Source organism: Lepisosteus platostomus, chromosome 1, assembly GCF_059453375.1.
Source record: "Lepisosteus platostomus isolate fLepPlt1 chromosome 1, fLepPlt1.hap1, whole genome shotgun sequence".
Classification (NCBI taxonomy): Eukaryota; Metazoa; Chordata; class Actinopteri; order Semionotiformes; family Lepisosteidae; genus Lepisosteus; species Lepisosteus platostomus.
In genome coordinates this window covers 48664753-48920107 of record NC_142611.1, presented here as the reverse complement: position 1 = coordinate 48920107, position 255355 = coordinate 48664753, and the positions used below count along the sequence as shown (strand labels likewise).

The following is a 255355-nucleotide window of genomic DNA, read 5'->3' as shown; positions in this document are numbered from 1 at the left end:
CGTTTGTCATTGAATGGTTTTGAAAGCACCAGGTCAACATTAGTTCTGCTTGGTCTTAGTTGTATTGTGGAAGACCACTTGAGATAAGTTTTTGAAAGGCCTCGTCTTGCCAAAGAATGTGAAAGGAACTGGAAAAGTTTGAAGCTCACACATTCTTAATGCTGGTCATTTTTTTCCAAGAACTTATATGGGAGTCACTATCCAGTTCTGATTTTAATATCCCTGAGTGCACAATCCCATCTTGATGCAGGTTTAAAAACATGTACAGATGTATGCAAAGGTTTGGGCACCCCTGGCCCAATTACGTTTTGTTGATTTTCTAAGTGTAAAGAAATTAACACCTCTGCAGTAAACAACCTTAAACTTGACATATTTCTGTACATTTTAATGCACAGTTACTATTTATTTGCTGAATTTAACAGATTAAAAAAAAATAAAATGGTAAATGTGGCATGTGCAAAAGCTTTACTTAGAAAATCAACAAAACGTGTAATTTGGCCAGGGGTGCCCAAACCTTTGTATTAAACTGTATACTGAATCACTCAGAGCACTGAATAAGTACATCAGGTATAATGTCTAGACTAAATTCACTTTTAAGGCACTCCATCATTTTTTGTGTTTGCATTTATTTTGTGGGAAAAACAATACAAAAACAATTTTCTCTCATGCTACCCTCCTCCCAGACAAGTGGGCGTATATTGAGCAGTATTTTGGACTTTGATCTTGTCTGCTGCCACACCTCCTGTCTATGGCTCTGTGTACCCAAACTGTAGATCTTCCATACTGTATATAAGACGTCAAGAAATAAAAGTACCCACTGGTGCTACAGAACGGAATGGGGAGGATACCAGTGCTGAGTGGCTATCTTTTTAGGACACACAAGCCATATTTTCTTCCGCAACACAGTAGATAAGAGTTGAACAGACCCACCCCCAAAACACAGTTGCTTCAGGCACTCCATAGTATTGAGGAACTACTGTATCTCTGATCACAGCACTGACTCCCATTCAGAGTCAGTTCTGCTACCATATGATACCAGATTCCTCCAAAAAGTTTACTATACTCTACCATGTACACACAAAATACATGGAATAATTCTAACCTATGTTGTATTTTAATTCCTTGTGTGTTAAATTTTAAAAGTTCAGATTAGTAAAGCCATTACTAAAAATGTGCATTCCATTAATATTTTATCACCCTCTCCTCTAGTACAAACTTTAAACATATCACAAAGCATTCAACTTTCGTCAAATCTTCCATGTTAAGAGTATGTAAAGAAGAAAGATTAGATAAGACTTTATTGATCCCGAAAGGAAATTGATTAAATTAATTTCCATGTTGCTAAATGTATGCTATATATACAGTCTTTGGTTTAATGCAAGATAATTTACAGCAGCTTTTCAGTAATTTCCCATGTTGGCTGACATTCCTATGTTAATTTATATTTACAATGCTATCTGTACTATATATAAATGCATACTGTAAAAAAGTTAGTTTCCATGGTTGAACCACAGGTTGTTCTCTAAACATGAATCTGAAAAAAAAGGATTGGAAAACAAGGGCAGTTTTTGAAGTACAGGAAACATGAGTTGTAGGAAGATAGTGTGGTAAAACAAAAATCATATTTTTCCTATAATGTATGTCATCATTCCTTCACACATTTAGTGTATGACCTGTTAGTCTCAGGTTAGAACAAGCACTGAGATGCACAATGACACCTCAACTATACAGAATTCTGTGTATTTAAAGGAATGTGCATGGTGACTGCAATAGAACTAAAATGTACAAGAACTGAATAAATAACTTAAAAGGGAGCTGTGCAAATCTGATCTGAAAACGATCTAAATCATAATAAACCCTCTTAATAAGTAGTTTGTGTTGTCAGTGGTATAACACATTGCTTATATTGCCCTGTAGTCCAACCATAAACTGGTATTTATAATTGCACAGTATTGTCACAGTATTTTCAGTCACTAATAAGTGTCTTACTATTTTAGATTAAGAATTATCTATATTTTTAAACATATTGCATATTTGCAGTTATATTGCATGTACTTTGCATGGAACTTGTATGTTGTCCTGCTGTTCTCATGGGCTTCCACCCACAGTCCAAAGACATACTGGTAGGTCACCTGGCTTCAGGCAAAAAGTAGCCCTGGTGTGAGTGTGTGTCAATCAGCCCTGTGATGGACTGGTGCCCTATCCTGCCTTGTGCCCAATACTTGCTGGGATAGATTTCCACTGCCCCGTGACCCTGAATTGGAAGAAGCGTTGAGAAAGTGGATGGATTGATCCTTAAGAACCATAATATGTGTTAAAGGAATAACAATACTGCATGTTTAACAAGGCAAAAGCCTAAGAGTCTTAAGCACTGCTACTGAAGACAGGACTTAACATTCCAACTTTATCAATCTTGTTGCTAAATGATAAAAGGAGTCGATAAAATGATAAAAGTGCATAGATATGATCTACAGCACTACCCACTTCACAGTATGGAATGCATGGTCCTGGGCAAATGTCTTCACCTGTGTCACCCGCTCAAGCTCAGGGAAAATGAAAACATGTTCTTAGTAGTCCAAAGGTGGCTATTCTTGTATGTGTCCACTTCTGACAGAGAAAGCAATAAGTCTTTTATACGTGGCTACCAGGAGGACAGTGGTGGCCAGGACAAGTCCGCAGACGAGGCTGAAAGCCCAGCGAGGTCCCAGGATGGTGTACACCTGACTGACGAAAACAGGGCCCAGTGTCCGCGCTCCACTGCCTGAGGCGGTCAGCCAGCCCATGTACACTCCCTGTGGACACACATACACACTCCTGTTACAGAGAGCCAAGCCATGGGGAACCCCAAATTACAGCCACTGTACACACAGATTTAATAAACCTCAATTTTTATCATGAATGTCATAATGTCCGTTTGAGAAGTCATCACAATAACATCCTTAAGGTAAGACTCTGAGGCACAGCAAAAACCTGAGGATTCAAAACATTAACATAGTATATACTTCAGCACCTCTCATGTTAGTCACTCTCAAATTACTCTTCAACTCCTCCCAATGGACAGTTAATGAACTGCTTCCTTAAGGCCACAGTTTATCTGCAAATTATCACTCAGTGCAGGAAGTTGGTATTTCACCACTGTAAACAGAATGTTGAATAATACAGAACAAGTAGAGGTTAATTCCGTACTGAAAAGAGGAAAAATTAAATGTTTTGGCTGTGAATCCACACCAGGTTCTAAAATCTGCGTTTTGGCTGTACTTTTCAGCAAGGACTTATCTTCCACTTGTTCCTTTGCAGCTCTGAAACTGCTGCTCACATGGACCACTGCTGAATACAAGACCTCATGAATATGTTACAATATAGTGTTTAAAAATGAGCATAAATCAAAGTTTGCATACAAGAGGCAGCCAATTGGCCATTTAGCTCAATTTAATTTTAGCAGCTAATTGATCTGACAGATTCATAGAAACCAGGGTATCAATTTCAAAAAAAGCTTTTTCCCCACTACGCCTTGTGTAAAGAAGTTCCACATATTTGCCATTTTAAATGCACTTCCCCTGTTTTGGTAATCCTTCTCTTTTGGTATTATATGTGAACTTGACTAGTTTACTTGCTATCCCAGCATCTAGTTCTCTGATATACATTAGCAAGAGCAGTGGTCCTGATACAGACTCTGCGATACTCTTTTAATGACGTCTCCCCAAATGACCACATCTCATACAAGATCTCTCAAAGTATTTCTGTCACCCTGACAAGGCAAGTAGATTAAACCTTACATTAATAAAATGTTTCTTTGGAATCTCGAACTTTAGTACAAGTGCTTTGTTATTCTTATTTGATTGAAGAGATACTTCAGTGGTCTGAAACAGAAACTTCAAAGAAGTATGTTTTGTGAATTTTAGGACTTTGATATAGCCTTGTGATCTACTGACTTGAAATAAACCGAATCACCACCACATAATGTTTTAAAATAAAACAACCTCAGTCGTGTAAGCAAATCACAGTATTCCTTTTGTGCTTTCCGTTTTAAAAACATAATGCTTTGTCATTCTTCACGTCCCGGAACTTGGATGAGAATTTGTTGCTTATGAGATACATGGGCCAGGATGGAGATCTGACCTGTGGCTTGGACCCGAGGATTTTGGAGTAGAGTGTGTAGGACATGACGTTGCAGACAGGGTAGCCCATTCCGATGAGGAAGTCGGAGGTGATGTACTGCGCCAGGTGGATGACTGGCGTGTACAGACACCAGGTCTGCTCAGATGGGCAGCCCGTGGGCTCAACCGAGGAGTTTGAAGGCACAGGGGGGACTGAGCTGAAGCCACCTTGTAATGACCCAGCGCTGGAGCTGTTCTGGAGATCTGTGGTCACCAAAAAGAACAGAAAGGGAGAAAAAAAGCATGAAAGAGTTCATGAGGACTCCAGTATTGAAGTCTGTACTTAACACCTACACATCCTGGTAAATGTAACATTCTAGTGATGCTGGATTCAAAGCTGTGGGTTGGAATGTTTGTGTGGGTTTCCCAGATGCTCCAGGTTTGTCCCACGTATTAGGGACACACTGCCTAGGATAACTGTTGTCTAAATTGTGCATTTCATCTTGTGCCCTGTGATAAACTGGGATAGGGACAGGTTTCCGGGGTGCCGTGAATTAGCAGCTCTCTGGTAAAATACGGATGGATTACAGGCACTGCGATTGACCCTTGACATGTTTTAAATCTGAGCAGGTGGGCGAGGACAGAAATTCATGTCTACGGCAGGGAAATGTTCCACTTTTAAACTGGATATCAGCCCACCAACACCACAACATTCCAGAACATTCTTAACAGCTGTAAATGAACAAAAACTATTTTTGGTAAACTAATTCTTCTTCAGTTAGCTAGGGGATTTGGAACTTTTCCGTCAAATCAGCTGCTACCATCTGGACTGTATGTATACACGAATAACTCGGTTAGGCCTATGCAATACAAAAGCTCTTGATTATATATTATAAAGGTTACTAAAATACTAGACATCCTTTATTCTTACCTCACGGAACCAGAATGTGAGGCATTGTGAACTGTAGTGAACTGTTGCACTCTTGAACCACACTGGTCCAGGACTATCTTGGTGGTTGTTAGAATAGCTGTCTTGTCATTCCCCCTTATAGCCTGGTTTTCTTTGCTGTTGCACAGCCCAGCTGTTTGTATTTAGATACAGTACATATGACCTCTAAGGTATAAAATAGATACTATACTTACTGTATAATTTCAGTCATGTAACAGAATGTCAGGTCGTTTATTACAAAACAGCAAAATCTGCTTCTCTAAATTGTTTCACAACAATTCTGTCATTTTTGTTTTCCTTCAAGACCACATGGATTTAAGGTCGTTATTTACCACAGCCCTCTTTATGTTTCAGCAAGAAGCAGTTAGTAATACGAAAAAAATACTCCTTGTTCTTTAAGAGCCTGTGGTATCTGTAATGACTGTTGTGATGATAAAGACATTCTTCTAAAAGGTCGACTTCAGCTACAAATGGTTTTCCTCTATGAGCTCTACGGATTATTTATTTTTATTGTATAAGTAAAATAAAAATATGAGTGGGAGAGTTGCAGAAAACAAGCCGAGATATTTTCACACAGAAGATACAGCACAACATCTCAGCGTGAAAGAGGACTCTTAAACGCTGTTTTTTCTTTTACATTTCCACTTGGAATCAGACGACTCCCCACATCTCAAACTGCCAAGTATTTCTGTGAGTCTTGACTCCTGCACTACATGGGGAGACTGACAAGGGCAGACAAGTTCCTCCTATCGTTCAAGACATTCATGTTGCAACCTGCCACACGTCCACGGTGCCTCTCAGGAGCTGGTCCTGAGCACAGCCTGCGGGATTCTTTAGTCGGCCTGGGCTCTCACAGAATCAGGAGTCACCGATTCTGTGAGAGCCCGGGCCGACTAAACCCAACCCAACTGTGCGCCACATCTTCGGCAATCGTAGTCACAGTCGGCTAGTGACATGACTCTCTCGATCACACAATATATGGGCCACAGAGCTCATCCTGTGCTCAAAACCTTGAAACCGAGAGACACTTGGTACTTCCATCCAAGAATAATTTAAACTTTAATTAACTAAATTAAATTGGTGACGAGATAGTAATAAATATGTAGATTTAAGAAAATTGTCTCATAACTTCTTTCATGGGAGAGTGCAGTGGGTTCGACTTCACACAGTTTTGAGACAGTCTTCTTAAATCTTCACATTTCTTACTATCTCAACAGTCACCAGGTTCGCTATGCGGTTCACAAATACAACTGGAATCTATTTTCTGGATGTCTGAATCTTACCTGTCCATTGAATCTGAGGAAACTGGTTCCCCCAGGGTAGCAAAATGAAGAACCCGCAAAAAATGAGCACTGTTCCCCCAAGAAGAACTAAACGGTCACCAATTCTGAAAACAAAAACACATCCCTCGCATTAGTTTTAGACCAAAATTGTTTTTTAGTGCAAATTGAGCTGCCAGAAATCAGCTATACTTGCCCTTTTCTGTTTTTTACTTCTCATTCAAGAGCTTTGGGCTTCCCCCAGTACAGAGATTTAGTGCACAAACAGCTTGAAATACAGATCTGGATTTAACCCTCTAGGCCAGATGGAACAACAACCTGGCAATGGAGTCAAGAGATAGGGACTCCCTCACTAGGATTAACTGAAGAAGAATGTTGAGAAAGTTTGCAAAGCGAAGAAGCCATTGGGCCCATCTTGCCACTCTGGTAGTTAAAACTGATTCTGATTAATGACTCACTGATTAATGATTAATAATTGATTAATGAAAGATGTCATGCAGCAGTTTCTTGATAGAAGCCAGAGTATCGGCTTCGACAACATGGCAAGGGAGCTTGTTCCAGACTCCCAGAACCCACTGGACTGAGCCAAGGAGCACCAGCAAGGACACTGATTGGTTGGAGGGAGGAGGTAAAACAGTGCATGCTGGGAAAGCTCAAAGCCTTTCATGACGAATTATGAAAATCTCATGAAATGGACTCATCAGCTCACCAATTAACTTTGTATTGCTAATCCAATTAACATTTTTTAAAATGACCTAAAAGCCTTTAGTTACAAAGTCACTGCATAAGTACAATGGTACCCCAAAAGATATCCTCTTTATATCAAAATGTTCACAAATTACAGTATGGTGCATGTTATTTTCCCTCTAGGTACCTGCGACTGCAATAATCTGAAACTCCTGAAGAGGTCGTGTGTGTCCTGTTTCAACGTGCTGTAGCTTAAACATTTTAAAGTGGAACCCGCTCACGGAAATTTTGTTGTGTGGATACTCCAACCTTGTAACTGGACTAACAGAATAACTAAAGAGGCACACAGTATACAAACATTAACCCTCAAATTACCTTGGGGAAATCACCTTCACGGCAAGGAACACCAGGATGGATTCAAACCCAATGCAAGCCAATATGATGCCGTTGTACAGCACAGCTTCTGTCCTTGTCCAGGCAAACATATCCATGGATAAGGGTGTGGCTATCCTAGAATACAGAGACAGGAAATCAGTACTAATTAACCTCACACAAAGTAAAGGGGAGGGAAAGATTTAGAGTACAGTTGAACAGAACATAAAAAATATTACTGTAAGTAAACTCTATTGACATACTGAAAGAGAATCTTTTCTATAACACGACAATTCATTTAAAAATACACAGCAAAAAAGGTTAGTAGGTATTGGTGGATGAAAAATAACAGTAAGTGTGAAAAAAACTTACGTTTCAAAGATTGCAAAAATGAAAAGGAAGACGAAGAACAGGACATTTAACGTCACCACGGCAACTTGGTCAATACTGCCACTGGATTCCCCTGTCGTGCTCTCTCTCTCTGAATGACAACAAGACGTGACTGTGTCTGAGACAAGGGCAGCTCCTTCAATCAGACCTCCACCACTAGACCACAACAACTTGCAAGTGAAAAAATGTTTTGGGAGCTGTTGCTTGAAACAACAACCACTTCTGTCAGCCTTTGCAGTTATAGCATACTATACAAACACCAATTAGATTACTGTTACTTTACGCCTGAAAATATGCAAATTAATTTCAAATTCTGTCTGGACACTGCTCAGGGCACAAGAAAAGTAGCTAGTAGCTCTGGTGATGCAAAAAAACTTGGCAGAATTAATAAAGAAATTCAATCTTCTTTATCATACAGCAGGATTAGAGAACAGAACTACCAGATCATAACTTGGAAAGATGTATGATTCACCCTGTGGCCAACCACTCTCCAAACTATTTTGTTTTTATTTCTTAAAGCCTCAAAAGAGAAAACATCATTACGAACAGTTATTTTAAATCCTTCATTTTCAAATACCTTCTGGGACACAGTTGATGGGGTTAATGCATCTCCCATAGTCATCCACATGATGTTCCCTAGAAACAAACAAACATTGGAAAACAGTCTCAAGGCTTCATTTCAGATTTCCATACTGTGAACACAATACCACACTGCAGTTCTCATTTCTGAGCCAAGTCTAGGCTTGGGAGCAGGGCGGAAACCGTCAACCCCACTAGGAATTTACACACAAAATCCAAACATGTTTTGTTCTGAGATGGAAAAGCTATGTTGTAAAACTATTGCATCCTCGCTAATCCAAAGGACAAGCTAACCATGGGTCTCTGGAACAATAGAAAACTAAAAATGGATCGACAAAGCTGTTCTTTATCATAACTTTGTAATTGTTTACTGGCTTACCTTAACACAAAGACCACAAGAAGAATATTTACAACACCCAACAGCGCACCCAGCAAGGCGGGTGAGGTGTACATGTTGAACTGCAGAGCAATAAGGTCCCAGGACACGCCAGTCTCTCCGATAAAAGACAAACATGCCTGTAAAGCTGGAAAATAGAAAAATACTAGAATGGAAAACTTGGAATCAGCATTAGGTTAATCATCACCGGAAAGTAAGCATAGCACTGTTGAGCCACATTCTAAATCTTCCGGTAAAATGCTTAGCAGGATTTAAAAAATAATTTGGAAAAAGGTGATTAAAGGAATTCTAGGGGAACATCTTATTGATTCAGATTCAGGCCAAAGAGTTGTCAAGCCAAGCTAGGGACAGATGTTCACAGCGACAGATGATTGCAACACTGCAACAAGCCAGGGTATTTTCAAAACACAGATAAGTAACTTGTTCCATACTCCCACAACTCTTTGGGTAAATTAGTGCTTCATATTCTTGGTTTCACATATTTTCAATTCTGCCCTCAATTAACACATAAGAAATCAGTGTGGAAGGCCTTATTTTAAATGATCTTGGTTGCCTCTCCTTTACTGGGGTGTTTCCATTTTTTTTCTCTACCTGCATCTGCCTTGTCACAGCACTTGAATCATGTAAAAAGTACAAGAAAGTGATTCATCCATATTTGAACTCTATAAGACTGACACTATGCTGATTGGCTCTCCTTGTCAACTTTAGTTTAACTACTGATGGTCTTGGAATCAATCAATCCAAGTACACAGGTCAAAACTTGTGGCATCCTAATTAAACTGGGTCATTGTTAACACTGCTGTGAAGATGTCCAATTTCCTCCTCATTACATTGTACCATGTTTTCCAGGAAAATGTATTTGGACCCTGTCAGATGCATATGTGCATATTTCTGCCACACAATGTTCTCTTAGCTTAATGTGGGTCCAAGAGCAGACATCCTACCAATAAATCACTCCAAGAGTGCTGCAGGATGTAAAAAAAAAAACACCAGAACAATATCCAGGGACCTGCAGTCCTCCCTTGTCTTGGCTAATGTTCAAGAATGATGAAGTTTAACAAAAACCATCTGATCATCTGAATCATTATCCAGAGTTTTGGAGGAATGTTCTATGGCCAGAGAACCCAATTGCTCCAAAAAGGACACTCCGTTAAAAAAAAAAGTAAACTTTTCATTCTCCTGTCCTGGAACACCTTGACACATAAGCTGTCTTTCCCCTTCACAGTCAGGCTTCCCCTCTATGGAAGACTAATGTTCCAGGTCTCCAGAGAGCAGTTCTTCTGCATGTTACCTGGCTTAGCCCTTTCACATTAAGATTCCCTAGATATATAGGAGATATATAGTTATTCCCATTATCTAAACTACCTACCACCACACTCTCACCCTGCACTGCATAAACCTAGACACAGACCCCTAGCCTAAGGCCACCTGGCTGCTAATTTAACTTTAGTTAATCCTATGCAATGTGACAGATCACATTGGTTCTTTTCCTCCATTGGTGTTCGTCACACAGGGCACTAATTAGGCAATGAAACCAGATGTGTCCAATATTCACTCCCAGAGCAGGCCCTGACCAAAGCTGTGGCTTGAACCATTACATTTGGAATGGCTGAGTCAAAGTCCAGACCTAAACCACATAGAAATGTTGTGGCAGGGCCTGAAACCAGCAGTTCGTGCTAGGCAGCCCTCAAATGTCATTGAGTTGAAGGAGTTCATCATTGAGAAATGGGCCAAAATTCCCAAACAGCGATGGTGAGAGTCTGTTCTTTTTCCCCCCACACAGGGACGCTGGATGTTGGATGGCATGTTGATGACGGTATTTGGTTTTTCAGGCCTTGAGTTTTGTATTACAGTAAGTGATAGTGAATTCCTAAAAACACGTTGCAGTACATTCAGAACTCAAGTAGGTAGCTGCGTCAGCATGCATAGACTGCACCGGAACAAGTAAAGGTTTATTCTATGCTGAAAAGAGAAGACAAGAGCCTTCTTCAGGTGAAGTGGACTGTAGAGTTCCAGTGCTGATACACATGGTGGCATTCAGCTGGGTATCTACTCTGTAAGTGATAATCTGGACCAGAGAAGAGCACAGTATACTGCTGCTCTGAATGCCAATGACTAAGGATGGTAGAGGCAGAGTCATATAGACTACCAGCAAGTTAAGAGATCAGACTGTGTTTCCTTGTTTTGACCTGGGCTGCTGTTGTCTATAAGTGCTCCCGGAAGATAAGCATCCTGTCTAGAGTCCCTCCAAGGCAAAAGGAAAAGCATGGTGCTGCAATTTCTGATTGTTCATCTGAATGTTGAGCTGTTTTGTTGCTTTTGCTTTTCAGAAGTGGAAGAGACTGGATAATGTTTTTGCAGGGCTTGGTTTGAGTTGTGTTGCAGCAATATGTCCTCATTTAGGACCTGGCTCAAGGTGTTGAAACTGGGGGTTTGTGTTGCTGGACACACTGAGGACTTCTCCAACTGGTGTTATGCATTGGAAAATGAGGCGCTGGAGGATTTTGTATGGGACTGACCTGAAGGAAATTGGGCAGTAGCTGGATGAAACCTTGGGGACTTTTCCAGGTTTAGGTATGGTGCCATGCTTTGCTCATCATCATCTTTGGGATGGTGTTGGAGATCATGGCGAGTGCATAGAACTGGGTCAGCCAGATTAGAGCTTATGGCTTTGAGGTGTTTTATAAACTCTGGTTTTAAAACACATGGTGTCTCCTGCTGTTCTACAGTACTTCAAGTCCTGCAGAAACACTTTATAGTTCTGTGACTTCAAAAGGGGCAGTGCTTGTGTTACCTTTGTGGGTCAGATAGTCTGTGTTAATTCACCCCTCACTCTGCTTTTGGCGTTTTTGTCCAAGGGTGCTTTGGCAATAGCAAGCAGAGGGCTGGAGACCTGCTTGTAAGTGACGAAGGAGTGGCATAGGATTATTATGGGTGGCTTTTGAGCAGCTCCATGCCAGCATATTAGGCTCCAGCACTTCCTGATGGAGCAGGTAAAATTAAGATCTGTGATTGAGATCTCCTCCCACTTAGGCCTGTGCACCGCGTTAAGGGACTTGATATGACGATCTGCTATCTCTGGGTCTCCTGTTGCTTCATATTCCATTAAAAGGGCTGCGTTCTCATTGTCCAGTCATTGGATGTGAATGGATTGACAGCCATGTGGGATTGAGGAGCAGGCAGCGTTGTAGACAGCACCACAGAGCCTGCTGTATGCGACATCTACAGTGATATCTTGCAGTGAAATTGCTGGAATGCTGCACTCAAACAGTCTACTGTACTTGTTCCAGTACGCTCTTTTTAGGATTCACCTGATCTATTTTGGGCTGTTGACAATTGGGATGCATAGGCCTGCTTGGTTAGAGGTGTTGGCTGGGTGGGAAATTATCTAGATAGATATTTTATTGATCCCGTGAGGGAAATTGCAATGCAGCAGCAGCTTAACACAGACAACACAGCAACAGTGTAACAAATGATACAATAATATTAATACAATACAATCAGTACAGTGAGAAGTACACTAAGAAGAGTTACTCACAGTCCATAACACACAAAGAACAAACCAGAACAGAACAGTACACAAAAAGTTGTATTGTGCAATACATTTATATTTATATTGTGCAAGTCCCTGGCATATATTGCACAAAAATGGTTGTAAATGGGAAAAAGAAAAAGAACAGATGTAGCAGTTTGCTGTTCAGTCCAGAAACAGGTCACTGTCAATGTTGCCTCTGCCCAGACGCAAGGTGGATGCGTTGTACAGTCTTATGGCAGAAGGCAAGAATGACCTCCTGTAGCGCTCCCTGTCGCACCATGGATGGATCAGTCTATTGTTGAACGTGCTCTTCATTTCTACAAGCATGTCATAGAGGGGATGGGAGACGTTGTCCGTGATAGCCTCTAGTTTGGACACCATTCTCCTCTCAGCCACTACCTCCAGGGGGCCCAGGCCAGACCCAATGACAGAGCTTGCTCTTCTGATGAGCTTGTTCAGCCTGTTAGAATCCCCTGCTCTAATCCCAGAACCCCAGCATACCACTGCATAGGAAATGGCGCTCACCACAACCTACTGATAGAACATATTTAGTGTGTTACTACATACACTGAAGGACCTGAAACTTCTAAATTGTAAAAGGCCTTGATGTTCTTAGATCATTCCAGTCTATAGTCGATATGCACTCCCAGGTACTTGTACGAGTCCACCATCTCTGCGCTACTCCCATGGATGTAGACAGGAGTAGGTTTGACCCTTTTCCTCCTGAAATCTACCACCAGCTCCTTCATCTTTGCCATGTTCACTTGCAGGTGGTTCTCTCCACACCACGCCACAAAGCTGTTTACCAGTCCTCTTTACTCTTCCTCCTGCCCACCCGTGATACATCCCACAATTGCAGAGTCATCTGAGAACTTCTGCAGGTGGCATGACTTTGAGTTGTATTTAAAGTCCGAAGAATAGAGGGTGAAAAGGAATGGAGAAATAACTGTTCCATGAGGAGCCCCTGTGTTACTTACTACCTGTTCAGACACACAGACTGTGGTCTGCCTGTCAGATAGTCAGTGATCCATGAGATCATGGAGGCACAGACTTGCATCTCCTCCAGCTTTCTCCTTAGGAGTAAGGGCTGGATAGTATTGAAGTCACTTTTCGACTGGAGAAGTCGAAAAACAGGACATGGCTCTATGTAGGGAAGGGTGCTCCAAGTAGAGAGCTCACCCATCACAGGTCAAGAGAGCAGTCCTTCTTCCTTCCAGCTGAATAGAATGCCTCTCATTGTTTGGGGTCATGAACAAGTGCCAGGCCATTTCTTGATGCCCAGTCTACAACTACCTCGCCATCAGTGTCTGGTGCTGGGAAATCTCCCACAAAGACGGCTGGCTGGGGAAGGGAAGGCAGCACTTGTGTTCCCAGTTGCTGGGCGGTTTCTGAACATTGGCTATGAGGAAACTACCAACCACAATGACGTCAGAACATGTGGGCGTTGCCCACATGGCAATGTCGCTTCAGACATACAAGTGACGTCTATAAAGGAATGGGACAGAATTCCTCCGCAACCTGGAGTAAAGCATGTGTCAGAAATGTACAGCTTCTATTGCTTGAAATGGTTGCTCCTGGCATGGATTGGGTACGTTAATTCCCTTAGAAGGCGAGGTCAGAACTAAATGCTACTTAATGGTACTGACTGATCGTTTTCACCTCGTCTTGCAGCATTTCTTTCCTGCTGGGAGAGGTGTTTTCCTGGATGACAATGGCAAGAGTACGTGGTCACCCAGGGGTTTGATGAGCACAGCACTGCTGTTGTCCATCTGTCACGCTCTTCTCAGTCACAAGAACTGAACATTTATGGCATTTATGGGATATTCTGGAAAGATCCCTGTGACTGAGTCACCCAGGCTCTCTCATGGAAGAATGGCGCTGTATCCCTCCTGCAGAATTCCAGATGCAGGTAGATTCTATGCCATAGGGCATACAGATTACACTGGCCACACATGGTGGCCAAACATCCACATGTATATTCTTGATCGGTTAAGTTAAGTCATTACAAATCTGGTTGTCATCAGCAGAGGAATGAAAAGCGATGCCATAAGCACAAGAAAGCAGTGGTCACACAGAGACACTAAAATGAAACGGAAATGGAAGGGCCCTGCCAAGTGCCAGATGAGAAGAGGGAAAAATACCCACTTTGAACAAACTATTATTCAGTTAATATTTAAAACGGAACAAAGAACTTCCAGTAATAACAACTGCTCTCTCTACTCCACAAAGCAAGATGGTATCAACTGCAGTTCCAGTGGGACAAAAAATGGATAAAAGTTAGCGGCAAAGAGCAGAACATTAATAAGCTTCAATAAAGTTGTTCATATGCAAAGATCAATACCAAGACCAAAAATGTTTTAACAGCTTACAGACAGAGAAAAAAAAAAAGTGAAAATGTAATAGGTCATATCAGATGTGAAATGCTTTATATCAGATAAAAACGCTGTGAATTTTGAAAAGAGATCAGAAACAAAATTCACATAACTCAATTTGTAGAGAAATTAATTTGAGAACAGAGCCAATTTTGACACCCGCACATTGGCACCAATTTCTGTTTTCTTCTTTAATTCCCACTGGTTGTATTGTATGATCAATAAAAGGAATAAGTCAATAAAAGGAATGCCTTTTTTGTGTCTGACTTCCAGGCTGCTTGTTTATCGGTCAGATGCCCCAGCACAATGGCACCAGGTCCTCTGATGAAGACGAACACACGCTGTACAGACACTTGAGAAAGAAGTCTGGGAAGAACCCTACCTGGACCCAATATGAACCCTAAGGCTTGGCAGGCACTCATGTTTGCCATCGCACTGGTTCTCTCCTTGAGAGACGTCGCCCCAGCAACATAAGACCTCACAACGGCCACATTCCCTTCAGAAAAGAAAGGAGAAAAAACTATGAAACGAAGGACTCTTATCACGTTCTGTTTAAGTCCAGAACAAAGTCCTGGAGGAATGGGTATATTGCAATTAAAAGAGAAATTTAAGGACGTGTTCTGATTTTCAAGTTATTAAAGTAAAATGAGCACTAGTACATATATTATTCAGAATTTTCATCCTGCAAATGTTTTATTTCTGTATCATGTTGCAGTCTTGAAATAATGACATACAGTGCGGTATGCATTAAAAGTTCCAACTGGTTAGACAAAGAATCAGTTTAAAATATTGTGAAAGACATTATGGATTTCTAGAGACATGGTGAAGCATTCCAATTAATTATTTAGGGACATTTTGGGTGGAAGAGTTGGGGCTTTAATCAACCAAACCGTTTTAGATGGCAGCTTTTAAGAAAAGCAGCCTACACAAAGACTGTATGTTAAGACCATTGTAAAAATATTGAATAATTTAAATGTTGCTGCTTTGATTAGAAATAATCATTACTGGTTCATTGTCTTATGCAATATGTGAAACACTGGGATTCCCAGAACAATATCACTACAGTCAGTTACCTGCTCCGAAGCCCACGAAGGCTCTAGCTATTAGCATGTAGTACTTGTTGTGTGAAGTGGGCAGGTGTACATAAGCGTACAGGATGTTGGCTGCCACATTGATGATTATGGAGATTATGATAGGCTCTCTCCTGGGTCTGTGATTGGACCACAGGCCAAACAGAGGGGATGCCACCATCTGCCCAAGACTGTACGCTGCCACAATCCAGCCCAGGAAACTGGCATCAGCACTGTCGTCAATCTGAGGATCACATGGAATAAAAGAAGAGAAAAAATGTTGCAGGGATAGCTGAAGAACACCATACTACAATTAATAACAACAACCATAATAATTGCTTACACTTCTACTGCACTCAAAGCACATTACAAGTAATGGGGACTCTCCCTCCAGCACCACCAATGTGCAGCCCCACCTGGATGATGCGACAGCAGCCATAGTGTGCCAGAACGCTCACCGCACATCAGCTATCAGTGGGGAGGAGAGCAGAGAAATGAAGTCAGTTCAGAAATGGGGATTATTAGGTGGCCATGATAGGTAAAGGCCAGGGAGAAATTCGACCAGGACGCCAGGATTATAACCCTACTCTTTTCGAGAAACACCCTGGGATTTTTAATGAGCACAGAGAATCAGGACCTCGGTTTTATGTCTCATCTGAAGGACAGTGCCTTTTTACAGTTTAGTGTCCCACCACTATACTGGAGCATTAGGACCCACACAGACTGCAGGGCGAGCGCCCCTGCTGGCCCCACTAACACCTCTTCCAGCAGCAACCTTAGTTGCTGCAGGGTGAAACAGCTACTAGGAATTAAAAGCTTCCATTATTCTACAGCAGGTCCTTTCTGTAAGAGGCAACTGTTTCATTTTGACTTCTCCATTTTAAATATAGAGCGGTACTGTGGTTGAGTACAGTGATTTTTAAAAAACTGATATCTTCTGCCTGTTCCAAAAATTCCCTTAGTTCTCCATTTGCCTGCTATCCAGTAGCTATGCTTTGAAAGACTGCAACAACAGAAAATGTCAAGTTTTATTTTAGTGCTTACCTGCAGAAAACTCAAGATCAGAGAGGCCCTTTAATCATCCAGGGTAAAAAATATTTTTTCTACTGAAAAACTATATACCAACTCGAATACATCATGCAATATAACATTGATTGTTGCCCTTCAATGCCAATACATTTTAGACGAAGAAATGTCTCTCAGAAGCTCCTACAAACTATATACAATATTTCGTATTTTAGCTTTTTCCATGACAAAAGTATTTTATCTAAATTTCCAGTAACCTTTTACATACTGTATTTTCTCTGAATAACTTTCATTTAACAGGAAAATCTCAGCTTTAGAATATCTAAGAGGATTCTAAAAATCCTAAAAGTAGTATTATGTGCACATTTCTGCTGTTATTTTCCAATTACTGCACCTGTTTGTAAGTTACCATTTATACTGAAAATGCATACCCTTTTACACTAAAAGTGATTATACTTTTACTACTGGTGTACAGAGAATATATAACCTCACAATAATAATGCTGTAAAATTGCTAAAATACAATAATTGTGTTGATAAGATTAAAAAAGTAAGATAAAAGATAGTCAGATAAAAAAATATAGTAAGATAAAAAAGACTGATTAAAAGCCAAATCAGTAGCCTGCATAAATGGCACAAGAATTAGTATAATTTCATGCAGCAAGACTGTAAGAGCTTCATTACTTTTCTGTGTTTTTCAGCCCCCTACGAAATACAGCTGGAACACATCCTACATTTTCCTCCTTACAGCTCATAAAAGTCAGGATATTGAAAGCTAACTCCACAAACAGTAAGCCAAAAAGTTCGGCATTGCACTAACCTTTTGAAGATATGGCCAAATTGATGTTATCACAATGGAAAAACCTGGTAAGAAACAAGACAGCGCCTGATTGTTAAAATACGACGATCTCTGTTCCAGCAAAAACCGTAAGCAAAGCCAACTGAGATGTGAAGGAGTGGATTTGAATTTAGTTGCATAAATGTTCAGTTTAAAACAAACCTGGCACCGAATGAGCCAATAATTCTTTCCTGTTGTTTTCATCAGCTTTATTCTCACAGCAAACTAGTGAAAACTGGATTTTATTACAGCACAGTAAGCCACTCAAACAAGCAATTAACAGAATTTGCCTCCGTTCTGTTTTTGATCACTGTAAGTAGAGGCGTCTCAAAGAGCTCACCGACACTGCTGAGAAACATTGTGAGATACATGACTCGAATTGACCTCCAACGACTTCTGTACTCAGAAAGCGTCTCTGCGATGTCCTTCTCACTGGTAAGGGCAGAAAAGGGAGAAAAGACAACAGTGGATTGTTTACCAGGATAAATAAATCCTTGTACTAGGAAAGAAAATGTACAAATCAGCCTCCCATTCATGATCGTGTCTTTCCCAAGCAAAGGATCAAATGAAGACTGTATGTGGGGGGGAAAAAACATTACTCACACTTGTGCTTTGTGATTCCTTACAGGCGTGTTCTGTGGACTACTGAAAGAACAGTGGGAGCAACTGGATAACAATCACTAAAACTACTGCACTCTTATGCACCATACACAGAAAAATATACACATACAGTCTTTCAAATTCACTTCTACTCCCCTTTACTTAATGACAGCTCAGCTAAAATAAATTACTTTGAGAGCGAGTGAGTGTAACTCATGTCACAGCCAGGGACACATCTGCTTCACGGAGTTTTACAAATATTTGGCTAAATTCCCAATTAATTGGTTTTGAAATGTCTTATACGTGTATCTAAGGCATTTTCAGGTTTATAGCTAAAATGGTGCAATTAAATAGGATTTAATTGTCTTTCCTCTTCATCTTAATTTCAGTTTAATTTGAGGAGTGCTACCTGCCACATTTCTGATGCCTATAAAGCACAAATCAAATGGACCAAACCACAAGATGTACTGTATTGCAAACAGCTGTTTATAAATAAAAAGAAACATAACACAGCAGTTCAAGTAGGTAACTGCATCAGCAGGCGTAGGCTGCAAAGGAAAAAGTCAAGCTGAAATGTGTTTCTTTTCGGCATGGACTAAACCTTGACTTGTTCCTTTGAAGCATAACAGTCATTGTTACATCAAAAGACAGTCCTAGGCTTCCGGCATTCTTTCACCTTACAGAATAATAAACAGCTACCGTGAGTCACCCAAGTGGGGGCTGCATGTCAGTGCTGGCTGAAGTGGGTTCCCTCCTACAGTATATATAAAAAACTTTGGGATCCTTTAGGATGAAAGGCACTATATCAATTAATACTCACAGAGCTTTTTTTACACAAAGCTTTCCTTGTTTGTAAGCTTGATTAAACCATAAAGGAGCAAATTAATTATGTAATCAAAACTAGTCTACTACGTTTTAATCGTAAAGCAATCACCTTCAAAACTTACACATGGATGTTCTCCTGCCTTATCAGAAAACGACTCTTGTACACCTTTTAGTTTTAGATCAGTACAAAAGGGTGGGTATTTCTGACTAAATATAAAAGCTACAGTTGTGCAGGATCAGATTAGCTCATGTCCATTGTCTACCTCGACAGAATCAAGAAATGGGAGAAACTACTAAAAAAAGGAAACCCGCAGAGCTATTAATGTATTAAAGTATTAAAGCTTGGGAGATTTTCCCGAGTTAAGCAATTGTTTTTCTTGCACTTTACCTACCTGTCACTTTCATCCCTTAACAAAGGGGTGTTCTCATCAGGTTCCAGGCGTGACATTGCAACTCTGATATGAACTGTTTTTGCGGATCTACAGAATTGTATATGCGTTAGTTCAGATCTCTCTTCCTCACACACAGCGCGCCAGATTCCCTCCCAAAATCGTGCACCGACTTAGCCGGATATTTATACTCATATTTAAGGGGGAGGGGGTTCTGTCAGTAGCCCCGGTAAAATGATAGGTCCCATTTCTATCAGTTGTCTTAAAAGTCCAAAGGTAGTTGCCTAACAGATTAGATCTTGCTGCCCACACCACCAAACTGCGAGCAAGCAGCAGCCTGAACAAATCGTGTGTCTGACGCGCTTCCTGAACTTTGTCTCCATCACTCATTGGTTCCTCGGCTTGTGCTGCCGGGGTCACACTCTATCGAGGAACAACTCGGCCGGAGTTCTTGCATTCTTTACCTGTACTGTGTAGTCCCCGAAAATATTTTTTTTATTATTATGTCTAAAATGCAAGCTTCCTGTTTTACATTCGGGAACACGTCTGCACTGTAGAATATCACTCAAAGCCAAGGAGATGGATGCACTTTGATACAGTCCGAAATTTGGAAACCCGTGTTGCACTGGGTGAGTAAAGGTGACCTGTCATTGACATGCAAGGCGAATCGGTGTTTCGAGAATTGCCGAACGAAGAAGGAAACACGAAGGTGATGTCTTCCCCTGCCGAAGCTAAATGAGGTGCTAGTTTACACTGTAGTAGCAGGACGTGGTTTTTACGCCGCAACCTACCCCTTTTGCAAATGCTTATCGGAACACTTATTCAATATCCTGTGGCTAGTGCTAAATTAAACAAGGCTTTTAGTAGCTCCGAATAATTTGCATACGGGGAGATCTTAATTACAATGCCAGTTAACATGTGTGGTTATTTTAAATATAATAAACTGCAGCGACATGCAAAATTTCGGCAAGTTTTTTTTTCACAATGAGGATCGTGACTGATGTGTGGGCTTTTTGTAGCTTTCAAGCTTTTTTTAGGTGGAGACGAATTATCTACTTCTTTACAAAAGTAGAAGTGAATAAGATTTCCGAGCTTGCTCTGGTCGTGTTAACAGATGCAATATTCTTTTCTTTTTGCGAATAGTGCTTTTACTTTCGATCTGAAGTGTTTTATTCACATAGCCGAACTATGAAATAAATCATACTACAAGTTCATACATGATTTCCAAATGTATTTTATGTTCACGTTTTTCACCCTAATCATTTATAAATACATATATAGGTTGTGTTTCATGTGTATGTAGCTGGCAAACTAATGCACATGCATATTCTGTGCTGCCAAAATAATAATTTCTTCCATTTCTGTAACATTTAATTCATGAGGATCCCAAAGTGCTTTATAATAGTAAGGTAAGGTGTAAGTAAGGTACTGGGTGAAGGGCAACCACTCTGTTCCGCTATAAAGCAAATCGGGAGGGGAAGTCAAAATGTCACCAGTCCAGTTAAGGGGGGGGGTTAGCTAAGGAAGACTGAACAAGCTTAAAAGAGAATTTAGCCAGGACAGTTATCTTTAACTTAAAATAAGTAATTCCATCTGAGCCACACACACAATAGACTCATCAGGGAAGAGGTTATCATGAGTTTTAGGCAGTCGGATAGCACATGACACCCTCCCTGGACAGGACACACAGTTCAACCCCACCAGTGCTGGTCCTCACTTACACAGCTGGGGTGGACTGGAGCAACTGGGGTAAAGTAGCTCACGCAAGGTTTGACAACAGTGTCTACAGCAGGGGACTTGATGAGCATACAGCCCAAAAGTCATGTGTCCAGACTAGACTGGACTACGCTGCCCCCACAGTCTCTATTGTAGGTGAACCCAAGTCATGTATTTGTTTTAAGGGTTAGGAACACACATTTGATTGTAAATTATCAGTTAGTTTGAAAAGTAATTTGTTCAATTTAAGAAACTGATCTTTGAGAACTGAAGGGTATACTGATCTGTTCCATATGATTTCTAAATTAATTTAACAAATGACCTGTATAATTGATTACCGTTGAATTGTTCGAGGCCTTTCGAAATTTATGATTGGCAGTTTAGAAACCCTGCAGGAATGGGCTTTTCCAGGGTTGGATTGCCCTTCTCGAGATCTTCACAGATATCCGTGGAGTAGGGAATCACTCAACTGTTCTTCATTCACTTTGCTAATGTTTTAGGTGTTTTTATATCACTTTCTCTTGGCAAATTGACACAGTGGTGTGCAGTGCTGCACAGGGAAAAGTCTCATTCTCATTTTGACATTTCCAAAAAGTGTGTCTCTCCAACAGTGGCTGGAATCTATCGTACAGACCCACTGCTAATAGAAAACCAGCATGGTTTTGTCACATTTGTGTCTTTGCAAATGTTGCTTGGGTTTGTAGACCACTTCCTGTTCCCTGACTGGGACACTGCAGTGCAGTCCCAGAAGTCTCAGATAGTCTCAAAATACTTACCACTGTGGGGATGTTGTCATACAGTGACATTGAAGTGGTATACGGAAGTATCTTAGAAAATACACAAATAGCTGTTTTGAGAACACCATCAGAAAAATAAAATGAAGTTAAGATACCCAGTTGCCACTGAGGACATGTCATTAGATTGCGTGGACAGCAGTAATAAGCCAGGAAACGCTGTATTATATCAGACAAAGTACTGTAATACTGTTATTTTCAAATGTCCATTCGAAACAATCACATTTTTCCCTGTCTCAGGGACAGTAGCTTACCTCAGTGCGGCATCACAAGGAAAGGTACTCCATGACAAACACATCTAAACATGTTTTTGCTTTTGATGCAAAAATTAAGCAGTTGAACCCATAATTCTGTCCAAATGTTCAAATACCACAGTTTTGGCAACTGTAGTAATAAGTCTTCTATAAACCCCTATCTGAAAATATATTTATACTTTGGTCATACGTTTTGTAGAATGACTTTCCTTATCATTCTAGAATCCCCCCAAAATTTGTCCTTTCAGGTTGTTCAGTAGAGCATTCTCATCATATTGTAGAATGCGAGACCAGAATATCAGGAAGAGAGACAAATGACAAAAGACAAATGTCAGACCCACCCATTTATATGATGTTCTTCTAGGAAAAGCATAAATAACATCTTTGGCTTCTTTAAATCCAACTGGTATTGGTTCAAGCCCATCTACTCTTTGAATAATAAAATTGGAACGTCAAAGCAGTAAATTACTTGACAGCAACGGACTTACTGCACTTTGAATTTTGAAGAATACACTTGAAAACTAAGATAAAATGAGCAAAAGTGTTGATGGATTTGTATAAATTCTACAAGCTGCACCTTTAAAATCTGGTATTTAATTGTGGCAGGATTTGACATGCTCCAGTCCATCATTCTGAGATACAACTGGATGAATAGTTATCAGAGATTTGGCCAAGAAAAAACATTTTGTGTTATGAGTTCATTGTATGCAGTTCTGTCCAAACACATATGGCTGTGCCCACAGCTTTTATGATAAGTTAGGAAAAGACCAAAGTCCTGTAGTGTAACTTTTAACAGCTATTAAAGAGCAAGAAAATATAATTTATCAGGCAAGATACATTACCTTCCTGAATTAATAGTAATTGCTCCAAGTGATCCATACAGACTAACAATATTAATTAAGAATTAAACGTTAATGAAGAGGGTTGATTTGCTATCGGCTGAGGGTCTCAATATTGAATGTTACTCCACTTTTCATGGTGCACAAATTATTATACTGATTGAATTAAAATGCATACATTATTTTTTTTTAGTTACAAATATTTTATATAGCTCTCCTAAAAGCTTGCATCTACAAACACTTTTCATTGAATGGAAAAACGTTTACGAGAAAAAAAATGTAAAGGAATGAGTATAAATGAAAGAAATGTGCTGCAAAATTACTAAAAATAGGTAATAGTCTTCAATTTGTCAAATGTAGGAATCAGTGGATCACAAGCACTTCACTTACACTTCCAGTTCATTTGTGTTGCTCAGTGTTGATAGCTTCATGCGACTGCTGCAAAGTTGTCTGTAACAACTTCAGCATTAATTGAGGAAGTGCGGGTATCCCTGGCAACACTGCAAGCTCATAAGCATCTGTGAGGTCAGGGGTCACTGCTGTGCAGAAACCTGAACATAACTGTGGTGGAACGTGGCCAGTTGCACACAACAGCTCTGGGAATCTTATCAGAGCTGACCATCAACATAGTCAAGACCCCATCTGGCAATATCTAGATTGCTTAATATACATTATGCGCAAACATTTTTTCTGGTGGAAACAACAAGAAACTATCCCTGCTGTTTAACTGACCTTTTCTGTGCATATAAAAAGTTAGTAAGCAATTCAGCATAAATTGTGTATAAATATGTATACATTCACATGTTCAGGTACCTATTTCTATTTGTAATTTCCCCCATTGAGTCTTAATTACTTTTTTTAGATATTGCACAATAACCTATTCAAAACATGTTACATTTTATTTGAGATGTCAGAGTTTAAACTTGGCTTTTGTGTGATAAATTAACTGCATAATAGGAGTAACATTGTCTAAAATCTTCCTTTAGATATCATATTAATTACTATGTCTTATTCTCTGCTATAAATATCTAAAAAATGCCTTACTTGTTGTTGGGGTTGAGTTTCTCCTCTTCTGGAATTTTAGTGGTTTTGTTTTTCATTTCCATTAAAGTTTCTCCCGTGGTTTTGGTACTTTGGTTGTTTTCCCAGCTCTGTCTCCTTCTTGATATTTTGTATAAAAACATCACCATTTTCTGCACTCTTCGATTTTCTGTGTCCTCCTGTCTGTTTAGAACAGTTAAGCCTTTAATTTTAACTGTATTAGGATATGAAAACGTCTTCAGTCGTGCAGAGATTTGACATGTATCCAACCATTTTTAAACTGTTCATTTTCAGTGTAACACCACTCTTCCTGCAGTTAGATGTTTAGTACAAACTGATTGAGAGTAAATGAAGTTTTGGTAAACTGCCATTTAGATACAAGTAGTTCAAGTAGGGAGCTGCGTCAGCATGTGTAGGCTGCAAAGGAACAAGTAAAGGTTTATTCCCTTGCTGAAAAGGGCAGAAAACGCAGCTTTGAAAAAGAACCCGAAGAAGGCTCCACAGCCGAAACGTTGTGTTTCCTTTCTTCTCTTTTCAGCAGGGAATAAACCTTTAACGTGTCCCATCTAGATACAGCCTGTTAGGTAAATCTCACAGAGAGAAGTATAGAGAAGGGCTGCTCTCTCTCATGCCTGACGGCAACAGTCTGGGTTTAGATGAGTTTAGAAGTCGATTCTGAATGACCTGGATTCACCATTGCCTTGCACGGTTTTCTTCACAGTGCTGATCCAGACTCCCTCCTTGGCTAGTTTTTCTTTTCTCAACCCTTACGTTAGATTTTTCACTGCCTTTGTTTGGTCACATGCTGATCAGAGCAAAGAATAAGATTAATAGCTCTTGAAAAGGGAAAAAAACTTTCAGCATTCAAATTCTGTCTAAAAGGAGAGAGCATATTAGTCTCCCTTGAACTCCTTGCATCAGTGTCATTTTCAGGTTTTACAAAGGCATATATGACTTAAGCCTCTGCTGTGTACTTAGCCCACTATGTCTAGCATGGAGAGCATCCATTTGTAAGTCACTTTATATCACATGCTCCATATCTTTTCAGATATGTCCTGCTTTTAGGACGTAAAAGCATTACAAAGTTATGGAGTTTCTCATTTGATGGTATTGGTTTCCATTTAAAGTTGTAAAGTGCGTTTAAAGTGAGTTTGACAAGAGAGTGCTGATTAAATGCAAGGACTCGCAGGCTGATTACAGCCAGTGAATACTTGCACCACTGAACAGACTGCCTTGATTGTCTGTACAACTGGACAAATTAGTGTTGCAGATATTACAAAAGTCATTGAGAACATTGCACACCTCTTTGAGAAAATCATCCATAAATGCGTAGTAAAACAAAGCTAGCTTGTGTTGGATCCCATGGGTGCGGAAGATCTGACATGTGCAGTGTGACAGTGTAGAAAGAAATGCATGCAGTGCATATCCCGTTCCAGCTGGTGGGTGTTATGCCTGGGCTGGGAGCAGGTCATGTCCCACCCATTGGCAGGGGTGACCAGAGGCTTCATGCACTCTTCAGGGACCTTTCACCAGCTCTGTACAAACGAGGTCTGGCCGTCTCCATATTGGACAGGCTGCCTTTCAATCAGGCAGCCAGTCCACCAGTCAAACATCTAATTCAGCATAGCAGTTCAGGCTGTTCAAGACCTCCCTTGCTGGTCTCCTTGCCTTTTTGTCTACAGTTCTCATCCAGCGAACTGCAGCCTTTTCTCACTCTTTAACCCCTCGCCTTCCTGCGCATTTCCTTTCTCGCTGTCTCACTGCCATCTCATCTCTCCGCGTTCTCCCGAAGATCCCAGAGATCTCGACATGCGCAGCATAACTCCAGCTGCGGCATAACACAGGATCCCTGCTTTCTTCTCCTTCAGGAGGGATTTTGGGCCATATTTCTGATTAAACACAGTTTCTGTGATCCATTCCATTTTGAATGGGAAACCACCGACCTCTAGTGAGATGTCAGTTCAACAAAGCAATTTCACATCTCCCTGCCTTACAAATCTGTATACTCTGCATAATCCCCCATTCAGAGTATGTGTGATCTGTATTTTAAAATATTTGCTTGTATTCATTTAAGTGTCCCTGACAGTGGGCACTAGTGTACAGTAAGCCATTTTCTTACTCTGAGCAAAAACAAATTCCGTAAAAGCTGTTCAGACGGACAGAGGAGTTTGTACAGGACCAGTGTAACCTTTTGTGTGCTGTTGACTATGCCCATTTGTGAGACATCGATACTGCAATTATGCAGAGTGTAAGCTGAGAGTGACGTTATCGTGACTAAAGTTGTATAACGCAGAGTGAAGGTAATCTAAGATCTACGTGATCACATGCTGTGTTCTCAGAGTGCTGTAATCACTTTGCTTTGTGCAAGATTGATTTAACATTCTGTTCATTCTCGTTCTTTTCAGATGCCTTGCTATTGCTGATGGGTGTGAGCCGGCTGGATGTTCTTTACAGAAAGCTTCTCCTCACCAAGATGTTCATCCAGGGTTGGGGAAAGCCTGATGATTTAAAAAGGTAATATGCCATATACAGTACTTCAGTTTTGTGGTCTTTTTAGAATACCTTTTGTGCTCAGTTTATTTTTGGTGTTTGAGGTTTTATGGGGTGGAGACCTACAGTATGAAACTCTAACTTTCCTTTTCCTGTTTGAGCAGAGTCTTTGGTTGGAAGGCAGAGAGATGAGAAACCGCTGTCCTATTCAACATACCTCAGAGTTCTTGTAGTCATCTTATGCACTGTAGTTTACCTCACATTTTGGCAAGCATCAGCAACATGTAGTTTTAAGCCATGAAGGACAGGACCTAATACAAAAGAGAGACAGAAAAAAACATTCAAGGATAAATATGTTTTTCTGTGAAGCGATTATCTAAAATGCATTTGACTCACTAAAGCAATTTACTGATTTATGATTGTGTCAGTGAATGTACTTCTGTTTATAACAAAGGCCCAGATTGATCAAAAATCAGCATTTTGGCCCTGTATCAGAAAAGCAGAAAAATGTCAGCATTCTTGATATAAGGCGTTGGGCCTGGTACTTTTTATGCAACCTGATACCCTTAAAACCAGTAGGGAAAGTCCAGTAAAAGACAAATGAGTTGCAACAGAGCTTCTCCTTCAATTTCTTATGTTTACTGAAATTTTACCGAGTTTGAGAGAGTGTCTCCAAGCAGACTCACAGGAAGGCCAAGGGTCCTCCTGAGTTCAAAACATGAATCCCACAGCAAGTGAATGAAAATGTTTGAGATACTACAGCTGAGCAGATGCCCAGAGAAGCTTGTCAAACATTAGTTGTGTAAAACTCAACCATCCAGACCTTTACAGCTCTCTTAAATGTTTTTTTGAAGCACAAGGGAGTGGCCTTCCACAAGACACATGAGTTGATGAGTCAACAAATGTGACATCTTTTTTTGTGATTTTCTTCTCTTTCCAGTAATATTTCTATTTTTAAAGGTGTCATTCAGATATTTTTTTATAAGTTATTCCTAAAGCGATAATCTCTTTCCAACCTGGCATTCCTTGACTTTCATGTTTGTTGCAGAATATTTGAATTCCGGAAGCTTATTGGTGACAGAGAGAAGTGTAAGAATTTGGTTCCAAAGGACTATCCAGTGTTCATAGACAAGGTAAGTTTCAGAATGTGAATCCATTTTTGAAGTCGCAAAACCTTTTATTTATTTTTATTGTCTCTATTTGTCAGTGGCCTTCTTTTGAATGTGCTAGCACTTGCTTATGTGTAAACTAGAGAAGACAACTGAAAAACATAATTGAAGGTTTCTCTCAGTTTACCTAAGAAAACCAAATTCAAGTTTATCTCAACAATGTAGTCAGACATGTCAACAGTAGCCAGTTGGGGATTCTGTTCTATAATGACAAAGACTGTGAAGCTTAGAGCAGATATTTTAAAGAATATATTTCAGGTCTTTAGTGTAGATATTTAAGACATGATTCTGAATATATAATTCATTAAAATGTTCTCAGAACTGCTTAAAGACACTCCAGTGTCTTAAAGCTATTCATTTAAATATGTATAGAATCCACTGTAAGACGGTGATTAAAGCAACATTAATAAACATGAAAAAAATACTTGAAGGCAAGTCAGTTTAGTTTTCAGTTAAAATTTGCTGCGGATAAAAAAATATATTTTAAAGTTTTTCATCTTGCTAAAATACAGGTTTAAGGTACTTGAAGCAAATTGCTGCACTCTCAGAAATCAAGGGACATGCACCCTCTTCAGTTGGGACACATTTTCCTGGCACTTTTCCCACTATACAGTTAGAAATGGTAGTATAGAGGCCAGTTTTGCCTCAAGCTATCCAGGCGGTGCTTAGTCACTTCGAGAAAGAGGATGTGTGGCACTTCCTGGATCTGAGCTGGTGAACCCCATATTGTGGGGTTTCTCATGCATGGGGATTTTTTGAAAAAAATGAATATAAAAACATTTACAGAAAATGAGGTTTTGTCACTGTTCTGCCCTTTAATGCAACAGTGATTGCTAAAATAATTAGCTTTCTTTTATAGAACGCAGTCATCTCAGAGCACCTTTTCAATATATAAAATGCATATATTATACTAGAATATATAAAATGGCAAAGCTGTGTATGAAAACAAAACAAACAGGGAAGATAAAACAATAACAGGTTTTCAAGCTCGATTTAAAACGTCTTAATGCAAACATGGACGCAAGCGGCTACTGTCTAAGAAACTTGACTTAAAAGGAGCATCTCACTTCATCGTTTTACATCATCAAAACCACTAAACCTTTACAGAAAAACTTTTATCCATTGAAAAAGGTTCAACTAGAGCTTCACAAAACCGTTTTCAGAACCGAAAAAAAAATAGTTCATTTAATAAACTTAGCCCGTGCATGGCATAGGCGGAAGCATCCATGGTGTAAATTGATATTTACTTCTGATTCATGTGTCATTTTAAATTGTTTTTTACCAACAAAACCACAAAACCTGTTATCAATCGAAAAAAGACAACCGGAGCTTTAAAAAAAAAAACAAGACAATCAATCACAAAGTCACTTTTTAATCTGATGATGCACTTCCAAAGTGCATCGATAAGGTAATCAATAAGCCAGCAAAACAAGACCGCAAAAGCAAAAACCAGCAAAAAATACATACATACCATGTTTTTACCCTATTCTGAAGCACAATATATATCCACCAAAGGCTAACTAACCCACCACCAGACCTGGAGGACACTGAACGTTATTGACTTTGGAATAGATATTTGAACCAGGACCACCAGAAATAAGGCGATCTGATTGGTAAAAAACACTGTCATTCATTGTATTTTCAGCCATTCAGAGCCCTTAGGGAGTGAGACTTGCTCTAGAAGCCTCAGGGTCCATTCCACCTGCCTTCTAGCTGTCAATCATTGACTCAGAAGGGGTAATCAATCAGTTTCTTATCATAGTTCAGGTGGGTAGCTGCCTCAGCATGTATAGGCTGCAAAGGAACAAGTAATAGGTTTATTCCATGCTGAAAAAAGAAGAAAGAAAACAAAGTTTTGGCCGTGGAGCCTTCAGTTTCTTATCAGTGCGCCTTTTTTTCACACCTGAAGGCAACTCTGAGGGTTTTTTTTTCAGTGCCTAACAGCAGAAAAAAGTTTTTTATAGCAATTGCAATGGTTTTTATTGTTATTGCTTTCAATATTTTTTATGATTTATTTATTATGGGTGAGAAATTTCATTCCAGGTCCGGTCTTCACAAAACATTATGTAGAATGTTTTCAAATTGATCAGTTTGTCCCAGGTTATTATCCAGCTAGTAGCTAGTAGACACTTAGGACAAGGTTTACAAATCATTTCCTACCTGACAGGCCTAGAATAGAAAATTCTGACCTCTGAAGACCAAAACAAAATTTCCGCCTGCTGTTTTTTTGTTTTTGTTTTCCATATGTTTGTCTGCTGAGTGGACACATTAAAAAATAAAAGACATTTGACTGTTCACACTCAAAGCCAAGGGGGCTAGCTTCAATTTAAGACCTGAACCAGGCTCCTGCTATGTTCTGCTGCAGAGATATAACAAAATGTTTAAGGTGTAGGAAATTCCAGGCGGACATGGGCTAAAAGGGTCTTCAGCAGTAATTGTCAGTGTGTATGAGTCCTTGGTTTCTTTTCCAGTGAAGTGCCATAAAGGCATGACGTCAGAAAGCTCTGTTACCCTCAGAGTGTAGATGAACAGTGGGAAGACACAATTAACCAGACTCGGTGTGGAGGGGAGGGCGTGGAATAACATACAACAGATAACATAGCGACTTCACTACTGCGAGGCCATGCCATGCTGTGCCTTAAACTAAAGGCAAGCACGGCGATTCTGAAGTTCAGTCTATGAACCTACAGTTTGGGGTTAGCGCCAATTAACAATTTAAGACAAGAGTGATGTGACCACCTTGGCAAGATTCACACAGTGATTCCACAGTGTACACAATCGGTGAAAGAACAACAAAACACAAGAACCATTTGTCTGCTATCGAGACAGATAACACAGGTAACAGCCTAGTCATATCTCTAAGATTGAAAACGAACAAATTTGCAATATCATGCACGTGACATTCAGGATCTGTGTTCAGACTTCACCCCCAGATTCTTCCTTTTGAATATCAAAGTTTCCATCCCGCCTGCTGACACTGTTACTGCATTTGGTTTACGGAAATAATGAGAGGAACCCAATAACATCCTTAGTTCTACCACAGGTATGGTGCAAAGAATTGGCATTCAAGCTTTTATATCAGAAGTGCAATCGGAGAGTACTGAAAGCCCTCTCAGAAACTGGTGGACATCAATTTCAATTTCAGTATCATCTGTACTGCAGGGCATGTAACTAAAGTATTTGACTAGGAAGAAGCGTGACTTCTAAACAGTTGAGGATGTAACCTAACCAAACCAAGAAATAAAACCACTAAGAGAAAAACAATGTGAACAGTCAGCTAGGTCAGATTTATACCCCTCAAGAGCAGTACAAGAGAAGCCAAACAAGCTTTCTGACACATAAACAGTAAGTCATTATTTCTGTATCAAATGCAGAGCTAAGAATCTAAGAGAATTGAGATAGTGCAGTCGAACCCGATCACACAGTGAGACTATTAGTAACATAAACAAGAGCAGCTTCAGTGCTGTATAATTGTCAAAAGCCAGACTGAAAAGGTTCAAGGTTCACTTACAGCAAAATGACTAGTTGCTCTACCTACCTTATGTTCTAATATTTTCACAAGAAAAGGCAGGTTTGATGTGGACTGAAAAATATCCAAAGCCATGTTAGTTTTTTTAAACATTGGCATGACTGGAGGAATATTAAAAGCTTCTGGGACCAGGCCAGGACTCAGGGAGTCCTTTACAATATTTCATTAAGCACCCAGGGGTAAATGGCAGACAAAAGAGCAATGAAATAAAGAAATGGAATGCAGTGCAGGAAACAGGGGATGGGTTTCATATGTGATATCAAATCAGTTAGATGTGGGAGTTGGTTAAGGAGAAAAGAGGAAAACTAGTGAAGCACACAAACAAGCTGTCAACACAGGCAAGAGAGTGAAGCTGGATGTTTTCATTCTTAGTTTGTAGAAAAACCTAAAAAAGGCTTTCAAGAAATGAGATGAAATAAGTAATACAAAAGACCGTTATTCTATAGCAGCGGGTAGTGGATAACTAGAGGTTTTTTTATTATTCTCAATGATATGATAAAAATAGATTTAGCTGTTGTCATAGGACCCCCATTTTCAACCAAGTTCTTCTACTTGAAGACTTGAAAATGTGCTTTTTAAACCACTGACTTTCCACCTGCAGTGAAGCTGGCCAGTACAGTATATCATGGAGCACAGTGACCACAGAGGACACTTTTCACTGGGGCCACAGTATCACAGGGATGTATTGTATTAGGAAGCTATTGAGCAGGTGAACCTTTTCTTCCAAAGTACAGGAGGCAGGAAAACAAGGAAGTGGAGAAAGAAGACAACTGGAGAATCTAGCATGGTCAACTGGCCACCAGTGAAAACTTACACTTTTATGGTCAAGCTAAGGACAGGAAAGTCCAGGTCAACAATAAGAGCAATGTGATCTGAAAGACGTAATTCAAGATGAGTCAGCTGCAAAAAAATTATATTAGTGATGAATCCAAAATAAGACCTTTTTGAGCTGCTTCGTGGGCAATTGCTGTAGGACCAAAACAATCCAAAAATGTTAGAAATTCTGCTGCTTGATTAAGATGTTGAGAGTCCAATGTCTAGTCTAAACCTAGAAAACCAATGTTAAGCTTAGGAGGTCTATATATTGAAATAACGATCCCATGGTTATTGAGCAGAATCTTTTAAAACATAACACTCACATGATGAATACTCAGGTATAGTAATGGAAATGAGAATGAGGATCATTATCAGACCACCTGTGCCTCCGACAGTTTAGAAACATTTCTCAAAGAATGTTTGTCTAGGAGAGAAGTCTGATTCAACAGAAGGCTTTCTCTTTGCTTGTGCCAGGAATTTAGTTAAACAAAGTCTAGAAGTCATGTAGTAACAGAGCCTTATTATTTAACAAGCACATACAGTGTACCACATAATTTTACCACACTGAAAGGTAAGATTTCTCTCATATTTTCAGTGTAAGATCAAGCTGATAAACTACAAAGACATTTTTTCATTTTACTCATCTTTACCAAGGGTGCCAAGACTTCTGGAGGGCACTGTATTAATCAAGGATAATCAAGATGACCTAACTGAGGCAGATTGTTTGGAGCAGCATGGGGAAGGTTCAAGTAAATTGATTTAGTCAGAGTGAGATATGTTAGGACTCCACGGAGTAACAAGAGGATTTCAAAGAGGTTGGGATAAAACAGCTTCCAGAGCTATGTTGTGTAAATCTGACTCTGTGCAAAATCTCAAGCTGTCATCGCTACTCATAAGCAAAGCTGTCTTTCCATAATCCTGCTAAACTAAATCAAATACTTTAGCAACGTCACAATTTAAATATAATGTGCAGCAAAGGGATAGGAAATATTCTTAGAACTTTTCAGGGACAGGTGGGCAACGTGTTTCCTTTTTTCTGCAGGTAGAAGAGCAGGCTGACTGTAAAATCCTAAATGGGTATTTCATATCTCCTTTGGAGCACTTTGTCCCAGGCATCATGCCAAAGGAGTCTGTGAAAGCCAGGTAAGTTTCTTCCCTTTTATTTTCAGAAAAAAATCAAACAAAATGTGAATTATCTAACAATCGGCTCTGCTATTTTTTGTCACGGTACCTGCGCAGTATTGTGCAAATGTTTCTCCTTTATTTTCTTTTAATTAGCACTTGATCATTGTTAGGGAACAGCGAGACAAGTTGCTGCTTGTTAACAGATGCTGTGAACATTCGTCCATTGTCAGAGTAAAATTAAGCAGGAGAAAAACTGGACCTTGTTTTCACAGCAAGGCTACGGAAAATATTGTTTGGTAATATAAGCCCATGGAGGGGCATATTTCATGCCAGCAAAAAGGGGAGCTTTAGTAAGACAAATACACATTTTCTAACTAATAATGAAGCCAACGTATGTATTTTATAGCAGGAGTAGGTTGAAAGAATCTCACAAGGTGCAATTTGGAGAGCTAAAATGATAGAGTATGAATCTGAAAAGGTACAGTATAATAAAATAGTGAATTTGAGCATTTGAATAGTCAGTGGAGCATAGATTTGAAGTCTAAGACTACTACCCTTTGGAATAATTTGATGGTGTACGTTGAACAGTAGCTGTATTACTTTAATTCTTAAAGAAACGAAAAGATGTCCGGCAGACTGTTTTCCCACAGGTGACAATCACTCTAGGCTGTGCATTATCATACCCAAACTGCCCAAAAACCTAAAGGAGGCCAAACAAAGCATTAATCCAATAATACGTTTTAAAAAATAAATGATCTTACAGTCTCAAACAGGAGTTTAAATTCACCACCAATGGTTTTAATTTGACCAAAGAAGTTGGTTCCTAGCAGGAATTTTGTTTCTTAACCACTGACATGCAAAACGTACTTCCTTCAGATGATGTGGTCTCTGACAGTTCCTTCTAAATGACATATGTCCTCCACAAGAGACTTCAGGACCATGTACTTTCTTCTGCTTTGCTGTCACATGTTGTGTTCAGTGGTCTTTAGAGGTCCAGAAATATTATTTTTTATATTTGCTGCTTGGTTATTTGGTCTGAGTACATTTCTCATTACCTTTCTTGATTTGTTCTATAAATCTACAGTATGTACCATTGTTAAAACTGTCTGCAAAATTGGGAATATTTGGATTTGCTGGGGTTCAAAGGTGATTTTCAGCAGTTATTCAGTAACTCCCCTTCAAATCATTCACGACATCATACTATCCATTGTGCTTTAGGTTAAAAAATGCCACACTGTAAGCTGAAAAGGTTACAAAAGGTGGCAGTCAAAAATGAGGAAGCATTTCAGCAAAGTCAGCCTTAGCAAAAGTGAATACATGGTAAAAATATACCAGTTCATTTTAGAGGAATGTACTGGATTTCTGTGAATAACTTTTTTTTGGTGTCAACTGGTGTAAAATGGTCATTCTGTGAATACCGTACAGTTAAAAGTTAGGCACTCCTGTTCAAATGGCACGTTTCAGTGAAACTCTTAAGTGAAAAGACGGTGACACACGCCTTGCGTGGTACAAACTTAAACATTATGTATTTCGGCAGATTTTAATGCACATTTAAGATTTATTTACAGTTTGTAGATATTCAATAAAGTAAAAAAGTAGTGAATATGGCAAATGCACAAGTTTGGGCACCCTGTCAGTCAGAATTTAGTAATGCCTCCATTGGCAGAAATCTCAGCTTCCAAACATTTCCTGTAGCCAGTTAAGAGTCTTTATGTCCTTGGTATGGAATATTTTACTTTCCATCCCCTTGCAGAACTCTTTTAACTCATCCTCTCGCATGCACTGTATGTATGCAATCTCCCCACAGGATAGTTTTTGTCAATAATATTGTAGCGCTCTCAGATTCAAGTGGGTATGCGCCCTCGCCGTTGCCGCCTCAGGTTGGCTCCCCCCACCGCTGGGGACTCGAACCCGGGCCTCCAGCGTCACTCAACAGGGACCAAGCCAATTGAGCCAAAGGGAAATCTCCCTGCTATTCACAGGGAAGGGCGGTGACGTCACTGCGCTGGTAAGCTGGCTCGCACAACCTTCAATGGCGGCAATATGCGTTATAATATTCAAGTCTGGGGACTGTAAAGATCATTCCAAAACCTTAATCTTTTGTTCCTGTAAGTACTTCATAGTTGATTGTGAGGTACAGTATGATTTGGATCGCCGTCTTGCTACAAAACTCCAGTGTCAGATAAACTTTCCTGTGGGTTCTGCTTTGCAGATCTGGCCTGTTTGGAGGAGTTCCACCAGAGATATTTCCAGGCCTTCCAGTTCTTGCCTAAACTTCCACAATTCCCTTTAACAATGTTTCTGACCATATAAATTACAAGCTGGAAGCATGTACAGACCTTTTTATAGCCTTCTCCTACTTCGTAAGAGTGAATTAGTAGGGCATTAGTAGTAGTTAGTAGGGTCAGAGTATTGGCTCAGCCCTGGAATTGACTTAATCTGACTTGATTTAAGGCCTGATGAGTCGTCAGTCAAGATTTGGGGTCTTTGAAAAACATAAATTAAAAGTAGTAATGAATTACGTGAAGGGTTCCCAAAATTTTGCATGCCACATTCACTTTTATTATTTTTGTTTCAATCTGTAATTTTGCATTACAATATATTGTGCAGGAAAATGGTGGGTTTAACTTTGTACCATGTAGACGTTGTCACCTTCTGTTGACTTAGAGATTCACTGAATCATACAGTTTCACCAGGGATGCCTAAACCTTTTGCACACAACTGGAGCTTTCCGAAAAGAAAAAAAATGTTTTAGCCAAGCTTTTAAAAGCTAATCTCCATGTGTAGTTGCTAGTAAACACAATGTTAGAACCAGAATAAGTAAAAGAGAAATCAGGTGTTTATTAGAAAGATATGTGTATAAATGAACACTGTCAGTATTTTCAGTTTGTTTTTTTAAACCTGTGAAAAAAAAGAGGGAAGTGGATAGAATATGCAAAACGAAGATTTAAGCAAGCACAAATGAGAACTTTTATTGCTTCTCTAAAATTCTGAATAACCTGCCTGTGTTTCCCAACAGCTGTATTTTTAAACACCATATGAACTGCTATGGTTATTAAACTTGGAAGCTTGCAGAACATATTTTCATGTCGTACACAAATTACTCTGCTTTTTGTTTTGTTTTTTAGTTTTGTGCTATAGAGTTCTTTTGGCGGAAAGCTACCAGTATAAGCACACAGCATTTTACTGATGAAAAGGCTGGGATAGTCCTTTCACACATTTTGAGTTCAAGCTTAAATCTTATGAACAGTTTTATTTCAATGTTTCTAGACCCTCCCTTGATACAGTGATGCACAGGCCTATTTCCTTGGTTATATTGAGACAGTATTAGTGAGATTTAAATTGGACTTGTAAAAAAACGCACCCTGTAGTTTATGCAAGAAATGTCTGAACTCGGGGTCTGTCCATATACTGTTTTCTACTCCTGACTACTCAGCAGTAAAGCAACCATGCTTGTTCTGTAATTAATTTTGAAGTCTTTTCTAGTCTTATCCATTTCAAAGACTTTATTTTCAAATAAAATATATATCCTTAAAAAATCACTAGAAAATATGAGCATTGAAACAACTTGCACTTCACTGTAGTTGTGTTATTGTCCTTTGAAATACAGATTCTAGAGCTGTCCAGAGCTTGTTAAATCCTCTAAGGTAAAGCAAGTTGCTGCTTTTAGAGATGGTAGGGGGTCCTGAGCGATTGGTCATTAACGATTCCAAGTCACTGGTCAAAAGATTAAGAGTGTTAACATCAGTGTCCTGGCTAAATTCCACTTTAGACTCGAACAATCTGGCCCACCTAAATTTCCTTCTTACTTCCACTAGTGAAACAATTTCTCCTTACTTGATCTGGTGTGTAATGAGGCTGTTGATACATAATGGCTGCCAAACATCACCCGGGTAGGTTCTGCTCCTCAGTGGTGCCACACATCTCTTCTGCATTAAAAGCACTTTAGGGTGTTTAGAGACGACAAGCAGAATAAAAAGAACATGGAAACATAAAACTTATGCTGAGAGCAGGCATTCAGCCCATCAGCGTTTGTCATTTTTTCTATACACTGAGTGATACCATCAGTATGAAGAGTACAGCATTTTCTAGTGTTGTGGCAATTTTGGCTTTTAAAAAGTGTTACCTCTTACTTTCCTCCATGTTCTCATCACTAATCTTAATTTGAAGTAATTCTTTGGATTGGAAGCTGTTTGGTACGACTGTTGGAGTCGCTTTTAGAGTCTTACAAAGCTGATTCCTTAATTTAAATAAATGCGTAGCTTTTGCAGGGTGCTTGCACTACTAGTGTGGTTACACCTGCTCTGCCCCTGCAGGTCCTCAGACTCCAGTATGTGGGGAAATGCCCACAGAAATGTGAAAGATTTGTCTGAAGGAGCTTGTGCCATTGAAACTATAAGAGTTCCACTTGTTACCACAACACCCTTCGTTTCCTCCGAGTTTGCCGAGCTGTAAAAAAGAAACTGCGCTGTATGGAAAATTGTCAAGTTGTTGTTGTTTTTTTTACCAGGGCAGAATTTGCCCTTAATTTATGGAAAGTTTTTCATTTCTATGTCTTGTATGTAATATTTAAATCAAGCTAGAGCCTAAGGAGGAGTAGAAGAAAAAAAAACTAAATGTTTTCACTTCAACATACTTTTGGAATATAAAATGAGTTCTGTAACAGACTGTGCACTAGGAATAAACATTTTGAATGTTTTAACGATTATTTTTCCATTTGTACAGACATCTTTGGTCTGTATAATATGTGCACTACAGCATTTGTATTTGACTCTAAAAAAAACCTCACAATGTCAAATTCAGTACATCACCCTGCCACTGCAACCCCTATAAAAAAGTAGATCTGTATGAATGTTTTTAGGCCTTTTGTAAAATAACATTTCAACGAATTTAGTTACAAGCTTTGCTAAAGCAAAGAACAAAAAATACTGCTGTGGTATTTCTTTCTAACTTGTCAGATCATACTATAGACAAACTTATCTTCCAGAAAATACATTTTAAACTTATTTTATGACCTATGTAAATTCAACTTGGTTTCCTGTTCTTTTTTGGTCAAAGGTTCCAGTTTATACTGCCTAAAGAATGGAAGACAAAATATAAGCCAGTATGCATTCACCTTGCGGGCACGGGAGATCATGTAAGTGTGCTGAGCAGTAACCCCTGCAAGAAATAACTTGACATAGCTCATTACAGTGCCGGAATGTCTGAATGTGATTTTCAAAGAAAGAAAGACCTACTGTTAAAGTACCGTGATGTCTCAGTTTTGCTTCTTACCTTTTCTTTGTAGCAGTCAGATGGCACGAATATGCCAGGTTGTTGTCAGCATGTCTGGCCGTATTCTCTCAGACAGTATTTCTGCTCATTGTCGTGTCATGACTTCCTTCCTGCTGTCTCACTTACACTTTAAAAAAAAGTGTCTGCCACAGACACAAGACATTGGTGTCTGTTAGACATTGCTGTTAGTAAGGACTGAAATCCAAACTACTGCTCTGGACGGGCTACAAAGAGCTCTGTCCAGCTCTTGGTTAGCAATAATTCAGGCACATGGTGCTATGGCAACTGCCTGTTACCAATGAAAATCCCTCTGGTTTAAGTTTCTGTTTTTTTACATGAACAAAAACTTCATTATTTTCCTGTTCCAAATGTGTATACCTTGAGTGCAGTAATGCACACACAATCTTGGATTGAAAAAAAAATGTAAGCAAAGCATTTGTATTCTAAAAGATGTCAGAGCCAATAAATTAGGATTTTTGCTGGTAAAACTGTAAGCTAAAATTTTCATTTTATTTATGGTGAAAAATAGTCCTATGTATTGCCGTGCTTTTAATAAGATCCAATAATGTAGTTTTGTCTTGTTAAGTTTATTGCCCCATCACCTGTGCCTTTTTTTTTCCAGTTTTTTTGGAGAAGACGCACGCTCATGGCCCGACCAATGATAAAAGAGACCAGCATGGCATCACTGCTGCTAGAAAACCCTTATTATATCCTTCACTTCAAACGTTTAACCCAGTAGTACACAGGAGAGAGGAGTAGTCCAGAAGCGTCCTCTCATTACTGGTACGAAACCATTCATTCCTAGGTCCCCTAATTCGCTGTGAACAGTGGAAAGTCGTCAGCATTCACTAGTGAGAGTTACCACATTTGGATAAGTTCCAGCTTTCTGCAGTGTCTGATGAGTCATTCAGTTGAGACAGAGTTCCTCTTTGAGACACCTGAAATGGAATTGGGCTGCTTCTAGATTACTTCACTGCACCTTATCATCACAGACATCATGCAGAGTTTTCTCTAGTAGAGGCGCTCAGAATGATTCGCTGACTGCATTGGCTGCATGAAAGTTGGAACAGTGGAAAGTCAGGTATATGATGTTTCTTTAGGAGAAAAGAAGGTCACCAGAGAGGTTGGGTCAGAAGACCCAGCTCAAGAGGACATGTGGACAGACAGGAAAGCTGACTCCTGGTATTACAAAAACAGTGCTGTTAATGCAAGGTGAGATCTGAGGAAGCAAGGTAGACGTTTCAGAACCTAAAAAAATATTATTTTAAGTTTTTACATATACGAATACATTCTAGTAAGAATTATTTCTGATGTTATACCTCTCGGTGAAAATGAAATTGAACTAAAAATACTCCCCTTAGCACCTGTACAAATAAGCAAACAATTCTTTTCTGTTCAGTAATGTATCAGAATTCTACTTTTTTCTGTTTTTATATGTTGTGCAAAGACGATATATTTAAATAGCTGTCACAAAATTAAACAATTTACAATTAGTAATTTTAATATATTGCATATGCCATTTGTTTAAAATAGACAAATATTAACAAATGGTAAATTGCTTTCAAAACATTTGGAAACAAGATAATCTGACAATTAGCAGATTTCTACCCTGGAAAAGATTTATTATTTACAATTGTAAATAATGCCAAAGATTAGTGAATGACATATCCAATACATTTATACTCTACCATACTATAGGTGTTATAGTGTGAAAATGTAACTTTTTGCTGATATACTTTGAGATCCACATTTGGATAATTATAGTTTATTAAAATGTGTCTCTAAACAGCGTTTTGTATATGTGCAGGATTTAGAGAACTTTCATATTTACTGATACTTCCTTGACTTAAATCATACATGGCTACAGAAAACCAAAAGACCAGCTGTAAGTATTTTTTTTTTTCATTAATGCAATAACACTGAATATATTTGTGGGTTAGTTTGCAAAGAGATGTCGTCCATCACTGTTTATAAGGTCTTAGTTACAGAACTACCTATACTTACATCTCAGATTTCATGTTTCCTTTAATATCTCGTGTTGCTTTTGCAGATGTTATGAGCAGTGCTACTTTACGGTGAAGGTTACATTATGGATGCATCAGATTTGCGAGTAGTTTATACAGTATTTCACTATTCACAGTCCTTAATTTGTAAATCACTGGAACTCACTATCAATGTGAGAGTGGATGTAGAAGCAACAGAGGTGCTAGATTGCTTAACCTTGACATGCGAATATCATCAATGTATTGCGCTGTCAAGCAACCACATTGATAAAATGCAAACGAGGTTAACTTCAAAAACTTTAATCAGTAATTTCACATACCATAATCATATGCTATTAGGCCTACTCTATTTTTGAAATATCGCCGCTGTTCAAAGGGATTCAGAATCTCACTATATTAAGTACCAGTCCAATGCATTGAGTGTGTTACAGCAGTAATGTCACCCTCTAAAAACCTACAGTAGGCAGTGTAGAATTCGTGCCAGAAGACCTAGTCTTTTTGCACAGCAAAGTTCGTTGCTGTCTCTAGAATGTTGAATGGCACAGTCTGCTCTGGGCTTGCCTGCTACCATGATTAAATCCCAACATGGACAGAGCCAATCTACAGGTGTTACATATACAGTACCACTCTAGGTTAGCATACTGATAAAAATATATTTTATTTTAAGGATCAAAATATTTTGGGATTTTCATAATGCCACCATTTAATCACATTTAATTATTTATAATTGATTGAGGCACTTTTTTATTCAAATTAGTAACGTCATCTAGCATTAACCAAATTTTAGGAGCGTGCTGCTCTATCGTCTCAATCAATTTCCTCCTCATTGTTTAATATGTTGTTGAATGTTTGAGCATGCAGCATTGTAATGCAAAGTATGTCCTACAGCAGTCCCATTCACTTCCTGACAGTCAACTGTGTTCAAACCCATAAGTGAATTTATGAGTTTTAGCCTCTTTGTAAGCTGTATCAGTGGATACTTCATTATGTGGATTGTTCATTAACGATGGTCTGCACTCAAGTCTCCAAAATGTGGCTAAATCCACTTTGGTTCTAGCCTGTTCTACAACCTTTTTCTTGGTCCCCCCTGCTTTGTTTAGCATGTGGAGGAGATCCCAATGTATTTTACCTACGTTTATTTAGCCATTTTCATGCCTGACATTATCTCTGGACCCAGGGAGCCATGGGAGTTTGTACTGATAAAATTTAAATTGTTCAGTAGTGCAGACAGAGACAAAACAAACTCGTTACCCAGTTTCACATACTCTCCTCTTTTCTCTTGACAAATCACCTGGCGTATCCAACTCCTCGTTTTCTACTGCTGAGCTTTTAACCAGTTCCTTGCAGGGCACACACCTGTCATACACCTGCTCTGCACACCCACACCAAGGCCAGCTTTCCCAGAAGCCACTTAACCTACCAGCATGTCTTTGAACTGTGGAAGGAAACCAGTAATGTTAGCCACTGCTTGTGACAAGGAGGTGCTGGTGCTGTGCTCAGAGAGTTCAACTGAGGCCAGCCCAGCTAAAGGCTCACAGTGACTTCAGCAAGAGACACACTTTCCTTTACACGGTTATGCCGCTGTTTAGTAGAGCTGCAGTGGGTTGGCAGGCCGAGACCCAAGTGCAAGGTTTTGGGGAACTCTGGGGAAACCCGGAGAGATGAGTAGAAGGAGAAATGGCAAGAGAAGGATGAGCAGGCTGGCTCAGCCAGGGAACGAGGTTTGCAGAAAGCAGACTGTGGACTGCCTGCGGAGGGTAAGGGCGGAGAAGTTCGCCTGGATTAAACAGAGAGCTGAATGCGGAGCTGTTGGTATTCCAGGGTGTTGGCTTTGGGACTCAGCTGAAGGTAAAAGACTCTGCTGGATCGAGGCTCAGAGAATTAATTAGAAGTGTTTCACAGGCGTGTCAGCAGTAGTTTAACACTGACAGCTTTGAAGTCGGAGCACCGGTCTAGCAGAGAATCCTGCCTTAAACAGCCCACCTAATGGGATGATTGCCGGTGGACTGACTGCCTGACTGAAGAGTACTGTAATTGGCCTAATGGATAAGCGTCCCAACCTAGTTCACACGGGGCTGAATGCAACGGTTGCCCTAGGTAAGGGAAGGACGTGAGCCGCTCCCAGGGCGGACGTGACATACTGGGCGCAGCAAGAGCCCTGCAGGCAGGCGTGTCACAAGAGCGTAGCTGGTTGTGTCCCAGGTCTGAAAACAGCTGCCAAATCCATGCTGGGTGGGTGTATTATAAGAAAAAATCCTCTCTCAAGCATTGAACCTGTGTGCTCTTATGCTTTTCTGCAAATCCTCTCTTTACTGTGTTTTCTGTGATATCCATGGTATGTTTAGAGGTATTAGCATATAGACAAAATAGAATGTCTTATATATACTGGGCTACTTTCTTAGTCCCCATTCATTTGTTATTTTTTGGGTAATTTATGAGAAACTCATTTGAAATTTGAGTCTTTTGAAGTTGAGCTTTACCATTTTAACACCTCAGTTGTAGAACGGAGGGAAGCCTGAGATTGTTGGGGCCTGTTTTATGATCATCCAGGAGTTGATGCTGATTCTGTGTATCAGTTTAATCGGAGTGGCACTGCTACTGGAAACAGCGAGTCTTATCAGTTCAGATTCACTTGTGAAGACTGCAGGGCCTTAGCCGGGTAAGACCCAGGATAAAACATCAGGAAAGAGGGGGGGGCTTGTGGGCCCATGCTGAAGGGTGCTAATGAGGAAGGCCGTCTGTGTGCGGGCAGGCGCTCCAGTCTGAAGAACGTGTCGGACCTGTTTGTGATGGGGGGAGCCCTGGTGCTGGAGTCGGCGGCGCTGCTGCACTGGCTGGAGAGGGAGGGCTACTGGCCCCTGGGAATGACGGGCATCTCCATGGGCGGACATGTGAGTGACATCACCGTGGGCCAACTGCCACGAGCCGCGCGTTCGCAGCGACGGCATTTCAGGTGGATTCATTTGGTATCAAATGCATTTAGAGGGAGGTTAAATGTGTAAACCAGAGTGTATTTTGCATATTGATTTGAGGTACCAGAGATAATTCTAGAAACTGGCTGCCATTCAGGCCTTCAGAAAGTGCTGTACCTGCAGACGCATCATAATGTACAGTACAGAGGATTGTACCGTTGGCTAGGATGCCTGGAAAAGAAATCCCACACAATGAGCATATAAAAAACTACAGCTTTAGGTAATGAGAGGTGCTCCATAGGTTGCATTACATCTCTACTCAGGGAATGAATTCTGTCCCACATTATCTGCATTTTAAACTTATTTTTTGTATCCATAATTATTTCAGAACTCTATAACCGTATCAGAAATGCTGTACCATGCAAAAGTATTCAGACCCTTTAAAAGTTGATGCTGGGCGGGATAACAAATGATACACATTCTTTTCTGATTAATATTTTATTGGAAAGTCCCATGCTCAAACAGAAGATGTTTATAAAGACAGAATTATTTATCGGCAGATATCTGATCATTAATATTGGTAGAGCCACCTTTTAGAGCAATAACAGCTTGAAGTCTTTTGGTGCAGGTGTCTGGTTAGGAGTGATGTTCACTCATTCCTAATCAAGCCTGGACTGGGACCGAGGTGTATCCTGCGGTTGCCAACATTCCCACAAGCTCTAAACCTGCCCCTGAGACTGATCAAACAAGGACATGATGCCTCTCGATTAGACCGACAATCTATCCATCAGACAATCAATTAAGATCTCAGTCTGTCTAATTGAGTTCCCTATTTAAGGCAATTCAATGCACTGTGCCGTTGCTCCATCGCTGAGCTTGCTAGCACTCATGATAGCTTTCTCCTCACTCTAGAATTTCTACTAGAATTTTGACCCTGTTTTCAGAGGAACATCGGCTCAGCGGAGAACTCTTTCTCAAACTCGCCAGCCCTTCTCTTTTTTTCACCATTGGCTGTTGACCTATTTTTTTTACTGGCTTTCTTTTCAAGGCTTCCCCTGTATTTGTGGGCTGGGAACTTTGCATTAGTCAATCAATCAGTTACCCTTCATGCTTTTGTCTGCTCCCCCCCTTTTCCCAGTGGAACTGCGCCTTTTTTTCCTTTGCAACGATCCAGCCCCCACTACCTGAAAGCTTGCCTGCCTGCATCACCTCTCTCCAGTTTATAATAATTTATAAGAATATTGAAATGTTGAAAAAGTCACAAAAATAACTACAAAAAATGTTATATAAAAGCAGGAATTATTATTTACAATATCAAAATCTATTTTCTTATTAAGGAAAATTCAGACAATGTCTCTGTGTAAGATTTTTAACACTTTATTTCACCAATATTTATTTTATTTGCTATTTGACCTTTCTGGGGATCGATGCACTTTAGATTGTGCAACAAAAACTTGTGCTTCATCAGGGAAACCTAGAACAGCGCTCTGAGATCTGTGCTTGGGCTTCTACCCAAGCACCACGCTGCAGCTCAGCCTCACAGCCTCTGCAGCAACATTCTTCTTGGCAGATTTGCACCAGCTCATTTGTGTTTATTAGACAGTCCTTGTGAACTGCAGTTTTCAAATCATTCCAATGGATTGTTAAAGTGGTTAAGGTTTGGACTTGAACTGGGCCACTCAAGAACATTCACCTTTATTCTTGATCTACGCTGTTTTGGCTCTGTGTTTGGGATCATTGTCTCGCAGATGTGATGAATATTCGCCCAGGGCTCCAGGTTTTTAGCAGGCTGAAACAAGTTCCCTTGCAGCATTTGCCTATACTTTGCTCCATCCATTTTTCCTTCACTTCTATCAAGATTCCTGGTTCCTGCTGAAGCATCCCCATAGCATGATGCTACTGCCACCATACCTCACTGTAGGAATAGTGTTTCTTGGGGTATGGGCAGTTTTAGGTTTCTACCACACGTAGTGCTTTGAATTTAGCTCTATCTTGGTCTCATCTGACCAGTAAATGTGATAGCCACTTCAATGGTGAACATGCAGAGGCCAATGGTAAGGCAATTATATATCATAGTTAGGGTAATTTCTTTCACCTGTGTAAACGTAGAGCTAATTGATCGCAGGGGTCTAAATACTTATGCAAGCAGCACATTTCAGTTTTTGTCTTCCTTTAAGATATCTGATGACAAATATCTAATTTTTTTTTTAATTTTTTGACTATGCAAGTTTGCAATTCTAGCACTTTATATACAGTACAACAATGACCTGGAGATTCAGAGCAAATAATATAGATGCCTGAAAAATATGATTTGAGTCACTGCATACTACAGCAGAAAATACATTCTGCAAACTTTTTGATTTAAGTTACCATATATCTTTTAATGTGTATGAATTACCTAAACCCAGTTATCCAGCACAAATCATAGCTATTTTAATATAGAGATTTTTGCCAAATGCTACCTTCTGAAATCAAGTACCCTACAGTTTGAAGGAACAATAAGAAGCACTATTAATTTCCTATTTCAGTTTAAGTTCTCTCATTATTCAGCAACTGTTATACTGGTGTTCAAAATGTAAAGAGTAAACTGTTTCCTAGGATTTAGGTTTGATAATATAGAATATTCTTTGAGCATAGCTCTTGCTTGTAAACCAAGAAATGTCCGACGTGAAAATTGAGCAGACCACACAAACGTGCTCAAGTCCTCCTCTCCTTACTTCACTATTTCCAGTGGAAATTCATGGGAAGGAATGTCACGAAGACACAATTTCAATCTTAAGAGATGGATATTTATGAATAATGGGTTTAGTAGGCAGAGGTTGCAGTAAAGCTAAGTGTTTCAAGAAACATGACATCTAGATTCTGGGGGCAATATGAGGGGATAAGAGACAATGTCCAAAGTCCTTCAAGAGCCACAGCACCTTACAAAGACCGTTTTCTGGCTTTTACTGCCAGATATCAAACAGCCCTCACGGGTGGCCAGATCGCATGAGTGCGATTCACAGCTTTAAGAAGATCCGTATTGAGACCCACTGTAGACAGTAGGCTTTGCCTGAAGGGTCTGTGCACCACATATCCAGTGTTTTGTTTCCTGTTAAAAAACCCCAAGAGACAAACCCATATACTGTATCCTGGTGTCACCAACAAATTGAATGTGATCCTGAAAACTGGGGCATTGTTCTTTTCAGGGTTGAGTCAAAATTCATCTTGGAGGCTCAGTTTCATACCTCCAATTCCACAGAATGAGAGCATTTACAGAGGTGGTGCTGTCTGGGTCAGGACAGACATCATGGTCAAAGGTCACTGACTCCCACATCTTTGGAGGTGGGTTCTTGATGGGTTTCTGACATCTTTCCAAAGATGTTATGGTCTTGGAAAGTAAAAATCTCACACATGCCCTGGCCAGCAGGATGACCACATGCGAGTCCCACAGGGAACCCTGCAGGATCTCAGGGAACTTGACAGATTATTCCCAGCATACAAAGATGCTGTGAAGCCTGTATTGCTCTAAGGACTGTTGCTTGTATTTTGCTCATTAAAATTTTAGGGAATGCTTATTTCAGGATATTTTCAAGTCGTGGCATTACTGAAGGCAGGGATCTCCAAAACAGGCCCTAGAGAGACACAATCTATCAGAAGTGTAACAATATGACTTGATAGGTTAAACATGCAGTTATATGACATAATTTAAAAGATTGTTTTGTACAACCATCAGCTTTCATGGATCTGAGTTTCCTTAAATGAATGAATTATTTGCTAATTGATCATATAATTTATAAATGTTCCTAATCTATAACATAAACAGATGATTTAGGATAACAGATGAGAATTACTGAAGTGCGTCACTCGAGGACCATATTTGGGGACCCCTGTTCTTAGCGGACGTCTGGACAAATTCATGTATGATTGTTCCTTAAACTTTAGACAGCCCTGTATAATTAAGTAGGTTCATGGAGATTTTTAATTAATTGCAATATTTGATAATGTCACAGATGGCATCTTTAGCGGTGACAAACTGGCCAAAGCCAATACCACTGGTTCCATGTTTGTCCTGGTCCACAGCTTCCAGTGTTTTTACAACGGTAAGATTATTTTTCATTTACAGTCGGAATATGTTGTTTTAATAGCATGGTGAGCATTTTTCAAGGGTCTTAATTTTTTAAAGCCAGCACAGTAATGTTGTTCAGCATTTGTCTGAATGTTAAAAATGTTGCAAATATTATCTATTAGTTCCATGCTGCCATAACTCAGTGAAGGCAACACCTTTAACCTAGCAACGCAATCTAGTTTTATGGTTCCTTTATGTTAATCATATTAACAATATAGTACCTTTTAAAAAAGTTAACCTTAGACTGTCTTCTCAATATTGCTTAGCCATAGAAAATGACAGATTGTTTTTGTTGTTTTTCAGGGAGTCTTGAGCAAGGCGGTTAATTGGAGGGAACTAGAAAAGCAATATGCCACACACACTGTTTATGAAGAAGAAATCACTAGAATGCTGGAATATTGTGGAGTAAGTGTGTTTATTGAGTAAGAGGTATTAAATCAATATTAAACCTTCAGTATAATGACATGGTCATTATCCTTTCATGTTTTTCTAAGGTTCCTTGAGGTTCTATATCAGTTTCAAATATCCAGTTTTTAAACCAGTCAGACAATAAACAGTGCTGAATTAAACAAAGAATATGAAAAAAATATTGTTTTATGATACTTTTAATTAATAAATTAATTAAATTCACAGATTTTGAATGCATAAATGAAAGTCTTTAGGTTTTAATTCTACTTTTTAAGCTTCTGTATCTCTGTAGTGAATTGTTTACAAACTTATCCCAAAAATAAATCTGAATCTGGGAGCTTTATATGTTTATTTGAAGCAATGCAGTGAGCTTGCTGCAGCTCTCAGTCTGTCAAATCAGTTTTGTGTAAGTGATTTAGGTGGAATGTCCTCTGGTCTTAGATCATTCAGTGTGTTTGTTTTTGTTTATAAAGCAATTGTTTCCAACCTTTAAGATTTAATGCTGCCACTTCGTTCTGAGATTTGAATTTGTTTACTTTTCTGATCGCTTATTTTAGCAGCAATCAAAGCGCCAGTTATATTTTTCTTGTCATTCTAATTTTCTGAAAATGAACATTTACTGAATTCTCAAGCTTGAAAAGCCCTAGTATTAGTAGAAGGAGCAGCTATGCAGTATATCTCAAAGTATTGAGCCTAAATTAAGTGACGCTTCTGTGCAGCAAAGTAGTGTCCTGGTTGTTACTGCCGTCTGGAGTGTAATAAATGCCATTCGGGTAGAAATGTACTGTACTGAGTTCTGTCTTTTCCTCTTTGCCTGTACTCTCTCACTCAGACGGATTCCTTTAAGATGGGCCAGGACTTTGTGAAGAACGCTCCCAGCAGTCTGGATAATCTCAGAGACCTGGACATCACGTCTGACATCCTGGGCCTCCAGGAGACTCCTGCAGAAGTACTGCTGGAGGCACACCACACCGGTGTGAGGAGCTCTGGGAAAGGGCGGCAGGCCGGTGGAAGAGAGGGGGCGGGCTGCCTGGATCAGACCCTTTCAGCGGTGAGCAGCAGCAGTGCCCACATGGACATGCTCAGTGCCAAGACCATCACCAAGGAAGACAGGCGGCGGTGCTCACTGCAGCGCGAGTCTCTGTGCTTTATGAAGGGCGTCATGGATGAATGTACACACATCGCTAACTTCTCAGGTAAGTGCTGCGCCGGCCAGGCATGAGGTGAAAATCACTACCACAGTGCCCACTTCACTGTGTCAGACTAGTGACTGTACAACAGCACGTGATCAAGGATCATACTATGTAGGAGAATATTGTGCACAGTTAATGGTTTCTTACTTTGGTGACCTTTCCTTATATATAATGTTCTTATAAACTTGTTTAATGTTTTTCAGTGACTCAGCTTGGCAAACTAATTTCAAACATTAATCAGTATTGACACTTTTTTTTCATTGAGGGATTGGCATACCACCTTGTCTAAACATGTTGATGTTCCTATACTGTAATCCAGAATTTGCAGAGTAGCTGAAAGACTGGTCCTTAGATTAACAGCATTCAGTAGAAAGCAGAGGGGGTCTCCCAAATTTTGGGAGAGTTATAGTTCGTGCAAGACACTTACTCTAGTACAGTATATGAGGAAGCAGAAACAGGCACTGATAATGTGCAGATTTAATGACAAAGGCAACAGTGCAGTCCGCAGCTGGAGTTTTATCTCTGCCAGTGGGTGTAAACCCTATGTGGCCTCTTAATGATGTCTCCCAGAAGAAAACACACAGGAAACACCAATTTAGGCAGCACAACGATGGAAAAGTTTAATCAGTCCTGACTTCATTGACATAGTAGGCGGTTTCTGTTTTCAAGTTGAGAAACTGGAATTAGTTCTGAATGTGACTGTTGTGAATTGTTTCTTTATTCCCTGAAAGAAGGATCATAAAAAGAAGGGCAATGACATGTTCCTTCTTTTCTGTCTTCTTGCTCTGTCCTTGTCTTCATTCCGTGTCTAAAGTTTTCCTTGCCTATGTATTTGTGCTGTCATGTGTGCCTCTAATGATTTACAGTGAAGTTAACTGGAGTTAACCATCAGGCAACCCCTTTGATCAGCTGTGTTCACCTGCATTTTAATCCACCTGCCGCTAGGCAAATGCTTCAAACATACCCATATTTTTAGGCTTTTTGAGTAAGGTCTTGAGCAGTGCACTCATACCTGCAAACATAAACAATGAAAGTAATAGCTCCTAATAATATATTAAATAACTACCTAAAAAAGTACATTTTAAATCAGATCTGGCCCATTGCAGGAAAAGAGTTTGACCCCCTGGTTTAGACTGTGGTTCCACCACTCCTGCGCTGAAGCTGCCACCTGCTAATGTCTCCTGTTTATGGCATTGATGAGTTAGTCCCACTGATGTTCTTTAGAGGTCAGGACAGGGGAAAACACTGGCCACAGCAAGACCTCGACATTGTGTTCTTGATGTTGTACCACTCTAATCTCAGAACTGTGTGGACTCGAATTATCCTGTTGGAAAATCAACACTTCCATGTTGACTTCCAGGAGAGGAAGAAATGAATGTTGGTTCGAGGACTTGAATGTATCACTGAGGAGATTGGTTGTCCTCAATGCCCACCAGAGGAGTGCTATTGGCAATTCCTCCCCACATCACAACAGTTTCACAGCCCCAAGTGGATGAAATAACAAGACATTATTTTACAGGTTCTCCACACTCTGTGTGTTACTGAGGTTTTGTGTGTTGGTGTGTCTATGCTCTGCCAGTCCCTGTAGACCCCAGTTTGATCATCGTGGTCCAGGCCAAGGAAGACGCCTACATTCCCAGAACTGGAGTGCGCAGCCTGCAGGAGATCTGGCCTGGCTGCGAGGTGCGCTACCTGAACGGGGGTCACATCAGTGCCTACCTCTTCAAGCAAGGACTGTTTAGGTAAATACAGTACTGAGGAAAAAAGCTTCATGGTTTGATGACTGTGCGGGCCTACTGATGTTGTCTTATTTTCATTTCTTCTATGTTATGTTCTATGTTATCACTAACTGTGGCTGAAAAGCTGTTCAACACATTTGTCTTCTCCTGAATTTATTACTGTAACACTCTACTCGCTGGGGTTTCTAAATCCATGTTTAACAAACTCCAGTATGTCACAATTCGGCAGCCAGAATCCTGACCTGATCTAGTGCAAGTGATCACATTACTCCTGTCCTGGAGTCCTTGCACTGGCTTCCTGTCAAGTTTCGTGTCGACTTCAAAATCCTCATGCTTGGCTTGGCACCTCAGTTCCTGTCTGAGCTATTATCGCTCTACTCCCCACCTCGCAACCTTCGCTCTTCTAATTCTGGGCTCCTATCTGTCCCCCAAGCCCGTCTACACTCTATGGGTGACAGAGCCTTCCCAAGGCTTTGGAACTCTAGCAGCAAGGTTATCAGAGAGTCACCTTTTCTAAACTCCTTCAAATCCAGACTCAAAAGATTCTTCTTTAGAAGAGCCTTTACTTAACTGGTTCTGCTGTTCTTTACCCTTCTGCTCCTTCTGTATTCAGTACCATCGTCTACTCTCTCCTCTCATTGTGTATATCTTGTGTATTTTTTTATTGTTGTTGTCATTCTGTAAAGCGCTTTGAGAAGCCACATTTAAAGGTGCTATATAAAATAATTTGTTGTTAATAATAAAAATATTTATTTGAAAGATTGTTCTCTATAAATGGACATTTATATTAATTAGCAAGAAGCAATGAAAAGTCCCCTTAAATCACAAAACTTTTTTACTCAAGGGCCTCAAAGTCTTTTACGGTATATACAGTAATAATACAGAGCTTCAGACTAATAACGACCTGGAGCTCTGTATTGTTACCATCTTCTTACTTTATTATTTGCTCAAATTAAAGAGTTTTATGCTTATCTTGGGTCTTAAAAGAGTTGTTGATCACAATCAAATACCACTGGTGAGGTGCAAACAAACTTATTAGGCCATTGATACCTGCAGGTTTCTGAAGTCTGAGTAAGAGGATCGGAGATGACTTCATAGAAGCACAATGAATTTTTAATTGATATTTTATCATTGTTCCTGGAATCTATTAAACAGGGTAAATTTGTGCTGTTTTATGAACAAATATTGACACCTACATGTAGGTAGTATAAAAAATATAACTTTGATGAAACAGACCCAGGCACTTATGAGGTGCTGTTAAATACACTTTTAAAGCTTAATTCTTAAAATACTCAGTTTTATAGAAATTATGTTTGTATGTTTTGGAGCATTGCGTTATGAACCCAGTTACTGCATGTCCTTGATAGTTTGTTCTTTAGTAATTGAAAGTTATACTTGATGTGTTGTCCATGTACGTAATTTATGTCAGTACTGTCCCTTATGATCTTGTTTGTTACTTGTAGCATGAATTCTGTAAAAATCCTGTGTAAGGTGTGTGTTTGTTGTGCTGTGCTTTGGTACATTTGTCATGTACGACCTAACTCTGGTGCAAGCTGTTACTCTGGTGAAGATATAGCAAGACTTGTCCTGTCTAATGCACATACTGTACATGGTATTCTGTTGTAGAAGTGTTCAAAAACACCCAAATGATATGGTGTAAGGAAAAACAGATAAGGAAACTATGTGCTATATTTGAATTATTTATCTTTGGTATGAGAAGAGGAAATGCTTTTGAACTGACGCTGATCTTTATGTACTGTAAGTAACTGGCATGCTGCATTTAACCCAGGTACAGTTCTTTTCACACCCGATAACTCAGAAGCACTTGAAAAACTAAATGTCACGTTATTGTGCAACAGAAGACAAAGAGAAGGGATTAGCTCAAATAGACCACTTCTGTCATGTGTTTTAAAATACTTAACACATTTTCTCTGTTCTAGGCAAGCCATTTATGATGCCTTCGACCGCTTTCTTCAGAAGTACTCGCTCTCTAGCTGAGTCAAAACACAAACATCATCTACTGCCAATGATTTGGTGAAAATGACATTTGAAGCAGCTCTCGCCACAAGCGCACTTAACACTGAAAGCATTCTTTATGACAAGAACTGACTGAACATCCTGAAAGCAGCACTTTTTTTACCACATGAGTGAATATCATGACAGCACCCCATGAAGATGCGCTGCTACAGAACCTATAATTAGGAAATATAAACGGAATGTAAAAGGGATGTAAAAGTCTGATTTTAAGAGAAATACCTCTTAAACCATGGGCCACCAGAACATTTTTGTATATCAGATACATCTAGTCAGAAAGAAGTTAGTGGAAAAAATTAAAGCTTTATTATTAATCTGATTAAAATATGCCTAATCATTTTTAAGCTTTCTGCTGTTGAGGTTTTTCTAAAAGCTTTTTAAGTGTTATGGTTGTTTCCACAATTGAACAGTCTACTGGAAGTAAATCCTCTGACCCTGCTGAAGTCCTATTGTGAGTGATAATGAGATTTAAAAAAAATATACTTCTCACAACCAGCTACTAGAGCTTAAATGCCATTTCAGCACTGGTGTTTAAAAGGTTCAAGAAGGTCAACAGTCTCTGTAGCTGCAATGTTCAATATATGTACTGTATGTTATAGATTAATTCAAACTCCTTTACATAACTTTTTTAAAAAATTACATATTTAAAATTACAAAGCCGATTGCCATGTTAAAAGCTTTTACTGGTTGTGTTCTCTGAAACTGGTTGATAAACAGCTCTTAATCTTCATGCAAAGTAAATTCAAAAAGAGCTCCGATCCGGCAGAGCCAAGTTCCTTTTTGTGCCTATTTCTCTCAGTATGCCCACAGGGAATAAAGTCCACCTGTTCAATAAGCAAACAAATTCTTAATAATAATCCAAAGGGAACAATAGTACATTCTGATTATGTAGGTGGTCATTAACAGCTTTGGCTGCCATTTGTATTTAAACAAAGACACATATACTAGTTCTGTGTACAAGGTGGGGTCATTTTTCATTGAATTGAGTGTACATATTCTTGTATGAAAAGAAATGCCAACCAGTATAGTTAAAGAGAACAGTTTCCAAGGTTGCGTGTTTTATAGCAGGAGTAAGGGGTGGGCACTTGCAAGTAACTTGCGAGTCCGGGAAATGGTCATGTCACTAATCAGATGATTGTGGGAAGGAGTTGGTCATTTTACAACTAGCAACACACTGAAGCTAAAAGAGTGTGAGTCTGTCCAGTACCTGAATGGGAAAATACTATATTACTGCAAGTAATATAAAGGAATATCACTGGAAAGAATTATTATTATTTTATTATTATTCAGTTTCCCTCATACCACAAAGTGTCTTTGGTGCTGCTCCTTTGATCACTGCCAGTGATGTGCTTCTGTGAGCCTCTGTGGGGCTTGCAGCAGGTCAGGAGGCGGCAGATCGACAGCGAGTTTGTTTAAGAACAGAGCTGCCAGTGCTCATTCCCCTTGTGCTGGTGTGAAGGAAGTCATCAACAGTGGAAACAGTGCACAAGGAAAATAAAACCCAAGGTCCTTTTAATCTTCATCACTGGGAGGTTTCCGAGAGTCGATTCCTTTTTTGATTTTGATTCTGACATTTTTTATTCGATTTATTGTATCTGATGGTTTCTAGATAGAAATGATTGAATGATGGGGTGGATAGCCAGTGTATGAACATTGTTCTTCATCATCTTCATAATCTTCCTAATTCCCTCTGCATTACAACTGGAAATGCACAACTTTATTTTTATTGTATGTTTAGGTTTATAATAAACTTTGAATATTTTTGAATTATTTATGTCTATTAAATATAATTACTGGACATTTGCACAGTGCATGATATTTTCTAAAACTGGTCATGGAGTACCCCTGTGTCTGCTGGTTTATCTTCCAGCTAAGCCCTTAATTACCAGTGTTAATTGGTGCCTTGCTGGTGTAGGACTTTGGGATGTCTGTGTGGAGCTCTTTTGTTTGTGTCTGAAGTGTGGAATTCTGGAGTTGAGAACAACTGAGTGGGGAGAGTGGAGCTCATGAAAGGTCAGCTGGAGGGTGGTAGGGGGACAAAGAGTGAATGAAAAACTAACCTCCCTAATTTTATTTTGCTATTTTTATATTAAAACTGTTGCTGACAAGGGATAAATAAAATCTGTTCTTCAACCCAATATTTCAAAGAGATTCAGTCATCACACCGATTTCGATTTCCCTCTGAACTCTAAAGTGCATTATTTCCAACAACTTCATCACACAGATCTTTATGCCATATCCTCTTTATCTCTGCTTAACCCGCACTTAGTAAGTGATGAGCTTTGGTGGAATGATTTTCGTACTGTTTAACACCAGTCTGTTAGATTTTAGCTAGCACATCTGAGTGGGGACAGTCCTGAATCTCACCAGTCAGCACAGGATTTTTACAAATCTCATCCAGTCTTTTAAGATCTAAAAGTCCATTTTGAAAAAGGCCTCACGTAAAACAATAAGTACCTTTGATTGAGAACTAGAGTGAAACCAACAGACGACAGACCAACAGATTGAGAGCCACTGTACTGGGTTGTTTCTTTATTCAATGCCTAAATGCAGATAAGAAATCCTGAATGTGTAAGCAGATCAATTACTGGCAGCAATCACCAGCCGTGGTGACTAAGGGCCCAGTTAGAACATAGAACCAGTAGACACAGGGGACACTTCAGGACCAGGACTGAGAAGCACTGCTTTAGATCACCTCTTCTACTGCACCCACTACTGTCAAGTGCTGCCCCTTGAATCAAGCTGGGGGGACCCGTGCACAGCTCTTTGGTATGCCAGCAGATCCAAGGGGAGCTGGTGGTACCGGTCTCTTTTGCAGAATACAGACAAGGTGGCAAGCCGAGTGGCCAAGGTCTGGTTGCACGACCAAGCCATCACTCTGGTCTGGTCTTCCTCATCTCCATGAAAGATCTCCTACAAGAAGTGGGATTCACAGCCCCACCTCTGGTGGCTGTGAAGCTCCTCAGGCCAAACCTAGATACCATTCCCCACAACATGGTTTCAGTGCCATGGGAGCTCTCTGGTCCGGCAGCGCACAGGCCTCCTGCCAGAAACTGGTCCACGACCAACGGGACGTAGTGGTTTCCAGCCTGTGTGCGAGGAGTCGTGGGCATTCGGTAGGATTAGATGAGGGCCCTCAGCCTCTGCAGAGCCTTGGCCACTTAAGTTGTGCCCAAAACTTGTCTGCCTGCCAAACGTCAGGCAGGGCAAAGGCAACTGCAACACTATTATTGCACCTCACTGTGTCTATAATTAAACCAACTCTTAAGCAGCAACATATTTTTCACTTTTGAAAGATGATGACGTGGAAAACCCACAATTATGAAATGACTAAATAGTGAATTTCTCAATACTTTGGAATTGCCCAGTTAAGTGGTACACCAGTGTTTCCCAATTCCGGTTTTCCTGCAGGAGAAAGGTTTTCCTTACCTCCAAATAGCTCAGCCTACTGTACTAGTCTGTGTACAGTAACAAGTAACAAGACCGTTCTGGCACAACATCCTAGTTTTATTCATTAACGATACAGTCTTCCCATGATGCTGCCTGAGAAAGAGCTTTGTGCTTGAAACATGTTGCTATTTGCAATTTTCTATATGTATTAAACCATCAATGTTTTTTCACCGAGGCGCCGTTAATTACTTTGCGCTCGTTAAGGCTCGTTAAGAGTCGAAGCCGCTTAATTTTAAAAATTAAGTGGCTTTGACTCTTACCTTTCTCACCAACTTTCAAAAGCAATGAAGGGACACAGTATTTGTCGATTACTAATATTAGCTCTCAAGGGTCTTAAACTATAATGCGTGAGATATTCCGTCGAAAACTGGGAGTTAAATTAACGGAAATCTCTACAACAAATTGTACGTTCATTACATCCTCTTTAACACCCCAGGCTTGATGCAAATACGTGAGTTGTTTTCAGACCAAGGCGTGAAACCGTCAATGCGTAAGACTTGAGAGCTATGCGATTAGGTACGACGCGATTGCTGGCTGGGAAGTGATCTAGCGTCGTACTACTAAAAGACGGATTCTTGATAGCATTTTGTCAGCGTTCAGGCTTTTGTTTGGCCAGGCGAGGGAAGTGCGGGAAGCCATACAATCTACTGTTGATACAACCAGGAACCATTGTGACTCAGATTTAAAAAAAAAATTGAAATGTGAACTATAATTTAAAATGTTGCAGCAGCTTCTGTTTTCTTACACATATGTTGCATGTACCCAATAGATGGCCTCAAGCAAGAGGCTTGTCATTGGTGCTAGACAGATAACAGATGGTGAGTGAAGTGGCTCCACCAGTGAGTGATGTATTTATGTTGTTATGACTTGCTGATGTTTAACCTCATATATTGAAGCATATTTGAAATTACTTTTATAATGTAAATTTTTCTTAAAACCACCATTTTTGTGATAAGGATTTTGTTAAATTTCATAATTCAATTATGTGCAACATGAAGTCAAATTTTGTTTTAACACTATTGTAAACATTTTTCGTTAATGCCAGATATTTGTTATCAATATTATTTTAAGACGCTGCGCCACTGTCTTTAATAATATGGTAAAATTCAAGGAGAGCAAAAAAAGCATTTTTCAGGAGCTTGAGGCATAAGTACAGTATTTATAATTTTATTGGCCATCCAAAAGAATGGAAGTTTGCCTTGTACATCATCAAACAAAACTACAAAAAGAAATAAAAACATAAAATAAATACACGTTAAAAACAAATAATAGTCCTTGAGATGTAACAATACATACACACACATAAACTCAAGGTAAAGTTGGATCTTCAGTCCCTCTCCATTCTTTATAAGCAAATTGCAAGGGATCCAGATGATCTGCATTTGAGAGGAAAAGATGTCTACAGGTAGGCCTCTTCATGCACTTAGCCAATAGGTGGGTGTGTGCCACAGTCGAAAGTCAGTTAGAACTCTGCCCTTAGATCGTTTAGGTACAGGTATAAATAGTTGGAACTTTCCACATTTGGAAAAATACATGAATCACGTAATGACTGAAATAACTGCGTATGATCTTGCCTAATTGATTAGCACACACCTTCGGCACCTTTTCCCACAAACCATCTGGCCAGGTGCCTTGTGTGGTTTAATCTGAGAGAGACACTTAGCAACCTGTATCGGCAAACCTATGAAAATCCCCTCAGATCATCTCTAAAATCTAGTTACAACTTCCATAAAAGTAACTGAGATCATTAGTATGAGCTAACAGCACAAGTCCTATTCTGTTTTCCTACCTCTGCCTGTGATCCTTGTTTAAGATTGCCTGCACAGAACCTGTTCGCACCTGTGACTTTAAAATCCCTATTAGCCTCCCTCAGTTTTTACCTAAACACCTAGTCCTTCCCTTTAAGAACAGCGGTTTCCCCCTTTAAAAAGCGACTTTCCGCACATTTAAACACATTTTTAAATCCTTAAGACACCCAAGGCACACTTTAAGGGACATATTTTGACAGTTTTAGAAGTAATGACAGCGCTTTTACAGAATGTATGCCATGCATTATACAATCTGTCAACTCGTATAGATCCCCGTACGAGTCAAACAACACCTGCAAGTTCGTAGTATCAAAATAGTACATACTGTAAGCTCCTCCTGATTCTCCACTGTCCATATCTGGGCACAGAGTTCTCACGCTGCCTGTATGTAGGGAGGAGATGAATGACTCATTTCTTCCCAGTCGGTAGTCTGCACACTGCCTTGTATGCGTCTTCAGTCTTTCCGTAACACTGATCCAAGATACAGTACGCGTCATACGAGCGGAGAAAAACACATGTTGCTCCAGGGTAGGAAAATTCGCCGAAAGGGAAAGAGTAGTACAATCCCCAGGAACAGAAACCAGGCTGGTCATGGTCGTGAAAGCGCATCCGTAAATGCTGGCAATATTCCTTTCAGCAGCCTCCTTGTTATTCGGTCCGGGCACATAAACTAAAATAATGATCATCTGTCCAAACAGATGATCATTATGTTAGTTTACACACTGTGTCAAACAAGATAGCTTGACACATCTTGCTTGACACAGAATCTCACAGTCCTTAGTACACACACCTGCTCCAACACACTAAAATGTATGGCCCAAATGTTGCAGACATACAGGAGACGCACAGGCTACAGTCGGTAGATTTCCAGGATGCTGTCGGTCATCCTTTCAAAATATTTCATCCAATTTACTGTTAAGAGACCAGACATTTGTTCAAATAATTACTGGGAGCAGATGTGGACTTCCTTGCCTTCGCAATCTATTCCTAAAATCATCTCTAGCCCCACGCCTATTGGACAGATTCCTCCTTTTGCCATTTGTTTAAAAAGAAACTTTTGACCAGGCAATGTCTGTACCCAAAGCAGGAATTGAAGAGAGTACTGTAGGTAGTAGCGGTAGAAGGAAGATCTTGGTACTCACTGAAGCCATAACCGTCGATAACGATTTGCAGAGTTTTTTTACGTCTAAGAGCAGTTAAAATAGACATCATCAAAATTACAACGTAGTGTTCCCCTTTCACACTTGCAACACGATTAAACTCAAACAAAAAAAATGACAAAAGCTATGGGTAAAATAGGTACGGTTTCGCCAAATAATCATGACGTTTGTAGACACTGAACAGATGGTATATATCCGGATCAAAAAAGTGTCCGCTGACTATATTTTTTATTCCAGGTAAGTGAACTAAACTCGTTTACAATGATGACCCCTTTGCACAACATGCAATTTCCTTGAATAATTCCTTACCTTAACACCAAATGTACAACTGCAGAATCCCACCTGACAAGTAGAAAGGGAAAAATCCTTAGCGACTGCATTTGTGTTTCTGAAAAGTGTACCTGCCTAGATTGAGGGCTGACACATTTATCAATTTCCCCTCAAGCAACGTAAGTCTGACTATTCAGAAGATGCATCATAGTACACATGAAGGTACTGTAACGCTTATGGCCGACAGGTACTGTGTAAGAGCCGGCGTACCAGAGCAGGTGACGTCACCGCCCTTCCCTGCTATAGCAGGACTACAGCTACTGGGCTGGAGAGAGATCTCTCTTTAGCTCACGGGGCTAGGTCGCTGCAGAGAGACGCGGAAGTCCCGGGTTCGAGCCCCGGACGGTGCGGGGCCGACCAGATGCGGCAAGGGCGCCCGCCTGAGCCCCAGTTGCGTTACAGTACCATTCCTCTTGACTAATAATACCGACCTTCATTGAAACATCCAAACTGTGATGCGCTGTTGATTTAGTTTATATTATCGACGACACCGTTCATCAGTTAGAAATCATAAAAATAGTGTTATTAGATTCTTCAAATCTAGTTAGTGTCTATTGGACCTACATTTCTTAATTAAAAAAACGTGAGTGTACCCCATTTTAAGTAGGTTATCGGCAATACAGTGATTGTGCTGTACACATGCTCTTTCGTCGAACAAACCCGACACCAGTTTCAAAAGTAAAGTTCCAACCTTTTCTGTTAATTTGAGACGTGGCTGTTTGCACGTCTGATAATACAGAAAACATTGGATTTTCCAACAGAAGCATTGGATTATACACAGTTCTGCAAAGAAAACACCTTTGCAGTTAAAAATGCGTTGCGCCCGTCATTTCTGTGATTAAAACAAGCACACACAAAAAACAATTCAACTATCTTCTCATTCTAACATTTCGATACTTTCCTAGTATATTTAGGCAAAAATTAAGCAGATATGTATCAACAGAGCACTTCACATCATTGCAAAGCAAATTCACCATAGAAACGCGTTTTGTCTCAGTAATTTAAAGTTTTACTAATACTGTACATTCAAAATCTGAAATATTCCGTACCGCCCGCAACGGCAGTTTATATCCTTCTAATTATTTCACAAAAAAGCCAACTGACGTTTACCTGCCATAAAATGAGATATTTAACGTAAATAAGTAAATACCTGTCCAAGAAAATCCTCTACGGTTCAACGGCTCAGTGACAATTCCCTCATTTTCTTGCCTCTTCACATGAGGCAGGCAAGCACTTCATAGGAGAGAAAGAAAAACATCCACTACTATCACGTCACTATATATATAATGAGTGAGGTGTGGCTGTGTGACGTGTATACTGGCTTATAACAGGACCACAGCATACCTGTCCATAGCTGGGCACACGGACACTGGATCAGTTTGACGCACTGCTTAACTTTTTTTTGTTGGACTGTCGTTACGGGAGCCTGGAGCACGTGTAGAAAACCCACCGAAACATTGGGAGGCATAGTATTACTCAGATAATTTTAAAACCTACAAGTACTGAAAACATGTCACTTAAAAGGAATAGGGGAATTCGTTTTCAAAATTAACTTAATGGGCAGAGAATGTTTTAGTTCGCGATGTACTGTACACTATGTAATAATATGTGAACAGTTAATGTCTCTAGTGATCCTGCAGTAACTTTGAACTGTAACATATAATTTTCCACAACACCGTGGAGTAATGCCGCACATAAAAATAATATCTCGGCTGATTAGGAAACAAGAATGTCTTCAGCTTTTTACTTGAACAATTGTTTTAAGTTGAGTGTTAAATATCAGGTTTCACAGAATGAATATTACAAGTCAATTCTTCCTTATCAAGATATGATTGATGTACAGTGACATACAACCCTGCTGTCTCGTTTCTCCAAGGACAGGGCCGAACAAACTATGCCTGACGATATAAAAAGAAAAAAAAAATCTGTTTGCCAGCGAATCATGTACCCGTAATTGAACTATGTGCGGATTTGGCATCTGAAGTAGTAAATAGACAAACTTGAGAAGATTGTGCTAATACATGTGAATACTGTCTTTTTTGTAACCAATGTATTAAATATGTCTGTAAGAGGGTGTATACATTGTTAATATAAGAGATCTCCTTGAGGCTAGAAAATACAGCACGGAGAGAAGACCGACAAATTCTGTCCTGCAGCTTGGCAGAAGCTCTTTCAACTTGCCCACAGGCAAAATCAAGGGAGTAAAACCTCTCTACTTAACAATGTTACAATTAGTAACTAACGTCTTCTCCCTGGTCAAGTATACTCTGGTCCTATGTAAAGCGATATTATAACCAATCGTTGCAGAATCTACCTTAAATATTGTAATTTACAATGTTATCCTGTCAACGTGGCCTTTCGGGACACTCTCTAGGCTAGTAAACATTGTCTTTGTACACAGTAAGTCTGGGTCTATTGTACATGTAGACGCCTTACGTTTCCCTCAACTTTCGATCAGTATGTACGTTTCCTTAGAGCAAAACTACAGTATATGCTAATATAGAATAGTTTTCGTGCAGGTGAGATGCTAGTCTGTGGTATCAACTCTGTAGTGTCAGTCCTGCAAATAAGAGATTGCGTTGTATTTCTTGTAGTGAACTGCGATGAAAAGGTTGTCAAGCCACCCTGTACATTAATAGTTTTCATACACCCATTAAAAAGATTTTCCATTTCACAAAATCGCCTTCGCTTGGAGTAATACCCGCTTCTATTTCACCTAGATTTATTTTCTAAAATGCTGTTTTTGTAGGTCTATCACGAGATTTAATACGAAGGAGAAGATATTGCTAATGTATTTAATTCGAGCAAATGAGAGTCGAGAATCTATTCGCAATGGTTTAGAATTGCTAGTAAATAAGAACTACACTTTTATATTTTACCGCTTACAATGTTATTAAAGTTTTAGCACAAAAAGACATCTACCGGTCTCACAATCCTATTCATTCTCTACATACTGTACCTCATCAGTACGCGGCGTTTCGGAAGGTAAAGGAACCCACAATGCTTATATAATAGCATCACCTAGTGGTGTAAATTACGTAGTATTTATTAGTAGTAGGATATCCACATCAGCAATAAAAGATACATTAGAAAGAATATAATTTGACACCATGCAACATATTGGTACTGTATGTGCTAATGAGTTGAACATCAGTTCGAATAAATTATTGATTTGCAATCCAACGGGAGCTTATTTTCTGTCATTTGCTACATTTCAGTCAACAGAACTGAAAATAACAGCCATATGCTAGACTAATGCATGTCCAGAAATGAGAGTCCTTCAGGACTCATAGGTGTTTTCATCCTGCTAAAGTTAATTTTGAATAGTTAAACGTTTTCAATTATATTTTCCAGTTTTGGGGAAAAAATAACATTTTCAACTGTTGTCTTTGTATATCTTCTGATGCCATATCAATTCTATTTCTCTTTATCCCTCTCTTGTACAATAACATATTTTATGATATGTATATCAATCCTTCCTAAAATTGTAAACTCTGTAATTTCTTAGGAATAGTTCAGTTTTGGAATCATCCTGTTTCAAGATATGATTTAAAGAACACCATATTAAGATCAGTTCTCTAATGGTTCTCTCAGCGCTGTTTTCCTTACTCTGACTTGACTGCTAAAAAATTGATGAATGAAATCATTTTCTCTTGTAAGTACTCTGACCCACTGAGTAAGAAAACGATAATTAACTACAGTGCCAAGAAAACACTTGTGAGCCCCCTTGGTTGGTTCATGTTGTTGTATATTGGCACCCGTGCATTTTCTAACCATTTTACCCAATTCAGGGTCATGGGGGAGCTGGATCTTATTCCATCCATAGGCCATTGCAGGATACACACAAATACACACACACTCACATACACATGCACACCAGGCCAATTCTCTCAGAAGTCATTTAACCTGCCTGTATGTCTTTGGACTGTGGGAGGAAACTGGAGCACTCAGAGGAGACCCTCACAAACATGGGGAGAACATACAAACCCCACACAGACAGCACCCCAGGAATTGGACCCTGGGCCCCGGAGCGGTGAAGCAGCAATGCTAACTACTGCACCACGATGCTGCCTGTACATCGCAATCCTAAAATGTAATTAAAATTTCATGAAGGTCTTCATATAAGATGACGATAACCTGATTAAATGTAAAACAAACACTTAAGATATATTTGAATTATTTAATGAACAAAATTATCCAGCTTTAAATTCAGTAACTGGTAGCTTCAGCACAACGTACAGGCGAGGATAAGAAAGCTTTTAAAATGAAATGTGATATTTCAGTTTAGGCCTCTAGTACTTGTAAGTAAACACTCCAGACTTGAATTAGATAATCAGTTAATTGGCGAAGGCTTGAGTGTCTCATTCTCACATGGGTGTAATAAAGTATGTTTAGTTGATAAAGAGCTTAATGGGAGAGGTCAGACTTTTCAATATTAATCTTGGAGTGTGGTTTTCCACTAGTAGTCTGATGAATAAATACTCTTGCACTGCATTCTTCATGTCATCATGAGCTTTAATGTGCTTGTCATTTCCTCGGATTATTAGTCTCTTCCACTGGATTTTATAAATGGTCTTATTCTTCCTTGTAGGACTCTTAGTGACATTTGAAGGTTTCCTTGCATGAGTAGCTCACTTCAGGTGCTACCATATCATTTCAGTGAGGTTTAGGGCTGGACATTGTCTTGGCTGATCCAAGATGTGGCATTTCTTCTTCAGCCATTATGATGTAGAGCAATTTGTGTGTTCAGGATCAATGTCTTACTGCATGACCCATTACTGGCTCAGCTTCAGCTAACGAATAGATGGTATGACAGTCCCCTCCAGAATTAGCTCATCTAATGCCAAATTTATAGTTCCATCAATAATGGCAAGCCAGCCAGGCCCTCAAGTAGTCAAGCAGCTCTAAGCTATGATACTCCCACCACCATGCTTGACAACAACTGGGATGAGGTTCTTTTGTGAGAAAGCAGTGTTTAGTTTTCACAGCAAAATATGCTTCTCAATGTATCTAAAAACTTGAACTTGTCACTCATCTGTTCAGAGAACATTCTTCTTATAGCCCTGAGGATCATCCATGTCCTCTTTGGAGAACTTGAACCAAGTGGCAATGCCCTTTTTAGAGAGGAAAGATTTCTTCCTTTTCCTGTGATTCCTCTTTGGTCTTTTTTCGATAGTTGAGGCGTGAATACTGATGTTAGCCACACACAGAGAGAGAAGAGAAGCCTGCAGATCCTTAGATATTATTCTGGAGTTCTTTGGGTTCTTTTGAGGAGATCTTGGCAGGAAAACTGGTCACCAAGGTCTTCAACACTTTCAATTTGTAGACTGTGGATTGTTGGAGCCCTTAATGTTTAAAATTGGTTTTGTAACCCACTCCACTCTGATAAACTTCAACTAGTCTTTTTCTGAAATCACTTCTAATTCTGACATGACACATTGTCACTAACCTGTATTGTGAAAACCAAACCATTTTTTTTACCATTATATACTGTACTGTACTTATAGTACAGGGTTGCCCAAACCACCTGCTTCTAATTAGACCCTAAACTGTATAGGTGTGCAAGGGGTTCACCTTTATTTCACAAATATGGATTTTTTTAACTTTATACACCAGTGTTTCAAAAAACATTGCAACGGCTAATATAAACACTTTCAGTTATTTAATGGAAGATTGGTCTAGATTAAACAAGTATCATGTACATTAATATATAAAGTTCACATTGGGGAGTTAAAATGAGAGCCAGTTAAAGCTGCACAACATACCAGTCCATCCTTGTTTACAATAGTGTGTACAAGGACACAAACAGGAGAGTCTTTTAATACAAAGGGTTGTGGGAGTCTGAAGCAAGGTACTCAGCCAGGTTTGCAGTGGATACTCTTGCTTCCAGGAATGGCTGGTTGGATAACCTAGATCACTGGTAAAATAAATTGTGCAGAAAAATAATACAAAACGCACTTGCAGATCTTATTATAAATGATAGACACTGAGGTGTGTTGAAATCACACAAAGATGTATATACCAGGAATGTAAGAGGAAACTTTTCAGCTCACTTGCTCCCCGTGCCAAACTCAGTCAAGCCCGAAATTTGAATCTTTGAGAATTATTCGAGCTGCCTTTGGCAGTGCAATACCTTCGCTCGCCATTCTGGCTCCAAAGATTCAATTATCTCGGCAGTTTTCAGCGCTTAAACGTGAGCCAACATGTCATCTATTTCTTTACTTCCTCGTCTTGAGAAAACATCTAGTCCAAGTCATCCTTAGAGGTCAGGGCATGCGCAGTAGGGTGCTTGTAGAAAGTCGGGAGCCGTAATGGGGAGGTGTGGAGTGGCTTAGAACGGACATGCGCGGAACTAGTTTGTTCGTACTTGCTGGTTGAGAAGCATGTGCGGATTTAATCGAATGGAAAGCAAACTACAACACGGCGAGTGCTGACGCTCTCCGGGAATGCAGTGGACCATAACTCTGGGAATGCGATAGTGTACTGACGACGGTTTATATTCACTTTTTTTTTCCCTGTGGGATGATTTGGAGTGAATCTGCTTGAACTGAGTAAAGTCTCGGCGCTTCTGGCACTGACAGTGACTTAAAGGAGGGGGCGGAGGGTGGTTAGGAGTGTTCATTCGTAGCCTTCCATATTGCAGTGTAACCGTCCTGGCAAGCAGGTCTGTCAGCCTACGGTTTTTTTTCTCTGTCAGGAGAACCGTCATATTGAGTTTTCAGGCGCTGGGAGCAGGACGGCAAGGCAAAGTGAACGAATCTGAACGTGACTACATTGTCAGATGAGACCAATTACAACAAGCGCAGGCTTCTGCTGGCTCACTCGTGCTACAGGAGTATTGTTAGCTACTGCCTTATTAGTACTACTTGCTGTCGGTGGCGGCGCATTGGACTGAGCTCACTGGATTGATAAACAGCAGATCTTGGGGGGCCGAGAGGACGGCAAAATACAGTTTGAAATCGTGCCTTTCTGTTTGTTTTTCGCCTTTTCTTTTGCAAGGAAACTTGCGTTTCCGAGAGAGACACGAGGTGGTCGCCGAACCGCTGCACAAACATCGGAGACGAAGGGGAGAAGAGAGCAGGACCCGAGACTGGTCACCTCATGCTAGAGAGGTGTTTGAAAGGGCTACGCTGCTGAGATCTTTGTGTTCTTCGGAATTACGTTTTTTTTTTAAATTCATGCCTGAACACTAGGAGTGTTGTAAATAATTGAAGACACTTGTCACGGTCTTTCACTTTGTATGGCGTCACAATACGGTAGACTGGTCGTGCTGTGGCGCGTCACAGCTCTTGAGCATTTCTAAGTAAATAATCCATTAAGCTGTGTACTGTAGTGCAAGCCGAGAGGGGGATAGGCCACGTCAGTTTCCCCAGCACAAGCAAACACATGCTTTTCTATTTCTTACTCGGCTGGTTCACTAGGGGCAGCAGCTACTCATTGCTTTTCGTTGCCTTATCAGCGTGTTTGTTTGTTTTTTAACCAGAAGACGTTTTCGGACTAGAAGAACTTTTTTTTTTCTTTTTTGAAAAGGAAAATTTATTTATGAACTATCAACCTGAAGTTTTTTTTTCCATTTCAGAAAGCCTGATGCAGCTTTATTGCCGTTGTTTTTGCGGGTTATGGTAACTCGGGATTTTTTTTCTTCTAAGCACATCTATGTGATAGCTAGAATATCGTGTCAAGATTCTACAACAGTACCGCTTTGAATCCGTTTTAAAACGAGATTTGCGGGATGTCCACAGAAGTTGAAACTTCTGTTTTGCAATCCTCAGATCGTGTCAGTGGGGTAACTGCTGACTCCACTGGGGGAGATAAAAACCATAACGAATCGCAAGTCGATCAGCCACCGACGGGGGACGAAATCAGCCCAAGCCAGCAGCTGAGGGAGCCGGACCAGAAGCACCATGTGGAAAACAAGGGACAGGTGGTGAAAGAAGCCCAGATCGAGATCGTTACTAAAGACGAAGTACACACTAACAAAGGAAATGACCAAAACGTCTCCAGCGACATCAATCCCGATAAGGGGGAGAAACCAAAGAAAAACATACTCGAAGCACCGCCTCCGAAAGTTAACCCCTGGACTAAGAAGAACATGTCTCCCACAAACAGCACTATAAATATCGACCCCCAGGAATCAGGTTTGCATTTTGATTAATTAATGTGATCCCTTGCCTTCTTTTCCTTGTGCAACTTGATTTGAACTAAGCGAGGAACCGTAATTGCTTGGTTCCCACCCGTTCAGAAACATTTCTGCTGAACCCCCAAACACCGCCACGGTGATTTCAAAGGTAAATTTGTTACCATATCTGTAGGTGTCATTCATTGCAGCTATTTACATACATGGACATTTCAACAGGCAAATCGGAGTCGAGAGGTGTGGTCTGTGGATGGTGCGGCGTGTTGGGTGGCTCGAAGATATTAAAAGTAGTAACTCGTAAACGAGCTTTGGGGTCGGTTCTCCTTGCTAGTTATGTCTTGGTGCCCTTCAGAAACCCAAACCGTGCGTAACCTACGAATTTCACTTCATCAGGATTAAATTCTAAATTTAGCTACAGCCAAAGATATGCCTCGTCGGAGATCAAAATAAACCCAGATTAGGATTTATACTTAAGGATCAGTAGAAGGGGCCAGTTAACGCGTTTTTCAGACAGTTGACGGAATATATTAAGTGACTTGGGGTCAAATCCAAAGGGTACAAGTTAAAAAGTCTAGTTAATGGCGTTTCCAGCAACGTACATATAAAACATTGCCCTCGCTCTTTAGGTTGTACCCCTTTGCGTGTTAAGCACTACAGTTACAGTTTAAGTTTATAATGTATTTTTATTTTACCTGTCACGACGGATACCTTGCTCAAAGATAAACGTCCACTCCGGCATTTGAACCCGGCGTTCAGTGCCCTAATCATTATACTGTACAGTATGTTGCTACCGTATGGTTTGCTGATGGTGGCACATTTGTTTTGTCTCCCTTCCCCCTATGTGATCAAATTGCACCGGAGCACGTTGAGTGCTGACAACTGCAGCTTTAAAACGCGTTCGAGTTATCATGAAATGCATCCAGTCGCAGTTTTTTTTTAACTTTTCAGATCAACAGCGCCGTATGTAAATCTAAGAAAATGAGGTTGTCAATGTGGTGGCTCAACTTTCTTCATCTACATTAATTAGTTTGCAGCCACAAACATTAATCCTTTGAAACTGTAAATTTAAAGTTCCCGAAGTTTTAAAACAGCCAGACCAAGCATGGGGCGCAAAATAGTATGCTGTACTCTTGCTCTAAGGTGTGTCTGCAAGTCGGGCATAAAGCACAAATCTACCACTACCTCTGTGTACACTGACAATACCTTCATTGAATTAAAAGTAACGTTTTCCTCAACTGAAATATTAGGAAACAAACCTCATGTCAACAGGAAGTAAAAATGTTCTGGTTCTTTGATGTTTAAGTATATGTATGCTATAAGCGTGAAATACCCGTGTAGTTGGTGTAATTATGCTGATTCATGTAAAGTTCATGAAGCAGGGAGCCTGTCTTATTCCCTCTGTGTTTCGCAAGACTTGTCAAGGTAGACTGGCATTAACAGTACTTTTATCCAAGATTAATGTCTACTGTTACTTCTTTTAATGAAACCCAAGTCTGGTCCCTGTTGGTTAAACCATTGGCTCTTGCTTCATTTAGTTTTTTATGGGACAGTGCAATGATGTTGTCAGGCTGTTGATTAGTCAGTGTGGAGCAGAAGAAGACTTGGAGAGAGATGCTCTGCCAGTCAAGATCATGAAGAAAGTGGTGTCACCCCCCCCCCCCCAACAGTGAGCTGCACTCCTGTGGACTGAAAAAGAAAGGTGTGGATTCAAGACAACCCAGATGGCTGCGGACAAGAGGAGGTCATTTGGTCCCATCTTGGTAGTCTGGTAGCTGGCTATTAATTTGTCTCTTGGTCTCAGGAACCACCTGGCCTGGAAACCTGTTCTCACAACTGCCTACAACTACAACTACTTAATCATTTCTTGTTGTCCTTCCTAGATTAATTCCTTTTTAGTTTCCAGTTGTGACACCGTGTCCTTGTTTCATTAGTGTGTATGCAGTAGTCCACCAGGTTGACTCCTTAGGATTTTAAATACTGGGATCTCAAATCTGCTTTGTTCTGTACTGAAGAAATTTAGCTCCATTAACCTGTCCTTATACTAGATCAGGAATCATCCCTGTTTCTCTTTTTCTTATTTACTCCCTTTGATTTAAAGCTTTAATATCCTGTTAATGGTAGGGTGGCCAAAATTGATCACAAAATACCATTCCAATGTAAAGCATGAGAATGACTTCCCTTGATTTCAATTCAAAACTTTTTGCTCTGTACCCAAACATTTTGTTTGGTTGTCTAATTGCTTCTCCACATCGCTGGATAAATGCATAGAAAAGTCAACAAACACCCAGATCCCTTTTACGCATAACTTAGAGCAGGTCAGAGTCACTCATGCATTATGTATAGTGTCCCTGTCTGGATCACTTTGCATTTATTAACATGAAATTTGCTTTGCTAAGCGTTTACCAGGTGCCTAATTTTCTTTTTGTTTCTCCTTTGCAACTGTTTCTTTATGCCCCTCACTTGGTTTTTTGCTTCATTTGGAAATTCGACCATTTTGGTAGCTACTTCAGAATCGAAATGGTCAGTACGAGGTGGTCAGGAAAGTGGGATCCAACAGTCCATGAGTATTTGTGTCTTGCGCAGGTAGAGGTTGGGCTGGTGTAAGCAGTGAGGGTAAGTTGAATGTGTTGACACATTGCTTAGATGATGAATAAGGACATGTAAAGGAACTATCAGAGAGCTCAGGGTGACATTGTGGGCTACAATAACAGGATGCACGCAGTCATACGAGTCTTGTAAAGAAGGGGATAGTTAGTTGAACCAGTGTCTAATACTGGATATGGACTTGCAAAGATATGCGTTTTGAATACAAGATTAAAGTAGTCTTCCATTATTGCATTTTTTGCGGTAAATTGTGCTGAGAAGGTTCTTCATACGTCTAAGCATTGATATGCCAAATACTGTTTTCAAAGGGTTGTATGCGATCCGCTACAGAGTGTTCTCACAACGTTGTGCTTTCCTTTCTAATGTTGAATTTTGACGCTCACTGTGGAAAGGAATAGGGATATCTGGCAGCAGATGAAAGCACTGGGCTTTAGTGTGCAGGTCTGTAGTGTGAGATTGTGTGGGAAAACAAAGTCCCCATATGTCTAAGGCAGGGATATCATCTGGGAGATGTCTCAGGTTATGGGTGTGGGTGTGTATTCTAGAGGAGTGGTTCCCAGCCCAGCTCTTGAAGGACCATTGTGTCGGTGGAGTTCAGTTTCAGCTCAGCTGGGAGTTATTTGATAGACCTATCCCCACCTACAGCAGAACATGGAACCAGTTAAATGGCAACACAAGCCAGTTATTATTTCAGAGAATCCAGCAGATCCAGCTAAGTGCACCTTTGGACCAGGGCTGGCAAGACTGGTTCTAGACCAGTGGTTAAGCCTTGCCTGCTGGTAGGTGCACAGCACCAGTGGACCCACAACTTCCACGTCTGTATCCCCATCCTGCCGAGAGGCGTCGGCTAGTTCCGGCAATTGTTGTAATCGAATGTGGTACACTTAAAAATGGTGCATAGAAGTGTCGAGGGGGTGGTCCCCCCTAGTTCTGCTGCCACCAAAATGGCGGAAGGGCCGTCGTGCAAGCCTGCACCGGAGAAAAAACATTCAAGAGGGCTAGGTCCCTGGCCCGCTTCATGGTCGCTTCTTGGACAAGTGGTAAAAAGTGAAGCAGAGACAGCTGAACACCACTCATGAGAAGTTCTGCCCAGCTCTATGTGTTTTTTTGTGTTGCGCGGTTCTGCGTATCTTAGAAACAACTAACATGACGGTTTTAAAAGTGCGAAAGACGTAGATGTACCAGCAGACATGCGCTCGTGTTATGTGCAATGAAGTATTTTGGCTTTCCCCTGCTGGTGTTGATTTGAATGCCCATGTGTTCGGAGCCTAGCCTTGTGTGGAATGAGGCCTACATGAGTCTTTCATTATTTTGTCGGAAAAAATGCTGGAACGTAATACTCTCACTAAACAAATGGTACACCCACCTGGTATATCGAAGTAATGCTTATTCATTTTTAAATGTACACCAGTCATTGTTTTAATGTGTACTGTTGTGTTCTCTTGTGAGGCTATTTCTTTCTAGGACACATGCTTAAGTATGGCAGGAGATATCCCTGTTTTGTAAGGAAGAAAGATCATTGCAGATTTTAAGCAAAGTTACTTATCATACAAATATGGACTCAGATCAACAAAAAGCAGTCCAAGAAAGTTACCTGCAATATTGTAAAAGACATAAAACGACCGTTATTGTTTGCTTTTAACCATTGCAAACCTCTGTAAAGTGGCAGTACTTTGTGGGGGGGAAAACTGGCATATTTATTTCAGTGCAAAATGCTTGTTATTTTATGATAACATATTTAGCATTGTGTAAGTGTCTTCCAAGAGAAAGAAACAGTTGTGTTAGCTGTGAGTAAAAATGTCTTACAGGACATTAGTGTGTTTCTTGTCAGTGATACATCTCAAACCCTCCACGAACGGACAAACCTTTGTAGCTCAAGTGTGTTAGAGTGGAGTAGGGGCCAAACCTTTTCAGTTACATTTCTTTGTAAGTTGCCATGTGGGCTCGTGAATTTTAAGCCCAGTTTCTTGAATGCTGCACAGTCCATTTCAGTAAGGCGTTTTCAGAATCGGAAGTGGCTGCAGTAATGGATTTTCTTGCTCAGTCTGCAGTCGACTCTTGATGCCCAGATGTTGCAGGTTCGAGTTTGGGCATTAGCTGATTCCGAGTTTCTCCAGGGTTTGACAGTGGGGGCTGCTAGGAGCTGTTGTCTGTGAAGGGCTCGGCGCTTCTCCAGTCAGTGTTGGTTATTCTGTTATAAGTGCAAGTGTGGACCAGGCAGGGAGAGCTGGGATAATTAAGTGGTGAAGTGGGTGTAAAATAGAAAGCAATTAATTTCTGCACTTGAGTCCAAGCTCTGTGGGCTAGAGTGGGCCTGAGTCAGCCAGTGATGCTCTTGCCCAGTGTGTGTGTGTCTCTGAGTCTCCCAGTTGCTGTCAGCTAGTGACTTTGGCTCAGATCAGTGAAGTGGTTAACTGGAAGCATAACCTGTCCTCTGAGAGTGAGCCTTTAGGTCAGTTCCCAACCCTGACCCTGGTGACACACCTGTTGGTTTTTGTTCCAGCTGAGTTCTGTTACAAAATCAAAACTGTCACTGACTTGATGATAATAAGACTAACTTGCACTATTTGTTCCCAGCTCTTAAACACGCTGGAGCTTTAACCATTGGGATTTTATTTTGCTTAAAAAATACAAACGTGTGACTCGAAACAAAATACAGATATTCCAATGAAGCATCTTCTTAGCTGAACTAAGGCTTCAATGATCTAATTAAGGTGGAATGGAATGAAAACCAGCAGCTGTGGAAGTCACCAGGACCCTCCACTTTATTGGGAACCACTGCTTTAGGGCTTCAGCTCTTCAGGAGTCAGAAAGCAACTATTCAATACAAACTACGAATGGATGTTCTGGCGAGTGCATGAAGTATTATTCAGCAGGAATGATGATCTGCACAACTAGAACACATTCCAAAGTTCAATACACTGGTAAAATACTGGGATGTGGAATTTTGTCCTTCCATCCCAAGTTTTTCTTCAGGTGTTGGTGTTGGATAATTGAAGCACAGACCAGAACTAGACTACAAATTATTCTGCATCAGCCCCGATAAATCCTTAAAGCTGCACACATCAGATTGAAAAGTAAAGTCATGCCTGCTTGTAAACAACAAGAGAAAAAATCATGAATCATGACCATTAGGCTTCGCTCCTCAAGTTCTTGTTTTCATGGAATCATGGAGGAAGGTGTCTGAATGTTGTAAACATAAATGTCTTTGTTTTGATGCCTGATCAGCGTAAACCTGTGAATAGGTTCTTGGAAACTGCAGTGGTCAGATTTCGGGTTTAACGGAGCTGGAGCAGGTGGTGAAAAGAAGTTATTTTCATTGCTGATGTTGACTGACAGCTTACACCTATTCCTGTAAATAGATGTTTTGCAACACCCTTTCACTTTTGTAAGTAGGTACAGCTATTGCCTTCTCGACATTGTCTTTACACTGAGAGTGCTATTTGGTTTAAGTGATTTATTAGCCTTATTTATTGTAGGTGTGTTGCCCAGGAGAAGATATTCATAGTTTTCCTTAAGTTCTCTCAGCGCTTTGTTTTCCTTAGTCCTTCTCTATGTTGAACTGCTCCTGGATGTTGTTATATGGATCTTCGGTCTGTGTTCAAGTACAGGGACATGATCTGAAATAGTGGACTGTAGGGTTTTTACTTTCAATGTTTAAGTCAATGTTTTTTCAGACAAAATGTTTGGCTTTGGTGTTTGGTTCTTAAAGCCATTCTTGGAGTTAGAATTGCAGTCGTCATTTATGTTTTCTTGTTAAAGTACTGAACTTAGCACTCAAAATGAGTAAGCAATCACACACCTCCCACCCCACAAGTGCGAAATACAGTAAATGTTTCCTGCTTTACAATATCTCAAAAATGAGGTGCAAGCCAGCAGTTTGTTTTCCAAATCTGAGATTCAGCTGTCTGTTGTTTAGAAAATGGCTGACCTCCAGTAGCACTGGCCTCTGTCTGACCATAGTCATAGATAATAGTTTCAAAAACACCCTGTAAGTCTGAATCTTACTCAGCCCAGTGGAGTTACAAATGTTATGGGGCACCTTTTGAAATGTTTAAAGGTGCCAAATATTTTTAATAGTTTGCAATCTTATAGAATATTTTAGATCATAAGGCTTGACTAATCACAAGCTGTGAGGGTAATGGTCATTTCTGGCATTTTATCCAAGAGGCATCATTATTGTGTATGTGCCAAGCAATTATTTGGATAAAAAAGTAAATGTCATTAATTCCAATCCATATCTGGAAGATTATAGTGACTGCTAAGAGACTTAGTCCTTGGGATGGGCTGAAATCAAAGGTTGCAGTAAAGTATTTGGAACAACCTGTTGGGTGTTTTAATATTTCTGTAGTTTAATTTAGTGTGGATACTCGGGAGGCTCATGGTGTAAAGATGTGATTAGTTTGTTTATTTTATATTTTAAAAATGCTTCTTATATTTTAGGTTGTGTCATTTTAAACACGAGAGACCGTCAAGTTGTTTTCCAATGACCGGTAGTAGTATCAAGTGCTTCTGTGACTAGTGGTATGTGAGTCCCAGTGAATTCGTCCACTAGTGCAATGCAATATGTCTTATTTCCTGTTCTTGTTGAATAGAACAAATATCAGTTTGTTGCATCTTTAAGATGTGGCTAAAGGTCATTCTCTTGGCTTCAGACTCCAAATGAATGAAATTAAGTCATGGGACCTTAACGTACAGTGATTATCTGTATTTAGATAAAATTGTATATTGAAAATTTCCTGACCGGATAATTTCTGTTAAAATATGTTGATGGTTGTTGTTTGTAATTATTGAGTATATACGGTTTAAATCTGGGACTTTCATCTGTTGGAAAAAAAAAAGGTTGTTTTATGAGTTTGTCCTGCAGACAAGGTATTCCTGAATTGTTTTTAATTAGTCTTTTTACAAGATATCCTAATAGTGGAACATTTCTGAAGAACAAGAAGGGTTTTACTGAACGTTTGTTAAAGAATCTCATACATTTGTTAGTGGTGCTAACAGAGTCTAGGAGCGAGGCAGCGTTACCTTGTCTATTAAATTAAGCCAAAGATAGATGGATGTTTAAAAAAAACAACACAGTTTTCCCAATTTATCAAACAGTTCAGTCTTGCAGGGTGAGGTCTTGTGTTTGGCCACACAGTTCACACATCTGGTTTATTTTTCTGCCATTTGCTGACCGCTCCAAACAGGTTGGTAGCTCACTGGTTTTGTCTCCTCATTCTTAGCTCTGGTGCGCAATAAACCCTTACCAAGCAGTATCTGCTGCTGGATCTTTGTCTACGTGAAGGTAAAAAAGTGAGCTCAGCACATTGCTCTGCCTTTCATTTCACATGTAACTGGGGTGTTTTGCTTTCCGATGCACATTTGCAGGCCCTTGTATCAAGCCGGCTTGAGCAGAAGAGCTGATTTTTCGTGGCGGTTTTCGTAAAAGTGTTTTTAACGCCTGCGAGATCAGACTGGGTGCGATTTTGACAACAGAAAAACTAAAGGCTACAGTATGTTCTCTTATTTTGACACGTCCTTTGCTTTAAATGCTCTTTAGGACAGTTTCTAATTTTATACTGTATAGCCAGAAACATCACTATAGACCGCAAACATATCTGTTTGCTGTCTATAGGTACTGTGTACCTGTTATAGATCAGAGATCTTTGTTTTTTGTTTGCCTTTCTTTTTCTTTACAAAAAGAATAATCATGGTGCTGCCTGGAAGCCTATGTGGCATATAATGTCTAGCATTATGTCAAAGTAGTTCAGGCCATTTCTGGTGCTTCATAATAAAGTGCTTGATGTAATGTCATTTGATCTCTAGAAGCTTAAAAGCAGTATTGCGTGCATTTCAAATATCAAATCCGTCAAATACGAGTCAAATACTTTTTCTTTAGAATGTGACGCCTAAAAGGACCGAAATGAAAACCCTACAGGAACAGATCTGAAAGAACAGTTCACACCACAGTCCATCAGATCTTATAGTAACTTGTAATCCAGAGTTAGAACTTGGAAACAGTGGTAATACAGACCAAATAGGTGCTCTCCAGTTTCAGATAAAGCTGTTAAAAGCTTAATCAATGAATGCCAGACAGGACAGTAGTCTTCCAGAACCAGAAGTGATCAACCTGCTGGGTCACATGGTTGAAAATGTCTTTGTCTTGTGTCTTAAGGGTGACTTCTATGGGAAATAAATTGCACTCCATTGTGAGGTTAGTAATTATGGGTGTAGCAGAAGTCCGTGGTTTCTGTGAAACAATGATGAAGGCAGATTTGTGTTTTCATATTTATCCTGCAGTACTTATTTTCTGTTGCTCTCTTTACTGTGAAGTATCGACATGAAGGATGTCTCCGATTCAGGCAGGGCCTTGTGATTGAAAGTGTGTTGGTGCATCCTCTTCTTTTCCAGGTGACTAGTAGTACTGGGTTTGACAGATACTGCATTAATAGCAGTTATGCAAGAAACCAAATTAGAAGATTTTTTGTTTCCCTTTTTGATCCCAGGTTCTCCCTGTTTTCACTGTTTCTATGATTTTGGGTGCATTTTCATGCTGTAAATTTCACAGCTGTGTGCTACCTACTATAATGACCATGAAAGACCTACAGCAATTAGGGCCCTACTTAAATAGAGGTAAAATCTGGGGGGAAAAAAACATTCTGCATTGCAGGTAAAGTAAAAAAAAATCACAGACAACTAATGATTTACAAAATCCAAGAGTATTATTTTTACAAATGAAATTAGAAACAAAAAAGTACTGTATTTCTGAAGTGAAATACAATCGCATCATTTTACCACACACTCCCTTAAGTCTTTGTTATAGTTTCCTCAAATACATTTTTCATTTTAAGAATACCTTGACAAGTACCCTGTATTCATGACTAAAACACTGTTTTGCTACACTAAAACAGTCAACTGGCATTTTTCTGTGGACTTCAGTGCAGACTCAGATTCCCCTTTGGTATTTTTTCTGTCTGTATTTATTGAAATACACCTCAGTACCCCTGTGTGTGGCCTAAACAAAAAAAACCATTCCATTGTCATGCAGGAGTCTGATGTTTTTTTTTCTGGAGATTTTGGTATTGAAAAGATTGATGATCTAACTGAAATTGACATAAAGGTATCAAGTAGAGTGATCCAGCACAAATTAACCCCCGAAGACACAAGTAGTCATGCACAGTTGTAATGTACTGTCTACATGGGGTGATGTTGTCATCAGCTGTACTGTGTATGTCCCGAGAGATCCGCGCAAACAAATTCCAGTTTACGTGTACAGCAGTAAGCTCCTCTAGTCAGGAGATTTGCAGATATGAACCTGCTTTGGTTATGGAGGGAAATCAGGAAGAGCTACTGTACAGGACAAATAAATTACTTGAAAGTACTGTAGAGTAAAAGTCTGCAATGTGCTGAAGTAGTGCTTGCAACAGTACCATCCTGGAGCAGTACTGGAGGTCATGGTAGAAAGCTAAGATTAAGTAGGGCCTTACTGTCGGTGTGTCATAAATGCTTCTATTTATGTGAAACTGACCATGATATATCTCATTCAGTCATTTCAGTTCTTTCCTATTCTTTTTTGAGTCCAAGTACCTTGCCAATATAGGACTGCACAAAAGTCCAGTCTAGTCTTGCAAGTTTTTCTTTTTATGTAGTCACATGTTTCACACTAAATTACAGCTGCAGTTTATGCATGATAAAATATGAATGAAATCATTTGTAGAACTCCAATTATAAGCAGACACTTTTTTCAATAATAGGCCTGCCTGCTTCCAAGAATTAAGAATCAAGACACTTCAGCTTCTCTTGCGACTGTTATCTTGGTAGTTTTATTTTAGTACTGAATCAATGACCAGTCGAATGAGCCTCTATAAAGATTCTGCACTGTAGCCCTCTTGGCCTTTGCTAGATGGAATGTGCCGTCATGTCAAAGCCCATGTGTTAGTCAGCTGAATGTCACATTGGCAGATGTTTGCTGGGACAAGCATGTCGTTGGGGTAGCCCACATCAGAGGAGTTCAGACGTGTATCTCCCATCTCTCCCCTCTTCCTTAAAGGCAGCCCAAACAAGAAAGCATTGGTTTCCACCAAGTTTAAAGTCGTGATGAGTTTCTCTGCCTCTGTTTCACAAATGCTCTTGGAAGTGAGCTCTGAAAGTGACTGGATGATGGATGGAGTATGGGTTTGTCTGTGTTATGGTAGATTTTGTGTAGCATCGTCTCCTGTATGTGGAATGAATGAGTCGCTGTCAGAGCCCAGCTCGAGATTGCCTGGGCGGAGCTCTGTCCTCATTGACCAAGCAGCTTGGACAACTGGTGACGAGGCTGGCTGTGATTTGATGTGGACTGACACGGTTATGTGAGGCCGCTTCATGAACCTCAGTCCTCCTTACTTGATGCTTGTTTTTTAAATGGAAAAGGTGTTCCTGTCAAATGAAAATATAAATGAGAGAGGCTGTTTTGTTTGGATAGAAAAGTTTAATATCTTGTTTGGATGGTTTTGAAAGCATCAAGTAGTCAAGACTACATGCCTTGTAAGGAAGTTAATGGTAAAGAAGTAAAACTGGAGAACACAAAAGCTTGAAAGTTACTGCCTGCCATTTTTTCTTAGTTAGAAACTTAGAGATGGTGTGGTACTTGATATAATAAGTGCAGTGTTTTTTTGTTTTCTCCAGCCGTCAGTTACTTGTTAGGGGCAGCATGCTGGAGTAACAGCCAGCTGAAACAGGTTTTATTTCTTATGCTCTTTGACAGAATGGCCCTGACAGATGTCTCGGCTCATTTTTTAATGTAGGCTAGTCTGTAATCTAGATGTCTGCTCCAATTTATGAAGGTGACATCTTAAAACTTAAGTGCACATTTAAGTCTTGGTACTGAAAATAGAAGTCAGAAACACCATTACATTGCTGGTGACTGGGCAGTTTTTTTTGCGTTGTATGTGTAGTTTTATTGTACATAGGCTGGATACAATAGCTTTTGATAGAAAATGGTCTTTTAATGGTTTAGAAACTTTGATATCAATTTAACAGCTTTAAACAATGTTTTAGAAAATGTGATGTGCAGATTTGCTGGCTATTATGTTCAAGTGGGTATGATACTGTATTACACTTAAGTACAGTATGTGTACATACTGTATAGCAATAAACTACTCTCTCTACACTCTACTAAAATCCTGTTTTTATGAATTGGGATGGCGACTGAGTTTATTCCATAGAGTATTTTCCTTAACTTGTATAGTTCATCTTTAGTTTTGTTGTAAAAGATGCATATATTAATAGAACTGAAAATAAAAACATACACTTGTTTTTTTCCTTTGTTAACACATGGCGTATTGTATTATTGTGATTAAGCAATCATATGGTTTTCCTGCCACATCACCTATGTACAAATAATATTTCTACTTTGTTCCAAATTGTACAATAAGTGAAACCCGTTTTTTCACAGTAGACTTTGACAGATATAAAATTACGTGCTTGTTTTCTAAAGGCCATGGGAAATATGGTGATGACTGGATCATCATGGGAAGTGTGTGTTCAAGTCATTTCATGTGGTTGAAGGGAGGAGACGGCACCATGGCATGTGTAACAGTCTGTTTACAACCCAATCATTTTCATAACATAACATCACTTCATTAGTCCTATACAATTTCTCGCATTAGGAATTCATCTTTTCCATACCCCAGCTTGCTCTCCATGAGACACAGACACACAGACAGGGAGAGAAGCTTGGGGTCAGAGCGCAGGGTCAGCCATTGTACAGCGCCCCTGGAGCAGTTGGGGTTAAGGGCCACTGTGTTGTGGCAGTGCTGAGGAGATTTGATGTTTCAATTTCTATGGGGTGGGAAGCAGGAAAGACTCAGGAGGGAAATAATGTCTCTACCCTTAGGGGGGGGAAGTCTGTCCCAGATATTGTAACGAAGCTGCTGTGCATTTTCCTGGCCTCTGTTCTGAGAGGCTTTGCAACACCACCTGAAGCGCGTACCTGGACTTATTTTGCCAGGCTTTGGGTAGGTAGGGAGGTGTTCAGAGTGTGGGGTATCAGACCCAAGCTGGATTTCCCACTCTCTGACACATGCCCTGCAATTTATGGGACAGTTAAAGGTTTTCTAAGATCTCACCCAATTGGCCATATTCCCCTCCGAGATGTCGGTGTCCAAAAACTGGAAGACTTTGTTGCGCCTCAGAACAATAGGCAGACCCCTGTGGGCATTTTAACATCAGCCCAAACAAGGAAGGTGTGGAAACACACATCCTCTAAGTTTCTGTGCAACGTTCACAGAGACTAGCCTGGAGTGTCGTCCACCAGTGCTTACCAGTGCGAACCTTCTTGTACTGCAGGGGCCTCACCCCCAGCCCTCGCTGTGTTAAGGTGGGCTGCGCTGAGGAGGAGACTGTGATCCATCTCCTGTGGTCCTGCTTTTTTGCTAAGGCCTTCTGGGCCCAGTTTGAAGACTGGTTGCAAGCCCTCTCACCCCACTTTTCCCTGACTGCTGCTTTCGTTATATACGGCATCCCTCCTGTCAGACTTCCTTCTGACATGTTTGACAGGATCTGGGCCGTGGTGAACAGTGGGAAAGACACCCTGTGGAGAGTGAGGAACATGGGGGTGTTTTAAAGGCATCGAGGTCCCAGTCAAGGCAGCAGGTAGCCTGGCCCTGTCCATCACCCGAGAGAACTATTACCTCACAGATCTGTGGAGAGAAGGGAGGGAGGAAGCAGAATATCTGTGGGAAATAGAGGGCATAGGACAGTATCTCAAGAAGCTGGGAAAAACATCATCATGTTAAAGTAAAGAATGGGATTTGCACCGGAACAAGAAAATTTGTTGCTATGTAACTGTTACCGTGTCAAAACTTAATGAGATGTGATCATATATACTGTTTTAAGTATGTATATTAATGTAAAGCTTTCTTTTTTGTGATTCCCTGTATTTATTTGTGAAAAGGAAATAAAGTCCTTAAAAATCAAAATCGCTCAGGGGCCCAACGGAGTAGGATTCCTCGGCCGGCTGTGGGATTTGAACCGACAACCTTCCAGTCATAGGTGCAGATCCTTAGCCACAGAGCCACCGCTCCGCCATTTGTAATTTGTAAAACCGGCCTTTCTGGTAAAATAGTACTATGTGACTTTGGGATTGCCATATATATGGGTCCTGCAAATGATAAAATTGCTGTTTCCAATAAGAGACTCTAGCGAGCAGAGCACTCCTTTTGTGAAGATTCAAATATCAAATGAATGACTTTAGAGCCCTTATTACCCTCATTTATTTATTTTTTTCCATTGACTTGTTGTCACAGTATGAGAGTTGATCTCAAAGGAAGTCTTTTCAAAAATGGAAAATGGTGGCTCTGAGGACATTGGTGGTGTGATAAAACGCTTTAATGCACATTAGACGGCTAAAAAGGGCGTATTAGAATTTGGGGCATTTTTTCTTTTTTTGAATACTTTTTTTGCAGTTATTTTTCATTATATACTTAACCACTTTTGAGTTTTCGTGTCCTGTCCTGGGGAGAATGAGGATGTTACTGACTCCTCTGACCTGCCCACCTTTGGTCTGTTTATCATTCCTCACATCGGAGTCTAGACATCGCTCATGGGAGGAGAGGCTCGTCTCTTGCCTGAAGCACCTCGGCCCTTAAGGGGGCACTGTATAGCCAAGAGCTATGAGATCCCTGATCTCGGGACCCCACCCTATCCTGCCGTTTGAGGGAATCCCGGTCACAGTCGGCTAGTGACGCGACCCAGGATCGAAACCGGCTTTCCGGATTGAGCTCCAGGATTGCCTTTTCTGTGTGCAAGCCTAGTTCGTTTTGAAGTTTGCATAATCGGGAAATGGGAATAAAATGCACGAGTTTTGAAAGGTTCAAGGTTTACGGGGCGGAGCGGTGGCTCTGTGGCTAAGGATCTGCGCCTGTGACTGGAAGGTTGCCGGTTCAAATCCCGCGGCTGACAGAGGAATCCTACTCCGTTGGGCCCCTGAGCAACGCCCTTAACCCTAACTGCTCCAGGGGCGCTGTACAGTGGCAGACCCTGCGCTCTGACCCCAAGCTTCTCTCCCTGTCTGTGTGTCTATGTCTCATGGAGAGCAAGCTGAGGTATGTGAAAAGACAAATTCCTAATGCAAGAAATTGTATAGGGCTAATAAAGAAACATTATTATTATTATTAAAAACCGTTGAATCGATCGCAGTCACATTTACTATTTTGTGAAAGAAATGTAGTGATAGAGGGCACCTGTTTTTCCCATTCCATTTAATCTAGCAGCTTGGCTTAATTCAGTGCTAGATTCCCCAGAGCAACCCAGGAGGGATGAAGACAAACATATATCTGTCGAGACTTGCATAGTCAGTGAGTGATCTGTAAAGGGAGGGCTTTGAGGCCCTGAGGAGGACAGACGCTGATCTCTGTGGCAAAGCCACACATCCTTGGATTTGAACTGGCAGCTTCTTTGTTTTCACTCGATTAGCCACTTAGGAGCTTAGCACTCATTTTCAAACAAGTGCTCTTTTTATCAATGGCTTATTACTTACCAAACAACAATTGAGCTGGCCTCAAATGCTTTGGGTTCTACTTTGCGATTTAACATTATATACATATTTATAGTTTGGCATTTGATTTAAGAAGAAAATGAATAATAAATTAAATTGCCCATTGTAGTTAAATTGGTTTTATTGGGTAAAAGGAAAAAAAAAACTTACTTCTAAATCTTGGTTCTGTTCTGTTCTCCAAAGCTGGTGAATCATTTTGATGAATAACGCTTCAGAGGTCAGAATGCCCTAAATTTCATTATTTCTTACTTGACATAAATAGGTTGTACAGGAGAAAAGAATGGTGCTAGGTACCATGGGAATAAGCATTCCTGAAATAAAAAGTGCCAAAGAATGGCATTACTGCATGAGACTTTTAAACAGTGGAGAGAAATAATTCCCATCTCTGAAACAGTGAATAAGAATATAGGAAATTACAAATGAAAGAAAGTCCATCAAGCCAGTAGGTAATAGATCTGAGAATTGCGTACAGTTGCACAGTATCTGCTTCAACTATATGGCTGTGTGTATAGTTTCATATTTCTAGAACTTTGTGTATACCATTTTCTGTTTTAAAAGTTCTGCTTAGTTTTTATTTCTCTTCTGGTTTGTGTTTCACTATTCCGTAAGAAGAGTGGCTTGTGATTGTCGATGTCTTTCAGGATTTTCAATACTTGAATTTGGTTCCCATGTACTGCAGTCTGCTGTGGTCTTCACCAAAAAGAGTGTTCTTTGAGTAGGACTGTTACAATGAGTTCTGCAATTTTAACGTTCCTTAATTTTAATTTTACACATTGAACAATGCATCCAAAATTTCTTTTGTATGTCATCCCTAAATTGTTAAAGTAACTTGACATTGAAATGGTTGAATTAATTGTTGTTGAAAGTCACCAAAATCACCTCCTTTTCATAACGAGCATCAAGCTCAGTTTTTCTCATCTTATTTGTTGCTGGTATTTGCTACCTACATGCAACACACTACACTCATCTATATTAACTTTGCCATGTGTTAACCAAGTCTTTAACCGTCAATCTTTTTGAATTATCTTTGCCTCATCTCCTGTTGGCTAATTGCCCTGTTGCATATGTTTGTAGATGTTCACATCCTAATCTTTTATATAGTGATCAAAGATATAGATTCAGAACCGTGAGAACATATCTTTGTGGTACCCCACTGATTTATTATATCTGTAGTTGATATATTTTTAGGTTGAAGAATAAATTGTGCACTCCCAGGTAACCTTTTGAATGCTCAAAGGTAACTATGAATGAAAATTATGGTTAGACCAGATTCTCTTACGCTATACTTGGGGAAACTGGTGTCTTTTCACAGGGAAACACAGGGAAAATGTATTTTTCATTTGGGAAAGTGGGTTCACTAAGTTCTTGAAGGCGAGTTAAATCCAAACTTAAATCCAAATCCCAGGAGGAACTCTGCGATCCTGACGTCGTGGTTCTGACCCTGAGTAACTTAACTAACTGTCGCTGCGGGCTTTCCTGAGCATTAGGGGGCCAAGACGCTCTCGGCTCCTGTTTCTACCCAGCAGCCCCTGACGGCAGTGAAGTTTGAAAGCGAGTGGCTCGAAGGCGCGTCTTCCTGCACTTCCTTGTTTGCCCCCATGTTCGTGGCCATTAACTGAGACGAGACAACATGCAAAACTGTTTTTAAAAGGTGAAGCATATCCTAAGTATGGAATGAATTTGGCTTTATATAAAATGTTGGTTGCTTCATCAGTCTTGTTTTGCATTGCCTCATATGCCTATCTGTTCTTGTGTGCGTTGTCTGGAACAATTTCCCCTGTGCATTTGCAGTGCTACCCTTAGTCATGGCTGAAAAGCGGTCCACTGGTTCTGCAAAAAACTGCCATGCAGTGACTCTGCAAGAGCACAGTTTTATTATTGCAAGAGGTCCCCGTTATATGTTGCCCTAATATACATTTCCTTTCGCTAATGTGTCTTAATGTGTCTTAAAAAGTGGAACTTCTAATACGTAAGAGTAGTACACATATATTAGTGTTTTTTTATTTCAGCTTTGCTATAATGAACATAACATGGCTGGTACTTTTAACAGTGGCATTTTATGAGCATTTGCCAAGTGCCAGTACCACCTTTGGGCATGAATAATTTAGTTGGAGGGTATTTATCATTTTGGTAAATTAACTTGGTAAAGGAACACTGTCAGGGAATGGTCTTGATCAGTTCTGTATTTATATCTAATGTCTGGCAGATTCTCAACACTTTATCTACTAGTATAACCTTGTATTCCACTTGAACAATCTCTTGGCCATTGGAGTTGAGGAAAGCAAAACATTTTGTTTCAGAAATCCCTTCATGTGGCATTTAATTCCTGCATAGGCTTGGTTTAGATGCTGTAAAAGTTTACACATCAGTTTAAAACTGTTTGTGTGTGAATCTTCCATAAACTGGTCCCTTAACCAGGGACTTAAGACCGCTGATGTTCTCTTGAATTAGGTTCTTGGTTTCACTTTTGAATATCATAATTCCCAACACTTTTATAGTTCTGTTCATATAGGATGGGGCCCACTTCTGAAGTCTGGGTGACGCGGCCATTATGCAGCAGCAGCTCCAGTCCAGGGCAGACCAGATGTGACAGCATGCAGAGCACTGCCAAGGGACAGTCGTGACGCTGCCTGTCCCCAACAGAGTGTTTTGGTGTAGTGGAGCTTGGAGTCAGTGAGCACCTGGAATTGAATCTCTGCAGGGGCATAGGAGAGCTGCTCAAGAGTCAAAGACTGAAATGTGAGAAAATACCTCGCTGGTGGAAGAAAGGGGGAATTAAAAGAAGGCCTGTTTGTGTAATCCTAGAGTGGAATTGATCTGGGACATCAGGGTTAACACCCTGTTCTTTAGAAAAGTGCCATAGGATCTTTGATACCACATATTACTACCTCGGCCAAATGATGGCACCTCCAATAACACTGTGTCAGGTCTCTTTTCATCTCATTTTCACTTGCAGGACTTCCAGGACTAGGTTTCTGAAGACCCGATTCGGACATAGATCCAAATGTAACACAAATAGGTTTAATACAACTGCCACAAAGTAGTCGAGCTTTTGTTTACTAGTCCTTTGTCCTCCACAGTTGTTAGTCCATGCCGTTCCTCACATCTTATGTCTCGGTGGGCATTTTGGGGAAAACTGTCAAAACCTTTGATTGTCCCAGGCAAAAAGAAAAGCCAGAGAATTGAACGTGTGTTGTCGGATAGTGGAGTTTCAGGAGACCAGTGGAGGCAGAGCAGCTGCCCCTCTGTTTTTATCAGCCGCCCCACCTGGTTTTGTGCTGAGGGTGGGGTGGGATTGGCAGCCTGAGGAGATGGCAGCAGAGCCTTGTCTCCTTGTGGGGTCTGTAGTGAGGTCCTGTTGTCAGAGGTCCCTGGACAGATCTCGCACAACTAAGGTCATGAACCGTAGCATTATTCAGAGGATCCCAATCCAGGTCCTGCTGGTTTTCATTCCTTCCAAATTAATTATCTAATTGAAGCCTTAATTGTAACAAGTAGTGTGTTTGGAACATTTACAAGTTGTTTTTTTTCTTTCTGAAGATTGGGGATTTTATTTTAACTTATGAAACTCAGTAGTTAAGAGCAGCCTCCAGCATGTTTAAGAGCTGAAAACAAACATAAAATAAATCTTATTATGTCAATTTAGAGTTCAATTAACTGAGAACTAGGCTGGAACAAAACACAGCAGGTGTGTGTGCCTGTGGGACTGGGAACCTCTGTAATAGCTAACCAAATCCCCTCTTGGCACTCTGAATCCATTTTCCTGCTGCCCATATGCTTGCATTTATTGCTCAGTTGCTCATTACTTGCTTAAAGGAACTGCAGTCACAAATTTTCAGACCATTTATTACATTTCAGTAACTAAATTGATAATCTCGCAGGATTAAGTATTAAGTACAGGTTGTTTTTTGCAGCAGTTATTTCATCTCAGAACTGTTCCAACGTGATCTGCATGCAAGTAAGTTGTATTTGTTGGCAAAACGGTCTTGAAGTCAAGAGCAATATTCTATTAGATTAAAAGAGATGTATTTACAAGCCTGCTTGCTTACAATGTAATAAGGCTGCAACAGATCACCAGACGTTTTGTTGCCTTGTTCTAAACACCAGAACATAGTGTTACGCATACCTGGAAATTTAATCTATTTTGTGATGTAAATTGAAGATTTTACAAGTTATTGTGTACCTTTCACTTTCATTGAGGTTTGAAATGCACTCGTCAATACCAATTCTCACCACGCAATATAAAAATAGGATTGCAGTTCACCTTAAAGCATTAATGTTTTGATAATATGCTTTTGTTCAGTCATTACGATGTTCGTTTTCCATCTTGAAAGCACAGGTCAGAAGAAATTATCAGTGGCTTCCCTGTCCTTGGCTGCCTGTAGATACTGGTGTTGAAATGGAGAGTTCCTCTGGCTTTACTGGGTAGTTGTTGAGCTAAATGTATTGTCCCAATACTTAAAATAACCAGGTTGATGTTTTTGTTTTAATATGGTCAAATTTATTTATACATGTAATTACTCCAATATAAAATCCATTATATTGTAGTTTTTTATATTTATCTCGCAATCACAAGTACAAATTGCTTTACTGTAAAGCAAAAATAAGTTTTGACTTGAAGCAGAAAATATAGAATTGGCTAAATTCCAAAGCATAATTTTTGAAACCACAAAGTACTTTTTATAGCTTACCTGTACTCATTAGATATTTTTCACACATTAGTTTGATGGCATCCTCTTTTAAAATGAGGTAACTATTATTGCACAGTAGTAGTGCTCACACTGAAGCTGCTGCAAAATCTCAGATTTTTCTCTTGCTGAGAACTTTCCTTCAAAATTCTGTTCATTTTATTTTTGGCTTTACATATGACTTTACCGAGCATTAAGAGTTCTCTTACTCCACAAAAATGTTCTCAAAAAATGAATTTTTAAATATTTTCCATTACTTATTTTTACGTGGACAAAAAATTCAAGAAAATACTTCGACCTCCTGCTCTTATAGTCATCTAGCACAAACCCGGTAAGTGGATCGTGGACTGTACTTCTCAATTAATTTTTTTAAAACTGATATGTGAAACACCTGTAGGTCTCTACATAATCCTGTGGCTGTTCTCCTCCTGGAATGTCCTGTCTAACCACTTTGTGTGAGATGGTCCTGTGTACTGAGCTTCATTCTGATTTTCTTTTATTTGGGTAAAAAATAGGTAGAGCTTTTTTTACATACAGTTTATCCATAACGCTATGTATAAAAAAGGATTACATTGGGGAAACGCACAGCCATTGCTGTTAGCCACAGTGTCATGAAGAAGCTGCTCGCTGGTGAAATACCTGATCTCCATCCCTCCTCACTCACCTTGTAGGGCTGAGCATCAGGTGACTGTTCTATGCAAATAATAGTGAAAACCTGGGAAAGCTAGGAGTTCCTGACGGGCCTTAAAGTATGCTTGTGTTTTGAGTGCAGTACATGTGGGTAAAAGCACCTTGTATGATTCTCTCCCTGTGATTGCTTTCCCAGGTGGATGACACTGCATATTTCACACAGATCACACAAAGCAAATTGTAATTCATAAGCCATACTGGTCCTCCGATTACCAAATTAAAAACTGAGAGGTCTTGTATTTATCACCTCTCAGGAGATATGTCTACTCCATTACTAAAGCAACCAATACCACATTTTAATACACACAGACATACATTTGTTTTTTTGTGGATTCATGCTTAACAATTTAATTACAGTTTTAACTAATATTCATCCCAGTGTCCATTGTGCACCTGGGATGTTTTCTGATATAGTGTTCTCCCTTATCAGATCCTATTTTAAATGGACTTAAACCACGTTGATATCACTTATTTGCAAAACACGTTTGTTGGCTAGACCAATAAAAGTTTGTGCTCGAGAGTCAGAAATAAAACTGTTGCAACAGTGTACATTTCATCCTTTTTCTTTTTAGATTGTGTAAGAAAGCCAGGATGACAGATTGAAGAATGCGTTTTCTTTCTGACGCGTGCAGTTTTCAGTGAGAACCAAAGAAAGAAAAACAGTCAATACCTTCATGTCATCTGGAAGTGAATGAGTATTGTTGGTGAGGAGGGAGCCGTTTCCTATCGCCATTGCTCAGGGTGCAACTACCACTGCAAAATGGCCAACCGGCAATGGGAAAAACTGCTATTTCATATGTTATGAGCATTATTCTATGTGTGTGTGTGGCATTCAGGTTCACCGACTGGTGTGAGTTCCAGCCGGAAACGTTAGTCACGTTACATTTAATTTTCTGTCCCCTTTCTGGAAGAGGATGAACAAATGCTTTTCGAAAATGGAGAGACTTAATCTTATTGTAACACTTAAAATGAGCAGCCTGAAGGATGTAAGGTAGTGTTTGTGAGCACATTCAACTCGCGCTTTAACTAATCGCAGCAGCAGAATGAATTGGGAACATAATAGAAACACTTTGTCTGCCTGTGCAGAAAAAAATGGTTCCACATACCTACTGGGAAGTCATTCATCACACACCAAAACATAGGTCCAATGCAGTCAGAAGAATGCCCCAAGAATTGGCAAGAACTCAGTGATGCAGCAGAGCATCTGAAATTATTAAATAGTTTGCATTTTTCATACAGTTATTAAAAAATGGATACACAACCAAATGACTTTTACCTTACGAACGTTAGTTAGTGTCCCACGTCATATAGTCATTTCATCACTTGAAATCACTGTAGATCACAATCTATTTTTTTCCCTGATATCAAATGTATGCATGTAATTTTGAGTGACCAAACTCGCCTATTTACAGGCTGCACAGTAGGAGAGGAAATGTGGGCCCCCACTTCTGCATGTCTATCTCGGGGTTCGACTTCACGCAGTCTGCATCAGTCTCTGTAGCTTGGTCAACATAGAGTTGAAATGTTTATGAAGCAGTTCCCTGTTTGTTGGGAAGGTGTTAATTTGCTTTGTGTCTAGATGTGTTATCAGAGTGATGCTTGTGAGTGCTATTTTATTAAATAAAAGAAATGATTTTCCATATCTCTCAGCAGTGGATCACAGGAGAAATGAGAAGAAAGTCAGGCTGCAGGAGATCAAGGTGGTTAAGTGGGAAGGGAGTGATTACACTTAATTTATTTCTGTTCTTTCTTACAATACAGTAGTACTGCACTTAAATAGTAATAAAAACAAAGTGGAAAGAGTAAAGAATATTCAGTCTGCTTAGAATGAAAAAACTCTACAGAGCCTTTCTATGATACTATAACTGATCTTAAATGTCTGAACGTGTCATAGCTTGACTTTCAATACAATGCTTATTGTCATCTGTGACTGTTCATATTTTATGATGCAAGGAAAAGCAGTTCTGTGCTCTTCCAGTGGGGTGAACGAATGAGAACAGAAGTATAAAATCAGTTAAATTTTGAAAGATTTTAACTATTGTTTATAGTAAGTATAAAAATGTATAGTTTAAGTACCATTGTACTAATTGCCTATAATTAAGGCTCAGATGAACAAAATATTGGAGGTCACTCCTACAATTAAGATATTTGAGTACACTTTACAAACTACACCATTTTCTCTACTTTTTGCGTTAAACATTTTGACTTCCTAAAACAAATGCCAGTAAGTTATGCGCAGTCGTGATTGGCGGTTAATACTTGCAGTATTCATTTTTAAACGGATGCAAATTATTTTTCTATTCATGGTCACTGATACTGCAGTAACTTCAGTACTTCATCAGCACTTGATTCCTCTGTCCTCCCGTCTGGTCTCCCTATGAGAGCTGTGTTCTGCCATTAAAGTCTTGAACCCATGCGTGTGGAAAATGGAACAGTGGTTCCGACTCCTGACTGGAGACTCATGAGTTCATGTGCTAACTCGGGAAGATAAGTGGCTATAGCTGCGAGCCTGGCTCTAGAACCAGTAATAGGTACCAACACTTGTGTATGTACTGTATATACAAGACCACTAGCTAATTGTGGCCTGTTCAAATTGGAAAAAGGTGTTTGACAAATTGACAATTATTAATAATTACTACTATACTCCTGTGTCAAAAGAGGTGTTGGCACAAACAGGTCTTTTCATTTACCAGAAAAAATCGGAAAACTATGGCTGTTAATTAAGTTAATGATATTCCATCAAGAAAACTTAATTAGCCAGTTTGCCTTGAGTTTCTCATGTGACGCTCTTCTCCGCAACGGTGTTTAACAAGTACTCTTATGGGGAAGATGTGATAATTGTCTGTTTATACAAATTACCTTTAGTGACCGAGATCTCTTCACGTTTTGGAATGTACTCTACAGACATACCCACTTTGGCTTCTGTTTGTTGATGCTGTGCAGCACACAGATATTTTAGAGTAGATTTAAGCTCTTTCCCACACAGTATTTTAGCCACATCAGCGCCTTGCTATTTCTTTGCACTTCTGCCCTTTGTTTCTTTATTGTGGCATTTGGCTGAAACCCCTCTCAGTGGGGTGTGTGCTGGTGAAGTGCCAGATGATTCAGCAGTTTCAGGAGCCCTTATCCCATCTGTAAATCAGGACTTGTATTATGTGATATTGATCTCCCATTTGCTGCAATAAAAGCTCACTACTGATGCAAATGCAGTAGGCAGTGGATTTGTTTTCCGTTCATTTTCCGAACTGCTTTAACCTTTTTGATTCTGATCTCCGTTAATGTTGCTCTTCTCTTAACCTTCAAAATTGAAAGTTAGAACCATATGACAGGCTTAAAAAAATTTCATTTTTTTTGTGATGTGTAACTTGGAGCAACTCACAGAGGTAACACCCTTTTCTTGGACACTGACGTTATCCCTCAATGCCTGAAGATTCCTGGCGGATAGCTCCCCGTGACAGTGCAGAATTAGCCCAGCCCTCCTGAACCGCTGTGGAGGGATAATCTAGTGAACCACAGCTCCCTCTTCTCATTGGCCTGGCACCTGCGGAGCTGGGCACTGTTAGATCTGTAATACCTGTAATTGGCACGCAAGCTTTCTCTGTGTCCAGTTTTGCCATCAGAGTGTGCAAAGGAGCCACCAAGTGGGGCTGATATTGACGTGTCGGAGGATGGTTGATCGTGTCGGTCCTTATCATGAATCTCTGACTGGGTGCACCGGTGAGTCAGGTAAATGTCTATCATAGTGATGTTAGTCTAGTGTTGGGTTGGTTGTAAAAGGAGACCAATTGGTGACTAAAACATTGGTGTTTTGTTGTCCTTTTTCACCACAAAACTTCTGCTGCTTTAGATTAGTATCAGCTTTAAAAAAAATAACTTTACTGTTGTTAGTCAACATTATCTGGATTTATAGGATTTTTCCTGTTGAATGACTGTCATAGAATGTCGAAGACATCATCACTATTGTTATACTGTTAGATTCAGACTAGTCGCTAAGTCCCTGTACCACACTAATGGATGTGTGCTAAGAATTGTGACAGTAACACTAAACATCAGTCTGATCTTCCTCCTTGATGCTTGTAGCTATAGCCTCAAGATCTTAATACCATCTGCCTAAAGTGTTTTTTGAAATGCTTATAGATTTCTGACAGCATATTGTCAAGGTGTAGTTTAAGTACAGGTGGTGACGTGTTAACCAGAGTGAGACTAATCTGCGCCTTAGTAGATGATTGGAAAAAGCAATCCATAATGCAACGATGCTTTAGAAAAATGTTTATTGAGCAACCAAGGAATTGGGTGCATGTCCTTAAAGGTGCAAGAAGAAAAAGCACTGTGCCAAACGTGGCTATGCTAGGACTTTTGCTTGTAGAGGAATACCGAAAGCTTATTGGTTAGTAGTATGCAAAATCACTCCACTGACATCATTCATTTTTAATGTCTCATTCTACTGTGCCCTTCAGCCTCTTTTAAAGTGTTGGATTTTGTCAGCAGATAAGTACATATTTATTTTAGGTCATCTGTCCCAGCATCTGTTATGGTTCTGTGCAAATTGTTTTCGCCAGAGGCACTGAATTGATTTCAGGGAAGCAAAACAGCTTTGTCAAAATAGAGAATTCTCACCCAGATGTACTCATTGCTTCTCAGACTCTGTAGCTGAAAATCCCTTCTCTATCTGGGAATTGTTCAGCTTGTATTCCCCTTCCAATCCTATTTTCACACCAGCAGAAGTTGCCGTTTGCTTCTGTGTGTGTCCGTCTGCTGCTGAAATGCAACATCATGCTATAGGAGCTTTTTTCAAATTTAGAGTTAACCATTTCTTATTTGTAGGAATATGTCTCTACTGCAGCATCATTGAATATACATAGGTTTTTATTTATTTGTTAATGCTGTCTTTGTTGATGTACGGAAATCAGTTTCTTTTCTTAAAGTGAGAGAGTAAAATATGGGAGAAGCAATGTTTAGATTTGTAACTACTCCCTACAAATGTTGGGGCTTATTGTTAGATATGTATTGGAGAGTTTGTATGAAGCGGAAGAAAATCCATTGTTTTGTTTTTTTATACACTCACCCAATTTGGATCCGCAATTTGTATTTCTTGACTCCCAGTAAACCACTCCTGTGTCCACAAAGGGAGAGTGATGAAGCAGACAAGCTCTTTCACCTCCTTCCACCCAATAAACCATTCATTCATCACTTGATATGGTACAGACTCTACAATGACAAACAGGAGGTCCAACACTGACTGGAGGAGAGGAGATTTGCTCACTCATGTGCCTGCAGGCATGTGATGAACCTGGATGTTACAGGGCATCACTGTTACTCTGAGAGTCAAGAGAGCCAGAGCCAAGCAATGTCATCCTGTCATGCACTACCACATGGGGAATCCCGGTCATGTGATACGACACAGGCTCAAACTGTAGAGGGCTGCATCACGCCACCTCTTAAGCTATAGTTTTACCTGTGGAGTCACTGAGGAGCACTTGAGCTTTGTTGTCATCAAATATCTGTGTATTTAATTAAGAAGTGGATGACATTTTAATGGTGCATATTACAGTTTCAAACTAAAGTATAGAAGGAAGACCAAATGAAAACTGTTCACCCTGTTTGATGACATTTTCTATCCTCTACGTTTGTTGAGAATAACATTAGTTGATAGCTCCATAACATGCTAGTAATACTGTCTTTCTCCCGCCTTGAGGATAGGGTTACAGCCCTGTCTGAGCATTAGATATGGGATGTTGCTGATTATCAAGTAGTGTGGAGAAAGCAGCAGCAGCAGTGCAGTATCAGTTTAAAGACATGGCAGTAACGCCCCTCAGTTTTATTAAGTTGCCAGTAGGCCTTATCAGGTTAACCAACTTTAATGCAGCGATAAAGTGCACGCCCCAAACCCACCAGAGACACTCCCTTTCTGGTGCGACACTGGTGTTCCAGCGGTTTGTTCAGTTATCCCCGTTTCATTCATTATGAAAAGGCAGTGGCACATCAACATAACAGCTTTTTAAGCTACCTTAAAAGATTCTAAGCAATAAGCTACGTGCTCACAATATGAAATAGCACATTGTTTCTGGAGCTACGTGTCCTTAGTCTTCGCAAATTGTGAGTGGCACTAAGACTTTGTAGTTCTTTCATTTGCCTTCTGCAAGGAACCAGCGTTCTTTCTGTGTGGATAAAATCAGCAGTCCTGGACCGCTGTCCTTAATCCTAGAAGTTTACTCCCAAGGTTTCCACACAAAGTCCGGTCCAGGCCCAGAAGTTCAGTGCAGGTCCTGACGATCACATAACACTTGTGGTCCCCATCTTTTGGGAGGTATCCAGCTCTTTCTTCACCTGACTGGACAGTTTAGCTCCCACAGCCGGAGCTGATCATGGTCTTCATGTCTTGACCCCTCCCCACGGGGCAGCTGTATCGCCAGTGGCGTGGGTTGCCCTTCATCTAGTACTCTGCTGTGTGCTGGCTGTTGCTCATGCACCAAGCATCGTTTAGACCCACCTTGCAGCTCTTGCTGAGGTTCTGCATCACGAGGTCCCCATCTAACCGAACATCTCAGTGACCTAGGTGTGGATTCTAGTTTCATTTAAAGGCAGCCTTGATCTTTTCTGAGAAGCTCAGTCAGTCGGTCCAGGTTCACCTCGTATGGTGTACTCTGATGGCACCACAGCAAGTCTTCAGGCTCCCCAGGCCACTTGCAGACCCCCTGGAAGTCTGCCTGCTCCCAGTCCAGCTCTGGTGCCCGGGTGTCACATGGCTGTCTGCTGTCAGGAGCCTGGCCTCCAGTGACTGGCGTTAGTGGAGTACCAGTGCCTCTCTCCCTGAACCACTAAAGTGGTTTCTCTCTTCCAACATCAGGATACTGCACCCTGATGTATAGTGGAATCCAATGGGACGCAGACCTGGGTACAAGAGGCAACAAATTTAAACTCCCTTCTTCCTCCACAATACTCCCGTCTCCTTTATAAACATATACATCACCATGCTTAAAATACATGATAGCAAAGTATATAAAGAGCAAACTGTCCGAAACCATACAGAAGTTTAGTAATATGTGGACTTTAATCAATCCACATCTTGAAGACCAACCCAGTACAGACTATTCATGGATATACAGGAGCATTCTAAAGTATTTAAGCATCAACTACAAAGCAACAGTCATCAGTGTAGCGTGAGATCCTAATTTGTGCTGCACTTTTTTCTAATAGACAAAAATCATAGTTCTATTAACTCTGTGCAGTGTGCTTCATACAGAGCCAATTAGGCAACATGAGCATTAAGCGTTGACATTTTTGTAAACAAATTGGATAAAAATGAACAACTCCTGAAATTACATGTAAAATGCCTTTGTCTGATGGAGGCAGTAGTGGATTCTTGACGTTTTATTCACATTCAGTTGTGGCATGGAGCCGAAGGTGCAGAACTTAAACTTGCCATGAAGAGTGGATGAGAGTTTGTGCAAAATATTATAAACACTGCTAAGATTGTGCAATACCGTTTTGTTTTGCACAAATACCCAATACCCACATTATTTTTACCTTAAAAGCAAAATATTATAATCACTGCTAAGATTGTGCAATACCGTTTTGTTTTGCACAAATACCCAATACCCACATTATTTTTACCTTAAAAGCAAAATATTAAAATCACTGCTAAGATTGTGCAATACTGTTTTGTTTTGCACAAATACCCAATACCCACATTATTTTTACCTTAAAAGTATTTGTGAATGAAGTCACACATGGACTTGTAGGTTACAAACACTGCGCTAGGGTACTGTGCTTCTTACTAAGTAATAAGGCAATATTACACATACCTAAAGAAGTACACACCGCTGAAACTGCTATAAAACTACTTTTATCTGGGATATTCAAAATATGAAAAAGATGAAACTGTATACTAAAGCCCATCTACAAACCTTTGCGTAGGATTACTAACATTGTAGTTTTGGGATTTCTGTATTTTACATCTTAACGTTCTTTGTTTGCTACTGGAAAGACATGGGCTTGCGGATGTGGATTATAAAAGTGTTTTATTGTGGGAATGAACATTTATCAATTCTCTGCATGTTCCTTGTCAAGGGAGTGGCAAAACATCAGCATCAACATTACAAAAATAGTTATTTAGACTAAAATAAGGAGGTACACTACTACTTTATGCAAAGGTTTGCCAATAATAAGGTAATATTGTTAAAACAGATTTCCTTAATTCCTTCCATCAAGACGTACTTGAATGAGAACAAAGCGTGCTAGTTTATGATGTGTAAGGATGAAAAAACCTTTTCAAACATAAAAGGGAATAATTCAAAAGTTTCCCATAAAGTAATTTTCAGTCATTTTTCTGAAGGTGCATCGCATGTTCATTTAAATCTTTTAGAAAACAATCTTCACAAACTGTAGTGGTATTGTAGACTGATACTGTAATTCAGGACATTTTTCTCTTGATGGAGCATTGAGGTTACAGGAAAAATTACGTTTTTATATGATTTTTAAAATGTATAGAATATATCAGTCTGTCTTTATTTTTTTCCCTTTTTGTATGTGAAGTTTGAATGAGTTTTTTAAATTTGCCAAGAACATTCCTCACCACAGTTATAGACTACCTCATCTTCATCTAAAGCTGTTAAGTCATGAACGTCGCACATTGAGGATATCAGCACAAATTTATAATCCTTCTACCCTTGTAGCAGTTATGAACTGCTTAATGGCTTTAAGGTTTTGTTCGTACTTTAGTACTAATTTATTGACATATTGCTTTTACATATTAGAAAGCTTTCTAAAAAAGCATTGTATCAACACGGTAAAGAAGAGAATACTTCACCAGATCCAGGAAGAAGCTGTGGCTGAATTCTGCATTTTTCCTCTTTGTCAATTTTTAAACCTTATTTACACTTCTTAGTGTTAAGACACCACTTTGAATATTATATAGAACTTTGCTGCTAAACCTCAGATACAGCTTTCATGAGAATATGCCAAGAGCTAGTCAATGAAAACAATGCAACATTGTTCTTTCATGTAGTTTTGGAGAGTTTCTCAGCAGGTGAGAGCAGGTTGGTTTCCAGTTAATTTAAATTTCTCTTTTTTTATTTGTCTTTTTAGAGCAACATGGCTCAACCAAAGTGATTCGGGCTGGAAAGTCAAAGAGCCGGAAGTCCAGTAAGGTAAGTCTTTGACGGAAGACCTTAGTCAGTATGATTCCATGTCAAACCCAGATTGGTGTTGAGGTTGGCCGCTCCTCTTTGTAAGTTGGCAATTTAGGCTCGTTTTGAGGAGCCCAAATAATCCACACAGTTTACCAAGATAATTACATTCCAGCCAGGGCTGCAGAAGTCTGTGGAGTAATACCTCTTCTTCTGAAAAAATAACTGAACGCTATCGGTTGGTATTTATGCATGCAGAAAATACATATGTACAGATGTGCTGTATGAGAACCTGTGACGTATAAATATCTGCAAATAGATATATGCACAATAAATCTGACATCTGTTTCAACCTTTTCCCTTTTTTAAAGAAAAAGTGCTTGGCTCACATTGTGAATCTGGGTTCAAGGACTCTGCAACCATGATAGAGGCAATTTAAGAAACAAAGTGGCGATTGAAGAAGCTTTTATTTTTGTTTGGTTTGTGGTATGTTCCCATCTGAATGTCACTGGAGTTTTTGGGGTTTATGTGCCCCTGGGACTTGGCTGTTACATGTGAGCTTGCTGTTGTCAGGGAGTGCTGGGTCACGCCAGGTCTACTATGATAGTGTCAGATCTGGGCTGTGAGAGTGGATGTTTCTTAGAGTCAGCAGCACCAGTTTTGACATTGAAGCACTATTTTTATGTGGATGGAGCCTTCTGTTGTATGACCTTGAATACGTCACTTCATGTTGCAAATGTATCTTTCAATGTGTAATAATACTGTATTTTTCAGAGGAGACTTGATTAAGGGAGGAAAAAAAACAAATGTGACTTTACCATAAGAACAAAAACAGAATTGGAGATCTGTAATTATTTTTTATTATGTACACATCAAATTTAGAGCTGCCTTAGCAAGTCTTAAACCTACAGGCCTGCTACTGCACAAGCCAGCTGACGACACTTCTGTTGTGCCCGTCAGAACTATTCGTGTTGCACATACCAAGCCCAGAATGACGTCGCCAAGCCTGTCAGGAGCTTGGCGGCTGATTGGAGGAGAGGCGAGTCTATCGCTGACATCACTGCAGGCTTCCAGTTGCTGAACAAGTCATAGGAGTCACTGAATCTCCCAATACCTTGCCTGAGCTTAACCTAAAAGCCCACTCTGCCCTTGTATCACTGAGCCAGCTGTACATCCATTGGAAGAACCTTGCTTAAGTCATGTTCTAGTCACATTTAAGTGTCATCTTGCCCATAGGACTCAACTTACATTCCGAGTAAGGCCAGTAAGGTAGACTCACCTGGTAACACTTTGACAGTAATAATTTTCAAAACATTGTTGAGATTAATTTAGCAGAACAAAACTTTGACAACACAGTAAAGTGTTACTGCAAAGTGAGTAATTTACTTTTGACACGTCCAATATTCCAAGAAGGTGTTAGCAGGAAAGAAAGAAGGAAAAAATATTTGGACTTCAGACCTAATAACCAATCTATGGCATGAAATGTATGATGGTTGAATGTGGTGTCAAAATCTGCTAAGTCATTGCTAAACTATAGACTAACTTCTGTATGTGCATTTGATGTTCTGGTTGTGGACACCGAATTAGATGGCCAGTTATACAAAAATATTTATTTTCTTGTCTGTAATTTAGTGTCTTTCAAGGTCTGCGTCATTTAGATATTTAGGAATGGTCCTATTACATATCCTGGAGAATATTTTACTTTTTAAGTCAGAATTATGAGCTCCCTGACCCTCTTTTTTTTGTTTTTGGGTGCAGTCAAGTGACTTCAGTGACATTACCAACTGGCCGACCCCGGGGGAAATCGCCCACAAAGAGGTGAGTTAAGCGGATTAAAAAAGCCGTGATGCTCATGAAGCTCCTGTCCCTCGGGGCCTTTCTGAACGAATTCCTGGCTGGTGTCTTGAATGGAGTGAGGGGGTGGGTGATGGCTCTGCCATGCGTGTCTAAGTGAGCTTAGCGAATTCTATTGCTGCTCGCTGGACAGTTGTGCTTGGCGTCTTCTGCATGAGTGCGGCTCGTCACAGGTAGGCAGGCAGCTATGAATGTGATTGTGTGCACCTGTTGCCCATTCTGAAAAGCAACACGTGCTTGACGCTCTGTGCAGTGTTCTACGCTGGTACTATAAACAGTGGGAGAATGCTTGAGCTTCTGTCTCCCTGCCCACACCCTGGTGGTCAGATGAAGATGGTTTGTCTTCTTGCCTGCCCCCTGCTGGATGCTGCTGCTACTGCAGGACTGAAGTGTAGATGACCTACCATCCAGATAGCAAGGTCATGTTTCAGACAGCTATTTCTGCAAGTGACTACACCTCCCGAAAGGGATAAAAATAAGCACACTTACTGTTTATTTAGCAGGTTTGCGCTGTATAACTGCCCACCCTTAACTCATTCGAAACAAAGCCTCGGGACAAAGTTTCGTTGTCAAGTTATAATTTCTGTTCTTACAAGATCCTTTTTATTTGTACATAAACAGCAGATGATACAAATCTGTATTTGTCTATCCCAAGTATAAACAAAGTAAGTTATGTGTAGGTGAGGAAAGATAACTTTATGGGCCGATTCAAATCGAAAATCTTTTTGTTTTAGAAACAGTGCCAGCTCAAAATATTTTGTAGGTTGAGGATAATAAGAATCAGGAAAAATTTCCACAGGAGATAATTGGATAATTTCTGCACTAAAAATATGCAAGCTCTAATATCCTTCTGTAGGAACATGCCAGCGCAGTGTATATCCCGCATGTTTTTGTGTTTCCAAGGATTACCCAGGAAAGCAAACCCTTTAAGAGAGCAGTTCACCTATCAAAAGATGATGAATAAGCTAAGGTACAATATATGAAAAGTTCTGTTCCATGATTTTATTCATCTCTGTGTTTTGAAGACAAATGACCTCTGTGTCTGGATTCGGCCTCCTAGTAAAGGAGTGTGCTGGGACAGTCTTTCTAGCCTGTTAGCGCCTTGATCTCTGCTTACTCCCTTCAGGCTCTGGGGAGACCCTGATGGGTCAGAGTTAGGTTTTCCTGCCTCAAGGAGTGGTTTTTAGGCAAGGGTTCTGAAGTATGATGCTTTGCTTGGGTGAGTTTCAACATGCTACTGGCAACCAAACCCCTCTTCTGACTCTTTGGTGGGCGCAAAACAAATTCAGATACTTTGTCAGTTTTAGCTTTGGACAAAAAAAGTTTACTTGGTATTGCTGTGGACATTAGGCCATAGTTTAAATGATTTTTAAGCTATCAGCAATATCAATATTAAAAGACCTGTTTGCTAGTTAGTATTTTCTTGGTTTCAGAAAACACACATCCTTCGATTTACAACTGTAGTATATTCCTGGAAAAAAGGTTTGTTTGGGGGAAATTTAGAAAATGAAATTCCCCTTATTTGCCAGTTTGTTCCTGAAGTTTAGAAAATCTTGTAGTATAACTTATTTTTTATGCTAACAAAGTAAGAACATTATTGCTTGTTTATGATAATTACCCTGTTTACTCTAGCACAGTAGTAGAAAAAAATAAATATGTAAAAATCTGAACGCTGAAGACGCACTGAGGAACTTTGTAGGTGCTCACACTATATGAGGTATTTCTCAGTACCTTTTGGAACTGAGAAAAAGGTTATGACGATGCATACTTTGTTATAGTTAAAAAAAACATAAGCCGGATGTTTTAAAATCAAGGGATGGGTATGGAATAATACAGCAGTTGTTCCATTATTGAAAATACTGAATGTTGAAATCCACTCAATAAAAATCGGTTAATTTTATTTTTGCACTTGTACATGTCAGCAGTTCTCTGACATTGTGTTTTGACTCCAGGGTCTGTACAGCTCACTCGGCTTCAGATTTTGCACTTGTGGCGATTGTGAAGCTTCCTGGGCGGAGTTTCACCTGACAGCCATCAGAGTCTAAATTTTATTTCTTTTGCACTAGCGTGTTGACAACAATGTAGCACGTAAGAGAAAATCCTACAGTCAACAGCTTTCCTTTTGCTGTGTCTTGCCCTGGCACTGAAATAAAAAAAAAATCATCCTTGTGCTGGTGTTTTAGCAGCACCAGAACATCATCAACACTCAGGGCAAGAAGGCTCCTCCAGCCAGGAAGGAGAAGGAGAAGAAGAAGGAGAAGCTGGAGAAGAAAGACCACAGCAGTGAGAGCAAGGAGAACCGGGACACGCAGGCGGACCCTCCAGAGGAGAGTCGCGTTGATGAGGAGTCCCTGTCAGCCGCCATGAAGAAAAGAGGTGGTAAGCGCTCTGCCCGAAACACACAACACACCACAGCACACGACCGCGGCCTACAGACTCGCTCAACCCTGAAGCTAGAGCCTCCCTGCTCCCTGGAGGGATCACATTAGGAGGGATCATCGTGTGGTTCATCCAGCCGTTTCACCATTCTAGCGAAACAGTTTCTGCAGATTTGTTCCAAGTTTTTTTTTTTCCTCAAAAAGTGAATGACATGATCCACATTCCAGAAAGGGTGAACGAAACAACCTTGCTTTGTTCCTAAGTCTGGTCAATCCAAGGGGCTTGACTGATCCATAGTATTGGAAATAACTTTCTCAACACAAAAAATGTATCCTGTTTGTATAAGTGCAAGAGCGATGTCAGTGATGTCAGCAAGTAGTTTGATTGTAATCTCAAATCTTTTTTTATTCAGTGGCTAAATCATAAGATGGATATTCAGTTCACTTATTGATGATCAAGAAAAGGGAGAGGCTTTGATTAGTTCCATAATCTGTATTATGAAGAGAAACTATAATAGGGTAGCTGTTGTACAATGTTAGAAATCGAGGCTGTGTCCGTACACATTACTTTTAGGATTAATATAAATATTACTGGACACCTTCAGAGTTACAGTACCTGTCTATCCTCACCTGATAGCAAAAAGAGGATGAAATTTCTACCCCTGTACAAAAACTTGGAAAATAAGGGGAAAAAATCCCTTTTCAGTTGTTTTTTGTTTTAGTTAAGAATACTTTTTCCACTTCATCAGTGTTGCTTTGTTTCCTCGTAAGGCTGCCGCTGTTCTTTGTCTGTCTCTGTGGCTGTTTGTTTCATGTGGCTCAGCTAAGTGGGAGATTGTTCACTGTGGCACAAAACTCCAGATTGTGGTGATGTGCCCAAACCATCTCCTTTAGTAAATGTTTGATCAACTTCTAAAGATAAATGCCAACTGTAGGAAGAGTGAAACGACAAAAAGATTTCCCTTGGAAATATTTGCGCAGATTAAACTCGTACGGCCAGTCCCCTCCCAGCTACAAGCCAGTACCCAGTCTCTCCTAAGAAAATAATACATTCTGCTATGCCAGTAAGCTTGGCCTCCTGTCTCAGAAAGGTTTTAGGGAGTAATACAGTGTCAACATAACAGTTTCAAGGACTTCCTGAACCCTATTCCACTCTCCTCTCTAAGTTGTGTGGTATGGGGATAGCGTTACAGCCCAGTATTCGAACCCTTCTGTCCCAGGAATATCCCAGCTCCATACTGTATGTCTGGTCACCCATTTATGAAAGAAATATCCTTTGAAATACCCTTGACAAAAGCTGCAGGTAATTTTAAAATATGCAAGATCTCTGGAAAAAAAAACTGTTCTCTGGTCCTTAATACCAGAGCCTACTTAATAACACTCCGAGAGTGAATGGCTTTTAAGACTAACCATTAATTTAGAACTTCCTCATGCTAACATAAACCTGGTTCATTGCAAGGTGGGAATTAGTACTGTCTGCAAGCCATTATTTAAGTTTTAAGAAGTGTAATTAAGAATTTGGAATCAATTAAGAAATTGGAATTACTTTAAAAAAGATTTGGAGTTGTCAAATCTGGGGATATGAGGCTTTTAGGAGACTGGAAAAACTAACTTCATTATGAGAGTGCCCTCTCTTTTTATCCTGCCTGCGGGCTGTGACAGGCTCTTGAAAAACTTAGTTGCCTTTTTAGTGCTGTTAGTTTCTTCAGAATTCAGACTGGAAACGCCCAACTGTGCGAAACCTAGGGCCCGTCACAAAAAAGGTGGGGCTGCTTCAGCTCCCTGTTGCCATTAAAATTGCTTTTCTGTTCTTTGGAGTCTTTGGCCTTTCACACACATTTAACCACTGTGTGTTTTCATACCCTACTGTTCTTCTGTAAAGGAGGTCCTTCCTGACAGCACAGTGTAAATTTTGACTCGTGACTTCCACAGGGCATGGAGTTACTTTTACCCTGTACACCTACAGTCGAGAACTCTTCTAGGCCTTTATTTCTGTGCATTATTCATTGTTATGTTTCTCACACAACCGAGTGACAAAAGTTTCCAGAGCAGTTACAATTGGAAGAAGTTTGAGTTATCAAGTCAATATTTAAGAACTGCTGAAAGGGAAAGAGAAAAATAAGCTTTTCAGTCATATTTTATTACATTTCACAGGATATAATTCATGATTATTGCTTCTCCTGTGGGAGCACTGGGAAGATTTAGAGACTAAATCTAAAACAAATAGTTAACTTTTATTGTATTCTTTGTTTACGTTTTTGATTTTCCACAATTGTTTTTAAATATTTATATTCTTGGCCTCCTTTTATTTACATTTAGTTAAGGTGCAATTTCAAAATTAAGTTTCAAGACAAGGGACATCCTGAGTTTTAGGCTCTCTCATTAAGCACTGGATTAGTTACCTTTAAGTGCCATTTAAAATTAGATGTAATTAAACATTTGGCTTAGTTCTAAATCATGTTATCTAAGCTGTGGTGTCTTTAATTTATCTGTTAACTAAAAAAATGAATTAATTAAGTTTAAAATCTACATCAAATTTGATTATTATTGATTCAGACAGTGTTGCTATCACTTTTTTTACACAATACAGCACACTGCAAGTTTTTTAGATCTTACCAGTCATTCCATGTATATTTCTTTTTGTACAGTACCTTTCATATAAAATTTGTCATTTTCCTGGGTGTTTTATGCCTGGGTAGGACGACATACATTTGAAATTCTAAAGCTTTATGGCCACCTGCTGGGAAATATTTAAGGCCTTATTCTAAAAAAACATTTTTGCAATGAATTGTCTGTATGTTCTTGCAAAAACATTTTCCACTTGTGATGTCCTAGTCCATCCAGTCTCTCTAAGTTATCAACATCTTAATATTTGACAAATGGGTTAGTTTGGTTTAACTAAGCAAATTAGGTGTGCAATATTTTTTTTCCCATCAGGGTAATGTTTGTAAAAATCAGTGTCTTTAGAAAAAAAGCCCACCTGTTCCTTTTTTATTTGTCCTGTTTAAAATGTGCATCTTAGTCCTACAGATCATTGGATGTCTTTTTGGAAAAATGTAAAAATCTTTGAATCTGATCCTAATTCTAAGCATGATGTGCACATTGTACAGAAATGTATTAAAAAAAACAGTCTATGCAAAACGCGAGTGGAAATGTTTTGCTTTAAATTGTTCAAAAATATTTTGGCATCTCCTCCATATGGTTTCCCTCTGTATGGCTCTTGAGAACAGTATTTATTAGCAGAATCAAGCTACTAGTGCTTGCACTTCAATGGTGCTTTATTTTTGAAAGATTATTTTATAAGGGGGTAAAAGTAAAACTAGATTTTCATGCTTATTAGTTACACATGTGACTACCATTATGAATATTTTTTGGGGAACTGTCTGAGTTGAAGGAGACATTTTCACTACCCATCAGTGTAATAATGGGTGCTGAGTTTCTCCTCATTGTTAATTCTCTCCTGTATAGATTACAAGGTTTTGCATAAAGTCAGTCATGTGTAATTGCCTACTTCTGTGTGTGTAGAAATGAGTGCATGAAAACATTTGGGTGTATGTGCATGTTTGTAGGAGGCTTAAAACTCATAGGACGCCTGTGAAAACCTCACCTTCAGGCCTTGAAAACTGCTCATGCATTATGAAATGATATTGCGATTAAAACAGATTTGTTTTAGTTTTAGAGTAGGTTTCTCAGGGCTAAGGAGCTCCAGAGTCAATAATGTTCTCAATCTACGCCTGTCGTTAGGTAACAAACATAAATGGGTCCCACTACCACTAGAAGACTCCAGTCAGGACGACCAGGAAAGACCCAGCTCCCGAAACAGCTCTCGTTCGCGCTCAGAATCCAACAGGGCCCTGCCCAATAACAGAAGGAATGATTATGCAAGGAGTAAGTTTGCTCTTCATTTACATACCAAAGCACTTCAAGGTGGTACGCTTTCTCTCTCAGTGGTGTGCTTCACTGAAGACAGGTAGGGTCTGGGAAAGCTGTGAAGAAATGTACAGGAGTGCATGTGGCTTCCTCACTCCACCTCCCCCTTCACTTTATCCTCATTCTTGTTTTTGATGAAAACGCCAGACGTTGAACCCTCTGTTTCTTGCTTTTTCTCATTAAAACTTGACCATTTACAACGTTCATGTACCGTCCGAGATGTCTTGTGATTTTCGTTTTGCTCATTTCGATTCATCCTTTTGTTTAATGCAAGAACCCTGTAAGTCATCATCTGGATGGAAATTCTAACTTTCCACAGCAGTTCAAGAGTTTTCTATGCTATTTTTTATGTGATTGTGGGTTATTATGAAGTGATTCTAACTGCTGTTAAGCTAAACTTCAGTTTGTTTCAGTTAACAAAGGTAGAGGATAGTTTATCATATAATTTGAAAGCCTATTTTCCTTTGTGGTATTACAATATATTGTTTATTCTAACCCACCACAGTGTACGCAGTAACAGAAATAAGCTACATGTTTTTTTTAATGGTGTAACGTTTTACAGAAACATTGCTTCTTAAAAATCACTATGTGAAAATGGGGTATTTTAAAAGGCAGGTTTGTCTTATCTTTACCTGAATACACTCTTCCTTAGGTCTGGATTTATAACCATATGGAGCTCGGGGTCAGAGCTAGCATTGTATGCTTACTGCCTGTATTGACGATCATGTACAATATTACATGAGATACTGCTCCACTTTGGCGTGTAGGAGAACTTTAATATGCCTCTACTTCCCACAGTTCATTGCTGACTGGAAGATTCATTATAGCAGCTCTTATATCAGACTGGCTTGGGTTCTCTTTCATGGTTGGTGTGACAGAGGCCTTACTGGCATATTTACAGTATTTCCTCTCCAGATCTCACAATGCCATAATAAAGCACTGCACAGTGAAACTTGAACTATAAAGCTTGTGAAAACGTTGGCAGAAGGGACCTTTCTGATTTAGTCTCGGAAACAGGACTGATTAAGTGGTGGAGGTTTACATCATGAAGCGTGTTTAACATGCAATGATGCTTAACCTCAGCTAATGTTTTTATTTCTTTTTCCTCAGCTTAGCCCAGCTGAGACAGCAAAGGGCATCTGAATCATCCCACTGTTTTTTTGAATCCCTTATCTGTCCTAAAACTTTGATAGCGTTATCCCCCTTTGACTGCTTTTTATTTTAACAGATTAAGCTGGGCTTTCCATTTTTAACACAGCTCTGTCTGGCAGCCCAGGCCAATTCAAATTTCTTTCTAAAATTCAGGTTTTAAGAAATGTTTCATCTTCCACCTTCTCTGATATAGATGCCAGCACTGAAGGAAGAAGAGGTAGTCTGAAATGTTTGTTGCCAAACCTGGAGTACATGATCTACCTGTAGAAATAAGCTAATGGAGCAATTGGTTGGCATTTCTTTGAAAATCAAAATGAACAATTCGACCGTGAAACACCTGTCAGCCCTGACTCATCTTGCCAGTCCTTACAGCGCACGGCTGCAGACGAGGCGACGAGAGTCTCTGTGACCGGACAGGGACCTGTGAGATGTGGGAGGCTTGAGGGTTATGTCACCTGCCTTCTGCGTCTGTCCTTTTCCTCCCCAAGGCTGGCGGCGTGAGCGCAGGGAGGACCTGGACGAGGTGTCGAGCGTCCGCAGCGAGGGCGCTAACCTGAGGGGAGGCTTCCGAGGCCGGGGCAGGGGTCGAGGGCGGGTGAGAGGGCGTGGCAGAGGCCCACACAGTGAGTACCACCCTTCCCCACAGCGCGACCCGTCACCAAGGCCTTCAGCAGGGCAGAGGCGGGTCTTAGTTGGCTTCTCTGGGTTTCTACGGGGGGAGCTCTGCTCAACCAAAGCTACCGGAGCAAGACTCTGTCCAGAGAAGCTTCCGGGTAGAAAGACGCGTTGAGCTGTTGGAACACCTGTGGAGAAAGTGATGGGATTGACAGCAAAAAGAGGTGTAAAACTACCTAAATCATTCATTTAAAACCAGAAACCCATTTCTCAGCAAGAGGAGTAGGAAGTTCCTGTTTTGTTGTTCTTTTAAAATTTGCGATGGTGTAAAAACAGAGCTATTTAGGATGTTGCTTTTAAATTTAAGAGGCAGATTTAGACATCAAAGACTAGCTGCTGTCATCCCCTCAACTTTATCAGTTTCACTTTCAAGCCATGTGGCTACTGTTTGGCTTTGTCTGTTCAACATGTTCAGGTGATGTTGTAGGCTGTTGTAGCTTGTGTGTAGGCCTCGCTGAGTGTCGGTCCTGCTTTGTGAACCCCCCGCAGTGCACTACGACTACCCTTATGGGTATAGAGAGCCATACATGGAGGCTTCTGATGTACAGTACCAGGGTGAATACAGCACCAACATGATGTATTACTACGACGATGGCACCGGAGTGCAGGTGTACCCTGTGGACGAAAATCTACTGAAAGAGTACATCAAGCGACAGATGTGAGTGAAAGCTTCTTACATGTGATATTTCTAAAGGTTTCAAAACATCTCATGCGTCGGCCAGACTACAGGGTGTCGACAAGCATTTTCTTTATTTGCGGGGTTTTGCCCAAGCCTGTAACACCTCTTCAGCTGTGAATGCAGTGCAGTCCAGTGCAAATAATCCTCTGTGACCAAAGCCCAGTGAATCCAAAGGCAGTTAAAATTTAATCTGTCTGTGAGCTCCGATCTCTCTTGATCCTTCCTTGGCACCCCTGGGTTTTCATACTGGAGGCCTTAGCATTTTTCCAATACAGAAATTAATTACTTTCTGTATTTTCCATGCATTCCTAAGACTTTTCCAGGCTTGAAGGTTATATATTGAAGGATTTCATTTTATTTCACTCTAAAAAGATAAGATCACTTTATTTATATACAATTTCTTGTATAAGGAATTTGACTTTTCGCATATCCTCAACTTGCTCTCCATGAGACACACAGAGAGGGAGAGAAGCTTGGAGTCAGAGCGCAGGGACAACCATTTATACGGCGCCCCTGGAGCAGCTGGGGTTAAAGGCCTTGCTCAGGGGCCAATGGGAGCAGCATTCCTCTGCTGGCCGTGGGATACGAACTGGCAACCTTCCAGCCACAGGCGCCGATCCTTAGCCTCAGAGACACCACACCGCCCTTAATATTGTCCTGTCCTTTGTCATGCTGTGGAGACCTTGACATTAAAAAACAGATACACAACATTTATAAGCCCTTCACTGTTCATTTAAAAAGTATTATTCTTGGATCTCCGGTATGTTATAACACAGCTCATAAAGTAGTTAAGGCAGTTTTTTAAACAATACTTATAAGAAGGGAAAGCAAGACAATTTTCTTACATTGTTCATGCAGAATTATCAGTGGGATACCAGTGGCTATCAATATGAAGGCTCACTTTTCTTGCAAAAATGATTTATGCTATTTAAGACAAATGTGATTCCCAGTACACAGTCCCTTAGCATACCTCCCTGAAATCTTCTTGCATAACACTGCTAGTTCCCCAAAGTGTTGATTTAAGGTTACTCTTCACTATAAATCTATATATACATAAATCTCAAGTACTCAAGTTTTAATAACATGACTAGAATCATTGTCATTTTGTTGTTGCAGCTGATGAAAGGTAATAGTAGGTTAAACATTTTCTCAAGGTCACTTCCAAAAACTAAATGCTGATAAGTGAAACAAGCTGCACTGTTTGTATCATTTATTGAAAAGCCTGAATTCCATCAGTAGTCAGAAAGGAGACAGTTACATTGTTAGTAATAAGGTCAGACCTGCTCTCCTCCAGAGTAGTCAGTACACATTCAGTTAGGATTTGTGAAAGCCTTTGATGTACCCTTTCTGTCCAGCAGGAGGTGTCCTTATCCTTAGTTAACTGGTTGTAATCTGAGAGAATTGAATGCTAGAAGGCTTTTGGTGTTCTAGAATTAGCTCTCTGAGCACAGCAGGCAAAATAACTTCTCTTACTACAGTCTGAGGTGCAGAGATGGTGCCTCAGTAAGCACAATTTGAGGTAGGAGCTAAGAAATTGATGGGTTCGGGTTGTATTAAGTCAGTGTCAGCTGTGTTACTAGCAGCAACAGAAAACACTTTTTGGTTCTGATTATCTAGTCATTCTCACCTGATAAAATACGTTTGGGGACAGTGGTAGAAAATCTGCAAAGAGTGTTTTATTCCTACTAGACACCTGTTTGTTTACTTAAATCATTATTTTTGCTGTGCACAAAATACCATATTAAATGCTGGCCTTTTATATTAGCTCACTGATTTCAACATGCATGTTTATTGATTCAAAATGTTATCTCTGCTTTTTAAAACTGATAATAGCTGTGATGCATTAGGTCTTGCAAATTAAATATTTCCACAGATCTGTTCAATAAAACACACTAATTCCTTTTTTTCTTAAAAAAGTTCCTTTCCTGTGTCTAAACTTATATGAGTCATTTAATTGTAGTTTTTGTCTCTGTACAAAAAATAAATATGAATCATTTCAGGTTTCAAAACTTTCCACCCTCTAGTCAAAATTAGAAAACACAATTGCAGGTGTGAAAGTTGTTAAAATATTTGACAACAGACAAAGCTGACAAGCTGGCCTATAAATATTGAATTTCTTACTGTCCAGAATTCTGATTTTCAAAAAGAGGAATAATACCAATTAGATAAGTACTATTTCAAATAACAAAGATGAAGATGAAAGTTTAAGTTATGAAATACAGAAGGGCTGCAAACGAGAATTTCACTTTTCTTTTTAATCATGCTTTTGTGAGAAGAGAATCTAGAATGTAAAATATACAGTTTGTCGGTGTAGTGGCATTAATTATCCTTTTTTCTGCCGAGTGCAAATTATTTGCTTTCTCACCTTAGTCCCATCTGTCAGCTTTTAAGTGTTTTTAACAAAATGCTCTTACTGTTATAGTCAGCCTGCCTCCTAAGTGCAGATCAGGAAGTTGAAGTATTAAAGAAAATAAATAGAATGAATATGCAGTACAATTTAAATGGCACCCTTTTACATTAAAAACCTCTTTTTAAAGCCAAATCTATATTGCGACTGATATTTTAGTGTATATCACTACATGTTATCTACATATAATTGTAGATAATATAGATCTCTTTTATAGTGTCGTATTAGACTTTTCTTTTTGGGAGCCCTAAGAACATAAAGAACTGTTTATGACGGCCATTCTTTTTTGGTGATAATTGGCTAATATTGTACATCTAAGGATCTCGCCCAGTTGCTTCTTCAGCAACAAAATAACATTTTCTGATTGTGTGAAAAGAACTGAGAAATCATAACATTTACATGTTTGAAAGTAGACATGCAGTGTAACCCAGTTTTGCATTTTTTGTAATTTGTTGAGAAATGATTCCTGCTGTTCTTCCTCTGTGTCTGTCGCAGCGAGTACTACTTCAGCCCGGAAAATCTGGAAAGGGACTTCTTCCTGAGGCGAAAGATGGATGACAAAGGCTTCCTTCCCATCTCCCTCATAGCCAGTTTTCATCGCGTACAAGCACTCACAACAGATGTCAGTCTCATCTTTGAGGTAACCTTCCCAAACATAGCTCCCAGAAAAGCTCCTAAGTGCAAATGCTGGTGGCACAATTGAAATTTGGAATCTAGTGAGTGTCTTGTGAGTTATCAACACTCAATTCTGTTGATAACGTTCAAAGCTTTTTAAGAAGGTGCGTAATTTGCTTCATTTCACTGTTGCCTAACAAAGTTCAATTAACACCAAATTTCTGAGAAAAAGGGAAAACGTTTCACCACAACAGTTTTACCTCTGGCTCAGGCTGTGCTGTTGAATATTCAGAAAATAAAAAAAGAAAAGCTTTATGAACCAGTCTGTAAATGTTATGACATTTGGGTTAAGTAGGCAGGTGATGCATAGTTACTTCAAGAAAAAATGACGCTGAAATTGGCTTTTTCAATTTTTGTGTGCTTTTTGTAAAGTTGACCAGGAATGTAATGGACAAACAAGATGTGTGGAAAGTGAAGATTTGAATAATGGGGGCAATGTCTTGTGGTAAAAAAGACAATGGCAGTGTGTTGTCCATCTTGGAGGATCTGAGTTCCTATGGGGCAGGACGTCAGTGGGTACAGGGGGTAGGCAGGTGAGGACTCGGTCTAGTCTCAGGGTGTGCTGCTGTGGCCAGGCTCTGAAGGACAGCACCGAGGTGGAGCTGACCGACCAGAAGATCCGGACGAAGGTGGAACCGGAGCGCTGGCCCATTCCTGGCCCCCCCACCCTCGATGCACCCCGAACCGACTTCTCCCAGCTCATTAACTGCCCTGAGTTCATACCAGGTCAGGCCTTCACCTCACAGGCCACCGGTGAGTAAGACAACTCTGGCACCAGCGCCAGAACTGAATCCTTGATTGGCAGCTTCAGTAACATAAAACTGAGATTTGTGGACAGCACAGTGTACTGAGGTCAGCTTGTTACTGTATTCATTGGAGTGGCAGGACACTCCTTCATACTTCATTTAATCTTATTTTAAATTAGTTTCGCTCAAGCAGTTTTCATAATAGAATTTATTGTAAAAAACGCTGTTGAAGTCTGTTACTGTTAGTAAGCACTGTATGCGAAGTATAAAGAGAAGCTTTGTTCTATACATGTTAGAACAGGAAATATATATTGCACTGATTTTTAGAAGAAAAAGCAGGTGGGTTTTGGTATTGATTGAATGTGTTATGGTGTTGTGATTAATTGATCGTTATAACATGGATAAATATTATATATCCTGTGCCCTTTCTGTGGGCTCATCTTGATGTGACAACATTCCAGCAGCACAGCACATGTGCTCCTGCTGCTTGAGTAGAAATGGGTGTTGTGGAATTAAATGTTACATTTTTGGGCCTGACTTGAGCCCCATTGAACATGAGCTGGGATGTGGCATGGTTAATAAGCTATGTGTTTATCCAGGCTCTATAAGAGAAATAGGACAGAATCCCAAAAGACCACATCTGCTATCTGCTTCAAAATGTCTTGCATGTAGAGTTTGTATGGCTTCCAATGCTGCCAACACACGCTACCACCAGATTGTAACAATAGACCGTTCTGGGCATACCGTTGATGACAAATGTGAATCAGCATATGAATTTACCTATGTCAGGTACATTCAATTAAAATGTGTACACCTAATAAAAAAAGTAATTTTCTAATAATCACTTTGTGTTATCACTGATGATAACTTTGTGTATTTGTTTCAATTATAAATATTTTTTTGATGCTCACATTTTTGCTCCGCATTTTAAATGATGCAATGATGTATATAGTCCTAACTATTTTATTTGAGTTTGAGGAATAAACCAAGCTCTGAAAACATGAAAACTGGCTTTTGTGATGGACGGTTGAACTCCAGTGTGCTTTTCCTCTTCATTATAGAATGACTGTGCTCGGTAAAGCACAAGGCTTCTTAAGTATACTCCTGCTGGACGTCGGCAAGCTTTTTTCAGTCTGGCTTCAGCTCTAGTGTCTTCCCTAAATCTGGAGTAAAATTGTTAATAGGCAGTAATTTTTCATTTCAAAATTTAAATGTCTTATAGCTAAACAACAACATAAATGCATTGACGAAAATCTTTTGTTGTGGAAGACTCGCATTGACATTCACATGATTAATATACATTTTGCCAAGCAACGGGCACTTAATGTAAAATGACACAACGAACTGATCAGAGGGCGTTTTTGCAGTACAGGACTGAAGCTTAATTAAACGGGACAATAAATACAAGCCTGTGTGAGACAATAACAAGTTACAGGTGTCTGATAAGTGTCAGCCAGTAAGCTTAGGCATTTGGAATGGCTGTACTTGGTCTAGGACAAGCTGAGACAAAGATCTTGGTCTCGCTTATTGGCGTTACCATCTGGTTCTCATTAATTAGTGTTGTCTTCTGACACCAGGTCAGTCTCTGTATTAAGCTGGGCTGAAAAAGGCGTACAGGACTGTGCATGTTAAAAAAACAGTATGTACAGATGTTAATCCTAATTTTCCAAAGCCTCTGTGGATAGGCAAGTGTAGCGGATCTTCTGACCATTGCGTGCTCTTCTGTGGCTATGCAGGGTCTGCTCCCAGTTCTCCTAGAGCAGCCAGCACAGGGATAATGAGGAAGAGTGTGGAGCCCAGCAACCTGCAGAGCATGTCCAAGGGCTTGTCCACCAGCCTGCCCGACCTGGAGTCTGAGCCCTGGATAGAGGTCAAGAAACGCCACCGGCCCTCTCCAGCCAGGCCTAAGGTAAGCTGCTCCTGCAGGACAGCCGTAGTTTTTATTCATCATCATTGCAGCAAAGGCTTTCAGAGCATTCAGAAATTAAGCCACCTTGCTGCTGCTCAATTTGTTTCCTCTACAAGAATTGCGACTATGTGTTGTGCTTCAAGCAAACCCTGTATATTGTAAATCCCTTGCTATTTATACATCTGATTGGTTAAAATGTTCTCATGTTAAATGTAGCAATACCATTAATTACCTTCAAGGAAATCCTCAGCATTGATATTTGCTCTAGTTATATATTAACTTTTCCAGTTACTCAGACATTGATTCATACTGTAAGTGTACATTCACCTCTGAACTGCATTAAAGGTTTGTAAAGACCACTGCTTTCTTGATCAAGAGTGTTTATGGTGACCAAGCTCATGAAGAAATCTTTTCCCTGTTTGTGTGGCAAAAATGGTCAAAATTACTGAACACTTATATTTTCTTATCACACTAAATACAGCAGAAATAGTGCTTGTAAGTAACACCTGTGTCAGTAAGTTTAAAGAGATTTTTCCAAACCTGTCCAGCCTTAAATGAGTTTACTTCACTTCACTTTAACCCAGCATTCCTGTTGTATACCACTCCATTGAGATATTCCTGCAAAATGCAATAAAAGAAAAACTGTGAGGAGTAAGAGGTCTTGTTAGTCATGTTATTAGATGCAGAATGGCTGCTGTGTTCTCAGATTTGACTGAAGTTCAAAAGTTGAACTGTATCTCTAGGGTTTGATTTGCTTTAGCGATGCTGGTGCCATTGAAGTGTGAAACATTTTCTTTGGTTCTCCTAACGACTGTACTAGGCAACTACAGAAGCTGACAAGTGACATTTATTTTCTGTGCTTCTATCCTGAAAGTGAAGCTGGAATAGAAACTGGCAAGAAAACAGTACAGTTTTTGCTCTTTCTATACTGCAGTTTTGCTACATGTCCCTACCATCTACCAAAAAGAATTTCAGTGTTCAGTAATGTCTAATGATTGGATCAAAATCAAACTACTGGGGAAATTCACAAGTCTTCAAAGTGTTTCAACACAAATCACTTTAGAGAGTAACACTATAATTGTAATAGTTGAATATGATTTGCAATTGGGAGCAACCATGTGCAAATTAGTCAGTTTAAGAACTGCCTTCTTTCAAGTGTGTTTTTGCCGAAATGTGACCAGCTGGACTACAGCAGATGAAAAATCACTGACTTACTGTGGCAGTGTCTGATGTTCTGTCATTTCCACCTGAGTGTGTTTATCATCACCTGGTCACCTGTCAAGAGTTATTTAGAAACAAGTATGCAAGTGTACCCTTAGTTGTTAAAAATTTACTATAGCTAGGGTGTTTCTGAACTCAAGTCCTGAGTGTAGATGGGAGTCTAGACCAGCAAGCTGATCAATGATACGCTCCAGTTAGCACTGGTGATCAAGAGCACAACTGGAGTGAAAGCTAACAGGCAAAGGAGTCCCTTGTGATGAGGAATAAGAATCTCTGTTTTAAAGCAGTGTCTCCTCCTATGCTGGCGAATTGCATTGGACATTTTGGTGTAGCGGGGATCTAGTGATCAATCAACACTAATTTTATTACAGTTAATTAACATTAGAATCACCCGAATGTCCTGGTCTCAATTTATGAATGCAGGATTATTACTTGATAACAACCCTGGATTTGTTTTCTTGCAGTGTATTTTTTCAGTCTATATACCATTACTAGATGAAGGCCTTCGCCAAGCCTGCTGATGCTGCTGTATTGTTACCTGCATTTATTTGTCAGGATTAAACTACTGTAATCCTTATTTAACTGGGAGATCTGCTAAGGCACTATGGAGGCTTCAGCACGTCCCCATAGCTTTCTGGGTAATGTAGTTTTGCAAGGACCTCCCATCACACTTCAGCTTGGAGTGAACTTCAAGGTTCTCCTGCTAATATATAACACAGTAAATTAACTATCTTCAGATTATTTAAGAATTTATTGCATGTGTGTAGACCAGCAAAAGTTCGGGCTCCACACATTGGTCTGTACATCCACCTCTTTGTTGCAGTCGATTAGAGAATGTGTGATTAGACATTTTCAAAAGCTGCTTAAAGACCTGTTAAAGCTTTTTTCTTTTCTCTTTTGTCTTACAGTGGTGATGTTTTACAGTGCTTTGGGTTTTGTCTTTGCAAAAGGCTTATTTTTGATTGTCCGTATTATTTAGAAGACTGTTAGCTACAGTAGGTGTATTTAAAGTTAGCTACAGTAGGTGTATTTAAAAACTACCGAACCACAGAACAGCAATGATGAGTTTTAATATTTTTCATGGGTGGTGGGAAATAATACTGTTGGTAGCAAGAAGTGCCTTTTAGATGGAAACATGTTGCACATGATTTTCTGCATGTGAATGAGTTATGGGCTGAGGATTGTTTTCTCAAGATAAAACATTGCAGATTAAATCCTGAGCTAAGATGTCATTAGGACTTCTTAGCCTTTTGGTTGTATAAATTGCCCTTTGAGAACTTTAAGCTAATCCATCCTTCAGAATGTCTCTGTAGTTTCAGTACTTGCAGTTGTTTAAGCAGTTTCCCATTAATACTGTTTTTGGAAGTTGTTAGTGGGTATTAATATTCTGTATTAATACAAGAGAAACTTTTAATTTTAGCAGATATAGTTGGGGGGAAAAAAGGCCAATGTTTGTGATTTGACAACATTTCATTTAACTGGTTCTGAAGGGTTAATTTGCAGTTCCAGCGTTAGAAAGTAGCTGGCATGTAAGATGTACCTTGTTGTAAAAATAAGTATTGTTATAATAGCTGGAGATATTAATGACAGCAATATATAACTAGATAAACTTTTAAAGTCTTTGTTTTGGCATCAGTCTAATGGACTAGACTAAACTTTTTTTTGTTTTGTTAAAACCTGCATAATTGTCACAAAATCAGAATCAGAATAGTAATATGTGAAAAGTAAAATAATGTGTTCCTTTTTTAAATATGGTTTATACTGTTTTCTGAGTAAACTAGTAACAGGTTTAAACCTGGGCACAAATCATAGCCAAAAAAGCCCTGTAAATAGAAGAGTAAAGTAATCCAATCATCAGCATATTGAGATCTGTTTTGATGTCACTGACTCACTTTCACCAGTGAAATTGTAGAAAGATTCCAGTATTTTGAGTTACTCGCATTTGTAATTGACTTATTTATTCTTGGGACAGAGAAACCAGATTGGTACTACTGTTGTAGATATGTGCATGTTTAGTAGCACTATGCACTTAACTGTGGCTAAAATCAGTTAGACAGTACTAATAACTTTTTTCTTCCAATCACCTGAAGTTGATTGAAATGTTATGGGTTTTGTTTGACAAGCAGTGAAGAAAATGTCTGTTGAGAGATGTAAATATTCATTATTCACGAGACAATAACCTTCTAATTTTAACCAAATTCTGCTTTAGATTCTCCTTTTTTGTGTACTTTGTAACAATGACATCACACTAGCCCATTCTGTTTAGCGTGCTGTGCAGCAATGACATCACACTAGGCCATTCTGTTTAGCGTGCTGTATAACAATGACATCACACTAGCCCATTCTGTTTAGCATGCATTGTTTTTTTTTCTTGTTCTTCATTGCTTTAACTGGAGATCAGAGCTCTCCTTTACAAATCTGTTTCTTCATTTTTTTTTGGCCCTTCATCCCTTCTTTTTCTGTTCATACCACATCTTTCTCTCTGTCTGTCTGCAGGATGTTGACATTGCTCTGTCCAGTAATAACCCCCCACGCCCTGACACCAAGACGGAGTCTGTCCCTGCTGCAGTTGAGTATTGTGATGTCCAGACATGGATGTTGTTCCCTGCGGAGAAGACCACAGAGGTCTTCCTCCCAGCAGTCCTCCAGACCCAAGTACTGTCACCCGAAATAAAGATCCAGACGCCTCAGACACCTTTTCTGCTATGTGTGCAGGAAACATTTTATACCTAATAATAAAAAAAAACTACTTAATGATTTTTAAGATTGGTGTTGTTTGTAAATGACCTTAAATTTTGTTTCCTGCAGTACTCCCAGACTGCACCCTCGAGTTGAGGGGTCTGGAAAAGTACCAATATTTCTCATTAAATGTATCTTTCAACCCCGCCCACCATTTAGAGTGGTAAGAGATTAGTATGTACTGATGCGCTCATCAATAATAACTATATTTAATGTGTTATCTTTAGTAATGTGCCTGTATTTGCCATCCACTAGTCTGTGTGATTAAAAACTCTGTACTTGGAGTTGTTGATCTTTGCTATTAATGTTGCAGGATCTGTAGAAGCCCAGAAGTTTATCTGTATACATATGTAGCAACCACATATCACTCAGAAATATGTCTCAAAGACTAAAGGCTCGTGTGTAATTCACATTGCCAGTGACAGGTGTCATAATGTGGGCATCAAATCACAATGATGGGCCTCGTGAGGGACTCAACCAGGTTGAGCTCTGTGATCACGGGTTCGAGCCCTGTCATGTCATTAGCTGAGTGTGTCTGGATTTCCCAAGGGGAGGTGCACAGTTGGCTGAGTGCTGGCCAGATATTTCTCTCTCTGTGACTGCGTGACCTCCACAGCCTCCAGGCTGCTTGCAGGCCTGTGGCACTGGCACTAGCTCCTTTAATCGGCTCTCAACCTCTGCTGCAGGGCTGTGGTGTGTTAACAAATCAGCACCTCCTCATTCCTCCCTTGTGGTCATTTTGCAGGGATCGCAGCTGCAAGTCGAGATGGGGGGGAACACTTGAGTATTCCAAATTGGTTTGGGATAGAAATGATTAGGTGATCCTAAAATTATAAAAAACAATGACCATTTTACTGTACATATACGTGTATGAGCAAATCAAATTCAATACACAAAGAAGATTGTCCAGATATATAGGTTGCATTGAGGTTACAGGTCTGTTTAGTGGTTCTCTTTAACTCTTTACGTATAGTAATTTTTCTGCCCTTTTGTAACCATTTTCACTTATTTACGTGTGACTCCTTCACAATTTGTGCTATATGCATGTTGGGTTACATTTTTTGAACTACAGACACAAGGGAACACCCTCTGATCTGATGCATATACCATCACATTCTGGCATCTTAGAGGCTGTAGTTTTCTCCCTGACTTGTATGTAATGGTTCCAAAGTTCAGAAGATACTGTACCATCCACAAATCACAGATGATTTGATTGAGCAATGGAATTGAGGCATAGAACCCCTGTCATGTGACACGGGCCTAATGTAAAGGTTATCCCTTCACACTGAGAAGGAACATGTCTGGATTTTGGAACAAACACTGAGCCACATAGCTGTGTTTTACAAAGCTCAAGAAATACAAATGTAAAATGTGAGGTGCTATCCCCCTAAAATACATTCGGCTGAGATGAAAGAGAAAATGAGTTAATGCAAAAAAAAAAACTGTTTTCTATTTTCATCATTCATGCAACTAGTACAAAAGGCTGTTTGAAACTGTACCTTTAAATCAAGGAAAATCGGTAGGAGGAAGTTGTCAGGTCACCGCCAACATGAATACTGTACGTCTGTTGTACAGTACCCTGTGATTATAAACATGTTTGAACATTTTTAATTGAGATTCTTCAACCTTATTAAACACCCGCATGCAGCCTTTACCGTCCATAATCACAGGAATACAAATGTCTAGGCTGCGTCCTGCTTTGTTGTCTTATTGTATGCAAAGGAAAAAGATAAGCAACACTTTAATCATTAAGGAAAGTGTATTGGCTCCAGCAAGTCTGATTCTTTGTGTACATTATTGTAAGTGTGTGCTGAAGTCATGGCAAGTGTTTAATATAATTTCCACTTCTAATGAACCAACAAACTTGGATAGAATTTATGCTCTTTGATCAAGAAAAGCCTGTCTATTATAGGTTTAATGCTTGCTGGGATAGCTCTAACTCCCCAGCAATCCTCTATTGAATAAAAGGTAAGAATATGGATGGACGATAGGTTTATTTTCTTTTTTCCCCCCATTATCATTGAACAGGCTAAGCTCTATCAGCTAACTTAAATCTAAAACCTTGATGATGATGACAAGTGTTCCTGTTTGTATCTAATTTCACATCACATGGTTTTTCACGATTGGAGACCTAGCAGAAAGATGGGAGGATATGAAAAGCATTCGCAATGGTTTCTGAAAAACCAGGGTCAGACATGTTATCTGCAGCTATTCCATTCCAAGTTAGAACCTTTGTCATACTTACAGCAGTGGGAAGTGTGTTCTGTAGTCCAACAGTGGCACCATGCAAAAAACAGTCATGTGCCATGTGCCAGAAAGATCCAGAGGGTTTTTTTTTCTCCCCCTTTCAGGAGAGCGCGCCCCCTCCAGAGCCCAGCCCAAAGATGGAGCCTGAGCAGGAAGAGCTGGACTTCCTGTTTGACGAAGAGATGGAGCACCTGGCTGGACGCAAGAACACCTTCACCGACTGGTCGGACGACGACTCCGACTACGAGATCGACGACCATGACGTCAACAAGATCCTCATTGTCACCCAGACTCCTCCTCACCTGCGCAAGCACCCGGGGGGGGATCGCACTGGCAACCACATCTCCCGCGCCAAGATCTCGGCCGACTTGGCCAAGGCCATCAACGACGGGCTGTACTACTACGAGCAGGACCTGTGGATGGACGAGAGCGAGACCGAGTACGCCACCATAAAAGTAAGCTGCCAGGCCAGCACCACCTGAGGCAGGGCATGCAGGGATACGCAGGAGAATGAAGGATTCCATGGTCGTTGGAATTCATCGGGTCTGCTGAGCAGATTCCGAATGTTCAGCTCATTTCACAACTGAACTGAGCCTAGACGTCAAAAGTGCAGTCACGTGGTGTTGGCACGACTGCCTCACAGCTTCAGGGTCCTGGGCGCAGTTCCAGCTTGGGGTGCCTCCTGTCTATGTGGAATGTTCTCCCCCTTTGGCACTCCAGTTTTCCTTCCCACATTGTGAGATATGCAGGTTTCACTTAGATTTTAGCTGGGCTACCTTCAAATTGCCCTTTGGTGGGGGACAGATTTAGATGTTCATGGGCATTTCATACTTGCAGGGTGGGGCACAGGTGGGGAATTTTGTTTTTCTCAGTACAACCTCCTGTACTGCCAAGATAGCAGTATTATTAAGGCTTCTGTCAAGTCAAGTCTCATATTTATCTTTAACGTTTTGGAAACTGTTAATTACATCTGGCGTCAGGCCTTTTTTCTAACAGTCTCCATTTCAAGAAACGGTACAGTGTTCTTTAATAGTGACCTAAATGGTTTAGGAAAAGCAACAGGTGAATAGTGATGGATACTGTTAATAATAATAATAATTGCTTACACTTATATAGCGCTTTTTCTGGACACTCCACTCAAAGCGCTTTACAGGTAATGGGGACTCCCCTCCACCACCACCAATGTGCAGCATCCACCTGGATGATGCGACGGCAGCCATAGTGCGCCAGAACGCTCACCACACATCAGCTATCAGTGGGGAGGAGAGCAGAGTAATGAAGCCAATTCACAGAGGGGGATTGTTAGGAGGCCATGATTGATAACAGCCGATGGGGAAATTTGGCCAGGATGCCGGGGTTACACCCCTACTCCTTTCGAGAAACACCCTGGGATTTTTAATGACCACAGAGAGTCAGGACCTCGGTTTTACGTCTCGTCCGAAGGACGGATGTTAAGTCCGTGTTAAGTCACATCAGTGTTAAGTCACTGATGGCTGTTGTTCAAGGTTCTTTTCCAGATAAACAGTCTGGTATCTGCTTTTTTCCCCACCAGGTGGTAAAAACATATCTCTGAACAGATGTTTAGCAAGAGGTATTGCAGGTTTTAGAGCACATGTAAGCATCGGTATCAAAACCCCATCTGTTGCTCTCAGACACATTTTAACCACCACCTGCTGACCATATTTCTAAATGTCTTTTGATTTTATTTTTATATTCAGGTATGATAATGACAACATGGTAAAATGGTCCTACCAGTTGTCATGCATCTCTTATAGACAAATCAGTTCCTGACCACAAAACATACATTTAAAAATAACACTGTGATAAGAAAATGTAACATCTTCACACATTACACATCTGAAATAAACTTCCCAGAATTTAGGTCCCCTTTTGTAAAAAATAGTGATTTTGTGACTTGTACGAGCGACTACCACCCTGGAGCGACTCCAGCCTTTGTCACAAGAGCTACAGTATCTGGTCAGCTGCGTTTTTTCACACTGATGATGAACTCCCACAGGACGTCTGCGAAAGATGCAGTAGTTTAGGTTCACCCAGGACTTGTTTACAAAACTGTGAACTGGTCTGAAATATATGGATACGTATGAGTGAAAAGACTTTTCTTGCTGCCCATTGCTGTATTTCCTTATTACACTTTTAGTGATGCTTAAAATTGAGATTTCTATTCTGACATATTGTTGATTTCTGAATAGAGACTACTTATTTAGAGAGTTGATTGAGCAAAAAGAATGATCCCTTTAATGCTGTAGACTAATCCTGCACTGTAGACTGGGACACTCCTAGTGATTGTCTGTGGTAACTTAAAGTTAAGGAATATCGAAATCACTTTTGGCTCAGCCCCTCAAGCTGTACATCAATTCCCAGGACTAACGGCTGTCACTAGAACCAACGGCAATAGAGCTGAAAAATGAGCATCTGTAACAGACAAAAGCAAAAAAAAAATCCACCAAAATCCCATCTACCCTGTTCTCACACTTTGTAGGTATAAGAACAAAACCTTTTTTCTAGATTGATAACATTTCTAGATTTCCCTTTATCAATCTAACATCTTTTTTAAGAAAACGGACCAACAAAATAAGGCTATTAAATTTGTGTCCATGTGGTGGTAGCAGTGCAACACAATAGGACACTTCCTTTAACTTCTGTAATTTTGGAAAAACAAAGGTGAAATGTCATCTCTACTACTAAAGAATTGGCTTTTGAAATGCCCCAAGATAGCAAAGAGAATGCATGGTCTTCACTCACAGCAATCCATCTGTCCATATTTGTAGCCTGGGTACTGTTGTGCTCCCAGAGTATATTTAGTAAAGGCAGAAAAAAAGATACAGATGACTGTACTCCAGCCTGGCCATCTTGTTCATCAGACTACTGCTTGCAGGATGTTAATCACCCGCCATGGATTTCCAGTTATTTCATGTAGATTCTCTATACTGTCTATTAGCCCTTAGTGTCTCGGGCCTAGACTGTACCATTTCTAGTGTCTTGTTACTCATTTGACTTTGTATTGTGTGTGTTGCCTCCTATGTGTGTATTGTTTGTTTTTTTTCCACCAGCAGGAGGTAGAGAACTTCAAGAAGCTGAATCTGATCAGCAAAGAGCAATTTGAAACCCTGGCCCCTGAACCTCCTATTGACCCCAACCAGGAAGTGCCCCCATGTCCCCCCAGGCCACAGTCAGGTACAAAAGACTGCTCGCTCTCCCTGCTCCTGCGTGACTGTAGACTCACTAAGACTGTTGACAACAGCTGTGTTGTACAATAATCTTAAAACGGCTAAAAAGAAGAGGAGACAATTTGACAAATTTCGCAATAATTTAATTGCTGAATCTCTTCCAGCCTTTTTACAGTGGATTCACAAGTGTCATCTTTTGCAATACAGCTTAAATGTTTAGTTCACACATCCTGTGCACCCAGTGATCAGTAAATGCACCTTCTTTTAAGGTCTACTTGATTCTTGTTCCAGTTGCAGTGCTTGAAGTAATCCATTAGTTGGATATCATTGGTAACTTTGAAGATTTTGAATACTATAATCAAATCCACTCTTATTCTCCGCTGTTGAAGACTACCTAAACAACAGCGGAACCCAGACCATCGGCAGGACTGTGACAAGTGAATGTGCTGTAATAGGATAAGGATGTGCAGCAGTAGTGTGTTGGAACAAAATGTTTGAAATATTGACCTAATGCAGAAAATATCCGAAAATCATGTCAAAAGCATCAACTGTAAACGTTGAAAGATTACCTAAGTAGTACATCTGCATAGAAAACATACCAGAATGAAAAGATCTTAACTTCCAAATAGCTAAAGTGTGAATTGTCCTCCTAGTGTCCGTGACAGTTTACATGTCACGATTGCCTGTAGACCATAGGATATGAAGCTGCAGACTTCGTGCATTTGGAGGAGAGGCTGGTCACTGGCAGGGGTCAGGTAGGAGAGGATGGAACGGGAACAAGTAAGCAGCCACCAGCAGAGAGGCAGGGCAGGAGGTAACGGGCAACAGGGAAGGACGAGGTTGAAGGTGGAAGGAGTGGTGCTGAGAAGAGAGCACCAGGCAGTGACAAGGGGCTGTATTGGGATGTCAAATGACTAAAAAAAACTTTCCACTAGCAGCTCATGTTCAGGCAGTGTTGCATGAGAATGTTCCTTGCTGTTGCCTGTTGGTTCTTCAAGCTTGTTTCTCCCTTTAATCGCTTTAGATTTAACAGAGGAGTTAGCAAACAAGCTGTTTGGTGCTGCCGAACCCCCAGTGTCTAATACTGCCCGCTCTTTGCCAACAACTGTGCCAGATTCTCCAGTAGCACACGCTGCCAGAACGCCCAAAACTCCCCGCACGCCCCGACTCCAAGATCCCAACAAAACTCCGCGTTTCTACCCTGTTGTCAAGGACGGAGGCAACATCGATGGAAAGGTACCAAAGAAATCCTCTGCCGAATCATGTGATGTAGCACCATGGGCATTATATTTCTGCTCTGGCAGCTAAAAACATCTCGACCAAAGAGCCTAGTAATGGCACTGACTGATGCCTCGTGGCATCACAATACAGACAACACTGACGTTGTTCAAGTAACTGGTTAGGTGATCAGCAACTCCTGAAGCAGAAGTGCATTGCAGTGTACTGTAGTTTTCTCTTTTTTTGCTTCATCAGAGTTTCTTTTTAAATGGGAGGAAACGGCTTTTGTTTTTGCAGATTGCTGTCTTCACAGGAAAGATTCCATCTGTTACTTTAGACCAAAAATTTCATTTGTTGGGATGTTCTTGTTCTTTTTGTCCCTTCAAATAGCAAAAAACCTTCCCAATATGTTTGTTTTTGTGAGTGAGGTAACTCCCTTATTTTTTTGGTGTTCACCCATGATTCACGTCTTCTCTCTGTCTCAGACCCCCAGGAAGAGGAAGACCAGGCACAGCTCTAACCCGCCGCTGGAGTGTCATGTGGGCTGGGTGATGGACTCACGGGAGCACAGGCCACGCACCTCCTCCGTCAGGTAACACCACGGGCTGCGGCTCCTTGAACGCCCTGTACATAGGAGTCTTGTCACCTGCCTGTGAGGGAAGAATACTTTTCCATCTGAAGGGAACGCCGTCGTGTTTGAGCCATCCGGGAAGTGCTGTGCCCACGGGTCTGGGCCAGAGTCTGTGCTCTGCGGTCGAGCTCTCACACTGTCCGTCATTCTGTTTCTGCAGCAGCTCCAATGCCTCCCCCTCAGAAGGCGCCCCTCTCGTTGGAAGTTACGGCTGCACTCCACACTCGCTGCCCAAGTTCCAGCACCCTTCTCATGAGCTGCTCCAGGAGAATGGCTTCACACAGCAGGTTTACCACAAATACCGCAGGAGGTGCCTCAACGGTAAGTTTCCTCCCTTCACGACGGAGCAGGAGTTCGAAGTTCGGAGTTCAGTGGTCTTGTTTTTCTTCAGAGCAGGGGCTCTAACCAGAGTGATCAATGTGTTGTAAAATTTTAAATATTTTATCAGTTAATTACATTATTCTTTCATTCCCTTTCACCGACTGTTTCAAATAAACTTCTGTCGACTAATTATCCATTTCATCCTTAGATTGCAGCCTGTAATTCAGAGCCTAACCCACAGGCACAGGGATTTTTCCACATTAGAGGGATTGAATTACCTAGACAGGGTGAAATTGGATGTGGGTGGAAGCTGGGACATCCAGGGAACACCCATACGGACATGGGGATATCATGCAAACCCGAGACCAGAAATTCAGGACTAACTGCTGCACCACCATGCTCAGATTTGCAATGATGAAAACAACCAACTAGCTTTTCTTTTTCATTGACTGATATAGTGAAGTGAAACACTCGGCTAATCCAGTTCATTTTCAGATATGTCACAGATCAGGCAGGTAAGCGTAGCGCTCAGATGAGAAACACCTACTGGACCAGTGAGCTGGAAATGGATACATACTGTACACTACACACAGTTGATTTTGACATGTAGTAAAGAGGTGAATGATTTGTAAGAAAGATTAAGAATTTGTGTTTTGCATGTTTTAATTCTAGAGAGTGCTTTTTCATTATTATTGTTAGATGAAAATAAACATGTTCAAGATACAGTGGAAGCCTCTGCTGTTTTCTTTTTTTTTTCCTCTGGGGGTGCAACACAGGCCTTGTTGTCTCTACAGATGGGCAGTGCATTTATTTCTGTCTGTGGATGACATCATACCTTTTAGTGATCTTTAGTACTACTTTATTTCTCAATGTCTGTGCAGTGTTTTCAAAGTAAATAAGGACACATAAATGCTAATGAGTATGAATTGATGGGGCAAAGCATTAACTTAGTTTAGTATTAACTTTGCTTGCAACAGAAACAAGACATTAAAACTTCTGGCACCAGAGACCAGAGTTGAACTAGAATAGAAAAAATACAATTTGAATCCCTGCTTCAGGTTAAGTAATTTTTTTTCTTAAATGCCTCTTCACTCTTCAAGTGCAATTTTTTTTTTCTTGTGCGTTTCAGAGAGAAAACGGTTGGGAATCGGTCAGTCCCAAGAAATGAACACCTTGTTCAGGTTTTGGTCATTCTTCCTGCGAGACCATTTTAACAGGAAGATGTATGAGGAGTTTAAGCAGTATGCTTTAGAAGATGCCAAGGAAAACTACAGGTATAGTATTTGACATAACTGCAGACCCCATAATATACTGTGAGAGGCATTAATACAACTAACAAATGCTCTTGGTTTAAATACTCATTTGTTTAGTGCCTCAGAGTATTTCCAGCTCTAGGTATTCTAGTTGTCTGTCGCACATATCGAATATTAAGCTGGAATGTGCTTTCTGGAAGGCAAGTAAAGGCTTTATACAGTTTTTGTCACTACTACTGTAGGATAAATGGATTTATGACTGCAGGAGTCATGCTTGGAGTTTAAAGTTGTCTATTCAGGTTAATTTTTCAATTCTTTTACTAAAGCTAGCTGCTAACCCCTGAATTGAAAGACTGACCTCACCAGTGAACCTTAAGGAATGTGGTGATGTGCACCTACATTTCCTTAAAACGCAATGCTCTGTAATTTGAGAGTCCCTGGGGTAAAGAAGCATTCCAGGAATCACCAGGCACCTCTGTAGTGGAAACTGTTTCACCTCTTGAGCGTGTATTAGGGAAAATGAAGGAATGCTCTCCAAGCAGCTTGACGGGAATGATGGGATGCCTGAGTGTGCCACGAGAGAGAGACTGAATGTTAAGATCCTGGTTTGATTTGCTCTCTTACCAGTTTTTTTTCTGTTTTTGTTTTGTTCAGATCTGGACAGATGAGGAATTAACATGAAAATCAGTTAGAAAGTGTTTCTGTACTTATCACCCAGACTTAGTATGCATTTGTACACTCGTTTGACTTAATTTGTGTATTTTTGCAACGGCCCAGTACCTCAAATTGAAAAGCAATTTCTGACCTTTTTGATTGTTCTACTGAATTATTGATATTCTTATTTCTTTTCAAGTCTTTTTTTCCACTCAAGGACTTTTTAAAGCACCTTTGTTATTTTCAGAACTTCTTACTGTTCCTCCCATTCCTTCTCTGTGTCTTATATGTGCTCCCAAAGGTACGGACTGGAGTGTCTCTTTCGCTTCTACAGCTATGGCTTGGAGAAGAGATTCCGTCCAGATATCTTTAAGGACTTCCAGGAAGAAACTCTCAGGGATTATGAAACAGGTTCGTCGTATTTCTTGTTGTGGCATGTAATGCCACTGAATTTTCACTATTCTCAAACATCACTTAGTTTTGTGCCGGTTTGTTGTGTGTTTTTTATTGTCAATACATTTTACATGAAACTCTCAACTGTGATTATAGTCAGAACTGTACATTTTTTTCCTAAGTAAAAGAAATGTGAGAGATTCTTTTCTTATTCCACTACAGATCAGGTGCATTTTTGTGATGGGGAAAAAACAGCCTTGATAATATGAGCCTCACTTTATTTTCTGCAGACACGAGAGCAGAAATGTAATGTTGCATCAGTGTTAATGACAGGGCTTGTGCAACAGTCCCTGTCTTGTGAGGATCTGCTCTTTCACTACCTGAGAGCAACAAATAAGCAGTATGAATGCGCTGTGGGTAAGATCAAATAGCCCCCAAATGATTTCTGCTTATTGGAGATCTATCATTTAGTGTTGGGATGAACATCAGCTGCCGATTTCCAAATTGATGTTTAGACATAGCAATCATGATTTGCTGTTGTAGTTTTGTTTCTACTGTGGAAATAGCAGGAGAAGATCGTGAAAGTGTGTCATGTTGCTGGTATGTTTTCACAGGACAGTTGTATGGTCTGGAGAAGTTTTGGGCCTTCTTGAAATACTCTCAGACCAAGAACCAAAGCATCGACCCCAAGCTGCAGAAGCACCTGAGCAAGTTCAAGCGGCTCGAGGACTTCAGGGTGGACGTGAGTGTTTGATCAGGCACTCGCCTTTTTTTTCCCCGTTTTTTTCTAAAGCATACACACCTTGTTTGTTCTTCACTGAGAACTGGCATGGTATGTTGATTTTTCTTGATAACAGGAATTACAATATGCTAAAAGCCTGTGGCTTTATTTTATTTAGAAACTATATAGAAATATCTTATTATTGTATTGCCAAACAATCATTCAGATACTGGCTTGGGCAACTTCAAGAATCCAAGCTGTTTCTCGCAGAGAGATGCGTCTGGAGGTCATTCTGTGAGTGGGGGGGGTCGGGAGAGTGATCCTGTGTCTCATTGGTCTGCTACTTTGCTCCTCACAGCCCCCGATGGGTGAGGAGGTGGGCCGAAGGAGACGTCACTCATCATCAACGGGGGAGGAAGGGGGACGCCGGAGACACCCTTCCAACTCCTCCTCGAAGCCAGTCAGTGCTGCTAAACCCACTCCCTCAAACCAGCCACCAGCCCCTGGCACTACCGCCTCTTCCCAGCATGCACCCAAAGACAGTGCGGGACTGCCCAGCACCCTGGATGGGAAGAGAGCCCAGATGGGGGCCGGCAAAGCCAAAGACGCTGAGACAACTGACAAATAAAAACACTTCACAAACTTCTGTGATACCCGTTTCTGTGAGAAAATAGTCAAGAAATTGTACCAGTATTTTCAGCTCAAGGATGTCTTGAGGGGTCATGCCAAAACAAATTCTTATAGTCACCTTGGAATGTTTCACTCAAGTCTTGTCCAACATAACTCAAGATCCTGTTTGATTTTCTGTCAAGTTTCCTTGTTATGGAGATCTAGAAAATAAGAATCAGGGAATTAACATTCACATGATTTTCTTGAGCTAAAGACGTTTACAAAAATGCATTCCTGCATTGTATGCAAAAAAAAAACAAATTTGGGATGCCTTACGTTTCAATAAGGATTTCTTACTTCTTAAAGAAGACTGAGTTTGGAGTCCATTTACAGCATTTAGTGCTTTTGTTTTTATTTGCGCCTGTTGTTAAGAATATCAAATGATATCAAATTTGGCTACAGTAGAGGGAAATCGGGTCTCTTGCTTGAAGTGAACAAGTGTTAACAAATGGGACGTGAACCCAATGCTGGTTTGTGTCATGTAGTGGACATGAAGAGGTTGGCAGTGATTGCATTTTTGTGGAAATTGTAATAAAAGGTCTTATCGAATGGTTACATTGTGAAGGTTTTAGTAAAGAATTTTGCAGGGAAGAAGATGAAAGCTAAATGAACATCTTTGAAGACTAATAGTTTTATTTTTCCTCTGTAATCGCTAATAAACAATTGCACTGCTACTTAATGTGTATACCACAGCAGGGGCTGAAATAAATTATCCTCAGGTTTGAAGAAAATTTGAGGATATAGCCTTAGTCTACATTAATTTAATGCCTAGAATGTCTCTGTAGGCATGCAGAACAGATTTTTTTTTTTATCGCTGTAAAGGATCTAAGCTGGGGTATTTTGGGTGGGGAATTTCTTTAAAGTTTTTTTTTGATGACATGATTTAACTTACTTTTTTCTTTCTGTTCATAGTGGATTAATCTTGAAATTGAGTCTCTATTTAAAATCATGGTCACTGGAGGCTGTATTTTAACCTTGGTGTTGCTTTAATGTCTACCCAATTGAGTGCTTTGGGTAGACTTAATTGAGTCTGGATGGTAGCTAATGTTTGTAATAGCAAAGTTTCTGCAGTACTTAAGTTATATTTCCAGTGTCATCCAAACAGGATTTCATTGTCTCTAGTATAATTACATATCGGCCATATGTATCAGTCAACCTCCAGGTGAAGGCGCAATTGTACAATATTTGGATTGAAGATTGTATATACAAGTAATCAGTATTTACTCATCTTTTTGTTGAATGAAATGTGTGCCCATTTATCTTTTGCGTGTGTGCTAATTTGTGGTAATTTTCTTCTGTTCAGTTTTATAAAAATGCCTATAAAAACAACAAAATCAATTGTAAAAAGCCATTCCCTGTGTAACGTTTCATTTTCTCCACACTCATCTGTCCCTTTCCACTGATCTTTTCTTGTAGCAGTAATACCACAGAAAGAGAAGCAGAGTTTATTCCAGCAGTCCCCAGTCCTGCTCCTGGGGGGTTGCTGTGTCGGCAGGGTTTCAGTCCAGCTGGGATATTAACTTCACTGTTTCAGAGGCTCCTACAGTGTTAAGTGAAATAGAGTACCCCTTAGTGAAACAGAAGCAAGGTTTCTGTGATAGAGATTCAGTTTCTTAATAACATTTACTCTGCATTTGCTACCTGTGATAGAAAAATGCAGTTTTAAGATGTCAATAGAGCAATTTTTTGCATGGTAAATATTGAAAGCCATAGCATGGAACCACATAATATGCTTTACCAGACATTCCAAATCTTGCAGTTTGTGTAACATTTTCAGTAAAAAAAAAAAGTCTGTTACCATTCATTTAAACTAAGGAAGATAATGGGAAAGATGGGAAAACTTAAATCCTGTACTTTTAAATCAAGCCATATGCAGTGCACAGCATACATGATTTTAAGTCTTGCACTTAGACTACTCTCTATTTTATTGTTCTCTTTAATATAACCTTTAGCTCACTAAGACCCCATTTACTGTGTTGAAGTTCGATGGAAGGGGCAATTTTCATGTTTAATTTTGAGATGTGTTGGGCCTGGTGTCCCTTCGGGCATATACTATTTTTAATCATCTGAGAATATGAACGTCCAAATTAGAGCACTGCAGAGTGCTAATCTTCCTGTCACTTTCCAGCTGCTATTTTTGAAACCCACCTCTAGATCTCCGGCTGGTCTCTGGATGTGCCATCCTAGTTTGGATTACTGAACCCCTGTGGATGCAGCCCCATTCTGTCATTTAAACGTTGTGCAAGGAGCATCTCCGCCTAAAGCAGGGATCTCCAGTGCTGGCCCTGGAGAACTCTGTTCAGCCAGTCTTACAGGCTGCCAGAAATCTCCAGCTCTTGAACAGCGACCGGGAAAACAGTTAAGTTAATGATGGATTAAGCATGCAGTTTAAGTCTGCTCTTCAGGGTTGAAAAGTAATTTAAATCACTTAATTGAACAGTTAGTGTTCCAGTACTTTAGCAATTGTTTATTAAATGGTGACCTACATGATCTACTGGATTGAGTTTTTCTATGACCTAAGGAGTTAAAAATGACAATTTCCAGCAATTTTGAGGGGGGCTGTTTCAATTAATTTACAAAGTAGCAGCTTCTAAGAGGCAGTCTATTTATACACCTAAAAAAAAATCAATGTGAGACTTGCGTATGAGGAAACAGGTTCTGGTATGATCCTTTTGCATGGAAATAGAAAGTGATCAAAATCCAGTGTTATCCAAGGGGGCTTTGAAGCTTTCTAGCTGACTATCAAGGTAATATCTTTCTAGTTTAACTACCTTATCTTTTGCTCACCTTCAACATCCATCTACTTAACACCTACGTAACTTTGCCTTTTTTGTAACCTTTTGTTTGTTTTCATTTAACTTCATCTGGTTCTAAAGATGTTGTGAAGAACCCAGGAAAATGTATTAGGGAACTAATTTATATGAAGTATTTATCTGTGTTTATTTTCCACTTTCATTTATATTTATATTTTTTACCCTCCATCTCCATTTTATTAGGGGAAAGTGCAGAACCAATTTTGTCAAGTGGAAAAAAACCCAAGCCAGACTGCAGTGAGGATTGTAGTTCGATTCGGGACACATTTCTGATGTTCAGGTTGGTTATGGTCCGTAAAGGAACTCTTTTTTTTCATGCAGATCAAAACCTTGGCAGTAGTTTCACTTTAAGACAAACTGAGGAGACCAGCAGCTTCTTTTGCTACTTCTGAAGATTTGATTATATTGAATGCACATGGCAGAAAGCATCCTTGGCTTAGCTTGTTAAATCTTTCAGAGAACTGCTCATCATGATTAATTTAAGGGATTTATATGTTCTTCCTGTGTTCTGGTTTTCTCCGGTCCAAAGACATACTGGTACATTAATAGCATGTGGGAAAATGATCCCTAGTTTGTGTGTGTGTGTGTGTGTGTGTGTGTGTGTGTGTGTGTGTGTGTGTGTGTGTGTGTGTGTGTGTGTGTGTGTGTGTGTGTGTGTGTGTGTGGGGATCTCAGGGATCTCAGGGAGAAGTGCCATTTATAGACTATCCAGGGGATATAAAAAGTCTACACACCCATATTGAAATTGCAGGTTTTTGTAAAGCCAGAAATCAAGATAAATCATGTCAGACATTTTTCCATCTTTAATGTGGCCTTGCAACCAACAAAATTCAAGAGAAAAGCAAATAGGTCATTATTAGGAAAAATTGAAATTAAAAACCCTACAACACCCTGGTTGCATAAGTGTGCACACCCTTTCATAATGGGGGCTGTAGCTGTGTTCAGAGGTAACCAATCACATTCAAAATCATGTCCAAAAGTAAGTAGCATACACCTGCCATCAATGAAAGTGATTCTAATGAACCCCAGATAAAAATCAGCTGTTCCTATTGGATTTCCTTGAAACTTTCGCAGTTGCATCCTACTGGGATAGCCATGGAGCTGACCAAACATCTACGGGATCTTATTGTTGAGAGGTACGGATCAGGAGAGGGGTATAAATGCATATCAAAGGCATTGGATGTACCATAGAGCACTGTGAATGATCAATAAGTGGAGAAAATGTGGCACCACAGGAACATTGCTAAGATCAGGACAGCCCTCCAAAGTTGATGACAGGACAAGGAGAAAACGTATCAGAGAGGCTACCAAGAGGCCTACAGCAACATTAAAAGAGCTGCAGGAATTTCTGGCAGGTACTGGTCACTCCTTTCATGTGACAACAATCTCCTGTATTTTGCACGTCTGGGCTATGGGGTGGCAAGACGGAAGCCATTTCTCACACAAAAAAACACCCAAGGCCATCTAAATTTTGCAAAAAAAAACATTGAATCACCCCAAACCATGTGGGAAAACGTCTTATGGCCTGATGAGACAAAGGTTGAACTTTTTGGCCTTAATTCTAAAAGATATGTTTGGCGCAAAGACAACACAGCTCATCATCCAAAGACCACCATACCTACTATGAAGCATGGTGGTGGCAGCACCATGCTTTGGGGCTGCTTCTCTTCAGCAGGTACAAGGGGCTGTAGTCAAGATAGATGGGATAATGACTGGCTCCAAATATCAAGATATTTTGGCACAAAACCTGCCGGCCTCTGTCAGGAAGATGAAGAGGAATTTCACCTTCCAACGTGATAACGACCCAAAGTACACATCCAAGTCAACCAAGGAATGGCTTCAGAAAAGAAAGATCAAAGTCTTGGAATGGCCCAGTCAGAGCCCAGACCTCAATCCCATAGAAAACCTGTGGAATAACCTAAGGAGGGCTGTGCACAGGAGATCCCCAGGCAATTTGGAGCTTGAACTTTTTTGCAAGGAAGAGTGGGATAAAATTGCAAAGTCCAGGTGTGCAAAGTTGATAGAGACTTATTCACAAAGACTAACTGCTGTAATAAATGCAAAAGGTGCTTCCACAAAGTATTAGTTGGGTGGGTGTGCACAGTTATGCAACCATGGAGTTGTAGGTTTTTTAATTTCAATTATTTTTCCTAATAGCTATGTGTTTTTCTCTTTAATTTTGTTGGTTGCAAGGGCACATTAAAGATGGAAAAATGTCTGACATGATTTATCTTGATTTCTGGCTTTACATCACAAAAATCTGCAATTTCAATAAGGGTGTGTAGACTTTTTATATCCACTGTAGATGGCACCTTAATAGGCTTCCAGCAATCCATTTTCTAATTGGGAGAATCTACAAACTCCACACAGATAGCAGCTCAGATCCAGAATTGAACCCAGGGCCCCAGTGCTAACCACTACGCCACTGTACCAACCTGTAGATGAGTCAGTCAAATCACTGCCAAGTTCTCAGCTTTCCCCCGGGGAGAGAGGTACTCTCTACTGATGCCCACTGGCCCAGCATAGCAGCTTGTGCTCGTAGCTTTTCACTCAGCAGCTTCCGCCGCGTTCAGTGGGTTAGAAGGCTGTAAATGCCTTCTACCACAGGAAGCAAAACCACAAAGCAGGGAGGTAAACATTAGTAAAGGACAAACAGCTTGATAGCAGTGCTGGGAGAAAAAAGAAAAGCTGCTGCAACTGGCACCAAACCTGGAAAGGTAACACCCAAGCTTTGTTTCAATGCTGGAACACCAGCTCTATTGTTACAGAGTAGATAAGCACTGAGAAATTAATTTAGCCATTTTTTTAGGAATGGCAAATAGGAAACTGATATCCTGAAGTAATGTTCAGCATGGATTGCTTTGTTTGATTCCTTCTTAAGCCACCTGAATTATACAGTAACAAATGACTGAAAAAAGATATTGATAAATGAAAAGTGGCACTCAAGTACATTCTGGCACAGAGGGAATGGCCTGCCTGCTTAAATAGCGCAGATTGTTCTCGTTTTCTTCTACTGCCACACCGAATATGGCTGGCCTATATATCCTCAGTCACCAAGCCAGGTGTAAGAGTTCTAAACGCTTGCTTCATGCACTGCAACGTGTACTGTGGAAAGAAAATCAGAATAAATATTACAAACAGGAGGAGGCCTTTTGGCCCATTCCCACCCAGGGGTTTGTGGAAAAACACTAACAGGTTATCAGCTTCAACAACACGGCTGGGTTTCTTGTTCCAGATTCCCACAACCCTTTCAAGTTAAATTTCTCCAAGGTGACTGCCACAGTTTGACTTAAAATAGTGCCAGGGCATGTGCCTACCTTTCATCTCTCCAGTGTGGAAAAAAATCAACCGTATTAGCTTAACCACTTTTGGAAGAGACTAGTTACATGACCAAATTCACCAGTTCCTTTAAGGAGCTCCCAAATGACTAAACCTGGCATTGTTTATTGAAGTCTAAATGACGTCATTAGCCGGCTGTAATATAGGTTAAAAAGAAAAGGCGGCATTCAGCTTTCTATCACCCTGCAACTCACAACTGGCAGCCCACTGAAGCTCAGCAGACGTGGGCCTGACCAGTACCTGGATGTGAGACCTCTTGGGAAAAACTAAGGTTGGTGCTGGAAGAGATGTTAGAGGGGCCAGCAGGGGGCGCTCACCCTGTGGTATGTGTGAGTTGTAATGCCCCAATATGGTGAAGGAGATACTGTAAAAAAATGCCATCAATCAGATGAGACATAAAACCAGGGTCCTGACTCTCTGGTCATTAAAAATCCCAGGGTGTTTTTTGAAAAGCTTAGGGGTGCTAGTACCCTGGCATCTTGGTCAAATTTCCCATTGACCTTTACCAGTCATGGCCTCCTAATAATCCCCATCTTTGAAGTGACTTCATTACTGTTCTCCTCACTGAGAGCGGATGTGTGGTGAGCCTTCTGGCGCACTCTGGCTGCCGTCACATCATCCAAGTGGGTGTTGCACATTAATGGTGGAGGAGAATCCCCATTACCTGTAAAACACTTTAAATGGAGTGTCCAGAAAAGCACTATATACAGTAAGTGTAAGAAATGATTATTAACTGGATGTGAACTTGAATCCTGAAGCGAGGATCTCACAACATAGAAAAAGCACATCAGAGGAGTAGACACACAGGTCCTTATTCTCCCAGAGCGATGCAGAGGTTAACAAGTTACAATGTTATTTTAAAAAACATAAAATATAAGCATTACAACTGGATCTACAGTTACTGCTTGGTTACTTATTAAGCACCATGGGAAAACTAAGAAATGATGTTTGCTGAAGTAGCCATTTTTGTAGCTCATAAAAACAATTCAACATAAGGTTAAGACAATTTCCATGATGTAAACAGAATATTAACAGAATAAATTAAATAACACCCCCTCGGCAAACTATCACACAATGCTGCAGTGAGGCTGACCAAAAAAAGGCGAGAGCTCTAAAATTGGCCACAAAGTAAGCAGGATTTTCTCTGGAGTGCAAAGCCTGAGCTAAATCATTAGCCAATCATGGCTAGCGCTCCTCATGGCCACGTGCTATTGGCCAAGCCCTGCAGGGATGGGTGGGCTAGGAATTGGTCAGGGGTCTGTAGTCATGACAAGCTTGGCTGTAGGGCACGTATCATCTTACAGTGCTGCCAGCAAAAGCTACAGAACTACTGTAAGTGACGTGGGACTCCTTTCATAAGTGAACCTCGAGGATGTACAAGGATAGCATAGTTAGGTCCACACCTGAAGAAGGCTCCACGGCCGAAACGTTGTGTTTTATCTCTTCTTTTTTTCATCATGAAATAAACCTATTACTTGTTCCTTTGCAGCCTTTCGCATGCTGACGCAGCTACCCACCATAGTTAGGTCTAGTCGACTGAGGTTCCAAATTGGTGGGGGCGTTCCACGGAGAAAAGTCAATGTCACATATTATTAATGGAAATAGGCTCATGCACAGCACTGAGGAGATGTGTTCAGAGGTAAAGCCAAAGACATATCCTCAGATGATGACCTGTAGTAGCACCAGAATCAGCCTGGATTATGGTGCATTGTCCACAGAAGTAGAAGACAGAACCATCCCCTCCCCACTCCTTCCCTCTATCAGTTTAATTTCGAAAGAAAACTCACAAAAATCAGTTTATAACCAAATTGTTTATTATGCATGAACATGTCCATCTTTTCTCTGCCGCGCACACACCCTACATCACTACAAGAAGTCTGAATTCAGCGTAGCTCACTTCTCGTGTACATGCTTTAATAAAATGATACATATATTTACAGGTTCTGCGGTTTCCCTCCCACATTTAACCTACCCATCACTTTGCTTGCACGGTATTTCTTGTACTGTATATCCCCCCACACTTTAAAAGAGCTTCCACAAAAAAAATAGAATAAAGCATGGGGCTTTTGGCCATTACAACACAGTAGTATATGGATTTTGTCAACTACATAAATATGGCAGTAACACTGAATATACTTTTTAAAGTCTATATACAAGGTTGTGACGTAGGAAAGGACTGTTAGTCGTCGTTTTCTTAGACCAACGAGTGCATGCCTTCAGTCTGATGTGATTTAGATCGGAAGTGACATTTTTTTCCACAAAACTTCAATGGGGCAGCCTTTTATCTTCTTTTTCGTCTTTCAAACAGTTCAAGTTTAAGTACAAAACAACTGAAATAAGGCACAATTAATATTGACCATTTGGGGAATACAGACTTACAGCTGACTTCTGTGGCATGTAAACATAGTTGGTGAAATTTCACTGGCAAATTGCTAGACACTCCTCTAAAATGAAGCCAAACCAGTGACCTTCCCTTTTCGATCAGAGATTCAGCTTTAGTGATTTGACACGGTTCAACGGCAAAGACCACTAAACCCCACTGTACAATCACATGATGACAAACTGAAAATCTAGTAGTGCAAAAACTACGAAGACAGCGGTAAAAAGAGAAACCAACGACATATTTCCCCTTTGGACTCCCCACTGCTCACCTAGACCCATAATGCTTAAGAAGCGAACGAAGGAAAGCAAGAAGCTGATCGGCGGTGAAGTTGCAACGACGAAAATGCACAAACTGCCCCTTCTTGGCACCCCTCCCCGACACATACCCCCCAGTTCCCCAGATCAAAACGACCACCCTTCGCCGACATTACAACGGTGATGAGAAGAACAAAACAAAACACAAAAACAACCAAAAAAAAAGAAAACAAATGTTGGCAGCACAAACCAGACATGATGAATCATTAAAATCCCCAAAAGGAGTACACATCCTTGCTGCTGTTGTTGTTGTTTTTTTTATCTGTACAGATGGGAAGTGGCTCCACTGCCGAGAGAGGTCACAGAACCGGCGCGGTCCGGGCCGGGTGGCGCAGGTGCAGCTCTCTGGGCCCTGGCTTTGGTTGAGCGAACAGTTCAGTCGTGTCTCACGTGATCCTTGATGTCCTCCTCGTCCGTGTACTCCGACGGCTCGTCCCCTGGTTTAAGGAGCCGGCCCACGTAATCATACTTTTCTGAAACGCAAAGCAAGTGCTTTGTTGGAAGTCGAGGGAAAGGGTGAGGAAACTGACAGGGGAGTGTTGGATATTCCTAGTGCTGGCGTGACCCAAGACAGACCGGGGAGCCTCCAGGAAAGACTGAATTGAAGTTGCTATGCAATAAACACAGACTATACAGATTCTAACTATACAAACTATATAGTATATATATACACGAAACTATACAAATTTCCTTTCTTCGGTGAAATTACACCCCATCTTCTATATCAGTCTACTTCTCATATGCATTTTTTTTAACCTTTTAACATTTCTGAAAACTTTTTATTCAACGATGAAAAGATTTACCGGTAGGACATGAACAAAATAAAACAACTTACTGCTTTCATCAATAATTTTTCCCAATTATGTTTTGTTTCTTAATATAATTATTTACATTATGCCAGCATAGATGGGTGGTTAAAAATGGAAACACAAACAAAATACAACAAACAACAAATAATCCACACTCACTATGATTTTGTCCTCTTTCACAGAACAAAATCAGGTCTCAGTGGAACCACAAACCCAATCCAGGCTTGCCAGTATTTGCTAAACCTTTCAGCTTGTAACCTAACAGAAAAGGGGGATCTTTTCCGTTATATAATCTTCTTCACAGCACTCATCTGTTACCTTTTAATGGTTTTCACTATCTAGTATCCTGAAGTTTGTTGCACAATCTCTTCTTATTACAATGTGTGCAAGGTTCAATAATACTATTAATAATAACGATTGCAGAGACACAACCAAGATAAGGCATCAGATTACTGTGATATAAATACATCTGCAGAAACATTCAACTAAAGTTTGCACACTAAGGCATATGCTTAACTGCTGACTAACTTTTAAAAAACACTGAGCATCAAAAGGAGTACCAGTACCTATAGATACATTTTTAGACAAAAAGTATATGGATTTTTGATATTGATTAAATTTGGTGTCATATTTATTAACTGATCACTTATGTCTGACTACGATCACAGGGTCTTTCAAAAAACAGTCTGCCTTCCTGACACTGCCTTTCATTAGCAATAAAATAACTTCATTAGTGAGAGTTAATTAGGAACAGGTGACAGGGTGATTTAACTTGTTGAATCTCAAGCCTGGTGAAAATCAAGAAAAAAAACAAGTAGTAAACAATATGCGAGGACAATGCTTTCATGTCAGTGACTGATTGGAGCAACATCTGACATAAGACTTTCCAGCAGTGGTAATTAAAATTAAAAGAGCCTTTTTTCAATCTTCTGATTTGTCTGCATTTTACCCTGTCCTTACTTTTAGGAGTAATACAATGTATTAGGCATCTGGATCTGGAAAAATAAAGATTGGATCAAAGTGTCACTCATTCTACATTTCAAATAGATTCTAAAATATATAGCCATAATGTCGACAAAACTCTAATGTGGGAAAGCTAACTCTAACCCGAGGGTCGTCAGCACTTCTCATTATATCTGGACTCTTCTAATTATCCGAGTTGAAAAATATCCAGAAATCTATTTTTAAGAATCTTAAAAGCCTGGTGAAAATTCAAGAAAGAAAACCACAGGAAGTAACCAACATGCAGACCTTTTAAGTAGGACAACACTTTAATGCCAGTGGTATACTGGAACAACACTTCATGTAGACTCACCAGTAGTGGAGTCATTCTGAAGTCCTCTTTTCTGAAGAACGTCACGTGACATGTGCAGAATTATATCTAACCCTTATTTTCAGCAGAACAACTGATGGAAAGACCCAAGTGCGAGGGTCTAGTGGCACATGGACCTGCACGGTGCTACACTGTTCAAGCCCTGGTACCGCAATTGATGACCATCCTTAGGGCTCCTCGTGACACGACAGCATTCCAGCACGACTGCACGGATCCTCATGCTGCTCGTGCTACAACAGCTTTCCTGACACTGAAACTTGAGATAGCTGTGCCATGGATGCCCTACTCACCACAACTGAGCATCACTGGACATTTTGTGGGATAAAATGGGATGACATCTGACATCTAGGGCTTAGAGTTCAGGCTCGACGAGAGGAACGGGGCAGAATCTCATAAAACAACACTGCGAACTGGTGCAAAGTGTGCCGTCAGGGAGGTACAGCCTATCTTGCTACCAAAGCTGGCAACACCTGCTCGAAGACTGGGACCTTCACAGCAGCCCAGCTCCACTGATCATCCCCGTTGATGAGAAATGTCAATCGGCAGACTAAATTTACCTGCTTCGTGTCGGTTCGATAAAATGTCAGCGCAAAAGAAAATGCCAGAAAAATCACAGTTCTGCTACCTGTATTAACTGCAGTTACAATGGACTTCTTTTGATGCCCAGTGTACATTCAACATTTCTTCACTGCTCCTTGAAATGTGCAAGTCGTCTTACCCAAAAACTGCATCTCCCATTCTCTTACACTCTCCATCTGTACAGCATTGAGATCAGACAGGTCGTCATACTCGTCCCGCAGGGCTTCTTTATCCAAACAGAAGGTCGCCAGGCCCCTAGACGCATCTCTTCCAGCAAAGATTCCATATGGTCCATCTGCGAAAAGGAAAGAGAATTAAATATGACCAGAAGGCTCAACGAAAATGTGAAAAGGTGAGTGCTTAATGGTAACCTGACAGCTACTGAAGGCTATTGCTCATTAAGTCCTTTTAGACGTTAACAATACACTAATGATTACAACACAGTAAATATTTATCTGTATCACTGTAGAGTAAAGGCAAAGGAGGAAAGATAAGAGAAACCGCAGGACAGAGAATGCGTGGTTGGACTGGGCACTTGTCCTGTCGCAGTGCAAGGGTTTGAAAGTAAGGACAACAGTTTTCAGCTCCACGCTCGAGAGACTCCGCTGGAATGTTGTAATACCTCACAGGCTAACTTCAGTTCCAAAGGGCAGTGCGAACATTACAAGCAGGCACTTTAATGACTGGGCTGGCACAGGTGCGGGTTAATTCCAGGTAGGGTACTACAGGAAGCTGACCAAGGCACGAGGCAAAGCACCTTGCATCACCAAAGCTGGGTTTGTTAAAAAGCACCTGCTGCTTTTAAACTGTCCATAATATTCTACCTATAATATATATATTTTCAATCTAAAATCACATTCGTGTCGGGAGAGGGAACTTTGTATTGTAGTATTCTTTCTTCACAGCTGAGCCTTTTTCTTTCAATAAAATGATTAAAGTGATCTGTTCTTTTCTCTAATTGATTAATAGGATCTGCTACTAAAACCTTTAAACACTGTAGCTATAATCCAATCTTTTTGATTACGAACTGGTACCCTTCACACCCCTCAGTGATGTTTTCTATGTTTGGGAAGGAGTGCCAATACCTCAGCTGTGTGCTCCAGCCAGGAAGTATGGGGGAACCGATTAGCGCTAACTACAAAGAAAGAGAAGATAAACTTTTGTGATTATGCACTAGATCAAGCAAAGCAGTGGAGTAGGTCACTGGGAGTGATACACGTTTACAGCTCTCTGGTGAAATCAGGTTGCATCGGGTCACTGCATTTGTTCCATTTAGAATTTCAGAGCAAACATGATTCATGGGAAAACAATGTGCAAAAATGTTAAAATTAGGACCAGCTCTCAGGAGTACACTTCTAACACTTAAGGACTGCTGCACTTTCAGTGCATTCAGGTACAAAATACAAACATTTAAAAATGGCCAACATTTTTCTGGATGTTATGTTGGAAGTCGGTTTTGTAAAAGCTGTGACCGATGTATGAAGAGCTATAACCACTCACTGTACCTATTAGTGTGTGCTGAGACTGGATTCTTTCCTTCCCAAACTGCTTATTAATCTGCCATCAATCAACCCACTTCCAGCCTGTCAATAGCCTTCAGTACCCAGATCCTGACAGGATCTTAAATTGCGCAGGCCATATGAACTCGCCTTGCCCCTAGCAAATTTCCAAAAAGTAAATCCACCAAATTTTTTTAAGCAAATGGTTTACAAATGAGAATCTTAAAATGATACCCAAGTCTTCAGTTTACTTGTAACTCAGTCAGCAATCACAAACACTAACCTACTCACTTCCTCCTTCCACAGACAAACTCCACTTCAGTATCAGTCACACACAATTGAATGTGTGGCACAATACTTTTCACCTTTACAAAATATCTTGAACTTCTACAAATTAGTCACTTTTTCATTTCAGTTACTAAAAAATGTAAGGGCTCAATTTGAGGAGTTTGTAGGTACTCACATTAAGCACAATGCTCCACCTTTACCCATCCTTCTGAAACGGACAAAATGGGCTAATTCTGTAGCTTGTGTGTAAAAACATGAGCACAACCGATATCAAATATTTTCACTAAGAAAAATCTCTCTCTTGTCTGGGGGAAGATAAATTAAAGGCATAGTACAAAATACAAGCTACAGTCCAAAATTAAAAACCAGGGAAAGCTCATGATCAGACATATCAAAGACATCTTTTACATTTTATTTTGGATGGTTATAAAATCACACTAGTTCCACACTAACCCATAACTAAGTTTATTGCTCTGACTCACAAGCTCTCCTGAAACCCAACTCTTTAATCTGCTACGGAGGTCAGTACGGAAGCCATCCACAGCTTATCCACACACAGAAACCCGAGCCGAGCCAGAGCTCTAACTGTTCCGCAAATTTCTGTTTGCAAACCCATGGGTGTTTCTGTTCAAACCAACGACTTGAACAGATCCCACATCTCCCCACAGACACAACTGTAAGAAAACTGGTAATAATAAGATGGCTTTAAAGCACCAATAAGGAGTTTGAATAATTGGGAAAAAAAGGTAACGCCATCTACAGGAATATCTGGCAGTGTATGATGGGACAAGGCTTCAGTGAAATTGACGATCGATGCCGAATTGAAACATGACAATTTTCGTGTCTTGACATACCAGCTTACTCCTGCTGCATTCTGCAGCCCCATTCCACTACACATGGAAATAACCGTCACATATGATAGATAGAGTCAGCCCTTCACACGAAAATCATGTTTGCACACGCAAGACAAGCAGGCCAAAAATGACAGTATGCACTAAAATGTTGCACGTGATCTAGAAATTACACAAGAAGCTTGGCAGACTACAGAGAGCAAGGTTATTCATCCTCTGTTGATCTTTGGACAAGAATGGAGATGTTTATGGTCTCCTTGAATATTGTCATTTTTCCAGCAAAACCTTCCAAGTTAGCAAGTCTAGTTCCACTTCTTAGAGTTTGAGCAAGAACAAGAGCTAAGAGCAAGTCATTCTAGTACATGAGGGTCTGGCACGCCGCTGAATTTAATTAAGCGGGCATGAGGAGTGATCTTAGCTGAGAATCACCAGCACTGACTTTGGAAATAGAGCTCAGCAGCTTAAGAAGAACTGCAATTACTCAGCTGAACAAGTAATAGAGGCACAAGTGGCAGACACAGTCACATCTAAACCAGCCCTTCACACAACACTAATGACATTTTAGGCCCTTCGTTGGGTATGCATCCTTAGGGCTGGCAGTATTTGATGCGCAGAATGAAACCACAGTTGAAACAGAAATGTTTCAGGGGGCCATCATCACGTAATATAAGCTCATTTCTGCAGAAAGGCCTATACATAACACGTGGTGGTGCTCAGAGCAACACTATCTCTTGATGCAAAATGCAGAGAAATGGTTGTCTCATAGCAGATAAACAACTATTTCCTCCACATCCTATAGAAACATTGATAAAGCTGTTTCACATGTGACCATCGAACCTCGGGGACACGAAGGCAAACAATAATCAAGATTACACGTCAGCGATTCAGTATCTCTGTCTGCTGTGAGTTCGTTGTTTTCAGTTCAATTGGGAAAAGTGCTACAAAATCATGCAACACTGTCTTGAACTGGGGTGGCACAGTGGTTATTATTGCGTGCGTGCGTGCTTGCCACTCTTGAAGAGCGGTTGTTTTCCCCTCCAAGGGGATCAGTGTCCCCTGGTGGGAAACGAAGTCTCAGAGGTCACCAGAGATTCTCCCACTGTGTATTGGTGCAATACTGTGGTATCAATAAAACCCAGAGAGAGAAGACAAACTGTGATATAAGTTGGGAGGCATCACAGAAGATATTTTACATGTGAAGTAACCACCCGATACCAAAACTTATCATCTGTCTGCATATGCAGTTAAATTTTAAATCTTTCCAGGGATTAAAAAAAAAAAAAAAACACAGAATAATGCATTAGTTACATAAAAACGACTGCCGTACCAGTATGCTGTTTATACCTTTTAAAGCAAAGAACAACAGGATTGGTTTGTTACAATACTGCATCGTTCGGGCACCCGTGTTTCTGCTATGGTGTTGAACAGCATTGGCAACACATATACACGGTTAAAATAGGCACGGTACTGAGAGCAGGCGATTTCAGAGGTCTGTCCCGTCTCCCTGGGCGCTACCGATTAAAACGCACACTGCCGCACTGTGCTATCCGCACACAAGGGGGAAACGGCAGCCTGGCACAGAGGGGACTCCCTGTTACAGGCTGGCTGCCACAGCTGCTCCATCTTCTGAAGCAGAAAAGACAGCAGAAGCGACCCCAGCCCTCTTCCTTTTCTAGCTGCCTCCAGAGACAGATGGCACTCTGTGGCAGCTGCTATCCCCACACAAGCGTGTTCAGGTCGAGCACAGCCACAAGGGACACGGTTCTAAACCTGCTCGACTTTCTCACTGGCTTCCAAAGGCAAGCGGCAGTTATCCCGGGGCAACCTCGCGATGGGAAGTCTTCAAGATGCATTTCAGCAGAAGCAGAGATCTTCTGCCTGCCAGCAAACATCAGAAGGTTTAATTTGTTTAGACAACTGTATAGATTGGAAATGACATTTAATTAACACACTGTGAAACGCATCTCAGGACAATGCATTCACGTGGGTAAGAAAAAGGATCTTTCAATTTAAATTAATATATCTGAAGTTCTACTTTTCACTGCTAAATTATAACTTATCAGGACACTGCTGGTCATGTACTTCAATTATAAAAGTCATCGTGTCTATGCACAAAACTTCTCTTGGCAGAAATCCATGTTGTTTCCCTGAATTCTAATAACTAGTTGACACAAGATACTGACCCAGCTCCCAGAGAATAAGTCACAACAAACTGCGGAGACATGTGAGCCCGGGTCCTTAATCCAGAGGTCAGACTGAAGCAATCTGACAGTTGACCCTGTGGATGCCCCTGAGGATTTTAAACCCTTGAAATCAAATTCCTTCGCCATCTCCTGTCTTATAGGCTTCAGAAAGATTCTGCTCCTTCATCATGTCTTCTTCACATGATCCTTAGAAAAGCTACTTTATTCTTCTGAAGAAAGGACATGTCTGTTTTGGACAGAAACAAAGGAAATCTACACGAGTCTAGTAATGTGTCAATTCTACTGCTTGATCCTTCCTCGTGCTTGCAGTATTTTACAACTACCTGGAGCTCAATTAGGTGGCGTGATGGCACAGTGGTTAGCATTGCTGCCTCAAAACGCTGGAGCCCTGGGTTCAATTCTGGACAGGGGGTGCTCTCTGTGTGGAGTTTTTATGGTCTCCCCATGTTTGTGTGGCTTACCTCTGGGTGCTCTGGTTTCCTCCCACAGTCCAAAGACATACTGGTAGGTGAAATGGATTCTAGGAAAAGTAGCCATAGATCAAAGTGTGTGCGTTTATGAATGTCTGCCCTGTGATGATCAGACGTTCCATCCAGGGTGTACCCTGCCATGTGCCCCTTGAGCAACCATAAATTAGAGGTTAGAAACCAGTTCGAACTGGTTAGAAAATGGATGGATGGAACTTGTTTTGTAATGCATCATATTTATACTAAACTTCGATTTGATTGAAACTAGGGGGCACTATTGATGGAATATCTCGCAAAGGTGTCCTGTAGCCAAAAAAAGCAAAAACTCCCCGCTCTACATCTAGGAACTAGCCAGCAGTTGATAGCATAACAGTTATGAGCCAGTAACCATGAGGCAGAATCCAAGATATAAGACAATACCTACCACTCTACCTATTGAAGGAACATTTTTACATTAGCATGATATTCCTGAAATGTAATAAATGAGGTCATAACATATATAAGACCTTTAGCTACTATTAAATAATCAAAGAGATTAGATCAAAGCTGGTCAGAGTGGTGTGGGGAGAACCACCTGCAATTGAATGTAGCAAAGAAGAAGGATCTGGTAATAGATTTCAGGAGGAAAAAGGTCAAACCTACTCCCGTCTAGATCCATGGAAAGGGCGTGGAGATAGTGGACTCATACAAGTACCTGGGAGTGCACATCGACGATAGACTGGAATGGTCTAAGAACACTGAGGCCATCTACACGAAGGGCCAGAGCCGACTTTACTTCTTGAGGAGTCTCAGGTCCTTCAATGTATGTAGTAACACACTAAATATGTTCTATCAGTAGGTTGTGGTGAGCGCCATTTTCTATGCGGTGGTATGCTGGGGTTCTGGGATTAGAGCAGTGGATTCTAACAAGCTGAACAAGCTCATCAGAAGAGCAAGCTCAGCCATTGGGTCTGGCCTGGACCCCCTGGAGGTAGTGGCTGAGAGGAGAATGGTGTCCAAACTAACTTGAACTTTATTGCCATATGTAACCGGTACTGGTACAATGGAATTCTTACTTACAGAAAGTCTCTCGATTGTAAAACAAGTGTAAAAAACAAGACAAAGTGCAAACAGTGCATCAAGACAATGTACAAACAAACAATAGACAATGTGCAAGTAAACATGTAGACAGTTTGAATGTGAACAATACAGATGTGTAAACAATGATTGGAGATGTGCAATAGATAAGAAATCATAAAGAGGTAGATGGTGATGGTGTAGGTGTGGTCCGAGGGGGATGGCTAAATGTGTTCGCCAGTCTCACTGCTTGTGGATAGAAGCTATTGAAGAATCTAGTGGTAAGTGTCCGTATGCTCTTATATCTCTTGCCTGAGGGCAGTGGGGTGAAGAGCTCATGCCCGGGGTGGTGACTGTCCTCTGTGATGGCCAGAATTCTACCTCGACAGCGGTCCTCATAGAGCTGTTAACTCTCGGTGAGACCGCAGCCAATGATCTTCTGGGCCATATTGAGCATTCTCTGCAGTGCCTTTCTTTCTCGCGAAGAGGTGTTGCCATACCACACGGTGATACCGTTGGTAAGGACGCTCTCGATGGTGCAGCGGTAGAAGTTCACCAACACATGTATTGGCATCCCCCATCGCTTGAGGCACCTCAAGAAATAAAGGCGCTGCTGAGCCTTCTTCATGATAGAGTCAGGGCCATCACGGACAATGTCTCCCATCCCCTCTATGACAGGCTTGTAGAAACGAAGAGCACGTTCAGCAATAGACTGATCCATCCATGGTGCGACAGGGTGCGGTACAGGAGGTAATTCTTGCCTTCTGCTATAAGACTGTACAACGTCTGGGTAGGGGCAACATTGACAGCGACCTGCTTCTGGGCTGAACAGTAAGCTGCTACATCTGTTCTTTTTCCCCGTTTACAACTGTTTTCGTGCGATATATACCAGGGACTTGTGCAATACATTTATATGTATATTGTGCAATACAACTTTTTGTGTACTGTTCTGTTCTGGTTTGTTCTTTGTGTGTTCTGGACTGTGAGTAACTCTTCTTAGTGCACTTCTCACTGTACTGATTGTATTGTATGTATTGTATTATTATTATTGTATCATTTGTTACACTGTGTCTGTGTTAAGCTGCTGTTGCACTGCAATTTCCCTCACGGGATCAATAAAGTATCTATCATTAGGAAAGTCACCTCACCCTGACAGTCCCAGCCCTGAAGCTGGTGCTATAAAACTGCCAGTCTTCCAATCTACACAATTCTGTGACAACCATCTACATCTACAGGGCCTTGCAAAAGTTTCACCCCCTTCAAATGACACGATTACACAAAATACACTTTTTTAATTCAACACAATGAGACCACATTGGAAGTAAATACCTCCGCAAGGCCCTGTAACTTTCTCTATATTGTATGGCTGGTTTTTATACACAGTACACCTTCGTTACAATGCCCTTTAAACCTGATCTGTGGATCCCAGCTCCAGTGCTGTACAAAAGAAATTTCTGAGAAACTAAAGGTCCAGAGGGCCTCTGCCAGCAGTATTTCTAAAAACCTGCAACAATTTAACAGTCAGGCCATTAAGAGATGTGCTAAATTAAGGGAATTAGAGATCATCTGGAAGGAAAACAAAGTGGGTGTTTAACTGAACAATTACTGGATAAATTTGTCAATTACTCACGTTAAAGCCAACTAGATGACACTGTGTGATAAAACTGTAGTGGTTGGCTATCTCACGCATTGATAACCAATCAACAAAAGCAAGTTGTAACGGACGTATTAATCAGAATGCTTTTTTCACTTTGAAACGATCAGCACTACAAAATGCAATAACTACTGTAAACTGCAGATTGAGTATACACATTCAGGAAGACAAACACCTCGTTTTTGCACAAGAGGCACCAACAGGGCAAAATGCAGCAGCAAAACATTAATAAAATGGAAAATGGAAACGTATCCCATCAATGACCATGCTCAAATGGTTAAACTTATTTATCAGTAATATCTTATATACACTTTCACCTTTTAGAGTTGTGGCAAAGCTTCCAAAAATTTCAGAATTTGGATGCCAATGTCTGCAAGCCCATAGGTACAGTATCCACACAGAGAGAACTTTCCACTGCATGCCTCATGTAGGCTAGACTTTCAACACTGTTAGTCCCGTGTTGCATGATGGATGATAAATTTGTTCATGCTTATGCATCTTCACAGGACTGTCAAAGATATTTACGTACATTCATCCCATGATTCAATTCTAAACAGAGCGTCTTTATTTCCGGATCACAAGATGAGTGCTTTTTAAAGCAAGAGTCTGTTTGAAGTCCAGATGCCAACTTAAGAATAAGAAACATTAACAAACAAGTATATACAAGCATATTATTGCGATGCCTGCTGGAAACAAAAAAAAATGACTCAATTACTCTTTAAACAACAGATTTAAGCTAGTGGTTCTAGTGCTTGCAATTACTGGTTTAAAAATGCGAATTATACACGAAAGAGACATGGGAAAGATTTTAGTGTATTGTGTATGGAGCAGACACGGGAACATTCCGAAAGCATGTATTTGTGTGTACACTCACAGCAATCACAACAACAATGCGGTCCTCTGAATTTTAAACTTCCCATCTACAGTGCACAGCAAATACTGTGATTGAAATTGTGAAATTCCTGCTCAGAAACAAAAACATCAAGCATGTCGTAACATATCCGAAAGCATCATGTGCTCTTAAAACCTCAATAAACCTAAAGGGCAACCACGCACTCCTGTTGCCTTCTACACTGGGAACACTGGGAAATAAAACATCTTTATAAGTGTGGATAACCCTATCTGTAGTATAACCCTATCATACAGTGCACATGTTTGATAATGTTTTTAAATGGAGGATAAGGATTCAGTCATTCTCAAGGGGTTAGACTGAGTGGGTCGACTCTCACACTGTGACAATCAATTGCGAGGATGTCTTCAGGACTATTGATTTCCGTTATACTGTCAAGGTTCAAGACCTCAATACAAAACATACAAAATGGAAATGAGTGCCTAAATGTATACACATAATACACTCTGTAAAATCAATAGTTACTAACCACTGAACAATGTATCAACCACTATAAATTCATAAAACACTTAGGAAGAAAGCAACTTTCTGAAAAAGATACACCACTAACAATCTAAGCGCCACACACACTACATCATTCAGCTAGTCATCCAATTTCCCCATTTAGGCAACATTTTATTATCAGATACTCAGGAATGTTTAGCTTGACCTTCCCTGTAGTCAAAGTGAAGGTCGCTATAGTATAGTATTTGTGCCAAAAAAGGTTTATGAAAGCTTTCGGTTGATTCTAATTCTTTTATATTTTTGACCTCAAACACAATCAGATCTTCATTACAATCTTACTGAAAGAAAATGTTAACCTGATTTAAATTATGACACAAAGATATACGATATATCTGGATTATTTAGTTAAAATAATCAACAGTTAATATTAAATGGATGGCCTGGCATTCTTCTCCAGAATTTGCAGATACAGTTCTGAATTCATAGTTCTGTCAATGATTGCTAGATGACCAGGTCAGCAAAAAGCAGGCAACAAACCATGATACTCACACCACCATGTTTGATGGTCAGGTTGATGTTCTTCTGTTGGAAGGTAGTGTTCGGTTTTTGCCATCCGAAATTATTATTCTTGTGACTAAAAAGCTCAACTATTGACTAGTCTGTCCAGAAAATGTCCAGTAGTGGATCCTCTACGTGCTCTTTGGTGAATCATGAAAACCATTCAGGTTCAGTCTTTGCTTGATGATTAAGTACTGAACTCGGTCTTTAGCCACAGAGAGAGACTACATATCCTTAGACGTTACTCTGGTGTTCTTTGCAACTTCCGTGATAATTTTCTGGGTTCTTCTTAGGGAAATTTAAACAAGACGACCTGTCCTGGGTAGGGTCACTGTGATTTTTTTTCATTTGTAGACCAACAGTGTATGGATGGAACCCCAGACATTAGAAATGGGTTTGTAACCCTCTTCGGACTGATGAGCATCACTGCTCATTTTCTGCGGTCCTCTGAAATCTCTTTTGGTCTTGGCATGATGCGTTTCCACTAACCAGTAGGGTGAAGAGGCTGTCTTCCAGCACATCATGAAATGTTTGAATTCCATCTAAACTGCTTAACCTAAATCCTTCCTGTCATTAAAATCTAGTCATGCAATAAAACCAAGATATTTAAGGCACCTAAATTGAACATAGAATAAAATCCTCAACACTGTTTTAATAGTCCCATATTCCTTACAAACACTTATTCCTCATGAAGACTACGCTTTCCACTGGTTAATTTCCTGAACTGGAAAAAACCTTGGTTGCGGTATGAATTTAACATTAAGACCAATTAAACCCAAAACCCTATGGAATGATCCAAAATAATCTTTTACATGGACCTAACAAAAGACATCACCCAGAAATCTTTATGCAGAATCCGATTCACAGAACGCCATTATTGGAAGGCGGGGTCTCAAAATTTCTTATGTGCTCTAAAAAACCTTCACGTTTTACAACAGCATTCATAATTGCCAAGCAATGACTGTCACAGCCGCTGAAAAAAGCTCTACTGAATTAAAGCTGGTTGTTATTAATGACTTCCATTCTACTCAACTATAATTCTGAACACAACCGTCATCTGTATTAATATACTGCAGACCTACCATGTCTCACCTGTAAGGCAGCACTAACCAATGTTTCAGATGTGAATGGGCTTTGTATAGCTACACAAAATCTGCTGCCACACATTTTACATGGCAAATAAGGCCTATTAAAATGTTTAATTTCATTAAAAGAAGCTAAGAGGAGTATTGCCGCAAGGCCCTATTGTGCTGTGTCTCGAAAAGAGCTCCCATTCCACAATACAAAATAAATATTGCTTTGAGCAAGCAATGAGGCTTTTTTTCTTCCAATTGTCAATGAATAATACCATCACATACAACAAATTCAACTGAGTAAAAGCTATGCAAAGAAGCTCACAGGATATCTATGAAGGAAGCCATATCACAAAATTAAGAAAATGAACCCTGTCTTACCAATACCCCTCAAGCCAGTGGAACGGACCAATTCAATATCCGTAGTAAAAACCGCCTTCGGTGTGACCACCTACCTTCAGGCTTTGCTGAAAGTCAAGCTACCAGACAGACATGTTCATGTTTCCTCCATGTCAATGAGTAGCACTTTTATTACCTCTGTGTCACGACAGGATGCGTTAACATTCTTATCACACATCTGCATCTCTTGCCTTGGGTACATGCAAAAAAAAGCATCATTCAAATGCATAAAACCAAAAGAAGATGCAAACGGACAGTAAATGCATTTCCATCCCGGCTGACTTCACGTGTTTGTTTTCCAATCTTGTTTTGTGGAGACTCACATGTCCTCTAGCGCCAAACAAAGGAATAAGGGGGGATAAAAGGCAAGGAAACGTTTAGATCCTATCCACAATCCTAGATACTTAATACTAGATAGTGCTTCATTAGAATAAACTAAGATAAGAATGTCCCTATGAAAGCACACTAGATCAAGCTCTCAGAGTGGACATCAAGTCTAACACAAGTCAAAGTGCTTTTTAATTAACTATAGCCACCCCTCTCATTCAGACAAAAAGACATCAGGTGTTTACACGACTATCAACGTTTAATAAAGCGGGACAATATCAGCACTTTACATCAAAGACCGAAAGCTAACAGTTGTTTTCCATATCTGTGTGGTTAAACTGTCCTTTATACTCTCAAGGTTTCATCCTACAACTTTTTTTAATTTGTTTTATATAAAAATGTTCTAGTCCAAAGAGTCTGCAAGAACGTTGCATGTGAAGACGCTTTGCTTGGTGCACCACCCCTTTTCACAGCCCGATTAACATATCAGCTTGAGTATGACACCTACAAGAAAATCATCCTTTCAGTTGGAAATCTACTCCCTTATCTGCAGCTCAGCATCAATCTCATACCTGGAAACAAACAATCCTATACTCATCAGATGCTCATAGTGTCACATCACCCAGACGAATTTGGACAAACTGATTTCAGAAGCTAACAGATCTATGTGTACTTAATTATTATGGTACCAGGAACATGTCAGACATTTGAAACGTTTAGCTGTCGTTTATTTAGGAAGTGACCGTGTTAAGATACTGTAGGGAGTCTACATTTCGTATTCAGCAACATGGAAATCCATCATCTGTATAAGGTTAGGCTTTTGTTATGTACTTTTATTGGCTGTGAAAACAGGTTGTTTGGGTGTTGATGAGCATCTTCAGTTAAGTCATGCATCTCTGCTGTCCTTGTGGTGCACGAAGTTTTATTTACTGCCATCGGCTGGCTAGTGTTGCTTCTTTTGAAAGAAACATTTACTCTGTTGAGTGTGGCAGTCAGGTGCCAGCCCCCAACCCCTGCCTCTTTCCTTTTAAGATGCTGGCTTGCCAGTCTTTTCCAACCCATGTTCCAATTGTCACAGAACCTGAACTGTCTGTTCACAGGCTCATCGCCCATTTCAAAATCTTCATGGTCCTTTAACAAGAACACCCACCAATGAAATGGGCCTCCCGTCATGAGGTTTAACTTCCCCTCATGGGGTCAAACACTGCCAGTGCTGTTCCTAGAAGGTCAATGGATCCATTAATGCATGATATTTATTCTACTCTGAATCATAAAGAAAATTTATAAGATGAAGAGCGTAAGAGTCCCTTTTCGGGCACAATGAGAACAGTCGTAATGTCATTAAGAGGCTCTTCTTAGAATTACAAATGTAGATCTTTTAAAATATTACCAGAGAATGAATACAATAACTTACCTTAAAATGACAAAAACTACATATAACCCAGAAGTGTGTTTCATAAACTGCAAAAAAAACCACAAAACCATTGTATATGAGAAGTTACCACAGTTTAATAAATGCAGCATACCTGTGCTATAAAGGTCCAATGTGCACACTTGATTTTGCCTATTAAATACAAACTAAGCCTCAACAAGCAGGGTACAGAAGAACAATTAATCTGTTAGTCTTATTTCCAGTAGCAATGATTCTAATGTTATTTAGATTTGGTCCTAACTGCTGCACAGAGCACATAGATACCTTGTGGTATTAAAGGCCCAAAACAAATGACATTTTAAATTGGTTTAAGAGGATTTCAGAACATCCCCCTATTCTTCTGGGATGTGTAAGCTATAAATGCACACCCACAGACGCTTTGAAGGGACTTTCAACTTAACAGAAGCTTGAATTCAGTCAATATTAGTGCTCTGTTACACTAGTGAACTCAGGCTGCACAATAAGGTTCTTTCAAATTCAACGGCAGAGGCCGTACTGAGACTTGTAAGGAGACGTGACCCTTTCAGTGCGCAGGCCAGGGTGAATAAGGCATTCTTGACCTGCTGGGTAACACTCCCTTGTCCTTATACAACAATTTGTTCTCTCGCTGCTGCAGTGTGTTCTGAGCCAGCCACGCTTGGCAGACATTTCCAATGCATGAGCAGCTAAGGGGAAAAAAAAAGTCCATACATACCCTGATCACACAATAAGCCAGCTTCAGCACTTCTGCTGAGGAGGGCAAAGCAAGGTGATCACTACACTAATATTTTCATGTGCACGTTGCCAGTTTGTCATACTGATACGCACAGCCATTTGAGTCCCTACAATACCTTCCTAAGAATTCTGCATTTAATAAGTTCCCTCTGTGACCCTACAGAAAGAATGTCATAATGTCAACATCTGCCAGCCTCCCTGTTATTTTCTCATTCCTGAACTCCAGTATACATTGCCTGTCTGTGCTGAAGCATGCTTCTTCAAGCCTGATACTCGGGAATTCACCACTGGGTCAGCTGGAAAACACTCCTGAACTTAGTAACAAGGCAGATAAAATGATGTACTGTACCTATACGATTCTTTAGTTTTACATTTTGAAACTCTACAACATCTTGGTTCAACATTAGTCCCTTCCCCAGGTGTCCAAGTACTGCAAATTTAAATAGTAAAATGGAGACTTAAGGTAAACTTGTATGTATACATCACTCAAGTGCTGTCATTGACTGATAATCAGGCACAAAAGCTTCTAAATACATGCATCATGCCTATACAGTAAAACAACATACTGGCAGCTCCATTTCACTTTTTGAACAAAGACTTTTTTAAAAATCAAAATGCCCTCACTGGATGCATATGTGGACCAATTCTTCATGCGTTTACAAGGCTAGTGGCACACCACTAACATAAAACAAGACTGTCAAGCAAGCAGTTTTCTGGTATTCTACCGATTCATAGTTTCAGTTGCAGGTAACTCCTATGAGAAAGAAACCAACTGGGACACATTTACATCAGTACCTCTGTTCCCTGATCCAAACTTGCCCTGCACAGCCTTAAGTCTTCAGGAAAATCAGCACCGAGCACAGCACCTCTAACAACGTTAATCTCTAACTGACATTTTCACTAATCAGGGGTGTGCAAGTCCAGTCCAGGAGAGACTCAATCCAGTAGGTTTTAGGTCCAGTTCTATAAATTAGTGGTACCTGAGGAAAAATGAAGAACATTTCACCTGCTTCAGTTAAGCCAATAATGAGCTCAACTGAGGTGTTGTGAGCTGAACTGGAATGAAAAAAAATAATTGCCTGTTAAACATGGATACTACCTAAAAGTTGTGGGTTGGGTCATGCCATATTTTTTCTCCTTCATATCATTATAGAAATCTCTTCTCTAAGGCCCAATCAACATCAGCTTCACACAGAGTTGCTAAAGGTAGGATCTGCTGTGAAGAGGGAAATAAAAACCTAAAATGAACATTTTAATCACATGGGCCATCACAATTGTTGTATTTATTCACAAAGCTTAAAGAGCTTGTTAAATCAGGAGCTAATAGAAATGGTGAATAGTTTGGTTGTCAACACCAATTACATTGATTAACACGTCAACTTTAGGAAAGTCTTGAATTTCTAGATTGATTAATTACTAAGTGTCATAATTTGCAGCTCTCTGTACACATTTGACAAATCAATAAGTCTTTGTTGTTGTGTTTCTTAACTTGAGTTACTTCAGCTCACGAACAAGCTTGCTGAAGTTTCCTACTGGTTAAGATAACGTTTCTCAAGAGCAGCATCCGATTTGCACATTTTAAGCCTGTGGGACAGACTCCCAGTTTTCTTTTACTAACAAATGCCTTTAACTTTTTAAAATGTATTTAGTTTCACTTCTCTTTGAATTATTTAATTTCACTCCTCAAAGCCAGCGTTGCCATAAGGAAATCACACACTGAATCACACAGCAAGTGATAAGAGGATACAAAACTGCTGCCTGTGCAAAACAAATGTCAGATTTTAGATGTGCGATATTTCTGTGACAACGAAAAACATGTATCTCTGTCAGACTACCTTTTTTTAAAAAACAAAGCACAGCAAGTGAGATGACCCACAAAATAAATAGCAAAAAACCTGCTAACATTTATGGCACGGTCATAAAACAATTAGTTGTCAAGTTAAGAAATTTAATTTGGCAGTACAGAATACGATTTGGGATCTGTGTCAGGGTCGATGTGGCACAAACAAGAACAAAACATGCTCATGAACCAGAGGGCACACTAAAAAAATTGCAATGAAGTGCATTTCAACCTAGAAGCAGGAGGCACTTCTTTACTCAAAGAGTTGTGGGAGTGTGGAACAAGCTACCTAGCCATGTTGCTGAAATCGATACCTTAGTTCCTTTCAAAAAACAGCTAGATGAGATCAATTACCTACTAACTACCAACCGGGCTGAATGGCCTCCTCTTGATTGCAGCGTCTTACATTCTTAGGCCTGCAAGTACTGCATTAAAGATGACCAAACAGACACAGGAGAAATTAATGCAATTTCAAAGTTTAAGTTGATTTAAAAGCCTACTGTTGCCTAACTCAATTGCCTCCTTTTATTCAGACACCCTTAAGATGCAGTTTGTTTGGCAAAATAAATCCATGTGCACTGTTCTTCCGCAATCCAGAAATTCTTGCTCGTCTGCTGTTAATTCTCAGCTGCGAGGAGTCAGAACCCGTCTTACTGCTAGCACTCCCCCAGTTGCCCAACAGAACTGAGCTCAGCAGTCAGCTTTCAGCTCTGTCTTAAGGGGACAAGGCAAGGCTCAGCAGCAGCCTGAGATGAAGCAGTGTTGCAGGACCGCGCCTGCAGGTGCCACTGAGCTACACTATAAGAACAACATCTGCAGATGAGCGGTGAGGTGGCTCTGTGGCTAAGAATCTGCACCTGTGGCTGGAAGGTTGCCGGTTCGAATCCCGCGGCCGGCAAAGGAATCCTACTCCGTTGGGCCCGTGAACAAGGCCTTAACCCCAACTGCTCCAGGGAAGCTGTATAAATGGCTGACCCTGCGCCCTGACCCCAGGCTTCTCTGAGAGGAGTCTGGGGTATGCGAAAATGTAAGAATTTGTTTAGGGCTAATAAACTGATCTTATCTTAGATGAGGGCCAGACTTGGCTCATGAAGGCTGTGTAACTGAACTGAACCGGGAACTCATCCAGCCAATCAGCCACCTGCATTGAAGGAATCCAGGCTATCGGGCCTTGAAAACACCTTCCAGGCTCCCACAGCCTGTTGTGCAAATAAACATTTTAGGAGCACCTCCCCTTGGTTTCTGTTTGTGCCCTCTGGTTATTCTGTTTCTGACTGCTGAGCTAGAGCACACAGCTGAACTGCCACTAGTTAGATATCCGCTGTTTTCTCCTTCGGACAGCTGACTTTCCAAATACACAATTTCCCAGGTTAAATGGGGATTCAATGTAAGATTAACAAGATTTTCACAAAGGTGCAACATTTTAGTATTCAACACGCATGAAGTTATTTACGGAGATCGCAAAATACTGCGTTGGTGATTAATCCTTTTTTCACTGGGCTTAAAAAAAATGCGGTCAGCTTTCCGTTGTATTTGGGCACTGATACGGTATGGCCCCCAGAATTTTCAAAAAAATGTAATCCGTGATGCTCCGTTAGAAAAACAAATTATTAGTCTTAACATCTCACATGCAAGTAGCAACAACAAGTGTAGAGCTAAGGGATTCTTAAAGTAGAAAGGTCAGTGGAAAAATCTACCTTTGACCCAGTTTACTTATTGAAAAAAAATATGGAAACTAAAATGAGCATTCATTTTGTCCTGCGTAGCCCGAATGACACATTAATTTTAGAGAATACAAAAAAGGTAGCTATTTCAGTGAAATGAAGTCAGCTGTGCTTTGTTTCTACAAAGCCACTTGGTCATTTGCCTATGCAATTGCAGCACCTAGAGTACCCACAATGCCAGGAACAGCCACTGCATATTTAAACAACATTCATTATTAAAACAGGAAACCTCATACTGTTCATTTCAAACTGAGAACAGGAAACATGTCTTTGCCCAAAGGGATGTGGGAGTGGGCAACAAGCTACCCAGCTGAAGCTGAAGCTTTGTCTTCCTTCAAGAAACAGCTGGATGAAATCCTGGGATCAATCAACTTCCAACTATCAAACAGACCAGATGAGCAGAATAACCTCTCCCCATTGGTAACCTCTGTTTTATTCTTTTTTTTTGCATTCTATTCTTGATTTAACACACTTTTGTGTTTTAATCACATTTAACACTGGACTGCAATCTGATTAAAGCAGCCTCAGCCCTCAGTGAGATTGTGAAGCACCCAAATATTTCACCCCTCTGCAGCAGGTTCATTTTAGCCCAGATATGACATAGGACTATTGTTCTTTTGCTTCATTTCTGCTTCAACGTGCAGGCGTTTAAAATCCAGAGCACAGCTATGTGGTATCTACACTGTGCATGATTGTGTACATGCCTGGACCAGCTGGTGAGAGTGTGTATGATGCAAGAACTTGTATTCCTGCTGATCTCCTGCAGCACTGTTGCATTCACTTACACAGCTGCATGACAATGTGTTAAGGGGAAAATCTATCCATGGAGGTGGAGGTGCATGTAGGTCTCACTTGACACTTTGTAACATTATTCTCATTCTAAAGCAGCATAGTTCATTTATGCCGTTACCTTACAACTGCTCAGGACACCTGTCATGGGACTTTGACACATCGACACATCGATATTCCAAATCGGTGGAATAATAAAGGTCTGATGAACTGCAAGGCTGGAGAGCCGAATGCAGGTGAAACGGACGACGTTCCTAAAGCAAATGTACTCAGGAGTGCGGCACGGTGAATAGATTTACTGTTCCAGTCTGTAAAGTAGTTGTGCCACAGGACCCCTCCTTTCCCCTCTGGTGACCCTGTGCCATAAACCGTAAGGACACACATTATTTAACCTGTGTGAAGAAGAGCATAAAGTCTCTATATAAAATTCATTACTGGAGTTGATAATACTTTGAACTAGCTTAAGAAATCACTGCCCTGTCCTATTTTAATTTTTCCGTTTAACGGCAGTGCACATATCAGGTCAACTACTGCACATACATTGAAAGCCAAGATATCGTACATAAAGCTAGCTAGAATAAATTCTAATAGGAAAATATCGGTTTGCACAGCTTTTCCCGTCTTTGAGGTAAGTCCTGTGCAAAAACCAAGATTACGGTACTATTTACAGTTTTAGACGCACTAAAACCAAAACCACTAAACACGATTCACACTCCCGAGGTCACCTTTTCTCTTCAGGAAATACAAAACACGTTGGATTTCCACATTCCATCGGACAGAGGCCAAAAGTGCCGCCTTTTTACAACAAAAGGCCACTAGCTTCTCTTTTCTTGTTGTTGTTCCGGTTGCTATTGCTAACCTTGCCACACGACAGCTTTGTTTTTCTTTCAAGAAAGATAAGGAAACGAAAGAATGGATCAGGCATCGGTATTTGTCAATGACAAAGGGAAGCGCCGCGCAGTCTATTCTTGCGATCGGTTTTAAATTACTATCACTACATAAACGTGAAAAGTCCCCACGCAGCTAGCCCACATCCAGAGCACGAAAGACGCACCGTGCAGGAACCCCATGCAACCGTGTATAAGAGGGAAATGACACACGTACTACACGCATTTGCACTTATATCCAGCACATTACGCTTTACTGCGATATGAAATCCAACAGCAGGACGGTCTTTCTTAGGGTGCACCATATCTAAATGCACCAGTGGTGTACAGACAGCAGATCAAGGATGTGAACCTACGTGTACATTCTCAGCAGTATCTGGACAGCTCAGCGCATGTGTAAGTGCACGATTTTCTTCCATTTAGCCACCTCACACAGATCGTCCTTACCGCGCCCATAAAACCTCTTCCCGCTGGTCACATCGAAGACTTTCATATTCACTGCCATCAAGATCCGTGGGTTCTGCACACCATCGTATTCCCTAAGCTGCTCCAGAGTAAAATCTCTTCTCTTCATCTTGGGCAGAGACGCGGCCTCCTTCGCTTGGGCCGCATCCGAGCCGGCCCGCCTCCCCCACCTCCGGTAGATCCCGTAACAGAGGGCCAGCACCAACACTAAAACACTGACATTCAGCAACATGCCGCCTAGACCGAGCCCTGATTCAGCCTCCTCTGAAGTCCCTGGCCCACCGCTAGTGTCAGCTGCTCCACTCCTTCTGTCTCCATCGTCCGCCATACTGCACGTTAGCGCCTACCCCCACAACACTGCCGCCCACTGGGGCTGGAGTCAAATCTGATTGGGTCACCACGACACAAGGCGTGGTTCACGTCGGGAGTTGTAGTATCTGCTCGGCAGATGTCGTGCACCCCTAAAAGACTACAGCTCCCTGTCACCCTCGCGTTTACATGATACCCGTAGTGAAAGAAGGCGAGTGATAATCAATTATTTTACCGGTTGCGTCAAATATTGATTTACAGCGAGGGCCTGGCTAAGAGGTTTACTTTCACTGTCACACAGAAGACAAATCAGTAAAAAAAAAGAAGATAATTAACATTACATCCAGGTGGATGCTGCACATTGGTGGTGGAGTCCCCCCTTACCTGTAAAGTGCTTTGAGTGGAGTGTCCAGAAAAGCACTATATAAGTGTAAGCAATTATTATTATTATTATTATTATTATTATTATTATTATTATTATTATTATTACTGGACATGACATATAACAGGACGTGGCAGTGTCGACAATTGCAACAGTGAGGCAGGCAAAACTCGCTCATACAACTGAAAACGCCCTCCGCTTAAAGTTGCTGGTGTTGGATGGCTTAATTTGATAAACGTACTGCTATAGGAAAGTGTTTTCCAATTAAGAATCTTTAAATTAAATTACGGCTAAAATTCAATGCATGTGTCTTGTATGCAACGGCCATTCAAGGATCAGATCGCAATGACGACTGGTACAGGTGGCGACAGTAATAATTACGGCAGACTAAGACATCAAATTAACAAAAAGCAACTTTAAGCCTGTAAACCACAAGAACAGTATCCCTAGACCTCAAGGCAAAAACACGTCAAAGATACAAAAAGCTCCATGTTAGTAACAACAGGCAGTCATTTAATAATAGGATATAAAATAATTGACCATAAAAGTTCATTCAGACCAACATGTTCCCTTTTTATTAATCACTTTGAACTGCCATGTTTCCATTTCTACGTTTCAAGGAGACCTGAATTGTATATGAGACAGTCTGCTTTAAGAATCTCAGATATCTTAATCCAGTATTTAATTATAACACTTTTAAACACCCTTTAAATATATTTAAGTCATCACTGGTTATTTTGGTTGCCTTTAGGCACAGAAGTCAAAGTTTGCCTGAATAGTTCCTTTATTTAGACTGAGATCACAAATATGCAAGAACCCATCTAAAAACAATACATCATATTTTATTTTGTCTATGGAAGCAGTTTATCTTTGCATTACTATGCGGAAGTTTTCTGTTTATATGGAAGAAAAAGTTTGTTTATCTGCAGTGCAGTATGTGCAAATCTGATAAGACCTGTGGCAAATGTTGATATTGCTCTTGTGGCCCCTGCTTGCTATCAACAAGTTTGGTGTTGTAATGTTATCTCAAGGATTATAAAGAGTAACTGTAATATATGAGATAAATATATCACATAATTCTCAGTTATACATCTTAGTCCTGTGCACTCTGTTGAAATACTTTTGTAATGCTAGAGACAAATGGTCTGATTATCTACAGTAGGTGACCTAAAAGCACAGAAGTTTTGCAACCTATTATGCTATTAAAAAAATGAAATGAATGAAAAACCCAAAGCTTTAAGGGGTTTAAACCAGAGAACAGGCTCAGAAGATCTCAGCGGGTTTACTTCCAAGGACTAGTCTGGAAATTGTGAAAAGTAAGAAAAGCATGACCACCATCACAAAGTGACATTCTTGGTCAGTGTATTATTCCTGACCTCCTCACATTCCTGTTCAAACTACAGCTCCCTGTTGCTGATTGAGCCTAAGCTGAAGCATCACCACTGGTCTTTTCTTGGATGCCATTGTTCTGAATCATAAAGCACAGATCAGCATTGCAGCACAGATTGTGAAACACAGGTTTCAAAGACACAAGGAGCACATTAGTTATACTTCATATCTGTTGAACAAGATGCAACACTGATCACCAGTTTATTGAACTGTGAACGGTAGACCATCAAAATGCTCCCACACAAAGGGAATTCCTTTGTTGGACTGCAAATTTATAAGTGTTCTTTTTCTGTACAGGATTTGTAATTTCTCTGCAAGAGCTCCCTCTATGTGCAATTATTGTTGTAGTAAAATGCAAACTGTTTTGTACACAATTCTGAAATGCATGATCTGAATGTATATAATTTATGTTTGCTGTCTCCTTGCCAATACCTAGACTTTTTAACTGGACTGAGCTACATGACAAATGAAAATATTTTCAGGATGTAAATATTGTGAATGGATCATGAACCCTTTTGATTTGTTACATTTAACCAGTGCTCTCAAATTATTTTTGTGTGCATATGTGTAAAGACGAAAGCCACATTTATGTAACATTCTGAACTCTTTTGAATTGCATTTTCTCATTTCTTGCCCCCAATGAAACATTTTCAGAATTGGAACGTAGAGTCAATTGATGTGTCTTCAAATTATCTTCATTCTCCCACTCTATGGTGATCAAAGCAAGATTTTCATTTAAGTTTAAGTGGATCTGGTACATCCACTGGTAATATATGATTCTTTATAATATATTTAAGTACTACCACTAATTCATTAATGAAAAAAATGCTTATTATAAATTACAAATGATTCATTAAATAAAGAGTTTTACAAATCCCTGCAAACAAAAAATGTAACAAATTTAAGCCCTGAAAGACAACTATTTGCTCACACAAATTGCTTGCTTAATTCATCAATAACTTTCAAAGTCACATGTTCCAAATCTTTAGAAATGAATGATTTAGACAAGCTATAAAGAATACTGGATTAGAGATCTTCAGGATCACACTCTAAATGTTCAAAATCTGAAATATGATGGTTATTTTACAGTTATTAATTTGATGTGTGCAATTAAAGTTTGCTGTTCACACATGGTGCACTTTGCAAAATCTGCTCTTGTAGTGAACTTTCACTTAGGCCTCTACATCTCATCAAGATGCTCACTGAAACAAATATAAACCAAAATTCCTGTAGCTACCCCATTGGCACTTGAAATGAAGGCCTTATCATATCATAATTGTTTTTAGAACATGTTGGAGCTGTTAATAACAATCGTTTCTTTTTCATCTGAACGCACGCAAAATTAATGTAAAGGAAGTAGAAATGAGACGGGATTTTTGTCCTAAAACGCATGCCATACCACAAAAAAAAAAAAGAGGCCTAGTGAAAAAAAATATTACCCAGACAAAATGAAATCATGTGACAAGAGCTTCGGGGTGAAATTGCAGTCACTGAAGAACGAGGAGCATTTCTACAGTCTGAGAAGCCGAGAAAAGGCTGGACAGGGAATCAACCCTTGGAATTATATAAAGTGTGCGCTGTGCATTAGGTAAGATATAAAACAAATCTAGAGACGTTGTAATTTTATTGCAAAAAAAACGTTTATTCGCCTTGGGGAATTAAAAAAACAACTTTGTAAATTTACTTAAATAACGTGAGATTTTAATGTTTTAAAGTGTCATTTACTGTAAAAGGGTACGTTTTTACCGTTTGGAACGCGGGAAAATCCAGATAAAATTAGGATGATGCGTTTTATATATCTTGGTCTACAAACCAGACTTTCGAGTCGCCCAACGTGTGTCAGTTTGATGTGTGACATTTTAGAGACAAAACAGCCCAAAGCATGGCGGGGGTTGTCCAGTGGAAACTAAAGCTGCAGTTTGGTCTGTGCAACATTCAGCAATATATTTTCCCAGTTTAATTTGTGTATCTGATTCTTTTCATTGCTTTGGCACTGTACACGATCCGAATAGCATAAATGGCACTGAAATATATGTATTTTATTCTATTATTATGATTTCCTTCTAATTACATTTATTTTTTAATTATCACGTACTGTACGTTTGGGGTATCATCATCGTATTTTATCAAAAATGATTCTAATATTTTAACTATTGGTCCATTCTTGTGGGGTGCAATGGGTGCAAGTGCACCCGCGCCCATATCTAACGGGACACATTGCTAACGCCTTTTTTTTTTTTTAGAAAACATCATCATTAAAATGGACGAGAGTTCGTATGTCAGAGGCGGGGAATTATCCAATAGCAATATTAGTCTGGCATATTTTTAAATAAAGCACAGCTGTGTGGATGATTTGCAATTGGTCATTGGCGCGTTCTTTCCCAAATATGTAGAATTGGATGACGCGACCTGTTCCCCTGCAAGAGTGAGCAACAGACAAGCTTACATTTAGCTAAGCTACTGTATGTACGCAAAGAACAGAAAAGACAATTAGAGAGGAAAAGTTTAAAGTGAGCTTTTTCAGTTGCTTACTGGACACTGTCTTCAGTGCCTTGTTTTTAATAGACATTCATTGCGGAAATTTGGCAAGTGAATTAAAGTTTGTCTCATCTGTTCCCCAAAGGAAGTCAACACTCCGTCCGAAATACTGCAGTATTTGGTCAATAAAGATATGAAATCTGCGTTTTCAAACACAGTGAAAGCATGAGCTAAACCCTCGTTTAGCAAACTGAAATTGATCAAAACGTATCTACAGTAAGGTCCACCATGTCGCAGGAAAGACTGCCAGCTCTGACTTTGCTGTCTATAGAGAACAGCACCGCAAGGCAGGTGGATTTCATTAATATCATCGCTAAGTTTGCTGTGACGAAAGCAAGTTGTAAACTTTTAAATAACTATGTTACTAAGTATCAAGTTCAATATGTTATCCAGTTTTAATTCTGCTCTCTTGCTCTGTGTGCACTGGCGGAGGGAGAAGGAAGCCGAAGAAGGGGGGGCTTTTGTATTTACTTGTACCCGGACCCAAGTATGGGTTGCGCCAGCCCTGGTCCGTTGATTAATAGATGCAAATTAATGTTCTTGTTTGTATGCACCCAAGAGTCCTTCATTTATGTACTGCTTTGAAAAACATTTTAGTAAAGGTCAAGTCCAAAAGCAAGTTGAGAGGTCGCGTTACACAATGACCCACATTTGATTGCGACCTCGGCGTGTCTTGGTGGTGTTGTCGCCAAAGGCCCAAATAATTCAGGTCAGTGAGTGGATCGGTGTAGAGCAGTGAGTGTTAACCTGGGGGAGTGAGATGCCCTTTCTCTGGGTGCGAGACATGCCAATTTTTCATAAGGTAAATAATCAAAAACGCAAATTACTTAAGTGATTTTTTTGATGAGGGGTGAGAGATCATGATTTGAGTACCCAGTGGGTGCAGGCTGCAGTGAAGGTTAAGAACTAGGGCTAGATGCGGTGCTGACTGGGAACTCCAGCTCCGGCTCCAGGTTGTCCTGCTCCAAGACTCCAGTTTGAGCTTTATTATAAAGGCTTTGGGGGGGTGGAAATCAACTGTTTGGCTATCTGCAAAAATAGCATGTGATTTAAATGAATTTGAGGTTAAAAGATTTTAGACTTTCCTGTTGAAAACTCACAGTAAGAATACACAGGTTTTCACAGTGAGAACCGTGCTCGACTTCTGCTGTTTTTTAAAAAGTGTTTGAGATTTGCCAAGTGAGGTAAATGGGTGCATAGTTACGCAATCTGCACAGATGGCCTGTGTTTCTGTGATGTGTTGTTAGAACATTTGATCACTCAGTCAAAAGCTATTAGTTCACAGTGTGACTAAAAGTTTTTAAAACTGCCAGATCATCATTATCAACTAACATTTTTTGGGGTTAATTTTAAAATGTTAAATGTGGTGGTTGAACAGAAACGGAAAATAGTAACAAAACATTAAACGCGTACATAATGCTGCCGAAACCAATACTTCTGATACATGACGAATAGTGGTTTTAAAGTAAAATCTAATCTAAAATATCAAGATTTCAACAAACTATATAAAATTACCAATAGTTAAAGTTAAATGTCGTTAACGAGATTAGGGTATTGAATACTCAGTGCTGTGTGTAAGTACCAAGCACTTTGTGCTTTTCTTGCATTATTGGAAATGCTTAGCCTATGTGTGTTTTGAGACATTTTAAGACATGTCATTCATTCACGGAGCAGCTCCGGGCTCCGACTTCGGACCTCACCTGACGGACTCACGGCTTCGCTCCGGCTTGTTAGTGAGAAGCTCGAGAGAACAGCTGGCTTTAAAATTTTGCATTTCAAATGAATTTCAGCTCAGACGTCTTTGAAAATATTTTATATTGTAATAAAAACACGTTATCATACTGGTATCACTTTACAGAACTATCTTTTTTTAAAAAAAAACGTCGTTAAATTTATCTTGAGAAGGGTTGCTTTATGTTGTTTACCTGTACGTGCGTGTGACGGTTGTTTTTTTGTCGGAAAGGTTGTTGACAATGGCGGAGCACCTCTCTCAGAGTGAACTGGATTACCCATTTAAACTGTTGGAGTACATGAATGGATTCAGAATTTCAAAGGTAAGGGTTTGTTGCATGTTTTTACCTTCTCGTTTAATAGTAGCAGTAAAAATACCGCTGTTGGCAAGTATGCAGTGCTGTGAACACGCTCCCTCTGTCGGTGAAAGTGAAAAAACACTGGAGAAGACAATTCCGCTTTATTCTCAGTATCGAAACCTAACGGGGAATAATTTAGAGTTCTTGTTTAAATCTGATTACAGATTTAAAACAGTGATGTGTCCTATATTCCAAACTGAAAGATTGATAGAATTGTGCTGTAGACTGTAAATGTGGTACCCTGATGTAGCGTCCCAATGGTGAGAATTTGCATTTTTTACGACTAAGTCGACTTAGTCCTTCAGCCTTAGAAATGCCGATATAGCCTCCTCATTAAGCCACCAACAAGCAATCATCCCTTTGCCTTATTTTAATCACTGCCATTAATCATTCTGTTACTACAAATTATGTTCATTAGCATGTTGATTAACAGAGTGGTGTAAGTGGCTGCTGACATTTTATAATGTATCCTTGTGTTAGTAATTCTTTTGATGAAATTAGGTTTTCTGAGAACGTCAACAAATTATTGAATAGTTTCATTTACCAGGAACACATATATAATTTGCATCTTAGTAGAAGAGTGCTCTATTCTGGTCATAATTCACAAATAATTTATCTATAGACCTTTTAATTAAAATTAAAATTAAAATTAAATTTGTTGTTAAAATGCAGTGTTCTGTTTGAGCAAGGTTTTTTAGCGTGGCAATTTTTGTTTGCCTTTGTGGGCCTGTGTCCAGATATGGCTAGCAAGGACACATTGTTTGCATTATAAGTCAGATATACTGAATGTGGAGCAAACCTGTATTATGTAAATAGTATTGCAACTTGTAATTCATGGTTAGCAGATGAAAAAATCCAGTTTTATATAACGTGTGCTTCGGAGTTACTGTGTACTATGTGAAACATTGCGTTATCATTGTGCAAAGCAGGACCTTTCTTCTGTAGAGCCACCAGTAACTGCAGTTACACTTTACAGTTGAGCAAGTTCAGGTAAATATTCCCTTCCCAGTATAGTAGGAATTGAGTAGCTGTTGCAGAAATCCCCCCCCTCCCCCACTCGTGATTTTGTGCTTAATTTGGAATTTCTTTAATAATCGATCGGAGAAATTGGGATTGCAGTTCCCCTTTGCAAACAAAACAACAAACAAAACTGCATACATTTGTTAATCTATTTGTTTTTACTTGGGGTGTATTAGGACAGAAAAATGCAACTGTTACCTTTTGTATGAGAGCTTGTTAGCCTTCCAAACATTCTCTTGTTTTTTTTAGAAATGACTCTAGAATATTCTAGAATATTCCCAGCCCGTCTCCAGGACTCAGCTCAAAATTGGTGCTGCGTCTCTTTCCAGTTCCTCATTCACTCTGCATTGGTCGCTTGCAGTTCTTCGCTGCTTTTGGTGGCAGCCGTGCGTTAAAATCCTTTCAATGAAACAAATTGGAAAGGGACTGAAGGGCAAAAAACGTACTGTACAGTCAGCTCTGCATGTTTTCTCAGTACGAATTGGATATAATGAATTTGTTACTGCCTCTGTTTTTTATGACATGAGAGTCAGTTGATTAGAATGCAAATCTGTTGTACTACACGCAAGTAGGAATAAACACAGGTGCAGCTGCTTCTGTTCTGGACTGAGGGTGCTATCTGCATGGAGTTTGTATGTTTTCCCATGTTCACATGGGTCTCCTCTGGGTCCTCTGGTGTCTTCCCACAGTCCAAGAGCATACTGGTAGGTTCAAGGACTTCCAGGAAAATTGGCCCTGGTGTGTGCTTGTGTGCCCGTTGTTTGCCGAGATAGTTTCTGGCTCCCCCACGACCCTGAATTGAATGAAGTGGTTTAGAAAATGGATGGATGGGTGAAACTTTTTCTTCATGATAAGTTTTGAATTAAGGTTTTCACTTTAAAAGGTGTTTGAAATATCAACCCCTGCTCCATCTTTATGGATTTCTCTCCCTTCCCCCACACACTCCACCACTGTGACATCTGTGGCTAAGGATCTGTGCCTGTGGCTGGAAGGTTGCCGGTTTGTATCCTGAAGCCGGCAAAGGAATCCTACTCCGTTGGGCCCCTGAGCAAGGCACTTAACCCCACCTGCTCCAGGGGCACCGTATAAATGGCTGACCCTGCGCTCTGACCCCAAGCGTCTCTCCCTGTCTGTGTTTCTCATGGAGAGCAAGTTGGGGTATGTGAGTAGACAAATTCCTAATGCAAAAAATTGTATATGGCCAATAAAGTGATCTTATCTTATTTCCTAACCCTTAATAATGAACGCTGACCCATACTGTTCCCTTCTCTTGCACTTTTTTCAATGTTTTCATGGTTGTTTTCAATTAATGCCTAATAAAACACTCTTTTGAGAAACTGACACTTAACAAGCACATTGGCAGGATAATAATTGAAACGCCGGTTACAAAACCTAGCTGTGTAAAGCGCAACAACATATTTGTAATAGATCAGTTTAATCTGTGTATCTGTCCTTCCATCTGTATTTGAGCAACTCCTGCCCTCAAGGGCCTCCAGATACAATTTCGTTTTCATCTCTGATGTTATTCAGTTGAACGCATTAGTTGGCTGAGAAGTCCAATGGTCTTTGTTTTGGGTCTTAAGAACCTGTACCTGTACCTGTGACAGGAGTTCCTCAGCCCTCACAGCCCTTTTGTGTGGAAGAGCCCTCCAGTGAATAATGCAGAAAATAACTCTGAAATAAAACACATGGTACAAGGACCCAAAGAAAGCATGGCATTTTATTTTACTTGTTGTATGCTGACAAGAAGAGGGTCGGTCTGTAGTCTTGTCAAAAGCTTTGCCCAGTATCCCTTAAATCTGCAGCCTTCACCGCCCAGGATTATAGAGACGTTCCCTTCTGTAAACGTCAAATACTTGGGCTAAGCCCTGTTCTAGTCGATCAGTCAAGCAAATCCTCCTCCCCCACCACCACCACCACCATCCTTTTTCCCGGCAGGCACACGATACTCCATGATGTTGTTAAATCTTCAGTCAGATCAAATTATTTACAGATGAGCAGGGCAGTAGAATATGTAGTATGAAAAATTAAGGCTCCGCTGCTTCAAAATATATAGATATTTACGATTATGATAAACTAAGCAGTTAAACGGAAAGAAGGAATATACTTGCATGTTGATTAAAGACACAACATGCTTTTGTGTTATATACAAATCATTATAGATGTATCATGCTGTACTATATTACAACTCTGTATGTTTGAGTTGTGTATGTAGTTTTCTTTTTTTTATCCGACGTCCCCACTTTGCATCCTCTGAATGCAAAGCATCCTAACAGAGCAGTTAGGAGAAGCATTGAGAAGTGCAGACTATGTTGCTAGATAAAATATTAATAATTTTACTCTATACATTATGATGTCCTTATTTACCATATGTACTTTATTTAATGTAACTATATGTTGCATTAGTAGTACTGTGCATAAAAGCTGAATGTTAAAGTATTTTGCTGTTGTGCTTTCATCTTGGTGTGCACTGTGCATCTGTACACTATGCAATGTTGTGTGTGAACACCATCCCGCGTCTGCCACTGCTTTGTCACTGAGCAGTTGCTCACACACACAAAATCTCTATCACATACACACACAAGATCTCTTTCATTTATGGTTTAATTTTCATTAACAATGAATGCATTCTATTTCTAAGCACTTCTAATGTATAATTTAACCTTGTTTGAAGTGTTCAACTTAATGGGTATTACAGTAATTATGTTTATACACAGAAAGCATGAATGTATAACTACTGTAGACTTAAGTCATCAAATATGTCACACTCAGTGTCCAAAGAGGAATATTTATGTTCTCCTGGTTCCCGTTAACCCCGTTCCCATTATTTCTTTTGCAGAATAATCAACATCAAGCGGGGAATTTGATTAACGTCACCATTTTACAGTCCCTCTTAAGGGATCTCCAGTTATTATATAATAAATTGAGTATTGGGTGCTGTGACCTCCAGAGATATGGTTAATGGTACATCGTCTCCCAGTCCTGTTAAAAATGCTGCATTTCTTCTTGCTCTGCACAGATGATCTTCTCCGCTTGTGAGCTGGGGGTCTTTGACCTCTTGCTCCAGTCCCAGAAACCCCTCAGTGCAGAGTCTGTGTCCCAGGAGCTGCAGAGCAGCGTGGATGGCATGGAGCGACTCCTGGATGCCCTGGTGGGGATTGAGATTCTGGATGTGGAAATAACAGAAGGCAAAGGTTGTTTGGCCAGATGAGCTGGTCTTTATTTACATTTTGTTTTGTTTCCGTGTTGATCACCCGAGGGGAAAATGCATACAAAATGTGTTCAAATGCTCTCAGTTTGCCAAGATAATAACTGATTGGTTACATTAAGTGAAAAAGGTGCCACGCACATTCCATATTTTTAGTTTCGGATGCACTTCTGCTGTTTTATTAAAAACAATTCCTTCTGGAAAAAACACAGTTGATGATTTTTCAAAGTCCAACAAATCATCTGCTGAGATGATAAATGCTCTTAGGCAGTCTGATGCAAAAATAGACACTTTGGTCGGCTGCCGATGTCTTGAGCGGTGGGCCAGATGAGTCTGAAGACCGTGATGAAAAGTGTTTTGAACAAAGGAACAGAAAAGGGACTCTAGTGAGGACCATTAATTCAAATGCAAGTAGATTGCAAGGCTGAATTGCCAGCAGCGTTTAAGAAAAATAAGGAAGCAAAGGACTCTCCTCTACAAGCAGAGGATACTAGTAACCCGAGTATTGGTTCCCATAAACATTAAAACCAGCCCAGAAGAAGACTCCTGTAGGAGAAGAGGGTCCTGCATCCTAAGAACCAAAGGCTCCGGCAAAGAAAAGTGGCAAAGTTAGCTAAATGATCTTCATTTTTAAGCATTTTTTATTTTTAAAATGCTGCTTTTTTTAAAAAATAAAGAATTCCCTTGTTAGAGAGTTTCCTTAAACTTAGAAAAAAGAACAAGACACTGCTGTTCTTTCAGTCACTTCACTGGGGTTCTAGATAGCAAAAAACTGTCCTAGAAATCTGCTGCTAATATCAGAATGTTACCTATGCTGAATGTAGAAATGGGACATCACTCAAGCTGACCACATGCGTGCTTACTCAGAAAAAAACAGAAGCACTGAAAAAGAACAAATGCTCAAAAACAAAGCAAAAGGTTTGACCATAGCTCGAGTACAGTATTACAGATAGTTTTAATAGTATTCTGTGTCCACATTATCAAAGAGCTAGGCAGAGCACCTTTCAGAATTTCAGAAAAAAAAAACCTGTGTTAGTCTAGGACTAAAGCATGCCAAAGTTATGAGATATTTTGCAATTGAAAAATCTTTCATCTTTGCAATCAGATCTGCTCCATACCTTCTTTTGTAAAGTGAAGACACTTTAAGTTCACTCCAGTTGTTATTCCAAAGCTTATCAAACAGAATGCAAAAAGAGAAGTGAATACTTCATAATCCTGTAGTGATTATGAGAAAAAGATTTTACACTGCTGAATTCCAGATACACAGTGCATACTGTCATCATAGACCATGTTGGCTGCATTTGGTGGCCTAATGCTTTATTAAGTGACTTTAAATAGGTGTTTCCATTTTTTTCTCCTTTACCTTTCTCTGTTACACCTGGTCACAGGCTCGGTCTCCATGGCTGTGTTTGCACGAGGAGTCAAACACCTCCTGATGCTGTGAGGACTTATTCAGGCCACTTGTCCCAGCCACCTGCCTGCATTTGATGGGTAATCATCCCATTACGTCCAGGATATTAAAACCCTGATCTGTCTATGGTCTGGTGCTCTCTCATTGAGTTTCCTTCTTGCTAGGGAAGTTGTCGCAGCACAAAGAGAAGGATTACCTAACTAATCAGGCCCGTGTAACTGTCCAGTTTCTGAACCTCACTCGTCAATCCTCAGAGAGTTAGGTGCAGCTCGGCCTAACTGCTTAGCACATATCCTACTCAGCAATCTCCCAAGCGCCCTAGCAGTGCAAATCCTGCTGGGCAATCTCCACCCACCCTCGCAACACTTTTCCTGTGTGGCTGTCTCTGCCAGCTCTCGTATCTGCTCGTGCCTTCAGTTGGATCAAGCACTTGGATTCCTCATCCTGTCCAACAGACACAGGTTTTATGACATCTATGTCATAATAGAATGGAAGAGCCACAAAATATGAATCCAGTAGGCATCAGTGAAGTGCTCCACATCATGGCCAGCCAAGAAGCTGCGCTGTGGGCGCAGGAGGAAAGTGCAGAACCTGCAAGCAGTCATGCATGACATGCAGCAAACCCTCATCTCTCCCTGCTTCTTCTCCCATTGCACTCCAGCTTTGCTTTTGTGCAGATGTCTTGCGGTGAGCACAGATGCCCCCTCCCATTCCATTCTCAGGAGACCAAGAGTGCTGCAGAGGTTTTCTCACTCAGTGCAGCATCATTGTTGCCATGTACCTGTCCTCCTTCCAGCATGTTTGATGAGTTTCATGAAATGGAGGTTGTCATCTTGGGGTCCATCATTTCCTCTTATGGCCTGAAAATGGACTCCAGTAAGGTCTTTGTAGTTAAAGACTAGCCTGCTTCCACTACCCTCAACCAGGACCAGTGTTTCATGGGGTTTGCCACCTGTTTCATTTGGACTGGCCAAGCCACAACCATGCTGACATGTCAAGTTGACCCCTGAGGTGTGGGAGGCCTTCATGAAGGTGAAGCACTCCTCTCCACTGCCCCCATCTATCGCCATCCAGATGATTTGTTGCCATTTGAGGTAGAAATGTATGTGTCCAATCTGGGAGTAGGTAGTCTTGTTGCAACAGCTTGGTTTACTGCCCAGACTCCACTCATATGCTTTCTTCTCCTGTAAAACTGCGAGCGAAACTATGATGTGGTCAGCCCAGAGCTGCAGATGGTCAAGAGGGTCGCTCAATGAATAGAGACACCTAGAGGGAACCTTGCACCCTCCACAGACCACAGGAATCTGGAGTACATTAACAAGGTCAAACAACTGAATCTGGTGCGATGGGCCCTTCACTTCTCACAGTTTGAGTACCCCATCTCCTATTGACCGGGAAAATAAGGAAAAATAAGGAATAAGGAAGCAAAGGACTCTCCTCTACAAGCAGAGGATATTAGTAACCCGAGTATCGGTTCCCAAAAACATGAAAACCAGCCCAGAAGAAGACTCCTGTAGGAGAAGAGGGTCCTGCACCCTAAGAACCAAAGGCTCCGGCAAAGAAAAGTGGCAAAGTTAGCTAAATGATCTTCATGGGCCCTTCACCTCTCACAGTTTGAGTACCCCATCTCCTATTGACCGGTAGCAAAGAACAGCAAAGCTGATGTCTTGTTGAGGATCAACACTCCAGACAAGGTCCTGCAGGAACCGAGTACTAGGAGCCACCTTGCTGGACGTAGAAGAGGCATGCATTTGCAACACTGGCCTCCAACTCCTTCAGATGCTGTGCTGCTCCCCAAAAGGCCAGGCCAGAGGTGCTGCAGTGGGGTTATTTCTCGAGGCTAGTGGGTCACCTAGGATGCTCCCTGGAGCTCATTTGCCACCAAATAAGATGGCAAAAGACACTCACACAGCACGAGGGGGGCTACTATAATACCTGTCTGTTCCAGAACATTTGTGAAAATCGATCTCCATGGACTTAATCTCTGATATTCCTTGTTCTCGAGGCTATTCTGTGAACCTCATCATTGTCGACAGGTTCTCCAGAGCCACACGCTTCATTCCACTTTCCAGTTAAGCATCTGCTTCGCAAATGACAGACATTTTTACTAGACATGTTCCAGCTCCATAAGTTCCTAGCTAACATCGTTTCTGACTGCAGCCCCATGTTTGTTTCCATGTTCTGGTGGATATTGTTGATAACTTTGGGGTTCAGATCAACCTCTCTTCTGGATACCACCCTAAAGACCAATGGCTGGATGTTACAATACCAGGATGGGTTTCAATCCCTTCTTCTCAAGCTGTCTTCAGACCCCATCAGACCTGGAAGGGGAACGGCAGGTCCTAAAAGCTAACCTCTATAAGGCCACACAGCAGTAATAATGGATGTCCAACTGTCTCCTCTGGTGTGGCTTTCCACCGAATACTTGCTCCTTAGTCTGCTTCAAAAGAATTTGGCTCCTCAGTTCAGCCCATATAAAGTGGAGGAATGTGTTAATGCCGTCACATACTGGCTCATCCTTCCCCATTCATTGGGAAGGGAAATCTGCATTCCACGTTTCTCTACTGAAGTCCGCACTGGTTACCGCTCCCAGTGAAGGGCTCCGAAGAACCTACACCCCATCATATCAAAGACTCTGGGTGGATACAGGAGTTCCTGCTGTACCTGGTGCCCTGGCGGAGCTGTGGACCAGAAGAACAGTTGTGGGTGCCAGCCAGGGACCTATGAGCACCCAGAATCGTCCACTTCTTCTATGTCTGGTTCCCCAAGAATCCCTCTTCTGTAGATTGCCCTTTGAGAAGGGGCCACTGTTATGCCTGGGTCTCTCCCTCTCGGTCTCCATGGTAGCTGGCCATGTTTGACCAATGTCCTTGTCCCAAACCCCTGCTTGGCAATGTGGTTTCTCTGTCCTGCTCTGCTCTTAGCCTTCAGCCCAGCTGCTAAGCGCTGTCTCCGCCCGCTCTCTTATCTTCTCATGTCTCCACTGGGATGAAGCACTTATATTCCTCTTCCTGTCCAGTAGAGGCAACTTTTTCCATCTTACCTCAGTATCATAACTGAATTTCTATAGGAGCCATTTTCAGTGACTGGTTAATTTGCTTTTTTGTTAATGCTTTTGTTAACAATTTACCGCACTAATTGAGGTACCACAAATGTATCTTCTCCTTTCAGTGGGATCATATTGGTTAAGTAGAATGTGCAGTGGGGCACTGGATCAGCTAATATTTTTGTGTTTTGCATTTTAGCATTCTACAGCAACACTGATGTGGCAAACCTTTACTTGGCAAAAGGCAGCCCCAAATCTCTGTTTGGCATGGCTATCTACAACTCTGACACCACATACCTAATGTGGGCGAACTTGACTTCTGCTGTCAGGTGGGTTTGATCTGCCAAAGAGATAAAGGCTCTGAAATGTTTGTGGAATGGCCCTGCATCTGATAAAAATGCCTTATAACAACATTCATTGCAAGGGACACAGAGAGAATTTTTCTTTGGTATTTTTAATAGAAGAACAAGATTAAGTCCACGCTGAAAAATCAAGTTTTTTTTTTTGCTGCTAAGCCATCTTCGGATCTGAGCGAGAGAGTAAGGTGGTGGGGAATCTAAAGCACAGGAGAAGAAAGGACAGAGTAGGTGTGAAGTGGCACACAGATGAGAAAGTGAGTGTTCACAAGAAGGCAGGTTTGGAGTCTGAGGTGAGAAAGATGAAATCTGTAATGGGGAGGGTTTAATAAGCAATTAGTTTGATGTTGAGAGAAGAGGGAAGTTGTGATCCAGGTTTAAGGACAGCTTCTTAATGATTTTCTGGAGCAGGAGTCCAGGAATCCCTGTAAAAGAATGCAGACAGAGAACTCAGTTCCCCCATTTCACCTCTTCTGGCCAGAATTTCACTATCATCCTCATTGCAGTGAGAATCTTTGATTAAACAAGTAACCTAATTATACTTCTTCAGAGAGAAAATCTTTGATTTTCCCTGCTCTGACATGTCCCTTGTGATGGTCAGCCAGTCTTCTTCCTGTCTTGTCGACGTACATGACAGCGCATTTTCTATAACTGATGCAGTAAATGAGGTCACTCGAGACACATGATGTTCTCTGGGTGATTTTGAGACGGCCTGAGTACTGTATATGCATGATGTAAGATGCATATTTGCAGGTGCCACAACAGATCCTGTTCCAGGAAAAAGTGTGGACAAGAAGGCTGTGCACATCAGGTGGTTGATAATATGGGATGATGTGGGGGTTCTGAGAAAATGTTTTAATGGAGGGGTCATCCTGTAAAACATAGAAGTTGTTTCTTCTTTCTGTTTTTCAGCTGGGCATTACCTTTACGTTCCTTTGCAGCCAATGCAAGCTGACACAGCTCCCCATTTGTAATAAAATATTTTGTAGCAGTATAAAACATGATCATGTATTGCTAATTGGTAATCTGAATGTCTTGTTTTATTATGGACCAAAATGTATATCTTACAGGGAAGGGAAAAACCAGTATGAAAAAACCTTTGGGCTTTCAGCAGAGGAACTCTTCGAAACCGTATATAGGTGGGATAATTTTTTATATCTCTTTTATATCTTATTTTATATCACCTTTTATATCTGAATGAAGATGAATAACATTGTTATACAGTTAATTTCTTCCTTCCATAGGATATCTGAAATCAGGTAATAGTGTTGATGTCTCAGACTCAGTTCCTGGAGAGTTTCATGCCTTGTAACTAGTCAATTAAACAGTTATATGTATATGTATGAGAATTTTCTAAAGAGTCTTTTACAGTGGATCACCGAAGACATCATTAAAGGTTCAGTTACCCATAAAACTCCTAGGAGCCTGGTTATAAGTATTGTAGTCCATGAAATGATTGTGACACCCCAGTTGTAGTTTATTTGTATGCATTCCTCACTCCAGTTACTAGAAATAGGTAAGTTGCAATCACATTATTTGAGCAAAGCAATATTATATGATACTTTGATTTAATAGATTATTTCCTAATGTTTTCTTCATACTGTAATGACTGGATTACAAAATATTCTGGTTTTGAATGGTGCATTTTTAATGAGGAAACCTACAGGTAAGCAATACAGAAATGCTGTAAGGTGTCTGAATATGGACAGAGCTTGTTAGAAACTTAATAAAAATTACCTCTGTAAATTATTAGCAACATTCTAGTTCACCTAGTGTCAGATGGTAGTGCTTTGTTTTTGTTGCTCATGGGGATTTGTGTTAAGCAGATAAATATAGCTGCTATTACTTCATTCAGAATGACCCTTTTTTGGTTTGCATGTGCTCTGTGGTTTGAAAGGTGGTTTATTCCTTTGCTACGGCACTTACCATAGCATACTTCTTAACTGGTGAATTTCAGATCTGACGAAGAATTGGTGAAGTTCATGGGACTGATGAATTCAATTTGGGCCATTGATGGGCATGATGTCGTGACTGCCTTTGACCTTTCACCTTTCAAAACTATAGTTGACCTTGGAGGTATGCCAGTTTATGTTTGGTTAGTGTTTGCCGCAAGGAGAAAAAGAGTTAAACAGGTAAACAGACAACTGCACTCTTAGGTACTTAAGAGTTATGGGGTATTAACGGTGTGGTGTGTGTGTGTGTGATTTCATCATATTCTATATTAAGGAACGGGGACACTCAAAAAAGTGTCCTGTTTTCTTTGTGTCACCTTTATTTTAAAGGTTAAAAGTAATTGAGCATATTTGATCCCTCACAGCTGTGCTCTGAGGTTTACATGTTGTACATTCTCAATTTACAGATAAGAGTAACTACAGTTTCCATTTATTAGCTACATGTGTATCACAATCTTCAATTAGACATAGAACATTCATTCCAATTCTCTCTACTCTAGTTGCTTTCTTATCTTTATTTTGGCCATAACTGGTTTGCAAAACTGGAGCCTCTAATATATGATTTGAAGATATGTTGCATAGAAAGGTTTCTGGAATTAAGCAAATTACTTTCTGGAATCCTCATGAGATCTTGAATTGGAGAAAGAGAAGGGCACCTCAATTTGGAATAGAGACCCATGTAAAAATGTAGCTCTTCATGATTATAGTCTGAATCATTCAGATTTCATTTTTGAGAATGGAAAGAGGGTGAGATTACAGGCTGTTATGGAAAGGGTGCTTTTCAATTTTGTGTCTATTTTGTCAACCATAAAGTCCCAAGTGTTGGTCTGTGGTGGTAATTTTCTAAAGTGAACACAAGGAAGGTCTGACAGCTCTTGTCTGAGTAAACCTTTCTGAAAGGTATGTCTTATTTTCCTCTGCTCTTAAGTTCAAATGTTCAGGGTGCTATATAGTGTACAATTACTTAATTGAAGAGGGCATTTCATTTTTACATTCATAAAGTCATCATGAACATCAGGAGTTTTTGATTTATAGACCAGTGCTACTGTCACTGTTGAAACTGATGTTCCAAGCCTGATCATGCTAGAAGGTCTCAGCATTAATTAGCTGGAATGTGTCCATTCGTGATAAGCACTATTTTGGATATAAAAATAAAAACAATAGAAAACCTTTGCTCATCGAACACTAACCTAGAAAAACCATATTCTCTACCTGTCAATACCTGAAATAAATATGCAGACCTATTGTGTCAGTTGAAAAGAACCTCTAATTCCATTTCTATAAAGCAGCTCGACTTCCAGCTTCGTTCTTCTCTCTCTGTTGTCCTCCAGGCTGCACAGGAGCTCTGGCCCGCGAGCTGTCCCGGGCCTATCCAGACTCCTCTGTCATCATCTTTGACTTGCCTCGAGTGGTGCAAGCTTCCAAGAAGAACTATTCTCAACCTAGCGATACCTTTACATTTCAAGAAGGTAGGCTTGTTTTTTTTGGTGTCTGGACATCAAGGACACTGACTGTGAATAGGCAGGAAAAAGTAGGGCTGCTTTTTGATCAAGTGGTGGTCTGAAATTAGGAATTGTGAAATTTCACTCAGTTTAAGCAGGTTTTGGTTATGAATCTTAGAAATTCAGAAGAGCTATACTCTCATCTGGGACTATATTCCTTCATCTTTTTCTGATATTTGATGTACAGTGCAATACAAGTGCAATTAGCACCACTAGAGAGAGTCTATGTATAAAATGGCTTCATCCACAACAGCTGTTACAATGTCCTGAGTTCTTAAAACACAGTGTTTCAAATTTTATATTAGGTATTTTTTTGCTTTTGGGGTATATTTACATTTAACAATACCAAGAGACTGTGCTTCCGTTGTTCGCTGGGATCCAAATTGCTTCAGTATTCTAGGCTTTTTCAAAGCTTTTTGTTTAATCTTGGTTTCACTGTGCATTATGTTGTCTAAGTCGAATATGAAGGAGCATAAAGAAGGCAAACCATTCATCTAAGCCCATCAGAAAGCATTTATGCTGTCTTAGGTCTTTTAAAGGCTCTGGCTATAGAAATATGGAGCTGACAGCGGCGGTGAATTGTGCAGCTACTGTATAATTAACTTTCATCATTTTTCTCTGACGTTTAGTATGTGCTTGAGGTGGAAATTGGGATAAATTCGGGCAAAGTGACAAGATAACACTTTCGCAGTGCTGTCAGTCAAAGCAGTAATATAGAGCTTATGCATTACCTAATACTTCACTTGTTCTTATGCGAACTATACCAGTGCATTGGAGAGTTTAGTTTAAAATGTGTAAACACTTGGAAAATCGAATCACTCTAGCAGAGTAAATATTAAATGTATTGCGTTTACTTATGTCATGAACCATTAAAATGTTACACATCTTTAAGAGCGGTTACAGCATACAACAACTTTAACTGTTGAATGACAATGTACTTTTTTAAGCAGAAAAATAAGCAGGAAGGTTACAAAATAACAAATGACACTATATAAATAATAATAAAAAATAATAAAAAATAATAATTTATGTGAAATGATTGAGAGAAGTGTTTTAGGTTGGAGTGTAAGTGCGCCATCTAGAGCACAACTCTAGGAACTTCAGTCAGGGAAATTGAGAATCTTTTGAGAGAGAAGTGAATTGTGTGTGCTGCAAATCAGAACAGTTCTTGCTGCAGTTCTTTCAGTGTTATGGTAAAAAGTTGTCAGTGCCACATTGGAAGTTGTAGGTAGCTTTTTTTCTGACTTGTAATTTTGTATAGTGATTTAAGCCTACTGACCTGGGGGATATTCTCTGAGCTTTCTTCTGTTTTTTTTTATTATAAATGTGTTAATTAAATCACAAGCCTAGGTTCCATGCTTAGAAAAAAACAAAATAGGACATTTATTTTAAGCTTTTCCAACAGACATCATATTTCAATGCAATATTTTATGGGCAAACTGTTTTGTTTTCTTTGGTGAATGAACTTTGTCTTTGTTAAACAAATGTAGAGGAAATGAGAAAAGGATTTAGGCATGTTTCCCTGTTTTGTGGGGAAGATATAGTCACCTCCAGATGTTGGTAACCTTGGTAAAGAAGAGTCTGATGGAGAAAGCTGTGGCTTAGTTAAAGCCTTAGATTCTCTGCAGTAAATTGGACACACTGGTCTTGACTGACTGATTGAATTCCTGCAGGCTGGAATTCAGTCACAGAAAAATGGCTCCTGTGCTTAATTGGACACTCCTCAGGAGTAGCAGCAATAGTAGCAGTAGTAGCAATAGTCATTATATCAGCATTCAGGTGCAGAGGGCAGGGGAGCTGTGTCTAAGCTCCTGTAGTTTAGGGAGGGAGTGTTAGTAGTTTAGGAGTTGAGATAGCACAGGAGTGTTTATTCAGCTCCTGTGCTTTGATATCAGCCAGCCAGCAGTCCCAACCAGGTTCAGATTTGAGAAAAAGACCATGAAGACTTGCGGGGATTTTGTTATGGGTGGATTAGTAAACAAAGATGGATTCACTTAAGAGTTTAGTAGTCTTTCTGGCATGTCTTGTATTCTTTTATTAGATTGGATTCTCTGTAGTCTTTATAGTGCACTAGATTAGTAGTGTTCAAAAGTTGGATACTGGGCTCATCTAGATCTCAGAAGAGATGGGGAACATGTATCTTCCAATGTGGAGAAGACTGGCCGTGGAAAGGTGAGCCTGATTGAGTTTTCAATGGCTTGCAGAAAATAACAGGAAAGTTTTCTTTTATATGGAAGAAGAGAAACTGAGAATTAGGGAATTCGTCAGGAATTTGTCTGTTCCAGCTCCCACGGGGATTGAGGACTGAAGAGATGTTTAATGGGAGAAGAGGAGCTGAAGATCTTCTCAGAACTAATATCTCTGTGAAGGACTGGCTTTTGAAACTGAGCAGGCGTCTCTGAAAGGGGACCACTGCAATACCATTCTCCCGTCCACTGCAATGCCAAGACTATCCATCTATCCATTCAATGCTGGACAAAATCAAGCTTCAGCTGTGCTTCAGCCTGGAATGTCCCAGCAGGCTTTTTGTTGCAGGAAAGCTATGAGTGTACTTCTAAGCTAATTAAATGTCAATCATAACATCAATGACGGGGTACATTAAAGATATCTAAAGGACATTGAGGAAGAAACCACTACTCTGTTAAAAGCATTGCAACTTGGGTCAGTTCACCAAAGCGCACCTGGACAACCCACAAGATTACTGAAAGAATGTTCTCTGGACAGATTAGTAATGAGATGAACTTTGATAAAAAACAAAAAGGTTTCTCATTTAAAAATGAGAAACCTTTTTGTCTGGTGAAAATCAAACACTGCCTTCCAACAGAAGAACCTTATTCTAACCATCAAAGGTTGGTGGTGTCAGCATCCTGGTTTGAGCTGTTTTTGCTGCCTCAGAACCCTGTCAGCTTGCAATCATCGACAGAACCATGAATTCTGTATTGCATCAGCAGATTCTGGAGCATAATGTCTGGGTGTCTATTTGTCAGCGGGAGCTGAGCCAAAAGTGGGTCAAGCAGCAAGAAAGTAATCCTGAAAATATAAGCAGATCTTCAACAGACTGACTTAAGAAGAAAATAATTTGCATTATGGATTGACCAAATCAAAGTTCAGACCTAATCCCCTTTGAAATGTTATAACAGGACTTGGAGCAAGCAGTTTGTGTAAGGAAACCCTTGAAATGTCACTCACGTGAAGCAGTTCTGTAAGAAAAATTGGCCAAAGTTCCTAGAAGTTGATGAACATTTACAGGAAACATCTATTTAAAGTTATTGCTACTTAAGGAGGTACCACCAGTTATTGAATTTATTAGTATAACAGTTCACAAACATATTTGCCAAGAGGATATTTACTGTTCAAACATATTTTTTAAATAATTCAAATATACAGTATGTGGTAATGTTATATGTTTATTCAGGTTCTCTTCATTTGTATTAAGACTTTGTCTAATTAAGTTCTAATGATTATTTAGGTCTAAAATATACAAAAGTACCACCTTTGGGCTTCTCATGCTTTTCTCAGAACTGCACATATTCTTCACATTTACTCAACACAGTGATTTTATATAATCAAGCATTCCTTAATTACAAACATTCCACTTGAGATGAAATCTTTTAAATAAACGAATCCTCCTGCCTATAAAAACATTCCAAATACCCTATCAAGACCGGTCTAGTTTTTTAATATACGTATGTATAGCAATTCAATTAGTTCAATGTATTTACAGTAGAAATATGGACATAATGATCTCTAACAGTTTAGTTTAGTTTACACTACAGTATAATAAAACTGTTTGTGGAAGGAGCTTTGAATGTAATGCTGTGTTCAGTCCATAAGTATAAAAGCGCATTAGCGCCACAGAGGGAAAAAAACGTTTAACAAGATAGTATTGCGTTTAAATAAAAAACTTACTGTGTTTATTTTGAGATAATATTGCACTTAATCGCGATAGTTAATTTGTGAACAATACTGCCTTTTTGGGAAAATAATCTAAAGGAGCTTGTGTACTGTCTTCAGTATACATGAAGTAGAACAGCCTGTGTCTGAGCATTCCTGGGTTACACACGTGTTGTTTTCACCATTTCTGTGACAAGTAGAATGACACAGCTTTCCAAACATATGAGAAACTGCAAAAACGTGTACTGTACATACTGTAGGTTTTTGCCTACTCTTTAAAAATTGAATGTAATCAATTTACGATGACATGACAGTAAGACTTATACCGACTTTTGGCTTCCTGTTACTACTTTAACGCAATACTATCTCGTATAAATGCAATAAGCTTCTCAACTAAATGCATCATGCATCTCGTTTAAACGCCCCCAAAAAATTATACCTGGTGCTAATTTGTACAGAAGCTTAAGATGTTAAAGTATTAAGTTGGAATATCCAGAACGTTACGGTCTTAAAAGTATATTGTTAATATCATTATCTCTCCTGGAAGGAAAAGTGCGGGAAGATTGATAAATGAAAGTAAACAAAAACAAATTATCCACCCAACCATTTTCACTCCGCTTTTCCTGGTGAGGGTCGTGGTTGGAGCAGGCCGAGTAGATCAGCCCAGACTTGCCTGTCCCCAGCAACGGATTCCAGCTCCTCCTGGGGGATCACCAGCCGCTCCCAAGCCAGCCGAGAGATATAGTCCCTCCAGCGTGTCCTGGGTCTGCCACGGGGTCTCCGCCCTGTGGGACGTGCCCAGAACAGCTCCAGTGGAAGCCAACCGGGGGGCATCCTAATGAGATGCCCAAACCGAATGCACCCTGCCAGGGACAGGGCTAACCGGGACCTGCCCCTGGAGCCAGGCCTGGGGGTGGTGTCTGCCTGGTGGCTGGGCAGCCCACATAACCCGGCCGGGCTCAGCCCAAAAGCCAATGTAGGTCCGTCTTGTGGGCCTTCAAAACGAAGGTTGGGGGTCAGGTGCGATGCCAGCTTAGTGGAAGGCATAAGTGGAAAGGACCTAGACGGACTGGACCCTGGCAATGGAGACTGCGCCACTTGACCATTCCATGCACAGTTTATTTTTGAGTGCACTACGTTTTTTTTTTAAAACCAAACATTCAGTCCCATGAATAGAAAAAAATTGGGTCCAAGTAATTAGGTAAAGTTCAACTTATGTAAATAATCTTGATGAGGAATAAAGAAGATAATTTCTGAAATTTGGTGCTTTGCTTTCAAAATATGATTACTATCGCAAATATAGAAGGAGGAACATTTCACTTCACATAAAAGGTGTGAATTATCTCCTAAAGGACACGCACATGTGAGGCAAAAGTCAGAGAATGATGAACTGGGATTTTGTAAATGTGTGCAGCATATGCGTCCTATGGTGAATAACACATTGGAGGTACTGACGGGCACCGCTCTGTTTTTTGATACAGACGGGTCAAAATGGTTTCACTACTCCAAGCTGCCAGTAGAGGTCTGTGCTGCACTCTTCAGAGATGTTTTCAAGGGAACATTCATTGAGTCTCATTGCATTTGTGTCAGTATTGTACATTTCAGCTTTTAAAGTAATGCCCTGGGAAGAGGAATAACTGCATTTTTGATTTTGTAAAGTTTGTGTTTCTGTTAATAAAAGCATCAGGGTTTGTTTTCAAATGGATTTCATTTCAGTGGAAAGTTCTTTTCCAGTACGCATTGCATAATTATCATATTGCTTATGCATACGGCAAACATGGAAACAATTGTTGCCAAATGATCCTTTATTATTTTGACTGTGGGGTCTTCTTATGTTTTGATAGAATTTTAAGAAAACTTTTCACCCTGGCGATGTGACAAAATATGAAATCTTTTTTAAGAACAGATCTTACAACGTTGTTTGGTTTGTTTTTCAACTGAGGTGGCAATTTTAATTGTATGTATTTGATATAGTAAAGAAAATGTTGTAGTCAGGTCTTTTGCATAAAACCACATGAGGTATATAAAACAAAATGAATGTGTGAACACAAAATTATTCTTTCATTTCCACTCAGTACAAGATTAATATTTTAATGAGGTTAAAAAAGGAAACCCCAAAACAAGTGTCCCACCTGGAAGATGAAACAAATTATGAGAGGCTTACTTTTCTAATAGCTTTAGCAGCATAAATCAAGGCTAGTGTTACAGGTTTAGTGATGATATACTCATATATGGAGGCACAAAACCGGCAAAGAGACTATAACACTTAGAGACTAGAACACTCTGTAAGTATGTTTTGGCTCAGGACGATGCAGTTGATATGCTATCCCAAATGAGAATCCTGTATATACGGTATCCATGATTTGAAAAGTGAGGAATGGTGAATGTGGGCTGACGGGTTATTTTCAGCCCTCACTGTTGTTTTATGTTCACCTCATCTGTGTGTGTTGCGAATATGAGAGTGTAATCAGTGGGACTTTCATTCCTAGGCACTTGGCTCTTCCCCACAGAGAGCTCCTTAAAGTATTTATGAGGCTGTGCCGGCTGTATACGGATACCCGGCTGCTTTACAATTCATAGAAGACATGAAAAGAAGATGGTATGAATAACAAGTGGGAGTCAAAGATGTTTGGCTCGTGCGCGTGCCTTAATGCATAAAAGCGAACTTGCAAAAAACAAGCCTGTCAGGTCCAGTAACCTGAACATACAGTAGTGTAGAATAAGGTTAGCTTTCTGAAGGAGAGCTGCAGGGTTTTTTTCTTTCCTTGTGACTTTCCATGGAAGAGATCTCCAGATGTCTCCCTGGGGAGGCAGAAGAAAAACTGTGTCCAATTCAGGATTGCTGGGCTGCGGTCGGATCTCCCAGGACCGGCTCTGGGCTCTTGGACAGGCTCTGTCTGTAATGAGGCTCATGGTTCCTGCAGGTCTCACCTCCCCCAGTAGGAGATAACAACAGCCTCTTTTAGAAGAGCTTCCATCCTCTGGGTCTGTTTTTGTAAGGAAAAATTCAACTGTATTTAAATAAAAATACATGAAATAATAAATCAGAATGCCTAGCTGTAAAACGTCTTTTTTTTTGCCTTGAGGCCTGGAAATGTGGCCTCAAGACACATTTGTGTGAAGTTTTGGGGGCTTTTCTGTTTGCTTTAAAGAAATGCAGAGATCTTCTGAAATGAGCAAAAGTTACTCAATAAAAAAAAGTGGAGAAGAGAACAGGTTTTAGGGACTGTACTGTATATTCTGTGAAATATTATAGAACAGTGCAGGAAACAATAGCAATGAGTGAGGCAGACAAAAGGGTGAAAGTTTTCACAGGTTTTTCTAGCAGAATATTGCATTTTATATTTCATGTTTAAGATATTTTATATAGCTTCTATATAGCTTCTAAAACACATTCAAAACTGGGGAGATTAGGCACTGAGGCTTTTGGGAATACTGCTAGCCCAGTGCGTGTAATAGTCTGTATACCAAACTTGTTGAGAAATGAACTATTCTTAGTCAGAACTATTGACACCACTCCACTGCCATGGCCTTTTCTTAAGAATGTTGTATCACCCTATCTCAGGTGCGGTGCCACTTTACTTTGGGAATGTTGAAATATCCTGAGAAACCCAGAGCTGCCCCTGTGCCCAAGATGCTAAGCCACTTCTGTCTAGCCAACTCGAGTTCCAGAATCGTTGGTTGAATGAAGGTGTTTCAGAGAGATGTAAAAAAAAAAATCATAGAAGTGTAGTTGGGCTTAGATATTCCAAACTGGGATCTTGCTGAAGACCTCCCACAAGAACTGCCCGGCTACAACATGCTTTATTACGCAAAAGAACACACATCACAGTCTGTGCCCAATTAGAGCATGTTAACGTTACCCAATTTTAACTGTTACCATGGTGAAAGCAAGTCTCAGTAACTGCTGGAGGTGGTACAGAAAGCACGTGGCAGACTTATCTCCACAGCCCATGTTCTGCCTTAAGTACGCATGGAATCCTATAACTGTATCTGTATGTGTGCATGTTAATAGAGGCTGCTCACAGCACTCTCTGCGATTGCTTGCAGGTGACTTCTTCAGCGGGGAGGTTCCGGTGGCTGATCTGTACATTGTGTCGAGGATCCTTCACGACTGGAAGGAGGGGAAGTGCGTGCAGCTGCTGCAGAAGCTCTACGCGCGGTGCCAGCCAGGTTCTCTCCATTCTCCGTTGATATCTCGAGTGCGCGGTTGCAAGTAAAGCGCTCTGGAACTCATTTACGTGAGCTGCATTTCAGCAGCCCGCTGGGGTTTTGCATTTAAAGTGTGACTGCAATTTGGCACACGTCTTAGAGGCTTTAATTCTTGGAGATTGTCTTAGGAGGTGGGCTTCTCAGGGTGATTACTTACTCAGGCTCCGGAATACGCGCAGGTGAGAGCTGAATAACTCCGCTCCTTTTGTTGAGGAGGAGAATCTGGGGTCCCTGGCAGTAATTAGCCTCATGCTTGCAGTTTTGAGATTTTCTTTTTCTGTTGGTAGGAGTTCCATCGGTTAATCCCAGCGCCCCATAAAAGTAATTAAAAACAACAACAGAGCTTTCAGAGCTCAAGATAAAATGTGTATTTTTCAGGGAGAAACATGTAAGATTGAACACCTGTTTTTCACCATCTGTATGCTAGCACTTCATAAAAGGGGTTCTAGGGCTTTCATTCATATTCCAATTACAAGATAAGTGATTGCAATGACTAAAAATATTAGCAAGAGCAAAAATTGAACCCTAATGCAGGATTTGTTTGTGTAGAACAAGATGGGTATAAAGAAACACAATTTAACCATCAGACAATTCAAGACAGGGTGGGTGTTAATTTTATGTAATAGAAAGACTTATTTGTTTATTACTTTTTTCCATCTTAATATAATAGTATTCAACCACTAGCTTTAATTAGAATTTTTAAAGAATATTACGTGGGTTGTGTTTTAACTGTCACAAATGGGAAAAAAAGAAATAACACATCTCTCAGGCTCTGCAGATTGGAAGTATTTTTTTGAAAAGATACAGTGAAAAGGGGAATGCAAAAGAAACCCAAACCGCTCTGCTGCTGTGTACATGGGGTCAGGAGCAGATGTAGTCTGTCTTGGCGCTGGCCTCAGTGCGGTCTCTCTGCCTGTCAGGTGGCGGGGTCCTGATTGTGGAAGCCCTCCTGAGTGAGAACGGAAGAGGCCCAGTGTTCGCTCTGCACAACTCCCTCAACATGCTCGTCCACACTGAGGGCAAGGAGCGGCTGGCCCCGGAGTACTTCAAGATGCTTTCCACAGCGGGGTTCAAGGACCTCCAAGTTCGGAGAACAGGAAAATCCTATGATGCTGTTTTGGGAAGAAAATAAGCGCTAAGGAGAGGGCAGAGCACGGGTGTTTTTTTCTAGTCTTTATGTAAAAGTGCATGCTTAGGTGCTAAATCTTTACATGGGTTGAGATCTGATTAAAACCATTAGACGCAAAAAAAGTGTTTTTAGAGAACAGCGTATTTAGTTTAATTTTCCTGAACTTGTGGTACTCGATCTAGACAATCACACAGATTTACAAGTTACCTCAGGCGAATACATGCCTACTTTCACCTCATTTTTCTCACCTTGTAGAGTAGCATTTACTCAGCTGTTTTTTCTTTGCATGCTATAGAAAATGGACTCTGCACCAGTTGGCGAGAAAAGTGTTTGCTTCTCTCTTATTTGTTCTTACTGCACCACAGTGAACACAGAAGTAATGTTGTTTACCAGGTGGATGCTGCACATTGGTGGTGGTGGAGGAGAGTCCCCATTACCTGTAAAGCGCTTTGAGTGGAGTGTCCAGAAAAGCGATATGCAAGTGTAAGCAATTATTATTATTATTTACCACAGGTTTGTGTTGAATTTCCTTCAGACTGTATTGTTGAGAAGTTAAAGTTCTGAGTGACGTCTCACATTCTGCTCATATCACCTAAGCAGCTCCTTAACACAAATGATTCCCCAGCTACACCATCATATCTGTCATTAGCAGTTTCCTTATACATTATTACAAACTGTTCACCAAAAGTGAGTATTGATTTTCTTTTTAATCATGAGATGGCAGATCATCTGTTTTTTTTTTTGGAATTAAATATTAAATTTTGTGTTTAAAGGAAAAAGGATTCATTAAATGTTTTTCTCCTTTTAAGGTGCATCATTTGCCTTCCAATAGTTGGGATGGCAACGTGAATCTCTCAGAAGAGCAAAGCCGGCAATATGTTCCCCTGCCATAAGTTTTATAATGTTTTATAATGAGGTAATTTAATTCTGGACACAAAGTTGCCCACTGTTTGGAACATGCTGGAGAAGTTTAATTATTGTAAGATTCACACAGATTAGCGACAATGGCAAACAGAAATCATCTTAAATCAACTTTTTTATTCAATTTAATTTTATTGAAATTACAGTTACAGTATAGATGGAAGTTATCACACCACTGGGAAAAAAAAAACCAATATATTGAATGTAAGACACAAAATGTCAACTACACGGTATATATTTTAAACTTAAGATTTAACTAAATAACTAAAATTAAGACAGGGTCTGAGTAAATGAAAAGGCTACGAAAAACATTCATAGTTGGACAAAGTGAGTGAGATAACTGAAGAATTTGTACACTATATATATAGTGGGTATAGAAAGTCATCACTCCCTTTCAAAATGTTCACCTTTCTTGCCCTAAGGCCGAAAAAGAAGGCAAATAAAATCATCAGACTAGTTCCAGTTTTATTTACAAATTGTACATTGCAACATCCATGTGAAAAAAGAATAACTGTGTTGGATAAGAGAACACCCCCCTGAGTTAATACTTGGTGGAAGCACCTTTTGCTTGAGTTACAGCCTTAAGTCTGTTTGGATACATCTCTACCAACTTTGCACACCTAGAGAGAGGAATATTTGCCCATTTCTCCTTACAGAATTGTTAAAGCTCAGTCAAACTGCGTGGTGACCGTTGATGAACCCCCCTCTTCAAGTCATTCCAGAGGTTTTCAATGGGATTTAGGTTGGGGCTCTGACTAGGCCACTCAAAGACATTCACCTTCCTGTTCTTCAGCCACTGTACGGTTGCTTTGATGGTGTGCTTTGGGTCATTGTCATGTTGAATGGTGGACCATCATGTTCAACTTCCTGGTTGAGGGCTGCAGGCTTTCTTCAAGAATGTTCCTGTATTTTGCACCATCCATCTTCCCTTCTATCCTGACAAGTACCCCAGTCCCAGCTGAAGAGAAACACCCCCAAAACAGGATGCTGCCACCACTCTGCTTTACTGTAGGAATGGTGTTCTTTGGATGGTAAGATGTATTGGGTTTTCGCCAGACATATCATTTTGCATTTCGGCCGAAAAATGTTCGATTTTGATCTCATCTGACCAAAGCATCTTTAAGGTGCTTTTTAACAAAACATAAACGAGACTTGGTGTGTTTTTTCTAAGGAGTGGCTTTTTTCTTGCCACCCTCCCATACAGGCCAGATTTGTGGAGCGCTTGTGATACCGTTGTCACAAGAACACAATGACCAGTCTTTGCCACAAAGGCCTGTAGCTCATTCAGAGTTGCCATCGGCCTCTTGGTAGCCTCTAGGATCAGCCTTCTTCTTGCTCGGTCATCCAGTTTGGAGGGATGGCCTGATCTAGGCAAGTTCTGGGTGGTGCCATACGCCTTCCACTTCTTAATGATGGTCTTGACTGTGCTCCATGGGAAACTTAAAGCCTTTGAAATATTTTTATACCGATCTCCTGACTTGTGCCTTTCCACAACTTTATCTCAAAGTTCTTTTGAAAGCTCCTTTCCCCCTATAGTGGATTCTTTGAACTTCCACACAGTGGGATCTTCTAGAAACAGCTGCTTTTATTCTGAACTAATCAAAATCACCACAGTTGATCACAGGTTGGAGATACAGTGCCTTGCGAAAGTATTCGGCCCCCTTGAACTTTTCAACCTTTTGCCACATTTCAGGCTTCAAACATAAAGATATAAATTTTTTATTTTATGTGAAGAATCACCAACAAGTGGGACACAATTGTGAAGTGGAACGAAATCTATTGGATTTTTGAAACTTTTTTAACTAATAAAAAAATGAAAAGTGGGGCGTGCAAAATTATTCGGCCCCTTTACTTTCAGTGCAGCAAACTCACTCCAGAAGTTCAGCGAGGATCTCTGAATGATCCAATGTTGTCCTAAATGACTGATGGTGATAAATAGAATCCACCTGTGTGTAATCAAGTCTCTGTATAAATGCACCTGCTCTGTGATAGTCTCAAGGTTCTGTTGAAAGCGCAGAGAGCATCATGAAGACCAAGGAACACACCAGGCAGGTCCGTAATACTGTTGTGGAGAAGTTTAAAGCCGGATTTGGATACAAAAAGATTTCCCAAGCTTCAAACATCCCAAGGAGCACTGTGCAAGCGATCATCTTGAAATGGAAGGAGTATCAGACCACTGCAAATCTACCAAGACCTGGCCGTCCCTCTAAACTTTCAGCTCAGACAAGGAGAAGACTGATCAGAGATGCAGCCAAGAGGCCCATGATCACTCTGGATGAACTGCAGAGAACTACAGCTGAGGTGGGAGAGTCTGTCCATGGGACAACAATCAGTCTTACACTGCACAAATCTGGCCTTTATGGAAGAGTGGCAAGAAGAAAGCCATTTCTCAAAGATATCCATAAAAAGTCTCGTCTAAAGTTTGCCACAAGCCACCTGGGAGACACCCCAAATATGTGGAAGAAGGTGCTCTGGTCAGATGAAACCAAAATCGAACTTTTTGGCCACAATGCAAAACGATATGTTTGGCGTAAACGCAACACAGCTCATCACCCTCAACACACCATCCCCACTGTCAAACATGGTGGTGGCAGCATCATGGTTTGGGCCTGCTTTTCTTCAGCAGGGACAGGGAAGATGGTTAAAATTGAGGGGAAGATGGATGCAGCCAAATACAGGACCATTCTGGATGAAAACCTGTTGGAGTCTGCAAAAGACCTGAAACTGGGACGGAGATTTATCTTCCAACAAGACAATGATCCCAAACATACAGCAAAATCTACAAAGGAATGGTTCACAAATAAACGTATCCAGGTGTTTGAATGGCCAAGTCAAAGTCTAGACCTGAATCCAATCGAGAATCTGTGGAAAGAGCTGAAAACTGCTGTTCACATACGCTCTCCATCCAACCTCACTGAGCTCGAGCTGTTTTGCAAGGAAGAATGGGCAAGAATTTCAGTCTCTCGATGTGCAAAACTGATAGAGACATACCCCAAGCGACTTGCAGCTGTAATCGCAGCAAAAGGTGGCTCTACAAAGTATTAACGCAAGGGGGCCGAATAATTTTGCACGCCCCACTTTTCATTTTTTTATTAGTTAAAAAAGTTTCAAAAATCCAATAGATTTCGTTCCACTTCACAATTGTGTCCCACTTGTTGGTGATTCTTCACATAAAATAAAAAAATTATATCTTTATGTTTGAAGCCTGAAATGTGGCAAAAGGTTGAAAAGTTCAAGGGGGCCGAATACTTTCGCAAGGCACTGTAACTAGTTTGTTGCGTGATCTGTTAGGTGATTGGTTATACCTGAGCAAGTTTACAAATGCAGTTGTGTTCACTTATCCAAATAAGGTATTTTACTGTTGTAATATTAATTTTCAGAATGTTTAAGAATTTTATTTTCACTATGCTAATGTGAGTTACTGAGTGTAAATAAAAATGGAACAAGCCTAATTTTATTTTTATTTTCAGAGTGTCAGTGTACAAATTTTGAAAGGGGGTTGTGACTTTCTGTACCCACTTTATATTAAATGTAGTGTGATAAACTACGTTTGTTTTTCATTATCTCCTGCTTAAAAGGTGTTGTCTAAATAGTTGGCAAAGAAATGTGAGACTTGTACCCCACAGTCCCCAAAATGTGTCCCTTCTGGTAGTACACCATCAGTACTCATTCTTGTGAGTTCAAAATTGGACCTGACAGCTCATTATTGCAGCATTACATGCTGTTTAACTTTATTGCTTTTATTAATCTTAAATTTTCCAATTTCCTCTTAACTGCCTTACGCTGTCTGGTCTGTAATAGTCAGATGAAATATCATAAAAAACCCAGCCATTACATCAAGAGAGGTGATGTTTATCTGTTTTCTTTTTCATCTTAAAGTTAAAGTCTTTAGTGTTAACAAGAACAGTAATTTTAGGGGCATATAAATGTTTGTTTTAATTAGATCCATTTGTGGATTACAACAAACTGCATTGTTTTATACTCCGTAGTACTTGCAAAACAAGGCATACCTTAAAACAAACTACTCTTTTTATAATAATAATTCCTTACACTTCTGTAGTGCTTTTCCTCACACTCCACTCAAAGTGCTTTACAGTAAATGTAATGGGGACTCCCTTCCACCACCAATGTGCAGCCCCCACCTGGATGATGCAACGGCAGCCATAGTGCGCCAATATCACTTATCACACACCAGCTATCAGTGTGGATGAGAACAGAGTGATGTAGCCAGTTCATAGATGGGGATTATTAGGAGGCCATGATTGGTAAAGACCAGGGGGAAATTTGGCCAGGAGAAACACCCTGGGGTTTTTAATGACCATGGAGAGTCAGGACCTCAGTTTTATGTTTCATCCAAAGGACATCTCCTTTTTACAGTATAGTGTCCCTGTCATTAGGACCCACACAGACCGCAGGGTGAGCATCCCCTGCTGGCCCCACTAACACCTCCTCCAGCAGCAACCTTAGTTTTTCCCATGAGGTCTCTTATCTAGGTACTGACCAGGTTCACACCTGCTGAGCTTCAGTGGGTTGCCAGCTGTGAGTTACAGGCTCCTGGCAGGAAATATGTCTAAGAATGTCTTGGTTGTGCTAAATCCTCCAGGAAGACATGATAGTAAAAAGCTAAAATGACACTTTTTGGATCACAGAGCACAGGTGTTGTATGAACACTGTCCGTAGATGGACCTGGGTCACGTTGTGTTACTTGTGCTGCAGTGTGTGGGTCAGTCAGTGGCACTGAATCCTACAGTATGACTTTCAATCATTTATCAGCGATAAAGAGCCAGAGGCATCGGTGAACAGTTTAAAAGGGATTTGGAATGGATTGTGGCTCTTTCAGAGCAAATTCATTACATTTTAGCTTAGCTAAATGTAGCTTTAGCTACATTTTAGTAAAATTCATTACATTTTAGCCCAGAAGTTTTCTGTATAGAATTTAACAATGGTTTATGCCTAGGCGCACTGAAGCATGGGCATTTGATGGGCAATCCCGCAGGACTCATTGCACAGATTTCCAGTTTCTGACGCAGACAGCGAGACAGCCTCCCGGCAGGCCAGGTGGAGATCACTCACACGAGTCGAGACCGGATATTCGGGTAGTGTTGGGAGCTCGGTGGCACACAGCAATTACAGTTGATACAAAGTGTCTGAAGGGTTTGTCCTGTGTGATTAGAGAGGAGTTAATAAATGTCTGTCTTGTGTTATGACTTGAATAAGTAAAGCCTGAATAAGTCATTTCATGTTCAAAGAAGAAGTAACTTCTTGAACTTTACTGAGTATTGAACTATACAGACAATGTCAAATGCCCTGAATTCATTATTCAGCAGATTAAATTACACAGGGTCTGAACGTCCAGAGCATACTTCAAAGTTCATAAACTGATACCCTTTGACATGTATTTCTTAATGTAATCAAGATTATGAACCAAATAAACTTCTCAGACAATCACCTTGAAATGTTTGCTGTTATTTCTCCCTGTACTTTTTCACTCAGTGTTTTGTATCGTCATTTTGTGTGTGCATCAACATTAAAACCAAGGCAATGTGAGTAAAATACTTTGATTACAAGTATAATAAATATACTTTATGTGAAAAACATGAGCTCTAGGGGACTGCTTTTAATCTGTGTAGCCAGCGAGAAAAAGGTTCCATCCACAGATTGCCCTTAATTAGTAGAATATAATTTAACTAATTAGATGTGACTAGTTTGAATGTAATAAAAAACACATTTGAATAAAAATACATTATTGCAATCTAAGAAATATTTCTGTATTTTACAGTATAGATGTTTACTTTCTAACTACTCTTTCAAGCCAAGTCTAGTAATGGCTAATTCAGGTCTAGAGTCATGACTCACAGTGGCTTAGTGGTTTCTGAGCAGTAACTTTTAAGACCCAGTTCATTATTTATAGATTTTTTTCTCGCCCATCTGTTTCCTCTTTTTCCATAACGAGACTCCTTCAGCAGCGCAGGCTGCCAGCACAGGAGAAACCACCTGCTTGAGATAGGGCGAGACTGGAGCAGCTGTGTGCTCACCATATTCCAGCTTGCTGCTGCCAGATACACTAGATTGTTCTGTGGCGTAAAAGAACTTAAAGGGCAAGAAGGACCCGCTTCTTCAGGGATTACAAGATGTCCAGCTGTCGTGGGACCTGAAAAAGCATTACGATCCTTCGGACCCAACTGGGCTCATTCATAAACCACACCGCACTAAAAAACGGAAGCAATAAAGTACAGGCAGTTGCCTGGACAATGAAGGAAAACATTTTAAAGGATACCAGTGTATAGTGTAAGTGGGTGCACAACTGATTGGTAATGTATGGGAGAAATAAAGATGTCTCCACAGAATTATCTGTATGCTAAAATATTACGTTAATGTACTGCCTAGTGACTGTTATGTGTTTTAGCAACACATTAAATAAAACAAACATTGAAATATACATTTCAAGACAGACGGTACAAAGGTATGTTACTGTATCTTTATTACCTTAAAGGCAATTAACCAAAATGCGGAATGATCATAAGGCCTTTTCAATGAGCATTTACTAAACTACTGTTTGAGATCTCATTAATATGATCACTTTTACAGTATATTATTACATACAACAAACATTTTAAAAAAAAACATTCTTCTCTTTTCCATAGAATCGTCAGCTGGGTTCTTATGTGAATCCAATCATGTTAGACATTTAGATCTTTCCGAAAGTGTGTTTATCAAGACGAAGTTGTTGTTTAATCAGTTGGGAGAAGGCTCACCTTCACATTACACTTAGATCCTGTGTGAGTTTGAATTACAGAGGAAGGACCGTCGGTGAACTTCTTACTCAGCTCACTCTTTGTGGTATTCTGCTGCTGTTTCTGTTTAGTTCCTTGACATGGTATTTTGTTTTGGTTTTTTTTGCTTAAAATTACTTTTTAAATAAAGCTTTTTGCTTGGCTGTGCCCAAGGCAAGTCATACGGGAACACAGTCTTAAACCAGATGCATGCCACTCACAGACTTCCCCCTCCAAATTTCCTTTCATTCAGCTTCAAGAGTCCTTCACAAAACCTGCTTTTTTATGGGGAATAATCAGAGAATCCTGTGGAACACAAACTGTATTAAATCATTCAGAAAACGAGGGGCAGAAAATTATTTTCTTTAACTCCGGCATGGCTGAGGAGCAAAAAGACCGTCTCACGATGTTTGCAAGAGATCTGATTGATGTCATATAAGATAGAACTGTCCAATTAAGAAACAGTCTCCTTTTGTCTTTTACTTAAAATGGACTTTTCAGGGGGAGGAGAATTGAACTCAGACGCAGGGTATGTGGGCTTTTGTGATTGGCAGAAAATCTAATTTTACTGGGAGCAGGGTCGAGTAGAAGACAGCACATTTTTTCCCCCATACTTAAAAAAATCACAAACTGCTAAAAAGCAATATTTTATTTTGAGTAGTGGCACAATTTATTAGCTGAAGTTGGTATGATAATCTCCAGGACACAACTGAGCCACCAGCAGTGTTCATCTTCATTCAGTACAATCCCTTCATTCTCCATACCACCCCAGGGATGAATTTACTGAAGTAGATATTTGTATAATAAATATCAAAAACAATATTATCTATTATCCCTCATTCCCTAGCTTCTGAAATGGCTTTATAGTCTCAGATAAACATTGTTTGACATTTACTTGTTTTGCTGCCAACAGCAGTGTTTTCTGAAGTGGCCTTTGCAGTGTGTCAGGTTTATTGTCAGCTCAAATTGATGTATCTGCATTTTCCTGTCCGCACAGACACACTTTGATGTGGAGAATTGAAGACAGTGGCCTGACATAGATGCCTGGCATGTTATTACAGATCCAGGAAGAATGATACCATAACTCAGCTCAGCACTGCACAAACACTTCAGCTGTTTTGTTGGATGAAAGCATAATGACCCATATTGAGTGTTCTTGGAATATGTCTATTTCTGAAATTCAATAGTGCTGTTCTTTCTTTTTTATTCTTTTATTTTTTTACCTTTTTGTTTGCAGACAAAATCAACCGTTTTGGGCTACATTCTTGTAAATGTAGAGATTTATTTCTATCACAAATATTGGATATTACAGTTCAAGATATAAATGTACAGGACAAATAGTTATTATAAAATACATGTTCTGTAATGTAAGGGATCGGTCATACCCATTAAAGATTACTGCAATTCCAAACAATATTTTTTTTGTTTGGATCTGATAGTTTTTTCTTTTCCTACACTAAAAAACGTGATGAACTTTAATGTAAAGTTGATAAGGTCAGATGCAGAGTGCAACACTAAAATATTACTTCAATCCCTCTCCTTCCTAAGAATGGTAATATGTCAATGTGTTACCAAATGCCTTTAAGTATTAGGTTTTCAAAATGATTTAACATGATTTGATCATTTAAAAATATCTAAATTTTCCTGGGCAATTAAGAGAATAATGCACATTTATTCATACCATTAATGTATGGAAAGTTGATTTATCATGGAAATCCAGATGTACATTTGGTATTTGTCAATAAAAAATAATTAAAATCTTAATTACTTGCATGACTGCCAACATCGTACGGTGCCCTCCAGTTGTATTAGGACAGAAATCTGTTCTGGTATCTACCTTCTTAGGTCAATTAAACAAATTGATAGTGTTGAACCTCTTTATTTTGAAAGAGCAAACATATTGGGACAATTGACTGATAGGTGTCTCTTGTTGGTCAGGCATTGGTTGTTGGATAAGTAGGCGCTCAAAAATGAACTACAGAAGGCGCTCATATTTTCTGTTTATGTTACTTTGGAGAGCTGCCACAGACACCTGAGATTTTTCTAGATTAACGGTTTTTGCCCTTGAATATGATTAGAGGTTAACCCCCCAAAATGTTAACTACACATTTGCGTTAAACTTTCTAATGTCCTGGTGGGGTAGTCACCATCACATTAATTTTAAACTTCCTTTCTGATGAACATGCACCGAACATCTATGATTGCAAATACATTCAAACATTGTGAGTTTCAAAATAGATGCTATTATTACCAGGTATAGTATTCCAAAAGGGGCAGCACAGTGGGGCAGTGGTTAGCATTGCTGCCTCACAGCACTGGGGTCCTGGGTTCAGATCCAGACCTGGGGTGCTATCTATGTGGAGTTAGTACTGTATGTTTTCCCTGTCTTCAGGTCTGGTTTCCAAAAACATACTGGTACATTAATTGGCTTCTGGGAAAATTAGCCTTAGATGTGCATGTCAGTGTTTGTGTGCCCTGTGATGGACTGGCATCTTGTCTGGGGTGTATCCTACCTTGTGCCCATTACTTGCCAGGGTAGCTTTCCTGTTACCCTGAATTGGAAGAAGCAGTTAGAAAATAGATAGTTTGATTAATACCCTTATCTCTAAAAAAGTAATGTTCATTTACTTAGTAACTAAACCATTTGGCAAAATATTCTAATACCTATGTTCTTCAAGGTTTTAGAAAATAGAAGAAGTTAGAAAATGGCTGGATAGTAATTCAAAACTGGAGATAAGGTGCTATATCAGACTATCCTGCCTCCAGGTGGATGCTGCACATTGGTGGTGGTGGAGGGGAGTCCCCATTACCTGTAAAGCGCTTTAAGTGGAGTGTCCAGAAAAGCACTATATATGTGTAAGCAATTATTAATTATCCTGTAAAAGTTTTGTGACTTCAAACAGAGACAATGTTCATAGAATGGAAGGATGGATTTGTGTGTCTCTCCCACTGGTAACTTATGTCATATCGCTCAGGAGGGAGCCCAAGAGATAATCAATTTTGCCAGTTTTGGAGAATTGCTTTTTAAAAACCCTGGTGGCAGGGTGGTGCTATCCTATCCCTGTCATGTGTGGACCTTATCTCTTCAGGGCCACCTCTTCAGCTGTGTCAGAAACACAGGAGATAAGGGGTGGTAAACTGAAGAACTTTTGCATATTTAAGATGCACAAGACTGATAACAAGGGCCTCTGTCATATTCACATTCATAATTAGAGAAAGAAGAAACCCATCACATGCACATTGATACATTGACTTCAAGCTATATAGACAAATAATGATATAAAATTCTGGTCACTCAGTTTTGAGGAAACAAAAGTGTGTATCTGCACTAGTAGAACAAGTGGTGCTCTTACAGCTTTGAATTTAAACTGAATACAATGACAAACCCACTCAAAAGCCACAGTTAGTACTAATCTTTCCAATCAATTGCAATGCTGGTTTTCAATCTAAATAAAGCAATCTGATCAACTCTCAGATTCTGTTTAATTTTTTTGTAGTGAAAACATTCCACCCACAAGTCAGCACAACATCACATATGAACGGGACCCATTCCACCCTGACCACGATCTGTTTTCACCCCTGGGTTCTGATAGTATTGCATTATCAGAATACTGACAAATAGATTCAAAAACAGTTTCTTCCCCCAAACAGTCCACATCATAAACAGCTCAAATTAGCACCTGCACTTTAAGGTACTGCACTGTTTGCACTATGTCCTGTCTTGGCTGTATTATAATGTCTAATGTCTGAATTTATTGTCCATGTCTGTTTGTCATTTTATTTTATTTTATTTTTTTCTGTACTGGGTACAGCTGAATGAGTAAGAATGAGTAAGAATTACAATACACTTGTTATATATGGCAAATAAAGAAATCTTGAATCTTGAATCTTGAACAGATATGACATGACTGTGATTTTGATGTTTGGAAGTTTGGAGAGTGACTAGGTCAGCCTTTTTTTTTCCCTGGGAATGACCTGGCACTCAGTTTCAAACAGCCAAACCTTTTCAAGCACTCAGTGAAGTAACAAGTTATTCATTCAAGTTATTATCCAGAAAATGGTTAGATTCAATGATCAAGCTTTACTGTGCACTCTGATGGAAAAAAAACCCAAAACAAGATACCAATATAGGGTGGCAGTGTGGCACAATGGAAAGCGTAGCTGGCTCAGAGCCCTGGGGCCCATGATTCATCCCAACCCAGAGTGTTTGTGTGGGTTTTCGTTGAGTGTGCCTGTTTCCTCCCACAGTCCAAAAACAAACTGGAACGTTAACTGGCTTCTGGGAACATTAGCCCTGGTGTGAATGTGTGCCCTGTGATTGTCTGATGTCCCCTCTAGGGTTTTCCGTGCCCCTTGCTTGCCAAGATAATCCCTGCCTCCCCCACGACCTTGTATAGGATGAAGCATTTAGAAAAATGGATGAATGAATGAATGAAGATACCATTATCTCCAAAAATAATGTTCATTGACTTGTGAACTAAACTAAACCATTTTGCAAAATATTCTAATACCTCCTATACTTTTAGAACATAGAAGTTTAATATTTGCTTTTAGCCAGATATAGATTTAGACTTTTTAAGTGGGTGAATCCTGGTAAATATACCAAGTAATACTTACAAAAAAAGTGTGTACGATCGTATCCCTAAACTGTTATATTGTGCACAGAACAAGAACACAAAGAAAACCATAGATCCACAAAAGGAAATAAAATGTGATGATCATGCATTCCTAATTATCCTACACAGAAAGTGGCATTGTTTGGGATAACACTGCATGAAGAATCAATGTTTTGCATATTTGTGTGCAGATCACAATCAACTTTCTTGGAAAAAAAAAGCGGACGTGACTGTCTCATTCTGGAAACATAATGTTATCTCTGATGTAAACATAAATACTTTGTCTTACTGAGACCAGACTGTAAAAAATCAATTTCCTTAAATGCCCAGAATGAAAAAATGTTGTTTTGAGTCCTATTTGTCTTGTAATATGATTTGTACTTTTTACAAGTGTAAAGAGTTCAAAATAAGTGGGTCTTGGCAGATGTATTTCACATTAGTTCATAATTATCCATGCAATTCTTTATATCTGTATGTACCTGTTTATCTCTGTTTTGCTCTAGCTATTTTATTGAGCAACGGGCAGTATATACATTCATGCAAAGCAAAGGGATCTGGCATAAAGAGGAAACCACCTACCAGAGAAATTGTGCCGAATATCTAAAAGTCTAAGCCTGATTGCTGCAGCCGCACCAGTTTTCCCTGTATCAATAACACAACAAAGTTAGTTACATTATTGATACAATGTGAGGAGCTGCTGCTTAAAGACCTTTGCTGAGATTCATGAAACTTGAAATGATTGTCCATTAACGAAGAGTAAAAGAAATGTACCTAAGTGATTGCCAAAATGTCATTGTGAGCCTATAGTAAAAAATGGATAAACTGCTGATTTTTAGGGCTGTTTTCCTGGAGCAGAAACATGATACATAAAAAAAAAACCATGGTGTCATTCTAATCTCCAGTATCTGGCAGAGTCTGATCAATATGAGGTTGATTTTTGGTCATATCGATTTTCAATATGCAACTGCAAATATATTGCCAGATCACAATTAAATTACTAAAATAAGGAAAATGTAACAGGCTTCCAACTTGAGGTGAGCTTGTCTTTTTAGTTGCTTGAAATGCCAAAGAAAGAACTTGGCAGAGCTGTGAAAGAAAAAATATTGCTAACGGAATAAATATACTCTGGGACAGAATTATCTCTGCTGGATAACTGTGACTGAGTGGACAAGAATATTCAGTTAAATGCTAGAGATGGGTGACTGACCACTAAGAATTTATACAGTGTTAAGTGGCTCAGTGGCAAATGGCTCTTGGGCTCTTGGTTTGATTCCAGTCTTCAGCAACAAACTTCTGTTTAAATATTCCTTCCATGGATGCACGTTTTCTTTTTCTGGGTGTTCTTGATTCCACCCACAGGCCAAAGACACACTGTCCATGGTAACTGGCATCTCCAATCTGTTCCCTGTGTGCGTCTTCCCAGTGATGGCCTGACATCTGGGGTGTATGCTATCCTGGGCCCATTGTCTACGGGCTGAGTGCTAGCCAGCAGCCAGCAACCCTGCAACTCACAGCTGGCAACCCACTGAAGCTCAGCAGGTGTGAGCCTGGTCAGCACCTGGATAGGAGACCTCCCGGGAAAAACTAAGGTTGCTGCTGGAAGAGGTGTTAGTGGGGCCAGCAGGGGGCACTCACCCTGCGGTCTATGTGGGTTCTAATGCCCCAGTATAATGATGGGGACACTATACTATAAAATGGCGCCGTCCTTTAAATGAGATTTAAAACTGAGGTCCTGATTCTCTGTTATTATTAAGAATCCCAAGGCACTTCTCGAAAAGAGTAGGGGTGTAACCCCAGCGTCCTGGCCAAATTTCACATTGGCCCTTACCAATCATGGCCTCCTAATAATCCCCATCTATGAATTGGCTTCATTACTCTGTTCTCCTCCCCACTGATAGCTGATGTGTGGTGAGCGTACTGGTGCACTGTGGCTGCTGTCACATCATCCAGGTGGGGCTGCACACTAGTGGTGGTGCAGGGGAGTCCCTATTACCTGTAAAGCACTTTGAGTGGGGTGTCCAGAAAAGCTCCATGTAAGTGATTATTATTATTACCCTGTATCAACTCTGTGGTTATTTTGGATATGCAGCTATAACTGCTAGCAAGAAGAGTTCATGGATTTAGAAAGGGTAAGTCCTGTTTATTCATATTGATAGAATTCTTCAAACAAGCAGCAACTATAGCAGATAAAACTGAAATATGAGAAATCCTATATTTAGACTATAAGAAAGCCTTTGATATAAGGTCCCACGTTAAGGTCTGATTCTCAAACTGAAACCCAAAAAAATCCAAGATGAGAATATATGCACAAGGATAAAGCACTGGTTAAAAAGGAAATAGCCCATCATCTTAAGGGGCACAAATTATAATTATAGAATCAGACGTGTAGCTCGGGGAACTGTTTGGGGACTGTTGGCTTTCCTGATTTACAGCAACAATTTAGATTCTGATAGCAATTTAGCAAACTAGCTTAGTTAAAGGATGATCGAAAAACAGATATAGCAGCAAAGGAATTGCCAAGACACTCAAAATCAGGGAGTGCGTAAACACACTGCAAAAGAAATTTGAACATCAATGAGTGCAAACTGATCCACACTAGGGAGTAGGATCATACAAAAAAAACTTGTATTGCTTGGGTGATTTGGGTGATCTAGAGCTGCAGGAGGCTACATATAAAAGGATCTGGGGTGTGCAGATTCTTCTATGTCCTCATTAAGATCATGTGAAAAGTAATCAAAGTGTGAAAAGAATGCATGGGTACACAGGTAAAAGGTGTGGAATTTAAATTCAGCAACGTTAAGGTTAAATTTTACAATCCACTAGTAAAACCTGGTTTTGAATACTGTGTTCAGCTGGTCAGCATAGTACAAAAATGTTTTTACATTAGAAAAGGTTCACAGAAGAGTCTAAAATAATAACTTGTGTTCCCTGGGTATTATCCAACACTTACAGGCAAAAGAAACTACATCTCTTTGGTGTAGAACATAGACAATTGTCATTTGATTCAAGTATCTAAAATCTAAGGTGTATAGACAGGGTCAAATTCAGGAGCAAAACAGGGAGATGAGGTCATAATTGAAGGCCAAAAGAAAATTCATTTAGGACGAAGAAATTGGAAAACGTCTTTACAATAGAACTCATTGCCAAAAATGTTGTACTTATATGTTGTATTTACCTTATATTCACTATTTAAGATATTTGCTAATGTGTTATAATCGGGTATTTTGGTAATAGTGATGAATGCGCAGGTTAGTTTGCAAACTTTGCTTCTCAGCAATTGCTTTACATACAACAAAACCAACGTCAAGATAATTAAGAAAAACATCACTTTAGTCTAAGAACTAAAAAAAACATAATGGGAAATAAATAATAAATAATATCCCTTGGTATGGAGAAAAAAACCCGAATGCACTAGCACTTTCACCATTGCTTCAGTGCTCTCAGTTTTGAAAGAGTTAAATGTCCCCCCACACGCACACACACTCCCAGAAAGGGACGCCAGTTACTGTAAACTTGGTTCAAGGATTAGGATGAAAGTGCTCCCTCCTGTGGCGGCAGTGACCCAGAAACGAGTTTGATTCACGGAGTCCTTCCTCCATAACAAGTGAGAACGTCAGTCAGAGAGTGTTTGTGTATGAAGGAGAGCTACAATCTGCCGCTGCATGAACTCATAAACCTAGCACCATTTCTTACATAGAAACACCGCCGCCACGGCCAGCCATTGCTGTAGGTACAGTCGCATTTCTCATTTATTTGATTAGATTTAGCTGAAACGGCGTGTAAAAACGTGGGTCGCTGTCTTTTTCTTGAATCCCCTTCGCTTAGAGTTTGGGAGGCTACAGCAGTTTTATTTAATGCCGAAGGTCGCTGCCTGGTGGAAATAATATAGTACGTCATTAATATGGCGCCAAAAGATTCAGTTCTGAGACAGAGCTGCCGACCGGGTCCCAGAGAGTAACATTTCTTCTTCCAGAGAAAGAGAGAAAGGAAAAAAAAGTTAACTGGATTTAAAAACGAAAGGGTAAAATAAAATATATAAGTTTTCTTTCTAGTTGTTCCTCCTTGCCAGTGATCTGATGCAGTGATATGTACAGTTTATATGGTGGATCCGCTGAGTGCAGTCTGCAGTTTGAAATTTTAACGGGACATTAATTGTAGATTTATAACCAATTGTAACGTAGTTATTTTATTACACGGAGAAATACAATTACAGCGTATTTCCGGTAACTTAATCTTTCAGAACAGACGTGTGTGCGTTTTCTTTGGTGTAGTTCTGGGTAGTTGAAATATTTTGATTTCTGGATAGAGGTACAGGTTTTCCACAGGGGATAAGCGTGACGCCGTTGCAGTGGTCGCACGTCCGTTCGTTCCCCCTTTTCAAAACGGGTATCTTTGTTAAGGTGGAATGGTTTGGCCTAAAAGTCTTGGCATTCAACAGAAAAGGTGCTGATAAGCACGACAAGTTGTACTCCCTCAGGTACCCGTGTGTATTAATTAAACAGCCGCGCTGGGTGTCCCTAGTCTGACCTGACAGAATTGCGCCGAACACGTGCGAGCCGGGCTGTTGCTCAGTGTGCCTGCAATTTCGGGCATCATTTTCTTCAGTACAGCAGGACTGTTGCATCAACATTGTATGCGAATGATGGTCAAAAACCCACAAAAGTTTGCACACAGCGCTTGTGATTCAAAGTTTGAAAGCTGTTATTTCAAAGGGGACCTGTGAGGATTTTTTGATACCGTGTGGTGGTTTCTAGGACATTTTTAAAGTTTCATTACCGGTTTCTAGCTTTATTAAAAATAAACGGGGTAACTTGACTTCTGCAGCCACTCCGCACGGAGAAGGCGTCTTGCAGAATGAAATGCAACGGAAAACATACATTATGCAATTTTTGAACGGTGTGAACACATGGAGGCGTGGCAAAGTGGAGTTAGCAGGTGCAATTACATTTTGAAATAAATTACCCGGTGCACGCTGCATCCGTTGGACTGGCGCTGTAGCCTTTGTTTCGTGTATTTTTATCAGTGCATCAAAAGTTTTTTTATTTTAAGGAGTCAGTTCATTGGATAATAATATCCCGGTTAATATTTTTTATTTTTTTGGTATTTGGATTTTTTGTGTGTGTTTTGTATTACGTTAGCAACCTTCCCCCAGAACACCATTCCGACTGCTTTTTGTTTCTTCATTTCCCTGGAAAGTGATGATAAGGCTGTGTGAAGTGAAGCAGAATTAGCGAGGCGCGGGGTGGAGTTTCTTGCGTCACCAGGGATTCCAGAATCATCTAGGAAGAGTCAACACCGGGGATTTTACTATGTAGTGAAGATGATAGTGCCCCAGCCGCCAAATGAGAAATGAGACTTTCCAACGATATAGGCGGCATGTTTTCATTGCTAACGGGCTTTCCCAAACTTTATATTTCGGCATCTGTTCTCATATTAATTTGCAGTGTTTTTTTTTCGTTGTGCATGGTAAAGAAAGAAGAAGCAGCTTAGAGTGGCTTCATGCAGATCGATTTTATGGGGGTGAGGGGGGTGAGAGGCTAACTTATTGTATTCCCAGTGACTGAGTGTAATGGTGTTTGACAGTTATATTATCATTTTTAATTTATTCTTTAGATGGTTTCGGCGAACTGTAGAAGAACGCAGCACCAGGCGCGTCTGCTCAGAGCCCTCGGAAGAATTTCGTTTTGTTACTCGAGCAGAAGCAGAACTCGTCAGCTTTTGCTTTTGTTCTGAGGGCAGCAGTATCCGAGACACAAGAGCTGTCAAGTCCAGCCCGGGCGACTCAAGCACGTTTTGCACCTGGGTTTATGACGTTGGGTTTGTGACCTGGGACTGACGATCTGACACGTTTACTGTGTCCCTCAAGCGTCTTGTGGACCCTTAAAAAATCGTCCACGTTTGAGATGCTCTCCGTCAAGTGAGGCATGTGTAGTCTGTGTCACTTAACTGAGTTGCGTGTAACTTGAGTTGGTTTTAACACAGGAGTGCAGTTCCCGGTACGCTTGGCCTGGTTCTCTTTCATATTCCTGCTATTACTGTACTTTTGATGGTGCGTCCCCGAGTGGTGAAGAGTTTCGTGAAAGTCAGGTTCGTTTTCAATTAGGGGTTTTGCCTGGTGGGTTGTCAGATTGACTAAAGCGTGCAGCGTGGTACAGGAGTTATAAAGTAAAGGAAGAGGGAGAGACGGACAGGTAAGAACCTAAGAATGGTCACAAACAAGGGGACATCTGGACGATCTAACCCGTTTCATAGTAGTTAATTCAACTGAGGATCTTACCCAGCCTTTTTTTTAAGAATGCAGCGTATAGGCATCAACAACATGGTTGGATAGCTTGTTGTACTCCCGCCACAAACCTTCGAATAAAGACGTGCCTGCCTGCTGTTTTTTAGATTTAAACGCACTTTTATGTAGGTTCCACTCGTGTCCTCTAGTTTGTTGCAGTGTTCATTTTAAGTTCCTCTAGGTGGACTTTGTTAGTGTAGTGACAGACTTGTATCAGTATGCCTAATGCAGCCTAACTACTGCGACTAGGCATGAAAATGAAGGTGAGCAATAGAAATGGGTGTTCTGTAGTAACCCACTAGCCAAATGTTGTTTTTTCCACCCAATCTGAAGATGAGTCAATTTTGAAGCAGTTGTTGTGTACTTGGAGGTTGAGAGCGGAGTTGAAATTTAGGAAAGGAGTCTCAAAGCTGTAGTGACAATAATGCCCTCTTCTGTCGTGGATGTTTAAAACGACCTGGAATAGAAATTTATTTTGTCACTCATTCTCCTCCGGCAGCCAAACAGTGTTTGAATGTCTTTCTACATATTTTATAATGCTCTGAATGTATCATATTGACTTAAGCCTTAGATCAGCTTGTTCAGTTATGTAGTGGGTTTGTTATCTGTAACGTCATAATGTCTCTTTAGCTGGGATGACTGGTTGAAAGGTGTGTTCTGTAAAACAGCTGACAGTAACCAGTATTTACCACACACCCTCTTTAACAAGCAGGGCATCGCTTTTGGTGAAGTCTTTTCCGAAATACCTTTCAACCTGATAAAACATGTAAATATACAGTATGATACAGCTTTTTTATTGAGAAGCAGGGTAAATTATAGATGCTGGAAATTAAGTATTACTGGACAGGAAAAAATATTGTTATGAAGTCACTGTCCCATCCTGGAGGCATGGTTAAGTTTATGTAGAAAAACACAGATTTTTCAAGGCTTAGGAATTTGACTCAAAAATAAGAAATCTTGTTATGTGTTCTAGGTGACTCACGTGATATGTTTCCAATTAAAAGGGCTAGCAAAAAAATAAGCATATCCTACAAATTATAGGTGGTGGCAGAACTATAATTTACATTTTTGGTCTGAATCACCGGTCTATTCGTGTATTTGTTGAAGTCTACCTCGCTCGGTAATCTGAACATCAGGGTGCATTTTACCAACTGAAAGACAAAATGAAAGAAAAAAAGGTTTAACTGCTAAGCACTGATAAAAGGTGGAAGCATGAGTGATAAGCTTGACTCAGACTTGATATTTCTTTATGAGGCTTCCTTTCCTGCCTGTAATATAGTCAGCTTTGGTGCTGAGTTATGCAGCTGAGCCAGCATGAGATTGTTAGATTTGCATGTGCAAATGCTGTTGCAGTCATGATATATTGTAATTTTTATGACCTGTCACATGTTTAGAAAATTGTTGTAATTATCCCCTGTAGCAGTTTGCTTTCCCGAATTGTTTCCCCCCTCCTTTACCTTGCTGAGTCGTCAGAACATCCCATGTTTACACCTGTCGTTAGAACGTAATTACCTGTAGTCGATACCTGTGAGGTTAATATGGAGGATTGGAAAGGGGAGTACAGTCTTGACTTGTAGGGCTCAGGTTTTAGAATGAGTAGGAAAAGTGGACTTGGTTAAGGGGAAGAGGCTGCCATCTAGCAGGGAGCCTAAGGAGCTTTAAAGAGCCGCCCCAGGATAATACCGTTTCATTGTTTGTGGAATGGACGCTTTGTGGATCACATTGTACGTGACGGCAGCGGCTGTGCCTGATGAGTCTACATCACAGCCAGAGCCTGCCCACCGGAGAACAGAGTACTTTATTGTTTCCTTTGAACTTACAAACTCTCATCCAGAGCATTTGGGACTTTGAAGTACAGTCCAGGCTTGCCGGATTTGTTCCCAAAAATTTGTTTTAAGGAAAATGCGCAAATAAAAACACCTGTTCACCTCCCCACCATCGCCCTCAGTGGTCCCTCGCACCAGACACACAGAATAGTCATGCAGCTTCAGTGGAGGCTCCACGCCACAAGGCTTCCACATCTCCATCCTCCCCTGAGCTGGAGCATGGATCATAGAGCTCGAGAGCTCTGTATAAATAATATCAAGCCAGGCCAGCAGCCAGTGATGCCAAGAGAGAGAATGCAGAGGCTCTCTGTGCAGTGCCAGCAACTTTTTAGCTGCAGTCAGACCTGCCAACCAGCTCTGTTTCTGCCACTGCGAGAGGCTGCACACTGGAATGTCTCTAGCACAGGCGGCTGGTATAGACACTGCCTCCCATGTGCTCACCTGGTGAACCAGACAGCCTGGTCAGGATCGCAAGTCAGGCTGAGGAATGCATGAGGCCTGGAATGTGCAGGCATATTTGGTTAGCGGATGTAGGTTAGACTAGTAAAAAATCTTTTCCTGAAGCGTTCTGTTATGAAAATGATGGAGTCTTGCCAGTAGGCAGGGAAAAGCCTTGGTTTTTGGATTCCTTACTATTTCAGTCAGTGCTGGATCACTTATCATTCTGTGTTTTTACGTGCGGTTGTGAACTAGATTTTAGGACGGGCCTTTCCATGTCTTAGGAAGCAACAGCGGTTAAAGGCAATTGTTGGTGGCAGTAGTTTTCATTTGAAAACATTTATTAGGGGATATTTGTTTGCCTTGTTTGTTTTTGTCCTTTTTCATGAATGTGAAGAGGATTAGTGTTCTGTATTACTGCCGAAACTGAACTCATTTAGTGGATCAGTGGAGCTGAAGTGAGAGAAGTCTTGTTGCTTCAGATCAGTGTTGAATAGCTCTTGCCGTTCAGACCTGCTCTTTGAAGGTATAACTTCAGTGCCAGAATTTCAGGGAGACTTCTTTTGTGCTTGGATCTTGTTCTGAGATCAGGAAGATGAATGGGGGTAAACATTAGAGCAGCTTTGCTCAGACCTCAAGCGGTCCGGGAGGAATGAGCTTTGTAAAGCAACCAGGCAAATATTTTCAGACAACCTACAAGTAAATAAGTGGATATTTTATCACACCACTGAATAGATGACAGTAAGGTATGTGACACTCACTGACGATAAAGCTGTGAAGTGAGGGACTGTACTGGCTGGGTACTGGAGTCTGAATGTTGAAGTCAGGTTAACAGACTCTTCTTTTCATCAGTCAGATGTGCAGAGAACTAAGTTTTGCATTTGCAGGTTCACTGAGAAACAACATCTGCACACGGCACAGCAACTTACAGAAGCTTGTTTCAATGCTGCAGAGTTTCAGTCCTTGTAAAACATTGTGGATATGCTCCATCCTGCCTGAAATTTTGAAGCTTCTCTTTTCCCTGAGCTCATTTCCTGGTGGAAAATCATAGTCCACATTTGAGAAGTTTGGCAGCATCTCTTCAAAATAGATTTTTTTTACATTGAGCAAGAGGGTCATCTTCTAATAACAAGATGCTTTTACTTGCAAAAGTCATTTTCACATTTGTCTGGGAAAGTACAGTACGTGTCTTTGTGTCATATCCCTTCCATGTTGCACTGCACATACACTAAACACTTGCAACAGGTAAAGGAAAAAAAGTCAAGTTTTTTTTTCTACACACAAGCAGTTAACTGCTGTCAAGGCTTTATTTGTATTTTGTGAAGATTAATTTAAGTGCTTTTTCGAAGGGCTGTTCAAGTTCATGTCTTCTTATGTGAAAACGTTCCTGCTGCCTGAGTAAATATTGAATTGACCTCTAAGCTTGCGCAGAAATGCGTCTGCCACCACCGAGTTGCAATGAATAATGAAAGAAAGAAAAGATGTACAGCTGTGACATTATGTGTGTAATTGAAGGACCTGCTAAAAGAGAAATTATGAGCTGCATCAAAATGGCTCAAGATGCACGACCCGCTGCCACGTGGAATAATTCTGAGAACATCGGAGTGGAATTCATTATTGCAAAGAAACTGGAGAGCTGAGAGAGGTGCTCCAAACACAAAGGGTGTGCGAATAACTATCAGCACATTTCTTTTTCCACATAGGCATTTATTACCAGCCTGGGAATACAGTTCTGAAGAAGCGCATGTAGGATGAGGATTTTGTTAAACCTTGATCATCATTCAGTGATTGATACTGCCACTCAGGAGCATTTACAGCTCAGCTCCTGACTGTTCATGCGCCTGTAGTTGAGTACATTCTTGAGTGTGAGTGGCTTTAGTCTGGTCTGCTCCGCCTATATATTTCACCTGAGCCTCCGTTATGGATTCAGTTTTTAAAAAAAGTATTATTCTGTCCTTTCGGTCCAGTCTACAGTTGTATAAACAGAAAGCGGTACATAGTCTCTGCACAGAGTTAGTATTCCAGGAGCTGCTGTTTCCCCCACTCACGCTGTCGCAGGAGAAGTTCACAGCGCGGCCTGCCTCAGCGCTGAGGGAAACTCTGCGACTCCACTTACTGACACTGTCACTTCTGATTTTGGTGTTGCTTTTGTTTGAGCTGACGTGACGTGACAGGACCGGTCTGAGCTGTGCTCACAGACGACAGCATCCAGTGGCGTTTTTTTTTAAAGGGCTGTAGCAGTGCAAGCAGGTGTTCCTCATTTTCGGTGTTGAGCGCTGTTGATGTTTTATACACCCTTGTTAAGATCAGGGATTTGCTAGAAGTACACACGTTTTTGGGGACTGTGATAAGTCCTTAGTGAAAAGTGTAACAAAGAAACAGACGGACTCCAAGAAACACGTAGAACAGCCAGCCATTTTCAGAATTGAAAATGGCTTATCCATTGCCTAGCAGAAGTATTCATCCCCTTCCAGCCACGTCTTACTGTGGTACAATTGTTCATACAATGTTAGTATTTCTCAAGGTAACATGATCAGGTGAATAACTTTTAATCAAAACATACTGTACATGCTCAAACTGAGTACTTTAACGAAAATGTGAAAGAAGTTCAATGTCAGCAAAAACTACAAAGGAAAATAATTTGTAATTCATCAAAAAGGGAGGTGAATGCTTTTGCTAGTCACTGTATACTGTGGAAGTCTGTAGAAGTATGTAGGATTGTTTGTGTGTAGTTATTGGAAAGGCAATGTTTGCCATAATGCTTGTGGTGTCTAGTCTGACTGGTAGTTATAACCATGAGGTATTTTGCTAGAGAAAAGATCAAGGAGAGATGGAGCATTTTTGCTTTGAAAGGTAGTAGAGACATGTTCCTGCAAATGTCCTTTTGGATCTGTTTTGTGTCTTCATCCTTAAGAGAATTAAAGTAAATGGGTTCACTCTTTAGCTGAGAGTTTTGTGCTTTATTTGATTATGGAACTTTTATGCTTTGTGATGCATCATAAATGTTTTTTTGTCTGTGGTGTAGTTAATAGAAAGGAGTCCTTGAAACACTATGATTTCATTATATTTTCTCCAACCCTGATTCAGGCAGAATTATCTTCTAATTTCTGAAATGTATCGTGCTATTGTACAATAAATTGCAAATAGAACCTATACAGTATTATGGAATTATTTCTGAAAACCACGGTCACTTTGCAAAGACACAAATCATTAAGGAACTCTTGTGTAACACAACTGTTATCCTTTTGGTGAAACAGTATTCCGAATGTTTTTGTTTGGATGGTTTTTAGCTGTAGGCTTGTATAACACACATTTCTTCTCCATACATAAATAAATATGATCCCAGTTCAGCTTTTTCTCTAGCGGGTTAGTGAAGATTGCCTTAATGGTTTGTAATCAGAAGGATTTTCATTATAAGCAGCAGTCACTTGCAGTCTGTTTGCTTTTGTGAACCCTAAAGTTGGCATATCCAAGTTTGTCCTGTAAAGAATAAACAATACTGTGGTGTCCGTTTTCCTTGTTATAGAAATTCAGGTCAGCAAGGTAAGTGCTTTCCCCAGAGAAAGAGAGAGATTGCTATAGAAGAATATTCTGGTAGGATATTGGAGTAGGTTTTTCTTAAGGAGGATCAGGTGCCAGTTCAGCATCTTGACTGTGACATTCTGGGGTTAAGATGTGAGGGAAAATGAAATAGTTGATGAATTCGGTACAGCTTAGGTAGTGGTTCTCAACCCTGATCCTAGAAGAATACTGTACCTTCTGCATTTTGCTCCAGCCAAGTTCTTAATTCCAGGCTAATTTCAGTTTTGTGTTTGGGACATATTTGCAAATTTGTTTAAACTCTCGGAAAGCCAAATGGGGTTTGTAATTGGTATCGGCCCAGTAGGAATTTCTGTGTTTTAGAACTTAGCCCTTATCCAGGGAGTGTTGCCTGAAATAGAACCAATTAGACCAATGCAGAAGGAAGAAATGATCATCGTGGGAGTGTCTCATCCTGTGTTACTCCCACCTGTGGCTGTTCTGCTAGTTAAGAGTCATTTAATCAGAAACAAGTTTAGGAGAGGCAATGAAAGTTCTGTAGGCTGAAGTTGTTGGCAACAATACCCTTGAAGTAGGGCATTAATCACACGAGGGACTGACCCAAGAAACGTTTTATAAAAGTCGAAACAACGCAAGATGATCTGATAATCTCCAATTAAATGGATAATTAGAGGTCATTGTGAAAAACAGTGTTCCTCCAAGGTGGGGAACCACTGGTGAAGAGAAAAAGCTGGGATTTTCGTCTTGATTGGGCAGTGTTGGTTTTGTGCTTACAGAAGCATTCTGCCCTATTAAGGCTGCTTGAAGTTTTTAGCAAGACATTGCAGTACTGTGGGTTTGTTTTACAGCCAGTGTAGTGCAGTAAAAATGTTCTTAACTTCACTCGTTGTCTTTTTCTGTGTGCTGAAAATATTTAACTGCTATGTTCATTGCATTGCAGTTAGTTCAAATTTAAATTAAACTTGAAACAACAATAGAAATTTCACTGACTCATTAAGTTGAGTTTGTAATGTTGAACAACAAAGTACACCACATTTGTTTTGGTTTTTTGTGAGGAATGTGTGGCATCTTGGTTAGTACTGCTGCCTCACAAGTCTGTGGTCCTGGGTTCAATTTCACAGGTGCACCTTCTGTGTGGAGATTGCATGTTCTCTCCAGGTTCAAGGGGGCTTTCTGTAGGAGCTCTGCTTTCTTTCCACCTTCCAAAGGCTAGAGAGGTTGGTGTCTAGACATCATCCCCCCGTTTGTGTGCATGAGCACTCAGCAGTGGGCTGTGTGGAGTATAGAGCCATCTTGTGTACTCTGCTTCCAGGACAGGCCAGGACCCTACGAGGAATACGCAGGTTTATGTTAATAAATGGATGGTCCATTAATTGTGGTTTGAGTTCAGAACTGTACAGGTTCTTTCTCCTTAAACAATTGTAAATATCACCACAAAAAACTCCACATCCCTGCATCATCCTCAAATCCCATTGAGAGTAGTACTGCTGGAACCTCTAAAGAGATTATGGGAATTGATACTGTCGCATATTGAGTGGGCAGGTAATAACTAAATATTTAGTGAAAGGTAATAGGAGTCTTTTCAAAGATATTTTTCTGCCTTGTGTCATGCAGGTATCCCTTTTCTCTGCAGGCATGTGGTGATCAGTGGTATCTCTCTAACACACCTACGGCTGCTTTAAATTGGATTGTCTCCCCTGTGTTATTGTATATAAAATCCTACGTATTATCCCCATAAAATGTTGTAAAATATTACAGTAGCTTATTGCACTTTTTTCCAGGTTCGGATAGCGGATGAGAGACTAGTCTGTCTTCATTGTGGGACAATCACTCTATAATGAACAAGTTAAAGGTTTATTCCATGCTGAAAAGACAAGAAAGGAAACACAACGTTTTGGCTGTGAAGCCTTCTTCAGGTGTGAGCAACACACACAGCCTAAGAAGGCTCCACAGCCGAAACGTTGTTTCCTTTCTTCTCTTTCCAACATGGAATAAACCTTCAACTTGTTGCTTTGCAGCCTGTGCATGGTGACACAGCTAAACTACTTGAAGTATTTTATAGTGAATGTGAAAGAGAGGTAGGTGTTAAGCTTACCAATTAAAAATGAAGTGAAGTTTAACATTATTTTTATTATTTATGCACATAATTAAAAATAGAGGGATGTGGGGAGTTAAAATACTGAGGATGCACAATTTGTTGGTATAGTGTTTTATTTAATGAATCAAAAGTTAGTCATCTCCAAAACAGTTGTTTAAGATCAACTCTTACATTATGCGTCAAAAGCATTCATTTTTTGTAAAATTGAAAATGGACACTACTGGAATCCTTATCTTTATTTGATGAAATAAGTGATACATCATACAATGAGCGTGTTTGTCATAAGGGCCGGGATTATGATACAGGTAGAAAACGTTGGGCTATCATTCTTCCAGTACTGAAGATCAGGCAAAGAAACGGAGGATGTGTGAGGGGAGAGAGTGGGCATCTGTCTGCCAGTAGTCCCAACTCCCTCTTAAGATGTGCTATCAGAAAACCCCTTCACATCAGACAATTGGAAAAGCAGTGCGTTTCAATAATCTAAAGCCTTTCATAAAGGAATTGTAGAATGCGGGAATACTGCAAATGCCAGACTCTGTGCTCTTTTGTAACAGAAGAGCAGAATGTTTGGGACACTTTCTGTCTCCCACTGCACAGTGAAGCTGATTTGTTATGATATCACATGCTAGGTATTGACTACTTTTATTGCTCTTTTCCCAATTGATCTGCACTGTACAACTTGCTCCACGGTCAGGTGTTCACAAGGCTTACTCTCCAAGTGGAATCTCACAAGGTTTTGGCACCAAAAACCCTTGAGGATTATTTTGATAAAGTTTGGTTGTTTTAATGAATTCTGCTGATTTTTGTGGTTTAGAGCAATATTTGTGGAATGTTTTGTTTTTTTTTTACTAGGATTCTAGATTCTCAGTGACCCTTTCCTCAGGCTCAAGTGTCTCTTTCTTGCCAAGTTATAATATGTGGAATTGCATCTGTAATGAAGAGTTTTAGGTGAAAGGGGCCGTTTCATTTCAAACACTGTTTTCCAATAGAAGTGCCTGTGCATCCTAAAAAGCATATATACAAAGAGACACAAACTGTTCCCTGTTGGGTTAAAATGTTTTAGATGTTTTATGTCTTAAAATGCCCAGAGGCTGTGAAAAATATGCCGCTTATAAAATTGTTCCTTGATAAAGGCTTTGGAAATGCAGTGAATTGAGTCTTCAGTACACACTTGACTACCTGACTGAATGTCATGGGAGTGTCTTGCAAACTCTCCCTTTAACCTCGGACTCTTCCCCAGCCAATAAGATTCATGTTATTGAAAATTTGGAGAAACCTGAATCTGAAATGTCATTTGCTTTCTGAAAAAAATAACATGGTATTGTATTCACCATGTTGAGGACATCTCACAGACCTTCTGAAAAATATTATTTTTACCCTGTACTGTTTCCCAGTCTTCTGACAGCAGTGTTAAGTGGTATTGTACCTATTCTGGTGGCAGAGATGTACAGTAGTTCCAGGATTAGACCCACATACTGTATAACAGATAGTCCAAAATATCTAAAAGGTTTTGTTGGTTTGGCTTTTAAAAGCGTTTCATAAACTACTTTTAATTCTGAAAGGTGAGTTAAAAGATCTACTTCAGGTGAGCATAAGTGGTATATTTAATTTTGTTAAAATTGCATTTTCAGTCTTTATGAAAGCATAGTTGTTAGGTCATGGTTACAGGCTTTAGAATTAGAAACATTTTCAGGAAGCTTATCACCAGCATCTGATTTTTGTGACTTTGTTAGAAACATCTTTGCAGAACCACTTCTGTCTTGAGGGTGACAGTACACAGTTGTTGCAAATAATGTCAGTTTTAAGCAAGTACTAAATAAATGAGTTACTCATTTGCTAGTGATTCAACTGGGTGCTGTTCTTTGTGGGTCTTTCTGTGTTTCTTGGAAGAAAGTTCTCTCCTTTTATCACAATGATAGATACTTCGCTATGTATAATTTGTTTTCTGTTTCGTCTAGAGCAGATTGTGGAGATTTCATCAGAATCACTTGTGTTTGGAGAGCTCTGAACACTCTGATCACTTCCAGTAGATCACAAGGCTCTGCTGTGAGCTTTTTATGCCTTTACTGTTTATTGTTGCTTATTTTCAAGTTTCATCCTTCCTTTTCATCACAGCTCTGTACACGGGACCTCGTCTTAACCTCTAGACTGGAGACCATGAAACGTAGTCGACTTCCCAGCAGCAGCGAGGACTCTGACAATGGAAGTAAGTGCAGACTTGCTCTTCAGTGGCTGTTCCTTTGGTTGGAGATGTAAGCAGTCCATTCCCTGCAGCATCTCCGCCACCTACATGGGACTGGTGACAGGTGCCAGGCTCTGGTAGGAGGCAGTGCAGTGTCAGTGGGTGACTGAGTGGTTCATATTGGGAGGGGGGGCTTTACTAGCATACATAGCATACAGATAAATTTGACTGCTGTTGTCTTTCATAGGACTTCCCATATGATAATTATTGGGATGTATAAAATTAGACCATCATTTAAGCATTGTCCTGAAGAGGTCTTTCATACACATTCATTGTGCCTTATTTTTATACATGCTTGTCAGTAAGCTTTTTTTTTCAGCTTGCTGGTCTCATCCAGTTTGCTTACATAGACCAGCTTATATACTGCATTATCTCATGCAGTCTAAGCCTCAGCAAGCTCTTAAATGCAGTTAAAGACCAGTGACACTTGTTTGTTTTGGCTTCCTTACAGAGGTCGGGTTGTACTGTGTTGCTGTGATTTCTGTAAATGACAGTGTAGCTGCTCCATGCTGGATTTCCTTAAAGTGCACTGCTGTGTATCCTCCACTGATGAACTATTCGTTCGCTTGTAGAACTGTAATCTGAAAAATCGGGGATCCTGAACCAACACCTGCAATGTTGAAAGAACAGAAGAGAGGAAAGGAAATTAGTCCTGCGAGTGTTTCCTGTCAGACACCTCAGTTGAATTATGTTTTAGTGTAGTGTTTTATTTTTTGGTACAATGCTTGATAAGTGCTTCATAAGTAGACAGCATGAGATTATTCTGTATGTGGAGTTGTCTTGGAAAATAAATTAAAAAATTCTAATAATAATTTAATGTATAATAATACACACAAGTTTAAGAAATGGGCAAAATCTAGGGCAGGATGTGGTTATTAAACAAAACGCCTGAGCCTGGTTGCACACAGGTGGGGTGATGTGGTATCGTATATTTACTGTAGTGTTTTTAGTGGTTTTTCAGTTTGTGAACCCTACAGTATTTAAAGTAATATTATATTTTTTTCATAACTAGGAGAGCAAAAAAGAGGTAAAAATAGGAAAGAGAGAAAGAAAGCAGAAGTTCCCACGGAAAGACAGAGAGGAACAAGAGGGAAGCGTCTCATTTGGACACTCAAAGAAATGTCTGCAGGTTAGGAAAGAGAAGCGAGGTGTCATGTAGGGGTTTTAAGTAAAAACCAGTTTTTGCTTCCTTGACTGTCAGGATACTCCACCCAGAAGACTGATGGTGGCTCTTTAGAGGTGCCTGTTTTGGAAATGGACAGGACAAGCTGCATGGTTTACAAGGGAAGGGACAGGCACAAAACAAGGGGTCCTTTCTCTGTGTTACAGTACAGCAGGCCTGCTGCCTTTCCTGAGCTCAGGCTGAGCCTGGTCCTCAACTCAGTAGGACACATGCTTCTATTGTTGGCTCCATCTTTCAGGTGTTATTACAAAACAGTTCATTTTTTTTATTTGGACCGTTAGATGGCCTTTACAAAAACACAAAAGCTTGCTGTTAATGACTGGAATAAGATTTTAACTAAAGGTTTAATCTAGGTGGAAAAACAACATGTGCATCATGGTCTTCCTAGTAGCTGGCATCCATTCACCTTTATTTGAAGATAAGTGGGTAAAACAGGGCACGATTTGTGGATTGTATCGGTTTCTGATGCTTAGAAGTTCAGATTATTTGCTGAAATACAGTTACCATAATTAATGGGGTAATATAAGAATAGAATTGTCTGTTCTTCAGACAGTTGCATCAGTTTAAATTAGGTTAAAAGGGCAGATGAACTGTTGAATGTTGTTATTTCTAATTTTTTGTGTTTTTGTTTCTTTCTTAGGTCATTCTACCTCTTGGTCACAGCATTCCAAATCTCAGCACAGGAGGAATTCGTGGTCCAGAAGTGAAGATAGAAAACCGTCCGAGGTATGCCCTGCTTTGGACTAGTGTAAAGAGCAGCAGCTTCTTTCTCAGCACAGTTTATTTGGTGAGATATACATTCATTAGGAGCATAACTTACAGGTGTTATGCTAGCACTAGTTTTAAACGCTTTCTAACAAGTTCTAATGTGATGAAATGTTATTGCAACCGTGGTACCAAGGTTGAGAAGATGTTAAAGCAAAGAAAGAATGTATAAGAATTGTCTCCACTAATAAGAAAACCATGGCGCATTAAGAAAATTCCCAGTTATAAAATACTGTAGTAAAGCAATGTGGTCATTAGGTTTCTGTATTATTGTCATGTGTCATTTAGCTAGTGCCCAGGGTAATAATACCCATTAAAATTGTATTGGGTTAGTTACACAGTGTTTGACTGCAAAGCAGTGTGAATGTTCAGAATAGAAGAATGCTAGTGACCATGGTGGCTAGCACAGGGTGACGATGTATTGTGTTGTACTCGTAATTCCCCTAAATTAATATGGCACACGATTGGTCTTAACTGGCTGAGCAGTCTTGGAACTTCATGCTGTGGTTTGATTAGTTAACTGCCTTAGGTTATAAGGGACTAAGGTTGTTGAAATTGTGTACCCCATTGCACCAGAGATGATGATACATTCTTGAAAACCTAATGGAGACAAAAGGAATGTCAGCTTTCATACATGTATATTCAAGAGAGACTTAATGCTTGAATACTGTGGCAGAGAGTTTGTTAAAACATAAACCTACCCAGCACATTTGATGTAGTTCTTAATACAGCAGCCAGGAAACGTAGATAAAGCTTTATCTGAGTCTGGCAGAGTTCTGGGTAAACTACTAAAGGCATCTTGTGTAATTCAGTAAAAAAAAAAGCTGATTGTGGCAAACTTACATTTCTGATAGTATGTATGTGCTTCGTGGTTTTGGTTTGAGACTTTAAACAGAGAACTAAATAAAGACCATTTGTTATAGCATGTAGTTCATAATTCTTTTACCCAGCGACAATGAAATGTTAGACAAAAATATTTTAAAGCATAAATGATATGGGGACACAGTATGCAAGTTGCCATGGTATATAGAAAATGTTATGAATTAATTGTATTCAATTTCACGGATTCACACTCTTTTATTACATATTAGTTCAACTTCTTCAGATAATCAATTTTAAAAGGCTACTGTTTTATGTGCTCCAAAGCAATAACAAAGTTGACCAAAAAGTGTTTGGTCTTCAGTAGACAGTACCTTTTTTTTAACAAATTTTAGTTTTTCAAATGCAATAAGCAGTACCTCACGAGCACTCCTCCACCCATCATCCTCATCATCCACAGAATGACATCAAGCCTCCACTTTCCTCCCTACTGGCATCAAGGATCACAGCGGTCAAGAGCTCCACTGCAATACTGTCAGGACAGGCTGGGACCCTCTGAGGCCAGAAGGGGGGATGCAGAGACCCCCAGTTTGTAGCTACAGTCAGACCAGTCAGCCAGATCACTTTCTGCTGCTCCGATTGCAGTTATCGTCCAGCAAGAGTAATATCCCTGTTTAATAATAATGGACAAATGTTCCCAGAACGCAACATCTTCACACTCCTAGGACTTGTAAAATTGTGTCCACATGCTCCATGGACAGAGTGTTTTAAACGATCTTCAGGAGACAGTGTCTCCTAGTGTCAGGGGTCAGATCCTCTGAGTTAAGGGAATTTAAGTGGATCATTCAATGTTTAGTATTTTTGAAGGCAAAGTCTGTATTATCCCAAATATTGTTCCAGGGAATATTGGCCTTGTCTACAACATTTAAGTTCTAAGCCTCAAAGAAAGGGAAACTGCAATAGCAATTGCTAAAGTACAGAGCAAACATTGTATTAAATGGGAACTATTTTCAGAAGATCTGCAAATAGCAGCAAGAATAATAAATGAGGATATTTACAGTACATTGTAAATGTTTGAATTAGTGCTGTTGGTCCTTGAGGACATTATCCCTTCTCCAAACCAATAATATGCTTGAACATCAGTATTTCAGTATGAATTGCTTTAGCAAGGGAATGGATGACTACGACTGCAGTAATAACATTGGCCCTGAGAAGGGAAGGTAGTAGTATAGCCTGTCAGGACTTTGGACAATGCTGTTTTCAGGCATGCCTGTACCCATCACAATTCAGCAGATCCTTCTTAAGAAGCCAGTGAAAAACAGGAAACCACTTTAGAATGTGCACAGAATGGAAAGCCACAAGCACAGTTCTTTGTAGCCTTACAGCTAATGCATTCCATATTTGTTAAGAGACATGTTTAGAAACCTTTTCCCTTACTACGGCTTTCCTTGCTATTATCGTTATGCACCACAATTCCCAATTGATAAATCAACACTTGGTGTAGGGTAGTCAGCTGTGTTCTGCCTCCGTACTCTCTGTAGGTCCGGCTTCCAGCATGTTGTTCAATACATTTACCTGATCACTGCACATCATACTTAACGTGGGAAGTAGTTCTTTTTATCTAGACACTATAATTCACAAAGAAGAATATATGAAGTTGCTGAAGGCAGTGTAACTATGAAGAGAGAGAAGGAAATTAGGAAAGAATGATATTTCTGCTGCAGAATTATTTTTGGGCTGTCACGTTCACAGTTTGTGGTGCTGTAACTATCCATTCTTTGAAGCCAAGATATACAAATGCTGGGTCTGTCTGTTACAGGTGTTCAGGACAGACCTGATCACGGCTATGAAGCTGCACGATTCCTACCAGCTGAACCCAGAAGACTACTACATCCTGGCTGACCCCTGGAGGCAGGAGTGGGAGAAGGGCGTTCAGGTCCCAGTCAGCCCCGAGTCCATTCCGTGGCCAGTCGTCAGGTATGTCCCCTTCGCTCCCCCGGCTCCCCCGAGAGCTGCGGGGGGTCGGAGATGAACAGGGCACCGTTCGACTGCACCTCTGCCAGCGGACAGTGACTTCTGTCACGTCAGGCTTGCTTCTGCTGAGGCGGAGGCTACAGTTATTCTTTCTTAGCTTGTGTCAGTATTTAATTTTGCTTTCACTCTTCATGGGGAAAACTGGACATCAGGAGCTCGGAGGTTATTGAGATGTATCTTCCTGGTTACAGTACTTGTTTGCAATGAGATGTGTGGTTGCGAGGGGTTTCCCTAATTCCCCTTTGCTCCAGTCCCTTCCAGTATGAAAGCTGTGCTGTGGGAATCGCCGCTACCAAAGGCAATTCTAGAATGGTTTCACTGGGGATGGAGCACTATTTCTTATGGAGAGTGATGTATGAGGGCTTCATTGGGGTATTGGTTATGGCATTACTTACATTTTTACAACAGAATCTAGTTACAAATCCATTATAAACAGAAGAAAAAAAAGTATTTTTAAATCCTAGTTACATAAGAAATGCATATAATTTGGCTATGCACCAACACACTCAGTCAGAGCTTGTGTAGATCGACCATCCGCCTTCTCTCCTTCAACTTGGCAGCCATGGGAAACTGATGGGAGTAGCTGTATTGGCAAGGATGGGCCAGGCTGTGGCTTCTTCTTGGAAGCTAACACTTCTTCTTGAAGGGTGAATACAGATGGGACTGTCCGTACCGTAAACATGTGTGTCATGCCTCTCATTGGCTGGGGAGCTTGTGCAGTTTTTCCTTGAGTTTGGCCTTCACCACATACATTTACAGCAGTAGGAAGCAAAACTCCAGCCTTTTATAGAGATATAGATCTCTATAAAACTAGAATGTCTGTGGAGTAATAAAAGTAATGACCAGGACAAAGAGCACTATTGCAAACCAGTGCTAATTGAGGAAATGTTGTAATTTGTCCTACTTCAGATTTGAAAGCAAATATCCAGCCCTGTTTCTGCTGTCATTTCTTCCCGTGGTGTGATTGTTACTGCAATTTTTATTTTTGTGCAGTTCAAACTCGTACTGTCTCAGAGTGATTAGGTACTGAAGGAAAGGGAGAAATTCTGAAATGCGTTTTGGCTTCTCTAGTAGCTCTGTAAAAATGAGGTAAATGAAAGCTTTCGTCACTTATCCTCAAGACATTTTGAAATCAGGAGCCCTGTAGTACTCTATATTACCCATTTCCCTTTTAGCTCTAGATTTTGTGTAGAATTGTAAGAGGAGAAAGGAGCAGAGTGCTTCACTCAGAATTGCTCTTGTAAATCCCCTGCTGCATAAATGAGTAGTCTCCAGATTATCGTTATAAATGACGGTTGCTTCTCAGTTGACTTCTCATCTAAATAATGGATGAAAAAATCTGTAATGTGTAAATTTTGAGAGGGCATCAGAAACTCTAACTTGGATTTCATTTTTTCGGAATGAACTTACAAATGCAAAGAACCATCATCTTAGCAATAAAGATACTTGGGGGGTTTCTTTAATACCTGTGGAAAGCCATTACTGTATTGGTGGCCATAAGTAAACCATTGCCTTTATATGGATGAAACTACAATAAAATGTAGTAAACCTGTAGATGGTGGTGTAGATGAGTGAACTTCGACCTTTGATGATCCTCTGGCAGGACGTGATGATACAGTATGGGGCAGGGGGTGTGAAGCATTATTTTTAGCCAGTGCTTTTAGTCTAATTTCGTACACTTTGGTGTTTAGGTGTTTGTTGTCTTGAATCATCCCTGTTTTTATCAGGATTGTAGTTGATGCTAAGAGGCAGCTTTTGGCATTTCTTATTCTTCCACCAGGATTGCATTTTTTCCAGGAAATATATATTCCATGTATTTTCAGATGATGCTAAGATTACCCTCAATTAATAGCTGCATTACCACAATGATTATGGATTTGACATAACTGAAAAGAAGGCTGCAGTGTTTGTGGGTTTCCCCAGAAAAAATTGCTGTACAGGAATCAATACAGATAAGAGCATAATGACTGCTTTCTTATCTTCACACATCGGACATGCTTTAGTTCTATTGCTTCTTTATTTTAGTAGATAATTGCAAGACCCCTGCAAACAAGATGGTTTTCAGCACACGACAGAGTGTTATATAGTATCTTCAAAATGGCATTCTTTTCAAATGTAATTTTACACTATAGGAAAACAACATAGCTTCATCCTCATTTCACATGCCAAAAATATATTGTTTAAAATCTTGACAATGAAGAATGTACTGAAGCTGAAGTACGTCTGCTGTGTCCTAATCTGAAAGGCTAATTCTGAAGTGTGTTGTGAATGGCAATTTGTAATGATTTTTTTATTTGATCTTTTTGTGCGGTCCCCTTAGGTGTGTGGCTGAGAAAGAGAAGATGATCATGTTTACCAGGCCGAAGAAGTTCATTCGTTCATCGGGCTCTGAGCCGGTGGAGCTGGGGTATGTGGACATCCGCACCTTGGCAGAGGGGACGTGTCGCTATGATCTCAACGAAACAGACGTGGCCTGGCTGGAGCTCATCAACGAAGAATTGCAGATGATGGGTAAGCCTGGCATTTTTCTAACCAGCGGTTGAGAGCACAATTTTTTTGTTTGCATCGTAAGATACGAGAATATAGTGCATGAATTGTTCATAAATGCTGGCAGAGGAAAAACAGTACTAGAGCCACAAATAGACTTTTTTCTCTAAATTTCCTCTAATTTTAGTTTTTCAATAATAAAAAAGTTGATATCTGCAGTTGTTAATCAGCCTGGCATACCCCTGTAACCCTTCTACCATCAAGGAAAGAAGTACAACGTACACTCTCCTTGGACACACCCAAAGTTGCCTTTTTAAGGCACCACCTGGTGCCTTGCAGGACAGCAGCGGTCAGAGGAATGACACATCATCTCTCAGTGACAATAGGCAAGAACACAGGGTGTTTCTGCTGCATGGCAAGCCAGGGCTACCCTGACTCAAGCTCATTATTATTGTTATGCTTATAATTATTGACATGCAAAGTAGTCGTCTATAACTGTATTGCATCAAAGCAGTCATCAGTCAGTCTGATTTCTGAATATTGTAAATTGGACTTCAAATATTAAAATGTACATATACAGCTTTAGCCTTTTGGCTATTTTGGTGTGACAAATGGGGAGGAGTAGTACTTAACTTTGAATGTTATTGATTTAAGCTTTTAGGTTGTTTATTCTTTAGTTTACTTCTTTAGTTTCAGCCATAAAGCAAAATTAGAGATAAGACAGTCACTTAAGATAGTGGGCTATTTGGGATAAATGTGGTCTAAATGGTCAAAAATGTAGAATAAAAGAAAAAGACAAAGTTTCCATGTAAAAGCATTATTTTTTATGCCTATGATGTTATACCTATTTTTTTTTCTTAACTCCCCCTTGTCGCATAATGGAAAGAAAATCATAAAGTGGAAATCCTGAAGCCATAAAACGGCATGCACTCTATTACAGCAAAGGGATTATACAGAACCAACATTGCTCCTAGCGTTTGTGCTGTGTAAAGTTGGATAGTCAGCATGAAAATGATTGCCTTGGGCTGTGGTGTCTTTGATCACAGCTGGGACTAAGACTTGAGTCTGACTCTTACATAACCTCACATTGCTGCCAGCCGAAAGAAGCTGCGAGTTCATCCAGGAATGGTTCAGGGAAGACGAATGAGGCTATTACAAAATGTGCTGTGCAAGAACAATTTACAGGATTGCATAATTTCTTTTAGCATTTATATTTTTGCTAATTGGCTACAAGAGCAGGTGTGGAACAAGCAATAAGACAAACTGTGTTTCCAAAAGTAACCCTTACAAAAACAGAAGTTGACTAAAATGTGAAATATTTCGCTTTCACCTTTACCCTATATAGTAGGGTGGCATAACCTACTACACGTGTACTGTATATTTTCTTTTAACACTACTTTTCATTCTTAAAATATCACAAATGCAAGTGATCTCCAGTACCCCCTTAACACAACCATTAAGTTTGTTTTCACAGCACTGAATGTATTGTCTGATAAAGCAACAAACTAATGATATACTGCTCACAGCACGAGTTCATAAACACACAGAACAGCAGGTGAATTCCATAGGTTTTTACCAGCAAAATCAGAACGCAACAGCATGAACATTAGATGAAAAAAATTACAAACTCGGCTTCGGAATGGATTTTTTAGGAATCATACACAACAAAGAAAATGTATTTATACGACTAAATGTCTGGCTGATCTTTCGATGCTTCAAAGCACGTGTATAATTTATCACTTTCAGTTGCAACAGCGAAAATCCACAAAACCAGATACACTTACCTTGCAGTGGCAAATTTTATGTACTGTACACAACATGGAAATGCATTCAGAAAAAGATATGGAAAGACGTGGCTGAGGAAGGAAAATTCTGACAACAAAAAGTTTCTAGGACAAATTTATTTTCTTATTTCTTTTCAAACAAACCCTCTATGGAAAAAGCTAATCTAATAGGTGGAAATAACTCATTCAGTGAATTCTGACTCTTCTGAGACTTAAACCCTACTCTCTATAGCATCTCTGCATAGTTTTTGTATTTTTTAAACTTGTTTCTCATGAGATGTGAAAAAAGAAAAGTGCAAAAAAGTAAAACAAAGTGTAAAAGCACACTTTTTTAACTGTAAACATTATAGGAAGCCTCTCCAGGACTGGCAGTAGTGAAAAACAACAGTAAAACTAATAAAAAATGAATGAAGTATTTATTTTACATTGTTTTGGAAAGCTCAGAAAACCGTTCCATATCCTCTCAACATAAAAATTCATGAGAATTTTTTTTTATCAATCTCTCTCAAATTTTTATCCAAGGTGGTAAACATTTTAAAGAACACCTAGAAAGAAAACTACATTCTAGGTCTGAAATTGATTTTTGAAGAAAGAAAATAAAATGCATTTGTGTTTTTTTCCTTTTTTGTTCTGGATGTTTCTTACTAATGTGTGTACTCAGTAAGATAAAACATTTGAAGGTTCAGGCAGGATGTCCAAGAGGTTCCCTTGAATTCAAGACCCTAACCAGGCCTGTACTGCGTATAGGATATTAAAGGGTATATCCATTCCGGAAGGACACTGGCCTTGGCTTCCATTTGGGAGAGGCGGTGTTAGAAACGATTGCTGTCTGGGGAAAAAAAATGTTGGTCGTATATCGCATATTATCGCAGATAGCATATTAACAGTTTTTAACAGCGGGTAACTTTTCTTTTGCATTTTGCAATGGTGTAACCACACAAAAAGGGAATCTATTGCCATTATTAAAACAAAACTCCTGTCTTTGATTGTGGCAACCTGTGGCCGGGAGGACCCAAGCAGTGATGCACTGTTATCTGAGCACCACTGAGGGTAGGGTGGGATTAGTCTGTCATGGAGAACTTGTTTCTCAGCGACACTCCCTTAGCCTCTGGGGTATAAGCAGGTATGTTCTGTTGCCTGCGAGGGATGCCATTCTCCTCCAGTGTTCGTAGCTTGTAGTTCGTAAAAAAATGCAGGCTGACTTACATCATCTATTTATTTGTTATAATCCTCAGAAGGCATGATGTGCTAGAGCCTGACCTGGCACGTACAGGGTGAGCAGTGCAGGGGGTAGATTTAGAATTGCCAAATAACCTGGATGGCATGTCTTTGAATTGTGGGAGGAAACTCAGTGGAACAGAGGGAAAACACCTAAAGTCCACAACTCCAGCGCTGGATTTCAAGTAAGGTCCTGGGGCTGCGAAGTACTGTAACAAGACTAAGCACTGCACTATCATGCCTCTGATAATAATATTGTTTAATATAGTGCCTTTCATGACATTATCTCAAGGCACTTTACAATGCAATTCATTTTGCCTAAAGGCAGAATATATTAGCTGGCTGTTCTATCTTATGAAGTATCTTTATGAAGATTTCATGCGTTAATAGTGCTGCTAGTTGTTTGCAGCACTGTGTACACTATTCTCTTAAAGATCTCCATATTGGAACATGTGTCCTTTCAAGAATGGTTTGAAAAGTTATGTAGTTCATTACAGTATATCATAAGCAGTTCATTGCTTACCAAGTTGTGTTACAGAAAATGGAGAACCAGCACAGATAATTACTTTAAAAGGTAGTTGGAAATAGTTCCTTGGAGAATGTTAAAACGTAGCTTTAGACCGTGGCCCTATTGAGTGTATTTCTGGAACACTGTGGCTTGGGTTCTGCAGGTATGCAGGGGGTAGATGAGCTCACCATGGAGAGGGTCATGGAGGAACTGGAGCGCCGGTGCTACGACAACATGAACCATGCCATTGAAACTGAAGAAGGCCTGGGGATTGAGTATGACGAGGACGTCGTCTGCGACGTCTGCCAGTCTCCGGACGGAGAAGATGGAAATGAAATGGTCTTCTGTGACAAGTGCAACATCTGTGTCCATCAGGTAAGTTGCCTTGACGGAGGCTTAAATGTTTTAAGTGTTGTAGAGAGTTATCAAGTGTTTAAACACATAAACACTTGATAACTCTCTTTTTTAAGTAATTTGGAAGTCTTTGTTCATTCACATTTCTTAGTGTCCTACTTAACTCAGAATCCCATTTAATCTATTAATGTGTTTCATTACACTGTTTACTCCATCATTTCATCTGTTGTTTCAGTAATGCATCCAGAAATCCTGAAGTTCAAAAGTGAAAAGAGAAACAAAAGTTTCTTTTACAAAAAATAAATATACTGTAATTGAGTAGTATTATATTTAGAAAGGGCCTTGGTGTATTTAGGATTAGGTTCAATTCAAGTGTTAGTTCTTCTCTGATCAGAATAGTAAAAATATAAAATTGTTCTGATTTTAATACAGCTTGACACGAGTTTAAAATATGTAGCTGAAAAGAAATGTGCATTGTATATGGTGTCCTTAAAGTATTCAATGAACTGTAGTAATAATAAAATGTTTATTGTTAATAATTAAAACAAATGTAACCTCATGGCAGGTTGATTTCTTGTCAAAATGGTTAAGAAGGCAGTTTAATGTTTAATTCCTTATTTTAGTTCGAGTGCCAAATTGCTGTTTTCCGTCTTAACTAGTCTTTCTTCTCTGTAGCTAAACTCTAGTCCTACTTGTAAAGAGTGAAAAGCATGTTATATTTCAATCAAAGTTGCCTGACTATTGTGATCCTCTGATTCATAACTTGGCATACTTACTTGGCTAATGAGGTTAGATTGGCAAATTTTAACATTTCATAGCTGGTATAATTTGTGATTTTATTTCTATTCAAACAGTAAACAGAATATATGACAGTATATGACTGCAGCATTACTGCCTTGCAGCCTGATCTAGTCAGATTGCAAAAACTGAACAAGGCTGTGTTTGGTTAGTGCTGAGATTGAAGGCTTTGAAAGAAAACAAGGTTTCTACTGTAAGTGATGTTGATGGACCAGTAGGAGGCAGTCTTCCCTGTGGTCCAGAATTTACAAATCAATTCCCCTGTGTGGGACCGGGAACAATATGCTGTAGGAGGACCCATCCTTCGGATAAGATGTTAACCTGAGTCATGACTACATTAATGTTGCTGTGGTTATTAAAGATGTCATGGTTGTCTTTGTTGGAGTATGGTATTAAGTCCAGCATCCTGGCTAAATTCTGTCCTGTATTTGCACAGTGTGGCCTACCTAAAATTCCTGCAACAGGAATTGCAACAATATTTTTATATTTCAGGGTTAGAAAGAATCGGCATTGATGAGTGCATTTCAAACCACAATGAAAGTAAAATGTACACAGTAACGTGTGAAACTTTCAAACAAAACAAAACTGTCTAAACAAAAATTTCCAGCATACACAGCATCATATAATGAGATTCAGATTGATGCAACAAAAGTCATATTACGTTGTACACGAGCAGACTTGTGAATACATCTCTTTTCATCCAACAGAAATATTGCTCTTGATTTCGAGATGGTTTTGCCGACAAGTACAACGGACTTATTAACTCAGCTTGCAGATCACGTTGGAACATTTCTGTGGTGATTTTCTGCTACACAATCTGTATTTTCTTGGTTGTACATCACATTACATTAGTCATTACGGTGACTAGTGAGCAGGAAAGGCAACTTCACTTCACAGTTGGCACAAACTCTTGCTGTCGCCCATGGCACGGCCAGGGGTTTGTGACCGCTATGGTGAACATACTGTATTTTCACAAAGCTCCTGATATTGTACTTTGCGATACCGTCACATCGTTTATTTTGTTACCAAGATTTAATAGCCGGTCTGAATCTGTGACTGCACTTCCCCTTTAATTTAGCTGGTGCAGCTATGTAGTGGGGTTGCTGATACTAGCTGAGAGGTGCCACCCAGATGGTGGATGAAATGGATCCTTTTCTATATAGAAAGTGCTTTGGCATCTTTCATGATATACAGTATAAATAAGCAGAGGTACTTGACATCATCTATATTTTCCTATATATAAGGTTTAGGTTTAAGTGTAATGAATTTTAGATTTGGTGAGTAACAGAGTTGTGAGTTTTGACACTGTGCGTAGGTAAGCTTTGATGGAAAAAATATGGGGTGAGGTGTAAAAAAAGAGTCGCTAAAATATTTGGATAACTGAACTAACATCTGTACAAGTAGCTAAACAGTTCGTATTCATCTTGGTCAAAAATTGCATGTTGACAGAAAAGAGACGCTTATATTGCAGTGAGGATTGCATTGATACGCTGCAGCCACTCACCAGGAAGGGTTTGTGTCAGTTCATGTGGAAGTAGGGAAAGGTGGGATGTAATGTGAGATGTGAGGCAATAAACACCCTTACTGCTTGGCTACACACTGCAGCGAGAGTGTGTTTGGAGGAAGGACCAGTGGGGAGTCATGCGGGGCGAGAAACCTGCTCTTATTACTACTGGAAAGCTAGAGAACATCCGAATGCCAAATGAATGTACGATTTGTGAAGGAATGTCAGAAGAGATGCTGTGCCTTTGTGGTCATCTCATGATTTTATTGAGAGGAGGGGTGATACCTGGTAAATGGATTTTATGTAGGATTATCACTATTAATAAAAGCAAAAGTGGAAGAAGCTACAAACTGTATTTATAACCATAAATAACACCAGAAGGACCTGGACTGAAAGATGTTTGTAGGATAAATATGAGGTGTTTGTAGCCCAGAAGTAGGCCTGGGTCTTTCTATATATCTTTTCCAGAAATGTAGGCCCAGCAATGACTGTTTTTCATCAAGCTTGACTCACAACTCTTCATTGTTCATTAGGTGTTTATGCTCTAATGTTAGTCATATGTTCCTTCAGGTTCGATGTGTTCAAAGTAACAGCCATAACGAGCTTTTCCGACAAGCATTTTGCTGGTTGTAGCAGTAATGGGACAAAAGCACAGTATCAGCTAGTGTTGAAAAGTTGAAATGCAAAGTATGTTTTTAGCAGAGGAATGCTAATATGTTCTCCTTTAAGACGCAGGCTGGATTGAGATGTTATAAGATGGGAAGAAATATGAATTTAAAGTGTTTCATACAATTTCATGGTGTCAAACCTAAATGTTCCTGTTTAATAATAATAATAATAATAATTGCTTACACTTATATAGCGCTTTTCTGGACACTCCACTCAAAGCGCTTTACAGGTAATGGGGACTCCCCTCCACCACCACCAATGTGCAGCATCCACCTGGATGATGCGACGGCAGCCATAGTGCGCCAGAACGCTCACCACACATCAGCTATCAGTGGGGAGGAGAGCAGAGTAATGTAGCCAATTCATAGAGGGGGATTATTAGGAGGCCATGATTAGTAAGGGCCAATTGGAAATTTGGCCAGGACACCGGGGTTACACCCCTACTCTTTTCGAGAAGCGCCCTGGGATTTTTAATGACCACAGAGAGTCAGGACCTCGGTTTTACGTCTCATCCGAAGGACGGCGCCTGTTTACAGTATAGTGTCCCCGTCACTATACTGGGGCATTAGGACCCACATGGACCGCAGGGTGAGCGCCCCCCGCTGGCCCCACTAACACCTCTTCCAGCAGCAACCTTAGTTTTTCCCAGGAGGTCTCCCATCCAGGTACTGACCAGGCCCACACCTGCTTAAGACGGTGTGTTTAGAAATAAAGTGACGACATCAGTTTTACTTTCCCTGTCCTTTGTCTTTGTACAACTTGTTTGTTATCGTTACAGGCTTTAATGGATTACGTCTACTAACCTTTCGCTATTGTTATTTTCTTGTCAAACTAGAATCGGGCACCATTTCAGCTACACTGCCATCTTCGTGGGTCGGTTGCTGGAGCCTAATTCTAAGTTTTGAAGCCATAACCTTGATTCTTGGCAAGGTTGAGCATTGTTAAAGTGATGGATTTAATTGCAGTTGCTCAGTCATATAATTCCTGCGCTTTAGTCGTGTATTAATTGAAGTATTCTTTCCCATGGAACTTTTGGAAAGGGCAATTACTGATGAAAATAAACTGTTCATTGTAGATTAGTTACTGTACTTAAAACAAATATAAAGAAGAGTATCCAAAGTAATATAGACACAGTATGGCAGAATGTCCAAAATATTAGAACTGTACATTATGCGTAAGATTTTAATAATAATTTTAAGAATAATTTTGTTTTTACTTGTACAGATTCCTGAAAGGTTACCAGCTACTGATCTCTTAGACCCTAAAGAAGGGACTAATGCTTATTACCCAGAACGATGTGGTGGGTTCATAGTGCCGCCTGCAGGCTGTCTAAGTGCCGTGCTCTTTGCTGTTCTGTTGTTTCAGGCATGTTACGGTATCCTGAAGGTGCCCGAGGGGAGCTGGCTGTGCCGAACCTGTGCGCTGGGTGTTCTTCCCAAGTGTCTGCTCTGCCCCAAGAAAGGAGGTGCGATGAAGCCCACACGCAGCGGCACCAAGTGGGTGCATGTCAGCTGTGCCCTGTGGATACCGGAGGTAATTCCAGAGCCCATTTCATGCCTGAGATTCCGTCAAGATGCAGCACTTTCTTCTCCACAAGGACGAAAAACCACCCTGTACATTGGCTTCAATGAGCCATTGTACACCAGGGTGTGGTTACACTTCCATCAGTGAATGTTGCACCTTATTTTAAAATCACAGGCAGGTTTCCTTCTGACCGTGGGTTTTAATTTTTGTTGGAAAGATCGTACAATGCGTTTTTCTTAAATGTAAGTCGCAGCATATCAGCCTTTATTCAGACAGTGCGTCATAAATGTGCTTAGAACTTGCGCTTGTCCTTTAAACAGTCTAATATGGGGGGGAATTCTTTTAGGCTGCTGTTGTAACATTGAAGTCTCTTTTTATTTTATTTTGTTACTTAATGAAAATACTTTAAAAAAGGATGAAAAGGATATTAAAATATTGAACCTGTTGTATTACACAGTGAAAGTCTAGTCACCTAGGGTCCAGGGACTCTTAATTTACCTGCTCACTCTGCTACCTTGATATGATGTTACTGACAAATCCCAAGTCTTTGACACTGAGCGTTTGCAATCATAATGTTTATGTTATCTGTTGTGGAGGTAACTGAGGATTATAAGAAACTCTGACTATTTTTCTGTTGTGTTTTCATAGTCCTACAGTAAATTGACTACTTTTAGTCAGTTCTGTGTCACAAATGCAAAAATGTTAGAACGTAAGTAGAAAAAGCTTCTGATTACAGTTAGAGAGGGGTTGTCTGATGTAAAAAGGTATTATGCCTGGTTGAAACACAAATTCTCCGGAGTTCAAACTTCCTTATGTGAAATTCTTCCTCTCAGTGTTTTGGAGTTCAGCTCTGCCCTTATTGTTTCCTAGCAAAAAACCACAATTACATCGGACCTGCAGAAAACAACCACAGAGAGCTTCTGAGTCATCCTCCCCTGTGGGGGATAAACTTACTCACTGAGAAATGAGGGACATGATATTTAATGTAGTCCAGCTGGTTATTAAGTGTTTGTCTTTTGGGATTAGCAGAGCCGTCTGTGAACTAACTGGCCATTAAATGTATTTCTGGGTGTACAGTATTCCACGGAATGTTTCCTACTTTTTGCGAAACCAGAGACGTAAATGTTTATGATGGTTTACACCTCAGGTTTGGAAGAAAATAAATGACGCAAAAGCCTAAATCCCTTCCTCTTACTTACCCACCACTAAAAGTTAAGCTGCTGTTTTTAGCACACTGTATTTTGGCAGTTAACCATTGCAGATGTAAAGTAAATAAATAATAATCCGAACCTTACACAGATTTCATACGAGTCAAAGTGCAGGGTTCTGAAAACATGCTGAACATAGCTTCTCAATGTGTTGTGGTGAGCCGATGGCTTTATTTGTATGAGCTGTAATGAATATCAATTTCATTTGATATGCACTTTCTTAATGAAAGTCTCCCTTACCTTTGCGACTCTCAACTTGTAATTCTTCATAACATCACTTCTGGGGAAAAACTAGAATTAGCCCAATAGGCCTCCTTCTCTTACTCGCATTTGTCTTTCTGCTTCCCCACCTGTGCAGCTGCACCTTGGTTAACTTCTCACTCCGTCTGAGGGTCTTCCTTGTCCTGTGGCTGGGTGTCTGGCCCTCAGCCAAGCTCGTTGAGCCAGAGCTGCTGCTGTCCGACTCAATAAACATGCTTGAGTGCCTTTTCTTATTGGGTTATGTTATTCCACATGAGCTTGTAATTGCAAGAAATGTGTTTATCAGCAATATAGAAATGGCATTATCTTTACCAAAAGTTGTCATCATGCCCAGTAGTGTTTTCTGATTTTCATTTAAGTTGACTTAGCGGCACTTAGTTTTAGACACTGCACTGCTGCAACTGCTTTGGTCTGTAGAGAAAACCGGTCCTTTTTGTGTTAGTTTTTTCTCCCACTGTTATGTCATGTCCTCATAGCTTGTTTTATGCAGAAGACATATGTTGTATCTAGTTCTTGCTTGTATCCACAGGAATATTATGTACACTTTGTATTCATACACACCATTCTGCCACTTTCTTGTTGTTTCTTGTTGGTATTATTTCTGTTTCGCTTGCCAACACGATTTAATTTGCTCAGTCGTCTCTCAAATTGTAACCTTTCACATGCTTGATTTTGCCACAAATATTATTGGCACATCTGTTAGATGTTTACTGCATGGTTGTATGCTTATGTTTTCAAGGAAACAAGGTGCTTCCACTTACTTCTTCATATCTGATATTTTAATGGGCCTTTCCAAACATTTGTGTACTCCTTTAAATATAATCTGGTTCTAAATGATAACTTTTCTTTTATAGTTTTTGAATAGGTGCTTTTGGTGCTGTCTTATTCAATTTTGAAATTTGTTAATGAAAGGGATTAGGTGACTTTGTCAGTCCACATTTGCACCTAATACAGTTATGTAATGATCCAGTTTAATAGAAAAAACCCTTGCTGATTTAGGTGTATGACAACTGCTACTATCAAATCCACAGAGCTTTTTTGCAAATGGGGCCTTTCCATTAGCAGTCTGAATTGCTCTCCTGCAATGAAAACTACATCATGTCTTCAGGCAAACCTGAATGAATTACAACGAGGAAGGACTCTATGAAGAACAGTATCGGAATTCAGGAGGAGGATTGCCATTAACATTTGTGATTGGTTTACAAAAAATCAATTTTGTGTTATCTATAATTAATAAAGTAATGTGTAAAGCACGTGCTTCCTATTCTGACATGCCAGATGTCTTAGAGATGACAAAAGTTTTATTAGAGTGCATCTGGCTTCTTTCATTACTTTAGTTTGGAACAGGCAGCAGTTTGATTAACTCCTGCTTGGGATAGCAGCTACGGTGCACACAAAAGCTGATGCATTTGGGATTGTTCATGATTTACAAACCTTTCAAAAGCCTTTTCCAATTACAGAAAGCTTCCCGAACTAAAGCTGTGTGAGAATCTTTCACTCTAGAGGTAGATGGATCTGAGCAGCAAACTTCACAAAAAAAAGTTTAAATGCTTGTAATAAGTTCAAGGTTCTCCTCCACACCCTCTTGATAACAGGATTTTATTTTTAATGCAACCACTTGGGGTCTTCTGCCTTGCTCTGTTCTGCCAGAGCTAATATTGTGCTTTTGTTTTCCCTAGTTTTTTCATCAGTAGTCATGGACCTTGTTTTCTTGATCACCAGTTTGTTCTTGAATCTGAGGCCAAATATTAAGAAGTAGCGATTCCATTAGTATTTTCACCAATTTACTTTCTTAATATGAATGTCTTGTCACATATAGTGATTCAGTTGACAAATTCATTAATCTGAATTTTGTAATGGACATAAGTGTTAAGTGATGGGAGTGGAGAACAAGAAGTGTTTTCTTGTCCTGCATAGGAGGGGATATTTGCCATTCTATTCAGCTTTTGCTGCTAAAATTTTATTTCCATAAGAGATTGGATTTTCTTGATCGTAGTGGGAGCTCAACCTGTTCTGCTGTCTAAAGGATTGTTTTAAACATCCAGTCCTCTGTATTTCTGGAGAAATTAGTTCTCCGTCTCCTTGTGTAGAAACTGCTCTTTGAGCAGTTCATTAAGAAAACTTGAATGATGCCGTGTTCACTCATAATGAAGCTACGAGATTCTGGTAGAGTCAATAAACGTTTCTTTTACAAGTGTTATCTTTTAAAGAGCATGAAGAGCACGAATCCTAATAATTGGTTAGGTCTTTGGTTCATGCCTCTTTCTTTCTTTTTCAATGCAGGTGAGCATTGGGAATCCAGAGAAGATGGAGCCCATCACAAACGTTTCTCACATCCCCAGCAGCAGATGGGCCTTGCTGTGTCGTCTGTGCAAGGAGAAGACTGGGGCTTGCATACAGGTATTTGTGCCATAAAACCTGGGAATGGAGTGAACCAGCTGCTAAAACCTAGAGGTTAAATAATCCCACAGATTGTTTAATTTGGAGAAATTGCTTTGAATAATAAAATCGCCATGTAGTAGAATTTGTGTACAAGTTCATAAAGTACTTTTCCTACTCCAGACTTCACAGATTAGGTATAAAACTCAGGATATCCCAACTACAGGCCTTGGGACCCACACACCTGCTGGAATTTGTGCAAGCACTGCTCTGTCATTTATTTTAAGTTGCTAGACTGGAACATTTTCAGGGTTTTCATCTAATGAAAGTAATGTGCCGTTATAAAATATAGGACATTAAAAGGCAGCTTTCTGTTTAATGTCTATGACCAGTGAGATCAAGTTATTTTTAAATGTGTCTATTTACAAATGGGTTACTGCCAAAATAAAGAAAATACTGGAGTAAATGATGGATCCAAAGTAATCAATGTATGTATGTAATCAATCCATACAGTATGTTACACAGGAACAGCGGGGCCTTGCCAGTCTTGCAAATAATCCAGGTTGTTGTGGCAGCTTACATGTAATAAGTTAAAAATAATGGGGGGAAAATACGAGAGTAAGTAATTTGGCCTTTTCCCAGAATACTCATATCCAGAGCCACTGTGCTTGTAGTAGTGTCGTGGACTAAAATAGAGAAACTCTTCAGGGACGACAGTAGATACACCCCTGTGGTTAAATAGCAGAATTGTAAAAAACTAGAAAATGCTAGGAGTTAGACAAAACCATGCATCTGGTGTGTATAAATAGGACTTAACTGTACGTGGCACCTGGCTTTTCCTAACAATTTTTCAAAACACTATTATGTTATTTCTAGGGAGCTTAAAACAGCAGATCTAATAGCACTCTGTGAAAAACCTGTTTGGCAGCAGTGCAGATCTTTTCTGGCTGGGGCTCATTATATTTCACCAGCTAGTCCAATAATGACCTTTGATGACTCAACTGTCTAAAACAGGTGCTTTTACCGCTTGTTATCTTAAAACTGATAAACTTTGTTTGTTCACATACAGTGCAAGCTGTCAAAGACAAGGACAGCCAGCACAGAAAGTACTGTCATAAGAATGGAAAATGACCAGAGTTACCGTTTCAGTTGCAATTGTGAGAAACCATCACAATGTTTTGTTTCCAGGTGGTACAGACAAAGTGAGCAATTTTACTTGAATAAGTAAATGTAAATTGTTACTTGGGAGGTGAAAGTGCAGTAGTGCCCTGGTGTAAATAGTTGTACGGAGCTGTGCAGTGAACAGTGACAGTTTTGAGTTTCCTCGCACGGCCCTGTGCACATCATTAAATCTCCTTCTGCTCTTCCTTGGGTTGACCTAGAGCGTAACATTTTCACACAGTACGTAGAGCATCTTAGCGTCATGGTTATATCCGTTAGGAATTAATCGATTCAATAGTTTAAAGCCACTATTGATGTACTCTTCTCCCCTCTCAGAGAAGAAAATGACAAACTTTTTATGTATGACCACCATAAGTATCATAGTGATGAAGATGGAATATAAGAAAATAACGTTTGATAAGGTTTATTTTTAGTAACAGAAATTGTTTTTAGTTGTAATGTCTTTCATAGCTGTATTAGAAGAAACAAAAGAACAGGCTAAAGACAAAGCTTTTTTCTTTTATTTTGAAAGTCTTGCTTATTAGATACAACATTCATGTCTTGTTGGTCCTTGGATTTCTTCCAAAGTATCTCCGTCAGTTTTCATCTTTGTTTCACTTGGCGTATAATTTGCAGACTCTGGATACAGCTAATTATTGCTTTATTGATGTTACAGCTCTCTCAAGTCTTTAATTAATGCGCAATTTATTTTTTTCCCTGACTGGCTTTTGAAATTCCTTTTCAATGAATTGTCTTTATCTTCTAGCATTGATAACTAGCAATAGCTTTTGTTCAGACGACACACTGTCTGTGGCCTAACATACACCAGATAGAATGTGGCAAAGACTCAGAAAGCTCTCTGTACAAGAATTGTATGAAAACTGGAATTAACAACATTGAATATGTTTTATGATACTATTTTAATAGTGTATGGTTAGATTTTAGTTATTAGTATCATTTTTATCACCTGCATTCTAGGATAATTATACATCACATACAGTATACTGTTATATACACATGTGGTGAGATAATTTGGCTTTTCATACTTCAGTTTACCCCGGATGTGACAGTGTAAACTAGGTTTTTTAGTGCTACCATTATGAGTACATATGACTTTGGTGGTAAATCTGTGCTGAATTAGTATATCTAAGATGAAGAGACCTTCAAAGAGTTGTTTTTTTTTACTTTAAAGTGTTAACATCTGGCAGTTGCGGTATATCAGAATAACACCCCAATTAAATGGTAACAGCTGTGAACGACTGATGGTAAAAAAGAATAAAAAATGCAGTAAATCCACTCAGTGAGTTTATAAGAATTATCACAAGCCTTTCGGTTTATGGTTAATTAAGAACCATATTGTATGTGAGATGTGTTCCATGGTGTTCAGTGCAGAAATACAGCTTTAAACAATGTTAATTGTTAATGCCGATGTACCTAGGTGTACTACTGGGTTTTGGAACATCGGGACTATTAATTCACATTTGTTTTCACTTTAATTTTGAAGTTATTCTGTCAGTGGTACTCAGCTAGTATCTAGGACTCCATTATGCTTTATACTGTATGTCCGCACTTGGTAGTCTTTTACACTGTTTAGCTCCAGAAGAAATCTGTGAAATCTAATTTCACTTTGTTATAACATTCAGCTTACATCCATGGAATTTCATCGCACCCAGGGATACTGTTCCGGCTGTTCATTTACGTGCCTTTAAGACAATTCTATAGCAACGTACTTACTGCCACTAGACTGCCATAGTGTTTTTTTGGAAACTAATAGATGTACCTAGTTTATCCTTTCTCTTCATGGTTCTTCATCTTAAATCCCATTTAAAACACTATTATTGAATATTTTTTAGTCCGTTGTCCACTCCAGGTTTGTTTTTTTACACCCAAATTGTCACATTTTGAAATTGATAACATTAGAACTCTTTCAAATTCAGTGCATCTGACTTTGTAAATTACATTCTGATACCTGGTCAAAACTCCTACCACATGTTGGATGCTAATGCTGCTGTCTTGTTTTCTATAAACTTTGCCTCATTGTCATAAGCAACAGCAATGAATCATTATGTTCTGGAATTGGTTTCTGACCCTCAATAGTTTTTTTTTAATCTCCATTCAGAATGCAGTACTGAGCAAGCTGCAGTTATTACTGGCCAATTATTTTTTGTTTTGCAAATGTTCTAGATTGGGCATTTATCTGCAAAAGAACTGAAATAACATTTCAATCTACATTTAGGTCAATGTATAGTACTGAAGCAGCTGTTAATACTACAGATATTTTATTAGTGACTTTTTTTTAGCTCAGCCACACCTCTGTGCTGACTGATACTGTTGATCATACCTTCTTGCTAAATACATTTGAAAGGGTTTTTGAAACTACTCTTTAGCGGTTTAACTCTTAGCTGATTACCTCCCCTTGCAAAGATGGTGTCCTGAAGGGCTCTGTTCTTGGTGTCATTCTTATTCATATCTATATTTGCTGCCAGAGGGTCAGATATGGAATTTGTTTTCATTTCTGTGCTCACGGCATGCACATTTTTCCCATGAAAGCGGTCATTAATCAGGTACCATCTACCTTATCACACCCCATTCAGATGATGTTGAAAAATCTCACTTTTAGATCCTCTTAAAACTTTGCTTTACATTACCTTTTGTTTCTCTTGTTGTGAGTCTTAAGTGTTTCTACAGTATTTGCTATAGCTGATTTATTGCCAGGGCACCTTGAGATGATGTGTTCTTAAAGATGGTTTAAAAAAATATTTATTAAAGACATACGCTTTTATTTCTTCACTTTCCATAAACCTCTGCTGATTCTGAAATCTGCTCAATTTTTGTAGTGCTCGGCGAAGAACTGTCGGACAGCGTTCCACGTCACCTGTGCTTTCCAGCGCAACTTGAAGATGAAGACCATCCTGACGGAGACCGATGAAGTGAAGTTCAAGTCGTTCTGCCTGAAGCACAGCGGCCGAGAAGAGGCGGGCAAGCTGGATGCAGAGGTGGGCTCGGGGGAGGAGGAAGAGGAAGACGGAGGGGAGCCAAGGAAGGTGGAGGCAGAGAGGTCCCCGGCCCGGGGCCCAGAGCCTGCGGTCCTGAGCGCCAACCAGCAGGAGGCACAGATGGTGAACCTCCGCAAGCAGAAGCTGCAGCAGCTGGAAGATGAGTTCTACAAGTTCGTCACGGCCAACGAGGTTGCCCAGTACCTCCGCCTTCCCGAGGAGGTGGTGGACTTCATCTACCAGTTCTGGAAGCTGAAGAGGAAGGCTAATTTCAACAAGCCCCTGATAACCCCGAAGAAGGATGAGGAGGACAACCTGGCCAAGCGGGAGCAGGACGTGCTCTTCAGGAGGCTTCAGCTCTTCACGCACCTGCGGCAAGACCTGGAGCGGGTAGGTCGCTGTGCTGGGCGGACGGGGTTAAGGAGGGGCCCCGCCTGCTTCCTTTAAGGGAACCGTGACGCTTCACTACAGCTTCAGAATGAGACAGTGATGAAGACACCTCCCTCGCAGATCTTTACCTAAAGGCTTGAATCCAATAAACACAGCAGAAGCATCCAAACGCAAGCAGTGCCTGTAAAGTTTGTGCTGTATCTCAGGATTCCTGTAGACTGGCAGTAGATTAGGTCGCCTGCTATCTGTTTTTACCTTCTGAAACCTGATCCTTTATTGAGATCCAGAAATATTTTTGCATCTTAAGTTCAGGTATGCATGTTTTTTTCATACTGCGCATAGTGGTGAAGATTTTAAAGTAAGCGATTAGATGCTGATTGACACCAAGCGAGTCGGTAGCTCACACGCCAATTTAGTTCTTATCCTACTGTTATCGTACTGTACCACCTAATGAGGTGCTCAGATTTCGGTTTAATGTTCAGAATGGTTTCCTAAAACAAGATCATAATCATATTTATTTTTCCTTGTGAATATCATTTAATTTCTCAGCAAACTGTTATGAGTTTGCTGTAATCAGTTGCAAAAACAAATGACCATTTTAATCTCTAGCATCACTTTTTTGAAAAATAGGTAGTGATAGGGTTAGTGGGCAATTCAGTATGGATAGATTTTTAATTATGGATGCATACAGTAGAAGGGTTTCATAGCTCAGGCTAAGGTAAATATAATACTGTGTTATAAAGAAATTGGGTTTTTAAAGTTTTGTAAATGATGAAAAATCCCATGTATGTGAACAAAACATGAGAGACCCTTGGAAGACTCGATTTGTTTTAGGGGCAGTGTAATAACCTTGTAAATAATCTTTCTCTGGGGTGTCTAAACTAACAGTTGTTGTTTGCCTTGATGAGGTTATACTGAAAGACCCTTATGACCTTAGCACATGGAGGACCTTAGCATAGTTCCTTGCTGGTCCTGCTTATCATGCAAATGCAGGACTTTGACAAGTGATAACAGCTGCTGGCAGGACTGGTAAACACTGAAAGCCTGATTCTGTATTTAACTAGAGGGAGGGTTAAAAATGCAGCAGGTTTTTGGTGCCTTCCCAGTCTTCAGCTTTAAAGGAACAATAACAGTAGTATTGTTGTTGGATTCTTTTCTTTATATTCTCTCACTGATCTAGCATCAGCAATTCCCCTAAAGTAGATTTTTTTTTTACTGTGGCTAGTGTGAGTGCTAAATACCAAAGCGACAACCAGATGAACCCTCTGGCTCCTAATAATGTTCATTGGAAATAACTCTGCCAGGAAGTTATGGCCTTGCAGTGTGGTTGGCTACGTTTCTGTGAAACCTGACCTCAGAAAAGCAGCTGTGCCTTGTGTGGGATTGAGGGCAAGGCAAGAATTCCGTAGTCATACACTATGTATTGGCATGTTCTGCGAATAGGTGACAATTGAATTTAAGCTTAGCTTGGAAATAGATTTTGTGGTTGTCTGAATGCTTCCTTTGAACTTTCAAATCTCAAAGCAAAACAAACTTGCCCTCTGATAGCGTGCAGATCCTTAACAAAGCATTTGCGTACCCAATTTTAAATGACTTTGGGTGTGGTTTTTAAACTTGAGTTCACTTACGTGAGATTTATTAAGCTTTGTTTTCATATAAATGTAAGTATTGTACTTGAAAAACTGACTAGCTTGATAACTGGAGGGATGGAATGTAGACTGGTGCTTTCAAAAAGACATCAGAATGGAAATTGACATGTGCAAAACCAATGAGGTAACAAGGCACTTTGGGACTCCAATGATGATTTTTATAGTGCTTTTCATCCAGAATGATCCTATAGAGGAACAGGGAGGGGACCCACTTCACCTATTGGGGTGAGCATGGCACCAGCAGTCCCACTGCACAGCAGATCAGGTGCTGAAGCGACAAGAAGTTGCTTCATTGTAAGTGAGGAGGAACATTAAAAAAGCAGGATTCTACAAGAGTGGAATTTAGGCAGGACTCCAGGGTTAACACCCCTACTCTTATGAATAATGCTGTAGAATCTTTAATGACCAAGCAGTCAGGACCTTTGTTAAACATCTCATGTCAGAGATGGTACCTTCTTAAGCCTAGTGACCTAAGTCACCTTACTTGGGCATTGGGACTGGGAAATCTGGCCCAGAGATAAGAGTGTGTCTTACTGGTCCATCAACACCACCTTTCAGCAGCTATCTGGTTTTCCTTGGACATCCTCGGCGCTGTTGACTAAAAAATGAAATAGTCAAAGCCACATGTTGTTCTTTTTGATAGCTTTGCTCTCCTGAGCTTTGTAGTTTTAGCTTAATAGTTGATAGTTGGCAAGTTACTGCTAAACCCGAATGGACTATAGGGGCTGAGTGTCCTCTTGTTTGTAACTGTCTTATGACCTGTACTTTCTTCTATGTATAAACAAAGCTATCTTGTTAGTTTTTTTATTCTTCTTTTAAAGTAAATCAGAGATTCATGACCTTGCTAAATGTATACCAATGTGAACTACATACAACTTTTAACAATTAGTTCTGCAGGTCTCCCTTGACACTGATGCAGATGGTACTAATAAGCATTACACTGTACATTTCATATAAAAGTAGCCCTTTTGTTTGTAGCAACTGTCCTGAGACTTCTTTCCCCTCCTATCACAGAAATTCATTAGCTGCCTCCTCTTATTACAGCACGAACACACCCCCACCTCTTCTTTTGTATTCAGTTTCCAGTCTGTCAGTCCAAATCACTGGTCACTCCCTTCTGCTCTTGTTAATCACGCCGGCACGCCTCCCCAGACAGGCGCACCGCAGAGAGTCAGCGGGTGCTCGGTGCTGGAAGCCTGGCAGAGATGCAGTGTGTAATTAAGACCGAGGGAAGTCACAGCGGTAGTCCAGCCTTCACTACCTGACAGCGATGAATAGGCTGGCCAGCTGTGTGAAGGGGTGGTTAGGACTCCCGACTGGAGGATCGCGAGTTCAAATCCCGGGTGGGAACATTGGTTTTGTACCCTTGGGAGTGGTACTTCGCTCAGATAGTCCAAATAAATACCCAGCAGTTCTCTTACTTGGCTTAAATTAAAAGGCTTGGGTAATTTGTCTTTGGGTCTTGGTTGGCATAGATTTGTTAAGGCTTGGTATCAGGAGCATTTGCTCTAATGTTATACATCCTGAAACATGGGAAATTGGCTTTTTTAGCATGGCCAGGAATGTAAATATAGCTGCTGCCATTGTCTTGTGTATGTAGACTGTAAGGCAGAAATATTGATGTGCTGTAGACTCATAAAAATAGCCATTTATTACAGTCAAGAGCTCTTGAGGAAGAGAAGGGCCACTTTTAAATCATACACAAAAGCAGAAAAGCTTTATAACCACACAAAGAGGAGTTCAGTAGCAGAGAACAGTTAATAATCTTTTAAAGCTTTGAAAAGCTGAGGTATATGAGGCATTTCCTTGCAGTTTGACAGTATTAGATTGCAAAGGCAGTTTGGAATAAAATATTATAGAGCTTTTTCAACATGATTAACAGAGTTCATAACTGAGACTTCTACAGAAGTATAGATTTGGAGAGACAAAATGCCTAAGTGGGAGTTTTGAGTATTAAAATATTCAGTCAGTAAAAATGTAGTTATTTTTTAGAAGTATTTATAAAATAAATGCAAACCATAGTTTAATTTTGTACTTCCAAATCCTATCTTTTCAAATACTATCCAAATCCTTTCTATACTTTGGACATACTGTAGATGCACAGACAGTCACATGACAAGGCAGTATTACATGGTAGAGTTTAAATCATATTGGTGCGGGGATTCAAAAATAAAAAAAAATAGTTTATCAACAGTGTGTTGTTAGATGTGTCTGAAATTTTAGCTGTAGCAGTTGGTCTTGTGTTGTAGAATCAGTAATTATTATGAGCAATGATTTTTATATTTTTTTCTATATTTCTATATTTATGTGTATTTATATAGTATATATTTTCAAAATGTCCTGCTTCAAGGAATTCTAGAATATCCAGTTTTCATTGTAAAAAAACAATTATTCTTTAAGGGTTAGATTCACCGTATGTTGTGTGACAATAAACCTGTTAATCTGTATCTTAAAGCCCCAATCAAAACAATTTATGCCAAAGTGTGTTGGAGAATGTGAAATGTATGATCACGTGCTTGAATCTTGGTCAGTAAATGTAATGGAGTGACATCATTGTAACTCATTGACCACAGCTCCAGACCTGAGCTTTAGACTTTTAAATTAATGTCACTTTTAAGAAATAAAATACTGTCAAGTGGTTTCTGTTGTAAAAGGCAGCAGCTCATCTTTGGAATTTAATAACATTTTGCCATCCACTCCATTCTGGCAAATTTGCGACTATGGTAATTCACAGCAGAGCTAGCCTGAATAGTGTTGAACAGATTATTATTAGTACTGTACCACAGACACATTTCCCCAGGGAAGTTTAGGACATTTAAGGTCATAAAAATAAAACAGATGAAAGAATCCTGAAAAGAATTTTGGACTAAACATTAAAATTATGGTTGAGCCATCTGAGAGCGTGCCACTAAAGTCTATGGCCCAGACATTGCTGCCTGGAGCCTGGGATATGTCACTAGACTGCTGTGCACAGTTGTCAGAAGGCTGCCAGTTAGGGTAGGGATTAGCCTGGGTCTTCTCGCCTTTTGGCAAACAGCAACTCCAGCAAACTTGGTGGTCGCCTGCAAGCTGTCAGTGACATCAGTGTGAGACAAGCCACTCCTTCAGTGAGCACTATGCGCAGTCTGCAGCATATCATATAGAGAGTGGCTTCAACAGGTGGATGTCTGCAGGTCCTTATTCTCCCTTAAGTGAAGCAGCAGGGGTTGTAGACAATAAAGTTGAGATTTGAAAAACATTGATCTTTTTTACTTTGGTGGGCATATTTTAAAAAAAGAAACAAGTATTAGTATTAAAAACACAATCTTAAAATAGTGTTTTATAAAACACTGTATGCGTAATAATAAGTGCATTTGGGTGCAAGTGCAAGAGCAGGTGGGGCTGCACATTGGTGGTGTTGGTGGTGGAGAAGAGTCCCCATTTCCTGTAAAGCACTTTTGAGTGGAGTGTCCAGAAAAGCACTATATAAGTGTAAGCAATTATTATTATTTGTATGTTGCTTTTCATCCCAAAATGTCCCTAAGCTCTATACATATAGAAGGGGACCAACTTTGTCCATCACTTACTGTTAGTACGTTGAGGAATGACAGCCACCCCACTAAACAGCAGATCAAGACTAGGAGCTCAGAGATTACTTCTCCCATTATGGAGACAGTTTAAGGATGAGATGTTTTTCAAGTCTGAAGTGGAATTTAGCAAGGACACTGGGAGTAACGCTCTCAAACATACGAGCAGTTCCGTAAGCAGTCAGGAACTTGGATTATCGTCTCATTCTGAAGATTGCATCTCCTGTAGTGTCCCATATCGCTGTAGTTATCTGAAAACACCAAACCTGTTTCACCTTGGAGGTGTCCCTTTCCAGTACTGACCAGGCCCAGCCTTACTTAACTTCTGAGGTCCAGGTCACAAAGCATTAAACCTGCTGTCCTTTCTTGTATTCATTAATATACTAAACAAAGTAGTTTCATTAAACAGAATCATGGATTATTAAGTGTGGGGGGGAAAAAAAACAATTACAAGTGATCAAATAATTTTTCAATACTGCCATATTGTAAGTTAATTAAATAATTCTAATAGGACCTTATGTTCCATATTAGAGTGTAAAAGCTGCAGTTGGATTGCAAATAGGCACTCAAAGCACATTTATGAATATGAAGAGCTGAGGAAGATGAGTAACTGAGGCAGAAAGTCCTCTTAACAGCAGAATAAAAAATGGAAACGAGTACGAGGGAGAGAGGCTGGATGGGTGCTGATGAAGCAGGCCTTCGCCATCTCTGTTCTATTCTTCTATCAGTCTCACTTTGTCAGCAGAGAGGAGGGCAAAAGTATACATGCTGAAAGAAAACTGTACAGGGAGAGAAATAAAACAAAAGATGTGAGCTTCAAGAAAATGAAGGAACGGTGAGTGAGAGCAGCAGAGAAGCCAGAAGGGAGAAACAGCATGTGTTCAGGGAAGAGCCCAAGAGTGCACAACGTTGAACAAGCAGAAGGCACTTCTGAAAGGCTATGTGTAGTGAAAAATAGTTGGGATATTATTTAACAGGATCATTACTATTCACAACAGTATGCAGTTAGTAACCCTATAACATACAGTACATGTCATGAGCACTAACCAACATTTTATAGCTTTAACTACCACTAATTTCCTAGGTACATAAAAGGGTGTTTTCAGTGCAGAGCAAGTAGAAAACCAGAATTCATACAAATTGACTGCTGGCTCTTGATGTCTTAGACTATAATTTCTGGCTGCTAGCATGGATGTTATGTTATGGGTAAAGTAATGAAGTGTGTGGTTCAGAAGGATGAAGGGGATGCCGAAGAGTGAAAATGACACTGTGACAAGTACTATACAGGGTGCTGAGTACTTTGGAATGCATGTATGTTGTAATTCAGCTACAAATTCAAGCTGTTTTCATCTTGACAGTCCAAAGCGGCAGTAGCACCTCAAGTGCAAGCAACTGACAACTTGCCTTGTCAAATCTGCCCTCTCTCTGATTCTTGAAGGTTAATCTTACACCTACAGGGAGTTTTCAGTCTGTGTGTGTTCTACATTCATATTCCGTATTCTCTCCCTCAAGGAAGTGGCTGTTTTTATGTGCTTGCTAAATTATCATCACTAACAGTTTGTTTCGCTGCAGTGCAATACATGCAGGATGATCAGAATGGTGTCTTGTTTCATAACCGTAGGACAATCATTTACTGTTTGTACAGTACTTTTCAACAAAGAGCATCAGCACTTAACAGAAGACAAGTAAATAGGCATTGCTTGATTTAGCTAGAAGTTAATACTTAGAAAGTATGTTTTTTTTTTCTTTGCTTCCAACAGTGTATAAGGTATACTAGAACTAAATTTAGCAAACTGACATTTGAAAATTGGAAAAAGTTTTGTTCAATGCTGTGGATATTCCTACTTTCTCCCTTGCCATTATCCACTTTGTAATAACTTTGCTCATATAAATGGTGCACTCGGTATTGTAAGTTAGCCAGGTCAAGAGTCATGCACTCTGACTATATTGCAGTTTGGGAGCATCCTGCTTTTTAATAGCTTCATTTTCAGTCATGCCATTTCAGTATTCCATTCAATCACAGTACACATACAGAATGATTTAATATTCTTTTAGCTTCAGTGTCCAATTTACTGTATTTCTCAAATTTAGAATCCCTAATTTTTAGAGCAGCAGTGGTAATTCTTTACTTATCCAATACTAATAGCCGGTAAAACCCAGACATATCATCTGATAATCTAATGCACATTATTGATAGAGCATGTGAGATGTTTTAAAATAACTGACTCAAAGTATATTCAGACGTGTAAATGATAGCATTTGATTTGCTGTTATACTTATCATTCACAGATGGTATTTATACATCGCATTAGATTGGTAAAATTGATGAAAAACATTGAAGAGTAGACTCGTCCCTATTCATGTAATCTAAGCAGTGCACTTTTTGGCTGTCCTCCATTTCAGCTAGAGAAATGTCATTGAAGGGCATTTCCAGTCTGCAGCACCTGGGAGGAGGAAACTGAGCTGGGTTCTTCCGTCCATGAAGAAACAGTTTTTGCTGCTCATTCCTGTCTTCCCGTGTTTCGGCAGCAGACGGGCTTTCAGGATGGGATCTAGTTGAAGATGAATTTTAGTAGATCTGACATTTTTTTTGTAACATGTTAAACTTTGGTTGCAGGTTCGAAACCTGACGTATATGGTGACCAGGCGAGAGAAGATGAAGCGGTCAGTGTGCCGGGTGCAGGAGCAGATCCTCCATCACCACGTCAGGCTGCTGGAAGAGGAGCGGCTCTCTGGTGGGCGAAGTCCTTAAGTCCCTTCAGAAGGCACTGGTTAAAGTTTACCAGTCCTGATCTGTGAATTTCGATTTAATGAGTCCATTTAAAGGGTTCCCCTAGCAAACATTTAACACTTGAGTCTTTGCTTGAGCAGAAACCTTTGATTCTGCCTGGTTATTAAGGATTCATCTGGGGAAAGGCCTTTCTTGTCCAGATAACAAGGAGTTTGACAGACATGGTAAACGATTTAAGTCGACAGCAACATAGCAGTGTTTCATGAAAAGTAGAAGGATCGGTTTGTTTTGTGCACCCTTCTTAAATTTCAAACTTAACTAGAAAATAACCCTTGAATATTCCAGAAAGAATAACAGAAAGTGGCAAACATAATTTTGAAAAATATAAGAAAGAAAAATGACAAGAATCATGTTGGAGAGTACAAAGTAAGAAAAACGTAAGTAACAGGTGATATTAGTTACGTTGTCATAATTGTTTATGTGATTTACAGCCTTGTGTAAGGTTAGACATCCATATATTTTTTAAAAAGATAAATCTGATGCACTTTGAGCCACAATTCATGTCAAATTGAATTTTTAACAGTACTGCAGGCACATCATTTGATTTCGGCAAGATGACAGCGTTATAGATTCAAGGTACTTTGGAGCAGTGCCAGTGAATAGCTTTATAAACTTGATACAAGAAATGAGTTTTTTATTCTCTGAGCTGGGCCAAGGCAATGTTTCATGAAGAGTGCAGTAGTGTTGGCTATAACCAGGGTTTGGTATAAATCACTGTACTTTTTTTAAATGGGAGCTATCTTTGTCAAAGCTGTGTATGTATGGAAAGAGGACATACTGTATACACCAAGTCAGTATGGTTTCATGAAGGGCAGGTTCGCTTTGCAAATTGAAAAAACGCTGTCTGAGAAAAGGCATGGGCTGAAGACAGCTGGGCTTTCCTCAAGTACAGTGTCAGTCCTCAGCCTGGCCGTAAGCCATGTTGAGTGTTGAGCTCAAAGTGCAGACACAAGCTGATGGCTTAACGAAGCACAGTTTGGAGGATACATATGCTGCATGAGCGGTAGTACTGAGTCAGGCTGAACAGTAACATAAAATTTCAGATTGGAGGAAATAAAACAGAAGAAAATAAAAAACAAAATAAGAGAGAAAAAAGGGTTCTCCCAGTCAGGGTCCCAGTGACCTCAGTGTCTGTTGGTTTTTGATCTATCCAGACCTTTTTATTAAACTGATCCCCAAATTTAACCAATCCTTTATAGTATTTTGTGGAGTTTGCAGTTCTAGAACTGTCAATTTCACAAATTTCACAAATGTCACAAATTCATAGCTTGAAAACAATGTTTTTCAAAGTGGAACGGCAATGAAAAAGGTGTCGGCAAATTATTAGCTCAGTTAAGGATTCAACTGAAAGTACAGCAAATACCTGGGTTAGGTTCAGAGAACCTTAAGGTAAGCCTTTCTTCAAAAGGGTTTGGAAATATTTTTTTATTTGTAACCGCACACATTTCAAGAAGAAAAATAAAAATACGAAACTTAGATATAAGGTGTAGTAATCTGTAATAGTGTATTAAACAAGGCTGGTAATTTTTAAAAATGTTTTTATCATCAATCCAGGTATACCATCATCGATCCACTTGGAAGATGCACTATTCTTTAGTGACTTAACATCTGAAGCGTCCAAACCTGAGCCTCTTAAGTTTCCTTCGGAGCACCCAGGACACGAGACGGGGAGGCCTTGCCACGGGAAGGGCTCACACAGACGTGAAAGAGGCGGAGCATCCCAGGAAAACTGCAGGAGTGGCTTGCTGAAGCTGCCAAACTCCTCCACTGAATGTGGTGGCCTGGCTGACAACAACAGTGACAGCGGGGGCACGAGCCGAAAAGTAGGGGAGAGGGCTCCGGACAGCGAGAGGCTCAAACCCTTCCCCAGACTGCCTCATCTCAGGGAGAAGAGGAACGGCACGGTTGTAGGAGAGTACAAGAAGAGAGACGACGGCCACCGGCACGAGGAGAACGGGCACGAGCTGAGAGAGCGAGCCTCCTCGAGGCCTGGACAAAAGCCTGCGCGGCCCACGGAGGACCTGATGCTGAAGCAGATGGAGAACAAGAGAGCCCCCCCACCGCCGCCCCTGACGCAGCCCGCAGCCAGAAACCCTGTCCGGAGGCCCTCTGGGGACGCAGTGCCTAAATGCAATGGCTCGCTGAAGAAGGCGAACTGCAACCAAGCGGTCATCGTTTCAGTGCCTAATACACCCACCAGCCCCATGAAAAACTGGGGTGGCTTTAAAATCCCAAAGAAAGGCGAGCGGCCACAGCAGACAGAAGGGCAAGAGGCTCCTCACGGGAAACTTCCGTCCGAGGACAGGGCTGTCCACCGGATTTCGCCCAAAGCAAGGTCCAAGGCCCGGCTAAAAACGGAAGTGGAAAATGACGGCTACGCACCTGACGCTGAGCTGAGTGACTCTGAGGTAGAGGCGAAAGAAAAGAAGTGCCGTCCAAAGCGACTAAATGCGGGTACGCCCATTAACCGGCGCTACGGGACAGACATAATCCGCAGGAGCATTCTGGCCTCATGAGAGGGGGAACTGTCTTGGGTGTCGGCCAGTTTGGTTACTTGAACCACTGCCTGAACTGCGATTATTATTTTGTGTTTCCAGAATGATTCTCTCAAGCGATTCGCTTTCATGATTCCATCACTGTGCTGGTATTTATTTTTGTTGAATCATTTCAGTGTACAGAGTCTTAATCTTGTCATTGTAATTCTTCTGTTGTTGTTTGACCTTACTAAATGTTTGAATTCCAACACAAAGGTTACTGGAGTTGAAAACACTAACCCTGTTTGACAAGTTCTGCCTGAAAGTAAATGATAAAATTGAAACTGACCAGCCTCAGTGAGTGGTGGGGCCATAGTATTGACCTTAAGTTGCTTTGTTTTTGTTGATTACAAAAAAAAGCACAAGTTCTTAAAAAAAATGTTCGCACTTAAGTAAAAGTATGGAAAATCATTGGAATGCACTGCTGTATCCAGTTAAATAATTGTTTTCAATGTTAGTAGGAGCCTGTCAGGCACTGTTCCGTTTATAAATGTGATGTTTCTAATTTATATTTTGTTTTGGACAAATTCTAATCTCTTTCCATTCAAGGTTAATGAATCTTTTCATTACCTTTTCATTTCTTTTCTTTAGTTAGAAGTTCTCTCTAAAACTGATAATGCTTAGTTCTCAGAGATTTTGCCTGAGATGTACAAGGATCATTGCAAAGAAGGGTGTGATTGAAGCAGCCACTTTGTTTTCTGAGCAGGGCAGTTCTGTTGCTTGTTGCTTCACGATGCCGGTGTTATGAGGAGCTGCACTTAGTGTCTGCACTTAAGACTGGAGCCAGATCTCTTCAGTGTAAATGCATTGAAATACAGGGATTGCGCTAAACCTTTTTTATACATATATCAGTGCATATACAGTAGTAGTAGTTTTACGTCTTGCCAAATACCGTAGGTCTGCAGTCTTTCAATTTAGCCCTTCCTTCTACTTGGACTATTTATTAATGAGCAATAATGAGGGGCTGCCAGCAATAAATCTCAGTGTCATCTGTTCATTACATCTGCATACTGAAGAGTGTCAGTGAATGTAACAAACTGAAAGTATTAAATGCCTCTTAAAGACACTTTGACACAGATTGTTCAGATAAGTTCATAAGTGACACTTTCATGTTACAGTGAAAAAGACAACGTGAAAGCAGAAATCATAGCTTGCCTATATATCAGGGCGTCATTGACATTTTTGCTTTGTTTTTTCAATTACATTACTTGTAAAATGCTTAGCCATATTTTTCCATAGACTTTAGCTTAGTAAGATAAACGAGTGGCAATGAGGTCTGCAAGATGTTTGTGAATGCAGTTTAATAATGCCTGAGACTAATACACCATTCTGTGCTGTCTGTCATACTTGTTACAGCTGGAAATCCATTTTAAATCTTACAACCTTTTCAGTTTTACAGTACTGTACACAGTGGTTGGAACGAACATTATAACTGCTATACAATGTCAATTAGATTAGGCTAATTAAGCTTCTGTAAAAGTGGCATGCCTAAAAAAGGTAAACAAAGGGATATTTGTTGTGCATTTGATTTCCCATCACTGTGTTAAAGATGTGCATACTGTAATTACAGTTAAACCTTGTACAGACAATTCTCACTATGTGCCTAGCTTTGTGTCCATTTGAGTTCAAGAAGCAAATAGATGCATGAAGCAACACAGGCAAAAAATATATAAAAAAAGATTTATACATAGAAAACTATTTTATATGACTTGGCCCTTTGCTGTATTTATTTTTTTCTTTTTTCCATTTGAAGATATTTATATAAGTAGTTGACGACAACTGTATATTTTTGTTTTTGAATGAACATTTAGAAGAATCGTGCCTTTTTGTCTTTGTGAATAAACTGCTGTAAATTTTGCGATATATATATATAACTGTTTGTCCTTCTCTGTGTTCCTGATATTTTCCAATACTGAGAGATTGTGTACGTGCTGAGGGTTGTATTTCACAAGATGGTTCCACCTATGAAAATGTCAAAAAGGAAATTGCATTATTCAGATGTTCACATCCCACAGTTACATGAACATACCTCTTCAGGTCTGGCTGATAATGGCGATCATGGATCCTTATTGTTTTTACCATACATGGATAGTGAGGGGTGGACTGAAATTTAAATTTCAATTAAATGAATATTTAAATACTTGTATGGTGAGTGCAATTTAGATGTGCAATCAGGCAGTGGAAGAGCTTTAAAAATTATGCATCTTTATTAATGAAAATTATTTTGAGATTCTAATCTTGGTACTTTTAAAGAGGTACATATGACAATCTGATACCACCCAGGTTATGCCATTTGACTTCATAGCTTTAAGAAAATGGTTTATAGAGTTAGTGTGAAGAGGATTAATTATCAAGTTTAGCTTTTAAAGCTCAGGTAATGGTATTGCCATTGACACGCAATCTACCATGTATATAACCATGCTGTGTGCACTGAATCACTTGAGCCGTGGAGACTGTGACTTCATATGCATACAGAGCTGCAAGTTATTCCCTGAATTGGCACGGTAATAGATTGTGAAGTCTTTTCCAGCTTGTCAATTTATTCCACTTTTAATCACAAATTACCATGGTTGGCAGTGCTAATGTTTCTTTAGCATCATCACATGAGTCATCCAGGAGCATTTGGTCTTTTGAGAAAAGCAGTTCTATAAGCCATCTTACTGGAGGGCTACAAATCAAGTAGTAACTTCATTATGTTCCCTGGGAATTACTGGAAATGTGCTGGTGACAGATTGCAATATAGTTGTCAGTTCTAATGCCACTAAAAACCAAGAAGAAAGCCCAATTACAGCTTTGCAGGACAGCTTACGGTCATGTAATAACCAGCAAACCCAGGCTATTAATGCTAGATTTATAAATTGAATTTCAGACTTCCACGAAAAGTTAATGTGAAATATAATATTTCAGAGACAAATGAAGTGAAAAGTACATTTTCTGGCTTTGGAATGTAATTTGAAATAACCCATTCCCTTACTACTTCAGTAAACACCAAAATGGGTCTTTTATTATTATTATACACACATTTTCTAGACATTTGAGATGCAATGTGTTATTAAGAAATAATATTTTCTGAGGCGAGATTACCCTTACACACATATTAAGTGTTACTTTTATAATAGACAATTCCTTTAAGGCAGGGCTTCTAAATCTGTGTCAATCCAGGATATTTCTGAATTTTGCTACAACCAGTTAATTATCCAATTAATGGCATGCAGGAAAAAAAAAAAGTTTAGCAGAAAACCGCAAGTAAATGGATTCAAGGGAAGTCCTGTCTTATGTTATCATGTGAGAGGTGCTTTGGACTATTTTGTGCTTGTTCCGTCAGGAACAACAGTGTTAATTTCTTTAGATGTAATTTCACAAATACAAATATTTCATGGTGCACCAACAAGGCAGTAGTGAAGAGTTCAAAACATGCTCAGG

General features: G+C 40.1%; 6 protein-coding genes across 42 annotated transcripts; 4 read left to right on the top strand and 2 right to left on the bottom strand.

Annotated features, from left to right (window-relative positions):
• Nucleotides 1–1272: 1272 nt before the first annotated feature.
• mfsd8 (major facilitator superfamily domain containing 8) lies at nucleotides 1273–60895 on the bottom strand. 12 transcript variants are annotated; one of them, XM_088630616.1, is made up of 17 exons: nucleotides 60748–60855; nucleotides 59577–59609; nucleotides 38453–38595; nucleotides 37016–37121; nucleotides 26757–26850; nucleotides 24053–24232; nucleotides 17932–18023; nucleotides 17574–17617; nucleotides 15732–15972; nucleotides 15041–15154; nucleotides 8734–8878; nucleotides 8353–8411; nucleotides 7758–7893; nucleotides 7389–7523; nucleotides 6330–6433; nucleotides 4120–4361; nucleotides 1273–2792 (listed from the first exon to the last, which is right to left on the bottom strand). In XM_088630616.1, exons 5-17 carry the CDS (start codon nucleotides 26774–26776, stop codon nucleotides 2586–2588), a joined length of 1719 nt encoding a protein of 572 aa, XP_088486742.1. In that variant the 5' UTR covers nucleotides 26777–26850; nucleotides 37016–37121; nucleotides 38453–38595; nucleotides 59577–59609; nucleotides 60748–60855; the 3' UTR covers nucleotides 1273–2585. The 12 variants fall into 12 exon arrangements, with proteins under 12 accessions (XP_088486742.1, XP_088486712.1, XP_088486758.1 ...); XM_088630586.1 differs by lacking the exon at nucleotides 37016–37121; XM_088630632.1 differs by lacking the exon at nucleotides 37016–37121 and having other exon boundaries at nucleotides 7758–7866.
• Nucleotides 19826–53476, top strand: abhd18 (abhydrolase domain containing 18). Its single transcript, XM_088630688.1, has 13 exons — nucleotides 19826–20034; nucleotides 26455–26563; nucleotides 27588–27672; nucleotides 33096–33196; nucleotides 38237–38315; nucleotides 39075–39161; nucleotides 40312–40337; nucleotides 43208–43346; nucleotides 47360–47449; nucleotides 47779–47880; nucleotides 48716–49079; nucleotides 50656–50818; nucleotides 52756–53476. Exons 1-13 carry the CDS (start codon nucleotides 19989–19991, stop codon nucleotides 52811–52813), a joined length of 1449 nt encoding a protein of 482 aa, XP_088486814.1. The 5' UTR covers nucleotides 19826–19988; the 3' UTR covers nucleotides 52814–53476.
• A 5045-nt stretch (nucleotides 60896–65940) lies between the features above and the next one.
• On the top strand, nucleotides 65941–130375 carry larp1b (La ribonucleoprotein 1B). 9 transcript variants are annotated; one of them, XM_088630500.1, is made up of 20 exons: nucleotides 65941–67735; nucleotides 97324–97385; nucleotides 99123–99182; nucleotides 101405–101597; nucleotides 105341–105484; nucleotides 107167–107301; nucleotides 107843–108011; nucleotides 110935–111079; nucleotides 111690–111867; nucleotides 113597–113769; nucleotides 117487–117645; nucleotides 120081–120431; nucleotides 123048–123171; nucleotides 124189–124400; nucleotides 124868–124974; nucleotides 125174–125334; nucleotides 126464–126608; nucleotides 127543–127652; nucleotides 128249–128376; nucleotides 128714–130375. In XM_088630500.1, the coding sequence occupies exons 1-20, from the start codon at nucleotides 67330–67332 to the stop codon at nucleotides 128981–128983; spliced, it is 3432 nt and encodes a 1143-aa protein (XP_088486626.1). In that variant the 5' UTR covers nucleotides 65941–67329; the 3' UTR covers nucleotides 128984–130375. The 9 variants fall into 9 exon arrangements, with proteins under 9 accessions (XP_088486626.1, XP_088486619.1, XP_088486634.1 ...); XM_088630493.1 differs by having other exon boundaries at nucleotides 101402–101597; nucleotides 123051–123171; XM_088630508.1 differs by having other exon boundaries at nucleotides 65942–67735; nucleotides 101402–101597; nucleotides 117487–117558.
• A 6597-nt stretch (nucleotides 130376–136972) lies between these two features.
• On the bottom strand, nucleotides 136973–160549 carry pgrmc2 (progesterone receptor membrane component 2). Its single transcript, XM_088630471.1, has 3 exons — nucleotides 160158–160549; nucleotides 140734–140889; nucleotides 136973–138346 (listed from the first exon to the last, which is right to left on the bottom strand). The coding sequence occupies exons 1-3, from the start codon at nucleotides 160501–160503 to the stop codon at nucleotides 138249–138251; spliced, it is 600 nt and encodes a 199-aa protein (XP_088486597.1). The 5' UTR covers nucleotides 160504–160549; the 3' UTR covers nucleotides 136973–138248.
• A 3138-nt stretch (nucleotides 160550–163687) lies between these two features.
• asmt2 (acetylserotonin O-methyltransferase 2) lies at nucleotides 163688–189201 on the top strand. Of its 2 annotated transcripts, none has more exons than XM_088630448.1 (9): nucleotides 163688–163843; nucleotides 166757–166847; nucleotides 170923–171097; nucleotides 175768–175897; nucleotides 176995–177063; nucleotides 177882–178000; nucleotides 179208–179345; nucleotides 187323–187445; nucleotides 188405–189201. In XM_088630448.1, the coding sequence occupies exons 1-9, from the start codon at nucleotides 163704–163706 to the stop codon at nucleotides 188614–188616; spliced, it is 1197 nt and encodes a 398-aa protein (XP_088486574.1). In that variant the 5' UTR covers nucleotides 163688–163703; the 3' UTR covers nucleotides 188617–189201. The 2 variants fall into 2 exon arrangements, with proteins under 2 accessions (XP_088486574.1, XP_088486584.1); XM_088630458.1 differs by lacking the exon at nucleotides 163688–163843 and adding an exon at nucleotides 166346–166367.
• A 15305-nt stretch (nucleotides 189202–204506) lies between these two features.
• Nucleotides 204507–253806, top strand: jade1 (jade family PHD finger 1). 17 transcript variants are annotated; one of them, XM_088630330.1, is made up of 12 exons: nucleotides 204508–204527; nucleotides 217224–217314; nucleotides 218363–218479; nucleotides 219174–219259; nucleotides 221937–222094; nucleotides 224472–224662; nucleotides 228312–228523; nucleotides 232839–233006; nucleotides 236750–236866; nucleotides 240844–241392; nucleotides 249225–249342; nucleotides 250953–253806. In XM_088630330.1, exons 2-12 carry the CDS (start codon nucleotides 217266–217268, stop codon nucleotides 251912–251914), a joined length of 2727 nt encoding a protein of 908 aa, XP_088486456.1. In that variant the 5' UTR covers nucleotides 204508–204527; nucleotides 217224–217265; the 3' UTR covers nucleotides 251915–253806. The 17 variants fall into 17 exon arrangements, with proteins under 17 accessions (XP_088486529.1, XP_088486456.1, XP_088486402.1 ...); XM_088630276.1 differs by having other exon boundaries at nucleotides 204510–204649; XM_088630295.1 differs by having other exon boundaries at nucleotides 204519–204653.
• Nucleotides 253807–255355: the final 1549 nt, after the last annotated feature.

Coding starts and splice junctions, on each gene's coding strand:
- abhd18 (XM_088630688.1), top strand. CDS start 19,989: ATGCACTTTGATACAGTCCGAAATTTGGAAACCCGTGTTGCACTGG. Junction 26,564..27,587: donor AAGCCTGATGATTTAAAAAG/GTAATATGCCAT, acceptor TGTTTGTTGCAG/AATATTTGAATTCCGGAAGC. Junction 47,881..48,715: donor GAATGCTGGAATATTGTGGA/GTAAGTGTGTTT, acceptor TCTCTCACTCAG/ACGGATTCCTTTAAGATGGG.
- mfsd8 (XM_088630606.1), bottom strand. CDS start 26,776: ATGACTACAAGAACTCTGAG. Junction 15,155..15,731: donor CTTCGTGGGCTTCGGAGCAG/GTAACTGACTGT, acceptor TCTTTTCTGAAG/GGAATGTGGCCGTTGTGAGG. Junction 8,879..15,040: donor AGGGTTCATATTGGGTCCAG/GTAGGGTTCTTC, acceptor TCTATTTTCCAG/CTTTACAGGCATGTTTGTCT.
- larp1b (XM_088630483.1), top strand. CDS start 67,330: ATGTCCACAGAAGTTGAAACTTCTGTTTTGCAATCCTCAGATCGTGTC. Junction 117,646..120,080: donor CAGCAGTCCTCCAGACCCAA/GTACTGTCACCC, acceptor TCCCCCTTTCAG/GAGAGCGCGCCCCCTCCAGA. Junction 124,975..125,173: donor CCACGCACCTCCTCCGTCAG/GTAACACCACGG, acceptor CTGTTTCTGCAG/CAGCTCCAATGCCTCCCCCT.
- pgrmc2 (XM_088630471.1), bottom strand. CDS start 160,503: ATGGCGGACGATGGAGACAGAAGGAGTGGAGCAGCTGACACTAGCGGT. Junction 140,890..160,157: donor GAAGAGGTTTTATGGGCGCG/GTAAGGACGATC, acceptor TCCTTTTCGCAG/ATGGACCATATGGAATCTTT. Junction 138,347..140,733: donor ATGGGAGATGCAGTTTTTGG/GTAAGACGACTT, acceptor TTTGCGTTTCAG/AAAAGTATGATTACGTGGGC.
- asmt2 (XM_088630448.1), top strand. CDS start 163,704: ATGAAATCATGTGACAAGAGCTTCGGGGTGAAATTGCAGTCACTGAAG. Junction 166,848..170,922: donor ATGGATTCAGAATTTCAAAG/GTAAGGGTTTGT, acceptor TGCTCTGCACAG/ATGATCTTCTCCGCTTGTGA. Junction 177,064..177,881: donor CTCTTCGAAACCGTATATAG/GTGGGATAATTT, acceptor GGTGAATTTCAG/ATCTGACGAAGAATTGGTGA.
- jade1 (XM_088630259.1), top strand. Junction 218,480..219,173: donor ACTCAAAGAAATGTCTGCAG/GTTAGGAAAGAG, acceptor TTTCTTTCTTAG/GTCATTCTACCTCTTGGTCA. Junction 241,393..249,224: donor TGCGGCAAGACCTGGAGCGG/GTAGGTCGCTGT, acceptor CTTTGGTTGCAG/GTTCGAAACCTGACGTATAT.